Source organism: Hermetia illucens, chromosome 2, assembly GCF_905115235.1.
Source record: "Hermetia illucens chromosome 2, iHerIll2.2.curated.20191125, whole genome shotgun sequence".
Classification (NCBI taxonomy): Eukaryota; Metazoa; Arthropoda; class Insecta; order Diptera; family Stratiomyidae; genus Hermetia; species Hermetia illucens.
Window position 1 is genome coordinate 52,434,005 of NC_051850.1, and position 288,358 is coordinate 52,722,362.

At 42.6% G+C, this 288,358-nt stretch overlaps 7 protein-coding genes across 9 annotated transcripts; 4 read left to right on the forward strand and 3 right to left on the reverse strand.

The window, feature by feature from the left end:
• The first annotated feature begins 1,426 nt into the window (after window positions 1-1,426).
• LOC119649996 lies at window positions 1,427-10,745 on the forward strand. Its single transcript, XM_038052457.1, has 5 exons — window positions 1,427-1,599; window positions 1,659-2,030; window positions 2,121-2,329; window positions 2,391-2,507; window positions 10,415-10,745. The coding sequence occupies exons 1-5, from the start codon at window positions 1,540-1,542 to the stop codon at window positions 10,605-10,607; spliced, it is 951 nt and encodes a 316-aa protein (XP_037908385.1). The 5' UTR covers window positions 1,427-1,539; the 3' UTR covers window positions 10,608-10,745.
• Window positions 10,700-104,914, reverse strand: LOC119649995 (UPF0489 protein C5orf22 homolog). 2 transcript variants are annotated; one of them, XM_038052456.1, is made up of 4 exons: window positions 104,810-104,914; window positions 35,782-35,839; window positions 10,847-12,151; window positions 10,700-10,781 (listed from the first exon to the last, which is right to left on the reverse strand). In XM_038052456.1, exon 3 carries the CDS (start codon window positions 12,142-12,144, stop codon window positions 10,879-10,881), a length of 1,266 nt encoding a protein of 421 aa, XP_037908384.1. In that variant the 5' UTR covers window positions 12,145-12,151; window positions 35,782-35,839; window positions 104,810-104,914; the 3' UTR covers window positions 10,700-10,781; window positions 10,847-10,878. The 2 variants fall into 2 exon arrangements, with proteins under 2 accessions (XP_037908384.1, XP_037908383.1); XM_038052455.1 differs by having other exon boundaries at window positions 10,725-12,151.
• An 8,348-nt stretch (window positions 104,915-113,262) lies between these two features.
• Window positions 113,263-200,079, forward strand: LOC119649596 (dual specificity protein phosphatase Mpk3). 2 transcript variants are annotated; one of them, XM_038051809.1, is made up of 6 exons: window positions 113,263-114,900; window positions 184,781-184,895; window positions 185,389-185,572; window positions 185,811-185,946; window positions 197,623-197,919; window positions 199,481-200,079. In XM_038051809.1, exons 1-6 carry the CDS (start codon window positions 114,420-114,422, stop codon window positions 199,534-199,536), a joined length of 1,269 nt encoding a protein of 422 aa, XP_037907737.1. In that variant the 5' UTR covers window positions 113,263-114,419; the 3' UTR covers window positions 199,537-200,079. The 2 variants fall into 2 exon arrangements, with proteins under 2 accessions (XP_037907737.1, XP_037907738.1); XM_038051810.1 differs by lacking the exon at window positions 199,481-200,079 and adding an exon at window positions 198,008-199,474 and having other exon boundaries at window positions 197,623-197,845.
• A 22,590-nt stretch (window positions 200,080-222,669) lies between these two features.
• Window positions 222,670-242,891, forward strand: LOC119649560 (sideroflexin-2). The gene is made up of 6 exons (XM_038051756.1): window positions 222,670-223,063; window positions 223,170-223,438; window positions 227,536-227,781; window positions 234,913-235,205; window positions 235,267-235,314; window positions 242,674-242,891. The coding sequence occupies exons 1-6, from the start codon at window positions 223,051-223,053 to the stop codon at window positions 242,783-242,785; spliced, it is 981 nt and encodes a 326-aa protein (XP_037907684.1). The 5' UTR covers window positions 222,670-223,050; the 3' UTR covers window positions 242,786-242,891.
• A 536-nt stretch (window positions 242,892-243,427) lies between these two features.
• Window positions 243,428-254,141, reverse strand: LOC119648810 (glutactin-like). Its single transcript, XM_038050660.1, has 6 exons — window positions 253,878-254,141; window positions 253,433-253,585; window positions 253,055-253,372; window positions 252,618-252,990; window positions 244,087-244,283; window positions 243,428-244,021 (listed from the first exon to the last, which is right to left on the reverse strand). Exons 1-6 carry the CDS (start codon window positions 254,097-254,099, stop codon window positions 243,500-243,502), a joined length of 1,785 nt encoding a protein of 594 aa, XP_037906588.1. The 5' UTR covers window positions 254,100-254,141; the 3' UTR covers window positions 243,428-243,499.
• Window positions 254,142-266,227: 12,086 nt separating this feature from the next.
• On the reverse strand, window positions 266,228-268,344 carry LOC119650065 (glutactin-like). The gene is made up of 6 exons (XM_038052563.1): window positions 268,091-268,344; window positions 267,787-267,939; window positions 267,200-267,724; window positions 266,998-267,148; window positions 266,755-266,918; window positions 266,228-266,692 (listed from the first exon to the last, which is right to left on the reverse strand). Exons 1-6 carry the CDS (start codon window positions 268,304-268,306, stop codon window positions 266,264-266,266), a joined length of 1,638 nt encoding a protein of 545 aa, XP_037908491.1. The 5' UTR covers window positions 268,307-268,344; the 3' UTR covers window positions 266,228-266,263.
• A 5,100-nt stretch (window positions 268,345-273,444) lies between these two features.
• On the forward strand, window positions 273,445-281,157 carry LOC119649651 (glutactin-like). Its single transcript, XM_038051906.1, has 7 exons — window positions 273,445-273,687; window positions 279,258-279,470; window positions 279,529-279,855; window positions 279,924-280,127; window positions 280,242-280,395; window positions 280,461-280,636; window positions 280,698-281,157. Exons 1-7 carry the CDS (start codon window positions 273,484-273,486, stop codon window positions 281,133-281,135), a joined length of 1,716 nt encoding a protein of 571 aa, XP_037907834.1. The 5' UTR covers window positions 273,445-273,483; the 3' UTR covers window positions 281,136-281,157.
• Window positions 281,158-288,358: the final 7,201 nt, after the last annotated feature.

Here is a 288,358-nt window from a genome sequence, read left to right on the forward strand (position 1 = left end):
TTATTGAGTTTTGAAAGAAGGAAGTTATGCTGCCGCACCCTGTATAAGATCACTTTATATGCTGAGATGTCATCCACGTTTTAGAGTGCAATAAATTTACGTAAAATACAAAACTTCGGCCTTCTAAAGCTTTAACAATACTTGCTGAATTACGTTCAAACTTCAGAACTATGTTTTATGTTATCTTAAGGGGATTTTTCGGGTAGATTTATCAAATATGGGGATAAACTATTATTATAATAGCTTGCAGATATCGGAACAGGATTTATTTTGAGGCCCAGATTTCATATAAATGCATCATTGCGATTCCTGAGAACAAGATGTGTTTCACTTTTTGGACCCACATTTTAACCCTACCTCCCCTATCTTTCAACCAATATCATAAATAAAATTTCGGAAAGTACTAATCGAGCCCTTTCATTTGATACCTCACATGACCATATTCTGCGAAAAAATTTACACACGCCTTTCGCATCCATTTCCAAACACAATTCAAAATGGTGCCACTGGCTATATGTAAAGGGGATTCACAGACCACTCTTCGCTGCCAAATTTCATGACGATCAGTTCGGCTGTTTCCGAGTAAATTTGAAAAACTCCCCGCTGCTATTATTTTTACTCGCTTCTTTTTAACAGAAATTAATTTAGCAACATTTAATAACAGACAAGTTCATAAAAAAATATATATTGAAATGAATGTAATGTGTGATGTGACACTGCTATTTGCCACTGTATAGATAGTGCAATCGGCGACAAAACGCAGCATTAAGCATATTCATTACGCAGCTCCACAAATTCATTTTGACTTTAAATTTTATCTTCAATAATTGCAAGTATTCGATGGTAGGCAGACGCGCCACCAACCATGTACAATTGCTCTATTAACATTAATCTGCGTCCGATAATTCCACACACCACTGTAATACTTGACCGCAGTGGTTGGAGGCTCAGCTTAGTAGCCTCTGGAGACACAAACCAGTATCTTTTGAAACAAAGATTTCACTGGAATAGGGGCATGGTTGATGTTTAAAGTAAGAAATGGTACATGTATCTGCTCAACGTAAAGGTTAATATAGAAAATTGAGCATAGAAAGATTAATAGGTCAAAAAACGTTTAACGATATTATTTAGCAATCGTTTACTTCCATAAAACGGTTTTTGTTATGATTAAATAAATCAGTGAGAACGCATTTAATTTTTATGTTTTTTTAAAGTATCTTCTAATCTATGTTCGAAATCATAATTCCTTATAAAGCCGACTAATTTCCATAAAACAAGAAATTCTTTTCCACCAATTTGGTGAAATTGAATAATATAAGCTATGTTGGTTCCTTTTGAAAACATTTAATGTTCAATGAAGGCATGTACTATCACCAAAATCGGTCTTTATTTCTGTTCCTAAGCAACAATCCGCCATAACATCTAGTTACTGCAGACATTGCATTCATTCAGTCTGACATTCTCGTTAGTCAGCTTCCGATTGTATATTTTCAACGGTGATATTTACAACTATTTCTAATAAATGTTTGCGTTTTGCAAATGACAAGGGGGACAATGAGGAACCGACTTCATATCAAGGTCGACCTTGAATTACACTCCGTAATATTTTTGACAATATCGGTAATAAACGTACCACCTTACATTCTTTATCTTTTCAGATATCCTGCCCAGGAGTTTGGCTTTGTCCAAGCGGATATGTAGAAATTACTCTAAAGACCTTGGGGTACTTCTTCAAAACTGGTCCAATGGAACCAAAATTCCCACTTCTAGCTCATGAGTCCTTTGCAATGGAAGGATTTTTCAAATCAGTTAGAACATTGGAAGATCTAGAGAAGGCGATAGCATCAGAACTGATTGAAATTGCAATTTGGCAAACAGGTCGAAGACTAGCTTATTATAAAGGGTCATTGGGGAGGATACTGCAATCCGTAGCGTCACATACCGATTGTGTTCACATACTCAGATTCGGTAGCTGCATTCAAAAGCAGATAGTTGTTCAGTTGTTGATGAACCCGTCGAGAAATTTCCCGGTAAGTTGAAAAGTTCATCATTATATCATAATAATCAAATGTTCAGAACCTTTTCTAAACATAAGCAGTAACTTCCTAACCTATTTCCAGGGTGTCCTTGCCCCAAAAATTGAAATATCTGGCCGAACCACTGTTAGAAATCCCGGTCAAGTATATTCCGGTTACCATCGTGACCCTTCTGAAATACCACTCAACCTGCCACCAGTTGAAAAGGAAGAAATACCGCATGAGGAACGGCATAATCAGATCAAAAGTCTTAAAAGGCAACGGCCAGTTTGTCATGCTAAGAAAATGTCAAAGTATCAAGAATACCTTCGCTTTGTACCTTAACGCGTATCACTTGACTTCTACATCTTTCAGGCTGGCTACAGCTCCTGGATGCCTGCAGGCAGATGGTCAACGAATTGAAGCTAATGACGATCAAATACCTGTTTGCATATTGGCTAATAAAATACGATATGGAGATGTAACGCAAAGGTCAGTGGCATATTAGATTAAGTGCATATGTACGAATATTCGCAAATCTAAGCGGAAAAAGATAGCTCTATGCTTGATTCATATACACAGATGCGTCTATACATATATAATAGCTGTAATTTGACATGTATTCCGTAGTAAACGCAGTAAGAGTCGTTCGCTTTTGATATTTTATATGATAGCCACATTTTCCTCGATGTGCCACAGATATCCGTGCTTCGCCACCCCATGTCGGCTGCATTAAGGAAGTAGAAGAAAATTCCACTTTTTACGGAAATTAGCAGGATCTCGATTTGCGTATCAGACATGCTAACCCAACTGAACTCCACTCAGTCATTTCCGACTATCATCATCATCAACGGCGCAACAACCGGTATCTGGTCTAGGCCTGCCTTAATAAGGAACTTCAGACATCCCGGTTTTGCGCCGAGGTCCACCAATTCAATATCCCTAAAAGCTGTCTGGCATCCTAACCTACGCCATCGCTCCATCTTAGACAGGGTCTGCCTCGTCTTCTTTTTCTACCATAGATATTGCAATTATAGACTTTCCGGGTGGGAGCATCCTCATCCATTTCCGACTATACGTACTTATATTCCGGTATTGGGTTACATGCTGTTTCAGCAGCCAGAACGCTTTCCAGATTGCCAATAGCTCTAGTTGACAAACGCTGTGACTTCGAGTAAACCCCGCACCGAGTCCGCCATCCATTTTAGAATAATCCAAAAACTACAGTGTCAAAATTTGCTATGGTTCACTATTCTTCTACATCGCGATAGATTTTTGTGCCCCCGCGATACTTTGGAGGAGTAAACAAGAGACATATAAACTTTTGGTAAGGTTTATTTTTCATATAATGTTATCATCATAAACGGCGCAACAACCGGTATCCGATCTGGGCTTGCCTTAATAAGGAACTCCAAACATCCCGGTTTTGCGCCGAGTTCCACCAATGTGACATCCCTAAAAGTTGATTGGCGTTCTGGCGTACGCCAACGTTCCTTCCTTATAGGCTTTCCGGGCTGGATCACCTTCATCCATACGGATTAAGTGACTTCCCCACCGCAACTTGTTTGACCAATGCGATTTGATGTTGATTAATTGTACTTCGTCTTGCCTTCATTGATGTGCAGCCCAAGATCTCGCGCCGCCTGCTCGAATTGGATGAAGGCAGTTTGTACATCTCAGGTCGTTCTTCCCATGATGCCGATATCGTCAGCATAGGCCAGTAGTATTTTTTTTTCAGGAGATGGAAATCTTCAAAAGACACTGGTCTGGATACGCCAGCGTGTGGGATTTTTACCCACTAAAACCACCCCCGACTCCCTTCCTGTCAGCGGAACTACCATAAGGTATTACATCACGTGGCGGAGTCAGCTCATTCTAGCTTAGTCACCTTTCGTCTATATGCAGCGCACGTGACAGCGTCTCCTCTGCGTCTCCTCTGCGTTTCGTAGTTTATTTTGGATAGATCGATTATGCAGTTGGCCGCATCCCAATTTTCTTGATGTGCTACCATTTTCGGCACTAGATTTGCTGGTACCTGCACCTCTCCTAGAGTCTCCTCTAAGTTCCTCCTTTCTTCCACAAATCTCGGACAGTGGAAGAATACAGGCTCTGGGTCATCTGGGACTCCATCGCAATTTGGACAGTCGGGTGAGGTGTCCAATTTAAACCTGTGCAGGTATTGGCGATATCCTCCATGCCCAGGGTGAGATTATAATTGTGTCTATACGGTTCACTTATGATGGCAATTTCCATCTCAGATTCGAACGTGTTCCGCTCAAGTGAATCCTGAGCGACCCTGTAATAATTCAGGTTTATTTGAATAAACTTCATTTTCTCATTACAGTGAGCGCCTTCCTATATTCCGGACATTTACCACGTCCGGCAATATGCCGGTTATCCTGTCCCTCTTTTACTTCGCACAATAGGCATTTGGGCTCACAACAGACTCCTCGGTAAGTTCTTTCAACTTGAATTGCTCTTCCAGAGCAGTACAAATTTCTCCTTTCGATGTCACTTCATCGAGATCCTTACGGCATTCTCCCCAAGTGAGTTTTTCACTTGAGTGCGAAAGTCATCAGTTTCGCCTACACTGAATCTTTTCAGCTCGAACATGAGATCCCCTTTCTGGGTTCTTCGGATTCTGTTTACATTTCCGATCTTTTAGGTCGGGATCAGCTTTGACCTTTTTGAGTATCTCCGCGTAGGACAGATTGCCCTTACTGGAGATAACAATCGCATCTGGACGAGTTCGCACTTTTGCTTTTCGTTTCGCTTTTTTGTTGGTAACTTTAGTCCATCCATCGTTTTCGTTCGTCTTGGGTTTCGCTACGCTGATCGAGTTTTTTACATTCGCTGCACGCTTTCCTCCTTCGAAGCTGTTGGTGCTGGTTTTCTTGTCTGCCTTTTTTTTCTCTTAGGTGCCTGCTGATTATTTTATTATTTATTATTATTTTATAATATTATTCGTTTCCTCCACCTGCTATCTATTATAGAGGACTCTAGTAGCCCTCACCATATTCTTTATGGCTTGGTGCACGTTGTGCCGCCACTTTTGCGTTGCTATATTCTTACCTACTACCGAGGTCTCGGCAACCCCTCTTGACAATACCCTTTTGTCACCGCAACCAGGCTAAGAGACTCAGTCCGGACGGATTCAACGACAACGGCTTCAGCTACGGAATATGGTTTACTCTTTTGGAACTTGAAACGTCCGCACTCTAAATAGAATCGGAGCTTTAGGAAAACTTCTCAAAAAAGTTTCAGGATACAACATCAACATCCTGGCGATCCAAAAAACGAAATAGTTCGCATGCAAGGTTGACAACATACGTTCACACACAATATTCACAAGGGAAAAAAATCGAGAAGCGGAGAATTTGGGGTGACATTATCATGGATAACAAATTTAAAGAAATAGACAATAAATGAACAGCTGTGTGCGATCCGTATCAAAACAAAAATTAACGTATGGGTAGTGAACAGCCACGCACCAACAGAAGAAAAAGACGACGCGGTCAAGGACGAGTTCTACAATACCCTGGGACAAGTCCATGACACACTGCCTTCTAACCCCATAAAAATAGAGTTAGAGGATTTCAACGCGTTGATTAAATGAGAGAATTCTAATCGAGGATCAATTGGAAGGCATAGCCTCCATGAAGACATGAATGACAATGGGCAGTCTTAGTGATTTCGCTAATAGTAAAAACATGACGGCAAGCTCTACTTCCTTCCCACATCGCGACATTCACAAAAGGACATGACGAAAAACTGGCTGCAACCAGCATTACGGATGTAAGGTCACTATTTGGGGCCAATTATGATTCTGACCACATTTTAGTAAGGACGAAGTTCGATGTCGACTAACCAAAACATATCACGCGAGGCAGAGCGGGTCTCACGTTGATAATTTTAGAGACAGGCAAATAACGGCTGCATATACTACACAGCTATCTAACTACCTCAATAGTACATCGCTAGCGGAATTCGACGTCGAAGAAACGTGGTTAAAGTTAAAAGATGGAATAAAAACAGAAAAGGCAGTCGACTTCCAAACCAAACGCAAACGTAACGATTGGTTCGACGAGCAATGTCATGATGCAATCAACAAAAAGAACGAAGCTTACCGTAAATACATAGAAAGACTCACAAAGGGAAACCAAGAAACTTATGACGAGCTTCGGCGAATAACAAACCGGACGTGCAGGAAAAAACCGCGAAAATACAATAATGACAGAATATTAGAACTTGACAACGACATGAAAAATAAAAATGAACGAGCCGCATACGGTGCAGTCAAAGATTTCGTACGAAGCTATAGGCCACAGACAAATCTCAGTAAGAATAACCAAGGAAACATCCGATGATATCAAGAAAAGATGGATGGAATACTTTAAGAAACTGCTCAACCCAGTGGAAGCGCCAGCGAGAAGTACAGCTTTGACGAACCCGGAAATCACAAACAACATACCAGTCGAACTTCCTTCTTCAATAGAAGAATTGAAAACCGCCCTGGGTAACCAAAAACTGAAGACCTCGGGATTTGACGGTATTCCAGCTGAACTATTACAGAGCAGAAGAAATTGCCGGGATGAATCTTCTACATAAACTTATTTTAAAAATTTGTACAAATGAAAAATTACCTGACGACTGGTGCAGGAGCGTAATTTGTCCTATTAACAAAATAGAAGACAAACGTACCTGTGACAACTACATAGGCATTTCATTGTTATGCACGTCCTACAAGTTAGGTTAGAGCCATATACAGAAAAATTAATTGGTGAATACTAATATGGCTTTCAAAAAGGACGATCCACGATGGACCAAATTTTCGCGGTCAAACAAGGACTGGAAAAATGCTATCAGTTCAACATCGATGTGCATCAAACGAGAAGCACCATATCTTACAATGAGCGGGTTGCACCTACCAGAAAAACTGGTACGAATGACCGACCTTACAATAGGTAAGACTGAATCCCATGTAAAGGTGCATGGCGAGCTAACGCAATGCTTCGAACCGAACTGCGAATTAAAGCAAGAAAGTGGACTCACCCCCATGCTTTTTAATCTAGCCCTCGAATATGTTATCCGCAAACTGGAGCTAGGAACCATGGGAACATTGCTCTACAAATCGTCGCAAATAATGGGCTTCGTTGGCGACAATAACATCATGAAACGTTGAATTCCAGACGCCAATAAAGTGAAACAGCGCAAGAAGTCGGCCTAAAAATTAATTAAAAGAAAACAAAATTCATGACCCAATCACGAAGACAGGCGCCAATACGACAAAACCTGACAATGGGCGACTTTAATTTTGAAAACGCGGACAACTTTATGTACGTAGGAGTAAACATAGCGAAGGATGAAAAGGACGACGTTCAGCGACAAATAATGATGACCAACAAATCATACTACTCAGTCCTACAGTTAATGAAAAGTAAAAAGGTGGACAGGAAAAATAAGCACCGAATTTACAAGACCACAATACGGCCTGTGCTACTGTATGACTGTGAACCGTGGACTCTAACGCAGGCGTTAGAAAGAGAGGTGGCAAAACTACGAAAATTACAACGGGGCAATCGCGTAAAATGGATTGTCGACAAGCGAATACCTAACAAGGTATTCAAAGGCACAACTGAAGGACACTGCCCTGTGGGAAAGCCACGCGAACGGTGGGGGGGTTCAGTGGACGAGGCTAGCAAAAAACTGCTGAAATTTTCCAACTGAGGACGCAATCTAAAGATCAAGATGATTGGAGGAAGTTTATCCTGTAGGCGAAGAGCCGATTTAGCCTGTCGCACCATTGAAGAACAAAAAGGAAACCTACTCAGAACACGTGGTTTACTCGATGGCCGCTATAATATATGGTGTAGTGGCTCTTCTCCAAGAAACCGGTCCTTGTCTAGCGCATCTCTTGTAACGCTGTAACATCAGCCTTATAATAGGACAGGACATCGGCTATCTGCTGGACAGCATTAAATCTGTACAGGAAGCGCACGACCCAGAAGAAAATACGCAAATCGTTAGTCCGTTTTCGTTGCCGAGTGTGTCGTTGTAAATTCCATCCAGTCCGAGACTCCTTTCGTGGCGCTGCAACTTCGGTTTTCCATGTAGGGTTGTCAGCCATACCCAACCCCCAACCTGGAGGACCAGTCCAACGGCTTTACTCCGTTTGAGTGCATTGATAGCCACAATCATTTCCCTTCTGTTTGTAGGAACAGTCCGTATTCGAATATTATCGTGACTAGATGCCCACTGTGCTGAAATTCCCGGAATTTCGCTCGGTATCGGAGTTCGAGCGTGTCACGCCGCCATCACTCGCACCAGTCAGCAAAGCTTTTAACTTCTTCCATTCATCGATCTCCTTCCACGATTCCGTAGCCAGCTAAATCTTATGACGCCACTTCAGGATATGGCTGACAACCCGACAAAAGAGCATTTTGATAGCAGCATACTTTCGATATTCTCAAACGGATTACTCATCTGTATCTGCCGTCCGATCAGCAAGATAGTTCTCAGAAACCGGCCCTCAGGTCAAGAGAGTGCGCCTTGCGGTAGCCACCAGCAACAATCCGACTCCAAATTCGCGTCTGCTACCACTCGGCTTTCCAGATACAAAGGTTCATTGCCGTAAGAGGAAGAGGAGTACTCTCCAGAGTCCCACCTTCTCATTTCGCTTAGGCCCAGAATGTCCAGCGTATATCGTTCGTTCGCACGAATTGGAGACAGCGACCATCCTGAGTGCCCTGGTTACCGTTGTCGAGGAGCGTGCGCACATTCCAGGAACCATTCATAGTCCGTTTTCGATAGCCAAAAGTCGTAGCCGTAAGATCAGTCCCTACCCGAAGCGTTGTTGGCGTTTCGGTAGCAATAAACTTTCAAAATTTGCAGGTTGCTAGCCCATAAATTTCCATCCCTTCTGGAGGGCAATTGCCTGTGAGACTACAAATCCCCAAAGCAAACACCAAAATATCAAACTTTTGCGGTATTTTAACGAAGAAAGGGATAGGAAAACTTATGGCATGATGGAAATAACCAATACTAACACTTGTTTCATAAGGAAAAACACGAAACTAAGAAGACGAAAGCAAATGTCCGTGGATCCTAGTCCAGAAAAAAGTTGAGAGACTGATATCATCTCTATCCGACCATTTATTATGGCTATGGAGCTTAGAAATCAAATATTTTCAAAAAGGTAACTTTAGGAGGTTACTGTAGAATATGTTGTCACAATGTTCACGCAGTCCTTTACGTCCGAATCGTCTTTGATAATTGAGACTGAGCTCTGGAACTCTACATCTTGGATATTGGGACGCCTACATTGCTTCACAAGATTTGGATGAAGCGCTCTGACTCTCCCAACCTGCACACGTACGAGGTGAATCATACAAATAATGAACATCGCGGCAGATAAGACTTGGACTATAATGACGAGCATTATCACAGTTGCCATCGCCTCAATGATGGGGTTTGATGACGTACCAACATCATTGCCAATTAACAAGATCGGATGGAAGACTTGACTAGATCATCCCTACAAGGGATCCCGTACTATTCTCATGCATATACGCTTTTGAGGCTGGGAGTATCAGGCTGGTACTTAATGTTCCATCAAATTGTCAGACACCCACTAGATGACCGAGATATCCTTGAGCTAATGTAAAACTTCATGCAAGGTTCATCCAAAAATTTCGATAGCTATTACGAAGTTTCCCTTCATCTAGCCGACTGGCTAAAGCATTCCACGGAAGACTGATTGGTCGAATTGCTACCTTATGTATTAAAAATCTACTTACAAAGATATATTCCCTATTGGGGTCAAGGTGTTGAGTCTCAGAGCCTAATCCCAATTATCAGAACGTTTCTAATTCGAGGGTGATTGAATGAATATTGAGGCATCTTCAACAGTAACGCCCAAAGTTTTTTTTGAATGGATCCGGTTACCAGCTTTCATAGTCATTAGAATGGGTTGATTAGAACTCGAAGCGAAATATAACATGATGGAGATGGGGCGAGGCTGCGAATCTAAGAGGAGAATGGCGAGGAGTTACTATATAGGGGCACAATTTATTATAGACCAGCACTAAGCCAGACAAAGCTCTTCGAGTCTCACTAACTGGTTAAGACTAAACTTGCCATTAGCAAAAAATCTTTTTCAATTTCAATTTTCCACAACAATCCTCTTACTAAATAAATCAATTCCTGGTATAGCTAAATAAATCAATTCCTGGTATAGCTAAAGAATTAGGTTTAAGAATTGATAACCCTTTAAAGTTTCTAACCTAGAAATTAACAAATAATTTAATTTTGAAATTAATAAAAATAATAAAATCAAACTTCACTGCTTTTCAATGAAGGCAAAAGGAGTTGAATAGTTTTTTTTTCTTATAATTCTACAGTGTGAGTAGGAGCAGCAGTCACGGGACTTCTGGAATATGTCCTTCATTGCACTCCCATTTAAGAACTGGAAGTGCATCTTCACACTACAATAGCTCCCAGGGTTTTGACGTTTCGGATACGGAAGACCATTCAAAATCGTGCCATATATGCCAATCTTATATAAGCACGTTCAGTTCTGCAAGTCGACCCTAAGGACCAATTCGTCGGTGTCTCCTTTTATTTTTATAAAATATTTATATGTATGTACATTTCGCATATTGAAAGATTGAAAGATAAAAATTTGATTCCGTTTTATTTTGGCTTTTCATCTAGTGTTTCATTCTATAAAACAAAAACCGACACTTGTTAGAAAATAAAACATCCTGAACTTTCAAACTGATTTGGGAAGATAAAAGTTTTTCGGATTTCTATTTTTTGAAATGTTTCTAATCAGGGATGTTATATTAATCTTTGGAAGTAGACCTTAAAGCTTCATGACGTCCCACTTGTCTTGCTTATATTCTTTAATTGGGTTGTCCGTAACTTTGTCGCCGTATACCTTGTGAAGTATCTGCACGACCCTTGTTTGTATTGATTCAACCTGATCTTTGGGGCAGTAATCATCTTCTGTTGATCTTGCCATCGTAATAATAGTAGGCGCTAAATTTAATCCTTTCAAAAACTTCTGAAAGTTTTCATAATATTTCTCCAATTCCTCGTCGGTGCTCTTGTGATGTGGAAGCCCATTGTTATCAGAAGTATTTCCAGCATTGTTTACCAGTATCCAATCGATCTCCTCGTCGTTATAATTACCACGGATGCTGGTCACAAGATCGACGATTAACTTATACCGATCCGGGGGTATCGATGTGTTTTCGTAGCTGTCTAGTGTTCTCTTGGAATCTAGGTAAGTGAATAGTTTTTCTAGTTCTGCAAGCTGTTCCCGACGACGATTGGCCACTTCATCTCGATTCCCTGACTCATCGTAGGAATAGATTGCTTGCAATTTCTTATACATATCTGCTTTACTATATAGTGCTAAGAATGGATTATTTACACTGAAGAAGTCCAAGTCGATGTCCAAAATGACAGCACCAGACTCACTAGTCTGGATTTCCAAATCACCGTCTTTCAAGTCATCCGAATTTATCACCTTGAGATTAAGCGCCTTTGAATTGCTCAACTGATCAGTCTTCGAATAATTCCCCTCCGAAACAAAGTAGTCCAACGGCAAATCTACTCGAATTTCACCATCATGATCTCCAATATTGAAATCGTAGTTTCCCGTAGGCATCTGATCACAAAATGAATTCTTGACCCAAACGAGCTTATCAAAGTGTCCGGCATAGCAGGGTGGCATGATCCAGCTTTCGATACTCAACTCATCCAGGAGATCGTACTTGTTGAACACACATTGGGGATCCAGTGAACGGGGTATCACCATGTCAGGGTGGGAATCGAAGTGAATAAGAGTATTTCCTTTCAGAGGCAGATGACGGGTTGCAAAGCTACGGTATATGAAGTCCAGTACATCATTGTGAAAATCTACTATGAAAATTGGTATTTTTTTAAATTTCCGGTCACTTGGAGTTGATAATGAGCTGGTTGATTCTACGGGTGACAACGATTGTAAGGTTGATTGTGGTGAATTTGTTGGTGTTGAGGAAGATGAGACAGATGGGGTTGAATCTGAAAGCCGTGGCTTTTTTATAGCTGCCTCCATAGGAGGATCCATTTTTCTCTGAGACATTTTGAATCTAAAAAGAAAGAGTGAGATATTATTTTCTTGGAGGTCATTGAGAGGGTTAAAAATTGAAGTTGAGGCAATTCACATAAATTTTAACTACAAACTAACAGTCCAAAGGAGTTTTAATATGAGTTTTAATATGAACATATGTCTAAATTCCAAATGCATAGTCGATCGAATTTCAAGATTTTCAAGAACTATCCTTCATATGAATCTGCATAATGTTTGCATTTCATACAATTATTCGTTCAAAAATCAATATCTAAATACATAATCTAGCGTAAACTCTTCAACTACAAGTCTCACGATTTATATATGGTTGCCATTCATCCCTTAAAGGAGGCATACTTCGTCAGCCACACCTACACACCATCGTCCTCAATGCGGTTTTCCGCAATCCTCCTCCACTGTTCTGCGCCATGTCCTCTTACGACGACCAGTTCGTCATCCATCTTGGGATAGTGGATTCCACTGCATGGCAGAGTCAGCAATAGATTTATCGCACCTCCTTATTAGGATCCGATCCACTGCCACTTCTGCATTCTGATCAACACTTCCAAGGATAACTGGTGGTAAAATTGTATCAAGCGTCCTTTGCTGGCACGTCAGAGACAAATGTTAACACAGATTTGGAGCTTATAAGTAACAAAGGAGGTCACTTTCCATATGCTACTCCCATATAGAAACACAGAAAGAACATTAGCATAGAATAGTCTGAACTTGGTGTTGAGATAACACCATTTTCAAATTTTAGACAAGGCAGCGAGCGCGATTACTCATTACACTCAGAACTTTGGCTTTATTAGTGTTTGTCTTCAGTCCGACTTTACTTGGCTCTTTATTTAAATCTAGTCCATTCTTAGTCGATGCCCATAACTTGGTGAGAGAGCAAACAGATATCATCAGTGTAGTCGAAGTGTTAGAGGAAAGATGTCATAGTCGATTGAATTCTTTCATTCTGGCCAAGCCAGCATAAAGAGTGCCACTTTGAACCGTCAAACTGATAACTCCCAAAGGAACGCAACTGGGGGACGCGTTAGTCTAAGGTAATAGCGTAGACACCGTCTCCTCTGGACAGCTAGCCGTGCTATGAGCTATGTTCGTCGTTATGATACTTGCGAGTGTCCCTATAAAAGGCAATAAGAGTAGGGAAATAATAACCAAATCAACGAACAAGTTTAATTTCCGAAAGTATATTAGCGTTGACCTACAAATCAACGCCCCTTGAAAATCGGAGATGAAGTAGACAAATCCCTAATGAAATTCAACGATGATAATGACCGCAACTTCATAGCTCTCTTCTCTAAGCGCATATACTTCCAATCTTCCAAAAACTAATACACCACAAAAACTGCACCGGCGGTAATTGCAAGGGCAAGTTCCAAGGATAACATTGGAATAACATTAATTCAAGAACGCTGGGTGTCCCGGGGGCAAATTCGCGCGGCCGAAGCATGCAGGTAATTTGGGACTCCCCTTGCAAAAAATCAAGAGCTTGGATCGTTTTTAAATATATCTGGTAGCCGGGAGAGGACTCTATAGGTAGTCGCATCATCGGGCTACTTTCCAGGAAACGACATCTGGATCCTACAGGAACCAGTCGCTAGACTGATCAAGTTCTATGAGCGGAGAGAGCTACGACTTCTCCTCGGTTGCGGTGCCAACGCCTATCACGAAGTCTGGGGAACCAGCGACACGAATCGAAGAGGTAAATACGTTCTTGAATTTATTCTTAGCAATAAGTTAGAAGTACATAACATAGGGACCACTCCAACATTCGTGACCAGCGTTAGACAAGAGGTACCAAGCATATCGATAGGAAATACTCAAATGAACGGGCTGATTGATATTGCCCTTATAGGCTGGATCATTCTCATCCATACGGATTAAATGACTCGCCCACCGTAACCTATTGAGCCGGATTTTATCCACAACCGGACGGTCCTGGTATCGTTCATAGATTTCGTCGTTATGTAGACTACAGAATCATCCATCCTCATGTAGGGGGCCGAAAATTCTTTGGAGAATTCTTCTCTCGAACGCGGCCAAGAGCTCACAATTCTTCTTGCTTAGAACCCAAGTCTCCGAGGAATACATGAGGACTGGCAAGATCATTGTATTGTACAGTAAGAGCTTTGATCCTATGGTGAGACGATTCGAGCGGAACAGTTTTCGTAAGCTGAAATAGGCTCTGCTGGCTGGCAACAACCGTGCACGGATTTCATCATCGTTATTGGTTGTGATTTTCGACCCTAGATAGGAGAAATTATCAACGTTCTCAAAGTTGTAGTCTCCTATCTTTATTTTTCCCGTTTGACCAGTGCAATTTGATGTTGTTGGTTGGTTGGTTTTCGGTGCTGACGTTACCACCATATATTTTGTTTTGCCTTCATTGATGCGCAGCCCAAGATCTCGCGCCGCCTGTTCGATCTGGATGAAGGCAGTTTGTACGTCTCGGGTCGTTCTTCCCATGATGTCGATATCGGCAGCATAGCCCAGTAGTTGGGTGGACTTAAAAAGGTTCGTACTTCTTGCACTTACTTCGGCATCACGGATCATTTTCTCAAGGGCGAGGTTAAAGAGAACGCATGATAGGGCATCCCATTGTCGTAGACCGTTGTTGATGTCGAATGGGCTTGAGAGGGATCCTGCTGCTTTTATCTGGCATCACACATTGGTCAGGGTCAGCCTGGTCGGTCTTATTAATTTCGTCGGGATACCAAATTCTCATATGGCCGTGTACAGTTTTACCCTGGCTATGCTATCATAGGCGACTTTAACTGTTGTCCATATTCCAACAGTTTTTCCATCGCTTGCCGCAGAGACAAAATCTGATCTGTTACTGATTTGTTGGGAGTGTTGAGTATGGGCCAATGATGTTCTGGGCATATGGGGCTATCAGGTCTAGCGGAGAATATCTTATAGATGGTACTCAGCAACGTGATATCTTTATAATTGCTGCACAGTGTGATATCTCCCCTTTTATGTATGAGACAGACAATGCCTCGTTGCCAATCGTTAGGCATTGATTCGCTGTCCCATACCTTGACCACAAGTTGATGAACTACTTGGTGTAACTGGTTGCCTCCATATTTAATCAATTCGCCTGTAATTCCATCGGCTCCTGGCGACTTATGATTTTTAAGCCGATGGATTGCACGGACTGTTTCTCCTATACTTGGTGGTGGCAGCATTTGTCCGTTGTCAATTGGCGGGACCTCCAACTCGCCGATGTTGTGGTTATTCAGTAGCTCATCAAAGTACTCAGCCCATCGCTCTAATATGCCCATTCTGTCGGAAATCAGAGTTCCCTCTTTGTCTCGGCAGGATGAACATCGAGGTGTATAAGGCTTCATCCTGCTGACTTATTGGAAAAACTTCCGCGCCTCGTGCGGTTGCTCCCTGTACTTTTCTAGTACACAGATTTGTTGGCTCTCCCAGGCTTCCTTTTTCCGTCTATAAAGTCGGTTCTCCGCTCCACAGAGTTCGTGATAGGTCTCTGCGCGTGCCCGCATTCTTGGAGAATGCAACATTACTCGGTATGCAGCATTCTTCCGTTCCGTTGCTAGCTTACATTCATCAGCAAACCAGCCGTTCCGACTTTTTTTGCGGCTGGGGCCAAGTATCTTTGTGGCCGTATCAATGATAACGTTCTTCAAGTGGTTGCGAAGATCATTTGTTGATGCTTCATCTCCAAGACCTCTGTTGACTGCGGTTATTGCGCGGAGGGCTGTGTTGCGGATGGCTTCAGTATTCAATCTCACCTGATTGTCAGAGGGGATTGTAGATGGTGTCGTAATTCGAGCTCAGAGCACCATGCCAACGAGATAGTGGTCCGAGTTTATATTGGCCCTCCTATATGTTATATGTTTGTGGACCGCTTTCTGCGCAAACCAGGTACTTCCAACAACCATTTCATGTGACCCTGCTAATTGAATAATCCGCAGTCCGCTATCATTTGTTTTTTCGTGTAAGCTATGGGAGCCAACGTATCGCCTGAATATGGGCTCCTTCCCTACTTGGCTGTTAAAATCCCCAAGTATGGTTTTAATATCATATCTGGGACAGGCTTCGAGGGTTCGTTCTACTGCCTCGTAGAAGGTCTCCGTGTCCGACTCTGCAGTCTCCTCTGTAGGGGCGTGGACGTTAATGAGGCTTATATTTCTGCCTCGCAAGTGCAAAGTACATTGCCGTTCGCTAATGTTTTCAAAGCCGATAACAGCAGGTTTCATTTTTTGGCTGACTAAGAAACCTACTCCAAGCACATGGTTTACTGGATGACCGCTATAATATATGGTGTAGCGGCTCTTCTCCAGGAAACCGGTCCCTGTCCATCGCATCTCTTGTAACGCTGTTATATCAGCCCTATATCGGGACAGGGTATCGGCTAGCTGCACATCAGCTTTATCTCTGTACAGGGAGCGCACGTTCCATAAGAAAATGCGCAAATCGTTAATCCGTTGTCGTTGCCGGGTTCGTCGTTGTAAAGTCCATCCTGTCCGAGGCTCCTTTTGTGGCTCCGTAACATGGGTTTTCCATGTAGGATTGTCAGCCCTACCCAAACCCCAACCTGGAGGACCAGTTGGTACAGTTTGTCCCGTTTTTAGGCGCGGAAGACTCGCCTTCATCCTTCTCCGTCTGTAGTTCTTCATATAGTAAGAACTCCCAGCGATCACCACGTGGAGTTGGAGATAGGTTTTGGTAGTAGAGCCGTCGGTGTTGATTCAGCAGGCGTTTCCCAGGTTTTATGCTCAATCGTGGGTACCAATCCACGTTTCGCCCTGGGACCTATACTACTCTTTGACCGACATAATAATATGCCGTCCTAATAATAGTCTCTCCGCGCACACAAAGCGAAAACCCGCCTGCACTCTGTCGATCAAGTTTTCGAGACATCCTTTGCGGCGTTTCAGGATTATTTTAGCTATAACCTTCGCGATAGAAAGGAGCACGAAGATACCCTTTTTCGGAATACGGGTTTAATCATTAACATCGCTTTCGCCAGTTGTTCCCCTCTACCTAAGGCAAGGCAATGGTCAAAATCGAAGAACACAGAAAGATGCAGAATCCCAAACAACTAGGTCCAAAACGGAAGCAAGTTCTTCGATAAAGATGCGTTTGACTTGCTGATGAATTCCACCGATATAAACCAAGATTCAGTAGAAAAGTTGTACAAACAGCTAATGTAGTGTGTTGTCAATGCGTGTGATATAATTTTGCGATTGGTAGAATAAGAAAATAAGGTGCCCAGAGGAAAATGCTTGCAAAGTCGAACAATCCCACAAAGCCTTAAAAACCGCTGATGTAAATCCCTGGGGCACAACCTACAAAGTGGTGACATCTAAAATAAAGAAGAAATCATCACAAGTAACTTTTCCATTTCCGTTTGCAGGGAAACAGTGCGTCGCTCTCCGAAGTTCAATACGGGCCGTCTCCAGCGACACAAAAAAAAAACACTAAGAATATTGATAAGCACTGGGGCGCCATTAAAAGTGCGGCTGATGTTATCGGACACGTCCCAAAAGGACGTTACAAAACCTGGAGGAGTGCGGAAACTTGAAGTATTAGCTAAAATCATGCTGGAACATATTAGAAGAGACTTCAGAAGCTTGAACGACAGAAAGCAGGTCGTTCTCCATTTTAGAACTTCCTTTACCAACCACGTTAACACCCTTCGGATCATTGTCGAGCAAGGTGCGAAATTTAGATCCCCGTGTGTATCTAGAGTGCTTTGCGTAGGAGGGGCATTCCGCAGAATCTAGTAAATATTATATGATGACGCAAAATGTAACGTGCTCCCTCAAGGTAAAGTTTCAGAGGAAAGTTCAAAGCGGAGTCAAACAAAATTGCGTGTTGTCAGCGAACTTTTTCTTTTCATAATCGGTGATGTTATTCATGCTAGCTTGGCAGAAGAACGTTATGTTTCCTTTCCTCTGGACTGTATCAACCGCACGCCGTCGAACTATTAACTAAACAATAGTAAGATACCAAAGAACTAGCATGAAACCATTTCGCACATTATTTTTGGCTTGCCGCTTTTCCGCCGCTTATTCAAGTCAGGAAATTCGTTTCACCAACGGGAGGGAAGAGAAGCAAGGGAACTGTTAGTTCAAGCCACTGCTTTCCCAATCTTGTGCAGGTAAGACTGAAAACCTCCGTGACCACTTAGAAGCGGAGTCAAAAAATAGTCAGTCTCATTATCCTTTCGATTCAGCCAAGCACCTAAGTTGCCGAGGAGCCCTGCATTCCATCTGCATCTTGTTTCGTTTTGCCGTTCTTCTTTCCCTTGAGTCTTCTATCTTGTGCTCGTACATGGCTTTACGCTCCTTAACTACAAAGGCAACGGTAGTAATTCCCGTGATTGTCATTACGGCTTTCAGATAGAAAGCGTAAAACCCTCAATGTTTGGCATTAACTGACTTAAGCCACAACCCCGGCTGCAACCTTGTCCGCTATTGCTTTCATATCCCCGAAAAAGCTTCACCAGCGTCGCACCAAGTATTTAATCGTTGCCTTTGACACGATTATCAATTCACTGATCGATATGAGATGCAGGGTCTGGATTCAATCTCAATATGTTCGCTTCCCCACCTGTTGGACAGTGAGTCTAACAACAAGTGTGTTTGTGAATATCATCTGCATAACCAACCAGGCACGACTCTTCTGGCATGATTAGTCTTAACAGGCTATCGTGGGATGCGTGTTAGAGGTCCGGCCCTAGGATGAATCCCTGTACTCTTCCCGATATGATCTCTATCCTCCTCTGGCCCTCTAAAATCTCCCTAGTCTAAAACCAAACTGTTTAGGTGCAAGTCCCCGGCAGCACGTATTGCTTCAGCGAATATATCATTGATTGATAACATTCCCGGCCGTGTCAAGCATACAGAGTGGTCGGTATGCAGAGAACAGCCCAGGGTTTCCTGTCCTTTTGATAACCAGCGCAAGATTTGGCACCTACCAGCGAAAAGGAAAAATGCCTTCTTTCAGGCAAGTGCTAAATGAGCCGAGCAGTGGAGTTTAGCCAATTGTGTAACAAAAATTCGTACACCTATGCCGGAATACTATCGGGTTCTGGCGCCTCCTTGTTTTTCATAGAAAGTATTTCTTCTATTCTTGTTCCGCTTGAAACGTCCCACCATAGAGTCAAAGCCTTTACTGTACAAAACAATGATCTTGCCAGTCCTCATGAATTCCTCGGAGACTTAGTTTCTTAGCAAGAAAAATTGCGAAGAGTTGGCCACGTTCGAGAGGGGAATCCTCTGAAGAATTTTTGGCCCCCTAAATACATAATGACGAAATCTGTGATCGATACCATGACCGTCAGGTTGTCGATAAAATCCGGCTCAATAGGTGCGGTGGGCAGGTCACTTAATCCGTATGGATGAGGATATCCAGCCTGAAAAATCTATGAGAGCAATATCTATGGTAGACGACGAGGCAGACCACACCTGAGATGGAACGATGGCGTAGGCCAGGACGCCAGACAGCTTTTAGGGATGTCGAATTGGTGGACCTCGGTGCAAAAACGACATGTCTGGAGTTCCTTATTAAGACAGGCCTAAAGCGAATACCGGTTGTTACGCCGTTGATGATGATGATTTCCTCTTCCAACTCTATTACGAAGAAAAGTGGGCCACCCTAGGCGACATCCACGTTGAACAGGGTTTCTGCAGAGCTGCAATTTTCCGGGTTATAAGTTTATAGTCGAGTCCCCATGGATCTCCATTCACCTCGTCGAGTCCTTTCAGCATAGAACTTCGCTTATGTTCATCGAGATGCGGAATCTCCCTTTGGCTGATCTGTACTCTGTCAGTGTGCTTCCGGAAATCGGCAGTTTCCTCCATTCCTCAACAAATATGTTTTGCTGCCCTCTTAGGTAAGGATGCTGTCGTTAGGTTTATAATTAAATTTACAACAGTGTCAGCTGCTGTTCCGAGAGCTTTGACGAATCTCCCGGCTACACGGGGCTGATGCATACCGAGAGGTAGCGTCAACTACATCGAACACAATGTATTGGTGGTCACTTGCTGAGAAGTCTTCCAGAATTCGCAATTCGTTCAGCAGCGACACCAGGGATCCAACGCGTAGGTTACGTCGGGAATTCTTTCTTCGCAGCCTGGGCGTTTAAAATTATGAGTCCTCTGTTCTCGCCGCCGGACCGTTCTCTCCTTTCCAGACAAAGCCATGACAAGAACCCTAAGGCGGCCGTCATTCCAAACCCAAATGACAGCGATACCTGATAAGTCGCAGTGCCGTGAAGCTGGGATCTTGTTTCGGTACTGTTCACTGATGAGCATCATATCAGCTTTTATCTCCACAGCGAACTGCACTAGCAACTCATGAGCGGTTGCACTCCGGTACATATTGATCTGTAGGATGCCGATCGTGTTAACCGCATCCTAGTTCTTTCGAGTTCCCTTTGAAAACTTGGCATAGATCCCCGGCAGTTTGCTGACATGTGTCTATAATCTAAGCATGTGTAATCCTTGGTGAGCTGCTCGTATCCTACATACTACCTGATTCTAATTCTGATTTCCGCACTGTTAAGAAGTTTTCTCGCGTATTACTCGGCAACTTCCACTGCAGAAGGAATCATGGACCTGGGCCAAACAGGATTGGACTAAAGATAAACACCAACACAACTAAGGTTTTCAGTATGAGCGGTAATCGCACTCCCTCTATTTGCGTTAATGGGCATAAGGCAAGGCGAGGAGGCAACATCAAGGGCCAAATGGCAGTCCCGGTCAACTCAACAAAAGGCCAATGGACACTTAAGCGAATTCCAATCATTAACGTGGGTTAACCATCAGCATCCTACGGCATATGAGTCAAGCACTTTAGCAACTTAAGCTAACAGTACTTCGAAAATTCCATATTCACAAGTTAACGAAAAAAGTACGTAATTTGATGCTCCTAAAATAACCGAGAACCTTAAAATTTTTGTTAACGGTTTGAAGTTTGACAATGTCTGGAAATTGATTCCAAGGCGAATTTGCACCTTCTCCCGCCCAAGTGAAAGTCCTTCAAATCCTTCAGCCTTCAAAAACTAAATAGTTTCTCTTCATTCTTGAAAAGAGACATCATTCCAACGAAAAGTGGCAAACAACTTCATTCTCCCAAAAATTTCGACACTCCTAAGCCCTTACTGCGCATCCTCGCACCCATTCCCTGAATCATAGATCTGTTTGCTGAATGAATGAATGGATGATGTAGGAAGACTTAATCAGCTCCTTGTGTATATACATCCATGCGTATGAACGTCCACATGCCAGAATTTCATGTGCCCTGACCGTAGTAGGAGAGTGTGCCAATTCATGGTTACTAGGAAGCTTTATATAACGCCTCCACACAGCCTGGAATGTTTTCCACATAATGGCTGTATTTGAAACAGACTGTGTGTGGGCTGAAGGACATTATTGCGCGAAAATCAAAGAAATCAAGGAATAAAAGGCGAATGCTAGGTGTGCGTGGGAGAAAAATTGCGAATATATGGGTGGATGTATATAGTCGGGATACAGGAAAAGAGAAATCCGGGAGTGAAAAGCGAAAACGATTCAGAGTTCGTGGTAAGGTCTCCCACACTGCAACGGGTCCTTGCTTCAGAGCAGGTTAAGAATAGACTGAATCATCGTCATCCTCCCTTCTTCTTCTATCATCTCCCGAATTTTCTCCACACGACCTTGTTTGCTTTCACGCCACTTTCTCATCCTCTGCAAAGCGGGTCAAGGTTAATAGTATGGTACATGGTGTTCCTCCATCCTTCCCTTGTTCCAAGTTCGTTTTGACCGAATATCGCAGATGATGATGGTGATGCTCGGGTATCCCCAAATAAAGAAAACCTTGACAGTGGCTTTGATGAGAACGCAAGGCGTATCAGTTTTGTGTACACAGAAATATGAAAACCACGTTCTTATTTTTCATTATGATAATGGTGCGTCCACATATTTTGTTTGTGGGTTAGTCGAATTCGCCATTTTATTCTACTACGCCTACGTGAAATGTTAACTTGTTAAGTCCAATACCTGAATAATTTATTCTGTTTAGGAAAACCGTTCATACCTATGATATGAAGGGTGAGTAGGCTGAGGCATAATAAGGGCGAAAAACGAACAAAACAGCTAAATATAAATTTGAAAATTTCTTTTTTTGGAGAGACGCAAAAGGGACGAAAAAATCGAAATTTCAGTCGCAAAGAATATACGAAATTTCAAGCTTACTTATAGAGCAATTTTGGAATGAACCCCAAAATAAATTAATTAAAATACCACCACACGACTGGCGCTTACCTCCTTGAATAAATTTATGGATGATGATATAGATTATTTGGACGAAATCACGAAACGAAGATAATTTATCTTAAATAGAAAAATTGAGTTCCTGAGTTTAAGAATTGTTATAAATACGGGCTGCAGAGAATGACTGGACCAAAATTGTTGTTCTGTGTTTTTCAGTGCATAATTCACTGCACTTTCTGACAACTTGATAAAAATCATTAGTTTAGTTCTGTCTAAGTAACCAGTTTTAAATAGTCTCGGCCGTGTTTTGTTCCGCCTACGCCAGACATAATCTCTTTGGCAATACTTTGGCTTCTGATAGAAATACCTCCAAACTAAATTTCAGATCATATGGATCATACATGCGTTATGCTTGTGGAAGCACGAAATCCAGGTTGAATTTTATTCATTCAACACGTGACCTTTCTACTGCCATTTTCATCTTATAATCAACACGTCTGCAGGTAATTCATTATTTGAAATTGAGTCTGACGAAAGCTTTCTAGTAACATTAGCTGTCGCTTCTACTCTCAGCCAGCTTTTAGACGAAACAGCGAAAGCGAGTCTAGCGTTGTTAATGTTTCGGGTAATATCTAGTCCCGGTGGTACCACTCATCATCATAATCAACGGCGCAACAACCGGTATCCGGTCTAGGCCTGCCTTAGTAAGAAATTCCAGACGTCCCGGTTTTGCGCCAAGGTCCACCATTTCGATATCCCTAAAAGCTGTCTGGCGTCCTGACCTACCCCATCGCTCCATCTCAGGCAAGGTCTACCTCGTCTTTTTCTTCTACCATAGATATTTTCCTTACAGATTATGCGGGCTGGATCATCATCATCCATATGGATTAAGTGACCCACCGCAACCTGTTGTGCCGGATTTTATTCACAACTAGACGGTCATGGTATCGTTCATAGATTTCGTCGTTATGTATGCTACAGAATCATCCGTCCTCATATAGGGGCCCAACAATTCTTCGGAGGATTCTTCTCTCGAACACGGTTAAGGGTTTGCAATTTTTTTTGCTTCGAATCCAGGTCTCCGAGGAATACATAAAGACTGGCAAGATCATTGTCTTGTACAGTAAGAGCTTTGACCCTATGGTGAGACGTTTCGAGTGAAACAGTTTTTGTAAGCTGAAGTAGGCTTGGTTGGCTGCCAAGAACCGTGCGTGAATTTCATCGACATAGTTGTTATCAGTTGTGATTTTTAACTCTAGATAGGAGAAATTTTCAACGGTGTCAAAGTTTTAGTCTCCTATCTTTATTCTTCTCGTTTGACCAGGGCGGTTTGATGTTGGTTGGTTAGTTTTCGATGCTGACGTTGCCACCATATACTTCGTCTTGCCATCATTAATGTGCAGCCCGAGATCTCGCGCCGCCACTCGATCTGGATGAAGGTAGACTGTACATCTCGAGTTGTTCTTTCCATAAAGTCTATATCGTCAGCGTAGACCGGTAGGTGGCACCATTAGCAGAAACAAAGAAACAATGCTAACAAGATAGAAAAATTGCTTGACACCTTCAATGCAGATGGGAACATCCGCGATGACGCGTTAGGCTGAGAATCTTAGTTAATGGTTATTAGTATTCGCCTTCAATATAACTCAGTTTGCCGCATCTCCAAGCCCATAGCCAATTGATCAAGGTCCATGACTCAGTGAGAGAGCAAGCAGATGTCGTCAACGTAGTCAAGGTTTCTGATGAAAGATATCATGGTCCGATAAAGCCCTCCATGCATGTCCTCCGAACAAGGCTGCACAAAGTACTATCCCAGAACTATCCCAAAACCTAAAATAAATTGGCTAAGTGACCATGAAGCTCTGCTCGCAAATGCTGAAGCTCCATCAAAGCGCTTAGTTTACACGCTCTTGCACGCCTCTGTGCTAGCTAGGCTCTGGAATGTGGGAGTCTCAGCGATTGCCAAGTTACGCTTCGCTAACTGCACCGTTGACCGACATGCTTCAAAAGAAGCGTCAGTTTTGCTGGACTGAGGAAGCCATCTCGGCATTCGACGCTCTGAAAACGAGTCTCTCTTCGGGTCCGATCTTGCACAGCCGCGACTTCTCCAAACCTTTCGACATCCATTGTGACGTCAAGTCAACATAGCATAGGAGCGGTGCTAATGCAGAAGACAGAGGAGGGAGATGAAGTTCCTATAGCGTATATGTCGAAGAAGCTTTCTCAACCTCAGCGAAACTATACTGTCACTGAGCAGGAATGTCTGGCAGCAGTGGAGGCAGTGCGCAAATTTAGAACGGACAATGCAGGCACAATATTCGAAGTAATAACTGACCACGCTTCGCTCAAATGGCTGATGAACCAGTGAGATCTTCACGCCCACTGAAGCCTCAAGGAGTCTCATTCATCATCAGGAACAGGTAGGGATCACAACATCTGGTCCCAGATTCTCTATCTCGAATGTATTCAAATCCGTGGATATCAACGATCTTTTGCACCAGTATGGTATTCAACACATTTACACCGCTTTATACTTCCCGTACGCAAACGCCTCAGAGACTAAATCGCTCACTGTTGGCTGATATACCCGCTTATATCGGTCCTGATCAAAGAGATTGGGATAACATCCATCAACTGTGCACTTCGTTCAGCAACTTCCCTCTATCACATCGTTTTTGGGCAAAGCATGGTCACTCATGGGAGCACCTACGCCTTTCGACGATTACTGAACGCCTTGGATGATACTGCCCTGAAAGTCTATTATCAGGATAAACTTACTATTCTGAGAGCAAAGGCTCAGAGGCGCATCCTCCAACCAAGGGAGACACAGGAGAGGGATTACAACTTACGATCCCGAGCTCGTGAATTTCAGGATGGTTTCTTCAATTTAAACAGTAAAGCAAAGCGGTACAATGCCAAACTGGATCAGAAGTTCGTGAAAGCGAAAGTCATTGGCAGAGTCGGAACGGTTCAATACGAGTTGGAGAACATGGATGGTCGTCATCTGAGCGTCGGTCAGCCGAAGGACTTCAAATACTCAGCCACTGATTGCCCCACTGGTCTTCAGCTGGCTTTCCTTGAGCAGGTCTCGGAAACCCAGCTGCTCTGTAGTGACCGCGGTTTTGCGATGGGAGCGGCATTTCATTTGCCTTTCTCAGGATTAAATTCATCAAATATTGCATTCTATAGTCTGCAATTACCTTAAGTTTCGCCGCATGGTGCACATTGCTAAATGCATTCGGGCAACTGATTGTAACATAAGGGAATGATCTACCGCATCCGTCAACGCTGCTGGCAACATGAACTTGAGAAGTTCAAGGTCAAGTTTAGCGGGACCGGCCGATAGGCACAGGAGATCATTTTTGACTCAGATTTCGGACTTACTGGAAGCAAGTTGACAGTTGTACTGTTCTTTCTGCCGGCAAAGTTAGGAGAAGGATTTAGACCGCGGAAAATCAACTTGGAAGTGAAAGAAGTGAATCGAAACCACGAGATTTTATTGAGAGGTTGCCATTTCGAACACATTTTTTTTTATTTTTATTTTGTAAACATCTCACATTTCTTTTAGATAACTTCGCGAAGAAGAGCTGAAAGAATTTAATGCCCCGCAGATCAAGCGTTACACGTTTGATTACACAAAATGGTGGCCACTCCATTCCCACAAGGTAGATTTAACATTTCAATAGTAAAAGAGCATACTCAGAGGATATTTCAACTGTGATAGAAGACGAACAAAGCACCCAGACTAAACGGAATAGCCAATGTGACTCTGAAAACAGCGAAAACTGGAGTAGTTCATTGCCGCTTTTAATACCCGCTTGGAAGGCATCTTCTGGTGTCAGTGGAAAAAGCAAATACTCATACACTACCAAAGGATGCCAAGCTACCTGGCCAACCAGCCTAGCCCCTCATTTGTTTACTGGACCATATAGGAAAACTGTTGAAACGCATTATATGCAAAGGCTGCTACCAGTCGGCCACAACGGTGACTTGATACGCTGGGTGGGGATTTAAAACCCTCGCGATTGCATCCAGATCAGGCATTTGATAAAATAAAGTGGCGAAACCGATCCCGACGAGCCGATCCCACCTGTGAACGGAACAAAGGCTGAAGAAAAAGAAGATTAACCAGCGATAGTGGTAACACTGGAATAAAATGTAAAGTCATGTACTACGAATCGAACTGCATAACAAACCATTCCATGCTGACAACATCGCGATTGTAGCAGTAGACAAACGTCTTGAAGATGTTGTCTGAGCATATAAGACATCTGTCAGCCTAATCAAAGGATAGCTGGTAGCTCAGGGGCTAGAGCAGGCGGAACACAAGACTAAGGCTCCATTAGTCAGTGCCCGTAAGTTGATGGAAGTTTTCAGGTTTCGTGCGGCACAGGATGTGGTAAATCCAAGCCACACATCAAATACCTCGGTCCAATGGCAGATAATCGGTTAACTTTCAAAGAATACCTGACTTACGCGAGTGAGAAAGCACGGCAAGGTGAACTGTGATGACTGGCATGATAGCCAACATTACAAGACTCAAGCCACCGAAAGGGCTGCTGTGCACGTGCACGTCAATTGTGTTATATGCAACATCGATTTGGACGAAGGCCCTTAATTTTAAAGCACACAAGAAGAGTCTGTTGGCAATATATCGTCTGAGGCCATTAAAATTCGTTACCACATTTCAGACAAGGTCAAACAAAGTAATAGGCATGATTGTCTGTCTGAAACTCAATGCCATTTTGGATGAGGAGATGCGAAGATAGTACTTGGTGACAGTAATATCGGAGAGTGGTGACGAGAAGAGAAAATACGGACAGTTAGTGTGTGGCAGAAACATTAGGATAATATTCACAGGAGGAAGTGAAAACAAAAGATGATTTCAAATATCTAGCTTCGGATCGTTCTGACGGGCCATGGTGTATATCACCGATATTTCCGTCGCTTTGGACATGAAAACTTTTGTGTTGAAAGTCAATATGAAGACCCGAGAGGCAATACTTGAACTATTCTTAAAGAGACCTTTACGAGAAGTATGGAAGGCAGTGAATGGCATCATAACCTGTATTCAAGAAGAGAATTAAACACGTACGATTGAACGGGAAGGAAGGGACAGTGCTCACCGTAGGAGTAAGCCCACGATGTAATTTTTTCAGACAATTCCGTGGGAAACAATGGTGATTCTAGCTCTATAAAGAGAGGCAGCCAAACGGGCAGAGAAACAGCAACAGTTTAGTTTTCCACAAGGATGGGATGAATAATAGGGTTGAGATGATTGGTTAGGAATGGTTGGATTATCATCATTGAAAAGATTGTGGCAATTCATTTAATCTGAGCAAATCATCCACATCAATCTTAAATCCTAAAAACTTGACAATTATGGGTATCATCTACTGTTCCACAATGTACTGTACAAGACAATGATCTTGCCAGTCCTCATGTATTCCTCGGAGGCTTGGGTTCTTAGCAAGAAGAATTGAGAACTCTAGGCCGCGTTCGAGAGAAGAATCCCCCGGAGAACTTTTGGCCATCTACATGAGGATGGACAATTCCATAGCCTACATAACGACGAAATCTATGAGCGATACCATGACCGTCAGGTTGTGGATAAAATCCGGCTCAATAGGTTAAGGTGGGTGGGTCACCGTATCTGTATGGATGAGGATGATCCCACCCGGAAAGTCTATAAGGGCAATATCTATGGTAGAAAAAGAAGACGAAGCAGACCCTGCCTGAGATGGAGCGACGGCGTAGGTCAGGGCGCCAGACAGCTTTTTGGGATATCGAAGTGGTGGACCTCGGCGCAAAACCGGGATGTCTAGAGTTTCTTATTAAAGCAGGCCTAGACCGGATACCGGTTGTTGCGCCGGTGATGATGATGATGATGACCTCCTGTTCCACTACATCAGAGAAAAAGTTAGACAGAATCGATACTGCACTTTGTCCTCCCTGGAAAACATGAAAACAATGGACAATGATAGTGCTGTTCTCACCGGATTAAGAGTCTCGACCAAATGTTCCCCGTACGCTTGCTACCGCATTCATTAATGAAATATCGCTACATCCACACTTAATTTCGAAAGCACACCTACCTCAACACTAATCTAATTAAAGCTGCTCCACAAAAATGATATGGAAAATGGCCAAAAATGGTCTCCACTCAAATACTCCTATCTGTATCTTGACGCAACATCACGGTGTTATGTTGCGAAGTATGTTTTGGTGGACTCAAAAATCTGGAGTTAATTCACCTACTTTCAAATAACTGTATCTTCCACTTCCCTTTTAAATATATTTCGGGTAAATTAATTATTTTTGCTTCATAGAATTGGTTTCCAGGATTTATTTTTAACCCCTTTCTAACAGTCATATTTTTTTAAACCGAAACTTTTATATCGAATCTTTCTTGAAATTGTATCTCTGATATTTCAATCTTATTCAATTATCTCGCATTTAAATAACTCACCAGTCCTTAGCCGAAATTGTTCACTTTTGCAGAAAAAGACTTGACTCCCATTAGTCTTTCTAAGATATTTGTGTATTAGTTAACCAATATTCGAGAGGAAAGAGCATTACACTTGAACACCTACGAAAAAATACCAGGGACAAGGACGCAAGAAAGATGCTTACAAAGATAGCGCATTTCTCAGAAAGACAAAGGAAAATACCTTTCTTGATTTTCGTGAAAATTTTGCTTTATTTACGTCACATGTATTTCTGTTCTCCAACTAAGCAACGAAAGCCATTTCCAAGAACGAAACATACACTTTTTCAAATTTACAGTTCCAGGGTTTTGTAGCGAAATTCTTTACTTAAATTCATTTTCAAACTTGACGATGGATGAACGAAAGTACACAATCTGTTATTTATTTTTAATATAGAATTAATGTTCTTAAGTTTTTCATTGGGTTTTTCTGAACATTGTTCAGCGAAATCTCAAAAAAAGGTTGAACACGGGAAGAGTTTTCAATTTTCCCGAACCTTGATGCCCTTACACAGAGTATGAAATAAAAGCTCTAGAGTGTTTTAAAGCATCAATATCATCACTCATCCCTGCCATCCTTGTTAGCTTTTGGTATTTCGTTGGCACCTCTCCAGCCACCTACCGTACGGTTGCCATAAGGCAGAATGGCTCGGTCGGTACCATTTGCAAAGGAGACATTGGAAAGGAAAAAAAATCCTAATTCAAACCCGAGTCAATAAACCATGCAAGCAAAAGCTGGTTATAGGGGAATATAACATAGAAAAAAGGAAAACCACAGTAGAAATGGAAACACACATAGTTGCCGTTATTTTCTAAATATTTCTGTATATGTTCACCCAAATATCTTTCAACTCCCTTCAAGACTTCCTGATGTGTCTGGATCCCTCCACCACTGCTCTGGGTTATATAACACTAGGACAAATCACTCGGCGATCATCTTGAGGTAGTAGATTCCGCTAGATGGATTTATCACCCTTTGTCAGTATATGACTTTTCCATTGCCACTTCTAATTGACGCTGCCAATGAGCTATTAAAGATGATAGTCGGTGATTTGACGGGGCCCGATGGTCTCCCTACACAAGTAGACCATGCTGAAGGTATCACATGAAAGTTCTGGGGATTTAATGTGAGCACCTGCCATCTAGACATAATTCTACGGTCCTCTTCGAACACGGATTGATTTGGAGACCACAGTCAGAGGGAAGAAGGGGGCCAATCGAAAATAACCGGGCAGAAAACACATCTCCAGGAATTCACCTGGCGCATATGCTCTCAGAGAGCCACACCGATTGCCAACGGACTGACTGGAATCAGCCCGATGTCGAGAGCCGCAACAAAACCCTTCCACCATTCAACTATCGCTACCCTACCATACACTGAGGGTAGCACAGTTAAGTCCTGGTAGTTTTACGTGAATACCTATCGTCTCGGCATAACTCTACGGTCCTACGGAGACCACAATCAAAGTTTCGCCGTGACTGACAGAGCGGTACCGGTTTATACGGAGTGCGTGCTCAAAATTTATACCAGTGGATGCGAGGCTTCAGTCTCTACCGCAGCTAAGGGCTTGAGCACTCGATTTGTTCAACGCAACTCTACGCTTGAGGAGCTCTCCCCGCGGCATATGAATTCTGAGAGAAGTCCCGGTTCCCATGTACCAGATAACCTCTGGTGAAGCTTCCTGGCAAGAACCACTTCAGATGAATCCCTTGCAGACTCGAGGGCAATCCGGCCCTAACTAGGCCTTGGAGTACAGTGTTTGTCCAGATCCGCCACAGCAGGTCGACGTGAATACAGTGTTTGTCCAGATCAGCCACTTGGAGGTTCCTCTTGGCTACTTGGTGTTTACTCCGCCGATAAGGTTGCTTTAGGGCGAATATTACAATCTCCTTTACAGCAATCGCAACACGCATCGCGACAAGACTAGAGCATATATTATATTACATCCTCGCCGAGAAGAGCGCACGTGCTTTTCTATGTCCAAACCTGAATTCCACCGGCGTAGTCTTGACTTGAACTTGACCAGGCGAAAGAACGTATATATCTATCTCCTGGACTAACCTGGCTCACCACCAATCTAAACGGCCGGAAGAATTACACCGTCTACCATCATATCGCGGAAAGCCAACCTGTTGATAGGCTGCGTTGTTAATGTGAACCACACCCTTTTGAGCAGTTTGGAAATCAACGAAAGGGATAACTCTCCTAAGAAATTTTTTATTAACACAAACTTATCGGTATATAAAAGAGGCAGTATATCAACTTTTAACAGTGCATTATATGACCTTGCCAACTGACAATGGAACGATCAGAATAGAAACGCTTGAAAGTCATGCAGATGTAGTCGCTTTAGAATATCGAATCGATAATCACCGAGGAGCACAGACGGTATAATGCCAGTCATGCTAAAGAAACAGCAAGAATGGAATACCTGTAAAGATTTATCGGAACTCTATACCATTCATATGTACCGCAGCTCCATCTAGTTATGAACACCACTTCGAATTTCAGCATGACTATCTCAAATAAAAATCGACAAAGACCACTCTTTATGAGGTAAAAAGCACGGTAGTTAACATGGTTGAGAAGCATGATTCGAGCCTGAAGCGTAACACAGTCAATTTAATAGATGGCCACTAAGGCCTTGTGCAAAGACGCGCTGACCAATCTGGACAACGCCTTCAAATTCAGCCTCCTCTAGGTTCTCAGTAATTGAGACATAGAGATTGACTAGTAGGGAGGCTCCGCGCTCGACATTTTCGAAATACGCCGCATGTGTTTCGCCAGCGACTGTGAAGGGTGGAATCTGTTTGCTCTACTTAACAGTCACTGACTCCACATGATGAAGCCTTATCACCTAGGCTAAGTAAACTTAGAAGGCCTGGCCCTCCTAGAAGACTCGATCAGGAGAGCTTTTGAATCAGATTCATATAAACGCAGACGGGATTAGGCCGGTTTCCACGGGTCACTACCCTGAAGGAAACATGTCGCCAAACTCGGTATACAAAACCCATTGTCAAAGTTGGAAAAAGCAGAGAGAGATCTTCAGGCATTTCCGTTTTTGCTAAGCTCTAGCAAGAGTAAACAATTCTTTGCCCACCTTAAAGGAATATCTGATTATAGAGCTATCATCCCTACCTCTCCAGATCTAAGCCGACTAGATTTTGCTCCCCTTGTCTTTCTTACAGCAGTCACGGTTTCAGGAGTTTGTGGTATCAAAAGAACACACCACAGCGCTAATTGGACTCATCTGAGCAGTCGCTTATATTTAATATATAAGTAGCTTTGTACTGATCAAGGGGGTAATTTGCTCCCAAAATATATATCTGCACTGAAAAATAAAAATTGTAGTTTGAAGGAAGCTACTGATCTATCAATTTTAGGCTAGACTACAAATAGCAGACAATATCTAATCGCTTATATCTACCTACCCGGCCAATTGGCATTGTCGAAATTTTCTCGAAGTCAACGAGGAGGACATGAAACGGAAATTTGAATCCACGTTCCTTAATGATCCGACCGGTGTAAATATGTCAATGCAGAAAGATTCGGAGCGGGAGACCAGTCTAATCTTATCGATGTTTCGAGACATTCTCTGATATTATTCAAGGTTACCTCGGATTAGATCTCAGATTCCATCTACATTTGATCTTTATGGTACAGTGACTAATCATTTCATCCAAGAGAGGTGACATTGCTCGCCATCGTGGATGCGGAGCGACCTAAGTCTAAGTTTTTTTTATCATAACACTTCACGAAATTTTTCATGCCGGGCAGTGGGTATATTCTTCATTCCCTTATGTTCGTCAATTCGGTTCGACGCTTTCGCAGTGAGGCAGATCCCATGACACCCTTTCGGGCGTAGCCTTAACTTGTGCAAGAGAAAATATGCCCAATGACGACCCAATACTGATTAATATTCTCAAGTAGACTATTCAGTAAGATGTATATTCCGACCAGCAAAGTAATTATCCAATCGTCGAATGACAACTGAATCATGTAAGCTGTCAAAAACTCTCTCTAAAAAACCCTACAAGTGGCCGTAGAAGTAACACGCAACCGAAAATAGATAACTATCAAATGATGATCTTTTACAAGGCCGGTATCGACGCCTCTCTGGTTAAGCACATCCAGACAACTAACTAACTAACTTTTGCTTCGGAATCCTTAGTAACTGTGATCCAACGATGGAAAGTTCTAGAAGATTTCACGGCCAGTGATCATCAATACATTTCGTTCGAAGTGACAAACGGCTCTTCCCAATGCCGTCCACCAAATACCTACCGGATGAAACATCGGGACAATTTGTCGAAGCTCTCTCATGGAGGGTACATCAGCGATAAAACCTAGGCGCAAACGAAAGAACTGTAACTAAATCACTAGCCCACTCAATATTAAGCCGTTTCACCGGAGGTTGTAATGCATCAGCTTGCAAAAGGAAATTGCGTTACCGGTGAGTTGGTGAACAGCTGAAAGACTTCGGCGGAGCGCTCAGCGTGCAAGAAGCCGCGCCGAAGTGACGTTTAGATCCGCAGAGTATAAGAGTGGAAAAAGGAACTCCCCCACGAAATCAACAGGCAGGAGGCACACTGCTAAGAGGAGGTTATCTACGACGTACACAGAGCCCTGGGGCCTCGAATATAAGCTGGTTACCAAAAAAATCGGTTCTCCCCGTTAGAAGGTTACGAAACTTCTGTTGATAAGCAACGACAAAAGCGACCCCGAGGCGCCGTCAGCTTATTGTCCGCTCAGTGTGTTGGATACAGCGCTGAAGCTGCTTGAGAAGCTCAGCAAGCCACGACTACTGACTACACAATATAGTTTTAGAGGGGGCGATCCACAAATGATACCATTGAGGAGGGGATCTAAGCGTCACCATTTTCAGCGAGTCGTGCTCCTTGTCAAAATATACATAAGAAACGCCTTCAAATTTGTAAAGTGGTGCCATATGCTTGAGCCATTGGGAAATCGGTTCCATATTCCAGGCTACTACTGTGGACATTAAAGGACTATTTAAAGGACCGTACCCTATTCTACAAGACCCGGGAAGGACAGCACAGAATGAAGGTAACATCGGCGACGGGACAGGGATTTATCCTTGGTCAGGACCTTTGAAATGCCTTATACGATAATCTTCTACGACTCGAGATGCCTGATAAATCGCATCTGGTCGTATATGTGAATGATGTTGAAGCACTGGTAACCGCACGCACGGTTGAGTAAGCTCAGCGCACAATGATTTCCATTGATATTGATGATGTGACGAATAAGCAGATGGAAATGAGCTTCTTCGAGAAGATTCACAATACCGCAGACAAGGATGTGGCTAGAATGTTTGCGGTTTCCCGGCTGGTGCCCTTCGCCCAGCAAGCGTCGCTTGCTGATGAGTCCAGTCCGTCCTCCTTTACGGTGCCAAAGTATGAGCTCAGTAAAGAAATATACCACAAGCGCCCAGCGCAAGTACAAAAACCAGGGGCTCTGCGAGTTGTGCCCCCCTATCGTAGCGTCTCGGAACCAGTAGCACCTTTTTGTTTTACAGAAGGTGGGAATGCCATCGCCATTATTTTTCGATGAAGGAGTGTCTTGCATCCCCGAACACAATAATTGAGGCCGTGGATCCGAGCGGCACGTTACACTCAAGGGATTCTTAAGGCGAAAAAGAGGCAGATGAATAGGAAAAATGCCAAAGTAGTTGAGGCTCACTGAATCTACAGGGTTTACTCCTATACTGAACAGGCTTATCCTGGGGGTGTTTTAGCCGGTAGTCTGTCTGAAACAATAGTCCAGCGCTTTGTGCGTAAATGCATTTCACCTTCCTCCCTAAAACAAATGCAAACAGCTCTTAAATTTACTGTTGATCGCGATGTCATCAATTTGATTGGAGGCTTATTACCGATTAGTTCCAACTGGCCTGTTGGCCGACTTTGTATTTAACCAATGACAAGGCTTTCCGAAGCACAATAATACAGCTAATCAAGAGGGGCAAAAGTACTCTTCGGAGTCCCACCATTTTAATTTCGGAATGCTCAGTTCGTATCACTATCACTAGCTTCGAAGAAGGCAAACATACTTTGAAGTATCGATACCGCCGTCGAGCAGCGCATGCAAAATCTAGAATTATGCTTACAACAGCAAAAGCTCGTAGCCAACTCTCAATTACCAGCTCACAGAGAAGTCACTACCTCAATTAAATAAATATTTCTCAGCTTAATAGTGTATACTATTAGCTTGGACGAGGATGACCCCACCTGCTCCTTAAGGCGTTTCGATGACCATGTAATCACTGAGGCTACGTTGAGACTTCCCTCTTCCTGTCTTGACCGAGTTTTAGATTGACTATTGTAGAGTAACAGTAGAAGTCAATGGGATGAAATTCGACGAAGTTTCGTACAAGCAATAAAGTGTAACTCATTTTTCCCACGATAGGATGTTGCGTAGTAAAGACAAGGCCAACAAGAGAAGGACGCACACAATCAGGATATTGCAGGAGAATTGAAATGATTTTCGCGAGGGAAGGTTAATTCTAAATTCCCCGCTTTAGATGATGCAAAGCTACGAAGGAATTCAAAACCTATGTATGCATCGTTTTAGAAGTGGTAATTCCTTTTCCCCCTGAATGTCCGATTGGTGTAAAACATGAGATACATCGCTGAGTAGGCCCATTGACAGGATAACGTCAAAATGAAGATGGTTCATACTTTGTTCCCTCACTAAGCCAAGTAGGAGATCGAAGATTTTTATGCTTTCACTCAAGTACTCAAGCAAGTCGAAACTTCCTTAAAAATATAGAGGAATATTCGACAAGGCTATTTTTAGGTCTAAGCTATGGGATGTACCCCTGGATGCCCGTTAACAATGTTAGAAATAATTATTTTAGAATCCTCTTTAGAGACGAATTTATAATTTAGAACGCTTACCGTATTTTCGAATCAACCGGGAAGAAACTTGCTGCTGCAAAGATTATAGCCCCGTCACCTGAAAGAAATGAACGGTACAATAAAAGCCAAGTTAAATTTTTTTTAAGATATTAATTAACTCATTTGCAAATTAATTGCAAATTACTGAAGTGCAACTCAAAATCTGACTAATCATTTATTATTTTCTGTCAAAGAAAGATTCTATGATCAAGATGGCATATACCCTCCCTGAGTGTCTGCAACGGTTGTGAAGATCAACACCTATGTATATAGTCATTGTCAATTCATTTTCACGACCTGTGGACACTTGCCAGGAAATAGGCCTTCGTTTATAGACAAAAGCTTGATTGCAAAGAAAATTGCTGACCACAGTTTCAGCATGGAGTTTGACACCAGGCCTTCTGTCCCATAATGAACACCAAGATTTTGCATTTGATTCAACCTTGACATTAGCTACTAACATTCGTCATACAGTTCACCAGCTGCACACAACTCCTAACTATATCTGCGATTGTTACTTACCATTATCCTTTAGATATGGAGGTTAATTCCCCATATGAGACAAAGGAATCAGGCAGATTATCATTTGGTATGAGATCATTCTGCCTCGCAGGACTGAACTGGAAAACCGTAGTGCCATTCAGGCCGTTTTTGAAATTACAGACATCTCGTTCCAAGATTCTCAAAAGTCATGTTGATCCTAAGTCCATGGTTGGCCGATACACCGACTCAAAGTGCTCTCCTTACTTCTTACTCCCTCTCGGACACCACCTTGTCGTGGTGGGGGAGCGTGCAGTAGTTTACTACTGCACTAAGGGTGTCCAAAATATGAATATGGAAACGAAGGATATGAACTCTCCAAGTGGTAAGAAGTCACAGACTTCGAATCCACCGAGGCGCGGATTTTGGAGGCCTCACCACATTCATACTCGCCTATAGATCAATTTGTAGAAGGCATGCTTTCCGATTCATTGGAAAGCTTGCATTTAGTGCCTACAGCGAAGTTAACCAGAAAGGAAAGTACGGAAACTCTCAAATTGGGAGAAACTGGAAATCCGACTACGGCCGGCCCGTCCGCGGTACTACAGCCCAAATCTACCCGCAAACGGAAGAGGAAGGCCCGGCAGAAGGGAACTTCGGCCACTAAGGAAGGGGGACTACAGGCTGAATCCTGCCTGTCAGAACGTTCTCCTTCATCCTTACCAGGAAGAGCGGAAAAACGGGAAGCTGGTGACGTGGACGCTACTGGTTTAACGCCAGTATGTGGAAATGGATCCAAGCAGTCCGGACACCATGAACCTGGACAGGCCCTAAGCCGACGGCAGAAGAGAGCACTGCGAAGGAAGATGAAGCTCCTTGAGAATGAGGACATGGACGTGGCTGTACCAATAGGCGCGGTAACGCCCAGAGAAATCGAACGCAAGGAAGCGGAATCTCCGGCGGAAGGTGGACATAAACTGGAATCCCCCGTAAAATCCACACTGGACGCACCAGACTCTTCCCTTCAGCGGTAATGCGCGCAAGAAGCGTAAGACCAACACACCTGATGTGGCCAATGCTTTATTGTGCTCCGCACCAGGGCTTATATCCACGCGTATCGCGGGGATTAGGACGGGTGTGCCCGGAGGTGATTAAATCAGCGAGAGAGATCTCAATGAAGCTGGTCCCTCCCACAGGAATACGAACACAAAGGCGGGAAGGAAGAGGACGTATGCGCAAGCTGCAGCCTCTGTTCTGACTGCTGCCGTGGGAGTTTCCTCCAAGGATGGCAAAATGTCAGAGGGACAATTTACCATCCTCCGAGAATGCCTGTGGAAAAAAATGCTGGGGCCTGGAACGAAGCCACGATTTAACAATCAAGGTTTTCGTGATGGGCTTCTCCATTTGGAGTGCACTGACGAGGCTGCCTTAAAGTGGCTCCAGCAGATAATCCCGACTTTGAGTTCCGGCGTTCGGCCCAAGTTCACTATTGTGAACACTGAGCTACGCAGGACAGAACATGTCGGATGTTGACTACCGGGCCCTCGAAGGAAGGCAGAGGACATCATCTGCATGCTGGGTGAACAGAACCCGGACATGGACTTTGGAAACTGGAGGGTAAAGTTCATGAATGCCAGGAAGGACCAATCTACAAACGTGGAGGGCTTCAACTTGGTATTCGAACTGGACCAACAGAGTCTGAATGTACTCAGGGGAAGTCACCATATGGTGCTCCACTTTTTCCTATATAGACTGAAATTCAGTCATATCAGGAAACTGTAGGGCATCATCTCCATTTTGAGAGCGAAGAACAATGATGGTCTTCGACTCACACAACATAGAGCAAATTGCAGCATCTTCGGTGCGCTCTCCCACAATGGAGCCGTGCGCGGAGGATAGTGCAGACAGGGGCGAAACCCCCGGCTCGCACTGGGAAAGGGACTACAGAGTGAATCCTACCTGCTAGTAACTTCTCCTACACCTTCCAAGGAACAGGCGGAAGGAAGGGAAGCCAGAGACGTGGACGCAACTGACTTGATGCCAGTTCGAGTGATCGAATCTATGCAACCCGGACACCGTAAACCAATTAAGGAGCTAAGTGGAAAACAGACGAATGCTCTGCGGGATGAGATGATATCTTTCGTGGATGAGAACATGGGAATTGCAGTACTTCCAAGTACGGCTTTTCTCAGAGAAATCAATCACGAGGGGATCGAGTCTCTGGCGGTACGGTGTGGGGGAAACCCCGTCATACGCGGATTGCCGCATACGCTTCTAACTGTTTTCCATAAGACAATAGACTAAGTTTATGTCGAAAAACATAAAGATTGGTCAAATCAACCTGCAGCATGCCAAACTCCCTCCTACCTGTTGGCAGCGAGAATGACAAAGCTACAGGATTTCCCCTATATCTTTCTGGGTTCGATTTAACATTGGCATTGGATCAGTAAAGGGGGCTAGGATCTTCTACGACGAAAGATCCATAAGACCGAGAACTTGCGTCCTGATGTCAAGACGGTTAGAGGCAACTATGCTGAGACAATATTGTTCCCAGGACTTAGATACGGTCATCATACAATACCAGATAAATGTCGAGAGGAAAAACATCATAGTTGCCTCCGCTTATTTACCCTATGATTCTTTGTATCCTCCACCGACGCAAGAGCTTAGTGATCTGGTGGCGTATGCATAATCAAGTGGTCTCGAACTCTTAATAGGTTGCGATGCGAATACTCAACATATTTGTTGGGGCAGTAGCAAATGCAATCCAAGAGGGGAGAAGCTATTTGATTTCATCACTTCAGCTGGTCTTATGACTGCAAGCGTAGAGAGCGCCCCTACGTTCGTGGGACCGAGAAGAAGCGAAGTAATTGACCTAACAATCTGTACCCCACAATTGTTAGAGAAGATTACACACTGGCGAGTGCTAGACGAGGTCTCACTGTCAGATCACCGATATCTAGAATTCAATCTGACTATTGCGGGCGAACAGTCTGCAGTACAAAGACGGAACCCTAGGAAAACGGATTGGGCAAAGTTCAATGAACTTCCTGGCAATAAAGTACAGTTCCCTAGGCGACTAAGGACTCCTTTGGTGCTGGAAAATGAATTGAAAACTCTGAACTGCACAATTTTAGAGTGCTATGAAGAGGCTTGCCCTATTTCCCGAGGCCAAAGCGGTAAAACAGTTCCTTGGTGGAACCGAGAACTGCAAAAACTCAGGAAATCAACCAGGCGACTTCTAAATCGTGCTTGCAAAAGTAACAAGGACGAAGACTGGTTAAATTTCAGGAACTCACAACGTGAATATAATAGGCTCATTAGGTGTTCGAAATGAGAGTTCTTTATAGCGTACTGTGAGGAACTGGAAGGCGAAAGAGAGACTCCAAAGCTGTGCAGAGTCCTCAAAAGGGATGAGTCAGCCAAGTTGGATTCTCTTAGAAAACCCGACGGTACTTTCACGAGCTCCAGACTGGATTCAGTACAGACCCTCCTGGAAGTACACCACCCGGGAGAACGGGTGAAAGAAGTGGTAGGGGGAGGGTTGACGGTTCTTGCAACCCCTTCAACACGCAACTGTTGCAAGGGGAACTGGAACACTGCGAAAGCGGTTGTTACCCATGAAATGGTGAGAGCTGCCATACTGTCCTTTGAACATTTCAAAGCACCTGGCATGGATGGCATCTATCCGGCAATGCTAAAAAAGGGTATGGAGCATTTAGGGCGACCTCTAAGAAATATTTTTCGAGGATGTCTTGCTCTGGGCTACGTGCCTTTTTCTTAGCAACAGGTTAAGCTAGTGTTCATACCGAAACCTGGGAAAAATGACTATTCTAATCCAAAGAACTTCAGACAGATCAGCTTGACTTCATTCTTGCTGAAAGGTTTGGAGAGACTGGTGGAGCGTCACATTCGTGGAAACGCACTTAGGTCACACCCACTTAGTGGAAACCAACATGCTTACCAACGTGGAAAGTCCTGTGAGTCTGCACTTCATTCTTTGGTCACAAAGATAGAGGATGCAACTTTGGATGGTGAGTACGCGATGGGGATGTTCGAAGGGGCTTTTGACTGTGCGCCTTTTCAAAAACTTTGTGATGCGGCCAGAGCGCATGGTGTTGATGATGCTTTAATTAAGTGGATCTATGCTATGCTAACGCAAAGATTGCTGTGCGCTGAAGTAGGGGTCGATCGCTACCTGACTACAGAAGCAACGAAGGGCTGCCCCCAAGGAGGTGTACTTTCGCCACTTCTGTGGAGTATGCTGATCGACTCACTGCTATACGAACTGCGAAATTTGCCAATACACGCTCAAGCTTATGCTGATGACGTGGCTGTGCTTGCTGTTGATCGGGATCTTGGAACGGTGTGTAGGAATATACAACGTGCCGTTGATTTGATAGGCAGCTGGTTCCTTAGACATGGTCTGTCAGTTAATCCAAATAAAATCACAATGGTTTTATTCACAAAAAGGAGAAAACTGGATGGACTTTGCCTCCCTGAAATGAGGGGTACTACCTTTCAACTCTCCGAAGAAGTGAAATATCTGGGAGTCACTCTAGATAAAAAACTTTTTTGGAACAAACATGTAGAGATAAAGATGAAACGAGCTCTCACAACTTATGGGCTGTGCAGACGGACCTTTGCCTCGACATGGGGACTCAGGCCTCATGTGGTAATGTGGATATACGTTGCCATCATTAGGCCGATATTCGTATATGCATCCGTAGTGTGGTGGGTTAAGGTGAGACAAAAAGGTTTTCAGCGTAAACTAGCCGCACTGCAAAGAACTGTGTGTCTGGGTATCACTGGTGCCATGAACACAACATCCGGCGCAGCTCTGAATACACTACTCAATTTGCAGCCCCTGGATATATTTATTCAAAGCACTGCAATGAGAGCAGCTCATAGACTAATTCGATTAGATCTATGGGAAAACAACGGATATGGGGGGCACAGAGCATTGGAAGAGTTACTGGAAGGACTGAATCCACTTCTTACAATGCCTTCTAATTCTCGTGTCTCCATACATCTGTTTGGTAGAAGATATGAAGTTACCCTGAAGCGTAGAGAGGACTGGGAAGACCCAGAGGAATGCGTGGAGGGATATACGGAAGTCTTCTACACCGATGGCTCAAAAACAGAAGAGGGTTCTGGAGCCGGAGTCTACCTCTCGAATAAAAACGTGGGTGGGGCTTTTCCTTTGGGACAATATGCAACGGTTTTTCAAGCCGAAGTTTATGCGATCCTAAGAGTGGCAAACTGGGTGATTGACGAGCGGTTGAAGGGCAGGCGCATCGCAATCTGCAGTGACAGTCAAGCTGCATTGAGGGCATTGAGCAGTCCTTTGATCACTTCGAAAATCGTTCAGGAATGCAGAAGCCGTTTGAACTCTATATCTAGATTCGATACGGTGGAACTACTCTGGGTACCTGGTCACTGTGGCATAGAGGGAAATGAAATCTCGGACGCTTTAGCGAAAAAGGGGTCAATCTCCCCTATGCCGGGACCGGAGCCAGCAATTGGGGTATCAGTAGCATTGGCTAAATCTGTTTTCAAAAACTGGGAACAAATTTCCCATAATGACAGGTAACAGAGCCTAAATGCCGCCCGACACACCAAACTTTTCCTGCCAGAACCGAACATACGTACCGCAAATTTTATCCTGTCGAAAAGCAGGAGGACTTGCAGGTGTATTGTGGGCATTCTGACAGACCATAATTCACTAGCTGGGCATATGTTCAGAATAGGAATTACCGGAGGTGAATCCACGGAGCATTTCCTATGTAAATGTCCCGCCTATGGACGCATCAGGCATCAGATCTTTGGTGCCGATGTTCTCCAATTGCGACGGGTAGCATCACATCCACTAACGGAAATCCTGCGATACGTTTACGAATCCGGAATATTCCGTTAGACGGGGGAGGCGAGTATAATGGGCCAACACGGTCTGAGTGCTCAGAAGCAGTAGCTCTCCCACCACACACACACACGCTCTCCTTATAGCTCGAGTTTTAGAGCATCATCCATCACGATGTAATTGCCTTATGCATCAGCAGTTACACTATAATTGTCTACAACTTAGTCAATGAACTCTTGTATTTCGCTATTACCAACTTTGATTCTCGGCACAGTTACTCGTTACTTCTTCCGGAATAACATGTTATCGCTGTAAACATGACATCCAAATCACTTAGTGAAATACCCATTAAATTCACCTTCTTCATTTATGCAATATTGGCGGATAAGATTCCAACAATCTTAGGGAATGATGTCAATTCAACCAAATGGGATGATAACAGCCTTCACATCTCCGATAGGCTTTTTAGACACGAGTAAGCAAAACGCTTTTCCCTTTTTCTGGCTTTTTGTAGCTGCAGTTTCATATCCTTACATATTACTCGGAAATTTAATTTTAGGGACGACTTGTTCAATTGTGATCAGTTCTCCAGTTTGTATTTTAATGAAATATTTCCTCGTTGCGCAACTTCTCGTCGGATCGTTTCTCCCATTCCCATCCATCTTTTGGAATTTCTTCCAATCTGTTTGTTTAAAGTTTAGCCTGTAGACGCCGCTGTCCATCGGCAGAAGGTGAACTCTTCGCCCATCACACAGAACCTCCGTATGAATAGCTTTCTGGTCGCTATTGTAAGGAAAAGTATGTAACAGAAGTTGACGATTCCTCAAACTGAAGTTCAGGCGCGCGTCAGCAATGTTCAAATACAGATAGGAATTTGACCCTGGCTAGATAAGACCATCTAACCCGTATAATTCGCATTTATACTCTATCTGGATATTTACTCTATCCAAGACTCGAGGAATACCCCTCTGGGATTGTTTGTAGCATTTAGTCATGTGCTATGCCTAACATTCAAATCGTCGGCTATAATATAATAATTATGCAGTCAGTTTGAGAATCACAAACAGGGAATGGAAATCCTCCTTGATTGTTTCCCACTCCATAGACTGACAAAATGTATGAATTCCCTCCGCTAGGTAGTGAAAACAGAATACAAGAGACTTCCATATATTCAAAAGTTTCAAATTCGGAGTTATTAAGTGCCCGAACCGATAATGGCGAACCCGAACCAAGTATTTCAGTACCATCTCCTCCATTACAATTTCGTCTATAGTTTCTCGTAAATTCGAAATCCCTGAAGGTTATGCAATGCCTCGGACTGAGGACTCTTCGGTGGATTCCTACAATATAATTCACATTATTCGCGATGATCAAGAGACTATCTAGCGGTACTACTGTGACTATAGAACTAGCGGCATCAACTGCATGTTTCCACATATGGTTAGTATTTTATTGAGGGGGCGGTATCATTCAACTCCGCTGACACCATCCCCGTGGGCCGACTTCAGTGCCTGCTGCCTTGTCGCCTTAGCACCGCGGTATGCAGGACATCCACAGTGCAAACCACTTACGCAGTTGACCCAGAAGGTTTTCACCTTGCCCTCTGCTTCAGTCAGTGAACATGGCATTTCCCGCACTTTACACAATGCAAGGCAGCAGGCACTCAAAACAAATTGCCTGGTAGTTAACTGACCCAATGCCGATCATATCGTTTCCGGAGCTTATCTGCACGAGAAAGTGGGGAGGAACTCTTTCTTGCAAACCGGATCTCCTCATAGTAAAACACGACATTGAGAGGAACTCAACCTCAGTTCCCGTCCCCCGAAGCATTTTGAGCATCCTCCTCCGCATCCAAACCTTTCAGAAGGAAAGTTTGAACCTTCTATTTCTTTGAACTGTAGGTGAAGAGCATTCACTCGCTCGAGGACCTCCCTTGCTTTCTTGTGATGTGCTATTTGTTCACATTTTGTTTGGACTCTCTTAGCCCCGTCTTTTTTATAATAAAATTTGAGAGTCTGGCGCTCCCGTTAAGTAGAGCGGCTAAATCTCTACCAATAAATTCATATACATTAATGGAGAGCACCCTTCACCCTCTCCTTTACTTTGGGTACTACTTGCAGCCCCAGGCGGACCTAGTTATACAATATTATTTTTGTTATCAATTCTAGTTTTTTCTTGATTTTTGTTTTTGTTTTTTTGTTATAATTTTGTTGATATATAAAACAAAAACTGCCTTACTTGTCACTGTCGCAATCAACCTGGTCAGCATCCTCATCTGCGATTCTCCACCGCCACCGTTATCACGGGCTCTCGTAGTGTCAACTTGGTTATTTACTATCTCCTCCATAGGGACAGATTCGCCGCCTAAACCTGCATCTTCCAGCCTGACTCCCCAGCATTTACTCGTAAATTTACCATTTTGTTCTATTAATATTTGACTTTTAAGATCTTCCAGTGTCTTCAATCGGTCGTCATTTCTTCTTTCAACATTGACTATCCTTACTTTCGCACTTTTTAGATCTGGATACTCCTCCTTATGGACTCCATGGCCATTTCGAATATCCCACGGACTTGTGGTGGAGAGTCCCTCTCGCCCGCCATCTGCCGGCGGCCGTGCAATTCACAAGACGGAAACGATTTTTTAAACTTAAATAACAGCTTTTATGCAAGGTTTTGGTGAATCCCTTTACATACAGCAGTGTGCCTATTTGTGTGCATATTGCAGCGGTGCCATTACAGTGCATACAGAAATGAGCTTCTTCAATAACTCTAATGCCGAACCACACATTCGTTCCCCACCCGTTCTTTCATTAACGGGTGGCGACCATGCCTTCCTGAATGGCACACAGCCATCTGATCGATAAATGCAAATCGACAACGACGTGCATTGCCTTTGACTTCCATTCATCGATCCGTTCCTAATCTGACTTCAGCCCACTTAGAAGATTGAAGGATCGATTCTTCAAAATAAGTGGAGTCAGCCCACAGTTTGTATTACAAACAAACTCCCCCGTGTCAACTTGGCAGTGGTGTTGTGCCGCCACATCAAGCACGCCCCTGCCTCCAATGCTTGGACATAGTATATCCGTATCCACCGTTGGACGCCAGTGAAGGGTTAGCGGACACATTCAGTACGCTTATTTTATTTCTCCCCGAGAAATTAGATTTCAGCTCGCACTTAGCACGTAGGCCATACTTTATTGCGAAACCATAACCTCCAGCATCATTCTGTAGCCATGAAAGGGTGTTCAATGCCATGCAAACCCAAAGGGGAGTTAACGAATCCCTCTGAAAGATGTTTCTCCGTATACGGATGGACTCTGAGGTACCCTCAGATAAGCGCACAGACAAGGTGGTATACCACCGTTCCATAATTGTCGCCAAAAACTTTGTGCAGATGTAGGACATCGATTGACCAGACTTGTAGGACGCTGTCAAAAGCCTTGGCATAATTGATATAGCAACCAAAGAGATTTCTTTGTCCTCTAGTCGCCTGTCCTACAACTACCAAGTCGATAATGAGTTGCTTTTTACAACCCCTTAACCTAACTCGGCAGTCTTAATGCTCTTCGGACAGAATGATGTACCTCCTCGAAGTATGCATTGACCTTCCATTAATAATGGACGTTATGAATTTGTCGAGGCCTTGTGTCAGGGGTGGGAAGGATGGAAATCAATTGGGCCGATTAATCAGCGGATTTATACTATGTGCACCCGATCCAGACCTGGGCCCCTCCAGTTCTTGGAGCTGTTTATGGCTCTTCGAACTTCCTCTTCAGTAACGTACGCAAAATTCATGCCAGATGTAGTAGCATGGCGGGTATTTTCGGTGGTGATCCATACTCAGCATGCTAGGCGGGTAACCCCAAAGTTCACCCCAATATTCATTCACTTACGTCACCGAAAACTGTACTGTCTGGACGATCTGATGGGATTCGTTGAGAAATCTGAAAAAAATTTCGCATAGTCTCTGTAAACCCTCTGCACTTTATTTTTCACTCGTCTGCTAGCATTACCAATACTGATTTGAATCAGCCAGAAGCCAGCTAGAATCTATCCTGCCTTAGTAAATTCTGCCGACCTTCTAGATGAATTTTCTATGGTGGATCGCTTCGGGCACTATAACTCGAAAGCGAATCTTCTGACCGTGCAATTTGACAGCCGTAACTGCACCACAGTAGTTGCAATCTCATCATTGATTTGAGATAGAATTCTCGGAGTTACTGGAGACGCATAGAGCATGGAAATACTTGATCTACGCAAAGGGTCCATTTCTGAGAATTGTACACACGCTCTTTGGAATTCATCCGGAACCTCAGCGGAGTACTTCGAGGAGTACTAAAACAGTTACCTGCAGTGCAGTCTGGTGTTATTGATGCCGCCGCCTCTGCCCCCATCGACTCTCGGTCATCATTTTCCATTATTTTCGATGACCTCAAGTCGAACACGCACCCTAATGATGACCGAGATTGTATCGCTGCGAGTAATAAAGCGGTACTGGTCTGCGTTTCGCTGGACAGTCACGTGCGGGAATTGCGGGAAACACTCGACGAATCTCTGGTGCAACAGGGGGTGGTAGGATGTTGTACTCGACGCCGTTATTTCGTGAAGGAGCGGATGATGAAGAGATTCATTTCCTCAGTCCACTTCATCCGCAAGACTGCAAAGTTCCTGCACTTTCCCTGACCCTTGCGGTGGCGTACAGCCATTCGCACTGAAGACATCTATCCTTCCTCCTTTTCCAACCGGACTTGGGACCGGTTACGATGGAGTTTTTTTTTAATATTAATGTTTTTATATGTTTAATAAAATTTAATTTAACTTAAATTTTAGAATTCTTTATATTATTAATATTAATTTGTAGAAACGACCGTGCTCTACAGATGTCTTAATCCAACATCAGATCCACGCTTGCTCCCACAAGCTATTCGGAATACAACAGCGCAGTGCCGCAAGAAAGAAAGGAGTGCTCTCGAGAGCCTCGCCATCTAATCTCACTTAACAGCACCATTCCCTGCTTGCAACGCTAGAACTCTCAATTAAGCTGGAGAAAGCAAGCACTATAGGGGCTAGCTAGGAGATAACTGAAGGTCATAACTGATAAGTTTATCCTTATCCGCGACATAGATTCCGACACACAATTCCGAAATTATTTATCGTACCGTATTTTATCATATTTTCCGACAAGCAGGAAAAACTTTCAGTAAATTGTTAAACCCCAATTCAAATGGGAGTTACTATTTCAACCTACTCCTGCAGACGCCAAAGTGTTACATAAACATTCAAACCATAGTGAAGCGTAGTTCCTCCTTTCTTAAACAAGCTTTGGGGAAATGTTTGGAGAAACTGTTTATACCTATGTATATGGAATACATGTAGGCGAACGAATTACTTAACAAGGGCATCACTAGATAGGTCATATGTCATTGCGGCATTTGCATTACTAAAATCGGAAAGGACTGATAACGGTTGCATGTGAACTTGAATGCAATGCATTACTTCTTCAGCGCATACTTAATACAAAGTGCTTCACCACCCACGCAAAGCTGACCACTTTATTCGTTTCGTGTCACATCCTACAAAACCCTTTCATAACAAACACTTCTCCTGATTTCCCGACAAATCTTCCTCCTCTCCTCTTCAATCATACTCCAGTGAATTTTCCGAACTTCTCAGATAGCAATATTGGGCTCCGTATCTGATTTCTATTAATGCAACCACCAGGAGCAATTATCCTTCTTGGAGATGAAGCAAATAGAAAATGGGAAAATTGTTTTATACAAGGTACCTGAAAGTAAACCAAGTCTTTTTTCGAGGAATGCCTAAATTTAGATCCAGCCCGAATTGCGGTGAATTCTCTGTTTCTATTTTCATTGGATGAAATATGTTCATTATTTTACAAAGAAAATGACAAAATGAAAAGATACCAAGGATATGTATAGACTCAGGCATATAACATGGAAATTTGTCAGATAATACTTTTTTTATGTTCACAGAATTTCCCTTGGTTTGGGATTTATTTCAAGATTTTCTTCGACAATAGAAAACAACTTGAATCTTGGAAATTTTCTTTGAAATAAATTAAAGTGTATCATCTTCAAAATGGTATGTTGCTATGTATCATTTGGTTAGTAATATTTCCACCAATTTGCTAATAATAGGACGATTTTCGGAAGTAGGATTTCTGTGTTTTGATGCATCATGTACCAATTTTATTCAATACTCCCTGGCTTGGTGAACAATGTTGGAGAGTTGAAACACCTACAACTGTATTTATTAGACAAATACCAAAATTAAGTAGCGCTTTTGAAATAGATTGAGAGACATCTTCCTATCGATTATTACGCAAATTGAGACAATTTAGGCCACCAGGAATTTATTAAAGGGCATTGATAGGAATCAAATCCCCAACTACCGCAACTTTCGTATAGCCCAATTTAGTTCTTATCCATCTCCTCATCCCACAGCTCTTATTCAGAAATACAAGGGAGTTGTGTAAATACAGTTAAAGGAATGTTATAGAAGACATGCAATATCGAGCGACTCCAAGAAAAACGTGGTCGTCTCCCACGCAATTACAGCATTTTCACTTTAGCAAACAACTTTGTTACCTTCTCAAGGAAGATACATGTTCGCCCTCGAATAGCAACACAGCCAACCTGCAAAAATTATTGATTTTACTACTCACTTCCCCCTAGTCTTCTGCCCATACTTTCCAACTCCGCTGACTTTCCCTGCTCTCCTATCGTCACCACCTCATAGTATGTCGTTCATTCATGAAAATTTTTGGGTGCGTTGGCGTCAGGGTTCTTTGATTTTTCTTTCTTTTTATATACAACGTCCTCCTACGTAGAATCATGTCTAACGCGATTCATCCATACACTTATCAGATCAACTTCTACCATTTCACCACGCACAGTGTCCTCACCCTTATGATTTTTTCAGCACATATATATATATCCTTCTTCGGCTTTAAGTCATGGGCGAAATACCTTTCTTTAGTTGGAAATAGCTTAATTTTAAGGTTATTGGGAAATTTAAGACAATCTTTTGCTTCGACCATAGAGGGACAAGGGGCAAATTCTCACTGTAGTGGGCTTTGAGGGATGGACGTTACTTTTGGGCATATTTTTACACACTGGCCGAACTCAGTTCAATACAAACACTTCAAACTAGTTTTTTCATCTTATGCAAGCACTGAACCTCTTTCTTTCGACTATTTTATCTGAGATTATTTATAAAACGCTTTAACTCAATAAGCACTTGACCCTGGGCGGGAAATTTCGCAAACCCGAAGGATTTTCGATAGGTTCCAAACGCGCCAAGCTTAAGATACTTCGATTTTGCTAATCAACTGAATATGGGATAGATACTAGGACTGCTCGGGTATGGAAAAATGCAAAAAAGCCGCCAGTTTACCGGCACAAACAGTGCTCAAACAACTAACATCAAGTGAAGGTTCAGGAAGCAAGTGGCCTTTAAACGGTGTTTCAGATGCCTTTGAACACATAGCGAAGGCACTCACATATTTAACAAGTACAAAGCTGACGCTAAATGTATGCTTGGGAAATCGTCGTGGCATCGGGCTACTTCCCAGGAAACAAAATCTGAACCCCATCGGAGTTAGTCGCTAGACTGGTTCTATGAGAAGGAGGCGCTATGAAACTAACGAAATATATAATATGGGGAACACTCCAACATAGTGACCAGCACTAAACACGAGGTACTGGACATAACCCGAGGGAATACTCTGATGAACAGACTGGTCAGGAATTAAAGGGTGTCGGATGAGCCCTCTATGTCGGATCACAGAATAACCAGATTCGACATTGAGGGCAACTCCGAAATAAAAAGAATAATAAGGAATGAAAGCGGAACAGATTGGGATTCCTATACCACGCAAGTGAGCAACAATATGGCTCGCCTACAAAGGGACGGTGATATCAGCAGCGAACTGGAATTGGAAACAGTGGTGGAAGACCTCAACAAAGTCATCATTGACGCCTATGAGGCCAGCTGTCCGATTAAGAGAGTTAAGTCATCATGGGGATCAAGCAGTGCACTGCAGGATAGACTGACGCTGTCTCTGGGAGTGAGCTGTGTCTCTTCTAGGGTTATGTGTGGCTTTTCAGGGGCCAAGCCTCTCGTCTACCAAGACCATTAGTGAATGGTGACAGCTACACCCTGTACGAGAGGACCCTACAATTAAAAAATCTAGGGTGTTATGCGAATCGTGTTCGTTGGATAATTTACAGTCAAGGGTAACTGACTGCGTTCGAACGAATCCTCACTGACACCTGACCGCCTCAATAACTAAGTTTGAGCTTACCGTACCGGGACCTTTGACACGGTGAGCAGTAGAGTACACGTATTAAAACAAAGAAAACTACAGTCAAACAAATGGGATCCCGTACTGCACACAAACTGCCCAAGCAGATGGAGACACATCTCCGAAATATTGAGAGCCAGGTAATTACACCCAAAAAGGAAGAAGCTGGAACGTCAAGCAGTAGATCCAAGGTCAACATTGGTATACTAGGAGGACAACAACTAACAAAGGCCACTGCTAAAAAAGCAGGGGCAAGCATAAACACGTCTGAGATCAATATATCAATATATCAGGAAGGAGACAGGCCTCTGTGGCATAGGTGCTAAATGGTACCTGCGTTATCTGAAGGAAGGGCTGGAATCAGAAGAGGCCCTTAAGAAGGCTCAGGACAGACCTCAGCCATCTTTATCGGAGCCAAGAAAACGATGAGCAGCGGAGATTATCCCGCATAAGGGGAATGCTTCCAAAAATACAAGCCTGAACCCAAGAAGGGAGAAAACCCGGGTAGGTCGGAGGTGAAGGCAGGAATCAGGAAGCCCACCATTAGCTATGCTAGTGCAGTCAAGGGCAGTCGACCGGCCGTATTGCCAAAAACGTTTCCCCAGCAAATACTCACTGGTGGGAAGCAGGAAACTATCGAAGACCTTGTCGTCGGGCAGAGGTGCAAGGGATGTGAAGCTTGTGCTCACTGGGATATGCTTTCGACGAGGTCATATACTGGTACTGGTGCGCGACGGAGGAGATCTCATGCGCCTCCTAATCGCTCAGAATGAGGACCTCCACACGCGATTATGGAGAGTCTACAGAAGCAAGACTTCTCATGATCGGAGTAGATGACCAATCCCTGGGGGCAATCAAACGAAGGGGTTACCATATCAACTATAAATTTGGCAACAGACCTGTGCACGTGCACAGGGAAAAGCTGAGGAGAGCACTTCGGAGGAGACATTCCGTCCCGAAAGGAATCTCCGAGACCATGCAGACGGAAAGGACTGGATCAATCACTGAGTTAGACATGCTGCCCAGTGAAGAGCAGTAGGTGGACGACCTAAACCTAGATCTTCTAGGGTTTAGGGTGAACAACGACGTGCAAGAAAGCGCTATACTGCAGGAGGAGGGTGATACTCCGACACTGGAGAGCTCCAAACAATAACGGAGCCAATGGCCAGCACTAAGATATCACAGATAAACCTCCATCATGCGCAAGCTATATCTGCGCTAATTGCAAAGGCAAATTCCAAGGAGAACATTGGAATAGTGCTGGCTTAGGAGCCCTGGGTGTACCGGGGACAGATTCGCGGCGTGCAAGGGGGAAGAATGCAGGTAATTTGGGACTCATCTTCCGAAAAACTAAGAGCTTACATCATTCTTAAACGTAATTTAATATATATATATGGCTTTCAGAGTTCCTGACCGGGGACCTTTGCTTCTCAGAACTCACAGCAGAGGGAGCGAGCGCCGGGGTCATTGTTCCAAGGAAAACGTATTTTGAACCAATGAATAAACACACTAGTATATTCCAAGCCGAAAAATACCTCATAAACAGATGTGCCTTGTTGGAAAGGAATTATAGGGGGTAATCAAGGCACTTAGGTCCTACCAGGTAAAGTCTAAGCTGGCATTGGAATGACTTGAGAGACTAAACACGCTCCGCTCGCACAGGGTGTAGTTACCCTAGGTTCCAGGCCATGTCGGCTTAGAAAACAATCAGGCAGTGGACGAACTGGCCAGGAAGGGAGCGCCTGCTCTGAAATCGGAAACGAGTTCATGGCCATGACATTGGAGTATCACCTACAATACAAAAACGTGAGGAAAAAAATGCAACTAGCTATCATGAAGAGCAAAAGAAGAATTCCCCGCGAAATTGAAACTACAAAAGCTGATATTCATTCCTCAGGTAAACCATTGGGTGATCCCTCTTTATGTAGAACGACATGTATGATCAATAACATTAGCAAACTATTTGGATGAGTGATATAAAATAGGCTGCTCAAAATTGCGGAAATATAAGGAGGCCTTTTTACAAGCAATTTGAAATTCGTAAAGGCAAATGCTATACAGTGATACCCCTAGATGTGAACCATGCAAAGTGGGAAAAATCAACGAGGCATTAGTCAAGCCACAGCACCCGATGAAAATTGCACGCATTGTTGTCGAGTTTCCCCGGGAAAGGAAGTTGTATTGCAACTTGGACGATAAACTTCCAACAACTAGCAGCGTGCACATGGTTTTGTAATAGGTCCCTTATTATGGCTGACTATATATGGGGGAGTGTTGACACTGGATCTTTTTAACAGCGTGACCACCATTGACTTTGCCGATGTTGTCAAAATTACAATAGTAGCAAAACAAAAGGTGGTGGTGGTGGCGGCGAGGAAGATGGGGCGGCAACCCTATCGGCCAAACCAAAACCAAGTGGCCGAGGAGAACCTCCATAGTGATGGCACCGGGAGACGCTGTAATCACTTTGGTTTGCCGGCCGTGATTCAGTAGGCGAATGCTCCAAAGGCCTAATCAGGGCGATCAGACCCGAGTCTGCACGGGGACTCATCTGAAGTGACAAATTGGTCACGAAACCTTACCAGGGGTATACTGGTACCATGGGAACCGGGAAAGCCCCTGGACTCACATACTTCGGGCGAACTCCTATTGTATGTGAGGACAGCTCGGTTATTTGCGTTTGGCCCCCCTAGTGGGAGTTTAATGGTGGTTGTGGTTATGCTCAAGCGAGAAGAGACCTTCGGGCCTCGACGTGGTGTTGCGTTTCAACACGGGTGCCGTACTCCATAGTTCGGTAGAGATTTAGGTAATTCTTGCATCTACCAGTATGAATGCTAAGCCATGCACTTGGTATAGACTGGTACCGTTGTTGCTTGTCTCAGCGGGGCTCTGATTGTGGTCACAAAATCAATCCGTGTCTTAAGAGGACCGTAGGATTTAAGTCTCACGACAGGTGCCTACGTAAAACACCATGGGCTTCACAGTAGCAAAACGCGATCAATTCCTGGTTAAAAAATGCCGGTCTATTACCCGTTTAAAATAAAACAGAGGTAGTTCTAATCAGGAAAAGAAGAAAGAAGACAACCGTGAAAATTAAAGTTGGGGAAAAAATAATTTACTCTCAACCAGCACTTAACGTAAATACTTGAGGGTACTGATCGATAGAAGGCTTAAGTTCAAAAAACACATTGAGTGTGCAGCGTCTTCCATCCAGCGATGTCGAGAATAATACCGAATAATGATGGGCCTGGATAATGCACTGAACAACATCAGGAGAATCAGCATGTGTATTAGCAAGGATGCTCCCAATGGACATCCTGCCGAACGAAGGCCGGCATCCCTACAATAAAACGTATGCAAACGGGGAGTTTAGCGCATTTCAACGGCAGCTGGCACGGTGGGCATCTCTTGCAGAATAGCAAAAAAGATAGGAAGAATCACAGCTGGTCCTTGGACACACCGCATCATTCCGGACATTCGAAGATGGATTGGAAGAAACCATGGAGATTTAAATTACAAGCTGATACAATTACGCGTTAATGTGGAGCAGGAGGTTGTGTTTGTTTGCCCCAGGTGGAGACCATTGCAATTAGGCGCTTATCACTTGGAAATATTGTGGAGCTCATGTTAGAGTTAGCGGCTTGGAAACAAGTCGAAACAGTGTTAGGAACTATTCGTAAACCACTTGAGCAGGAGAAATTTCGAAGAAAAGAAGAAAAGGAGAAAACCACAACAAGCCGAAATTAAGGACTAATTCAGCCCCACGAAACATACTTTAGAGCAGTCCCGCGGGGAGAGTGGAAGGAAAAAGAGGTGGTTTTAGTGAGTCAGAGTTTACATAACTGCATGGCAGGAGCCTTTCCACCTTCTAACTGTGAGGCAAATCACTTTGGAAAATTATGCGTGACGTCAATGTAAATCGTAGTAATGACAATTAGCCAACCAAATTGTATAACAGTAGGACGAATATATAGTTAGGATAATTGTTAACAAATGACTCTAATGCCGCTAAGAAGGTCTTGTCAAAGGCGCAAAGTAGTTTCCCAGTAAAGTGTTTGCATGCATTTCTGGAATGTTCCGCGGGGTATAAAAGGATCGGAAGTCCACCCACGAAGTCAGTCAAGTTTCAGGAGTAGACTTAAACGCATCGGTTATAAATACGCCTCGAATTGTACTAGTTGATGAAAGTGTCCTATAATTAATTGTGCAATACGGATGTATGATTTAATGTTTAATAAACGCTTATATTAAAGTTATAGAACCGGTTTTTATTTAGTGCTACGCAATCCAGTGATACGAGCCTACGTAAAGCAAGTAACGTAACTAGTGACGAGTCTATGTGACCAAGAACGTAACACAACGATGAAAAAAGACAGATAAACATTGAGCCGTTTTTTTGGTTGATACAAAACCTTAAAAATGATTGGGATCAAATATCAAACCATCTACGAAATTATGGAGTGCTTCGTCATGGTTAAAGCTACTGGAGTTTGCATCTACAGTTGATATGCTCAAGTTAAGTACAGCACATGAGGACGGTAGGTATCTTAATTTCGGTTGGGAGAGGTAAAAACTTCAGGATCATGGTCGACGACTTCTATGCTTTCCTCATGTTATGAGACAGCTAAACTACATCGGCAAAGGCAGTGTCTTGATCATGTTTAAAAATATAAATTTCCTGAGGAGGAACAGGTTCAATAACTAATCTGATGTATGGTGGTCATGGAACCTTTATGCGTAGTCATAGCGTATTACCCACAACTAAGCGCCAACGGTATCGATTCTTAGCAATGTGCTTCAACCCTCCATGATTTTGTCTGAATTCAATATACCCCGATGACACGACACAGACAAAAGCTTCGAGTAACAGTGGCGGCCATTTTCCATGTATTACCCCCATATAGATTCACAAAGACAGCTTGATGTCTAACCAGCTTGATGTTGGGATTGAGATAGCTGCATTTCCAGTTTTTGGAAAAACAGCGAGAGCGAATTTACCATTGTCAATGTGTCGAGCAACCGCCAACGACAAAAACAATGCTACGGGGATATGCAAACTGTGGGGCACTCTCATTATTCTTGCCATTAATAATAATAATAATAAACTCCGCCGAAGCCGGTCCCAAGCCCGGTTGTGAAAGGAGGAGGGATGGATAGCTTCAGTCTGAATGGCTGTACGCCCTCGCAGCGTCTCAGGGGGTAGGTGAGGAAAGTGCAGGAACTTTGCAGTCTTGCAGATTACTCACTAAGGAAGCTATCTACACACCTGGCAGCTAGGGATAAAATGCACCACCAAAAAATGAGAAGATGGAGAAATTTAAGGTCCGGTATGGATAACCGGCGGGAGTCGTCTGACTTGGTGACTGGGTCGGGCTCTCGTAATGGACAGCACGGCGTCGAAACCGCTAGTCGTGGGGCGGTTCGACATCTAGGCGCCACGACGACCAGGAGCACAGCTCCGCCTGCTGCAGCTGTTTCGCCACAATCTGTGGCGACCACTTCAGCAGGTTCGCGTAGGAAGCGGATGAAATGGACTGAAGAAATGAACCTCTTCATCATCCGCTCCTACTACGAAATAACGGCGGGGGCGGGTACAACATCTTACCGCCCCTTGTTGCACCAGAGATTCGTCGAGCGTTTCCCGCAATTCGCGCACGTGACGTGCAGCGAGTCGCAGACCAGTACCGCTTCATCACTCGCAGTGACACAATCCCGGCCACCATCAGGGAACGTGTTCGACTTGAAGTCATAGTGGAAACTGGTGACCGAGAGTCGATGGGGGCAGAGGCGGCGGCATCAACAACACCACGCCGCACTGCAGGCAACAGGTTCAGTACTCGCCGAAGCACTCTTCTCCACCGTATAGCTGAGGTTTCCGCTGAGGTTCGGGACGAATTCCAAAAAGCGTGTATAGAATTCTCGGATATGGATCCTTTGCATAGACCAGGTATTCCCAGGCTCTATGCATCTCCAGCAACTCCGGGAATTCTATCTCAAATCAATGATGAGATTGCGTCTCGACTGTGTGCTGATATGTCGCTGCTGCAACTACAATCACTTGTGTATTGTGGTGCAGTTGCGGCTATCAGATTGCACGGTCAGAAGATTCGCTTTCGCGTTATTGGTTTGAGTGACAAAAGAGATCCACCATGGAAAATTCGTCTGGAACGTCGGCGGGACTCACTAAGGCAGGACATTGCTAGACTGATTCAGATCAGCACTGGCAATGCCAGCCGACGGGGGAGAAATAAAGTGCAGAGGGTTTACCGGAACTATGTCATCCCCTGTGAGACACCCGTAGTTGAAATTCTGGACACACTAAAACAGAAACTTTCTGTCATATGCAGTCGGTTACGACGGTATGGCGAAAGTTATTCCAGACGTGTCCAGAATGCAACATACGCGAGGAACCAGCGGAGCTTTTTCAGATCTCTCAACGAATCCCAACAGAGCGCCCAGACAATACAGTTCTCGGTGACGGAAGCGAAAGAGTATTGGGGTGGACTTTGGGGGTTACCTGCCCAGCATGCTGAGCATGCTGAGTGGATCACCGCCGAAGGCACCCGCCATGCCAATACACCTGGCATGAATTTCGCGGATGTTACCGAAGAGGAAGTTCGACGAGCCATAAACATCTCGAAGAACTGGAGGGGCCCAGGTCTGGATCGGGTGCAGAATTTCTGGTATAAGAAATTTACCAGCGTACACAGTCGGTTGGCACGCAGTATAAATGAGGTCATGAGTCGGCCGGAGGAATTTCCACCTTTCCTCACTGCGGGAATTACCTACCTTATCCCTAAGAAGGACACGGTGCAGGACCCCGCAGATACAAGACCGATCACTTCCTTACCAACCCTCTACAAATTCATCACGTCCATTATTAGTGGAAGGATCAATGCGCACCTCGAGACCAACAACATTCTGTCCGAGGAGCAGAAGGGCTGCCGAGTTGGGTCAAGGGGTTGCAAAGAGCAACTCATTATCGACTCGGTAGTTGTAGGACAAGCAACTAGAGGCCAAAGAAACCTCTTCAGTTGCTATATCGACTATGCCAAGGCTTTTGATAGCGTTCCGCATACCTGGCTAATCGACATCCTACATCTGTATCGCATTGATCCGAAACTAATAAAGTTTTTGGCGACAGTCATGGAAGGGTGGCATACCACCTTGTCAGTCCGTACATCTGAGGGTGCTAATACCTCAGAGCCCATCCGTATTCGGAGGGGCATCTTCCAGGGGGATTCATTGAGTCCTCTTTGGTTTTGTATGGCACTGAACCCCCTTTCATGGCTACTGAATAATGCTAGAGGGCATGGTTTTGCAATAAAATATGGCCTACGTGCTAAGTGCGAACTGACACACTTGATGTACTTAGATGACATCAAGCTGTATGCTGGTACTGACAACCATCTTAGAAGTCTGTTGCGAATAATAGACATGTTCAGCCGTGATATTCGGATGGAGTTTGGATTAGACAAATGTCGAATCCAAGCCATTCGCAAAGGTCATCACGAGCCGCATGCCGGACATAGCATTGATGACCTCCACATCGAAGCTATGACCGAGACAGACTTCTACAAGTACCTAGGAATTCTGCAAGGAACCCATGCTCGAGTTGGTGATCTGAAGGAAGCTCTGCTGTCCGAATTCCTGCGACGTGTAAAGCTGGTGCTGAAATCGCATCTCTCGGGGAAGAATAAAATAAGTGCGTTGAATGTATTCGCTATCCCTTCACTGGCTTATGCATTCGGAATATTGCCGTGGACGAAGACCGACCTGGAAAACGTCCAGCGGCGGATACGGACAACTATGTCCAAATTCCGAATGCATCACCCAAAGTCTGCCGTGGAGCGGATGAACTTGCCTCGTGACATCGGAGGTAGGGGCGTGGTTCACGTGGCGGCACAACATCATCGTCAAGTCGACTCGCTGCGCGCTTATTTTTACAGTAAAGAGCAGGCGAGCCCCTTGCATGCGGCTGTCTGTAAGGCAGACTGTGGACTGACTCCACTTAACTTGAAGGATCGATCTTTCAATCCTCTGAGTGGGGTGAAGTCGGACCAGGAGCGGATCGAGGAATGGAAGTCGAAGGCAATGCACGGTAAACACGTGAATTGTCTTTGGCAGCCATTTGTCGATTTGCATCTGTCAAACAGGTGGCTGTGTGCTGGGGAGCTCTTTGCTGAGACGGAGGGGTTCATGTGTGCCATTCAGGATGGCGTGGTCGCCACCCGAGCTTATAAAAAGCTCATCATGAAAGAACGGGTGGAGAACGACCAGTGCAGAATGTGTGGTTCGGCGTTAGAGACGTTGGACCATCTCATTTCTGACTGTACTGTTATGGCACCGGTGCAATACATCACCAGGCATAATGCTGTATGTAAGGTTATCCATCAAAACCTTGCATATAAGCATGGGCTGATCACGGGAACATGTCCGGTTTACCGATATGAGCCGCAAGCAGTACTTGATAGTTCTGCTTACAGCATGTATTGGGACCGGCAAGTTCTGACTGATCGCCATACCGCACACAACAAGCCTGACGTACTGCTAGTTGACAAGACGGGTCGCTCCGCGCATATTATTGATGTTGCTATCCCCCATAATAGCAACATTGAACGGAAATACGTGGAGAAGAAGGTGAACTATGAGCCATTGGCTCGGGAAATCAAAGAAATTTGGCGTCTCGAGCGGGTGGTTGTAGTTCCCATAATATTGTCAGCTACAGGTATTGTACCTAAATCCCTGACGGCTTCCCTTGATGTCCTGGGACTTTCGCACAGTCTGGTTCAAACCATGCAGAAGTACACCATTCTGCATACGTGCTCGATGTTGCGGGGGGTACTCGACGGATTCTCCCACTGACCTACCACCGGCCACCACCACCAGTGCCCCTTTTAGTTTTTAAGTAGGTAGGATCGTCCGAGCCTAAATGCTTGGCACTTAGTGCTAGTATTAGGTAAAATCCGGCATCTGCCGAGATTGTGATAACTCGGAAATAATCGTTGGCGCAACAATTCATATTGGATCAGGGCCTTGAAGTGTGCACTTCATTCAAGACCGAAACGGTACACCACAGTACACTGTGGGAGGCAATGTGGTCAGCATTGCGCTCGCCCGAGATTATTACCCTGATTTGACTCAGGTACTCATTCACAGCTGAGTCGACTGGTGTCCGACATCCAGTCACGATAACAAATTCCTCTGCCCCCAGCGAGATTTGAACCGCGACCTTCCACTACGACAGCCCAGCGCTCTAACCACTTGAGCCATCCGGACATTAATGCTACTAGGAAAAGTGTTGCTATCAGTACGATTCAGGTTCTTTTTCATTTACCCAAGGAACATGACATAGTGAGAGAGCAAACAATGTTATCATTCCAATCGAAGTGTTTGAGGAAAAATGACAACGTCCATTGAGGTGTCCACATGCCCCAGCCAAGGTAGTAAAATGCGAAAATGCGACTAAAATGAATAGAAATTTTTGGGTTAGCAGCCTGCAAAATTCGAAATTGCATTGCTTCCAAAACGTCAAAAACGGTTTGAATAGCTACTCGAAAACGAACTATGATTGGTTTCTGAAATGCGCGCACGCTGCTTGACAACGGTAGCGCAAGCACTCAGAATGCTTGCTTTCTCCAACTTGAACGAGATTTCCATTGATACAAGCTGGACATTCTGGCCTAAACGAAGTAAGGTGGTCTAACTCTGGAGGCTATTAGTATCCCTCTTGTGACAATGTCACACCGGTGTCGTATTGTTTCGTCGAGAGGCGTCGACATCGACCTGGAGTAAGACCATTATTCGATAGTTGCTGCCTTCACTTACGTCGCAGGCGTCGAAGCTCAAGTTGGTTCGCTTACGGGATTCGATTGTTTTTGGAGAGTGAGAAAACTATCTTACTGATTGCATAGCAAGCATTTTGAACATCTCGCCATAATCTATTGATAAGCGGTGAACCACCATCAAAAATGCTCTTCACCATGGTGCAAATGCAGTGTTTGGTCACATCCCGAAGGAGCGCTATAAGATCAAAGTGAAGTATAGCGTGCGTTATGAAAAAAGGAAATTTGTTATTGCGATAATAACAAAAGCAGAACTGCGCCAAATAATTTCCACTGCGCATCACGAATTTTGCAAATCACTCGACGATCCTGTGAGGGATGTTAGCGGTGGACTCCTCATTTACGATGACGACGGCTTCGAAAAGTACTAACTGAGGCTTTCCATTTGATACCCCACATGACTATATTTGATGAAAAAAAGTTTACACCCCCCTCTTGCATATATGAGGACCCCCCCCCCCTTTCATTTGACGCAAAAGGATGTAACTCACTATATGCGTGAGCGTTCACAGTTCCCATCTTTCTACCAAATTTGGTGTCAATCGCTATAACCGTCTCCGAGAAAAATGCATGTGACAGGCAGAAAGTAAACCGATTTTATCATAATAAGGTTTTGTATTTACACAAAACCTTAAAAAACGGGAAAAGCCAGGGAAGCACGGTTACGAAGGGCACGTATTAAAAAAACCTTAAAAAGTATTTCATATCCCTCGAAAATCCTTCTATACGTTGTGATTAACAGCGCCATTAACACAATTTGCGATACACTTTCACCTTCAATGTTTCAAGTTTATGAAAGGTGATTATTATGGATTGGGTTGGATACCCACTTGATGGGAGAAAATTTCAAGATACAATCCTGTAGCCGTTTTAAACATAGCTGAATTGATTCTATAAAAAATTCTACTAAATAAATCGGTCTTTGTAGGCTTATAACTTTCTATTTTTTGCCAGCTCAACAAATTTATTTCCATTACATCAATATATTGGGTTGGAGAAAAAGTAATGTCGTATTTGTGATCGAATTTTAACGCTTTATTTAACATACTTATAATTATCCGTCAAATATGCGCCGTTTTATTCGCAAACTTGTTATGATTTAGAAGGCATCTTCATTATCCCCCTCTTATAAAACCCCCCCTCCTTATTTGCAAAAAACTCATACAGCCAGTTTTCGCAAGCCTCTATTGAGGCCAACTTAGTAGGAATTCCACCAAAGAACGATAAACGTCACTATTTAAACTGAAGATAGGCTTTATATAAAAATTTAGATCGCAGCCTTTTTGCGCAAATTTTACCTACCCTATTTTTAATTTTTTTTTTATTTTAGGAAAATACTTCACTGATCTGCATTTATCTACCTAAATCTAGCCAAATACCCTCTAAGTCAACCTTAAAAGTCATCCAATTTCTGAAATATGTATACTTTTGCTGTTCTTCCTTGTCGTTAGCGGTAGCCTCATTCCTGTCAGCATAAGCACCCTAGAGTAAACATAATGCTAGAAAAAATACCGCCCCTCTCCCCTACCCGAACAAATCAATTCCAGCATTGGAAAGCAATGACCGAAAGCAGAAGAAAGACATTCGGTTCTCAGTGATAATGACGTCGTTAAAAGCCACGAAAAGAATTACTTATGGCATCATCGATGATTCTATCGCAAAAAAAAATCTGAGTGGTTTTCAATGAGCAAGTTTACACAACTGGATAAATGAAATCGAAAAGATAGCCGAGACGAGGGCGAAAGCAATGACGTCATGACGTCAACGAAGTTTTAATCGCACATCAAGGCAAAAACAGTAAAGAACTTCTCACGAAAGTTAGACGGGTGCGTCATCGTTGATGGCTGATTACGTGGAATTAGTACCAATCAATTTTGTCCAAGGTGAATCTGAGAAAATTGATATGAATTTGATAAGAAATGGCAAGGGCGAAGTCCTTGGTGCCATATTTGATATTGTTCAGTTCAAGGATTACAAAGGAATCAAATGAAAATTGGGAAAGCGTTCTTTGGAAAACAACTAATTTCGTACACAATTTGTGGTTAAAATTGTTGAATTACATATTAAAATGGCAAAAGCATCCAATCACTGTTCTTAATTTATGTGAATAGGGAAGAGGAGTTGAGAGGATGGAAGAGGATTGGGATTAGGAATTACAAGGGCCGTTTTGCTTGAATGACGAAGCGTACACAATATAGGTGTAGGGACCTGTGTAGAAGACTGCCTACCTTTTGTGCCAAAAAAAACGTTTGCCTATCACTTCTATAATAAATTAGGATTTGCGGGAAGTGGATATCGAAGAAGAAATGAGGGTTGATCCGTTGTGCTTTAGAGGTGTCATTGAGGATTTGGTTGGTTTTCGAAAATACCAGTACAGCAGCGAGGAATATGCCTTTTGCTAAGCCTTGTTTTAATGACAGACAGAAGAAGCCCTAACCTGGCAGTTAGTGATAAAAGGTACTAGCAAAAATGAGGAGAAGGACAATTTTAAGATCCGGCGGGAGTCGTCAGACTTGGTAATTAGGTCGGGCTCCCATAATGGACAGCACGACTTCGAAACCGCTAATCGAGGGCCCGCCTGGTGTTTCGCCACAATCTGTGGCGAACTCTTCAACAGGCTCACATAGGCAACGGATGAAGTGGACTGAAGAAATTAACCTCTCCATCATCCGCTCCCACTACAAAATAACATTTTACTGCCGCTTGTTGCACCAGAGATTCGTCGAGCGTTTCCCGCGTACGTGACTGTGCAGCGAGTCGCAAACTAGTACCGCTTTATTACTCACAGCGTCACAATGCTGGCCATCATCAGGGAGCGTGTTCAACTTGAGGCCATCGCGGAAACTGGCGACCGAGAGTCGATATGCGCAGAGGCGTCAGCATCAACAACATCACGCCGCGCTGCAGGCGTCCAGTTGAAGTCTCCGCTGCGGTTCGGGACGAGTTCCCAAGAGCGTGTATATAATTCTCGGAAATGGATCCTTTGCATAGACCAGGTATTTCCAGGCTCTATACATCTCCAGCATCTCCAAGAATGATGAGATTGTATCTCGGCTGTGTGTTGATATGTCGCTATTGCAACTAAAATCATTTCTGTATTGTAGTGCAGTTACGGTTGTCAGATTGCATGGTCAGAAGATTCGCTTTCGCGTTATTGGTTTGAGTAACCGAAGAGATCCGCCAGGGAAAATTCGTCTAGCATATCAGCGAGACTCACTAAGGCAGGACATTGCTAGGCTGATCCAAATCAGCACTGGCATTGCCAGCAGACGGTTGAGAATTAAAAACAGAGGATTTACAGAAACTACGCCATCCCCAGTAAGGTCCTCTAAGTTGAAATTCTGAACACACTAAAGCAGAAACTTTCAATCGTATGCAGTCGGTTACGACGGTATATCAAAAGTCACTCCAGACCTATTCCGAACGCAACGTATGCGAGGAACCAGCGGAGTCCAGACAGCATATTGGGTTGGGCTTTGGGGTTACCCGCCCAGCATGCTGAGTGGATCACCGACGAAGGCCCCGGCGTGCCAATACGTCTGGCAGGAATTTTGCGGATGTTACCGAAGAGGAGGTTCGACGAGCCATAAACAGCTCGAAGAACTGGAAGGGCCCAGATCTGGATCGGATGCATTATTAGTGGAAGGATCGATGCGCATCTCGAGACCAACAACATTCTGTCCGAGAAACAGAAGGGCTGCCGAGTCAAGGGGTTGCAAAGAACAACTCATTATCGACTCGGTAGTTGTAGGACAGGCAACTAGAGGCCAACGAAACCTCTTTAGTTGCTATATCGATTATGCTAAGGCTTTCGACCGAATATCGCCTACCTGGTTGATCGATGTCCTCTGTACCGCATTGATTCCAAACTAATAAAGTTCTTGGCGACAATCATGGAAGAGTGGCATACCACGCTATCAGTGCGTTCATATGATACCTCAGAGCCCATTGTATACACAAGGGCATCTTCCAGGGGAATTCGTTAAGCCTCCTTTGGATTTGCATGGCACTGAACCCCCTTGCATGACTACTGAATGATGCCACAGGGCATGGGTTTGCAATCAAATATGACCTACGTGCTAAGTACGAGCTGACACACTTGACGTAGTTAGATGACATCAAGCTATATGCTGGTACTGATGACAACCTTAGAATATTTGGATGGAATTTGGATTAGAGAAGTGTCGAATCCCAGCCATCCGCGGTGGAGTGGATGAACCTGCTGTGCGGCTGTGTGCTTTGGAACTCTTTGCTCAGACGGAAAAATTTATGTGTACCATTCAAGATGGCGTGATCTGCACCCGAGCTTATAAAAAGCTCATAATAAAAGAACGAGTGGAGAACGGCCAGTGCAGAATGTGTGGTTCGGCGTTAGAGACGTTGGGCCATCTTATTTCTGGCTGTACTGTTATAGCACCAGTGCAATACACAAAGAGGCATAATGCTGCATGTCAGGTGATCCATCAAAACCTAGCATACAAGCATGGGCTGATCATAGGAACATGTCCGATATAAGCCGCAGGCAGTACTTGATAGTTTTGCTTATAGCATGTATTGGGACTGCACCACACAACAAACCTGACGTGCTGTTAGTTGACAAGACGAGTTGCTCCACGTATATTATTGATGTTGCCCCCAGCCCAGTGGCTCTGGAAATGAAAGGAATTTGGCATCTCGAGAAAGTGGTTATAGTTCCCATAATATTATCAGCTATAGATATTGTACCGAAATCCCTCACGGCTTCCCTTCATGTCTTGGGACTCTCACACAGTCTGGTTTAAACCAAACAGAAATATACCATTTTGTATACGTGCTCGACGGATTCTCTCATTAACCTACCACCGGCCACCACCACAAGCCCCCCTGTATATTTTAAGTAGGTAGGATCATTGTAGTCTAAATGCTTGGCACTTAGTGCTAGTATTAGGTAAAATCCGGCATCTGGCGAGATTTTGACAACTCCGAAAGATAGCAATATACTATTCTTAACTTTACAGATATCCCTGTGGAGGGCATTTTGAAGCCTACGCCATATAGTGGCAGCTCCTATTTTTTTTTAGATTTTCCGGTTGAGTTGCTTCTGAGAACGGATCCGGGAAAGCAATTATCACTTTCCAGTCCCAGCCTCTCCCTTCTTGCATCAAATGTCAAAAATGAGACCAGCTTTTGGAAGTACCAATTGCGAATTTTTACGATTTTTGCACTAGCGAGATCTCCAGCATTCAGTGAATAAAAAAGGAACATATAGACGAACGCCAGCACCTATAGTTGAGTTTTGTAATCGTGAGAACAAGAAAGTGCTCGGCATGTACTGGTCGAAGACAATTCGTAAAAAAATCATCCGGATCAAGAATTCCAGCAGCAAGTTGGGAGAAATTCAGTATGCCAGCAAACACAACATTTTTTAGTTGTTTAGTAAAATCTAGCTTCAAAATTAAAAACGAAACCACCAGAAAATACAACACGGGACCGCTCCTTCCGCCTTTATTCTTCTTGTGCGCCATTTGTCCTTGCTGATTGTGACCCTTCATCATGAAATGTCCAGAGATGAAGCCAAGGTAGCGCAGCTTTTGGCACCAGACCATCGGGTTTCTTGCAGAACGCAGATATCACTGCGCCTTTTCCGAAGGGCTCTTGCGAGTTCCTCGGTCTTTCCAGTTAGGGAACCAACATTTAGCGTACAGACACGTATTTGTTTTTCTCACATTAACTTACTTACGTCCTAACGCCGCCTATGAGTCAATATCACTTGCCCATTTCTCCTGCTGCGTTGACTGAGGCGGACGCCCTGGCATTTTTCCGAGGCATGTTACTCGATCCGATCATCCTGTTTCTAATGACATCGTACGCATTTTCTTGGTCAACCTGTCGCGGGACCTGTCACAAAGAGAGATCAGGTAGGATTTAGCATAGTGGAATACCTTCAACTATACTTTATTTATCTCTTTCCCTGATCTCAGCATTTTATTTTTGTTTTACTGGGGATAGTACAAAGTACGTTGCTTCAAACCCTCCTCCTTTACCTTGTGGCGCTTCAGGATTTGCAGCATTCGAAATTTATTTCGAATGTTGCGAATGCGTACAAATAGATGGCGTGGAACTTTCCACTTTGCAGAGCTCGCCACGGGAATGGAGGACTAGCGAGGAAAGTGTGCCATGAGTTAGGGGCAGAAAGAAAGTCATGAAGGGAGATGATTCTCTTCTGCCTCTAACGTTTAAATAGTCATTCATTAAAATTAATAAAGTCTAATTATTACATCTATCGAGTATTGATTGTAAAAACTGTTAGTCTATGCTCCGGCGTACCTAAAAATTGTAGTTCGCAAAAAATGAACTATTTTAGTTAAATTGGTGGCCCCGTAACAAAAAGTTTGAGTAACGGATCTAAAAATTAAAAAAACCATTGCCGAGAATTCGATGTTGTTTGACTGGTTTGTGACTCCTAGTTGGATCATGTTGACATTCTCTGGATTGATCCAGGAGAAGAAATTCACATTAGTTCCTATGCAAGAATTTGACCATGAAGGAAAACAATATTCTCATATCCCATGACTTGTGTAACTGAGAGCAATTCGTTTGCAGCGACTGAGGCCGCTCAACAAGTGGCGATTGTGAACATTGAAAGTGTCGGCTATTCATACTGTCAGAAGACTCCGCCACCGTTGTTGCAATTCTGACTCGCGGCTGCGAACCCATCATTTGCCACGTATCCAGAACCACTCGGAAAGCCGACGCATCAGAAGTTCAACGAGTGCGACCACCTTTCAACATTGGCAGCAGCCACCATCGTTGCCGCAGCCACTATCGCGGCCGCCGCAGCCACCAGAGATGCCGTCGCAGCCACCAGAGACGCCGCCGCAGCCACCAGAGAAGCCGCCGCAGCCACCAGAGACGCCGCCGCAGCTACCAAAGACGCCGCAGCAGTCACCGGAGAAGCAGCCGCAGCCACGCTCGCCGTCTCCAGCATCCACGCCGCCGCCGCCTTCACCATCAACACCGCAGCCGTTGCCGCCAGGGCCGCCGCAGCCGTCGTCACCATCACCGCCGCAGCAGCGAATCATTGTTTGAGTTGAATTTATTTATTTAAAAAAAAAATCAATAAATAGTATGCCCGCTGCAAGAGACGGCGTTCAGGCGTTTTAGGTGCGGATCATCGTTGGTTGTCCGCTCTCTGGGCGAAGTTCTGGGAAGTGGTTTCGGTCTGCGCCTAAAAGCGTCCGCTTCGGTGGTGATTTCTTTGTACGTGCGTGAATTTGTGGGTTCGGCCTGCCGTGTAGTTAGAACAGTTTCACTGCGTTTTCGTTTTAACACTCGCGTCGAAAAGAAGTTTCCTTTTTATTAGTCAAGATGTCGAGGACGCGGCAGGCCCGTCGGACCCACAAGTGACCGCCCTCGCCGTGCGTGTTCCTCCATTTTGGCGGCGGAACCCGGAGCTGTGGTTCATACATTTGGAAGTGCAGTTCCAAATGTCCGGAATCACATCGGACGCGACCCGCTTCAACTATGGGGTGGTCGGCCTGGATGAAGAGTCGATTCTTCTGGTGTCCGATGTAGTCAAGTCGACATCATAGTCGCAGCTCAAGAGCGAGTTGATCAGGCGGCTGTCGGCAAGCGAGTCGGCAAAATTATACCACTTGCTGGCGGGTTTAACGTTGGGTGATCGAACTCCCAGCCAATTGCTTCGCGAAATGAGGCAATTGGGTGGGAGCAAGATCGGCGATGACCTGATCAAGTCGCTCTGGCTGCGACGGCTCCCGGAGGACACCCAGGCGATCCTCACTTGCGTCTCCGGTTCCTTGGAGGAACTGGCAGCGACGGCCGACCAGGTGCAGGAGGTGTACGTACGCCCAACCATGGCGGCCGTTCAACCACCGTCGGATGAGGTGAGCGACTTGAGGCGCGAGATAGCCGCTTTAACAGCCAGTGTGGCCGAGATGCGGGCGACGTTGGACGCTCAGCGTTCGGGCGCCAGATCGCGAGCTCGCTCACGGTCTGCCACTCGAAAAGCGCGTTCGGGTAGCAGGTCGTCAGGACGGTCCACGGACCGAGGGATTTGCTGGTACCACCGCAGATTCGGCGATAAAGCCACCAAGTGTACAATCCCTTGTAAATTCACGCCTGCCGCAAAAAACTAGGTCCGCGGGGGGTGCCGGCGACGGCCACCCAGAACGCAGCGCCACGTCGCCTAACAATTTACGACCCTCTCAGCAGGCGCAACTACCTCATCGATACTTGTGCGGAGGTTTCGGTTCTTCCCGTACCTCGGCAACATCAACTATTTCCACAACCGCTCAAATTGGCGGCAGCAAATTCCTCCCGCATAAACACATACGGGTATAGGCAAGTGGACGTGAGTCTTGGCTTGCGTAGGACGTTTACGTGGCGTTTCATCCTGGCGAATGTCAGCTTCCCATATTAGGCGCAGACTTCTTGTGTCACTATGGGTTGGTGGTGGACTTGCAAAATAAGTCCCTTATAGACCCCACGACCAACCTTAATTCGTCGGGACAAATGGTATCTCACCCAGGCAATAATCTTTCCGTTCTTTTAGAAGACATTACCGACTCTCGTGTTCGGGCACTTCTCCAAAAGTTCAGCCAGATTACTACCGACTGTAGTCTCTCCAAACCAGTGAAGCACAATGTGCAGCACCACATTATCACTACTGGTTCCCCGATCTTCTCGAAGGTGCGTCCTCTACCTTCCCAGAAACTGGCTATTGCACGGAAAGAGTTTGAACAACTCGTTCGACAGGGTATCTGCAGGCCCTCAAACGGCTGTTGGTCTTCCCCACTGCATATGGCAAAGATGGCAATATGTACACCCTTTGGACTCTTCGAGTTCACCCGAATGACTTTCGGATTGTGCAATGCGGCGCAGACCTTTCAAAGGTTCATTCACTCAGTCCTGCGAAACCTTGATTTCTGTTTCGTATATTTGGATGAGTGCATTTTTCAACGTCTCCTTGAGGCCGGTTTAGTCCTAAACGTTGAGATATGCAAATTTCTCCAAAAATAGGTGAGATTCCTCGGCCATTTCATTTCCCCTGAAGGAATACAGCCCGACCCAGACAAGGTGCAAGCGATAACAAGCTTCCCGCGTCCAAAGACAGGGAAGAAGCTGAGGAGGTTCTTGGGCATGCTAAACTTCTACCGTCGTTTCCTGCCCAAGGCCCATCACCAGTCCATTTTGAACGCGTACTTGTCTGGTCCCAAAACTAAGGACACACGAGAGATCGTGTGGTCTGAAGAGGCTATCCGCGCATTTGACAAATCCCGTCAACAACTGGCCGACGCTACACTCTTGGCATTCCCTCTGCAAGATGCACCCCTAGCCCTTTTTGTTGATGCCTCTGACATCGCAGTAGGTGCTGCCCTTCACCAAAAGGTGGATCAAGTTTGGCATCCGTTGAACTTCTTCTCGAAGCAGTTGAATTCCGCTCAACGGAACTACAGTACCTACGATCGCGAACTGCTCGCCGCGTACTTGAGCATCAAATACTTCCGTTTCTCCCTAGAAGGCAGGCCGTTCACAGTGTTCACGGACCATAAGCCTCTCACGTATGCTTTGAAACAGAAACCCGACAAAGCGTCCCCTCGTCAGCTTCGACACCTGAGCTTTATAAGCCAGTTTACGTCAGACATCCAGCACGTGTCCGGCAAGGACAACATAGTTGCTGACGTTTTGTCTCGTGTCTCCGAGGTTAACATCCCCGCCTCACTCGATTTTTCGGCTATTGCCAAGGCTGGCCAAGGATGACGCAGCACTTCAGAGCCTCAAATCCAACCCCAAATACAAATTTCGGGAGTTGCCCATCTTCGGCTGAAACCTCTCTCTCTGCTGCGAAGACTCGGAAAAGGGACCTCGGCCATACATTCCGGCCACCTTTCGCAAGGAAGTGTTCCACGCAGTTCACGACTTAGCGCATCCAGGCATCAGGACAACAAATCGGTTAGTCACCGAGAAACACTTCTGGCCCTCTATGAATAAGGATGTCAATTCCTGGGCCAGAGAGTGCATCGCATGCCAGAAGTGTAAAGTCTCCAGGCATGTAAGGAAAGAAGTGGGCTCATTCCCCCGCACTCCCAAGCGGTTCCACACAATACACCTCGACATAGTAGGGCCTTTGCGAGACTCGCACAGTTGTAGGTATTGTCTGACAATCATCGACAGGTTTACGCGGTGGCCTGAGGCAATACCTCTGAAAGACATTACGGCGCAATCATGTGCCGAAGCCCTCTGTCGAGAGTGGATACTTCGCTTTGGCGTCCCTGCAGTGGTCATCACTGACCAGGGAATGCAATTTGAGTCCACCATTTTCTCCGAGTTAGGCAAACTCCTTGGTTTTAAACGCCAGCGGACTACTGCATACCACCCGCAATCCAATGGGATGCTAGAACGTTGGCACCGGACGCTGAAAGCCGCCATTATGGCACGCGACGATCCGTCCTGGTCCCAAGTCTTGCCTCTCGTCCTACTCAGCCTACGTACAACCCGACGAGAGGAATTTGCTGCCAGCCCCGCGGAGCTGGTATACGGGGAGAACCCGAGACTCCCAAGCGATCCGGTCTTCGACAAGAGATCGGGTCTCACAGAGTCGGGGTTGGTGCGTCTGCTGAGGGACAACCTCTGACGCATAAAAGCCACACCACCTACCCGGCACTCGTCCACACGCCCAAGGAACTGGACACGTGCACGCACGTTCTGGTCAGGACGGATGCCGTCCGGAAGCCGCTGCAGCCTCCATATGAGAGCCCGTACCGCGTTCTCGAGTGGGGAGAACATTTCTTCCAGCTCGAGATCGGTGGACACAAAAAGGCGGTCTCTCTGTCCAGGCTGAAACCCGTGTCCGCCCCGAAGCAGTGTCGTGTCCGCTTTGTGGATTGACGGTGAACGAAGTTCCGGGATCAGTCGCCGAAACCCCTAGGTTTCATCTGGGGGCAGAGTTATGTGACGCGGCAGGATTCGCAGCATTCGAAATAAATTTCGAATGTTGCGGATGCGAACAAATAGATGGCGCGGAACTTTCCACTTTGCAGAGCTCGCCACGGGAATGGAGGACTAGCGAGGAAAGTGTGCCATGAGTTAGGGGCAGAAAGAAACACATGAAGGGAGAAGATTCTCTTCTGCCTCTAACGTTTAAATAGTCAGTTATCACGCGGTGCAGTTTTTAATTAATTTAAACTCATTCATTAAAATTAATAAAGTCTAATTATTACATCTATCGAGTATTGATTGTAAAAACTGTTAGTGTATGCTTCGGCGTACCTAGAAATTGTAGTTCGCAAGAAATGGACTATTTTAGTTAAAACCTGGGCTTGGGACCAGCATACTATGTTAATAGCGTTGGAAGAGTTATTGGGAGTACTGAACCCAGTTCTTACAATACCTTCTCATTCTCAGGTCCCCATTCATCTGTTTAGTAGAAGATATGAAGTTACCCTGAAACGTAGAAAGAACTGCGAAGTCCTAGACGAATGCGTGGCGAGATATACGGAAGTCTTCTACACCGCTGGCTCAAAAACAGAACATGGTTCTGAAGTCGGAGTCTACTTCTCGAATAAAAGCGAGAAGTAGACGTTTCCTTTGGGACAATATGCAAGGGTGTTTAAAGCTGAAGTACATACTATCCTAAAGGAATGAAACTGGGTGATTGACGAGCAGTTGAAAGGCAGGCGCATCGCAATCTGCAGCGATAGCCAGGCTGCACTGAGCATGTTAAGTAATCCTTTGATCACCTCGAAAATCATTCAGGAATATAAAAAACCTTTGAACTCTGTCTCTAGATTCAATACGGTGGAGCTACTCTAGGTACCTAGTCATTGTAGTGTAGAGTGAAATGAAATTTCGGATGCTTTAGCGAAAGAGGGTTCAATCTCCCCATGCCTGGACCGGAATCAGCAATTGAAAAGTTAATAGCATTGACTAAGGCTCTCTTAATAAACTAAGAACAAGCTTCCCGTAATGGCAGGTGACAGAGCCTAAATGCTGATAGTCACACCAAACTTTTCCTGTCAAAACGAAGCATGCATGCCGCAAAATTAATCCTGTAGAAAAGCAGAAAAACTTGGAGCAATACTGTAAGCATTCTGACTGGCTGTAATTCACTAACTCTACAAATGTCCTCCTGCCTGCAATGAGGAAGCGGAATGCCCGGAGCATTTTCTATGTGAATGCCCCGACTCTACTAACGGAAATCCTGCGATACATAAAGGATCCGGGATATTCCGTTAGATGGGGGAGTCGAGTACAATGGACCAACACGATCTAAATGCTCAAAAGTTATAGCTTCTCCCCCACAACAAACGCACACACATACAATCCTCATCCAAAGGCTCCATTTCCTTGCATTTCATCTTGCAGACCGATCTTTATTCATTTAACCGCGGAAGATGGTATGGTAATGTATTTTTCGTTCCAGATTCTGTCAGGCACGAGTAGCCCCACTTCGCTCATTTGCAAAGTTTCTAAGGACTCTCAACGTAGCAGACCTTCCAATACCCTTATTTTTTTAAGAACATTCTCAAGTCGTTGTCACGTTATATCTCTTCGCGAATCAGGAATTCGTGATGCTATTATGTGCTTCAATGCAAGAAAACTATATCAAATCTTAATGACTGCATAATTGGCGATGAGTGAATAAAGTATGCAATTCATCTGCGCCTTCGCTATGAAAAACTGCTTGATCAATGATGAAAAACTCATTCAATTAACGGTTTCATTCCGACCAATTCTTGGGGCACCTTCGGGTCAATTGCACACTTTCTTGTGTTCCCTTCCACGAATTGAAAGAAAACCAAGCGATACAATCACACCATTACATCAGCGCAATTGTAGTAAATTACAAATGCGGGGCCGTAATGTAGTCTTAGCATTCCATTCATAAAAATCCATGAATAAAAATGCCTCTACGAGCGTATTGATTGTAGAGAGGCGTCGTAGTATGAGCGCGCCTACTACTACTAATCGCATATATCATTGCTACGAATCAAACCCAATTTATATTCAATCAGACTTTGGTAATTTCGCCATGTCACCACCATGGAATTGTTTAGGCGAGTCATAGTGGCCAAGTCATTCATTAATCTCCGATTCTACGTTACTCCGCGAGGCGGAAATATTTCAAAGATAATTCAGAAGGCTGAACGCGGCGACGTTTGGAGGCTAGTCGATGACCTTCTGAATATTGTTTTAGAGTTTTCGTTTTTGATGACATCATTTTGCAGGTGATGTGATCGATACAGGTGGAATAGAATGGGTACAGATACTCCGATATGTGCGCTATGCATTTGCGTCACAGTCGTTTGAGCGAAAATGTGAATAGAACGTTGCGACATCGATGAGTAAGGTTGCAATCGATGACTCGCGTGATCTGATTCCCAGGTGTAAAAATAAACATGTAATGAATTGAATTGTGCAAATGAAGAGGTGACAAGAGACGAGCCTCATATTATGGGTCATTGTGTACCTCATTGTCAGGGGAAAATAGAATCATGAATCGATTTGTATCTATGGTTATTGCTGGCGTCATCTTGATATCCACATCGCATTGATATGTTTAAACTCTTCCATATAAACTTAGATGTTTGTTGACGCGGCTTCGCAGTTTATAGAAGTCAATCGAATTGTAGTGGAAGCCAAGATGCATTCGGATGACCTTCCTAAATAAAACTTGTAATCCGTCTAAAATTTGTTTAATTTCGTATATCCTCAGTAAATAACTCCACGTGGCATTGTATAGATATATGGTTCCCTCGGCAATTACCTACCTTGTCATGGTGTGGGAGCTCAGGCACATCTTCAAGGGAACCGGAAGTGACTCCTAAAGCTAAACGGTAACCAAAACTCCAAGAAAAAGTGTGACTACACAATGGTGACTACAATTGTCAAAGGGGTTAAGATGTGACCGTGAATAGCGAACTCTGGGTACTAGGTTCCCACTTTCAACTAGCCTCGTCTCGACAAAACGGTGTTCTGCCGAAATCGATTTTTTTCACCGGTAAAACAAAGGCCATAGCAATTAAGTATGAAACGAGCCGAAGTAGTCACCTTCCGTGGGCGCCACCCGCTAAGGCTAAAGTCTTACCCACGGGTAAGCACCTGCCTTCGGGCGTAAACAGCCTCCGAGCAAACAACCTTCTCGCAACCCACCTGCGAGCAAATCACAACCCTCGGGTTGTGCCAATGCTCAAAGGAAAAGATAGTCCGGGCATTTGCGGCTAAGAGGAAACCAAAGCGGCAGCGATTTTCTGAAGATCTTCAGGCCAAATGACTGCAAAGTGAGCTCGGCCAACAACGAGCAAATATTCATTTATAGACATTCATCGCCCAAAAGAGGGCAGACGCGGCCATGAGTCCGCAAAGAACTTGCAACCAATCAGCTTCACCTACTTCGTGTTGAAGAACCTATAGTGCGACCTAGACATCAATTTAAAGGCGATTATGGAGAGAATGTCCCAGCGCGCCTACCTCAAAGGCAAATTCACAGAAACCGCTCTCCACGAGGTAATTGAGCGGTCACTGCAGTATGCCCTAGGTGTCTTCTTGGATATAAAGGAAGCATTCAACAATGTTAGTACCAACGCCATCAAGAAAACCTTGACCAGTATTGAATTGAAGGGGTATCTTACGCATTGAATAATATCCACGCTAAGAACCAGGATCATCCACTCTGATTTGGGAAGCAAGCACTTGACCAGAGCTATGAATAGAGGCACGCCCCAGAGTTGCGCCGGTGCTCTGGTTAATAGTGATGGAGGAAATTTTTGCGAATATAGGACAGCATCGGGGTGAAGGTGGTGGCATATGCCGACGCCTTGGTGATATTAGTATCAGGGATGTTTCCCTCCATTATGAGTAACATCATGGAAAGGGTGTTGCGAAAGGTGTGCCTGTGGGCTGCAAGAAAGTGGACTCAGCCTTTTATGCCTGCAAGAGAACTCTGCAAAGAAATGGGATCTCGTGATGTGCACAGCTGTGGTGCGTCCAATCCTAACGTACGGCTCTATTGTATGATGGCAGGCTTTGAGCAAAAAGTAGAATAGAACGAAGCTTGATAAGATTCAAAGAGCTGCATGGGCAGGTGCTACCGCGGCTTTGCAATTCTGCCCGGCAGATGTTCTCAATGTACTTCTGCTTCTCTTCCCCCTAGACCTCCACATTACATACCTTGTAACGTGCAGTGTCGTCAGACTACGTGAGTCCGAATGATGGACAGCGAAGCCCTACGACTATAATAACATCCTAGACGAGGTATCTCGGGAAATCTGGGCATTCCCCACGGATGCCACATGCCAGCTGAACTTCACGGGGCTTTCAAACCAGACAGAATGAAAGGCCGGCGCGGGTTGCAAGGCGATGATATAATATTCTTCACCAACGGATCAAAGATGGTCTGTGCACTCGGTGCGGTGGTTTTCTCGAACACACAGCCAGGTTTCGCCAGTGTATTGGCGATACTCAAAGCCTATCTGGCTGGGACATGAATCGAGCCCCAAGCGTAACATATCCATTCTGACCGACAGCCAAGCGGCTAAGGCCTTGTACTCAGCGACGATATCCTCCAGGTTGATGGGGTAATGCAAAAATGCGCTGGACAGTCTGGACGGCACGCTCAAGGTCACCTTCTCTGAGTTCACGGTCATAGGAACGTAGAGGGGCATTCCCTTTGCAATTGCCCAGCTTTAGCTAGAATCAGGCTAGAGACACTGGGTAAACCATTCTTTGGGGACCTCAGAGAGATTTCTAGTTGCGGAGTGGGTGAACAGCTTTCCTTCGGGAATACTACGGGCTGGCTCTTAGCTGGATGGAATCTGCCTCCTCGCTCTCATAACAGCAATCACAGTCTTAGGAATTTGTGGCCTCAAAACGGGGCACCACAACGCTAACTAGGCTACTCGGAACGGCCACTGATACCCACCCGATACCTACCTGCAGACATCGAAACCGATGTATAGGTCTTGTATAACGACGCCCTGAGGGGTCGGTAGAGATTTTAAATGGGTCACTCAAGATCCGTAGAGCGACGCCCCCAAGGTGTCTAGGAAAGTAATTCTGAACCTCTAGTTGGCAGTATACCTGCGTCCAAGGTAGTAGCCTTGAGAAAGCGTCTCAGCGAAGAGCGAACCGCCAATGAGCGATACACGTCGAGACACACTGGGAGTGCCAGGAGTCGTCGACAGCTCTCTGCCCACGCAGGTGGGGGAGCCTAATTCTGCCAAGGTAGTAATTGTGATGTGTATCAGGAGCCAGCCCCTTCGGGGCCGTGGTCGGGTAATGTACATTGAACCGATCTTAGTAGACCGCGTTGCCCCGAGCGAAAGCTGCTCCATCCGTGAGTTTCGGGATGAGATAAGCGTAGGTCAAGCCTCATGGAACTAAGGGGAGGAGCTTTGTCTCCGAGGGTGCACCCGTTCCTGATAATACACCAACAAAAATCGACAAAATATCAGGGAAGGAGGAAGAACTGACTGCGCTTGGGAACAGTATAAAAATGCAACGCTCACCAAAGCGACAAGCAGAAGAGATAACAAGAGTTGAAACTGATGTGACACCGGCACGCCCAAATAAACTGATCTAGTGCTAATCAGCAAGGAATACCGAAACCGACTTCGAGGCATCTCGCCTTACCGGATATCACCTCCATCTGGGATCGGGACGACGTTCGACTTGCTATTCTTGCCCAAGGCCGAAGGAATAACTTTGCCTGGATTCGGTATTTAGGATACCATTTTTTAGCATTCATCTGAAGCCGAATGACACGATGCCGGACTTTCGGCGCCGGGTTGATGCTCTGGAGCAGGTGGTTTCGGGCACGAAGGGGCAGGCAAAGATTTTAATTCTAGGGCCCTTGAATGGGGCTTATCTCAGCCAGATTCTAGAGGGAAATGGATCTTGGAAATGGGAGCGAGAACCGAACTCGTAGTTTTGAACACCGAATCGACGTTCCGGCGCCCAGGCTGCGAAGAAAACATTCCTGACATAACTTTTGCGTTGGAATAGGTGGACAGGTGGCGAGTCCAAGAGGACTTCCTGGTAAGTGATCACAAGCACATCGCGTTCGAAGTAGCTGACGCTACTTAACGGCGGGCGCCAACCTCAGGCTTTCCCTGGGAGGATATTGCCGACCTATGGAGGGAGTGTCATAAGCTCCACTGTTTGACACAACGTTTACACGTGCGCAAGGAGGCATGCGTCTTGAAGGAAGGGTATATAGATCAGCAGAAAGGACCCCCGCCCGGCGATAAATGAAAAGAATACTCGCGGCTGGCAGAACCTAGTCAACGAAATAAATGAGGAAACAGCGTGCCGACGGAGACACAGCAAGAAGAATTCCGTGAAGTAGCAACCAAATGGACCAAGCAGCGTCGAAAAAAAGGCGAAAATTCAACAAAACAACGTAAGTTGAATAGTGAAGGGTAGTGACTCCACTGTCGCAAAATTGAGGTCAACTACGATGATAACATCAGCGTCAAAGAAAAAGGAAAGGGTAAACCATGGTCAGAAGCTATTCTCAGCAAGCCGACCGAAAAAGATCCTTTGCGGAAGTTTTTCGAGAAGTCCACAACAGAATCTATCCGGCGGATCCGAACCGGGGATATACTTGTCGAACTTGGAACGAAGGCCGATAAAAAGAATACGTTCTGCGAAACAGTCCAGAGCATTCTAGACACAAAAACAATCTTTTCCAGCCTAGAATCCATCCACCCTGTGGGATAAGGGATCTAAATTGTCTCACTAACACGAAAGAGGTAGACAAAGCAATAAAAAGGGATTACCCAGATGTGACCAGCCTTAAAGGTGAGAGTTACGTCTGTCAACTGCAGAACACAAAAATTGGCATTTGTTACTGTCTCTGAGAAGACTGCGAAACAACTTCCCTTCCTAACCAAGGAGAGGGTTCGCAGAGCCAATCCTATCCAGTTTGGCGAAATCATGGTCTGTGTAAAGTTGGCAGTGGTATATCTCAGCATCTTGATAAACATCATGAGAAAAATGACCCGAGACATATAAACTGCCTTCATCCAGATCGAGCAGGCGGTGCGAGATCCTGGGCTGCACATAAACGAAGGCAAAACAAAATATATGGTGGCAACGTCAGCACCGAAAACCATCCAACTAACAGCAACAAATCGCACCGGTCAAACACGAAGAAGAATAAGGATAGAAGAATACAACTTTGAGACCGTTGACAATTTCTCCTATCTAGGATCGAAAATCACAACCGATAACAGCTACAATCAGGAAATCCGCGCAGGGTTGTTGTCAACCAACAGAGCCTATTTCAGCTCACAAAAACTATTCCGCTCGAAATGTCTCACCATAGGGATAAAGCTCTTACTGTACAAGACAATGATCTTGCCAGTCCTCATGTAATCCTCGGAGACTTGAGTCCTTAGCAAGAAGAATTGCGAAATCTTGGCCGCGTTCGAGAGAAGAATCCTCCAAAAAATGTTTGGTCCCCTACATGAGGATGGATGATTCCGTAGCCTATATAACGACGAAATCAATGAGCGATACCATGACCGTCCGGTTGTGGATAAAATCCGGCTCAATACGTTACGGTGGGCGGGTCACTTAATTCGTATGGATGAGGATGATCCAGCCCGGAAAGTCTATAAAGGCAATATTTATGGTAGAAAAAGAAAACGAGGCAGACCCTGCCTAAGATGGAGCGATGGCGTAGGTGAAGACACCAGACAGCTTTTAGGGATATCGAGTTGGTGGACCTCGACGCAAAACCGGGATGTCTGGAGTTCCTTATTAAGGCAGGCCTAGACCGGATACCGGTTTTTGCGCCGTTGATGATGATAATTTCGATAGATACGAAATAAGCTTCTTCGAACAAGTTTAGAGAACCCTGCTGGTTTAATGTTTGCGATTTGCTAGCTACTGATCAATGTCCGTTCTTCTTTAAGGTTCCGAAGTATGGGCTGGTAGCCTGAGTAAAGACATTTACTCCAAGCGCCCAGTGCAAGCACAATGGCGAGGAGCTTTGCAATTTCTGCGCTCCTACCGTACCGAGCCAGGAAGAGTTATTCCGATCACTCTCCATGCAGCGGTGGAATATCTATTTTACTTCAGAAAAGGAAAGTGCATTGTTTGAGAGAAAGAGAGCCCACACTATCAGCATATGGCAGCAATCCTGGGAAAGAGAATCAAGAGATAGATGAATCACGTCTACCACTAAAGACGAGCGGCTGCGGTTCAATGGAAAACAAGTGAATTTAGATTACTATTATCTAAGCCAGCTACTCAGGGGAAACGAGTATTTTCAGTCTTCCTTGCAAACAATCGGGAAATCACGGTCGCTCGACTGCACCAGCCGTAAGGATTTGGTGGATGATGTCTACTACAAAAAGGATGCCAAGCGTCTCAGGGCACCATAATTTAGGGCATGTTGCAGAGCGAAGAAACATGTAGCAGAGTGAGGCGTTACACTCAAAGCATTCATAAAGCGAAGAAGAGGAGATGGATAGGAAAGACGGCGGAGTAGCTGAGGCTCCGTGAAGCACGGGGTGTGTACTTCTACACGGAATATGCCTGACAGCTGCTAACATATAGAACCGTTCCGGGTTAGTGTCCTAGAAGCAACAAGCGGTATTTTAAAATGTTAACTGTCTGACACAGGCGTCCGGCACTCTGTGGGCATCATCTCCCTGAATCCAAAAAAACATTCTATTCGAAAGCGTGGATAAGCGACTACCTCATCACTAACAGCGAAGTTGAAACCAAATGTTTTCTCTGTTCTGCACTTTCTGGGAGTTGTACGTACATGAAAAGTGATTGCCGCTGTTACTTGGATATACCAAAGTATCATCAACTCGTCACCAGCGTCAGAATACGGGCCAGATGCTCGTAGTCATGTTGATAAGAAAGGCGAAGTGCTAGTGAAAAAGTCACACATTAAAAAAGGGTGACAACTCCATTGTGAGTTATGCCATGGCATACAAAGGACCACACTACCACTATGTTAGCAGGAAGATCACTTGGGAGAAAAGACACCTAGAGATGACCTTGATCGACATGGATGTGCCCCAATAATAGCTGAGGCATAGGAAGTATCAAAGAAGGGTGCAATTCGCGTTGGATTTTTCCTCTTCTCTTCCGAGTCATCCGGTTTATGAATTGTACCCGCAGTGAGGTTGACTAATTCCGTCTAAAAAGTTAAAGGGAAAACAACTCAAAGGCCGAAATAAAGATCTCAAAACCAACTCCATCTGAGCAAAACTTATCACGAAAAAAAAGAAGGGGGACCTTATTCAGATAGGCTGACTCCACTACCAAATGGGGAAAAAACTAAAGAAGATGCTCTCTTCTTGGAAAATCAAATTGAACAAGATTCTGAAAAAAAATCTTTGTTCTGCTCTGACTTCTTTGACGTCAAATTTAATTTCTGATGAAATTATTTTGAGATAGAAAGGAGCAAGTCCCAGCTGATTCGGAAAAAATGAAGACGTGCACACTCTGCGTTATATGTCTCAGTCATATCCCTTGAAGCCGATCGATATGAGCCAATTACGACGCTATATGATGTACTCCCTCTGCGACATTTCAGTAATAATTAAACTCTGCAATGTTTACCCTTGCGTCATCGAAAGACTCGTCCTGGCTACATCATAGAGATAACACCGCTGGATATTGATCCAAAGTGATGACATTCGCTTGGCCTTTTCATCCACTTTTTTTTGTATTAAGCTAATCTACCCTGACGTCATTGCTAATCCGTATATCTTTGCAAATATTTGCCCCATCATCGGACAGGCATTATCCTTTTTCTGTTTTTCTTCCATTTATTCCTCTTTCGCGCTAAACCGTCCATCCGGGAAATAATCAACCGCCGTCAATAATTAAGGGTGGCAATCAGGACTAGCTTTCCTGAATTATTATAAATTTATGGAAATATTCCGCTGACAGACTATAACCACTTCGGATATCACTCCTCCCTATAAACGCGTATACATAGGGTTTGTGCATAATTGAGATGGCTCCAAATTCTCTTTTGATATCCAACGCAAGGACAGACCTTTCTCTATGACATCATGTTATCAACAACAATATTTTGAACAAACACACGCAATACGATTTCCATGGTTCCTAGCGAACCTTGATTTATTCAATTCTTCCATTCATGTTTGCAGGCGAAACTTTCCACTTGAGGGTGTTTTGCTTTATCCAACAAAACAAAATTTCCAATCGAAACCGTAAAGCCTCTTTAAAATTGCACAACATGCGACGATTGCGGCGCATTTACAATACAAGGAAAGCAGCCGTGGGCGTTAGATTTATGTCCTTCGTTTGCCAAACTCTTAAAACTTGAGGTAAAGGATCGCATGGAACTCAGGAGGCTTTGTAGAGGCGCTTTCGTTGAACAAGTGTATTTTAATCCCCTTTCAGTACTGCCAGCGATGACATCAAGGCCCGACAGGCGTTTAACTGTCTGCATCGCCCATGTACGGTATCTACCTTCATACATATGTAAGTACATATTGTTGTATACTCGAATACATAGCCCAGCTCTACTTAGGCCATGTACCCACTTATACAACAAATAAATTTGGGCAGAAAATTTATAACAGACCCAGTGCAGCCTACGCACAGCAATTTCCCGACCATCCATTCATTCATTCATTTATCCATCCATCCATCTATCCACCCCCGTTCGAAAATTCCTAATCTTATTTGTCGGATGGAAACAGTTTTGCCTTTGTGAAGGGTGAAGGACGCTTGGAAAACATGCTTCAGATGCGTGTATAGTAAGAGCTGGAAGGATGAATGGAAGCGTCCTGCCCCATTCATGAAAAAAGGGTCCGCACCATCATCAAAATTTTCCTCGCAACCCAATCGACGCAATGATTATGATGCCTACTCTCCGAAAAGGGCTTGCGGGAACCGGGACGGAGACGGGTGCTCAGAGCATCTTTGGTAAATCTGGGAAACGTTTATTGGTTTTTCGACCTTGGAAGTCATTAAGAAACCTTGGGGAATTCAAGCGGGGGTGGTTGTTGTTCGTTTTCTGTAGGCATAATATTATCATCTTTATGATGTATACACATATTTTGGTGGGATAAAGTTCTGAATTTCTACTTGAATGCTAGATAGATGAACGAACTTTAAAATGGCGCCTTCCAATTTTCTGTATATTTGTTGCGTAGTTAAAATATGTCACGTAGAGAAAGGGGCGCCCAAGTTTACAAATCCATCAGTTGTGATTTTAGAACGTAGATTCAGTGATTATCAATTCGGAACGGTATTTTAGAGGATCAATACTTTTAAATGTAGTCGACCATGGTTTTTATTACTCTGATCTCGTCCTTTCATTCTTGGGCCGGAATCTGAAATGCATTGATGTACATAGTGCCAGGCTTTTGTCCTGAGATAGGCTATCGGCTAAACAATCGTATGATGCTTCTAGGACACTGAAATGAAACTAGGTTTATTCAGTTTATCAGCACACAGCTCCCGCCTTAAAGAGGCTTGAATACAACGTACCATCGGGTTCCAAATGTGTTCCCTCTAAAATATGGCCGAAAGCAATTGGTGCCCTCCGGCAGAGAGGCGATAGTTATGTCACTCCCACCTTCTACAGAAGAAGAAATTATGACAGGCATCATCAACCACTTCCTTTACAGTAAATAGAGTCAAATGACCCGGTTTTATGCAGGTAAGGCCAGAAATAAGTAGTTGAGTTAGGTAATAGTCAATCCTACTGTGTTTTCAAAGGCGTGCGCCTCTGATAAATTGTACGATCCATCTACCCCTCGATTCACTCTCCCAGGATTGCTGCTTTGTACTGAGAGTCTAGTCCTCTCTTTCCAAAGAACCGCTACCATATCTTCTCCAGTTTTTTAAAATTCTCCGCAGCATGCACAATAGTCAGAATAATTGGCAGACGTTATTCGTATTGCAATCGCTTACGGTATATTGCTACTAACGTCACCAGCGCACCCTTCAATACCGTAAATAAGAATGAACTAAACTGGCGCTCATTAGCGAATACCATCTTCTTGATGCAGGACCTCCGTTGGAAGCTAATCATAAGCATAGTTCTGAATCTATTCAATGAAGCTCATCTTTGAGTCTACCATAATGCCAAGGTATCATTTCATCAACGTTGGACTAGACCGTGATATCAACTTGCAGATCTGCGGAAGTTCTTTTTTTGACCATAATGACCACTTCGGCTTTCTCCAGAGATAGGGAAGCAAGTATCAGTGGATGATCCGAGAAGCCCAATTACCGCTGTGGTGTTCAATTTTGATATCACAGACTCTCAACACCATGACCGATGTGGTAAGAGCAAGGAGGCAAAGTCCGGCCGGCTCAGATCTTCAGAGCCAACTCATAGCATTCATGAAGGAAACCAGCTCCCCAACCCTGCAGCTAGGAATCTCTCTCAGATCCTCAAAAAATGGTTTACCTAGTGTCCATAACCTGGCTCTAACTAGATCTGGGCAATCGTAAAGGAAGTATCTGAGGGTTTCTTGCTTTACTCCGCAACTTCGGGAATGCAAATTATAGGGTATGGTATGGTAAGTTTGTCGACATGATCCCCTATATGTCAATGCCCCGTGCAGGCCGCCGTAATCTTGTATGAAACAAAAACTCCCGCGATTGAGTTTTATTATAAACAGACCGAATCCCCCTTGACTTGGCGCCGATGGTGAGTTTTCGCCATCCAAGGCCGCTAAGTAGTGCGAGTAGATTCCACCCTTAACAGTCCAGCCACCGAAGGGCTGCAAAGAGCCCCGCCTCGCCAATTCGTCAACCTGCTCAATCCCCTCTATGTCCCTATGACTAGGAACTCAGAGGAGGGTGACCTTGAGCGTGCCGCTCAAACTGTTCAACACGTTTCTGCACTACCCGTCCAACCTGAAGGATGTCGCCACTGAGTTCAAAGCCTTAATAGCCGCTTGGCTGTTGGCCAGAGCGGCTATATTATGCGTGAAGCTCAAATTAAACCTCAGCTACCAACAGGCTTTCAGTATCGCCAGCACTTCCGCTTTGAATACACTAGCGATTCCTGGGAGAGGAGAAAACTCCCGCACCAACTTCACAGACTATCTTTGATCCGTCGGTGAAAAATACTGTCACAGCCTTGCTCTGGAAAGTTCACAGCAAAGTTTCTCCTAAAACTCGGTCTACGTATGGCATCACTTCACGATACAACGTATTTAATGTGAAGGTCTAGGAGATGAGGTGGGATCATCTGCCGGGCAGGACTACAGAGCCCCGGTAACCCCTGCACACGCGGTGCTTTGAATTTTATTAAGCTTCGTTCTATTGTACTTTTTGCTTAGCGCCTGCCACCACACAATGAAACCGTACCTTGGAATGGGAGGAACCACGTTACATCCAGAGAACCATACTCAAACGGGAGGGCCGGAGTGTAGAAGATTATACAGGCGTTCTTAGTCCTCACGTTTATGTTCAATCTCCAATTTAACTTTGGATCAAGTATTACCCAAATACTTTACATTGAAGGAAATAACCAAACTTCGTTCATTTAGCCGGGCGAAGTAGAATTACAGTAATCTTGCCTTGTAATAGCACCAGCTGCACCTTGGTTGGATTTATAACCGCATCTTACCGCTCACAGGCACACTTTCCCCAACGTTCCTTCCATGATTTCACTGATAATCGAAGAAAACATTCCTGACACAAATATCACCAAGTCGTGGTCGAACGCCCGCCCTTCACCCCGCTCCTATCAAGTATGCGTAGAATTTCGTCCATCACTATCAACCACCGGTGCTGTGAGATGGCACCACCGTGAGGCGCAGGTCACGCTAGTTTTTAGCACGGATATTATTACGTAAGATAAACCTCGAATCCCATACTCGTTAAGGTTTCCTTGATGGCGGTGTTACTAAGGTTATCCAATGTTCCCTCAATATCCAGGGAGGCAACTAAGGTGTACTGTTTGTACTGTTTCTGCGAATTTAAGATAGATGTGCTGCTAGCTCACCATAATCGTCCTTAAGTAGATGTCCAGGGCGCGCTCTAGGGTTTTGGAATAAAAAGAAGCCTTATTTGTGATCACCACCTTAATGGGTGGTGGGAGCCGGAGGTAAGTGTATAAGCTGTGGCCCACCTCCTGATGTGAATTCAATCAAAAGAAACCTTATTTGTGATCGCCGCCTTAATGGGCGCTGGGAGCTGTAGGTAAGTGTAGAGCCTGTGCGACGCAATTGGCGAAAAGTAAGGAAAATTTTAAAAATACTCTTTAACACTTTTAAACGGCTTTGACCCACCTCCTGGTGCGAACTCCATGAAAAAAGCTTATTTGTGATCACCGCCTTAATGTGAAAAGTGTGAGGCTGATTAGTCGAAAGGCCTTCGCGAACTCATGCCCGCGCCTGTCCCTTTTCGGAATTTGGTACATATCTCCGGTAAATCTCGACAAGGACAACTATTTCTTGCTAGTTTTGTGGCATTACTGGCATTATGCCACCTGGACCTCCAGCAACCCCAGCGATCCCGTCCAGGTGCCTTTCGACTTTCTAAGAAAGGATCGCCTCCTATGTTACTTGGTCAGAATCTTACTGACTCTCGTAGTTTCACTGGTACTTTCAATGTTGTGACAAAAGCCGAACCAGGACAGCCATTTAACAGTCTTAATAGACGGCTGTCTTTGTATGGTTACTAAGATTTTTACCTGTAGACCTGTTGAAGGCAGCTTCCTGAGGTTGCACGGATTATTCCAATACGGTTACAGTGTCTTTTTGCTGTATTTAGCCATGCACGAGACTTTAAAGATGGTTTAGGATGCCTTTTCCAGAGCTCCGATCTTTGACTCCAGTTCATCTGTCGTATCAGTGTTATCAATTCGCGCACTCGAGAGTTTGCTCTTGATAATTCCACTAAACTTTCTCCAGTCGATTCTACTGGGGACTCTGAAAGGTTTGAAGATCTCTGCAGAAAGATCTAGATTGAAAAGCATCCGTGATCTCTGGTCAGATATTCTCCAATTCTCCACCCTAAGAATCGCATTGTCGGTTAGCAGGGTAATATCAAGGACCTCGTCCCAACTGTCACAGTTCTCCAAGCTGGGAGGATTAGTATACTGCCCCTGCTAAACATCTCTTTCGTTGATTTTTGAGCTGCTCCAAAACGTATTCTTTGCATTGGCGTCGCAGCCTACCAATATGTTGGGCTTCTTTGCTGCGATGACAGACGTCAAATATTGCAGTCCTTCTGGCGGAGCTGATCGGTCATGACCCATATAAGCCAATGAAATATACACATTCTCTCTATTAGTGCGACATTGATTTATCTGCGTTACCTCTCCTCCTGCTCGCATGTTATAACATGGAGCCCACGAAGCACCAACACTAGGCCACACTTCCAGACCAGTTTGCTGCTGGCAGAACCACCATCAGCATAGCGATTCCTGGCCACGTCGCTGAAGGAATTCGAAGTTCGTGCCCCGTCGGCCGACTGTTGCTGACTAACTGTTTGCAGAGGCTGCGTTGCATTAGACTTTGGCGAGCGAGCGAGGTCCTTTTCATCTTATTCGTCAGGGCTCTGTTGGACATCCGCTTGTTTGCTGGTTTCCGGTGATCGACATTATTGTTAGCACTTACTTTTGAGACATCAACGGTTTCGGATTAGGAGTACTATAGCTGGTACTCGCCACACCCAGCCCGATAAGAGCGAGAAACCATTCTGCCGCCTCGACCCCCGATTGGTTCCAGCACAGTAGCGCTACGGGTGACATCGACTGTACGTACTAGCCTCGATGGCCGGATGCCAGCAGCTCAATTTCCGACGATGCACATGGCATCATTATCTGAACTTCTTCTATCATCGTTTTTTTTCTTTTCGTTAAATTGGAATCCATGTCCTGGTCCCACGAGCAGTCCATGAAATATGTCCAACCTAGCTAACTCGGCCTCCAGGATAAAGGTCTTATTTGAAACTGAAAGTGCGCAAGGTATTCAGAGTCCGCATACTAAGCACCCCATTCGCCACACAACTCTTGGCGTACGATATTCCTTCTTAGCTTGGAGTCCTGTTAGTACCTTTTCCAGTGCAAGGAAAATCATCCCGGGGCTGTTATTTTTGCTCACCCGTAAGCTGCTTGTATTTCGAGCCTAGATGTAAGCGATGCAAGGTTAATTGGAGTCGCACGTATATAAGCTCCTATCACGATGCTCCCTTGAAAGCAAAAACCCGGGTTTTTTTTCTGGTATCGTTTGCCCTTAGGTCGTTACACTCGTGTGCATATTCACTTGCAAAAAGTGGACCATGCTTCTTGACTTTTTACTTCCAGCATCTCTTCTTTATAGACTCGACATTGCCCTGAACCAGAAACGTAGATCACTTCCTCTTTCTACATATCGCAGAAAGCATAACGTTTTTCCATACACAAATCTAGACCTTATGTTCAGACCCACCACACGCCAAGTACTTCTCCTTTGTATATATTGATTATGTTCCCATAGGGGTCAAGCAGTGTACTGCAGGATAGACTGATGCGGAACATAGCTCCCTGAGGCCAACCTATCTTTCTCTAAGGATGAGTTGTCTCTCCTCTGGGACGGTGTGTGCCTTTTCAGGGGCCAAGCCTCTCGTCTACCAAGACCGTTAGTGAGTGGTGATAGCCACACCCTGTACGAGGTGACCCTACTATTAACAAAACGCTACGGATCTAGACTGGGGAGTCGAAAAACACCTCCCCCAATCCAGGGTGTCATGCGAACCGTGCCAATTGGATAGTTTGCAGTCGGGGGTAACTGACTGTATTCGAACGGAGCCTCACTGATACCTGGTCGCCTCAGTGAGTAAGTTAGATCTTACCGTACTACGGGGGGCTATGGCACGGCGGACCTCTTAACCCCCATACTCGTGGGAATCAAATGAGTACAAAACTGGAAAAAAAAAACAAAAACCAAAAAAGCGGGGCCCCGTACCGCACCAAAACTGGTTAATCAGGCGGAGGCACGTCTCCGAATTACTGAAAGCCAGGTGACTACACCCAAGAAGGGAGAAGTTGGGACGTCAAGTAGTGGATCCAAGGTGAGCATTGGTATACTGCGAGGACTACAGCTAACGAACACCACTGCTCAAAGAGCAGGGACTAGCAAAAGCACGTCTGAGATAAATATAACAGACGTCAGGAAGGAGACAGGTCTCAGTGGCGCCGGGGTTAAATGGTACCTGCGCTATCTGAAGGAAGGCCTGAAACCAGAAGAGGCCCTTAAAAAGGCTCAGGACAGACCTAAGCCATCTCTACCGGAGCCGAGAAAGCGGGGAGCAGCAGAGATCAGCCCGCATGAAGGGAATGCTCCCAAAAAACCCAGACCTGAACCCACGGGAGGAGAAAACCCGGGCAGGTCAGGAGTGAAGGCAGGACCCAGGAAGCCCGGCATTAGCTATGCTAGTACGGTCAAGGGCATTCGACTGGCCATACTACCAAAAAGGTTTCCCGAGCAAATACTCACTCGGGAGGAACAGGAAATCATTGAAGAACTTGTCGTCAAGCAGATGATCAAGGGTTGGACGTCGAAACTGGTGTTCACCGGGATACGCTTTCGACCAGGCCTTATACTGGTGGACTGCGCGACGGAAGGTACCGCAGAATGGGTCAGAACCATAATTCCTAGATTGCCAGGCTGGGAAGGGGTGGAACTGTCAACATGTGCTGGAGATGATATACCAGGAGCCCACATGGTGACAGTTTTTCTCCCAAAGGCCGCGGCAATAGTAACAGAAGACCTTATGAGACTCCTAATTGCTCAGAACGAAGATCTCCATACTCGACTATGGAGAGTCTTCAGAAGCAAGGTGGAGGGAAAGGGTAAACTCCTCACGATCGGGGTAGATGACCGATCCCTAGAGGCAATTAAACGTCGGAGTTGTCATATCAACTACCGATTTGGCAACATACCCGTGCATGTGCACAAGGAAAAGCCAAGGAAAGAGACCTCGGAGGAGGCATCGGGTGGAAAACTTACCGAGGTCCCTGAAGAAGTCGCGGAAGCCATAGAGGCGGAAAGAACGGGATCAACCAGGGAAATAGACCTGCTGCCCAGTGAAGAGCAGAAGCTGGACGACATAGACCTAGGACTGCTAGGGCTCGGGGTGGACAGCGACGCGCAGGAAAGCGCCATGTCGGAGGAGGAGGGTGACACTCCGACAGTGGAGAAGAGCTCCAAACAATAACGGAGCCAATGGCCAGCACTAGGATAGCCCAGATAAACCTCCACCATGCGAGAGCTGCATCTGCAGTGATTGCAAGGGCAAATTCCAGGGAGAACATTGGAATAGTGCTGGCTCAGGAGCCCTGGGTGTACCGGGGGCAGATTCGTGGTCTGCAAGGAGGAGACATGCAGGTAATTTGGGACTCCTCTTGTAAAAAACCAAGAGCTTGCATAATTCTCAAACGTAATTTAAAATACATATGTCTTTCAGAGTTCTTAACCGGGGACCTTGTGGCTATCCAAGTCTCATTGGAAGCCGGGAGGAGCACTCGAGAGGTAGTTGTAGCATCGGGATACTTCCCAGGAGACGAGAGCCGGGCTCCACCGGAACAAGTCGCAAAGCTGACGGAGTATTGCGAGGAGAGGGCGTTATCACTTCTTCTCGGCTGCGATGCCAACGCCCACCACGAAGTGTGGGGAAGCAGTGACACTAATCGTAGAGGAGAGTACCTTCTCGAATTTATTCTTAGTAATAAGTTAGAAATATACAACGTAGGGAACACTCCAACATATGTGACCAGCACCAGACAAGAGGTACTAGATATAACTCTAGGAAATACCCTAATGAACGGGATGGTCAGGAATTGGAGGGTGTCGGATGAACCCTCAATGTCTGATCACAGGATAATCAGATTCGACATTGAGGGTAACTCCGAAATAAAAAGAATAATAAGGAATCCCAAGAGAACGGATTGGGAATCCTACACAATGCACCTGAGCAACAAAATTGCCCACCTTCAAGGGAGCGGTGACATCAGGAGCGAATTAGAATTAGAAACGGTGGTGGAAGACCTCAACACAATCGTCATTGACGCATATGAGGCCAGCTGTCCGGCCAAGACAGTCAAGTCATCAAGGGATGTACCATGGTGGAACAGGAACTTAGCCAGAATGAGAACGGAGGTACGAAAACTCTTTAACCGGGCAAAACGAACCGGGGACTGGCGGAGGTATAAAAATGCACTGACTGCGTATAGCAACGCCATCAGGGAAGCGAAACGATACAGCTTTAGGGAATTCTGTGAAGGGATTGAACAGATCACAGAAGCAACCAGGCTGTACAAGGCTGTAGCCAAAGACGGGGGAATATCCTCTGTCTGCTTGAAAAAGGAAGATGGGACATTCACCGAGAATGAGGAGGACAGGGTACACCTGCTTCTCAGAACTCATTTCCCGGGGTCCTACCCCTCGGCGGCAAGCGACAATAATCTGCCTGGCACCCCAACAACGAATAAAAGGGGAAGGAAAGAGAGCTGGAAACTAGCAAAAGAGGTATGCTCAGAAGCTAGGCTAAGATGGGCAGTGGGAACCTTTCAACCAATGAAATCTCCCGGAGCAGATGGCATTTTCCCAGCACTTATCCAGAGAGGCCTAGGAATTATCTTAGAGTCTCTTCTGAGGGTGGTAAGGGGGAGCATAGCACTGGGTTACATACCAAGGGCATGGAGACGGGCAAAAGTGGTCTTTATTCCGAAGGCGGGTAAAAAGGATCCTTTTCACCCTAAATCTTTCAGACCAATCTGCCTAACATCGTTCGTACTCAAAACGGTGGAGAAGGTCATAGACAACTATATTAGAACTAACGTTCTAAAGCGTAATCCCCTACATAACTGTCAACACGCTTACCGGGCAGGACGGTCAACTGAAACTGCTCTGTATCAGCTGACAGGGGTACTACGGGACGCCATAGAAACAAAAGAAATTGCACTGTGCGCGTTTTTGGATATCGAAGGAGCATTCGACAACACATCGCACACAGAGATACAGGATGCCCTGAGCCGCAAAGGAGTGGGAAACACCCTGGCACTCTGGATGGGCAAAATGCTAGAAAGCAGACAAATAGAGATACAAACAGGTACAAATTCTATTATCATGAACACCACTCAAGGCTGTCCACAGGGCGGAGTACTATCGCCGCTGATGTGGAGTATGGTAGTGGATGAACTCCTGGACGTGTTAACTAATACTGGAATACAAGTCCAGGGCTACGCGGACGACATTGTTCTAATCTGTAGGGGCAAATATGAAGATACCCTATGTGATAGAATCCAAACTGGATTAAGGGTTACTAGTGCCTGGTGCAGGAAGGTGGGACTGCGGATCAACCCAACCAAAACCACCATAGTACCATTCACTAGGAGGCGTCAGCTGGATCACCTGGAAGCCATAACATTACATGATATGGAGGTGAAACGAGAAACAGAGGTCAAATACTTGGGAATCACGCTAGACCAAAAATTACTCTGGAAGACACATGTCGGAAACACTTGTCGGAAAGCCACGAGGGCTCTGATGACTTGCAGATCCATAGCAGGAAAAAAATGGGGTTGTAGCCCGAAGATACTACTTTGGATATATGCTGCAATAGTAAGACCAATGATTACCTAAGGAGCGGTAATCTGGGCAGAAAGAACCCAACTCAGCACACAAGCCAGGGAATTACATAAGCTCCAAAGGCTGGCTTGCGTGTGTATCAGTGGGGCAATGAGGACATGCCCAACGGCATCCCTGGAGGTCCTTCTGGGATTAACTCCTCTCCATCTGCACATACAGATGCAGGCAAGGAGATCAATATTCAGGATGGCCGGTAGCATGAGTGAGGCGGGGAGCTGCCTAAATCGAAGGAAGATTGATATCCTTTCGAGGCGGTATCCCGAATTACTGATACCGAGGGACAACATGACAACGAGGTTTCACTTCGATAAGAAGTTTGAAACACGTTGGAGTAACAAGGCAAACTGGGAGAGCGTGGCTGCGACATACGGCTTAAACCAGCAACTGATTACTTGGTACACTGACGGATCCCTCACAGCAGAGGGAGCGGGTGCCGGTGTCATTGGTTCAAGGAAAATTTACTTTGAGCCAATGGGCAGGTACACTAGCATATTCCAGGCGGAAATTTACGCCATAGACAAATGTGCCTCCTTTAATCTGCAAAGGAACTACAGGGGGCAGAACATAGCTATTCTCACCGATAGCCAAGAAGCGATCAGGGCACTTAGGTCCAACCAGGTGAACTCTAAACTGGGATGGGAATGCCTTGAGAGACTGAATAAACTCGGCTCGACCAACAAAGTCTGGATACTTTGGGTTCCAGGCCATGCTGGGTTGGAAGGCAATGAGGCAGCGGATGAACTAGCCAAGAAGGGAGCAGGGATGCCTTTACACGGGCCAGAACCCTTCTGTGGAATCTTAAACGGTTTCATGGCTATGAATCTAAGAAACGAAGAGAAACGGTTGAGGGAACTATATTGGGCGGGCCTACCAGGGATGGAGCAGTCCAGGGTGCTTATTGGGGGATACGAACCCATGCGCACAAAGGATTGCTTAAACCTCACCAAAAAGAACCTCCGAATCATAGTGGGAATTCTCACTGGTCATTGTCGGCTGAACTACCACCTAGGAAAGCTAGGGATATCTACGGACACTGCCTGCAGGTTCTGTAAGGAAGAGGACGAAACCTCTATGCACGTCCTGGGACAGTGTCCGGCACTTGTCCAAAGTAGGTCGATACACCTGGGAGAACACTTTATACCAGATGCAAAGCTGAAACTTCTGGAAGTGGGGAACATACTAAAGTTCCTAACGGTACTGGCCTGCTTGAGATACTATGATCAACAGGCACACTATAACAAGTAAAAAGGGCACAATAGTTCTTCAAGGACGCGGTGCGACTTTCCCTTAACAGAATAATAATAATGTTCCCATGAAATGATGATCAGTGTTTTCTCTCTGGATTTGGCAGACGCAATTCCTGTCATCGGAGGAACACGTGCATGTGATACCGTTTGATCCCCTTTTCGACTTCTTTCTTGCCTGTGAAAAACGTAATTCCGGGGGTTTAACCTGAGTAACTTCCATGAAGCATAATCCCACGGAATATACTAGAGTACACCAGAAATATTTTAAGAATCACAATCAGATAATTAAGAGGTGCAGCTTCGCAATGCCACGTATTGTGCCCACAAGGAACTCATAAGCGATATGGGCCTAATCAAAACCACAATGAAACTCCCACAAAGGAGCCAACCCAAGGATATATGCGGTAAAGGGGCTATCCTGGTTTCTCATGGTACCAAATAACCTCCGGTATAACTTCATGGCAAGAGCCACTTCCAGTGAGTCCCTTTCAGACTCAGCTCACCTCGAGCACGTAGACACACTCCCCCCAAGTCGAGAAGGAAGTCTACAAGGAGTAATTTTGAGGTGGTTCTTGTCCCTTATCGCATAGCGTATATAGGTTCGAAACAGGAAACAACTGATTTCTTATTGTCTTCTTATTATGTCAGTCCTTTTCCCAAGTTCGATAAGGATATTGCCAGCTTAAATCGGTTGGATCGATTTCACATCTAAGCCAGTAAATTTTTTCCAGCCGTTATGAACTTCTCGAAGAAATTCCGCAGACGACCTTCCATCATGCGACTTGTCTGAGACCGTAATTTTTCCCTTCTCTTTTAGTTTACTATAGCTGCTGGCAATACAGTTGACCTGAGCTTTGTTATGTCAGAATTACTATAATTATTTTACTATACTTACTATAATTATTGTTGTTACGGCACCAATACGCATAACCTACACAGAACTAAGCCATTTAAATATCTTGGGTCAATGCTATCAACCAGAACTGCGTTATGAAATTACTTTACGCATTAGCGCAACCTGGATAAAGTGGCGTTCCACAACTGATATTCATTGTGATCGCAGTGTGATCAGCCCAGTCCCCTTTATGGTTCTGAGTGTTGGCCGACTAGAAAAGACAATGAACGGCGTCTCGCGGTAATATAAACGGAGACGCTACGTCAGACTGGTGGTGTAACACGCCTTGATCACATCCAAAATGAGGATATCCGCAATCGAGATAGGGCTACACCGACCTTGAAAATAATGCGAAAGGAAAATTGGTCTGAACATTGAAGTTGATGGTAAGTGACTAAAAAAGTCGCTCAAAACAACGGTGGCTTGCTATCCTGACTGAAGACTAGCTCCAGGTCAAGCTTTTGATAAAATCAAATGGCGCAACCAATCACGACGAGCCGATCCCGATTGTGAACGGGACAAAGGCAAAATAAAAAGAAGAAAATGACCAAAGGGCGCACCCAAAAAGTGAACGAGTGGTCATGAAACTTGACAACCTTACCATCTCGTGGACGTCAATCGTGCCCTGTCCTCAACAAAGGTAAAGAGTATAGTGCCATGGTACGCTACAAAAGAGATAACCTGAATCAAAGGACTAAAAATGTAGGACACAAAGCACATAATTAGAGCGGAACAAAAGAACTCATCGTATTGGATAAGTAGCTAGTGGACTAGCTGATTTGAGCATCTTATACTAGAATTCCTACAAAATCTTTTGTTCGCTCTTGCTGAAATTTTCACTTTTCCGCTATTCCCCGTCTCCGTTTCGTTCCCGTTTCGCGCAAGCACTTCTTCTAGTCAATTTTGGAAATACCAGTGAAAAGGACGCCCATCCCAGCTGAAGCGTAGATATTTTTCAAGTAAAGTTGCGGAATTACAAGGCAATAACTGCACTAATCGTCGGATCAATAGCTGCAATACATTTATATACTTCATACAAGATATGCTGACCGGCTGCATGTCAAAGGAAGTGACAGACTCGCCCTAGCATGGTGGTTTAAAGAGACCTCCAGGCTATCTTGGTTAACCACCTATGTGATGGTGGCACTACAGCGCCCAGCTAAACCATTAACTGCATATTCTCAACCTCGGTAATGAACCTACTTGCTTCAATACAGTGAGGCGAAAGGTCACCGACATTACCAGGTTGGAACTCAGACAAGGGCACTCCTCAACTGAGCTCTAAAATCTGATCCAGCTGTTGAGTGGAATCGGTCGAAAGTGCCATTTGAGCAAGTAAAATTATATTTAACTCTTTCTGGATACAAATCTGCAAACCCATATTGGATCATTCCGACTCAAGGAATAGAAGAAATGGATGTCCTAAGTCTACCTATTGGGACATGACACCCTAACATTTCAATTACCCGGAGCCGGCCTTGACAAATCGGTCTACATGGGAGCAAAGAGCTTCCACCCGATCAGCTTAACTTTCCTCCAGCTTAAAGAACTGGAAAGACTAGCTGATGGGTTCATCAGAGATACATACATCCACCGCCCCTTCCGATCACATCACGTAAAAACATAATACTCGTGTTACAATGACAGTAGAAAAATGTCCATTCTTCAAACAACGGGAAAACGTTCCGTTCTCTTCTTGTTTGAAATTTACACATCAACTCGAATATCACTCCGGCACAACACTCCGCCCCCAGCTGAAATCAAGGGATTTCCATGAGAAAACTCGTGACGTGATTACTCGACCCCAAAGACTGACCGGTGTACGTCAAAAGACGATGCGACCCTTACTCCTCCAGTGACAGGAAGGAGACCATTTTGGACTTGATCCAACGTTATAGGAGCCTACGTATGGTGTCTTCTTGGTTGCATCAGTCCTCAGCAGGACGGAGGTGCAAACTTCAAGGTCTCCAGGGAAAGAATTTACATCTTTCAAGGTTGAGAACTGACCATGGTCAAGGAAGCTTTGAAAAATGCTCTCGACTAGAACATCATCCAAGTAGACGAAACAAAAATCCTATTACCGTAGTACAAGTGTGGAAACTACTTCCTTTGCAATATCTTCAGGAACTTCAGCGATCTGGTGGTATGCTTTAGCGATATCCCAGGTCGAAAAAACACAACAGTTTGCTAAGTAATGCAAGAAAGTCTTGTATAAGAGAAATGAGGTATCGGTTCGGAGTCGTCTGTACATTCAGGTGTCTATAATTTCCATAAGGTCGCCATTCCCCATCAGTCTTGGGGACTAGGCGGAGTAGAGATGACCAAAAGCTCTTGACACGTCTACATAAACCCTAATCAAGTAGATTTTCAAACTCTATCCACGCAGCAGTGAGCTTTCGGGGTGACAAAAGTCGCACTTTCGAGAAGATTGGGGAGCCAGTTGTGTCGATGTGGTGGAGGGCTAAACATCATGCTTAATAGCTGGGAAATACCGATTGAATGCAACCCTGCAGGTAATCCACAGTTGGCGTCTCCGTAACGGACTCACGGTTAACGTTGTGAAAGCTAGACTATTACAGACAGTCAAGTATTTAGGAGTATATCTCGACTCTAAGCTAAAGCGGAAGCGTCATATCCAAGAACAATATCAGAAATCCTGCCGATTGCTCTGGAGCTGTAGGACAGTGACTGGTAAGACCTGGGACTTTCCCTAAAAAACATCAATAATGAAACCCACATTGTTGTATGCATGCATCGTCTAATAGTCGAGAATGAACTTTGCAAACAGCGGAAACTGCCGCAGATTTAAAGTCTGCTTGCTGGAGCAATGTGTACCACACCGAGCGCGGCATTCGAACCTATCCCGAATCTAATCCCACTCATTTGGAGGTGAAACGGAAAGCAGCTAATAGCATATATACGCTTGATACCATCGGAACGTGGAAACGCGACTAATCGTACGGTCAGGCATCTATCTGGAAGTGCCTTAGCAAATACCACTTGACTCTAATATCTGCCGATCATATGGTTTCCAGATTTGTTTTTGAGGAAAGATACTCTGTCGTAATCAAGGCACTCGAACATCACTGGTAACGAGGAAACTGACTCGCCAAGGGTCGGGATACACAATGGTGGGGCCAGAGCCAATATTTGGTATCTGACCATCCACTGTCAAGCCTATCTGAAGGGTGAAATTACAAGGATCCACGCAGCGGAATGGAGAAATTTGAATCTCCTCAAGCAGGCGAAAATTAAAAGAACCGATGGCTGTCAGAAAGAAGGTTTTTACAAGGAAACTGCTCCTTAAACTCCCACATGGTGAAAAATTAGGCGGTGGTCTCGGCTATATGTAACCAATGTGAGGAAGAGGAAAAGACCGCTCTGTACTTCATATGCAGCTGCCCGGCCTCTTCAAATTTCAAACGCAAATAAGCTAAGGTTTTCTTCAACGAAGAATCAGCGGCCGATTCAAGAAAAAGTCAACTTCAAGGTTCCTCTAATGATGAACGTGGAGACGCTGGTACTGGACAGCTTCGTGGACAAGTTGCCGACCTTGCACACTATTGAAAACAACTGGACACATCTTAGCGGCCGGAACCTGGAAGATCTAGAATAATCACTCACCCACCCGAATCGACATGTTCTTGGGAGCCTCACAACTATGGCAAATAATATTGCCTGGGGTCGTGATAGGACCAGCAGGCACAACAACCGCCACCTGAAATCATGCTTCGCTAGTCAAGCGCCAAGCGCTCCACAAGTAGCCACAACAGAGGATAACTTGCACAAATGTTAAAATGTTTCTGCAAAATGGAGAAGATTTGGACAGTCCCAAGACGTCTGCTCGTCATCGCCAAAATGAAGTCTCTTCAGCAGTAATACCAAAAGAGCATACAGGATTATATGGATCAAAACCACATGAAGTTAGTTCCAAAAGTCAAAGGTTCTCCCAGTACACCAGATCAGCAAACCTGCGACCAGGACGCATGCTGGACCGAACCAAATGGAGAGCAACTTACTCCCACGTTTTTTGGTCCACGGATCCCTCATTTGGGGCATAACCCGGAAGCATTTAAAACGAAAAAAGATTGACGGTTCCGTCCAGGACAGAGGCAACTCATCATCTCACCTCTGCTCTAGGAGCAGCGTGACCCAATGTGGTATCAGGAAAAAAAGGCTCCTTTAATAAGTGCAAAAACACGACAAAGGTACGGATTATATTCAAGTTTAAATCGTGTTTTTGCGATTATATGAAGGAGCGTTTTCCACCTGCTGCCACTATCGGTCACGTTGCTCCCCGGGGCAGAGATAAGGCAGCGCATGATGAGTTGCCCTTGCCTTGGGCGAAACCTTAAGTCTTTTTTCGTATAGTAATAAGTTAGCACGTCTACTAATTGCGTGTTACCACGCTCGTCCTACACTGTTAGCTAAACCTCTTCCACATAGCTTGCAATTATATAATTTTCTTCCGATTGCGCTTTGTATCATCAATGGGTGGATGGCACTTTAATTCTCATTGCATATTTCGAATACGAAATAAGTGAGAAATAGAGAGTTCATATTTTGTCACAGTTGTAGCTTAAATATTACATTTCATCACCTAACACCCCCGAGGGGACCGTCAAACGAATTCGCGACCGCTCTCTCGAACGGAAAGCATTGGCCGTAAGCACGGCCAATTGCCTCTGCAGTTTCGTCACGTCGATGGACTCGCGAGACAGCTCCGTCACCAAGCGTTAAATCTTTTAGTGAGTGATTCAGCTTGGCTGTCCCATTTACCGACAAGCACCTGATGGGCTGATTCTTCAGCCTGGCGGAGGAGCACTCGCTCAGCACCACAGACCAACGCGTCTTTGAATTTATTAGTGTTCGTCGTGACGCCCGTTAGCGCGAATTGCGCCTCCAACTGAAGAAACCACCCCTGTGATTTCCGCGGCTAAAACGGTGGAACATTAACCAGAACGGCGGTTAGGGCCTCTAAAGGCCCAGGGCCATTCTTACATTGAATTCCCGAAATAAATAGAAGCAGACACAAGAAGAAGTGGTACCCTAACTGAAAAGATCGAGGAACTCGCAAGGGCCCTTCGGAAAAAGCGCATTGATATCTGCGCTCTGCAAAAAAGTCGATGGTCTGGTGCCAAAGGCTGCGGCATTGAACGCGAACGCGGTAAAAATGGCTATATACTTCTCTATTTTGGCAACCCACACACTCAATATGGTGTTGGCATTGCATTCAGAGAGGGTTCCCGTGATGCCATTAAAGAAGTCGAACGATTTGGCGATCGGCTGATGAAGCTCACCATTATATCCGCTGATCGCACTATTCACTTCTTCACCGCGTACGCACCACAGACAGGTCGACCTGATGTCGAGAAAGATGCCTTCTGGCAATTTCTCGATGAAAAGACTTGTCACGTGCCTGCTGACGACTATATTATCATTGCCGGCAACTTTAATAGTCATGTGGGTGAAAAGGCAGACGGTAACAAGTGCCATGGGGAAAGGGGTTCGGAGTGCGCAATGAGGATGGTGAATACATGGTTCATCAAACGATTGTCTCATCTTCCTACAATTTACAGTGGGAACAATAAACCGCAAATCGACTATATTCTCATAAGAGGCCGTCATTTTACCACTGTCACTGATTGCAAAGCCGTTCGCTATGAGGCCATCGCACTTCAACATCGGCCGTTGATTGCCGTCCTGCGAATTAAGCCACCGATAAAACAGCGTGAGGAAAGCACTGGCCCGCGATGCATTGAATGGTGGCGATTTGGTGAAAAGGAAGAAACGACCTCACACTCACGATCACCGACCAATACGAATGTGGAAAAATCATGGAATCAAATGAAAGACACGATCCACAAAGCGGCCTCTGCAACCCTCGGGGTCACCAAGCTGGGTAAGCGGTACATCAACCGAGATACTTGGCTCTGGAATGATGATGTTGAAATTAAGGTCCGTAAGAAGGAACGCCTCTACTACAAATTCCTCGACGATAAAATGCTTGTTAATTGGCGAATTTATAAGAATGCCAACTGGGAAGCAAAGAAAGCAGTCGCTGTCACCCGAGCGACCCATTACAAAAATCTTTACGATAAACACTCGGGATGGTGAGAGATATCTGTATCAACTTGCTAAAAGTCGTAACGAACGTCCACAGGATATCGAACACTTCTGTTGCGTTAATGACAAGAACGGTACTTTGCTTACCAACCGTCGAGCCGCAACGGAGCGGCGAGAACACTTCGAATAGATTTCAACTGAAGAATTTGCTCATCCTCCACTTCCACAATCATTGCCGACATTTGGATGAGTTCCACCTGTCAGCGCAACTGGTGCTCAGAGGTGGCGGTGAGGAAGACGGGGCGGCAACCCTGTCGGCCAAACCAAAACCAAGTGACCGAGGAGAACCTCCATAGTGGTGGCACCGGGAGACGCTGTACTCACTTTGGTTTGCCGGCCGTGATGCAGTAGGCGAATGCTCCAAAGGCCTAATTAGGGCGATCAGACCTGAGTTTGCACGGGGACTCATCTGAAGTGGCAAATTGGTCACGAAACCTTACCAGGGGTATACTGGTACCATGGGAACCGGGAAAGCCCCTGGACTCTCATACCTCGGGTGAACTCCCGTTGTATGTGAGTACAGCTCGGTTATTTGCGGTTGGCCCGCCTAGTGGGAGCTCCATGGTGGTTGTGGTTGTGCTCAAGCGAGAAGAGACCTTCGGGCCTCGGCGTGGTGTTGCGTTTCAACACGGGTGCCGTACTCCTTAGTTCGGTAGAGATTTAGGTAATTCTTGCATCCACCAGTATGAATGCTAAGCCATGCACTTGGTATAGATTGGTACCGTTGTTGCTTGTCACAGCGAGGCTCTAATTGTGGTCACAAATTCAATCCGTGTCTGAAGAGGGGTTATCTGGTACCATGGGAACCGAGATGGCCCTCTGAGAGCATATGCTCCAGGAGAATTCCTGTAGGATGTGTTCTCGGCCCGGTTATTTGCGGTTGGCTCCCTAGTGGGAGTTTCATGGTGGTTATGGGTATGCCTACATCGCGGGTAGAGCTCCTCGGAGCTCAAGCGTGGAGTTGCGCTGTACAACTCGGGTGCCGTACTCCTTAGTTGCGGCAGAGGTGTTAGATAGGCCTCGCATCCACTGGTATGAATGCTGAGCCTGCACTCAGTATAAACCAGGACCGCTGTGCTTACATGGCGGGGCTCTGATTGTGGTCCCAAAATCAATCCGTGTCCTAAGAGGACCGTAGGATTATGCCTTCACGGTAGGTACTCACGTTAAACCCCCCAGGACTTTCATGTCAGCGCAACTGAAGTCGACAGGACCTGACGACATTGCATCTGTGCTCTGGAAAGCGAAGAGCTGGGGCCCAACACTGTGACTCAGTGAATTCTTTAATCGGGTTATTCAGGAAGGAAGAACACCGTCTGACTGGCAAGAAAGTACCACTGTTCCAATATGCAAAAAGAAAGGTTATCCCGCAGAATGTTCAAATTACCGTCCGATCCGGTTACTTTCCCATACCATGAAGATTTTTGAACGCAATCTTGACAACCGTATTCGCGAAATCGTTGACATAACCGTGAATCAAGCCGGATTTGTCGAAAACTGCGGAACTACTGACGCAATACACGCTGCGCGATTACTCATTGGAAAACACTCTAAGAAGCACGCCCTCTTTATATTGCATTTCTGGATCTAGAGAAAGCGTCTGACCGTCTGCCACACAAACTAATCTGGTATGTTTTACGACAACACTTACCACATACCAGACGAACTCGTGCGCTGGGTTCAATTGCTCTACCACGATCCGAAAAGTAAAGTTCAAAGTATGACGGGTATATCAAAACCGCTTCGTATCTCTGCGGGTGTTCATCAAAAATCTAAAATTTACCGCAATGTCGTCCGTCCTGTCGCCCTCTATGGTTCTGAGTGTTGGTCAACTATAAAAGACAATGAAAGGCGTCTTGCGGTAATGGAGACGAAGATGTTGCGTTGGACTAGTGGCGTGACACCTTTTGATCATGGGGTTGCACCGATCATGGAAAAATTGCGATAGAGGCGTCTTCGATAGTATGGTCACACAATTCGTGCTAACGAGAATTAACTCGTCAAGATTGGTCTGAATATCGAAGTCGATGGCAAACGACCAAAAGGCAGGCCTAAACAACGGCTTAATATGCTGGATGGGGATTTAAAAGCCTCGAGATTGCACCCAGATCAGGCATTCGATAGAGCCAATCGCGAAACCGATCACGACGAGCTGACTCTTGTGAACAGGAGAAAGTCTGAAGAAAAAGAAGAAGAAGAGAAGACACAAGAATAGCCAATGGGTCACCATTAGGGCTGATTGTCTTCCACCTGGCAAGTGAAACAAAGGTGTTATCGTGAAAAAATTTCCAGGACGTAAAAACTCTAGACGGTATCGTCAGAAGTCCCTTCAAAAAACTTTGTCTGCGCGAGGGCCAAGGAAAATCTATCAGCGATGAGAAGCCGAAAGAGAGAGCTACCAACCAAGCAATGTCTACTACAAAAACCAAGCCGTTCACATGGTGGTGGCTAACAATCAGCAGCAGGTTGAGATTTCGGGAGCTGCCTTATAATATCACCAACTTCGAGAAAAACGCTAGAAAACGTAAACGTCAACAACGGAGAATGGAAAATTGCTACTTACTACAATCCAATCCCGTCTAACCTCACGAGAACTGAAGGTTACCATACAGAACATGCTAACATGGGTTATCAAGGAGCAAAGATTATTTCCATTCGATGGCCATCCATAGGTCGCAATCATTGCAAGGAATCTTGGATACACAAAGGATGCTAGCAGACGACATCTGGATTCATCTTGTAATCCAATATAGTTCAGATCCAGTTGTCCTTCCCTTCTAGCGAGACAACATTCTTCCCCGGGAACATCTCCCATCCATAATCCCGTACAATAAAGGCTGGTCGGATGCATATGCATCCATGGAACGAACGCAGACAAAAGCAGTGGATTTCATATTGTAGGTCACGTCTCGCCCCATGCAAATCACGCTCGACTGATGCATAAGGAAAGTAGGTTACAGCCTCCCAAGGAAACTAGAACTCAATTGTGTGTATGCGTAGTTGCAGCGATAATTCCGCCATCATTGAAGTTCCTCCGTCTGGATCAGATCAAGAGTGTACGTGGGAAAAAAGCTATGATTCCTTTGCCTTCTTTCTTCGAATCCAAGATGGCAATTGATAAGCGTTATCAAAGCGTAGCCGTTCTCTGAACGCATAGGCAACATTTCATTCCAGCACCGTCGACTGTATAGAAGCAAACCCAAAACTGGTCAGCAACCAGCGTTTAAATCTCACCCGGACAACTATTTCTCGTTTCCAATGGAGTCGTTTGTTGTTTTGAACTACTTCGACCGTCTGCAGCCAATTCCGCCTTTCCACAACTGCACCATTGTCCACGCCAGGCCCAGACTCTGTCCCATAGTTACATTCCATCACTGTCGCCCCGTTTCGCACAGGCAAATCGCTCGATTCATTCATGACCGCCTATCGCGGCAAGTTTATGAATGGAGCCACTATCGTAGCGCGTACAACCTTTTTGCATGCAGCTCTCAAGACGGGCATCGTCGCTCGCAAAAGAATTCGCGCCCGGGCCTGAACCACTTTGGCGGCCATTGTAGCTGCTTAGCCCGTGCGTAGGCGTGCGATTTATGAGGCCCTCGGCGGTTATGTAGATTTGCCTTTGATGTCCCCCTTTCGCCAGGTGAACCTGTCGACCGCCCCGACTGGTTCCACGCCGTTCTTATCAGCATCCTGAACACGGCGCGGCCGAGACGTGTAAGGTCGCCCACACGACCCTGGGACAGGTTCGCCGCGCCCTGCCGCCCGCCGCTGGAGCCCCCATTGTCGCCCAGGTCAATAATTCGGCAACCGCGGGCAGGCAGGTGGGTGCGGACGGAATGCGAAAATAGAAACGCGGCCTGGACGCGCCCCGCCACGCCACGCAAGGCTCGCAGGAACCCACAAAGCATCCCATCAAGCGAACCCAACGAGCTGCCACTTGACAGCTCAGTTACTATGGCGATGCACGGCCCACGGGGGGAATAAATTTCATTCATAGAAAAATTGCGGGGGCGACACCACCACACGCCAGGCCTGCCTATATACACACGGCCATCCGAGCGGCGTGCACGTGTACAGAAAACATGAAGGCATGAATTCGTGCGCCCGCTCCCGCCCGCAGTGGAGGTTCCAACACGCTGCAGCCCCTTCCATTGTGAAATCCCAACGGAATTCAGAAGCAAGAACTCGCGGCCATTCAAGTTAAGAGAGCGAGCGCGGACGCCGTTGTGTACGGCGAGAACCTTTTCTGAATAGGCAGCGCGAGACGGTTGAATGAAAAGCCACCCGAGAAGGTCAAATCGCGGATGAATGGGAGCGACAGAGACGGGAGAGTACCTCGCCCTACGCGTGCTACACTGTTGCCGTTTTTCCGCGAGGGACTCGTTGTTATGAAGAGACAAGCGGAAAACTCTTCAAGCCGAGATCTCGTAAATAAACTAAAATTCGCCGTGACGTACTGGACAGTTTACAAACTCCGCGGCGAATTGAACGGTGGAAACAAACCGACGAAAGTGAGCGAGTCAGAAGCTAAGAGAAACAATGAGACTGAGAGCGGGTGGGATTGTTTGTGGCGGATTTAATCCCCAAAATAAGACAAAACCATCTAGAAAACAAATCCACTGAGTTTTCAAGGGAAATTCCCACTCACCTTAAGGCAGATACTTATTCAGGAAAACACAGAACTCACACAAGCCACTTGGAAGGATCACTTTAGGCCACAAACCAAATTACACCTGACATCACTGAAACTGTCAAACCAGTCGAATTCAGGCATTGCCATGTAAGGGAATTTCCCAGTGACCGTTAGTATGTCAATAGTATAATTAAAGGCTTGAGTTGACTACCACAAGGCAGCCGGGAAACAAGATCTTATTAAAATTAATTCGTCGATCTTATGCGTTGGACAGGGACCGGTTTCCTGGAGAAGAGTCGCTACACCATCTATTATAGCGGTCATCCAATAAACCATGTGTTCGGAGTAGGTTTCTTAGTCAGCCAAAAAATGAAACCTGCTGTTATCGGCTTTGAAAACATAAGCGAACGGCTATGCACTCTGCGCTTGCGAGGCAAGTTTAGAAATATAAGCCTCATTAACGTCAGGCCCCTACAGAGGAGACTGCAGAGTCGGAGAAGGATACCTTCTACGAGGCAGTAGAACGAACCTTCGAAGCCGGCCCCAGATATGATATCAAAATCATGCTTGGCGATTCTAACAGCCAAGTGGGGACCGAAGGCCACCAAGCATAGAAGAAACAGTCCGTGCAATCCGCCGGCTTAAAAACCATCAGTCACCAGAAGCCGACAAAATTACAGCCGAATTGGTTAAATACGGAGACGACCAACTGCACCAAGTGGTTCATCAACTGATACTCGAGGTGCGGGACAGCGAATCAATGCCTGATGACTGGCAACGAGACATTATCTGTCTCATACATAAAAAGGAAGATATCACGCAGTGCAGCAATTATATAGGTATCACATTGCTGAATACCATCTATAAGATATTCTCCACTATCTTGCTAGGCCGGATAGCCCCATACGCCCAGAACATCATTGGCCCATACCAAAGAGGGTTCACTCCAGGCAAATCAGCAACAGATCAGAACTGTTGAAATATGGACATCAGTTGGTCTAAGACAAGGGGATGCCCTGTAATTTGTCCTCTTCAACCTGCCCCGGAGAAAGTGATTCGCGATGCAGACGTAAAAGCGAGAGCCACAATCCTCTTCAAGTCCACCCAACTACTGGCATACGCTGCCGATATTGACATTATGGGAAGAACAACCCGAGATGTACAGTCAACCTTCTTCCAGATCGAGCAGGCGACGCTAGATCTCGGGCTGCACATTAATGAAGGTAAGACGAAGTACATGGTGGCAACGTCAGCGCCAAAAAGCAACCAATCAACAACATCAAACCGCACTGCTCAAACAGGAAGAATAAAGATAGGAGACTATAACTTTGAGACCATTGAAAATTTCTCCTATCTAGGGTCGAAAATCGCAACCGATAACAGCTATGACGATGAAATCCGCGCACGGTTGTTGTCAGCCAACAGAGCCTATTTCAGCTTACAAAAACTGTTTCGCTCGTAACGTCCCATCGTAGAATCAAAGCTCTTACTGTACAAGACTACGACCTTGCCAGTCCTTATGTATTCCTCGAAGACTTGGCTTGTTAACAAAAGAACTGCGAAATCTGCGGTGAGCGGGTCACTTAATTCGTGTGAATGAAGATAATTTAGCCCAATAGTATCAAACCTACAGGCGTCGTTAACTGATTTCCATTTCACCTCCAAATGGATTGGCGTTAAATTTAGAATAGCTTCGAGTGCTACGGTCGGCGTGTAACGCATTGCCCCAGTAATACTTAGGCAACCGAGCCTCTGAATTTACGTCAGCAGTTTCCTACTTTTAGGAGATTTCAGTATCTTTCGCCACTCTAGCATGTGAAGGATCGAATTGATTAAGGGCGGATGGATTTCATGCTATCTTGCCGCGTTACAAATCGCCGCGAATAAGGCCTAAGGTATATATTCTTTCAATGTCCATGAATGCGCCTAAGGCGTATTCTTTATCGGACATCGCCTCCACAATTTTCACCGTCAGCTCATGGAGTGCTGTCTCCGTGGATTTGCCTTTCTGGTAGGCATGTTGCTACAGTGAAGTGGCCGCCTAGGGATATATGGATCCCTTATTAACTGATCTACTAGTCTTTCCAGCCCTTTTAAAAGAAAGGAAGTTAGACTTCGTACGTAGACGTACAGGGAGCAACCGCAGCAGGCGCGGAAGTTTTACCAACAAGTCAGCAGGGTGAAACCTTATACACCTCGATGCTCATCCTGCCGAGACAAAGAGGGAAATCTGATTTTCGACAGAATGGGCATATTAGAGCGATGGGTTGAGTACTTTGATGAGCTACTGAACAACCAGAACATCGGCGATTTGGAGGTCCCGCCAACTGAAGACGACGAACAAATACTGCCACCACCAAGTTTAGGAGAAACAATCCGTGCAATTCATCGGCTAAAAAATCATAAGTCGCTAGGAGCCGATGGAATTACAGCCGAATTAGTTAAATATGGAGGCGACCAGTTACACCAAGTGGTTCATCAACTTGTGCTCAAGGTATGGGACAGCGAATCAATGCCTGACGATTGGCAACGAGGCATTATCTGTCTCATACATAAAAAGGGAGATATCACACAGTGCAGCAATTATAGAGGTATCACGTTGCTGAATACCATCTATAAGATATTCTCCACTATCTTGCTAGGCCGGATAGCCCCATACGCCCAGAACATCATTGGCCCATACCAAAGAGGCTTCACTCCAAGCAAATCAGCAACAGATCAGATTTTCTCTCTGCGGCAGGCGATGGAAAAACTGTTGGAATATGGACAACAGTTGCACCATCTGTTCATCGACTCTAAAGCCGCCTATGATAGCATAGCCAGGGTACAACTCTACACGGCCATGAGAGAATTCGGTATCCCGACGAAATTAATAAGACTGACTAGGCTGACCCTGACCAATGTGCGAGGCCAGATAAAAGCAGCAGGATCACTCTCAAGACCATTCGACATTAATAACGGTCTACGACAAGGGGATGCACTATCATGCGCCCTCTTTAACCTGGCCCTCGAGAAAGTGATCCGTGATGCTGAGGTGAATGCAAGAGGTACGATCCTCTTCAAGTCCACCCAACTACTGGCCTATGCTGACGATATCGACATCATGGGAAGAACCACCCGAGACGTACAAACTGCCTTCATCCAGATCGAGCAGGCGGCGCGAGATCTTGGGCTGCACATCAATGAAGGCAAGACAAAATATATGGTGGCAACGTCAGCACCGAAGACGAATCAACCAACAACATCAAACCGCACTGGTCAAACACAAACACGAAGAAGAATAAGGATAGGAGAATACAACTTTGAGACCGTTGACAATTTCTCCTATCTAGAGTCGAAAATCACAACCGATAACAACTACGATGATGAAATCCGCGCACGGTTGTTGTCAGCCAACAGAGCCTATTTCAGCTTACAAAGACTGTTCCGCTCGAAACGTCTCACCATAGGGTCAAAGCTCTTACTGTACAAGACTATGATCTTGCCAGTCCTCATGTATTCCTCGGAAACTTGGGTTCTTAGCAAGAAAAATTGCGAATCTTGGCTGCGTTCGAGAGAAGAATCCTCCGAAGAATTTTTGGCCCCCTACATGAGGATGGACGATTCCGTAGCCTACACAATGATGAAATCTATGAGCGATACCATGACCGTCCGGTTATGGATAAAATCCGGCTCAATAGGTTACGGTGGGCGGGTCACTTAATCCGTATGGATGAGGATGATCCCACCCGGAAAGTCTATAAGGGCAACATCTATGGTAGAAAAAAGAAGACGTGGCAGACCCTGCCTAAGATGGAGCGATGGCGTGGGTCAGGACGCCAGACAGCTTTTAGGGATATCGAATTGGTGGACCTCGGCGCAAAACCGGGATGTCTGGAGTTCCTTATTAAGGCAGGCCTAGACCGGATACCGGTTGTTGCGCCGTTGATGATGATGAAGTTAGACTGATCGGTCGGAAGCTTTTTGCGGCTGTGTAAGTGGGTTTTCTTTGTTTGGATATAAATATTTCCTTCACATCACGCCGGCTGGTTGGAATATAAGCATGGGCTAGGCTAGCGCGGTATATATTCCGAATGTGTAAACCCAGGGCATCCATTCCCTCTATTACTAGAGCAGGAATAATGTCATCCGGACCTGCTCATTTCACCCGTTCCAGTGCAACTATTTTATATGCTAGAGTCTAATATTCCGGTTGAGAGCTGTATGTGTCTGTCATCTCCGAGATGGGAATTTGGATGCTGTCTGGGAAGTGCACTTGAAGCAAATGGTTTGCCATTTCCTCATCGTTTTTTGTAAACCTCCTGCTCTGTAAACGTAGATAACACAACTTTTGACTACATTCTTTGACAAGGATCTGGTTTAGCGTTGAGGTTGACTCAAAAGAGTTGATCCCTTCATAAAAGCGTCTTTATGATGATCATTTGGCCGACTTTAAGCTATTGTTTAGAGTTTTTTCGTACCGAATCCGGCAAGCGGGTGAATTAGACCTTAGAGCTCGGTTGAGGAGTACCCTTATCGTTCTCCGTTTCGCCAAATTTGAGTTTCATTATGGTGTTTTACTCTCCTTTGGCATCGAGTGGACAGCTCTCCTCGATAGCTTCTCTCATGGTGATTGTGATCATCTGTGTTGTTTTCTCAATTGATTCTCCTCCCAAGGATCGTAACTCGAGCACTCAGTTCTGTTTTGTACGTCGCCCAGTCTGTTTTTCGTGGATTCCGAAATGGAGCGGGTAAAGGTGGATCGATGCCCATTATGAAATGAATGCGCCTGTGATCCGACAGCGTGATATCGTTTGATACTTTCCACTCTTCGACAGCCGCAATGTCAGGGAATACCACCGTGATGTCCATGACCTCTTGCCTGACCACGTTGAAAAAAGTGCATTCATTACCCAAATTGAGGATCTGTAGTTCGGTTCTTTCCAGATACTCTAGTAGTCTCAATGGGCATGCCTCAGTCAGTCTCCAGAGGGAAGCGGATTCTGGAAATGGCGGCGAGAACCGGGCTCGCAATTTTAAACACCGAATCCACGCCAAAGTTTCGGCGCCCAGCCTGTGAAGGAAGCATTCTTGACGTCAATTTTGCTTCGGAATCTCTGGCATCATCGGTGGACGGGTGGTGAGCCCTAGAAGATCATCAGATCGGCAAGTAATCATCAGTACATCGCGTTCGAAGTGGTTGATGCTACTTGCCAGTGAGCACCAACGCGACGCTCCCCGTGCGCGTGGAATGTCGCGAGGGTGAACATCGGGGAGTTTGTCGAAGCTCTTGGAGCAGGTAGAGCCGCGCGGGGGGGCACTCCGGGGGGTAGTAGTGTCGCAGCTGACACCATCGTAAATTCAGTGATGAACGTAATAACGACGGCTTGTGAGACTTCCATGCCCCGGAGGGGCCCCAGGAGCGACAAGCCTTCTATGTACTGGTGGACGGCAGAAATTGCCAACCAACGGAAGAAGTGTTATAAGCTTCGCCGTTTGGGACAACGTTTGCACGCCAACGAGGAGGCATGCGCCATAAAAACACAATATCGGTCAGCAAAAAGGAAAATCCGCAGCGCTGTAAATAAAAGCAAAGCTCGCGGCTGGCAGAACCTTGTTAACGAGGTGAATGAGAACCCGTGGGGACTTGGCTATAAGCTTGTCACCCGGAAAATCGGGGCTCTGCGGAAGCCCTGCATACTGAGCACCGACCAGATGGACCGCATTGTGCGGGCATTGTTCCCCAGACACCCTGTACGGGTTGATGTAAATAGTGCGGAAACGTCGAGGATTGTCCCCTTTTCACAATGAGAGAGCTCGAAGAAGCGGTTCTCACGATGAAAAACAGGAAGACGCTAAGCCCTGATGGCATCCCGGCGGAAGTTTACAAACTGCTGTTCCAGAATTGCTGCTTGAAGTAGCACAGGAATCCATCCTAGGGCCGGACCCCTGCAACGCTTCCTACGATAGTCTGCTGAGACTCGATATGCCCGAAGAGTCGAGCTTGGTCGGTTATGCAGACGTCGTTGCGGCACTTGTTGCCGGACGCACTGTTGAACAGGCGCAAAGCAGACTTGGCATATTGATGCGACGAGTAGGCGACTGCTCACGGTTTCAACATTGCGCTGGAAGAAACCGAAGTAGTCATCCTGACCAGAAAGAGAATCCCGACCCTGCGTTCCATATCGATCGGCGAGTTGACTATAGAATCAAAACCAGCGGTTAAATACCTTGGTTTAATGATCGACTCGAAGATGAGCTTCTTCGAGGAAATCAAATTAGCAGCGGATAGGGCTGCGGCTGGAGTCGCAGCCTTGAGTCGACTAATGGCGAATGTCGGGGCCCTATATCAAGTAGGAGACATCTCCTTATGGGAGAAACGCAGAAGATCTATGGTGCCGAGGTATGGGCTGATGCCCTTAACAAGGAGGTGCATCGTAAACGCCCCGCTCAAGTGCAGAGGCGAAGAGCTTTGCGAGTGGCGACTGCTTATCGCACCTCCTCCGAACCGGTTGTGATGGTGATCGCGGGAGTGATAGTCGTTGCCCTCCTTGGCAAGGAGCGCAAAGCTATTTACTGCCGTAAGGGCGAAAACTTAAGAGAAGTGGTTGCCTGTGAAGAACGTCAACGCACCTTTACCGAGTTGCAACTTTCTTGGCAAAATGAGCCAAGGGGCAGATGGACTGCGCGGCTCATCGACAAATTAGACCCGTGGTTGAACAGAACGCACGGCGAGATTGATTACTTCCTTACCGAACTTCTAAGTGGGCATGGAGGTTTTCAGTCTTACCTGCACAGGATTGGGAAGACGCGATCTCCTGATTGTGTGTTCTGCAATGGAGTGGCGGACGATGCTGAACACATTTTTTTCTCTTGCGAGAGGCTTTCGTCAGCAGCTTTATGCAGTGACAGGAGAGCTCTCTCCAGACAACATTATCAGAGAGATGCTGAAGTGCGCTGGCAGCTGGAATCGTATTGCGCATTATGTTCAGGCTCTTCTTATTGCGAAGAAGAGTGAACTCGACTGGCGGAGAGATCGGATGGTAAGGGGTTCCCTGAACTAACAACAACTCCCTTCTTCACCTCTCCTCCCGTTGGTTAAAGGAATTCCCTGACTTGAAAGCTCCCAAAGGCGGAAGAGCGGGGGGGCTAGCCTGAAGTAATGTGTCAAACGGTTCCAGGCTAGCTCTCTGATGACAGGGAGGTGTTTAGTTGGTAGTCCGGCAGCGTACTGCTGCGGGAGTCCAACACTCTGTGCGTAAACGCATTCATCTGCCCTACACCCCCAAAAAAAAATAGTCTCGATCCTCTTGTGTTGATGTTGGGACTTCCTTAACATATACGATGCTAATATTTCCATGCCTTTACTGTTGGCATATTGGTTAGCTTTGATGAATGTTACACTGGGAACTTTGATTACGTCATAAGTGAAATAAGCAGAGCACGATAGAATCTGCTTACCTCCCTGTTGGCATTTTATGGTCAATTTGATCGTTGTGGTGCATAGGTCGCTAACCAAGATAGCTTGAAGGTCTTTTGAAACCACCATGCAGAAGCGGGATCTATCACATACACTATACAATAGATCAGCATGTCGGAAGTTTAAGCCGTCCCCCTTCGATGGTTTTATGAGCCGACACTTGTAATGTATAGCCCGTTTGTTCCTGAAACTCCTTAATATCTGGTTCAGGAACGTCGATGGGGAGGAAAAATTCCCAGCCTATCGGCTCTTTCCTCTGCTTTGCTGCCTAATAGCATCCAAGTGGAGGAGTTGAGGTTATTCTGGACTCCAAGTTGTTCCAGGACCTCAGCACCATTACACTCCTCTTCTGGAAGCCAGAGACAGTCCCTTCTAAACGATGGTTGCTCGGAAACCCCCTTCAGTGCCAGTCACGCACCTTCCAACACATCATTGAAGGAGGTGCAGTACTGACTGAGCAACTCGTTGATGCTTTCTTCCTCAAAGTTTATCCGTAACATTTTATGGTGTAGTACACCTGCCGAGTCAAAGGGTAGTAGTAAAGTGAACTTTTTTTTTGTTAATTTATTAGAAATGTACATCTTCAAAATCCCCATGCATTTCTATAACTACATTAATGCGGTTCAAGAAACAAGTTTTCATTTTGGTCCTGACTAATTTTTGCTGCACTTCTCCTGCATGCCGAGGAGCCCCTCAAAAAAAGACCGTTCCGCAGAAAGGACTGTTGGCTCATTTTGTAATATTATTTTATAAGCAAAACTTTTTTAAAAACTTCTAAACATGTTTTACAGCATCCTTCAAAAGAATAACCCGTTTACTGTTCCTTCCATTTACAAAATATCCCAAAAGACCTTAAACTTTCGCTCTCCACTGTGGTGTGACCCCTTAAACATTTTCAAATTCAAATCAATGGTAAGGGCAATTTTTGGTAATTTTGATTACATCTGACAACGCTACTTGAATGGGAATGTCAGTTTGGGTGTGAGAGGCGCTCTCCGCTTGTCTCTCGTAGGTGTTTACTATAAACAAACGTTTTGTTGGAAACTCATATTTAGTTGCTGAACTGATTTGAATATAATTTTACATGGGGACGGTTCTATTGCTCGCGTGGATGTAGAACTGAGGCAGCGTTATTCAAAATTTAAGTAAGAAACGGAATATTCGCCGCGGAAATCTCGAGTGGGATTCTCTTAGTTCCCACTCTCTTCACAATTCTCTCTGCGTTTTGCTCTCTTGCGGCGAATCCGCATTCATTTTTCAACTTTCTTCTGTTGCGGCCGAGGAAAAATTTATCGCAATTAAACCTTGAGTGCGATTGTGTTCGGTCATACGACAGCGGCGACGTCGAGACGATGGAGTGCGTGCGATTGTTCCTCCTTGTTGTGTCAAAAAAGTAGAGAAGTGAAACCTCCGGAAAGTGATCGCGCTCGCAACAGTTTCCAGTCGCTCAGGGTGCCAGCCGTGATTTCCCAACTTTGCCATAATCCCTAGTTGCGTTTTCCATGTTTTCCGCGAGCCGCGCGAGCAAGCGACGCGCCGAGATTTTCTAGAGATTTTTTTGCTTTTTCGTCGCCGAGAAGATTTTTCTGTCGCACGCCCGCGGAGTACAAATGTCCAGTGGAAGCGGCGGAGAAAAGCGGAATATTCCCTTACGCGCGACGAGTTTTCTGTGAAATTCGGGAGCTGGGTCTCGACCGAGCGAGTGCTGTGCCCCGTGCGAAAGTTCCAGCGTCTGTCGGGCGACCGGACCTGTAGCAGGACGCAGAGGAGGGTCTGTCGTGCGGTCCAATTGGAGCCGGAACGCGTGCCGTGGATGCACTCCTGTTCGAAGATGTGCGACTCCTCGGCGAGCAACAGGAACGACAATTGCAATTTCGAACGGCAGGCGAGCGACCACAAAGACGTCAACCGTGTGCAACCGTCGCAACGGCAGCCGGAACAAGTGTGCGGCCTTGGCGTGTGAAAACTCTGAACCCGCGCCCCCAAACTCGCCAAAATCTCTTCCATTGTTGTCCCGTAGTGTAGAATATTCCGAGTGCCGACCAGTCGCTTGCGAGCTTGGTGGATAGGAAAGTCCTGGATTTTGAAGGAAAGTGTTTTGTGTGAACAAGTGCCAGAGCAACCTGACCTGAACTCAGTGCCGGAAGGATCAGAGCTAGTGGAACAATGTTTGAAACGGACGTGGAAACCGTCTCCAAAGACTGGCTGCAGGCCGAGTTGCGCTCGTCGGGCGGCAAGGACCTCTTGATCCTCGACTGCCGCAGCTCCAACGAGTACGGCGAGAGCCACATCCGGTCCGCCGTGAACTTCTCGATCCCCAGCATCCTGCTCAGGCGCCTGGCGGCCGGGAAGAACGACCTCAAGTCCACGATCAAGTGCCCGGACCTGCGGCGGCGGATCGAGTCCAACAGCGTCCAACTGTTCATCCTCTACAGCGACTGCAGCTTCTCAGGTAGCAGCGACGAGCCCTTGGGCGCAGCGGTCGCGAATGGCGAAAGCGGGAGCGGACTGCTGGCCAGTGTCCACCAGCGGTCGCAGGAGCTAGCGACGAGCGGCCTAGGCGCGGACCCAACAACAAACACGACCACGATTAACGTGTTGCATCGCCGCCTGAAACAAGATGGCAGACGAGTGGTTTGCCTGGAAGGTGAGTTCCTCCACACATTCATATTGCTCGCGTGGTGGCCAGCAGTGCTGAGATTTTCCGCGTTTCCATGAATTGAATCGCGTCCGTTGCAGTTGGGTCGTGAATGAGTTGTGGCCGTACAGGCAATTTCCGATAAGTTGGCGAATGGAATCTGCACGGAAGTTGGTTCGATGAGTGGCTGTTGTGGCGCAGGCCCGGCCCTGCGTACGGGGGCGCGCGGGTGGGACCAGGCTTGTGGGTTGCAGATGGTTTCAATGTCGTGCCGCTTGTGGGTTTTTGCTGCTCTTCCACCTACGACAATTAGGCAAGCGTTAAAGCTCTGTTGAGTGCCGACGAGAGGAATTTTGAATGGGAGTTGTCTTGCATCTCGACATCCTTGCGCCCTTCGTACAGAGCATGCCCCTCGCCGTCCGAGGTGCAGGAAACTTGGAGCATATTCGCTTCCGCTACCGAACCCTTCTTCCCAACCGCAGCCGTAAAATTTGCAACCTTGCCTCGCCGTCCAACCCTACCGTCGACCTCCGCCGCCCATCGGGCGCACGGGATTACCGCACAGGAAAGCTGGCATGCGAGAGGTTCTGCTTTTCGCTTCCATGCTCCCTCGCCAACCATCTCGACGTCGTCATCGTTGTGCTTTGCGGTACGTTTTGTGCGCGCCCATTTCACCTACACTCACTGCTTCTAGCCCATCCGTCCGCTCCCCAGCACTCCCACAAGCTGTTTTGTTATGCCTGCTCCACACACACAAGCCATCCGCCGTACCATTCCGCTTTGGCGTCTCTTGTTTTGGAGGCCGCCGAGGTGTGCTCCACTTAAAATGCTTGCCTGCGAGTTCGGTGCTGTTGTGGGGTTTGTTGTGTATCGCATGTGCCCGTTGAATGCATGGAACTCGGGCTCGGACAGGTAGAGCGGCGACATGCTGGGTGGCTGACTGACTGGTCCATTTTTGAAGGTCGTCTTCCCTTCCTCTTTGGCTCGCCATACTCTCGATTCGACTGGACCGCTCGGTCCAAGCCATTCCAACTACGTTGCGGGGCCAGTTTCTGGCTTCCACTCATGACTTCACAGTTTTCAGTTACAGAAGGCAAACGCTTTCTGTTTGCACGTTTCGTTAGAAAGCGCAGAGCCACAGGTAGATTTGCTCGGGCTGCAGTCAATGCGCGTCTCTTAATGGAAGATGCAAGTCGTTCCCCGGAACTGTTCTGCACGGCCCCATTCAACTCGCTGTCGGGGCAGCCTTGTGAGCTCTGCGCCCACTTTCAACCTGTTTTTCGCCATTGATTTAGTGACGACCGTAATTAAACGAAATTTCGTGCGGGTGGCATGGCTTTGTGTGTCCTTGAGATCTGGGGCTACACGTTTGGTAACAATTTAATGTAAATATCAAAGCCTTTGTGCAACAAGACCTCAGTCATTGGCCTTCTTCGGTATTTACTAGCGAACCGGAATTTGGAAAGAATGGAGAAATCGTAAATTTGGTTTAAACGTTTGCATCCTGGGGTGAGTGGTTGGGCGGGCATATTTCCTTGGTAAACGTGCCTGTGATTCCCAATTGAATTCCAACATTTCAGGCCACGTCTTTATCTGAAGGAGAAGTAAACTGTTTCCCTATTGTGTTAAGGGATCACAATCAGATTGAGTTCTGAATTCTCAATTTATTGGCGACATCCTGCATTACATTCCTGTGTATATTGTCACGCGTTTCCTTTCCTCTCAGAATCAAGTATGACATAAACACTGAACTTAAGCCTTTTTGCTGAGAAGCCCTCAATGTTTTGACTGGTTTGTGCCATGTAGTTCTGGGGCAACCCATTCGCCACTAAAGTGGCAGCGAGACAAACACAAGACTAAGACAGACACCCATGACGACTAGGATTCGAACCCAGAGCAACGAGATTGAGAGGCTAACGATCCTACCCCCTCAGCCGCAGCTTCAAACATTCAGACCTTTGCTAGGCCTATCCTACTATCCTACTATCCTCGGAGATCGCCTTTTCATCCGTCTCTCGCGAACATTCTCCAAAGACAGGCAGTGCGCAGAATTTTCGTTGAAGAAAACCTTACCAAGGCATCTTCGTCTGAGGAGGCCGGGCAGCTGCGTACGAAGTCCAGGGCCGTCTCTTCTTTCTTCTCGCATTGGTTGCATATGGCCGAGACCACCACTCCGATTTTTTCCATGTGGTAGTTCAAGGGCGGTGTTCCATTAAAAGCCCTACTATGGTTTTCACGTCCCACTTCTTAAGGTACGACAAAAATGCCGCTCTATCGCACTGAAGCCTCTTTGTATCGAATCCAGTGAGCGGCTGAATCAGACTTTTGAGCTCGGTTGAGGAACACCCTTGTCCGAGTCTCACCATGGCTTTTTACCCTCCTTTGACATTGAGTGGACAACTCTCTTCGAAAGCTTCTCTCATGCTGTTTGTGATCATCTGGGTTATTTTCTCAATTCCAGCTATGGATTCGGGTTCTACCAGGTATTCCAGTAGCCTCGATCCTCTTGCATTGATGTTGGAACTTCCCCAGGATTTATGGTGGTCGTTAAAATCAAATTCTACTGTTACCCCCATGCCTTAACTTTTGGCATATTGGGTAGCTCTGATGAATGTTCGACTAGGAACTTTGTCTATATCATAAGGGAAATAAGCATTTTCCTGTTGGCTTTTTATGGTCGTTGTGGTGTCGTCATCAGATAGGTCGTTAACCAAGATAGCTTGGAGGTCTTTTGAAACTACCATGCAGGAACGGGACATGTCGGAAGTTTAAGCTGCTAATTTCCCCACTAACAACCCATGGTTCTTGTATGAGGTATATACATGTCTTGTAACTATTGATCTGACGACTGATAAGTGCAGTTGCTGCTTTACAATCTTGCAAATTTATCTGAGAGATAAGGCACCTCATCTATAGTTCAAATGAAGAAGCCGTGGGCTGCACGTCCCCCTCCATGGTTTTATGAGCCGACACTTGTAATGTGATGGTCCCAAGTCCCTAATAGAGCCGATAGCCCATTTGTTCCTGGCTTATCGGCTCATCCCCTGCTATGCTACCTAGTAGCATCCAGGTGGCAGTGTTGAGGTTATTTTGGATTCCAAGTTGTTCCAGGGCCTCAGGACTATTACGCTCCTCTTCTGGAAGGTAGAGAAAGCGCTTTTCAAACGATGGTAGTTCCAAGACCCTCCCTCACATCGTTGAAGGAAGAGCAGTGCTGTTTAAGCCACTCGTTCGTGGCTTCGCTGGCAAAGTTTATCCGTAACATTTTACGGTATACACCTACCGACTCAAGCATAATGTAATTCCTTATAAAGATGCAGCCCTTATAGCTAGGAAGAGTTTCCTCCTAAGTTGCTCACACTGATCTGATCGTAATCGGAAGGATTGGCGCCTCATACAAGACCCATACATCAGCTTCGATAGCGTTGGTTGCAAATGAAGATTTAGCCGTTGCCGGCCGAACCTTTTTTGTAGCCATTTTGGCCGAAGAGTTGGGTTCGTCAGAAGACCGGTGCCGCTTTGGTTTGCCATTAGCCGCGGATGCCCCAGACGACCCTTTCTCTTCAACATTGACACCACCCGGGGTTGTGTTTGCCCGGAGGCATTGTTGTGCCCAAAGGTTGTTTGCCGGGAAACTGTTTGCTGCCTGAAGATAGATGCTTACCTGTAGGTAAGACTTTAGCCTTAGCAGGTGGCACTGGTTGGAGTCCCGGGTCAGGAATGCTGACAGGATCCCGTCCTCCTGCTTCGGCTCGTCCTTTAAGGATTAAGTCCCAATAGGGTTGGCTTCCACTTGAATGAGTGTCGAATCTGAGTCTAGACACAGGTTCCCCATCGAAGAGCTCAGGGTTCGATCGTCATGATCAAAGTGCTGTTGAAATCTTGTTTTTTTAAGTCTTTAATTTCTTCATAGTTGGCTGCCATGGCCTTTGTTTTACCGGAGAAAATATGTCGATCTCGAAACAAGGATAGTTGAGACTGAGGGTCGCCTGGTACCCAGAGTTCACCGTTTATGGCGACAACCTAACCTCTGTGACCATTCAGCCTTCGGCACCGTAGGCAAACCTCGGCTTGGGGTTTGGATTACCGCTTAGCTTCAGGTGTCACCTCTGGTTTTCCGGAGGATCCTCCTTATAGAGCTCTCTCACCACGACATGGTAAGTAATCGTCGAGGGAGAGGGGAATGATGTACACTGAGAAAACATACAAATCTAGGCCTAAACTTCAATGAGATTGACGTATTTGCGGATATCCAAAAACGATGGATAAACAGAGAAGAGATTAGACTTCTGAGTCTGCATCACACAAAACACGACCCTGTCTGGAACCGGGAGAAACTACCGTGCCCAGTAGGAAGCCCATCTCAAGTCTAAATTCCAAGATCAAGCAACCCCTCCTACGGAAACACATTTGACCCAACCAACCTTAACTACCTCATTCCACCTAGTCTACCATTTCTTTATTTATTCAACGGGCAATAAACATAGTAAACTCCAATTATTTCTTGCCCTCAGAAGGAGGAGAAAGCAACAATCTTATCCTATGCTTAAAACTACTTAAAGAAGAGAAGTTAAAAGGACCAAGCTGTTGTGCATTGTAGCTTCGGCAAAGCCTAGATATTGGGGAATGAAAGTAGACTTCGAGCTCTGCGAAGGGCACGTTGAAAATGCGGGAGGGGTAGTCCGCACGAGAGAAGTTTTTCTTGAATAAGAGGCAACGGGTGAGTTTACGTTATACATTTTCAAGGTCAAACCTTCACAGTTATGGGAAGGTGATCAGATCATGGAGCAGTACTCGAGACTATTCCTCGCGAGGGAATTGAAGAGAGCTAAGGAGGTTTGGATGGAGTGATTGCAAATCAGAAGAGGAGCGGAGTATAAAGCCTGACAATTTTGCTGCTCGATTGGTAACTTCGAGGTAATAGATGTCAAAGCGGAGCTTATTGTCGAAAATGACTCCAAAGTCTTGAAGGGAGGTAGACTGACCAGTTTTAAGCAAAACGAGGTTTGGAAGACCATCGTATTCAGGTCCAAAGGGGTGAGAAGAGGAGAAAGGAGAGGGGACATAGACTGAGGAAGAGTAGCGGAGTTTGCTGTGGAGCGAGCGAGTTTATTGGACGGAGGGTGCAGCTGTACAGGACAGCGGGATTAGGGCCGAATGTGCGACCAGAAAGGTTTGAGTTTTGCGCGCTTTAGTGAGTCTTCAACTCTGATCAGATAATCGTTTCTGCACTCAAGTATGAAGGATTTGACCGAGGAACCCAGAGTTTTTCTCATAGTTTCTAGAAGACAGAAACTTGTTCCTCGCAATGTGTTTTTGACGAAGTTTTTTTGTGGACTTCAGTGGTAAATCAGAGAGTAAGCATTTAGAAGATGATAGGAATGAAAATCAGATAAAATGGTATAGAAGGTGTTGAGTGCTTGGACACACGTTAACGGAGAGAGGAGGGGAACCCAGTTGATTGCCGCCAGGGCTGAGTTCAGACTTCCAAGTTCGCCTTATGAAAGTTAAACTTGGTAGGCTTGCGCGTGGCAGGGGAGTGGAGTCGGGATATCTGAGCATCGACCTCGTGAGCAGGATACAGGAAGACAAGTTTCCAAGACAAAATTTTGACCAGCATAAAACGGATTTCTATTCCGTGCGTCATCGCACGTTCACTCAGTAGGGGCGCCTATATAAATTTAACAGAAATGACGGAAGATCTAAAGAAATGATTTAAGTGGAATCCACTCCCGAGGGGAATTTTTGCCCTTCCCTAATGTGTGATGCTTCCGAGGTAAACAAATTGATCTGATCAACATCTTCGATTTTCTGTCTAAGAGTGGCATGATTCGACAAACAGAAAGTCTTGGTTTTATTAGGGTTTAACTTCCGTTTGATTGTACTTACCTTCTTCTCCAAATTCAGCGACATTTGACCAAAGTCCATGACTTGGGTGGGAGGCAGCAAATGCCACCAACGTAGTCGTGATGCTTGTGCACAAATCACATGATCTATTGAAGCCGCCCACGCAATGACAGGATGTAACATTGCCAAACTTCGTTCAAATTCTTTCGAAATTTTACCTCGATGGAGCACCAGCCATTTTGCGACATAATATGTCGCTCTCTCTAAAGTAGAGCATTCCAGATATGCTAGCTGTTATCGCTGTTGAAAGCCTTCTTGATATCGATGTGAAGCAAGTGAAGCGAAGATCTAAACGCTTGATGTGGTCAATGTAGAAGGCTCTAGAGCGGAAACGCCTACTCTGTGTCGATCAAGCTTTCAAGATTTTCTTTGATCGTAGATGAGAAGTCAATCGTTAATGTCCTTCACAGGGCCATCGGAAGGTTTGGGATCACATGCCAGCTCTTTCATGATGCGGTATACACTTCTGTCGCATTTTTCGCTTCCCTGACCAGCGCAATAACAAATTTCCTTTGGTCACGGTGCACCCTACGTTGAACTGCCCGGGGTTTCTCATGGGATTAGAGTTCGTTCATCCCCTTCCACGAATCGGCAGTCAGCCAGATCTTATACCTCTTTTTAGCGTCGTCGGCGGCCTGCGTAGTACCCGAGAAAAGAGCATTTTTGGTGACGGCCCAATGTTCATCGATATTCTCAGGCGGGTTACTCTGAATATCTAGAGCTAGCTTCCCCACTTTCAAGCGACAGCTGCGAGTTGTGGCGGACGCAACACGCGAAAATAACTGGCCATCAGATGGTAATCCCTTTCGAAGCCGATGTCAAGGCCTCTCCTGTTACGATGTCTTAATTGGAGCACTGCAAAACTGTAATGCTCCTTAACCTGAACCGGAATCTTGCAATCAAAATCCTATCAGAAAACGGTTCCAAGGTCAAGGAGTGTGTTTTGTAGTCGCCGTCAGAAACAATCCGACACAGGATTCACATATACCACTTGGCTTTCCAGAGTATATAAGCACATTGCCGTTAGAGGGAGGGGAGTACTTCCCAGAGTCTCTCCATCTTACTTCACTTAGGTCTAGAATGTCCAGGTTACATCATTGGAATTCTTGCTCGAGTTGTAGAAAGCAAACATTTAGGGGTCCACCATACCGTTGACGAAGAGCGTGCGCACATTCCTGAAATCAATCATCTTCGACTTCTGCCTATCGAAAACGGAACGGAACGCGTCTTATTTCAAAGAACTCCTTCAACCATCACATACAATTCATTCACCCATAACCTACAAGAATTGTGTTTGAGTACAATTGGAACATTGGACCGTCGACATTTGAAGAAATAAACTCAATCATCAAAATTAACATTTATTACTCGTATGATATCATCGCTGAACTCATCAAATCCGGCGGTCCAAGGACCATGAAAACTCTCCTTTATTTAGTTCTCACCATCTGAAATCAAAAACAGATTCGGCAAGTGTGGTCTAAAAGTGATAAGGTTTCGGATTGGAAGATCGACAATTCCCAAGCTTGCCGTGAGATAGGTGCTGGGAATTCAACATCGACATCCATTCAATATTCATGGACTTCAAACAGGCATATTACAGTGTTGACCGAAATGTACTGCACAAAGTAATGCTTGACTTCGGAATTCATGTAAAACTGGTAAGCCTTACTAGAATAACAATGTCCCAGTCAATAGCGCTGGTTAGAGACAATAATAGCCTGTCAGATGGATCTTAGACAAACGTGGGATTATCACAAGGAGATGGGCAGGCACCTTTGCTGTCGAATCTGGCACTGGAGCAACTTCTACCAAAGATGCCTGTGGACACAAAACGTACACCGCTCTATAAGTCATGCCAAACAAGTGTGTTTGTGCCGTGTCGAAAATGTCAAGTTTTGTGTCTGTAAAACCTCATTTCCGAGAAGTGTTACTGCATTATTTTTTCTTGAGGAAAAGTGCTTCGGAATTGCATTGACTACTTCTAAAAGCATACGGCGAACATGTTCTAAAAATCTGCATGTGCCAAATGTGGTTCCAGCAGTTTAAAGATGGCGATTTCAGTGCAGAAGACAAAGACCATGGACGACGAAAGAAGAAGTTCGAAGACGCAAAATTGCAAGCAGTATTGGATGTAGACTCCTGTCAAACGTAACAGCAGCTTACTTACGTTATTGGGGTCGATCTATCATCTATTACATATCGCCAAAAAAGAAAATAAAGGAAAGATTCAAAGGGAAGAGAAATGGGTGCAGATAAATGGTCTGATAGAGCCATTGGAAGACGACTGCAAGTCTGCAAATTGCTTCTTGAAAGGCAGGAAAGAAAGCAATTTCTGTATCGAATTGTAATGGGTGACGAAAAGCGGATTTACCAAGGCAATCCGAAGCGCAAAAAATCATGGGTTTCACGAGGCCATTCGTCAACACCCCAGCCAAAGAGGAACGTGCACGGTAAGAATACATTGCTGTGTATCTAGTGAGACCAGGAAGGAATGATCCACCACGAAGTTTAGAAACCTGATCAAACGGTGACGGTAGATGTTTACCGGCAGGAACTATTACGTCTGAACCAGGTGCTGCAAGAAAAATGGCCAGAATGGAGAGACAGACACGATAAGGCAATTTTCCAGTAAGACAATGCAAGACTGTATGTCGCTAAAGTGATTCAGTAAGCATCGTATTCACCAGACATTGCGCCATCAGACTAACCATGCCTAACCAACGTTTCGTGGATGGGAAATATTTTGTTAAATAAAGAAACAAATGCGTTTACTTCGAACAAAAAAAAACGAACAGTCATTTTGACACACCTAATACTCAGGCAATGATTGACGAGTACAATGTAGACAACTCCCTATCCTTAGGTGTAGAACTGACGAAAGATGCAAATGAAGTTGACGAAATGAAGTGCTGTATTCAGCCCGTAAACAGAGCCTTCTATTCGTTCACGGGAAAGTAAAGCTCCGAGCATAAAAAACGACAATAAGCCCTGTGCTATCCTATGGACCCTAACACAAACTTCCGAAAAATTGGTCAATACTTTCGAGAGCGATGTCCTGAGGAGAATAATTCGCGCCAAACGAGAGAAAGACCCCATTGGTCATCAGTTACAACCATGAGCTATATCAAACATTTGACTATCCTGAAGTTTCGAAAATAAACTTCGGAAGTTGGAATAGGATTTCCACATTCAACGTATGGACTACACTTGGGTGCCAAAAAGGGTATTCGAAGGGAAAACAGAAGTTCGAACACTGGTGAGAAAATACCGAAGGCGCGGGGCCAACAGAATTTGACGGATCGATGGATGGAGATGATTGGAGGAAGGACGTCCTGAATGCCTATAACAGGAGGTTTAATTTTTTGCCTGCTTTGGAAATCTACTCTGAGGACATCGTTCACTGAATGGCAGTGATTATATGAACTATAGTCACCCTTCTTCAGGAACGATTTCCTCTAGATACACGCCCTTTCAGGCGACTTTCTTGCAGCGCCTATATTGGTGCAGGATATCGGTTAGCAGCTTCTGCTCTGTCAAAGGATCACGTTCCAAAAAAATGCGCAAATCGTTTGTACTTTTTCTTTGCCGGATTCGTCGTTGTGTGTTCAATTCCAGTTTGTTTCTTCGTGGCTTCGTAACAGGTAGTTTTGTCAGCTATATACCAATCTCCAACCTTGAGGACCAAATGACATAGTTTGCCAGATGTTTCGCCGCGGAAAATTCGCTTTTGTGCTTCTCCTTCTGCAGTTTTTTGCCAAGTACGAGTAAGAACTTTCAAGGAGACCATATGGAGGTGGACATAGAATGTGTGTTTCTTCTCTATTGATCCGTGCTTTCTCTTAGGGATCTGTCCAAACTTTTGAATGACACCTTAAATTTTGGAAAGCCCACAAAACCGTTTATTCAGCTATCATCTGCTTGAGCTCCTAGAAAAACCCACTTTTAATAAACAATAATCTTTCGTACTTCTGATAACTGAGAGCCGATAAATTTAATAAATACCAAAGAAAAAAAAATTGATTGTGGTCATTATCACGAGAATCCGCGACTCTTAAAATTATTGCAGAAGTCACGAAAATAGACGCACCGATAACTGGAATATTCAATAAAATGACGTGATGTGAACAGGAAGTGCTTAAAACAATTATCAAACATGATTGTTAGCAGTTTCGTGACGTCAACTGCATTCGTACACTCCAATCAGATGAATGAACGGCTACTTCGGTCGTAGTAAAGTAAACCTAATGGGAAGATCTTGAACTTGTTAACCTTCCTAATGACTCGAATTTAGCTGGTTACTATTTGTAGTAATTCTGGTTCATTCGGGTGTAGAATGAATCAGCGAGGTAGTGATGAGTGTTGTTGGAATTGGCGCCAAAGCCGATAGTATCTTAGTTCCCATTTTACAGAGAATTAGTCAGAGGAACTAGTGTGCATTTCGTTGGAAAATAAAGCAGTCAAACCAACGAATGGGATCGGCTTAATATGGAAGACCGAGATAAGATTCCTGAACACAAAGTTTCCCAGGGCGCCTATTTTCCCGAGGAAGGGTTACAGCGTAGTCGGTGGGAAAGCACGAAAAGTAACCCTTTCATGGTTGGAATACGCCTGTTGGATGTTTCCCAGCAAATTCACAATTTGAAAACACAAACATCAAATATTGAATATCACGGAGACCGTCAGCTTAAGATAATAAACATCAAATTTTATCGGTGGATTTCACGAGGTTTATCTCGTTCCTTGTATTTTTCCAGCCCCAGACGAATGAAAGTGACTTTGGTATAAACACTGCGAAAAATTTCAATCCATCTGATCTCTGAAGAAGGAAGCGGAGTCGCAGAAGGGTTTCCTTCCCGGTTTTGAATATAATCACCATGTCAACTAACCTTCATCCGCTGCGCCTCTACCTTACTGTCTGTCTGTCTGCACCACCATCCGCCCGTCTATTCGTCCGGTCAAGTCAACTCATGTAAATTTCTCTGGAAATTATGTTTATTTATTGTAGTTTCTGAATAATTCCGGCTCGGATTCAGTATGGCTGTGACACTGCGTAAGCATTTGCCGTTCATTGACACCTCGACAGCGAGGTTGGGCCGGTCTGCCTGGCCTGACGCTATGCGGCCGGCGATCGTGTTGAGATAGATACCGTGTATACCATTGCACACTACCGCCATGACAATGATCTTAATCATATGTGGCGGGACTTAAGACGATTGACTGTTTCCATTCCTTCACTTCGTTTATATTTACATAAATCGATCGGCTCCATGCCAGACTACAAGACATTCATATGTAGAATATGTGATCCACAGGAAATGGAGTAGGAATGTGTAAAAGATATTTTCTGTGGCTTCACACTCTTCCAGTTTCTGGTATTTCCAATTCAATGATGGTTGGATTCCATGCCTCTGTTACATTTCTAATGTTTCACTGAGCTTGGCGTGGTTGTTGTCGACAGTGACGAAAAATATGAAAGATAGCAGCGAAGTGTATAAATAAACATAAAAGAGAACTTCTTGACGATAAATCACATTGTTTCCCAGATGTTGGAGCAATCATAAATAATTTCCAAAGCCTCTGTAAAGTGAAAATCGTTAGAAGCCGATGAAAAATATCTTAGTTTTTAGTGGGAATGAAAGATTAAAATACAAATTATCATTCATAAATTTTACAGCGAACTACGTAAACTCAAATCCCAAGTGCGTACGTTCGAACTCGAACGGTTCGTTGACATTCGGAAAGGAGTTGACAAATATTGAATTAGATAAATTGGCCTTGGAAAAAGTCCTAATATGTTTGCGGCATCTTTTATCATAGTTGATATATCGAGAAGTAGGTAGGCGCAATGATTGAGTTTGTTGAGCTTCAGCCTCTCGATCTCGTTGCCCCGGGCCATAGATGGTTGTGTTCGTGTTTATCTCCCTGCTCTAGGCTTATTACTTGCACAGTGAAACTAAAGCGCAGTTCTATTTTGCTTATGCAGACTGCACACTGCTTCCTTTTTCTAGCTGTAAGGTTTTCCAGTTTCCTCCTTCAATTGAGCCGATTGGGTCATCGTACTCAGTACTTGATGCTGGTTCAGTACTTAATGCTAACCCTTCCCTGCACATTGAAATTTCCAGACATTAATCCTTATGTCCTCGAAATTTGGTCTAAAATCAACGGCGTCTTCATCATAAAAGGGCATAGGTGACATGATTCGTACCATCGCTTACGCCAACAACTTATTGATTGTTGTATACCAGTCACGAGGACAAAACAAAACAACTCCTATAGGACACTTTTATGGATGTTGAAAAACCTTCTAAGTTCGATGGTACCGCGATGCCAAAGCTGCCGTGCGGCGTTCATGGATGAGACTCCTATCATACAACAATACAACATACAATAATAGACCTAGAAAGATCGGCTCGAATAACAACACCACCTAGAATCTTCTCTCGGCAGCGATGGGCGCGATATCTTGGGCTGCACATCAATGAAGGCAAGACGAAATATATGGTAGTCCGTTCGAAATGTTTCACCATAGGATCAAAGCTTTCACTGTACAAATCAATAATCTTGCCAGTCCTCATGTATTCCTCGGAGAATTGTGTTCTTAGCAAGAAAAATTGCGAACTCTTGGCCGCGTTCGAGAGAAGAATCCTCCAAAGGATTTTTGGCCTCCGACGAACTTTATGAGCGATACCACCACCGTGGATAAAATCCGGCTCGATAGGTTGCGGTGGGCGAGTCACTTAATCGGTATGGATGAGGATGATCCACCCCGGAAAGTCTATAAGGGACGTGGCTAAGCCTGAAGCTATGTCGTAGGCCAGGATGGCAGACAACTTCTAGGGACAACGAATTGGTCGACTTCCGTGCAAAACCGGTTTGCCTGGAGTTCCTTATTAAGGCAGGCCTAGACCGGATATTAGTTGTTGCGCGGTTGATGATGATGATGATGAAGATCGTTTAACCAGATCCCGTTAACCGACCTTGCAGCCAATGTAAGCATTCTATCGATCCATCAACGAGACTTTGGGAGATTTGGACTATGTCCCCATCGGTGACGTTTCGCTTCATCGCCACTTGAAGAGCGGCCAACCACTTAAGAACCTCGTTCCGAAGATCCAACCAATATGGAGTGGTTCGTCGTTTCGAAGATCCAATCAATATGGAGTGGTGATGAATCCAACAAAGAGTTTTTGCTCAACCAGAGGTCAGTTTTTTAGGAGATCTGTTCTCAAAGGAAGGAACACGTCTCGTGTCAGCCAAAGTCAAAGCGATCTAGTCATATCCACAACCAACATGAAGTAGCTCAGATGATTTTTGTTTATACAGTGGAATCTCGATAATTCGTACATCGATTATTCGTATTTCCGGCTGCCGATCCCCAGAATGAATTTTCTCTATTTGACAGTCCCAATGATGGGTAATCTCGATACTTCGTACCAAATCATCAACCCCTTGACCATACGAATTATCAGGATCCTATTGTATCAAATTTTTTTCAAAAGGTTCATACATAATGCATCAGCAGTACGAGCATTACTCAAAGCGATTCCTCAGGACAAAATCGAAGGGAATTCAACAACCAACTGCATTTGCGAATCCATCATAAATTTTGAAGCTTCTAAAAAATGTTCTGTGAAGCATCTGGTTTCGCGTTTGGAGCAGCCCTCCAATAATGAATCAATTGTAGCTGGGACTCATTGTGTTTTTTTTTGTCCAGGATGCTCGGTCCCACAGAAGATAAATACGAAGCAAACGCCACGATTAAAATGTAATCCAAAGGTATATGTGGTCAAATATCAAAACCAACTGCACGTGGTTGCAATAATTGTCAGCGATCTAAAGTGGCTCATCATGCAGCTATATCGGTCGGAACTTTTTGCGTCGCCATCATTCAAATTCACGTGCATTTGGATCTTTTCGTTCTACTTTCTTGCGAAACCATGATAAAGCTTTTTTCGTGTTGGACGGAGGTGACACCGTTCCTCGATGAAAAAGCTAACACAGTGGCCAAGTAGTTTCTTGATGTATGGATCTACAAATTTGGCATGCCACCTCGGATTACCTAAGATTAGCAAACGCAGTTCGATTTCAGGTTGTTTCAAGAACTCATCAACTTAACCGGCGCAACCCCGATCAGAACTACAACGTACCATCATACAGCTAATGACATTGCTGAGTGTTTTCGTTGTCACCTCAAAGCAGTAATACGCTGCCAAAATAGCCGCTGGACAGAAGGTATATTTGCCGTGTACTAGGCACTCGCACAGTTTGGAAGGAAAAACTCGACATAAACGCTGCGGAGATGGTCTATGGTAAGCTTTTATATCTCCCAGATTCCCGACCAACGAGCAAGTATATATGTACAGCATTTTCAAATGTTACCTGCAGTTAATGGAAGTCGACATTATAAGGAACAAGTTTTCGTTTTCAAGGGCCTGAGGAGGACAAACCGAAGAAACCAGCACCACACTAACAACCGTTCCGGGGCCCATATCGGTTTTGGAACGCTTACTTGTCGCACGCTCACATTGTAGCTTGCCAAATCCTGTCGTTTGAATCCATGCATTGTTATCAGGAAATTTTGTATGGTCCGCCGATTAGAATGACGTTCACTCCCTTTTCTACTGTAGTTCGTGTCATAAAGTTGTCTTGAGCCGCTTCCCAGTGGTTAGAATTTCTGTTTTATCTTCATGATGATGTTATGGTATTTAGGGCCCTCCAGAACGGTGGATATATATTACTGTGACTAGCGTCTTTTGTCTGACCTCTTCTACAGAACATACCTGATAACTTTTTATTGTAATTTTTCGCTAAATGGACTTCAATTTGGCATCGCTTGCAGAACTTGAAGCGATCCTTCCCGATTTTTTCAATTTTTGGTCAAGTTTCAAAATTGTTTTTGGGTTGTAACGTTTGTTTGCTTAGCTGTTTCTTACTGAAGAGTCGCGATTGGTGTGGCTCCTATGGGGTCTTATGCTCACAGCCAGATCAATGGTGATCAGGTATGATCCATCTGAACCTATAGAATTAACTGAATGAAATTCATTTCGGTAAGATTTTACATTTGTTACTAAGTAACAAAGCGCTCTAAACGCCAGCTTATATTTAACGATCCAAATCATGCTCCAGTACCATCATCATGATTTTCAGGGTTATCTTGTTTATCTGCACAGGAAACCCGCAGCTCATCCTTCCTCGTTGGCTACAGGTGGATAACCTAGCGATTGTCACTTGGAGTTCAGATAGGATTCGTTAGTAGAACTGCAGGTGGTAAATTAGAGTGCCTTTTCCGTATTTTATTGTTGGGTGGCGTGCTATGCGGCATTTCACGTTAGGGCACATACTACCCTTGAATCGCACCTGGCTTAGATGGCTCTCCACAACCAGAAAATTATCGCGACGTTTTTTGTCTTGTCGCCCTCTATGCTTCCGAGCGCTGTTCTGTTACCATAGACAATGAATGCTGCCTCGCGGTAATTGAAAACCCACATGTTGCGTTGGGTTAGTAGTACAAGACGCTATGATCATGTCCTAAGTAAGGATATTCCCATATCAATGGGATTGAATCGGTTGTGGAGGAAATTGCGAGAGAAGTGTCTTCGTTGGTAGAGCCATGTAATGTTCGTTGAAGAAAACTTACCACCTAGGATTTTTCTGAATCGATGGGAAACCCAAAAAATAGTTGAAACAGTGATGGCTTGATACCGCTACCGGTCGACTCCGGGCCAATTGCTAAAAACAGATCTCACTTCATATGCGCCCGCGTCCTTTTCAAATCTGAATCTGGCAGCCGATGTGAGACGAAAATAACAACACTGTTGAAACTAGAACAATGTTTTATAAACTTTTGAAGATATTTAAGATATTTTTGCCTAAAAAATAATTTGTATCTAATCTATTTCAATATTTCTTTTTCAGGTGAGTTCTGATTTGCTGCAATCACACACAAGATTTTCACTGGTAAGATTGCACTGTTTGATGGGTTGATGAACAACTGATTGGATATTATTATAAATGGTCAGATTTTTAGTTTGGGCTTAAATATGACGTTGGTTGGGTTCAATGTCATGAATTCTGTGACGTAGAATTTAAAGATGATCAACCTGTCATAATTCACATTGACGTGACGACTAAATACCAAGTACGAGAGAAAATAGATTGACGTCAATTTCCTATTGCAACGGAACACTTTATCTCTTGCGAAGGATGTTGCAAATTGAATCAAGCTCACAAGCGCCAGATCATATCAGTTTCGTGTCACCATTTCCCTGGGAATCGCAGAATTATGCTGTGTGTCCGCAACATACTGGACACTGTGATTCATTGCATAGTCATTTCCTTCATTTCAATACCTTCCACGATTGCTTGATTCATTCCTTTTTTATCATTTTCTATATTGCTTGTGCTAACTATTGCGAAACTTGTGATAAATACACATTACAACATTATTCTTGCAAATATTTGGACCGTATTGGCTTCCTTATCGCAACACTCTGCCGAGTTTAATATCAATATTTGATGATGGTGAATTTTCATGGCCTGTGAGGTGTTGGGCTTCAGTTTGTCATACGTAAGTTCACTATTCATCGGTTGTATTTCAAATTTACAGCGAAATTCATAGTTTTCCAAACATTTCTTATTTTGTATCGTTCAGTTAGCTGCGCTTTAATTTAATCAGTGCATTTGCTTGCTTTGGTTTGAGATAATATTTAGCATATTTTTCAGACGATTTTTTTCGGATCATCCTCTTATCTGCTACAAATTGGTTTTCACCCACATTTTTACAATAAGCCGCGTCCAACTAAGTTCAGTTTTGTTGCTTTGTGTTTCCTATGTAATATTTATGAATCAGTATGAGTTTTGGAGTGTGCTCTTTGGTTCCGCAACGGAATGTCCATGATATACAGTAGGACCTGAATCCAGGACAATTTCCGACCGACTCGATTTTTTCGAAAAACAGTCCCCAACCCAAGTAGAAAATGGAAGAAATAATCCACACTACGTAAATGGAGATTGAATACCAAAGTACAGTCATCAGTGCTGATGATATAAGATTACTATATATTGTTTTCGATGAAGGCTTCTGGAATTACCTTCCTACATATTGACCCCCTTTAGTTTGAGATGGTACTTTTTGGTAGTAACCTCAATTGCCTATAAACTCCACTAAGCGACCACCTTACAAGTTAAAAATTGAGAAAATTTCGCAAGGTTACGGTTAGGACGCTAACTCGGAACCGTTTGACATTACCTCGGACCAGGCCTATTCAATATAGAAGTATCAACACGTGATTCAGGGTCTTGATTGTAGTGTCAGAAGACACTTGACAACCTTCCGCTGAGTAGCTGAGTTAGGTATTATTCAACCTCGATTGAACCACGGCCGCACGTCTTCGATAAAGTGCGTAATTCAGCTACCCTTCGATTCTCTTTCCCACGATTGCTGCCAAGCGTTGAAAGCGCGGGCTCGCTCTGTACAAGTGAAAGATTCCTTATACCCCTCGCCTTTTGTGAGATATATACCGTTCAGCAGCTTGAAGAAAGATCGGAGGAACAGCTTCAAAATACCTTCCACTTTCTCATACATTGCTTCCATAAACTGCTATGTGCGTTAACTATGCCACCATGTCGTTATTAACAGTTCCTAGTTCTTCCAGAACTTCTCGAAAAACTTATACAATATCTCCTGAATTTTTCAGTTGACTCTCTTTTTTAATTTTGTTGTAAATTTCGGGTAAATTTTTCGCCTCAACTCAGACTATTATAAAACACTGAATTATCTACAGAAGGCGGATTAACGTCGAAAAACCGTTGGACATGAAGACCGAATTGGGATCTCGGATACTGTTTGTGAACTTCAAAACCAGTCTCCCTTTTTCTCTGAACTCACCATTTTCCAACGAGACGATAAAAAGACATTTAGGTCGCACTAAAAAGTCTCCTTGATTTTGCTCATTTAAAAAAATATAACTCCGTAAAATATTTTGTGATTTGCTTTATAGTTGCTTCCCCTCGGTTGATAATTCTTCATGATCTTCTTGTTCCGCACTCATTTGGATGCAGACTATGGCTGTTGTCAATTCGCACCTTATTCCTTCTTTGGTTGAGTTTAACAATTTTAACACCAATATGAGATCTGGATCTGTTACCTGCCAATGCTAAATAGTACATTTCAATCACTTTTAGTAGGAAGCGTGTCAAGTGGTTAAAGAAATTCATGTGGATTATTCAAGTAGTATTGCAAGTCAAAATTATCCCCCTCAAAATAATTTCCTTTGAATTTCTTCAATCCTCATGGTAGTACTGAGGCTCATATATCGAAATAGCCTTCGACTCGTCAGGACCCATTTGTATTTTCCAAAAAAAAAAACACCGTTTAGGGTGATTTTACAATTTCAAGGAGAGGAAAAGTCACAAGGACTTCTGCCACGGTAATAGAGGCTAAGAAATGGCAGAAACGTTGTTACCGGCCGAAAACTCCTTTGTTGGAAGTACTGACTGACAAGGTGCAGTGCCATGATGCAGTACCCAGTTGTTCTTTATATTTAGAAGTTTCTCGGTAAAATTGTTGATTGGTCATTAGATTTAGAGGCACACATTTCTCGTGAACTAATTACCGGAAACCTTAACAGCATGAATTTGATTTTGGACTTCCTCTTCTCTGCTTTTTTGAACGTTGAAAACGTTGAAGTGCATGATCACCAGAAATAATTCATTATAAAACTTAGGATATTTTTCTATCAATTCCAAAAAATCAAGGCATTCCTCTCTCCGAATAAAGTTAGGGGCTGAACACAATAAGTGGGGTCCATGGAGAAAGTTTATCTCCAATCGGTTCATCATTTAGTGGATGCGGACTCTTAAATCCGCCATCCACTTGATGATCTAATTTTGCAACTTTGCCCAAGACTAAGGGTTCCGTGGACCACAACGGTGGTAATAAGTTGCTTTCCAACCGGTCGGATCCGCCGCCGGACTTAGGATGCCCGCAATTCTTGAACAAAATTTAGTGTAACTTCGGCGGGCTTTAGGCCTGAATTTTTATTCGGTGGTTTGTCCTGAATATAATTCATACACATGTCGTGCATGTTATGCAATCAATGTACGTTACTATTTGGAAGAAGTTAAACAATAGCGTGAGGTTGAAAAGGATGGCAGCGAGATCATCTCCCTGTTTCAGGCCTGAGTCATAGTAGAGCTTGTCTCCTTTCTTATTTATCGGGGATATCCTTCGTTTTCATCCACTGGAGGCAAATGTTTCTGCATTTAATGTTTAATTTTTCCTGTTCACTCTTTAGTGGAGTGTAGGCCATCCACACAGTCTGACTGTGCTCCAATTTCACTATCATCACACGTAACGCTGTGCAAGTTATAAGCTCACAACAGCGAGACAAACACAGACACCCATGATGACTGAGATTCGAACCCATCATCATCTTCATTAACGGCGCAACAACCGGTATCCGGTCTAGGTCTGCCTTAATAAGGAACTCCAGACACTCCGGTTTTGCGCCGAGGTCCACTAATTCGATATCCCTAAAAGCTGTCTGGCATCCTGGCCTACGCCATCGCTCCATCTTAGGCAGGGTCTCTCTCGTCTTCTTTTTCTACCATAGATATTGCCCTTATAGACTTTCCGGGCTGGATCATCCCCATCCATACGGATTAAGTGACCCGCCCACCGTAACCTATTGAGCCGGATTTTATCCACAACCGGACGGTCATGGTATCCCTGATAGATTTCGTCGTTATGTGGGCTACGGAATCGTCCATCCTCATGTAGGGGGCCAAAAATTCTTCGGAGGATTCTTCTCTCGAACGCGGCCAATTGTTCGTAATTCTTCTTGCTAAGAACCCAAGTCTTCGAGGAATACATTAGGACTGGCAAGATCATAGTCTTGGTTTGGTTGGTTTTTCTTTCTCAACTCTGGCTACATTCGCTATCATACCAATTGTTACCTTTTATCATTCCCACTTGGAACTGCAATCATATTTGTCCTAGCAATGAGTTGGAGCTTTTCAAGGAGCATTGGGATCTATTTGTATAACTGCCACTGACTTATAATTGCACAGCGAGACGACATCTCAAACAGTGTTTAAAATAGAATTCCCAATGGCCTTTGATCTATTCAGTAGATCCATTTCCGAAGACGCCATGAATGTTCTTTCAGATTGATTTTGAGCAATCGTTGTGGTACAATTCGACTAACCGAATCCCGAAAAGATAGTTTGGAAATACCAACACGTCATCCAGGAAAGGTGATCTACAATGGATCATATATTTGTAATCAGCTAGTAAAATGTTATCAATTCAATGTCCAGCTAGAGGATGCCTGGACGAACTGGATCCGGAACGCTGAAGTTTGAATTTAACTGTGATCCTCTTGGTTATCATTTCGGTCTCTTAAACGATTTCCGCTGATAATCCGGACCTTAAATTTCTTCTCACCCTTTGATAACCCTCAAGTGATGTGATCCCTTCAATCTGTATTTTTCAATACCCATCCAATTCTTTAATTAACCTCATCTACCTCAAAAGACCCTCCGTCGGTCTCTACCGATTCAGAATAACGCTAGTAAATCCTTCCTTCCCCAGCTGTGTCTAGGACCCACCACGCAGGATTTGTTCAACTGCAAATGTTCTGAACACCCCGGCGACCAGTCTTACCTACTGACAGAGGATTAGATTTATTTTGTGATAGGTGATGACTAGGTAAAATTTGCTGATGCAGTGCCATATGGATCAATCGAGTTCTCAAGGAGAAGGCCTTGTATACAAGGCTTTCAATTATAATATAGTTAGCAAAATACGCGACGATTGTGCATTCAAAAAGGCACAAATTATACGAATAACATTAAAATAATATAAATTTACGAAAATGAAAAGACACAGCTTCCTCGTTTCCAGAAACTTAGAGAACCGAAATCTTACTCGCTTCATCTATTTGCCGTTCTAACAAGAAAGTAATTCTTCACTTTAAGGGCGTTAGAGTAAAATATATCCTGTGAACAGCAATATTTAGATGCACTTTGAAGATATTTTCAGGTAAATGAGATTATTGACTTTAATAAATGACAGGTCGATTAGCTCTAAAGGACTCGCCCTGCACCATGAAAGTTTTGTCAACTGATTCCATCTCTTCTATTAAATCTTTGAAACTGCCATGTACAGCTTTAAATGGCAATTACTCGAAATGAAGATTCGAGTGGTTCCAAGTTAGAGTCCACCTCAAGGCTGTATTTTTCATCGTAGTTTCACCGTATTCTAAACTGTTAAGAATCAATTGTTCTAGGAAACTATCATTATTTTTAATTATAAGCTCGAAACGGCTCAATGAATTCGAACAGAAGATCTGATTTGCTTGCTAGATTCTTGCCATAGACAATGCTTCATTTCAATGCGACCCACTAGGTAAAAACCATTAAATTGCACGCTAGCGTGGAAATGTGCATAGCATTGCAATGCAAAATGGAACGAAATGAAAAACAATGATTATTTCGTTTCCAAATGTACATAATTATATAATTATTAAATAGGATTTAGGATTGCCAAAAATTACAAGTTTAATGGGTTGAAGCAAAGTTGATTTGATTGTTTGAAGGGTGTTAAGGAACTTAGAAATGGGATGAAATCTTAAAAATGTTAGGCGGTTGGAAAGAGGGGAATGCTGCTTATAGTCAAATGAAACACTCTACCAACTTGGCATAAGAAAACAAAACAAAACGGGAAACCGGAAGCTAGACGCTTCAGGTACGAAAGGTTTTGTGTATTTCTTAGTACGTAGTACGTAATATATCCATATATTATGTGAGAGTATCCACTTTCGGGTGACATTGACATTCATAGCCTTCAATTTTCAAAGAAGCAACAAATTTGAGGTATTATAACTTTGTTAGTAATAGTGCGATTTTCACCAAACTTGGTAAGACCATGCTCTATATTATAGCCTATATCACTGCAAAATTTCATGGTACTAGGGTGAACTTAAAGGGGGTTTCTAAACAATTACAGAAAATTGTAGTAATATACTATTATTAACTTTATTTAAACAGATATCGGCATGGAAGGTATTTCGGAGCCCAGGCACCATATAGTCACAGCCTCCTGATTTTTTTTCAGATTTTTCGGTTTGGTAGTTTCTGAGAATGGCCCCCTTAAAGAAGTGATCACTTTCAACCCCCCGCGCTCCCCACCCTTCCAACGAATGTCAAAACTAAGATCGGCTTTGAAAAGCACTAATCGAGGCCTTTAATTTGATACCCCACATGACTATATTTGATGAAAAAAAATTTTACACCCCCCTTTTGCATGTATGGGGACCCCCCCCCCTTGTGTTTACACAAAACCTTGAAAATAGCTTTGATTTGCTTCTCGTAACCTTTGACAATAAATTTCACTTTAATAACTACAACTTCAATCAACGCCTTCATTAGAAACCAGTACCGACATAATTTTTCGCAACGCGTCATATAATACGGGAAGCGCGAAGATCTTTGAGGTTCCTTTAGCGAGGCTCGGAATCTACTCCCACCCCCGCTAATGTTTCATAGATTCAATTCACTTTTAGCTTCAAACGGTAATATTGGATTGCAATTTATTTTGTTTATGGTTCTCACTAATAAATAAGTAGGTGCGTGATGAACACCGGTCTTTTAAGATCTAAACTTGCGTGTTGACCTGCAAAGTGACCTAATTTCTTACGTTTTGAGATACACCAGTCCTTTCAGGGACTGTAATTTACTGCGAAGTTTATTTTCAAGGCTCCGTTTGGTCGCAGATGATTACAGATTAGATTAATGAATCTGTCAGCATCTGCAATAAAAGTTGCTATTTAGGGGTGGGACTCTAACACAGCAGCATAGCAGGAATCATACTCTAGGGGACGCGCTCGTTGATATTTGAAGCTCGATTAAGCACTCTTAATTTTGAGACGATAAGGGGCAGTTATGAAGGCAGTTCGTATTGCTTTTTAGTGTTCGCAATTCACGAGATATTCCAGACCCCTATGATCTTATCCTGAATTCCCAACTTATTTCAATGCTTCATTCGTTTGCCTCCTTCCAATCATTGCATCACTTCATCAACGCCGGCGAAATATTAATCGTTTCACATTAAACATTTGATTCCGGTTACGAGACAAAATGTTCCTCTTCCATATCTTCCAATCTTTTTGTGTGTTGATTTTGAAAATCGATTCAGCTCTTTCCGTTTCTCTTTCACTCAGCTTCCGGCCAGAAATTACCACCTCAGAATAGATTTTATTTACCGAAAAGAAAAATCCATTGGCTAGCCAGCTAGCTCTGCTTGCTGTTCGACTGCTGGTGCCGCTATCTCTCATCTTGCTTCTCTCATTCAACTTTTTTTTCTTAAAAATAGTTTGTAATTGATTGTAAAACATGACCGTCATCATGTTTAACGTGGGTGTGTGCTGATTGCTTTTTCCAAGTTTTGATCTCGATTTCTCACAGAAAAAGAAGTAGCGCCTGAAGCTGAAGATACAGGCCGACATCGTCTATTGATTCTGTGCAAACAGTATCGAGTTCATGCATTATAAATTTGTATATATTACGAAATATATTAAAAAAAAAACGTTTGGTAGGATCATATCCAAAAAAAGTTGCGTACACGCGTCTACGAAAATAACTCAATAGATCTCAATCGGGAGGAATTTGAAGGGGAGGTACCAATCCGATGTAAAATTGAATTATATGAAACGCATGTTGGTGGTTTTCTCATCATTTCCCTTGGGGGTATGTTAGAGGATTGAAAACTTTTGCAGAAATCCCATTGTTTGAAATTTCAGATATAATAATTGCGCTGTATTTATTTACGTTCCGTTTGGGAATCTATTTTTGGCATCTACGCCTGCCGCTACATCCTTTTTTCAGGTGAATTTTCAACTGTTTCAAATTTCACCTGTCGTCATTGCGTCTACATTTAGACGCTAGAATATAAACAGAATGAGTGACGCTTTTGGAGACCTTTACGCCTTCTGAACACGTACCTGGACCGAAAACAACGGTGGGTGTTCATCTGCCCAGCATCCCCAAACATTCAGTTGTAGACGCACTTTCTAATCGACTTTAAAATAAGCTCGGTTGTGCTCGATTTGTTTCGCTCAAAACATTTTGTCAAAAGGACGAACCGACACCTCAGGGACAGATACGGACCATCTCATTACTTATTGATTACACTCTTCCCTGGTAAGCACAGACCTCCGAACTGAGCATCCATCCTGGGCTTGATTTACTCATTTGTCTGCAAACTCTTGGAATTATTTTTTAATCGCGCGGCAGTGGAAAGGTGTAGCTAAATAGAGCCACGGTCACAATTTTGTTTTGCTTCATAAATCATTTTGAAAACAAGAGGAGTCATTTGGCAAATCCGGCTGACGTCATCTACGCCTCCTGCTATCTATTGTGTAGTAGCTAAAACATCCGGGCAATGTGCAAACTTGTGTGGGATTTTCTTGATTCCTCCGTTTTGTTTTTCTTGGCGTGTGATGCTAACGCTCCCGACATTTGGCCCTGATGGTGTTACAGCTGAATGGAGTGAGGCTGGCCGATGTGAATACATGTGCAGAATGTGGACAATGGAGTTCTGAATCGATTCATTCATTGATTTTTGGGATTATTGAAGCTTCCTATTTTTAGAATTATAACCACCGGACTTTGATTAACTCTAGTGAGCTCTGAACTCATTCATTATTTCTTATAGTTATTTTGGTATTCAGTGGCTTCTACCGAACTTAGTTCTCTTCAAGGGTGAGTCAGAATATCTTTAAAGTTCGAAAAGTCCTTTGCCCGGAATCAGTCAGATGGTAGCCTATCTTATAATCTATAAATACACCGATTGGCTTCTTTTGTGAGAGGGCACTTGATAAGTATTTTCCGACCCGCTGAACGATAACAGTCTTATTTACATCTGAAAACCGGATAAAAATAGATTTCTACGTTTAACTACTCCGAAAAGTATTCCTAATCAAATATCCCAGGTCCCTTTATACATCCCTAAAGGAGAATCTCCTTTTATATAATCCTTAAAAAGCCGGCGGAGGTTCTCCTTTTATATAATCCTCAAAAGCCGCTCTGCACATTGGCTGACATGCCATCTCTGTGACTATCATCCCATAATCAAGCCAACCTTCAACATTTTAAAGGCTCATCGTTGGATGAAAATATCTGACTCTGATTTTGAAACCCAACTAAATGGACTCCCACGTGACAAATCAATGTGTGTTCAATGATTATGGCGTGTGTATTATTGAAATTGCTTTTTCTTCTTCATTCCAAATCCATAAAATCGAAATGATGCTATTTTCGTCTCCAACAATATCCGCAGCACATGGATGGAAATAATTGGCAATATGTAAACGTTCCACTATATACGCTGGCATCATTAAGAGTAGGGTAAGACGTTCACAAGCAGCTCCACATGAATAATCATATTTGAAGTTCAAGATTCCATGACGAATCAATATGAGACCGACAGCTCCAAAAAGAGCATGTACAATTGTACACAGTTCGGGATGTTTGTTTCAGGCCAATAAATAATCGGAAATGACTCTTCTGATTTCGACGAGATTTGTGTACATGTTCCTAGTTAGATTCTTTCAGTGTTGTCTTGTTTTATTGTCCGTTGGCGGCTAGTGATGCTAACCAGGAACGGAAGTGATGGCTTAACATGCGCAACCGTCTGACCGGGACCAAACTAAAAGTGCTTGCGACGCCAACATCTCAAATTTCTGAATATCACGGATTTGTTTTCTTCCAGGCAAATTGAATGAGACGGAACGAAAAATTTTTAGACCAATTCATTCATCATTCAGCACGTTTCCTGTTCATAACTTGTTCTTGAGTGTTCGAGTTGCTTATAGGGTGATGTTGGAGGCTGGGATTTTTTTGCTACTTAGCGCGGTGCCAAAATTGTATTTCTAACGAAATTTTGAATACTTTGCCGCAGATTTTGTATAAAATCTTTCTTTAACAATTCCCTTAAATTCATGACTGATAGAAACAATTCTCTTCTGGGGTTATTTTTTAGGTCTTGTGGAAAATCAAGCCAGCTTCCGCAAGAGAAAAAGGTGTGATCCGCGACGTCCGGCACTCCATGTGCAGAGCACACAATTAGGAGATGGTGCCTTCCCAATTTTGTGTAGATAAGACTGAAAACCTCGGTATCCACTTAGGAGTTGCAAGCTGGGTAAGGAAAGAGTCAATTGCTGGTGCACGCCGACAAATAGCGTCAAAGACTTCCAACGCGATGTCCTGGTAGTCACTTGCCGAGAAATCTTTTAGAACTCGCCGCACGTCCACCGGCGATGCCAGTGATTCCGACGCAAAATGGAATGCTTCCTTTGCAGCCTGGGTACAGGAACTTTGGCGTGGATCCTGTGTTTAAAACTACGAGCCGGTTATCGCCGTCATTTCCAAGATACGTTACCCTCTGGAGTTTGTGGGAGTCTTCCCTTCGGCGTTAGATAAATGCTAAAAAATCTTATCCCTAATCACCAAATTCAGCCAAAAGCATTCCCTTCACTTTAGGCAGGAACCAGAAGTTGTGCCATGAAGGCGGGACATTGTTCGGGTGTTGATCGCTGATTAATACTAGATTAGCTTTTACCTGCGCAGAGGATTGCATTAGCAACTCGTGAGCAGTTGCACTCCAGTGCATATTAATTTGTAGCTACTCCGTATCTACGGCCTGTTGTCCTCCTGTGGGATACCTGGCAAGTTCTAGACGCGTGCCCATAGTCCAGGCATCTTTAACACTTGGTGAAAGTTATCCACATTTATACCCAGCGTAAGTACTTCCCATCCAATTTCGATATTCTCATTGTTGCTCGGCGATTTCCACTACAGCGAGTTTTTGGCATCGAATCATTCCCAGAAGTGATATCTATCTCGGCATTGGTTACCTCTGGACATTCAAGCTTTATCGCTTCCTTCACTTCGACCTTTTCTATGTAAACATTTCAGTTAATTGTCACGAAACCTTGAAGCCTGGAATTTCACTTTTCAATAAGTTTATGTAGCCATTACATATATCCCATTGTAACACTACCAAGTTCTTTTTTCGAAAAACTTTTGGTTGAAACAGGATTTTGGGCTAATCGGAAAATGAATATCCAAAACGGTACGGTAACCTACTGAAGTTAGCTATTGCCAACCACAATTTCGAAGTTTTATCCAGATTTCCATAACTTCCACAACCTGTGTTTGAAATGCTCCTTCCAAGAGACATCCATGAACCAAGGAGAGGGCAAACCACATAATCAAGTAAGCCTTGTTCTAAGCAAGAATTAATGAACGCTGATTGCTTCATCTCTTCAAATCATAGAGAGTTTTACGATATTTGGATGATAAAAGGGATGCATATAAAAACTGCTATGACTAATCGAGTTAGAAAGTGGGATGTGAACATTCAAGTGGATTGTTATTACGAGGGCAAAGCTGTAAAACAAGTTGAGAAATTGGAAAGTTTCAGGGGATCAGGTTTGCCAGCATCTAAGTGCAGCTCCGACTCATTGACATGTACTTCAGTGCCTCTTGGCTAGTCAAGGAGGCCCCAGATGAAATGCAAAAGAAAGGGAAGAACATTTAAGGGTATGATCCTGTTAAACTCAACGTTTTGCAAACCCGAAATCCCGCTCAAGGTAAATTAAATTCACGACGAACTACATCCTCTCCCGATATTTCCTTTGATTTCAGATGAAATGGGGACTTCTAGCCCTTCTTTGAGATTTTATCCTACGGTTAAACTATGTTGTATGAAGATACATTTTCTGAATTCAAGTGAAGTGGGAGCTAGAAGGAGGGGGAAGGTAAAATTGAAGAAAGTTTATAATTTTATTATTCCAAAAATCCACGGGTCGCCAGTGGTTGGGGTTAGGTAGGTGCGGCAGAACGCTCTCAATCTCGTCGGCTTGGGTTCGAATTCCAGTCGTCATGGGTGCTTATGGTCGTCTTTGTGCTTGTCTTACTTCTGTGAGCTTATCACTAGCACAGCATTAGGTGTGATGACTAACAAAAAACAATAAGAACAAAGGGATTGTTTGAATACACTTGCCCCATGCACCATTTTTCATTACGGGTTACAAATTGATTTCGAAATTGTGTAATTTGTAATGCAATGAAGAAGAAATATGTAGGTGTTGAGTCGTCGTTGTTTTTGAGCGACGGTCATTTCGAGAAGCACCCAGTTTTCCAGCCCTCTCACCTTACCGGTTTGTGTCAAATGACACAAATTTATTTGGGCTAATCATAATCATGAATGGAAATTCACATTCACATTCCGCCAAAGTTGCAGACGTGCTAAGGATCTACGCCAAACCTCAATCTTTTGAACTTAAAGTGACGTTCACCCAGGGCAGAGTAAGCTTTCAGTCGTTGTCGAATTTTTGTTCTGGAAGCTTCGGTTGCAAGTTATTAGTACCTTTTTTTTTCACTCGTAAACATAAGATCAGCATTAATTAACCTGAGCCTATACAATCATTTTTGCTTGAGAATTTGAATGGTTCTAGGTTTCCTTCTACTCTTTGGTAGGCTGCAACAGTTGGGGAACAGCTATCTTACACATTTTAATGTTAGGCTGATTTAAATCAATCTCAACAATTGTGAGGCGGCGCAAGACCTCCTCTCACAGACCATCTGAGAGAAGGGAATTGATGTTGCCATTATTTGTGAACCCTATCGAAACTACGGTTGTGGTGTCTTGACCAGATCGGTAAAGCAGCGATGTGGGCGTGCAGCGGGCAAATCATAGCGGGTGATTTCAAGGCCTGGCCTGTGGGTGGGCTAGCCAAAGGACAATCGAGAGAGGATGTAGTATCCTGCTCGAGGCATTTGTTGTTGAGTTGAATGTTGTATTTGCCAATGTTAGGAAGTCATTTACGTTCAGAGGGAGAGACCTGGGCTCTATTTTCACGTACGTGAGCATCGCATTGGCAAGGGGAACTACGTGGAATGTCAGTGAGCATTACATTACATACACACAGCGACCACCAGGCGATGATTTATTAAAGTCGCTGGTGGGCAAAGCGGCGGGTTGAATGTTTGCAGAAAGCAAGTAGGAATGCCGGGCTGTCCAACGAGGGCGTTCGAGCACTGAGATACTTTCACTGAAGCTCTGGCAACTCATGACGACCTGAATGGCACGGCGACCGAAATAGCATCGAGGATCACGCGATGAGTGACCGAAGCATATGACGCTGCTATGCCCCGGAGGCGGGAGTTTGCAAGTAAGCAGCCAAACTATTGGTGGAATAGCGAAATCGCGGAGTTAAAATCGACATGCCACCGAGCAAGAAGTTCCAGCGATCCAGGGGAAGACCTGATCACGAGGAGCTCGAACGGGATTATAGGACGTTTCGTGGCAGAATAAACGAGGCCATTCGTAGGAGCAAAAGATATTGCTTTAGGCAACTGTGTGTGAATGTCTATATAAATCCCTGGAGCATGGCCTACAGGCTGGTTATGTAGAAGTTGCAGGAGCAGAGGTGACCTCTCCACGGCTTCTACAAAAAATAGTAACCACGCTCTTTCCTCACCATACGGGGAGCAGGTATCAAATAGAGGCCCATTTCGAGGTGGTTGTAATACCTCGCGCTACTGAGGACGAACTCGGGGAGGTCTGCGGAAAGAGCGGCGATGGCAAGGCTGCGGGTTTGGATAACATCCCTAATAAAGCTAAAGCTGGTGTTGGGGACCAGATCTGATTGGTTTATAAATACCTTTGAAGCGTGCATGGCGGAAGGCGTATTTCCTCCACAATGGAAAAGGCAAAAACTGGCGTTGTTGCCCAAAGCAGGTAAGCCACCGGGGGACCCAGTATCCTATAAGCCTGTCTGTTTGTTGGACACTATGTGGACGATGTTCGAGCGCATCATCTACAATAGATTGCTCCCAATCGTGGAAGACGGGAATGGTCTTGCGGATGAAAAATATGACTTCCGAAATGCTCGCTCTACTGTTGGCGTGGTTGGAGGAGTGGTGGACTTGGCTCGAGAGGCAATGTTTTTTCGCAAGTGCTGTGCCGTGGTCACGGTGGATGTAAAAAATGCATTCAACTCCGTCAACTGGGGCTGCGTTAAGGAGTCATTGGCCAGAATGAATGCACCTGGTTACTTGGATAAGCTAATCGAGAGTTACCTGCCGGACAGAACTCTTTGATACGGGAGGGACGACGGGCCCAATGAATACATCATTACAGCGGGAGTACCACAAGGGTCGCTGTTGGGCCCTCTGCTCTGGAACGTGATGTACAACGGGGTGCTCTTGCTTCCCGTAGCAGAGGAGACCACGTTGGTTGGTTTTGCAGATGACCTGGACATAGTGATCGTTGCAAAACGTCACCTAGTCGGTCATGGCTGTGAGTTCCTGGCTTGAGGGGGCCAGACTGCGTCTGGCGGAGAAAAAAAGGGAGGCAATCCTCATTACAAACCGCGGAAAAGAAATTCGATCAGTGTGCGGGTTGGAAGCCATATGATCGCCTCAAAGCCGACCATCAAATACCTTGGGGTGACTCTCGATGCCAGGCTGAGTTTCGAAGGGCATATATCGTACGCCTGTGAAAAGCCGCAAAGGTCACCACGGCCCTTGCCAGGATGATGCCGAACGTAGGAGGGTGGGAGTCGTACGGTCCATATTGTTGTACGCCGTCGCCTGTGTGGGCGGAGGCTTTGGACAACTGGAGGAAGATAAATTCTACCTATCGTCTGATTGCGCTGAAGGTATGCAGCGCATTTCGAACTAGTTCAGATGATGCGGTGTTCGTAATCGCAGGGATGGTCCCTATTGACCTATTAGCGAAACATACAAGCTTATTCCAAAAATTAGGGAATGGCTTGACCGACGACACGGGGAGGTGAACCACACTGGACACGGTGGTTGCTACCGAACCTACCTGCATCGTATCGGTGTGGATGATTCCCCGAACTGTTACAGATGTCGTAGGATCCCAGAGGTCCCGGGGCATGTGCTGCCTGAGGTAGGCCTTAGGGAAAAGCTCAGGTCGGAGGCAAACTAGACTTCGGTCATGCACACAATTTTGAGGACCCAAATCCAACTCCTGAGTGAAGCACTCGCAAGAAGAGCGCAAAGAAATGGAGAGACCGTACTCTAAAGACAGAATGGAGCTGTTGGAGTAAGCAAAAAAACGGAGGACTGCAGAATTGGAAACATGAAGACCTACGGAAGGCAGGCCCGCTCCGTGAAGTAAGATTTTTTAACACCTCCATGTATTCAAAAAAAAAATTGCAGTTTAGTGAATCCTAACTATAGAACGGTAGATATATTCCAGATCGATACTTTTTCAAGACGGAAATATGATGGGTTCTTAAAACTGTTTGAATTGAACATTTTTCTTTAACGCTGTACACTAAATTGACGTATAATCACAGTATTTTCCGTATTCTTACGTATCTACACCACCCTATCCCGAAAATCGATATCTTCCCATCTTTTATATTTTGCCGAGTCAACTAACATACAGAGAGATTGTAGCTTGCTGTACTACATATATACATACATCCACGTACATTTAGTATTATCTGTTTTCCGGTCAACAAGAACGTGGTCCCTCTGTCCCTCAAATGATTTCAGCTTGTCTGCAGCGTGTTGTCATCTTATCTTCGTGTCTGTCTGTCTAGATCTGAATTCCTCTTTTCATTTTACTTTCAATAGTTAATAGCGTTAAGTTTTAACGAATTGGGTACGTGATGTTGAACATATGTATGTGAATACATATGACTATGCCAGAATACTGATTTAAATTCCTTCCTAAATTTTTGCCAGCAGCTTACAAACGAGATTACGCAGATTTGAATAGTGAATTGATTTGAATTTTGAGGGAATAGATGGATTTCCTGTCTTGTTCAGAATTAGGCATGTACATAGCTAAGTTACGCATAAAAGTTGTTTTGTGTTTTGTTTTCGGTGAATGTAGGGGTTCTGAGTTTTGATGGACCAGTTGCTCTCAGAAGCCCTTTCCCAAACTTCGTATGTATTATACTCCAAAAGAGGCTGTCATGCCATGTTTCCAGACAAAATTGGTTTTATCGGCAGTTTCGGATTAATAATTTAATTCACACTCATTCCCTTCTCATTTCAGAGTCATCAAACCCAATTACACACTAGGCCCCTCATCGATTGTTCTTCCAATTCAACTGTCCATTCTCCACTTGTCAATTTCCTTGAATTCAGCATTCGTGACTACTTACTCTCTCCTTTAGAATACTAGTCACTCGTACTAGCGTGCATTATTGTCGGCCCAGCTAACAACATTCATTGAGAAAAATGACCGATTATTTCAATGAGTCCGATCAATAGTAATTGCAGTGCATATCTACAATTTTCTATAGTTTATAGCACCTCTATCATGCCCCGGAGCCAAGGCAAGTCAACAATGAGCAAGAAGTCGGCGAAGCAAGTAAGCAAACGGGCCACAACTGAAACAACACTTTCCGTACGCTTGCATATTTAATCAATGAAATCAATTTCGTGCTGTCTCAATGTTAAACAGAAATATCTACGTAAAGATATGTAAATGCTATTGTATCTATATGAAAATATTGTACAGCGCAACAGCAACAGTTCTCGCCCCGTTGACGGTGTATCGGACGAATGAACGGACAAACTTCGAAATTTCATTCAACTTAACATGAATGAAGTGTATCTGAAACTTTTGTTGACACGAACACATTCGCAGAATAGATGAATATTCGTTGATTTTGTTTGAAAGTCATTTGGCTTTGTTGAGTTTTTCCATTTGTCAGTCGGCGGAATCACATATGAAAGCCACTTCAGCGTAATTCCGCTGTTGATAGATGCGAAGAGAATTTTGTGTAGGTTCCTAAACAGTAAGCTTAGGGGAAAGATCAGATCTGTGACCGCCTCACGGTCACATTTTGCTGATTTCATCTGGTTTTTAATTAAATATCTTATCATTGGTGGTGATTAGAAACACACAATACCTCGCTTGATTACCTCACTGAGGTTTGGCAACCATTAATTAGCAATATAACAAACCATAGCAGATCTCACCAGAAAAGCAGGCTTCATTGTTCAATAGTGATCATGTGTTTGGTCCTGCCGGGGTAGGTCGCGACAAAGGGATTGGAAACGATTCGAAAATAGAAGCAAAATATCGAAGGTCAATTATCAAAGCGTGAAGTTTCTTTGGAGTGTAATTTTTAGTTCTCGACAAAACATACCTGAATGGGGGAAAAAAATTGTTCAAATTTTTATCAAATCGGACAACCAATCTTCAAAAGTGAGGGCTGATAAAACTAAGTAAATACCTAATAGGAATTTTCTTGTCAGATGTTATCATCAGTGTTATAATCATTATATTTATCGATTGGACAGCTTTCGGGAATGAAACTTGGTATCCTTGAACTCGACCCAAAGAAATTGAGAAATAACTTCATTTATTATAGTTATTTGTTCCCACTCTCCTTTCGAATGTTACAATAGATTTATAGGTCTATCATCCCTCTCTCTGGTTATTAGGAGACGAATCAACTCTATCAAAACTTTGGCTTCCATAAAAATCCACACACGATATTTTTCCTAAGCTTGCAAAAGAGAGGGAGAGAAATACTGGAACGATGTTCCTCGAAAGTTGACAAAAGTCCCTGTAGTAGGAAGGTAATGTGTCATCGTAATTCTGGTATCTTTCAGACAAATTGTCGATGGTCACGTGATCGTCCTAAGTGGCCTAAAACGACCTAGAGGAATAAGTTATCCCAAAAATCTTAAAGTTAGTCGGAATTGACCGTGAAGGACCACCTGCAAATATTGAAATTCAGTCAACACGCGCTTGATAGCCTCTTTATTAGCCAGGCTTGGGAATGTGGGGGTCTTTTGAACACTACAACTTTTGACGTGTCTTAAGCCGATCGCGCGTATCTCTCGAAATATAACACCCGAGAAAAAGTGGGAAATGGAACATACAAAAAAATAACTGATCCTATTGTCGCGATCAAGAGAGAGGATTCACGGTAGATGGCACCCTCAATCGAAGCATCTGCCTCGGATGCTCAACAAGCACGGCCTTTCGGATTCCTACTCTGCCTTGGTATCCTCAGGCCATAATATTGGAGAATTCCCCATTTGTTATTGTGAGTTTTGCGGTATAGAAAGAGAGGAATTCCTCAAATTAAAAATTTTAAGACGACCCTTTGCTATAATTGGGTAAACATGCAAGTAAAGCATTGGCAAACATTTGCGGTCAGGGACGGGAGCCAACGGGGCTAAATTAAAGCGATTCCGAAATGCACGCTGTGTTGCAATAACCGAACATCCGCTTGAAAAGTAAACCTCAACGACAAAGGCACGCTCCTCACTATTCCAACGCATGATGGCGACTGAACCGTGTCGGGACAAAACTTTACAGTATCCCCTCTTGAACGAGACCACTAGCGCTCCGCTATGACATCAACTAACTGAGTGGCGCGCATTTTAAAAAAGGAAGTTATGTTGTCGCACCCTGCACATTGAATACTTAATTCGCACGCTTCAATTGAGATTTCAACAAAATCGCCGATATGATCACCTAATATTGCTAAGCGGATTTTAACCCTGAACGGAATATAACGCAATATAATTTCTTCACATTCCCGAAAGATAGCATATTTTAGTAATTTCAGAATCACAGAGTCGAGCTGGGACCTCAATGTCACTATTCGCGAGGTTCAGTCAGACTCTCACTATGTCAAAACGTACCAGCCTTCAGCTGTTAACCTCCAGCGAGTTTACGTCCAAACCGCAGTCCAACTAGATCCCAGCATCCGCCTACGCAACATTTCACTTTAGTCAGAAACAAGCGTTAGGAATGCAGTTCGCAATATACAAAATGATTCGAAGAAAATTTCTATCTTACCCTTGAAATATTTAAGTGAAGCGCCGGCTTATGTGGGAAGTTAAAAGGTGTGAGAGTTCTGGTTATAAAGTTGTAAAAATTTAAATGATCATTTTTGAATTACTATTTTAAAATGAGGTAGTGTTGGTGTGGCAAACATGGAATTTAAAGGAGGGTAAACGGAGAGGTTTTGAAGGGAGAGGGGGAGGAGAAAAGGAGATATTCTGCACGCAAACTAATGAATCTTTCATCCGCTCGTCACAGGACAGAGAGAACTAAATGGTGCGAATGCTGAGAAGTCACGGGCACTTCAGAAGTGAAAGTCTTGCAATTCAAATATTTACGCAGGAGCATTGGCCGGATTCTTTATGGTGTTCATTTGCCCGTCGAACGTATAAATTTCAAATAAGTTATGAACGACTTCATATAGTCGCTATTGCAAAAACCATTAATACTAAGAGCCTCAGATTAAGCTTCATGAAGAACGCGGATTTCAGAAAGCAGTGATCGCGGTATGAAGATCAATATCTTTTTTAATACTGGAAAGTTTGGTGCAAATTCTACCATCAATAAGTGATTTGTATTTTCTATGAGGAATTTGCAAGAGAATTAATTCACTGAGCAAAAAAAAAGATCGAGACTCATTCTTTTCCAATGAATAATTATTTAATTTGAATTTCCCATATTATCATCATCGCTTTCAAAATCAGCTCCTAATATTGAGTAAGTAAAAATCCACGGGGGCAAAGTTATGATATAAGCAAGAATTGATTTCGACGAGCTGATCTCGTGTTCTTATCGAATGAAATGGTCTGTGGCTAGCCAACATCCACAATGTGAAAATTGTGGTGGGATAATTGCTGGAAAGTACGTTTTTTCAGTAAAATATCGCGGTTTCGCCCGTGCGTCAATATTTCTATGAATAAAGAGTTAGCTTTCCTTCCTGGCCAGCACGTTCCCCACATTAGAACGTCATCGAAAATTATGCAGCAAATTAGTCACTGTAGTCTATACAGTACGACGCCACCTTACAGCAATAGATGAATCATCATTTCTCTTTGCCAAAACGGATATGCCATGTATTACCGAAGAAAGGTGGATCTTCACATTTCTTAGGCTAAATAACACGCCCCTTCTCCGTAAATATCTTGAAAATCACCTGACGCAGTGATTAGTTTTGCCATAGTGATCAGTTTTGATTTTTTAAAAAAATTAGATACCCGATCAAAAAGGCGGCTATTTTCTGCCGTAAGCATAGTCTTCTAGTTTCTTTTGGATAATTTATAATAATTAGGAAGTCTCATTAAAAAGTTATAGAAATTTCTCAATAACTCTTTATTGCAAATACTTACAATTGCTCTAATTTATCCCCTTGAAAATACTGCTCTTGGGAGCGAATACACTTCTTTCACCGGTGTTTCCACTGTTCCATGCATCGGACAAAAACTGTTTCATGGATGCAATTCAGCTGTTCCCACATTTTTCTCTTTATCTCCTCTCTCGTCTGAAACAATTTTTTAGTGAAAATCTCCTGTCATGATCCAAATGAGATGTGCCCTCCTCTGGCATCTCTTGAATTGAATTGAAACTCATTAATTGAGGTTGAATACCTTTCTGGACGAGGGTTATACTCCCTTGATGTTCTGCCTTCCTTGAACCATTTAAACCACACGTGACACCCTGAACGGCTCATCACTTCATCACCAAGAACTTGCTGCAGCATTTGACAAGATTTCGTGAACGATTTCTCGAATTTAACGCAAAGACGTTGCGTCTCCTTCATGTCCATGACAATAAACGCGGAATACGAAAAACAGACTTCACTAAAACAGCTGAAAAATCGGTTTCGAGAAACGTAAAGCATCAAAACAATGGGGATTACTCAGGAAGTTCAGCGTTAAAAACTGAGCGGTGAACTAGCCGTTAACATGAAGACGCACAATTTGAAAAGTCCTGGAACTTTTTGATCAGACTTCGTATAATATAAATAGGCCCACAAAAAGAAGTCCGAAGGCGTTAAATAACAATATTGAGCTCCAAACCATAAATTACTCATGTCATTATCTTATACAATCGGCATCAAAAGTCGATTATCATATCGCGATAATGCGTCTGATTGCCGGTAGCCTTCTAGCCAGTTTCATTTTTGAAAAAGAACGGCCTAATGACCTTGTTAACACGACCCCAGCACAAAACAGTAACTTTTTGGTCATTAAAAGATACCTCGAGAAAGTTTTGAGGAGTGTACGGCTGCTTGGTTAAGCCCGGCCTGTTAGTTATGCTGGGAGGACCCGCAATACATCCCGCCGCCAGTTGAATTCAAACCAGGTATCGGTAAGTCGAAACATCATTAGTTCAACTCTGAACGTGGAGACGAGAATTTGAAATATTTTTGTGTATGAGCATTTATCAAAAATGTTCGCCAGTGATAAAAATGCCCATAAAATTCTCGTCCATCCTAACAAACATGAATACTCGCACACAGCCTAAATATGTCAACATATCTGTCCAGCCAAATCATTTTTCATTCGATCACCGGCTGCTTGAAGAGTTCAACTGACAGGTCAGAGCATTTCATCTACGTTCCGGCCGCCGGTCAAATGCGGACTATTCAGACGTAACTGACAGGCCAAACTGAACGTGGATAGTGGACATTAGGAATTGCATCACCAGTTAACATTTTTTTTATACAAACGTTTCAATGTGTTTGGAGAAGGCGCATTTTTCTCCATGAAAGTTGAATTGTCACAATTGAGGGTTTGAAGGTATTCTTCACTTTCTGTCCAATACTTTTTTGAATTTACTATTATACTTAATGTGGACTGTGTGGAGCATTTTCTTCCGCCTCGGACTTTGTTGCACAGAACTCTAATGACTTCGACTATGTTTTGAATGCCTGGTGTACACTATGTTTAGCCTTCATGAATTTAAAAAACTCAATTAGACAGAGCGAAAGATGATCCTTTCATATTCGAAAACGGCTCTCCTGCTTCGTTTTCTATTTACACACCTCCATGTTTCATAATTTTCTGAGAGGTCTCTTGATTGAATGGTGGACAGCAGGTTTGGTATCGGAGGCTATCACCTGCTTAGATATATTCTTGCCAAGTGTACTCTTCTTATGGTAATCTGATGAATGCTTAGCTTATACGGCTTCTTTCCTCGTTCTTGTCATGAGCACTCTCGGGAGTGAAATATCTCTTGTCTCCAAGGTGGAAGCATAAGATTCATCGGTGGCTAAATAATCCATCACCGGGACACTCCAGTCGAGAGATATCGACGTCCGGGAGCCTGCTTGAACATTTCCAAAAGCCGCTGGTAGTAAAGTTCCGAACTCTTGCAGAGGGGTTTAAGCTCCCAATAATCATCATCATCATCATCATCATCAACGGCGCAACAACCGGTATCCGGTCTAGGCCTGCCTTAATAAGGAACTCCAGACATCCCGGTTTTGCGCCGAGGTCCACCAATTCGATATCCCTAAAAGCTGTCTGGCGTCCTGGCCCACGCCATCGCTCCATCTTAGGCAGGGTCTGCCTCGTCTTCTTTTCCTACCATAGATATTGCCCTTATAGACTTTCCGGGTGGGATCATCTTCATCCATACGGATTAAGTGACCCGCCCACCGTAACCTATTGAGCCGGATTTTATCCACAACCGGACGGTCATGGTATCGCTCATAGATTTCGTCATTGTGTAGGCTACGGAATCTCTCAATAATGGGCGATAAAATGAGACGACCCTCATTTGTGGAGTTGTTGTATTTCACACTTTCGTCTACTTATTTTAGCCAGGAATGTCGGCTGAATGAACCGAACTTTCTCCAATATCACCTAAACAATGTTTTCAGGAACTTGTCTCTCAATGTCTTATCAGAAATATTCCCAGCTTTTAAGTTATCCTTAGTCATCCATCTTTCTTAAGTTGAAGAGTTTCTATCATAACCAGGATGTTCACTGAGATTGCCAGGCTTCTCACTGAGATTGCCAGGCTCAATGAGTGTCTTCAATTGTATTTTCCTAAATGATAGGAACTGAGAAATTAGTAGAGTTCAAATTGCATCGTTGATGTTCCTTTGTGAGGCTCGGGACCCTATGAGTAGGTTACCTATGCGCACGCCATTGGTTCCCGATGATTGCAGGGTTGAAGCCTAATTTGCCTTGAATTATCGAAGGAGAGGGTTATGAAATCAAAGTAGTTAAGAAATGCACACTTAAATTCAAACGTCCTCCTCACAAACAACCCAGCCAAGAAAAAATTGATGAGGATATCTCCGTATCACGCCTGTAGGAATATCGTTCACAGCATAGTAAACGATACTGGAACGTTCGGTAGAAATCCCTTTGTTAACAAAGTCATAGTAGGCCAAATTGCCTGTTTTGTTTAAATTTATTGCAGGCAAAAATATTGTATATAAAGTCAGCATCACATTAAAATAAGTCGTTTGACATATATTACCAACTATGTATGTACAAATGGAACCGTCGTACACCCAAATGCTCTTAGAAACGCAATCCACTCAAAACGTCCAGCTTCTGGAGCTAGAGCTTCTCTCTAGAGAGGTAACCTAAATGCCATAGTCCCTAATTACGTTTTAACATTTCTCTTTCAGTATATCAACATGTCAAAGGCAATTTTGACGGCAAATAAAGAAAATCTAATAATTAATGTTGGCGCCGTGGCGTACAAAGTCGTCAATACAAAACATAATTGTTCTCAAATATTTGGAACGCTTTGAGTAATTGTCTCACATTCATTAAATTGCATTCCGCACACTTTTACATTATTCATTGAAGACCCTGCCTCCCCCTCTAACAAACACATCTAAACATACCATTCAACCCCCTAGTCCCACAGCGTCAAACAAAACGATAACTACGCCAGTAATCAAGAAATGTGAATATCTCAATGAAACAGCAACTTGTTATCTGGGGAACATGTGTTCGGAGTTCAAATAGCTCGACATGAAAGCCGTTTCTGTTCACATACTCACCTGTTAAGTTCGATGCAAGGTTAAAGTATTTTTCCTATTTTCCCACCTGGAATAGGTGTAAACGCTAAGGGGAAAGCAGAGAACACGCTTTGTGCAACCGAAGAGCTCATTGTTCTATAGTTTTGCGCTCACATTCGGGCCTTGGTTCTCCCGTACGACCTTGTCATCGAGGAGGCTTATGGCCTTTCTATTGGTTTTGAAGCAGTTTGTTTGCATCCTCACACTATTTTCTTCTTCCCCATTGTTATGTGGTGAATACAACAGAATCATTAACATGCAAACGCTAGATACAATAGTATCTTTATTCCGGAACATTTAATTCTGAAACAGATCTTCCGACTGCCATCCCATAATCACTTCCATCTTTTCCATTAGCTCCATTGTGATGTGCGAATTATATCGTTTCAGAAGATGAATTCCTAAGGAAGGTCAACGTCAAGAACACACTTTCCAAGTTTTCATTGAAGATATTCGCTGCCATTCTCGCATGTTCTTTTATGGTTTAGTATTTTATCGGAAAGAAATGCTTGAATGAAATTCACATTTCATATTCTCACATACTCGAGAGTTTTCTACTGATTAATCAAGAATGGAAAAGAGAATTCGTGATATGCGCACAAGTGGGCCAAAAAACTCGTTCACTCTGTGGCCATTAATGTTTTGTTTATGTATAAAATTCAATACGAAATCTGATTGATAGTGTGCCGTACACAAGGGCAGTAATGCTGGGGAAATTATATAGGCAGATGGGGTGCGCATGACGATGGTGGAGTTATTCAGTTTTTAGTTAAATGGCTGGAATGATGCTTTGGAAACCTCATCAAACATTTCCAATAAAATTTGAAACTGGTGACGCCTGAGTTTTTTGTAAACATACTCCGATGAACCTCATCTTCTTCCAACGGATTTCTATTTGGTTCATCCAGAGACCACTCTAAAACCTGAAACTTCGCAGCAATCCTTTTTGCTTCGTTGAGGTGAACTCAATGGTTCTTATTCGTACGTACATTTGATGTGGATCCTCCATTTTCCTTCTGTGCACAAGGCTAGGATTACAAAGCCTAAATAGCGGTGGATTCTTTCACTTTTTCTATATCTCTATTCTGTGTGGTTTTATCTTTTCCGCACTTCGAATTTGATACATGCAAATTCAATACTATTTCCACCGAACATGATGAAAAATGATCCTTAATTGAGTTTTACACGTCGAATGTAATCCATGTATGTTGAAGATATAAGTAAAAGGAAGTTTTATTAACTCCTCCTTCAAAAGCCTCTTTGAAAAATAAGGAGATCACACAATTCAGAGACTTGTACCAATGCTATCGACAAGCTGTTGAATTCAATGTCTTAATAACGTCAACATATAATAATTCGATTCAGTCCTAATTTTATTACCCAACATTTCCATTAACAAGAATGACAAATGTTTAGGATATTCAAATTATTCGAAAATGGGTGACGTTGTTTTTTTTAATTACAGGGCACGTCTAGAACGTGTATTCAATTTGTGGAGGTTTAAAAACATATTTAAAAAAATTAATTAATTAAAAATTGAAGTTGAAAAAGTTAATTCAGGCGGTGATCCATGTGGGCGTTTTTTAGTCGTTATCGTAGTTGATGACAATGACCAGAGTGCATTATAAGTTTCAGTATAAAAAAAATTGAGACCCGGAAAAAACAGGATGCATTGTAAAATCTTGGGTGGTTGAGGCCCGGAAAACCAAGCTTCAGAATTCCTTCGAGTAAACTAAAAAGTTGTTTGTATCCTTCATCCAAACGTCCCTAGCCCAGATCAGAAAGCCGGTAGCAACTTGACGTACGAACAGGTTTCCCGGTAGCTTAAAGGTATCTGACACCGTGTAGATCAGGTACTTCTCCGCGACTCTACTAACCATTGCAAACCATTGGAACGCCGAGGGGTAATTATAGATCAATGCAAGAAACCAGAACGGGGATGGGAGGAGATGCCGTGCCACGAAGAAACTGAAACTATATATATTGTAATCTGACGCTAGTCTCCTTAAAGAAATATAAAATATGTCTACTCAAAAACATATCTTCAAGGTTAAAAAATTTAGTATACACTTAACCTGAAGCCTTGTTGGGTCATTCCTCTAACCATGCAAGTGTTACATTTGTCCGAATCAATGTTTGCAAACTTTTTGAAAAAAAATTTGTTATATTAGTTTGAAGACTCTCAATAGGAGTGTTCTTGAATTGCTTTCAGAACATCTACAGAGGAGAGTTCTACCAAACTTGTGGGACTAGAACCCAGAGCCCGCCTTTTATCATACATTGGCGAGTCCATTTAATGGATACTCCGCATGCGACGGGCAACATTGAAATTTTAAAGACTTAAAAAGGGGGTCAGAAGCACGGGCATGTATTTTGCTCACTAGGTGATGTAATGGCGTAGTTTGAGTAATTTACAAGTATGAAAAGAGCCTGTAATGATAGCAGCTTTCTCCTCACTTATCCTGAAAGCCACCTTAATGGCCTGAAGTAAGGCAAAAAGTTCAGCCGCCAAAAACGAACTAACATCCAAGGAAAAACGAGAGACTTGCGTCCCATGCGGACCAATTATCGCATAGACTGATCCACCACGCATGAACACAACATCAGCCGCCAGGACCAGAAAATTTCTTGATTTGAGGCCCTTCACCGCCCTGCCACACGCAGCCGCCACCTGGGCTCTGGCGCAGGCGCCCCCAAATCGTACGACAGGATAACCTGAATCTTATTAGAGGTTGCGGAAATAACATTGGGAATTACATTGTATAGATAGATCGAGGAGAGACCATTTTCAGCATCCGGGTTCTGAACCGCCAAATGATTTAGGGATTTCTTTCCTTTAATTTAAGAAGTTCTTTGCTTGCTATGAGGGGCCAAAAATCAGTATTTTCAACATCTTCTGTTTTTCGCCTGTTATCGAAGCCAAAAAGCTGATACAACACCGAAATAATTACCAAAATTAAAAAATGGCGACTTTGATCTTCAAAATTCGATAAAGATGGCCTCAACGATTTTTGAAGAGAGCCGCTCGCCAAAGATGTATTGAATTTGTCGAAAAAATGACTTATGTAGCAGTGCGCAATCATTTTCATTCGACCAAAATAGGAACCTGTCACAGGCAAGGAAAACAAAGGAAGGTGCCTTCAAATTACCTCTCAACCGTTGCCCGGCACTGAGTAACACGTGGACATCAGCAATATTTCTTGTACCGTATTGTGGTGCTGAGAGGTGGCGGTGAGAGAGATGGGGCACCAACCCTGTCGTCCAAAGCAAATCCAAATGGATGGCACCGGGACACGTACCATTTTGATTTCATGGCCGTGATGCAGTAGGCGAATGTCTAATTAAGCGATCAGACTCGAGTCTACATGGGGGCTCATCTGAAGTAGCCGAGATATTCCCTGAATTCATATTTTTCAGGAGAATTCCTGTTTCATGTGCGTTCAGTTCGGTTGTTGCGGTTGGTCTCCTAATTTGAGCTTCATGGGGGTTGTGTGTGTTCAAGCGAATAGAAACCTTCGGGCCTCAAACTTTGTGCTGCGTTTCAGCTCAAGTGCGGTACTCCATAGTTCGGTAGAGACTTAGGTACGTCTTGCATCCACCAGCATGAATGCTGAGCCATGCACTCAGTAGAGACTGGTACCGTAATGCTTGTCTGGGCGGGGCTCTGATTGTGATGACAAAATCAATCCGTGTCTTAAGAAGACCGTGGGAGTCCCCGAGACGGGTACCTGTACTTGTACTCCATTACCATAAATAGTTTTACCTCATTAAAATTCAACTGGAGTTTTTCCTTTCACAAACAGATAGCAGATAATGGCGCGGATTTCTTACTTGCGAGAGATTGGATCGACATTTTTCGCAATAGATATCGCTGGGTCAAAAATTTTCAACATGCTAACCTACCGAAACGCCAACAATGTCTCGGACAGGGACTGACCTCACGGTTATGACCTTTGGTTGTCGAAAGCGGACTATAATCGGTTTCTAGAATGTGCGCATGCTCCTCGGCAGCGGTATCAGTGGTCGTCAGAATACTCGTTGTGACCAAGCCGAGCGAGAAGTCCAACGATATAAACTGGACATTCTAAGCGATGGTAAAATGATGGGGCTTTGGAGAGTATTCCTCTCTCTCTTGCTACATTAACGGAAAAGTGTTGTTGACACTGCTTCGAAAGAAGTTGGACTACTCATCAATGAGGACAAAACGAAAATAATGATGCCATCAAGAAGTAGGACGCCAGCTCATTTGAGCATCAAGATAGGGGACTTCAAAATGGAATTCGTAGGCAGCTTTTTATACCTGAGTTGCAGTCTGTCAAAGGACGCTAATGAGACTGACGGGCTCAAGCGACGGATACGCTCCTTCCCATAATCAAATCGAAGCATATGCACAGAACCCGAAGCTCCGCGCATACAAAACCATCATACGACCAGTGCTATACTATGGGTGCGAAACCTGGACCTTAATTGAAGCCTCCTTGCTAAACAAATTTGAAAGGAAAGTCCTTCGGTGAATTTTTGGTGTTGTTCGCGACCGTAGTGCATCCGGTGCAACCATGAGTTGTATGAATTGTACGATGGGCTAAAAGTCTCGAAATTCGTTGAAACTACAATGCCTTCAGTCGGCAGGGCATGTCCAACGAATGAGCGACGATTGCGCTTAAAAAGGTTATGAATGGACGACTTGTCGACAGAGCGAGAATACAAGAAAGACCGAGAACACGGTAGGAGAGTACAATATATACGGACGTCGAGCAACTGGGCTTCCAACTTTGGAGAACGCGTGACTGAGATAATTGGAGGACAACGATCCAGGCGGCCAGGGTCTGACGTCGGGCTGCATTGCCATGATGATGATGATGCTGCTGTACTCTAGACAAACGAATGGTAGTAGACACGAATTAGGTGTCGGATTGTTTCTGATGGCTACCGTAAGCTACGCTCTCTTGATCTATGAGCCGGTTTCTAACAAGATTCTGACTGCAAGATTCCGGTCCAGGCTAGGGAGCATCACAATTGGACAGTGGAGAAGGATGCTTTCTACGGGCAATTACAGTTCAGGAGAGGCTTCCTAAAGGTGGCACTGTAATCGTGATATATATTCTGAATGCCAAGATGGGCTCTGATAACACCTTGTTTCGACATCTGTTGGGGAAGCACGGTTTTGGCGACGGTAACGATAACAATGGGAAGTTCGTGTATTTTTCCAGTTTCCGCCGCCTCGTCATTAGTGGCTCATTGTTCGATCACAGTGCATATTATAAATTTAGTTGGGTTTCAACTGATAGACACCGTACGGGCAATCAGATTGACCACTGAGCAATGAACTGTCATGAAAAAATGATTTTTCCTTGGGTTCTACGCAAGTCATTCAAAACTTCTCGAAGGGACGTCATAGAAACTGGTTGCTTGTAGTGGAAGATGATGCAATGATTTCAGAAGTGTATATCGCATCACCAAAGAATTTACATGTGGTCACACATTTTTCGACGGTCTTGCGAAGAATGTTAAGGGTCGACTTCTCATCCAACTGAACAAGTGTAGAGAACACTTCACCACGGTTTTTAATCGTGTCATATCCGAAGAAGTTTCTCCTCGGACAGACTGTTCCTCTAAGCAGAAGAGAAATAATTTTGGCCATCAAAGCACTTAAACGGAATAAAGCCGCTGGCATAGTGATTTTTCGTTGCACCCACAATTACTGCGGATCTAGTACTTCCACTAGTACGGAAATCTTGGGAATTCGAGACCTTTTTCAGAGAGTGGAAGAAAGGAATGTTCGTTAAAATTGCAACGTAGGGTAGCCGTTTTAAGTGTGACAATTGGAGGGATATCTGCGTGCTCCCTTCCGTTCCAAAGATATACCTGGAACGCATTAAAGAACAGCTTGAAAGTTTGATCCGCTCCGGATCCCCCCGTATTGACCATGAAAACCTGACGGATCATCTTAGAACAGTGCGCGAAGTTTAGGTTTTCGCTTCACATGCTCTTCAACTATTTCGAGAAAGCCTTCGATAGTGTGAACAGGCAGTGTATCTGGCGTGCTCTTAGCAACGAGGAGCATTCCGGACAAACCAATAGCTATTATCAGAGTGATACACGATGGCGAAAAATGTCACGCGCTTCATTGAGGTAAAATCTCAGGGGAATTTGAAGTTGAAAGTAGAGTCCGCTAGTGTTGCATCTTGTCATCCATATTATTTCATTTTGTTATCGGTGAGGTTCTTCATGTTGCTTTGTCCGGAGGAGTTCGATGGAGTATTGTATCTTTCTTCAAACATTTCTTACTACGCTGGTAACATCTGTTTGCTCTCGCACGGGTCATGGGTTTTTGGCCAAATTGCCTTGAATTTAGAAACAGATACAACTCTAGTTGCCAGTGTTGTTGTTCTGTGCTAGTGTTCTTTCGGTGTTGCTATATTGTAGTAGTACAAAAAAAGTAACCCCTATTGTCACTAGAATGCTCGAAGTCTTTAGCGACATTTCTCTGCGTCGTACCATTGGAGTACGCTGGCCTGATGCTGTTACAAACAAACAATTTGGTCGCTGCACAGGCCAGTTACCCGTTCGCATTGTGTTCGGAGAGCGGAAGTGGCAATGGATATGTCACCCATTATGGAGAGGCAACAATTGCATTGCTGGCTACGCTGCAGTAGAATCCACTATTCCAAGATGGCCGCCGAGAAGTTCGCATTTGGCGTAGAACAGTAAAGAAGGAGTGCAGGGATCTCAGGAAATCGTGGGAGGAACTGAAGCGCATTTTAGGTAACCGTGAACGATAGAGCGTAGACTACGTCTCCACCAAGGAGTAAATGTCAACCACATATACAAACATAAAAGTAACACCAGAGGCGCAATTCAGATTTGGGAAGTAATATAGTACAATAGAGAGGGGGGATGGGATGATTTCGGAAATGATCTCAAAGAAAGGAAATGTCAGTTCTCCTATATGAAAGACCACCATTCCACAAGATTGTCTCGTGAGTCTTGTTCATAAAATTCGCAATTATATCCACAAATTTGTAATATATTTTTTTAAGAAACGAGAATTCCCGGCGAAATGTAAGGACACTGTCATTGACTATCATAAAATCAGATCTGGAGGCATAGGAGAGTATGCTAGCTCTCTGTTGGGAGGCCGACGATCGCAGTATCTTTTGTCGACGATGTGCATAGATGGGACAACGGGGATGATCGATGGCATGAAAGGGGGTGTAAAGTTTCCTTTCTCCAAATGTAGTCATGTCATGTATCGAATAAAAGGTCGTGATCTATACTTGTCCGATCCTGGAAGCTTTATTTGGAGAAAGTAGATTTTCCCTTTATAGAACCTTAGAGATATTGTGATTTTTCCCATAGAAAAAGAATTTACCCCCACTCTTGGCGTCGAACTGTCCTATCTTCCTGGATAAGCTTGAAAAAAAAAAATTCCATCATTACTCCCAGAATATCGTCCCACATTATCACCACTTTTTGTCCCATATCTAAAAAGAAATTCCCACACTTTGAGTTGGTATGCCCACGTACCAGCACGCCATTATCTCTATTTCACTAATGGCAGGTGATTCTTCCTCTAATTCCATCATATAACTTCCGTTGTAATTACGAACAATACCAAGGAAAACAAGCCTCACAACGGCAGCCTGCCATTATTATGTGGTTCATCCATAATACCTGTGCCTAGTGCATGAACAGTGGATGCCTCTTTTTCTCTGAGCTATTACCCGCGCCAAGACACACTGACGACGACCACGACTCAGTTTTACTCTAGTACAAAAGAATGAATGAATGAATTTAAGTTGAATAATGCGACAACTAAGAAAAGGCGGGGAGGGTCGCGCCGGGAAAATGACATTGTGCGGGTGTTGTATGTAGTTGAAGACAAAAAAGACGAAAAATATCGTAGAAGTCGGTTAACTTCCCATTCAATTATTTTTGGTGTGTGAGATTCTTTTCTCCTTCTTTTTGGCTTTCGTATGGTGACTGGGGTTTTCTCAATGAAAAAGTAAATTATAGAGAGCTGAATGGCGATGGCGAAACAATTAGCAATTACGTATGTTACCACATACGCTGTTATCCATTTCACCTTGCATTTTTCTACAGACCAGATAACAGGTAGAGTGTACACTTGAGAAGCGGAAAAATGCGGAAGTTGTTAAGCGTTTGTTGTACCGCGTTCGGAGGAGTAAGAGGCAAGTGGTCAAATGAGAATGTTTTTATTGGAATTCATGCGCTACGTTTTGCTGTTAACATTAAAGGCGTGCCCACTGTATTCTATCTTAACCAGCCTCTGTCCAGTCTGAGTGGCGATACGTGGTCGCAATTGCATCATGCTCGGAAGTACACGCGTTGTGGGATTCGCGTATCAGATAGAAAGCGAACGTCTGATGGTTGGTCATATCCATGGTATTTTTCTCGAAATCCGGCATTTTCCAATGAAGCATTTGTGATAACTACTTTTGGCTCGATTTCCCGCGGACCCGCGGATACTTCCTGCATGCTGTAGACAGCGCCTATTAGCACAGAGCCAGCTCCGTGAATTATTTGCACTGCATTCCTCTGTGCCTTCTTCCCGAGCAGATAACAATATCAATACTTCCCACTCTTCTATTTACAATGGTTATCTGACTGCTAGAACGTTGCGTTCACACAATTAGTTCCACCGATCGTTATCGTTCCAATTCATGTGATTTCATATTGTTTGTGCACACATTCACATTCATGCACGAATAACTATCTTTTCATGAATGGGAAACAACCAGCAACCTCAAACCTACGACAAATACACTTGGTATCTACAACGTACTGTAGTTAAATAGAATAGTTTGTCGCTTCTTCCTATCTATTTATATTTGTATTTATATTATCACTTCCGTTCCAGGAAATTCAATTTTTCTGGTGTATCATCGGAAATGAGTTTATGGACTGGTGTGTGGCGAGTTTTAAGTCGGCTGCGTACTCGGTTAAATTGTTTCCTGCTATTTGAAATGCAAATCTATACCAGATAACCGTTTGCTATGCTATTTTTTCGCGTATACTTATGCTCACCTTCCAAACAAACCAATTTCAGCAGCAACGACGACGGGAAAAACGGTCGGAATTATAGGTGGTAAATGTTCCAGAACGAATGGCGGATGGGGCGAAGCAAGGGGTTTCCAGACGTTGTCGACGGTAGCAACTTAATGTTTATTTGATTTGTATGGTTTATTCTTGTCGTTTGATTCAGCCAGTGATTGAAATTGAAAGATTTGATAAATGTTTCATCCCCTTAACGTGAGGGGAGAAGACTAAAGAATTGTTTAACAAGGAGTAAGCGAACTGTGCAAGAATTTGAATCGCAATCGTTGTATATGAAAAGAAAAATCGAAATAACACCTTAAGCAGTGAAGGCATAAGGTCCTTACTGTAAAATCTCTATATGTTTCTTGCTTGCCCAGCAGAGCATCCATAAAATATTGCTCTTCCTTCACACTGCAAGTTTTCAGATATGGATGGCCAAGTAGCATCTACGTATAGCTCAAAGAGTATGGTAGGTGGCGTGGAAATCTGCTGGAAAAAGCGCACATAGATAATTTGATATTATTGCATCGACTAATCAGCTCCCATAGATGGTGACCTGGTAAAACTAACCATTGTTCAGTGCTAGTAGCCTCTACTGCGAATTTGATATAAAGTGTTGACCCTAGAACCTACTAAAGCATTGCTATAGTTAGGAATCGACGATTCTTACCAGTATAGACTAGAAAAGGGATTGGTGTACAGTTCAAGAAAGGCGTCTTGGAAGTGACGTTTTGACGGTAAAAATTAATATTAATGCTAATGTGGATTGGAAAGTAGAATCCATTTTATCTTTGCTCAGTTCAAGCTTAGCAGAAATCCATCGGATTCAATGACCGCAGATGGTTCATTTATCATCATCAACGCTGCAACAACCGATATCCGGTCTAGGCCTGCCTTAATAAGGAACTCCAGACATTTTGGTTTTGCGCCGGGGTTTACCAATTAGATATCCCTAAAAGCTGCCTATCGTCCTGGAATACGCCATCGCTTCATCTCAGGCAGTTTCTGCCTCGTCTTCTTTGGTTCAATGCTAGACTGAATAACATATTGGATACCTGAGGTTTTCTTCTGGTCGGAGAAGCAAGAAACAAAGAAAGCGCTCGGAACGTCCATTTACCACAATTAAGGGGTATCCCTTCAAGGTTTTAAATCCGAATTTTGCTTAAACAAACTGGAAACTGATCCCTGAACTTCATATGCCACAATTAACGAACAAAATAGGCAACAACCGTACTGTATTGATTGAAATTTTTCCAAAAAGAAAAAATGCCAGGAATTTTAATATACCCAAGTATTTCAACTTGGCATTTGGTATTAAGTATTCTCCCAGGTGCTTCGACCTACTTTGCACATGTGCCGGACACTGTACTAGAACGTGTATGGAGGTTTCGAGACACTCCGTACAGAACCTGCAGACAAGTGTCCGTAGACATCCCTAAGTTTCAAAGGTGTTAGCTTACTCGGCAGTGACCAGTGAATATTCCCACTATAATCCGTAGGCTCTTCTTGGTGAGGACCCTGGATTGCTCCAGCTGTTCCTCTTCATTTTTTAATGTCATAGCCTCGAACCGTTTCCAATTTCACAGAATGGTTTTGGCCCGTGTAGAGGCGTCCCTGCTCCCTTCCTGGCCAGCTCGTCTGGTGCCTCATTGCCTTCTAACCCAAAATGGCCTGTAACCTAGAGTACTCAGACCTTATTTTGTGAGGCGAGCATATTCAGCCTCTCAAGCCATTCCCATATTAGTTTCGAATTCTCCTGCTTGGACCTAAGTGCCTTGAACGCCCTTGGCTGTTGGCCAGAATGGCAATGCTCTGCCCCTATAGTTCCTTTGGAGTTGAAGGAGGCACATCTATATATATTTCCGCCTGGAATATGCCAGTGTGATTACCCTTTGGTACCAAGTACATTTTCCTTGGACCAATGATACCGGCGCCCGCTCCCTCTGCTGTGAGGGATCCGACACTTTAACAAGTAATCCGTTGTTAATTTAAGCTGTATGTCACAGCCACGCTCTCCCAGTTTGCCTTGTTACCTACCCCTACGTGTTCAAACTTTTTATCGAAATGTTAAGTGTTTTAGACGGTAACCATGGAAACCTGCAGCTGACTTTAGTGATGGACTGGCCATTCGGTTCCGTTTGGTGTTATACTATGAGCCGATGTCTGGCAATAAGTCATTTTATGGGCTTTGCTTCCAGAGTTGATTGTGAAGAAGTTTTCTTCTCCGATTCTTGCACTTCTGTAATTGCGTTCTTAATCTAACGATTGATTGTACATACATGATAAGGCATTCGCACTTGTCGAAAGATATGAGGATGCGATGGCTGAGTAACACTCGCTGCTGATACAATGAAGATTGGTCGCACAGTTCGCTTTTCGGAGTGTAATTTTATGAAGATGACAACTTAAAAACCGCACATTTGTAATCAACTTTATACCTATTATTTTAAAAAAAATTTTGACAATGACATCTGTGTTATTTATCGTGGAGGGGACGTGAGTTCGGCACCAAAGTAGTGTGCTTTGACACTGCTAGATATTTTTAATTCGGCTGGATGATGCTCTATGCTGTAGTCTATATTACTGCAAAATTTTCTGATTCTAGGGTGAACTTAAGGAGGGTTTTCCTGCCAATTACTAAAAATTATAGTAATGTACTATTATTAACTTAATTTGAACAGGTATCGGTATGGAGGGTATTTCGGAGCCTAGGCCCATATAGTGGCAGATTTTTTTCAGATTTTTCGGTTGGGTAGTTTCTGAGAATGGGTCCGTTAACGAACTTTCAACCCCCCGCACTCCCCAACTTTTCAACAAATATCAAAACTAAGAACGGCTTCGAAAAGTACTAATCGAGACCTTTAATTTGATACCCCACATGACTATATTTGATGAAAAAAAAATGTTCACCCCCCCTTAAATTCGACGTAAAAGGATGTAACTCACTATATGCGTGAGCGTTCACAGTTCCCACCTTTCTACCAAATTTGGTGCCCATCGCGATAACCGTCTCCGAGAAAAATGCGTGTGACGGACAGACAGTAAACCGATTTTAATAAGGTTTTGTGTTTACACATACTACAGCATAGAACATTATCCTGCCGAATTTGATGAAAATCACACTATTACTAACAAAGTTATTCTAGGTCAAAACTGTCGCTTCTCTGCAAATTCAAGACTATGAATGTAAATATTACTTGAAAGTGGAAATTTTCACATAATATCATATATGCATATTTCACGTGCTACATGCTAATAAGACAAATGCACACTCAAATCTCTTTATAAAGGAAATACACAAAACCTTTCATATCTGAAGCGCTGAGCTGCCGGTTTTCCGACTTGTTCTTTAATTTGCGTGCTAAGTTGTAATATATGCTTATCTGGCTTGTTGAACTTTTCGCGTAGTTCCTCCTTTTCCTGATGTGTTTTCGCTACATTACTAGTTGGTTTACTAGTTTTACTTTTTCCTTCCTTTGATGTTAGTTGTATTTTTTTGTGTATTTTGTGTTACGCTTTTGATCGATGGTAGTGGTCTTGTTACCCCCGAACTCTTACTAAAAGGGTCGATCAAATACAGTAGAGTGCTCCCCAGAATTCCTAGGATCGATCTCCTGAGAGGGTGGATTTTCCAGTACAACTGGTCTGCCTCCTGAGGTATACATACTATAGCCATAAGTTCTGTCAGTCGATGCGTATAGTGAGAAATGTTAGGCCGCCGAAACTGGAGAGTACCTAACGATACCCCATTTCCGTCAGACTTTCAGGTTTCAAACGTCAGTAGCGCGACAACACGATGAACTTCGGTAACTATCAAAAAAGAATCGTGATTATTGCGTTGTACCAATGTGGGAATACGCCGAAAAAGATTCATAGTTTGTTTAAAAAAAAAGCTGCCGGTAAACGAACGATTCGTTTTTAGGACATTAGTTCGATATCGCGGAACAGCTTATGTGATTAACAGGCCGACAGGCCGCCCGTGCTCCGTACGTCGTCCGAATATCATGCATGCTATACGTGAGCGTTTTCATCGCAACCCTCTCCGCAAGCAGAAAGGAATGTCGACGGAAATGGGCACTTCAACTCGAAGTATGAGTTGTATTTTACAAGAGGATCTTGGTATCGGTGCGTACCGGCGGTGCGTTAGCCATATGTTAACGCCAAAACTGAAGGAAATACGGCTCCGCGAGTCCAATGTCGTCACTATCCGACTTCTGTCATGGTATGGATAGGGCCTCTCATATCACGAAGTAACTGACATTAATTTCCGCGAGGCCGGCGTCAAAACCAATGCGAGCGTGTACAAAAAGAGGTTAGAGGATGTAGACGTGCCATTGAGTGACTCGGCTTCCGCTCACAAAGCCAAAATAATTCAGCTGGGGTTAGCGGCGCATGTTCCTGACTTCATAACCGCGAATGAATGGTCCTCAGGCAGCCCAGACTTGAATCCTCTGGACTACAGCCTTTGGTCTAAGTTAGAGGAGACTGCCCTACACCGATTTAGAGAGCTTGAAGGCCAGCATCGTGCGTGCAGCTCGAGAAATGTCGCTTCATATCGTACGTGAAGCGATCAATACATGGCCTCACAGACTTCGGACCTGTATAGCTGCTGGCGGCGGCCATTTTGAATACTTTTTGTTTGTTTGAAAGCTCTATGTTTACCTTTTCTAGTGGTATACTTTTTCATTGATTGTTTGGTTAACTGTCAGAACTTATGGCTATATTATGTATACTATATTGTTTTGTTCCATTGTATTTGGATGAAAGCAATTTATACTTCTTCCCAGATTCAGCGGTGTTTGTATTAGAATTTGCGCTGGGATACCACTATTCAAGGCTACCACTGGAAGGTGTAAGACGACTTGATCCACATATGGACAAAGATAATTAGAAATAAATACGATCAGGAACATCACCTTGCGTATCGGAACTCATCCCTGAGGGGAGGCGAAAGGAGAGAAGGAGAGAAAGGAGAAGCAGGCCCGAAAGTAGAGAACGTAGATTTCGAAGCGCTTACAAATTAATTAAAAGACTTCTCATTGATATCTGACCAATCCAGTTTAAATTATATCGGTTCGGTAGAGTCTTCCATGCTTGTTAAATGTTGAGTATACGAATCTGATTAAAACTTTCACAGAGGAGTCATAAAGTTAGTACGATCTTTGGAGCTATCGAAACGTCACAATTTTAGTTAAAACTTATCTTGTGTTTAAGGAAAGGGTAACACAAGGGAGGGATCATCCGAAGTATCAGCCTGATTACATGGTAGACTCTGCATCATACTGTTCCACTCAATGGCTGAAAGAATCCTATTTTAAATCGCTATCCGCACCGTGGGAGTTGAAATTAAATTTCTCTATTTTTTACGGTTGGAATAAGTTTTAAATAACAATAATCCATCCATAAAGTCATTTCCTTATGAGATTTTTCTCCGGAAATCCGTCTTCAAAACGACCTTATCTCTTGAATAAATTCCCGTCTTCCTACAACACCTTATCAATTAATTAAATTCGCATATAACATTCTCCCAACTGTGTATTTCCAACAGCGCGTAGCATACGGCAGCTGTCAGTGCGCCCCGATATCAATCTTTGATAAAGTAGTTAGTACTCCAATTTAAGCCGGAAATGCATTCTTTGATAGATTCAAATCTTTTTTTAAAAATAATCCACTGATGCAAACGAGCAGTGCCACTGAGGATTTTCAGCGGAAGGCTGGATACTGGAAAAGCTTGTTAATGAGTTGTTTTTTTTTATGTTTTATAGGCTACCGTTCTAATCTTATGTTATGAGAAAACGTCGCTTAATGAGCAGTCTCGATCACTAGAACCTTATCTTGATTAATCATTCGAGTCAATAAACTTGAGAAAGATCTTAATAGGTAACATGGATTTCCGGAGAAATCAACATTCTCTAGAAAAATGCTAGTGTTTACGTGCGAATAGATGCCGAAACCTTGTCTGATATTGCTAATTAGCCGATCCCGAAATTGTTGGGCAGGTATTCAATTTGAGAAACGTTTGAGATATCAACTTGGAATTTGACTTTTATGGGTACCTATTGAGAACTTGCGTGTGATTAGCTAAAAAAATCTAATCAGCATTTCATAATTTTCTTGAGAAAACTCTTACTCAGCAAAGTAATGGCTGATGGAGTAGTTGAATAACAAAGTTCATTTGAATTTACAAATCTTCAAAATCAATAAACTTTGATAATAATCATCATTTTCGTGATTCAAGTTTTTAGCATTGGAATATTATGATAAGTTCAGTCTCCTTTTTTTATAATTCTAAACAGAATGGTGTGTTTTTAGATGAAATAAACCATTATAAAAGTGAAAGAATCTTGTTACTGAAAATTTATGCAAATATTGTGTTAGATCACCCACACTGTTTGCAAATTTACGATAGAAAAGGCATTGGCTTCCCTCGAGTTGGTTGAGTGTTTTGTTCATGACATGAAGCCGCTGGGAATGATTGTTAGCTCTCGAAACTGAGTTAATTTGCGGACAAACTAAGGGGATATGTAACGAAAATTTAGATTATGGTTTCAGAATATCAAATATGGTTGGGAAATTATTCTATTTCTACCTTGTTTTTTGTCAGCATTTTCCTGAAGTTGATCTGTGGCTCTGTGGTTTTACAATTTCTTCGGTAGTTTTTTTGCGACTTTTTGGTTTGTCATTTGTCATTATATGATTCAATCTTTCGCACTATACACTAGATTTAATTGATGTCAAACACTGGCTCTCAGTGTTATACAAATTCTACGGGTCGTACGTTTTTTATTTCAAGAATGGATGGCTAAGATAGTTCTAATCTAGTAGGGTCTGTCCCTTTTGATCTTCTATCAAGAGGTATCTAGAAATGCCCTTTTTATCTACAGCTTCAATAACAATCGAAATAGTACAATATAAACATATAGTCGCAGATAGACAAACTCAAAGTTGTAATTCGTGATAGTAGCCTGACAATTGGATAGCATTTCATCTCATCTTAATCATAAGATTAGAAACAGTCCCAATCTCACCACTATCAAACATTGACTATTCTATCCATTCATTGAATTAATTCCGTTTCCAGTAAAAAAAAGAAACAAAATATTGGGAACAGGAAATATTAAGCATGCACTTAAACAAACAAAATTGTGTAAACGGTCATTTCTCATGTGCTGTCTACTGCGGGGAATCCTCAAAGAGGTGAATCGACAAAATTCCCAAACGGAAGTACAGGAAAAATGTTCGATATGATCTAAAAATTTTAAAGATTGCATCTAAATCAGCAATAAGTTCCCAATGGATTAAATGATATCAAAATTGATTTGCAAAAAAATGTCGGGGAGGAAAAGTAAAAATAATTTTAATTTGCCAAATTTCCATGCAAACATAAACAAAAAATTAATTATTAAGGGTAGCCTTTACTTCTAAAATAATTGGTGATAGATTATCGAACTTAGTCGGCATTTAACTCTAATGCGGCCTAGGCAATGCAATAGAACCCGCCCACTCCAGGATAGCAGAACAGTATAAAAAGAGTTCAAGGGGCTCGGAAAGTCGTCAGAGGAGCTGATGCAAGTTGGCTGGAACCGGCAGTGGGGGCGACTTACATCTTGTCGAAAATACCACGTTATCTCCAATATTTAGGAGGTTTGCTGATAATAAAGCTTCAAAAAATGCTACTAATGCTTCAGGCCATTTTGGTTCCCGATCGATTGATCATTGAAGCTAACACTGAAACTTCGGAAGTTGAGACAAATGCATACGATACCTTCAAATGTTGTAATAACCAATGATGATGAAGCTCGAAAGCAATAGAAAGCCGAAACTATATTCACCTGCCAATTCAAAATGGCACCTCGTCTCCTCGAGGTGTAAATTTAAATTTTTTGCTGAACGGTTAACATACCAAGTCCTGATTCTGGTAAAAATTCTACCAATTGCTACCAGTCCTCCGAATCTATGTATTATGTGAGTCGAGTGAATAAGCTAGCTTAAAATTTGTAGCTTTAAAAGTGCCATGATCGCTTTGATGAAAGGAAGGTTTGCGCTCGCTGTTAAATTTTAGTTTCGTCGCCTTTATATAAGATATAGCCTTCAACAGGAGTTTGTTTCGGACGCTCGAACTGGCAACACTTCTGGACGCTACAGAGTATACGCCTCCTTTATCATTCCATTCAAACTTTTACTAAATGCTTAGCAAGTTTAACCTAATTCGTTTTGGAGTCAGTGAAAGAGAATGACAGAACAGCACAGAATACAGTGAAGACAGATGCTTATATCGAGCATTTCCGTGTATTAGTACCTTTCGGTCGTAGATCAAAAGTACGAGTGTTAGCAGCGAAGCTCAAAATTAATGAAGAGAATGTTTATTGAATGTTCCACCGAGATTTACTAATAAGTCGTTTGTGTGCGAAACCGGTTTCTTGCGTTGAAATTTGAAGCTAGCTCTGTACCCAACAGATTTAAATTTCTTTGGACTTTTCTGTTTTTTCCCAAAAAAGAAAGAGTGTCATCAAAAGAAAGACTCCTTAAATACCAGCAGATTCCGGAGGAGACTATGATAGTTTCACACGATTTAACATCAACCGGTCCGTCTCATATCGCAACGTCGCCAAAGATATCTGGATACATTGAAATAGGATCTTTTACCGACCTCTCCATGCTCTTCTGACACTGCTCGTTTTCAATACTTGTCGCTTCGAAGGATAGAAAACTATTTACCAGGTCATCGATTCATACTTTCGTAGAAAAATCAGGCTGATCTTATAATAATCAAAATTTAGACAAAGAAAAGCAGACTGCAACTGCAGCCATCCTCGCTAAACAAAGGTCATCCCTTGAAGTCTCCGCCAGTGCATAATCCAAATGCCTCCCGAAATCCACCATTTACACCCTATTATCGATTTCCATGATTGGATAGTATAAATGGAAGATGGCTTCACGTTTTGGCTTTGTTTCACGACTACAATCAGGCCGTCTGTAAAACCGATAATTGTCGTTTCCTCCAGAACTTGAAATCTATCGACTCCTCATGATGCGAAGGCTAATCTACCGTAACAATCTCTGTGAGGTTTATAACTTCATACCAAGCTAAAATTGAAAAAAAAAAAAAACATTTACATGCATGGGAATAAGCTTTCCCCGTCCTTAATTGTATTTTTCTTCTTTCTTTTCTGTCTCTCATTCTTTTCTACGTCGCTGCTCTTCTCTTTTTTGCTCCTCTTCCCATCTCTCCCTTTTGTGTCGCTCTTCATCTCCCTCTCTTTTGCATTACTATCTTCTTTTTCTCTTTTTCTTTCTTTCATATCACCAAGCCCCCATTCTTTCTAACTCTTTCGTCATTCTGCCTCTCTTGCGTCACTTCACCTTCCGCTTATTTCTTTCCATCTTCCTCTTGCTTCTCTCCGTCTTCCTCTTGCTTTTCTCCTACTTCCTCTTGCTTCTCTTCTTCGCACTCCTGCTTTGTTCTTTCTCTCTCCTGTTTTACTCCCTCTCTCCTCTGCTTCTTTCTTGTTTTTCTCTCTCTCTCCCCCCCCTTATTTCTCTCGCTACCTCCTCTTTGCCTTTCCATTCATTCTCACCCTTCTTATTTTATTTTTCTGCCTCCGTCTTTTCCCTCGCTCTTTCACTCTTTTTCTCACTTCCTTCTCTCGCTCATTCATTCTCTTCTTCACTTCCTTCTTTCACTTTTTCATTTCTCTCTCTTCCTCCCCTTCCCCCTCGCCCTCCCGTGCTTCCTCTCCCTCCCGTGCCTTCTCTCCCTCCCCTTCCTTCTCTCCCTCCCCTTCCTCCTCTCCTTCCCCTTCCTCCTCTCCCTCCCCTTCCTCCTCTCCATACCCTCCCCCTCTCTCTCTCCTTGCTTCTTTCCATACCATTCTTCCTTCGCTCTTTTCTTCTTTCTTTCCCGTCTTTCTTCTTCTTCCTTTTTCCTCGCTTCCTTCTCTCACTCCCTCTCTTCTTTCTTTCTTTTATCCCTCCCTCTCTTTCTTCTCTGCCTCTCTCCTTTTCTGCCTCTCTCTTCTTCTCTACCTCCCTCTCCTCCTCTCCCTCTCTCTCCTCCTCTCCCTCTCTCTCCTCATCTCCCTCCCTCTACTCCTCTCCTACCTCGCTCCCTTTCCTCCTCTCACTCCCTTTCTCTCCCTCCCTCTCCTCCTCTTCCTTCCCTCCCCTTCTCTTCCTCCTCTCTTTCTCCTTCCTTCTTTTCTCTTTCTCTTCCTTTTCTATCTCCTTTCCTTTACTCCCTCCCTTTCTTTTCTCCCTCTCTTCGCATCTTCCTTTTCTTTCGCCCTCCCTTTCTTTTCTTCCTCTCTTTCTTTTCTCCCTTCCTTTCTTTTCTACCTTCTTTTCTTTTCTCCCTTCCTTTCTTTTCTCTCTTCCTTTCTTTTCTCCCTCTCTTTCTTTTCTCCTTCCCTTTCTTTTCTCCTTCCCTTTCTTTTCTCCTTCCCTTTTTTTCTCCTTCCCTTCCTTTTCTCCTTTCCCTCCTTTTCTCCTTTTCTTCCTCCCTTCCTTTTTTCCCTCTTTTCTTTGTGTCCTTTCCTTCTCCCCCTTTCCTCCTCCCCCTTTCCTCCTCCCCCCTTTCCACCCCCCCTTTCCTCCTCCCCTTTCCACCCCCCCTTTCCTCCTTTCTCCCCCTCCTTTCCTTCATTCTCTCCCTCCTTTCCTTCTTTCTCTCCCTCCTTTCCTTTTTCTCTCCCTCCTTTCCTTCTTTCTCTCCCTCCTTTCCTTCTTTCTCTCCCTCCTTTCCTTCTTTCTCTCACTCCTTTCCTTCTTTCTTTCCCTCCCTCCTTTCCCTCCTTTCCTTCCTTCTCTCGCTACCTCATTTCCTTCTCTCACTACTTCCTTTCCGTCCCTTCCTTCCTCTTTTCCTTCTCGCCCTGCCTTTTCCTTCTGTCCCTGCCCTTTCCTTCTCTACCTTCCTCCTTTCCTTCTCTACCTTCCTCCTTTCTTTCTCTACCTTTTCCTTTTTTTTCTTCTTTTCGCCTCTTTTCCTTTGGATACTCCCCCTCTTCCCTTCTCCGCTTACTTCCATCCCTCCTCTTCTTGCCTCTTCTCTTCTTACCCTCTTCCCATACATTGTAGTAATTTTTCTCAATCGGGACACTATTCCTTACATTCTTAAACGAAATATGCCAGAATCTACCTCCGTTGCAAGAGCGTTTCCAACCCCTTTTCAAAGTTATCCCGGAAAATGTGCATTTTAAAGGGATGTCTTCCGATGTTTCTAGCGTTCAACACAATTTAGCTGATTGGGCATTTATTTTTCGCACAAAACGATGTTTCGGGAACAGTTTATTCCCTTCATGAATTCTGGTGCCCAGCGGAGACGAAGGGAGTAACTTGTTCCCGAGAAATCGGTGTTTGTGAAAAGCAAATCACCTACTAGCGGAGAAAATGAGTATTTTTTCAGATTTTATCTTCCAAAAGGAAGTTAGAAAATAATTATAATTTTACAATAATCCATCTATCACTCAGCGTAGATCCCCTTAAAATCGGCTAATCTCTCTTCCACTTGATTCGATTTCCATGGAAATAAAACATAAACAATTTGTCGGACTTCTATAAAAGCTTACAACGATATTAGGCGTCAAAAAAAGTTGCGCAAGCAAAAATACTATGAAAAATTTTCGGGTGGGTGTTCTCTAATGTGATCGGGTATTTTTTCCATTTTCAAATTTTATGTTCACTCCATTTAAGCCTGCTCGTGAATTGCTGTATGGCAGCATCAGGTATATGGCTGCCAGTGGTGCTCGTAAAGCAGCGAATCTTTTACGTCTTGATGAATGAAATCTTGGAGAAAAACACCCGCTCAGGTGTATAACAGGGACCGTTCCAAGCGTATCTGATACTTTTATTTGGATACCTATCCGGCCAGATTCTCATGGAATGGCTCCAAGTTAGATCGCCTCTGCCCACGATTCTTTAGCGCGAAATTTAAGATGATTTTTTGAATAATTTGGTTTAATCAACGATTTCAGTTAAAGGCGAATCAGTGGGTTTTCCCTCGGATGTGATTCTTACAATTAAATTTTACATTATTCAATTCGGAAAGATGTGTAGGAGACGGTGGGCGGCAAGTGATCGAAAACGGACCAAACACGCTAACGTTCTCTTAAAGGGGATTTGTCGAATGAATTACATTTAAGTGAGGAGGTGGTTTGAGGTTTTTTCTGTCCTCCCTCATACGGTGCGGACTTGAGATAGTATCATAATTTGTGGAATGCAATATTGCGTGAAGGTTACGCGAGAACGTAAAGAGATAGTTTTTTTGGAACTGAGATATGAAGTGATACCTTCAGTTGTGATTTTGATGTAGTTTTTCTGTTTGCTGTATGATGATTTTGAAGTTGAGGAAATGTGTTTCTTCAAATAGTTTATAAATCGACCGGTTGTTCTCGTGGGAGGGAGGTAGCACGGGATTATCCCGTCAAACAGGCTGGATCTCCCGCTGGATTGATCATCGAGCCATGACTTGAATATTTGGAACTGTTTATAATTTTCCCCACACATTCCACAGTTACTCGGAATTTTCCACTGTTCGTTTTTATATATACAATGTTGAGATTATTCACGTGCAATTGTAAATTATGGAATGGACTTTGCTCTGAAGGATAATTTTAGAACAAAGCCACTTTTTTGTAGCACCTTGTTAAGTAATGGAGAATAAGAATCCGGGTCAGCTCTGAATTCACTTTGATCTTGGAGGAAAGCTAGAGTGGTCAAAGTCTAAGTAAAAGTCCATGAATTATGAGATCATCTAAACTTGGTACTTTCAGAAAGTTGAGAAACTAACCTATTACGAAGGAGGCGGACTGCCGGAATTCATCAAGTCAATTTATAGCCCCCGAAAGTTAGCATGTTTTGCTGGCAACTGTCCGTACTTCACAGCCTATAAACTATTCAAATTATTCCACCATTGCCGGGCAGTCATCAGAAAACATATTGTCCAGAATCAAAACACTTTTCCACACTACACAGCTCAATTTGTCATTGTGTCGCATTCAACTGGAAATGTAGTACTTCCTCTGTAGTATGCATCAAACGAGAGACGGATGCCTTCTGTGCGCTATGTATGCCCATGCTATGCCACTCCAACGACATGGCCGTCTATATATTTGGGTTCAAATGAATATAATGTGTCAACAAAGTTAATTTCATTCACAAATTCTCCATACGACCGGATATGACATTATTTTGTGTTGTAAGTACTGCCTGCTGCCATTGCCATTGCTGTTTCTGTCCGTATAAATCGTGCCCAGGGAAAATGAGAATGGACCCGAAATGTTTTCAAGTGTGTTTGGGATGGATAATAATTTATATTCCGAATGGAATGTTATTGCTTTCGCGTACGCATTCTGAAAAGAGGTCTTGCATGCGGATCGGGTTTTCCTACACATTCGACAGTTTGTCATAGAGTAAGTGGCCTAATGCAAAACACCATTCATTCCTGAGGCAATCTTAGACGAATGTAATTACTCGAGGTATGTCAATTTGAATGCAGTCGTATAATTTGAAATTGCCTACTTACTGAGTATTAAACCATTGCCGTAGGTGGATCAAAAGAAGTGTTGGCTGCGGTGTCTTAATAAACATTTTAGTGGTTCTGTCGTTGAGCTTTGGTGGTTCTGTGGGCATTTTATGAACGTTGACAATGTAAATAATGGCCACAAGACAAAATATGTTGACCAGGCTAACAAATTTGAATATTTAGCTGACATAATAACATTAATTCACTATCGTGGATACCAAAGTGTTTGCTTTTATGACTTAGCAGCAGAAAAGTTGGTCGAATAAACATGAGCGTTCGGAGTGGACATCCCATCTAGAAAATTATATTTTTGAGAGCTTCTGTCTTGATGTGTGTTGCATTTCTTCAATAAAAGAGAGGATGCAAACAGAAAACTGAGAATATGAATTTGCCTTCGAATAATCGACATCGGCATCACAATCAAGTGAGAGCTCGGTCGAACCTACAGCTATGCCGAATTAAGGGCTTTGACATACTGGAACTATTTCAATCTTAACTCTCACATCATCAGTGACATTCCAGCTCCAGAAAGAATGAATATTAGTCAGGACAAATTAGCAAGGGTTTTATTTACTCTGTCTGTTCTGAAAGCAGGTTCGCCCGGTCGTCTCCGCAACAGCAATACATCTTAGGAGCAAGAAGCCGAGTTTTTGGATTTGCTTCATCATCGATTGTAAATCAAGCCAGATTGAGCCTTACTGTCTGGCACAAACCTTCATCAACCTCAGTCTTGCGATTTGGTTTTCCACCTGTCAAATTCCAATATTCACCAACTATTTACACCACTCCCTTCGTGCCACCATTTCCTCGATTTGTATGGTGAGTGTTGTTCATGTGCTCTACTCTCCAATGTTGCATCTGGCAGTCTTTTTGCCTTCATCCATTCACTACGGCCGATCACTGACATGCATGGGCATAGATCCAACGTTTTCCCAGGAAATTGCCTAAAAGTCCATGTTCTGCTTTCATATAGTAGGACTGATTGTATAAAAAATACTTAATTGTTCCTATTATTACAAAAATCAATTGCTTCGACACATGGGGCACAACGTTTTTGTCAGTTATCAATCACCTTCTGGAAGTCATTTGTTGGAATGCTTCTGAGAGTCCTTACTGCTGTGGGTTGGATCTCTTCTTCTTTTATGCGAGCGATGAGAAAAAGATACTGTTGATCCATGTGTGGGGTGTTGCCAGGGAGGTTTAAAGTAGCGTGACAGCAGCATACCAAACTAACCACTTCCGCATGTACACAGCGGTTTGGCACGGCTTATTGCCGTGGTTGGTCTTCCATGCACTGGTGATTTCTGGTCCCGTTCAGTTGGCTCATTTTCGCAACCAACCGAACATTTCCGCGTAAAACTGTGCATTTACGGTTTGCTCAGAAGGTAAAACCTGTCTTTGAATAACTCCCACGATTATCAAGAAAGACCAATAGCATAATTTTCACCTTGGGCTTGCTAATTCGGGCCTTTCTCGGAGGAAGACAATTGTTTGTACGCTTAATTGATTGCTAACTTTGACGTTTCGTTTTCGCGTCGTACTGGAAATTGCAGATCTTCAGTAATCACAAAATAAATTTGGATATTCTCTAAAGTAATTCAAGATGTCTGTTAAAATTTGCAATATATCCACTTTTTGCTCAAGACTCAAAATTATTGTAACTTTTCCCCCACTTTCATTATATCAAATTTTCTGCGATGATAATTTGAACGGTATCGTAGTCGGCCATCAGAGTCCAGAAATTGTTTCACTTCCGTGACATTTCGACAATCGGGGACCTAAGCATTCGTCATCCTCGACGAGCTCCCTCTTCTCCCGGAACTTGACTTGACAAATGAATGAGAAAAACGAAACTAGACACTCTGTAACTTCGGCTGAGGAAATGACAGCCCCTTTGCGGAGATTTCAGAGAAAAAAACTAAAGGAAGACATTTGCTGACATTAGCTTATTTTGTACATGTCATCGAAACAGTGTGTCGAGGTTTTATTGGAGGCGATCTTTTATTCGGGGATTTATCGGAAAGTGGATAAATTCCAACAAGTTAGTTACAGTTGAACGCTTTCTTTGGAACTCAGGCTATTTTTCGACATAATGCTGTAAGCCAAGCATGGCAGAATATATAAACAATTTATTCAACAAACTTTTTATACATATATGCAATGCGCAATAATATTAGTAAGGATTCCAACCTACACCAGCGTTCATAATCGCTTGGTATATCTGGGAAGCAATTTTCAAATGTGTCGAATTTTTCCAGAAAGCCGCCTCGAGGTCGATAAAAATTTTCTTCGAAACTTCCACTTAACGTAGGCCCAGACATTTATAACAGAATTGTGTGGGCCAATCCAGGGTTCCTCTTGAAAGATTCAGTCTCGCTTTTTGCGACAAATTGACGTCTGTCAAACGGTAACAGGGCTTTCTTCGAAATTTCGACCATCTTGGAAGTATTGAGATTGATGGCAAAGGACGAAAATCTTTTTATGATTAGCAGCCTCAAAGATACAGCTTGATTGTATGTTTGACTGTGCCCTGGGCAAATTGTTTCGGTGGGGAACATCAAGCTTGTGATTCAGCTGCAACACCTCAAAAGGGAACTTGGTCGAAAAAAACTACATTACTCCAGTCGCAATCAATATTTTCCTATTTTTAAACGATTCATTTGATAACATGCTTGTCCGACAATGGTGGTTTCTCATTTCCATTATTTTCATGTGAGACTTTCAGTCCTTTCTGTTTCAATTTTGCTTGTTTTTGACGCAAGAACAAGCCAACATTTCGCGAAAACAAGGTCACGATGAATTCTTCATCCCCCATCCTTCAGAAAGCCATGTTTTGACACTATTTATACCGCGAAAGATTTGAACTTTTTAATATGTGTACTTGGCGGCCGCGAAATATACCTGAGCGACTTTCGAGTGTGCAAAGGGGTTCCTGTGCTTTTCTGACAAGCAACCGATACCGACTGAAATTTTCTCATTAAAACGCCAAAGGTGACAGAGTGAATATAGCCATTCACTATCTTACTTGACTGATTTTATGCCCAAAACGAAGGAGCCAAGAAATTAAGAAGACGATTCAGATCACAAAGGTCATTAATATCAAAGCTTTGGACGATAAATTCGGCAATGACGAGATTCAGAAGAGGAATGAAAGATACAGCCCATGTTATATTGTCTGAAGCAAGTTGACTGTTTCTAAGATTCATTTTTTGACCTTAAGTTTGGGCCAACGCCGGTTTTCGGTTTTTAAAGGATAAGTTGGTTACCTATGTTAAAAGTTGAGGTAGAATTTCTACCGCTTCCTCCTCGAAGAAGAGTTCAGTCTGCCGGACTATTCGGGAGGTGGTCGCTACTACAAGGTCCCATAACTTCTCCTTTCCAGGAGTTTCGATAATTCCAAAGCATTTAAATTTCTCCCGATGGACTAATGGAGTTTTATATTCACTCATCTTCTAAGTCTATTGTCAGTTCCTTGATAACACCGCTGGATTGCATCTTAACTGGGGATTTCCAATTAGTACAATAGTTTCGGATTTCCTCCTTTATTTCTTTATCTTCAGAACCTCTCCGCCTATCTTGACGTTGGTTGCCCCATTTACTGGATCATCCATATGTTTGATAGTCCATTGGATCTCTCATCGCTTGTATTATCTTCTATCGTTTCGTTAAGAGTTGTATGGCATGCGATATGACGCCACAACCCCCTAGATGACGATTTTCAAGAAGTACTTCATTATCATATCTGTCTATACAGCTTAGTGTTGTCACTAGAAAACACAATCTGACGTTTATTTCAATTGAACATTCTTCACCCATCTCCTTTCATGGCCCAGGAATTGCCCTAACTTGGTGTTATCCCGTCGTCAGGGAGTTGTATCTACATTTCAATATTCCTTTCCAATGTTCGGTAGTGATTTTCTGTGAAAAACTCCTCGCCTTCTTGATCGTCAATGACTATTGATCGGAACTTTTCAAGCAAAAAACTCTCCAAGCTTTCTACTTCATCCACTATCAACGGTGGAAAAATACGCTTACGATTTTTTTAAGATTTCGAAGGGGTATTATACCTGGAAAGAATTGGTGTGCAGGTAGCCGGTATCTTTATTGAAAAGAGGGGGGAGGTGCTGACCGTAATTTTCTCAAAACTTCTAGTATCCAAAGAAACAATGGGCGACAAAGAAGTGCACGTGTTCTGAAACTATTACTATTAAGTTTTTGGCTTGAGAGGGAATGAATTCGACCGAAATTTTAGAGCGATTGCGCGCATAGTTCGGAGGAAAACACCCTTTTAAGGACCCGAGTATTTACGTGGCATAAGGAATTCTATGGAAGGCGTGAGGTAGTCGATAATTTGAGCCACGATTGCCAAGTAAGGTCGAGTGTTATAATTTTAAACATTGGGGTAATCCGCAGGGTCTTAAAATAAAATCGACGAATATCCTTATTCAAAATCGTTGAGGAAGTCAATATAAACCGTGATGTGGAATTTCGAAAAAACTTCGCTAGATGGGGGCCACGTTTCATACCGGAAGACCACAAGCGGCATCAATTGAAACTTTCTCAGCGGCTGTTTGGTCGATTTCAGAAAGAGGGAGCTTGCGTTTTTGGCAAGAATCGTCTCCTGTGTCGAAACTTGGGCGCACCATTACAGACCCGAGTCGAAACCGGTCAGTATGGAGGGGAGGAAGAGCGACGATATGGTGCCAATGAAGGTCAAGGCGAGATTGTCAACCGTAAGGTAGTGGCAACTGTTTTTTCTTATCGAAAAAGTGTTATTTATCCCGATGATTGACGCATTATTAATACACAGTATATTAAATGCAGGATGTCGCGAAATTCGCATTGCAGTGGAAACGTAAGACAAAATCGCGTCATGAAGAATAAATGACAGCCCAAGGAGTCACGTAGCCAACGCAACGAAACAAAAATTGTACTCCTTTGGCTGGAAAATCTAAGTACATCTTCCAAGTCCGGACTGTAGGACTTGACAAAGGTTATCTCGTTTAAGTTAAGTAGTGATTGAGACCTAATTGACAACTTCACATATAGACGCATAGAGAATACTGAAGGCACTATTTCGAGGGTCCTTCAATAAGTCCTTAGAAAAAGGAAAACAAGATGTTTTACTGTTCCTTTGCTTCTGGACTGTAATGACATATCCACGCTTCGTCTATAGTAATGTATCGAAGCCGAGATAGATCAAGGTTGAGGTAGGAAAGGATCGAAACAGCTTGAGAGTCGACATACGATTGAATTTATTTTCTACCGCAAACGCGATACCCATTAGGCCGACATTTTTCTCAATTCGCAATTTTTTTTGCAAAATCAGAAGTCATATATTCTGCGATTTGTTGGCCATTTCAAACAGTATCATTGATTTCGTTAATTATTTCGAGAGTAGTTCCTTCCATTTGGCGTGCCATGTTGAAAGTCATTTGCCCAATTGTAAACAGTTGCAAACACAGAGACAGATGTTCCGTAAAATTCACCCAACTCAGCTTTAATCTCTTTCGGTGCCAAGCCTTTAAAATACATATATATAAAAGTTTAATCATTGCTGGAAGTTAACCTTTTTTTTCCATTTTAAGTAATAGTTTCTTCCTTCAATCGATGATCAAAATGAAACCGTGTGACAAATATAACTGAGGCTTTGCTGGTTAGGTAATTAGAGCATTAGGTTCTCGTAGCAGAAGGTTGCAGTTCAAATGTCACTGGTGGCAGAGGTATTTATCTTATATTGTGACTGAATGTCGGATACCAGCCGACCAGCCAAGTTGTGAATGAGTGCTTAAGTCAAATCAGGGTAATATTCACAGGCGAGCGCAATGCTGACTATATTGTCTTCAAGTGTGGGATTATTATTATTTGACAGCTATCTGGTGAAAAATGACTCCAAAACAAGCTCTTTCTGATGCCATGAACACCATCTTCTGGATTTTCCAAGGACTAATTGAACCCTTTCATATTTTTATTGAAGGTCTCTTTTCTGATGAGTAGGCACTATGAAGTAGGCTAGGTTCGATATTGCAAAGCCAACAAGCTTCTATCCACTGAGATTTCATTTTTAATCTGGTAGTGCCTTACCTCACAACATGTACGTGATGTCTCGCTTCATCAATTTTCACCTGATCGTGATCCTTCACGTTACTCTCGACCCTGGAATTCTAGCTAATTTGTTTTGATACATCAGTTGTTCATCCAATGAATATTGATCAGCCACTTCTCAATCCTTTTGGCATTTCAAACCGGAAAAAGATAAAATAGAGAAAGTATCCTCCAGATGGGGTACATTTTTTTTACGTTAATCATAACAAAACTTTCACCAAACTTTGAGGGGATTCACCGAAAACTTGACTGAAAATTTCTTGATATTGATAAATAATTAATAGAAATAACCGATTAATCATTAATTGCATTGTGTAATCAAGTTTGGGGTCATATCCTCTATGATCGTATCTCGCAATAATTGAATAGTGTTGTTCGAAACAATCTAATTAATTCCAATAGGGGTTATTTTTCTTTGAACATAAATGATGAGCAATTTCCGGAAATTGTGTTATTTAGTGAAGACTAAAGGCTTCGAAGTAAGGGAAACAATAATTCACCAGGAAGGAGAACCTCAAAAACGAGCACTCATCATGACTGTTTTCCCATCGCACTCAACGTTGAACACTTACTATTTAAACAAACGTAGCGGCAGCCATAATCACGCAATAAAAGCAATTAAAACTATTTTAATTCCAACCTTAACTATATACGATAGCTCTCATTCCCTATATTCTGCTCCTCTCCTCTATGTTTTGTTGCTCTATCTTCCTGTCTTTTAAATGGAGAACTTCCTTCCGCTGTTTTCGTTAGTTCCTTTCGGAACTGTACAACCCCCAAGCGATTCAAGTACCATAAACATGATCAAATCCAGTGTTGCATTGAAACATATAGAAACGGATGAAACAAATACAGCGGAATACGGCCTTACAAAAAAGATTTGAAAAGACTTGAAAGAATTTTTAAAATGCAGATACGTACGCACTTGGGCCCTCTATCCGGAGCTCGGGCACTGTGTGCATATAGCATAACATAATATGATTCACACAGCATACTCATTACATATTCCGCTCATGGTGCGGTGGAAATATGAAGTTTCTATTGAAGTGATCGGGATGGGACACTAATGCTTACAAGTGTTCGGTAGGAAGAGATTGATTTACTTCGGATGGTTGAATCGATTCGACTCCGTTGGGGTTGAATCTAATCACCAGTTTGGAAGGCTCCTCTTCACCGATTCTTGTATAACATCCGAGGTGAAGGTTACGAGCTCTCGTTCAATTGTTCCAACGATCTACTCCCGGGCATTCCATCAAACTTAAATCCATTCAGTTGTTCATCACATTCAAGTCCAATATAGGTTGGACAGTATTTTTCGTCTATGAATGTACCCTCAAACACATGTTTTCTTTTTATATCAAGTGTACATATATGTATATTGTTTACTTACTAAAGTTTTTCCGTTTTGAAAATTTATTTCCAGATGGCTTTCATAGTTTCCGGGATGCATTTCCGGAGTGGTGTGAAGAGAATAGTTCAAATCAAGATATGGAATCTAGTCCCGGTACCACGCAGGCCGATCAATTAATGGGGTTAAGGTAATGATGGTTAATTACTGCTTGTATGTCGGTTTGGAATCGATAATGCCCAGAATGGGGAGTGTATCCTGTTGCGTGAAGATATTCTAAGCATTCATGTTGAGAAAGGATGAGGCCGAGAGTTAACCAAGAGAATAATGAATAGAATTTACCAATTACCACGTAATAATAACAAATCATGCTTTCATTCTAGTCATTATCGAATTTGAATGAACTCCTACACAGTTGGTGCTAAAATTAACAAAAAATTGAATTATATACATAAAATATGATCATTACTTTCCATTCCCATCACACAGGATACACTTATGACTATTCCCAATTATTTATTGCTCAATTTGACGATTACAATTTCTAATGTTTATTTTCATTCTATTTTCAATTTTTTAACTTCTTCCATGTACACATTGAAATGAAAAATTCCTTTCGTCATTACATCCGTTGGTGATGTCTATGCCTCCGCTGGCCATGCTCGTGTTGCATACGAAAATAGATCGTTACGAATATCAACACCACATTCTGATTCAGCGTGCAGTAGTTCAGCAGAATCATCAGATTGCGAAAGTACAACACATCATCAATCAAATGAAGATCCAGTGGAAATAGTTCCGGGTGTATATCTAGGAAATAGGCAGCATAGCATCGACTCACAGGCGTTAGCAAAGTATAATATAAAAGTATGTTCGCTTTATCTTATTCTAAACAAAGTAGAGTATCGGATTATGCTTTGTCTGGTATGGTCATTGTTTTCTTTTTTCCACCAGCCTTGATTGTCTGGCTATGTTTTTCCAGCATTAGCTTTGTGAGAAATTCTCCTTAGTCTTTTGATTTACTTTTAATTACATTCTTGATCGACTGATCATAAGCCAATCGACATTCTCCAGTTAATGTATTTTTATTTCTTTCTCTTTTTAGTATGTTCTGAACGTGACATCAGATCTTCCCAATGTTTTTGAGGCTTCCGGCAGAATACAGTATTTAAAAATTCCAATCACAGATCATTATTCACAAGATGTTGCCATACATTTTCCCACTGCTATTAAATTTATTGGTAAGAACATGGGAGGAAAAGTATAGGGTTATTTATATTTTAAGAAAAACAAATAGTTGAAGATGTGGAGGTTGATGTGACAGAAGAAAGTTTTTGAATTGAATATGTTTCAAAGAGTAGAAGGAGAAAATTTGCCTGCAAAACAAAAACATACGAGTAAGTGCGTAAATTGAGTTTAGATTAATTATGGAAAGTTAATAGCTGGTGCCTTTTTTGGAGAACAAAGAGACAATAATAAATTTAAAAAAAAATGTTTAGTCGTAGATACCTTCAGAATGAATTTTCTTCAAGAGCTAGTTCTCGAGATACGAAATTTTCAGAAAAAATAAATAAGTTGGGAAACCGGAAGCTGGACGCTTCAGGTACGAAAGATTTTGTGTATTTCTTTGTTCGTAGCACGTAATATATCCATATATTATGTGAGAGTATCCACTTTCGGGTGATATTGACATTCATAGTCTTCAGTTTTCAAAGAAGCAACAACTTGACGTATTGTAACTTTGTTAGTAATAGTGCGATTTCCACCAAATTTGGTAAGATCATGCTCTATATTATACATCACTGCAAAATTTCGTGGTGCTAGGATGAATGAAGGGTTTCCAGCCAATCATAAAAAAATATAGTAATATGCTGTAATATACTATTATTAACTTTATTTGAACAGATATCGTTATGGAATGTATTTCGGAGCCCAGACACCATATAGTGGCAGGCTCCCGCTTTTTTTTCAGATTTTTCAATTTGGTAGTTTCTGAGAATGGCCCCTTTAAAGAAATTATCACTTTCAACCTCCCGCAATCCCCACCTTTCCAACAAATGTCAAAACTAAGACCGGCTTCGAAAAGTACTAACCAAGACCTTCAATTTGATACCCCACATGATTATATTTGATTAAAAAAAATTTACACACCCCTTTTGCATGTATGGGCCCCCCCTTAAATTCAACGTAAAAGGATGTAACTCACTATATGTGTGAGCGTTTACACTTCCCACCTTTCTGCTAAATTTGGTGTCAATCGCTATAAACGTCTCCGAGAAAAATGCGTGTGATGGACAGACAGACTGTAAACCGATTTTAATAAAGCTTTGTGTTTACACAAAGCCTTAAAAATGTTTACCCTTAGACGGGAATTTCTTCCGTATTCCCTTTTTAGTCTTGACACAACACCTAAAAATAACTATGAAAAGTTTGTCTAAATGTATAGAATTACGTTTTCACGACTAACTGACAAAAAGTTGTTCATATTTTTCAAATCAATATAATAAAACATATGCAAATAGTATTAGCTTCGTCATACCTTACAAATCGTATATGACTTCAATAGTAGGCCAATTCTATACACTATATGTACATATTTTCTGCCCTGACGAATATTTGCTGAGTGACTATCGAGGTTTTTTCTCTAATCGGTTATAAATTTCAGACGGCTTCCAGATCTATTTAGCAGTACGGTTTCTTAGAGGTGTCCTTGAGTTAGCCAAAACTTCTAACTGGCTCTCTGAAGCTCCCGAAATTTTATTTACGAGGTGTTTCGGCGATATCCTAAACGGCCTCTTCCAATGGGCTACTCTGCTTGGGCGTTGGCCAAGCTCGCGCACTAGCTCCTAAATTTTTAATTAGAGGACCGTGGTTGCTCTCGTTCTGGGCTGCCGAAACTTAACTTTGGAACGATGGGGTAATCAAAACTACTGGAACAGAAAAGGCTTAAAGGTTAGGAATTATACTTACGTAGGTTGACTTGGATTTAGTTAAAAAAACACTCGCGTTTCCACTTCTACAAACCTTTTATTACTACAACACAATATTCTACTTTTTTCCTTTTTTTACAATTTCACTAATTAATTCTATAAGTGAGTTCAAGATATTATCGCGCGAAATAAAGTGTTCCCGGTTAGAACACTTTATTTCTGTTCAGAGGCTTTTTGACTACTAAAAATTAAAAGTAATGCTATTCTTTAAGTCACCTATGTTTGACCCTTCCGTGTTTACACATTGGTTTGAAAGTGTTCTTGTACACAACACAATAACACTTGTTTATTATTATAAATTTTCTTGCTGGCGGCAAATCGACACCTGCTGTTGCGCTGCGAATTGATGACACGGAAGAAAGTCATGTCGAGGCCAAATAAACCATTTGGTAAGTAACATGCTGATGCAATGGCGGAAAAGAATCTCGCGATGTCCAAACAGGCCATTTGCATAGCATGTGGTGTAACGACGGAAGAGGTTAAATGCGCAGGCAGACTGGGTTTAATGGGGCTAGCTCCAAAGATGCGGCTGCTGGAGAAAATCCGGCGAAATCGCTTAAACACGAGGTCTGATAAAAAATTTTCAGGACTTTCTCAATAACTCTTTATTAAAAATATTTACAATTGTTTTAATTTATCCCCTTCAAAATACTCCACTTGGGAGGTGTTTCCACAGTTCCATGGGTCTGGAAAGCTCTGTTTCTTGGATGCTGTTCACCGTTTTTGTCTTGATCTCCTCTATCGTCTGAAATCGCTGTCCTTTCATTGGGTACTTGAATTTGCTAAACAGCCAGAGGTCACATGGAGCCAGGTCAGGAGAATAGGGGGGAATGGAAAAGGGTTGTCATCGAGTTGTTGGCAAAAAATCGCGAATGATGAGCGCGAGGTAAGGCGCGTTGTTGTGGTGGAAAAACCACTCGCCTGTTGCCCAAAATTTTGGCCTCTTGCGACGAATCTTTTGGGGTAAAGTTCTCAGGGTTTGGAGGTATCGGTAACGATTGATTGTCACACCTTGTGTGGGGAATTCATGGTCGATGACACCCTTCAAATCGAAGAAAATAAAAAGAGCATCACTTTAAGGGGAGTTGATAGCAAAAATTGAAAAAAAATCAAAAATTGTTTTATTAGCTAAAAAAATTCTTCAAACTGTTCTGAATCTAGTGATAAGTCTAAAATTCAAATTCAAAACTAGAAGTACTTGAAAAAAATATTGAATTTAATTGTTATGACCTGTGAGCTAGCGAAACATGAAATCAGTCAAAACCAAGACTATTTCATATTAAAGAGATGACATGTGATGAAACAATATTATATATATGATGATATATTACATTATATGAAGAGAGGTATAAAAAGAAACCAAAATTCATAGATATATTTTTTTTTAATTAATTCACAACTTTCGATACATCAGAATTTTCCCTTGCTATAGGAAGTGCCACCTTCCTCTTCCAAATATAATTCTTCCAATTTTCTTTTGTCATTTCTCGTTCTCTGCCTGGCTTTTTGTGGGATCTCCACATTTTTTCTGTCCACCTTCTGAATTCTCTCGATGTCAGATTTCTTGAGAGCGGCACAACAGAACTTCCCTGGTTCAATACTTAAGTGATGAAGGGCTCTACATCGGGCTATATTTTCGTCATTGAAGGTAAGATACCTTTCCTTGTTACAAAGGTGGTCTTTGGAACGCGAGCCCAAATGACATTATTGAAACTTTCGTTCAGGTTTTGGGTTCGGCCCTGAACACACGTAACAAGTCAGGGCGGGCCAGTTTTCGAAATACTGGCTCTATTTCATCCATCACTGCCCTGCTCAGGTGAAATAAAATAAACAGTATTTTCATTTTGACATTTCAGAAATTTGCACCAAGATGGTTTGCATAGACCATGAACGGGGTGTTCATTAGACGATACAATGTGGAAAAATATTGCCCAAAATGCTTCTTTTATACTCTCAACTGTATTGTTTTAGGTTGACGGATAGTATTAATATAAAAATTTTGAATTTTGGCAATGGCTGCATCCGACAACCTGTTTTTTCCTTCGATTGATGTTCCATTTTGGAGTTTTTTTTTCCCCAACTTTGATTTTAAATTGCGAAGACGGGTCCCCATTCTTTTTTGCACATGGCCTATGGATTCCAACTTGCGTATTTCGAAATCTGTTCCATACGGTTTACTCTCAACAACAGAAAGAAAGCCTTTCGAGTCTCCATCACCAAGGTACTCCTTATACCGCACATCGTAGCTCTGTTGTGACCTCTCAAATATCTGTTTGGCCCCAGCAACTTCTATCGCCCCACTGGAGCTAATGAAATTTCCCTAGCAGTCGGCATCATGCTCAGTTCGTAGAGCAGTGGCAAAATTTTGACATTTCTGCAATGTCAATGACCTAAAATAAAATACAGTTTAAAATTTTGACTCAAATAACTGGTTTTGTGATTCCCTTGCCTTACGAGTATCAATAGAGGTCACACTGACAACACCATTCAGGGAAGTGTGGCCTCTCTTTTGCCACACTTATGATTGACGTTCGTTTCCACGGCTTCATTTATTGCATTCGTCATTGATCTCTTGGCCACCTCTTTGGCAGCAGAAGCCAAGATGCTGTCGTATGCAACATGTTTGGTGATAGGAGGAGGCAGGTTCATAAGGCAGCATAAAATTGTGCCTGCAGTAGGGCCTTTACCGATTGTTCTGAGGGCGTAGGCGAACCTAACATTCAAAGTGTCAAAGTCGATTTGACCGCCAAAAAATATATATAAATACCATAAAAAACAAAATTAAAGAAAAAGCGACACTTGACAATAACATTATATTTACCGTCGTCCGTGTCATAAGTAATTTTAGACCAATTCCAAAAATTGTCAAATTTTGCACAATTTTTGCACAGCAATTGAAGTTTCGCAGCAAGACCACGTCTACAAATTACTGACACCTCGAATTTACCATGACAAGTTATACAACAATCCATGTTCCCCAGAGATTAATTGAGAATTTCTATTCGAAACATAATGAACGCATTGGTAAGTAAATAAAAGTAATCAGAAAAATTGCAAGAAATATTACTTTACATACCAAAATTTATGAAATTATAATTTTCATTTTCCTCGAAGCTGTAGTACTCCTCTAAATGGTGACTCACTTTCGAAAAGGAAGACGAAAACGATTTTTCTGAAAGGGAGGATTTCGGGGTGTTCACCCTTTGATGTACAGACCCTGTAATGGAAGGTCGAGGTATCTCTTCCTGGCGGTCTTGGGGTCTTCTTCCCCCAAACACTCTTTCCTTTTTTTAAAAAGCACGTGTGCTTTGGGGCATCGCGAAAAACTAATATAAACTAATATTAAATGACGCGAAATTGTTGAAACACGAGTTGAGGTTCACTTATACACGCTTCACATATATCGATTGATCTCGATTTTTTCTTGTAGAATCGATAATAATCGTTCTCCCTGCACTCTGCAGGGATAGTAGAGAGAAGCAACAACTCTAGGGCGAAAAATCGATAAGGAAGCCGGGAAATATGAATCGCCACGTTTTTTGCTTTTCCTGAAAAATCACGCTTTTTCCGATTAATGTTCCTTTTTCTCGGAACCAAGTGAACCAGTCGTTCTAGAATTTTGCAAGAGTATAGATTAATGTTTCTTCTTTCACTATGATAGAACAATTTTAAATACATTCCGACAAAAAAAATATCAGCGGGAATTTTTTCACAATTTTCATATTGTTCCAAAAAAAAGAGTATCATTTAGAATCATTTCTTCTACCTTAAATCTTAAATACAAATTCATGAATAAACTGGCAAAATTTCAATAAATTGGAACTAGTACTTTTTGAGAAAAAGGATCAAATATACGAGGTGTTTTCCCATATGGATAAACTTGCTACCCACTCCCCTTAACGATTGATCTAACCTGGCAAGCTTTTTTTGGTCTTGGTCATTTTTTTGATTTCCACAGGGACGACTGCACCTTGGTTTCCACGTCGTAGCCATAAACCTAACACTCATCATATGTAATCATGGTTTTCAAGAAGTTTCCATTAGCATTGGCCATTTCCAAGAGCTCCTGATAAACCTCAAGGCGTTTTTTCTTCCTCTGTCATCAGTCGTGGCTGCAATCCTTCTCATTTCCAATTTTTGGGTCAAAACCTTCTGACCTGATCCAAGTGAGATGTCGCAACTTTCTACCATCTCTCGAATCGCCAAACGACGATTGCATTCACTTTGGCCATATGAAAGTCGTCAATTGAAGATGAAGGCCTTCCTGAGCGAGTGTCATCTTCCGGTGATGTTCTGCTTTCCTTTAACCATATAAACCACTCGTGACACCGTGAACGACTCATCAATTCATCGCCAAGACTTGCTGCAGCATTTGAAAAGTTTCCGTGAACGACTTGGCCAATTTAGCGCAAAATTTGACGCAAACACGTTGCTCTTCCTTCACGTCCATGACAAAAAACGCGGAACACGAAAAATGGACATCACTAAAACAGCTGAACAACCGGTTTGGAGAAGGTTAGAGAACCAAAACAAAGTGGAGGTTACTCAGGGTGGTTCCCACTAAAAAACGAGCGCCGAACCAGCAGTCAACGGTAACGTGAAGGCGCGCAATTTGAAAACTCCTGGAATTTTTTTGATTATCGCAAGATTAACTGGAATTTTGCGGTTAACTACCAAAAGAGCTGAACTATACCTCACACAGAAAAGATATCAATAATGGCTGTAGACAACTGCCAACTTCTAATAATATTCGATGACGCAATAATCCAATTTGGACCCAAACCTAGTATTTAATTTCCAGATTATAACTGTAACACCAGGAAGCAATTTGGTCGGCATTGCACCCGCTCAGTATTATTACCCTGATTTGACTTAGGTACTCATTATTCACAGCTGACTGGTATCCGACATCCAGTTACGAAACAAATCTCCCTGCCACCAGTGTGATTTGAAACGCGGCAGCGGGTATAAATATGGTATTTAAACTAGTAAGAAGATGTTATTGTGATGTTGTAGCTACACCTGGAGGAAAGATCATAAAACCTTCAATGATTGTAGTTCGTTTATTTGGACGGAAGGTTGAGGAGGAGGAAAGAGACGGATGGGACCGGGTTTGGGAATGGGAATGGGAAGGGAAGTGGATTGGGAAGCCTGAGTCGTTTTGTTTGGGTGAAGGTAAATATTGAGAATGGGAATAGCCACCGATTACTTCTCTGTTGAGTAGACGGTTATCACTATTATAGGGAATAAGGAGTTTCGGGGGTACTTATGGAGGAAATATTTCTCGTCGATCCCAATCCGTATACACTCGGCAACTAAAGGATTGGGGTGCGACTGACGTCTTTCTAAGAACTACAAAGCGTATCTAGCCACCACGCCATCGATGCGTGGCGTCTGGGAGGAATCGTAAAGGGCCTGGTTGGATATGTACTTCTATTTAACTCCCCGTGCTTTAGTAGAAGAATCATGAAATGCAATAATAAAAGGGTTATAATATTATATAAAGCATGATCCTAACATATAAAGCATGATCCTGGTGGAAGTTGCGCTATTATTAACAAAGTAGTAAGCCGAACTTGTCGCCTCAGTGCTGTTTGAATATTCTGACATAATATCTGCATATACATTACGAGCTAGGCAAATAGGACAAGTGCCCACTTAAATATGCTTGTACCTACAAGAAAAACACAAAACCTTTCATACTTGAAGCGTGCAGCTTCCGGTTGCTCGACTTGTTCAAATATGCCGGTACAAGGCTGAGAATTTGCTTTTCCTTCATGTGTAGCATCTGCATATGTCTAAGGAAGATAACCGTCCAGAAGATGAATCCGAAAGTGATCAAAAATCTTAATTAACTGCTTATTGCAGAAAATTTTGACTGTTTGTTGAGTGAGTTTAATCGAAGAATAGGATGTAATGATGGCGCCATTAACACAGTTTACAATTTTCTTAACGTGAAGATTATTAGATAAATTGGAAGTGATGGTGATGCTGTTTAAGGGTAGGAATGGGACCAGAGAGCTTTTGAATATGGAAATCGAAAAAAAACGAGCGATTCTGGCGAAGAAACTGACAATTTTAAAATACACAAAGCCAGCTGGTAAAGTATCGGTAAAGCTCGTTCAACTATGAATTCAGGCCGACTTGACTGCATACTTTGTCCTTCGTGGAGGTGTAAATTGTGAGGTCATCGGCATATTGTAGGATTTTGATAGGATTGTGGTTAGGAGTGGGGTTGAGAATGTCTGCTGTGAAGAACGAGAAGAGAGTTGAGAAAAGAACGGATCCGTGTGAAATTTCAGCGGGACTGGTATAGGGTGAGGAAAACTTTTGCTGGACTTTAACTTTGGATTGTCTATCATCTTAAAGGCTAACAATTATTTTGTAGAGGTGACTGAAATGAGGCACCAACCGTGCTTGCTGTACACAAGCTAGTGAGATTGGCATGCTAGCGAACAACACTCACGGTTCCCGCTGTCATATGATGTGCACTGTCGAAACTGTGGCTGCACTAGCCGAGAGTGTGACTCAATCCTGGAACCTTGACTCGCGATCGATCTCCATACACAACATTTCACGCAGCAACTTGTGCCGAATTCTGCACAAAGATGTCGTATTATTCGTTTACAATTCAAGGCACAAGACCATCTGCTTTGTTAATGCTCCTCACTTTAGCCCTTAGAGTAGATCGAAATGGTCAACGATTTTGCATCTCGGCGGCTATGTTAACAAGCATAACTGCCGCATCTGGGGATTGGAAAGCCCACACGTCATTATCGAGACGCCAATAAATAATCATTTTGGTTTGAAAATGCTGCTCGAAATACCATTTCGGTTAACGGTAAGCATTACAGTAACATGTCAAATGATTTTTTTGCCGGAGATTGAAGGCTTGGGCGAACTCGGATTTCAGCCATACAGCCACAAACGATCTTTTGTGCGCTAAGTTTCATAATCCCTCTCGGTGACATTTTTTTATTACCTATTTTTGGACCCTTCTTTCCGTTATTTCTGAGTTTCTCTTCTTCTCTTTTTCTGTCGTGTTTCAGATTGTTTTCTTCTCTCTTGTGATGACTCCCTTGGCGCCGAACCCTCCAATGACCTTCCAATTTTAAGTGAGTTTTATTGATTGATTTATTTATGTCTTTCCAAAGAGCAATTTCCCTATCCTCTGACTCTGGCTTGACAGTATAGGACTACTGGTGTTGTAAGCAAGAACATGCATATACACTCATCAGAATAGTTAAAGAGTTTCCCAGTTTACGAAAGCATGAATTCTTCCATCTAATACAAACATACGTTTGAATAATCATATACACATGCCGTAAGTGTAGCTTCCATCGTTCTGTGTGTACAGTTAAGGATCAGTCATCTTAATCTTGCTCATACATTCTGCAGTTTCGTTGTGCTAGGGTGGATATCTAATGCTAAATTCAAATTGAACAATATTTCGTTTTCGTTATGAAACTTCTGAGTCTGTTTATCCTCCGTGTGCAGTTTTATCCATTCCAGCTTCATTTCTTGTTCCTTATGTTTCTACACGGATCCATAATTCAAGTGTCTCGGCTGCATGCGTCATCGCCGTTAGATTCCCCTCAAAACTCAAGAAGAACGATTCTGGATCGCTTTGAGATGGTAAAGTCCCAGTTTGGGCATATTTGCTTCTGCTTTTTCACCGTTGAAAGTAACCTTCAATCCTCTTATTTTAATCTCTTTACTGACAGAAGTGTCCTGCTATAGAGAGAGCATGTTCTGAATTCGTGCCATAATCGCTTCCCTATTGGCTTCACTCAGGGCTTCCAAACTATCCATCTTGGTTGCTTATAAATACGTTGATTGTTATCGGCTCCTTCAGCTCTACCGCGTAGAGAAGTCCGTACTGTTGTTCCGTCAGCTCATAATCTAGGAACTACTGATAGCATCTCCTTGATATTATTGTATTGTAGTTGCAAAACAAAAGCATCGAAAACATTTATCAAATTCGAGTTGTAACAGTTTCATGGTAAACAATGAGATGCGAGTCAGGAAATTACTTACAATATCCTTGCGATTGAAGGTTACTGGAAGCAATTTTTACAATTCGTGTGCCTTTGGCTTGCCATTGCGAATCCCACGTAAACGTCTGCAATCTTTTACCTTATATGGGGCTTCATTAACGATCTTTTCTCGTGTTCGACTACTTGCAGTTCATTTGGTATAGTGGATTATTCATGTCCGTTGTGTCGTTGGTGTTTGTATTTCCCAATCTCGAAAATCAAATGCGAAAAAATAGCAATACAAAATAGGTTGTGTGGACGATCTATACTCCACAAAGGAGCAAACGAGGAATATGTGGGGCATAGGACATCAACTGTAGCTACGCGCCATCGCTAGCGGTCCTTGGCAATGTTCTCCAGACGCCCCATGACTTTTCGAGATGTTTGATCTCTACTATTTGACGTCATGTAGCTCTAGGGCGATGGGGACGGGGATTTTCGTGTGAAGAAATGCATTTGTAATATCAATTTTTTTTAAACCAATCATGAAAGCTGATTATTTCGTGTATGTTCATTTAATATGTCAGATTATATTTTAATGAGAAACTGATGAATATTGTAGATTTACGAGAATCAGATAAATTTCGTCTATTAAAACTTTATCAGCAAGAGTGAAACTTCTATCAAATTTTCCAGTATTTTGCTCTGTCTTACGGGATCGATATTACTGTTTATAGTCTTAGGATCAACCCAAAATATAACTAACTTTATCTGAGCAGAGCGGGGGTATCATCTTTATTTTCCAGATTTTTCAGCTGGGTACTTTCGACGACTGAAGTCAAATCAAATTTGGACGTACAACTATATCATTTGGAGTTTGATATTTAGTAGAAATCAATCTGAATCATTTAAGGTTTTCTGCAAAACCGAACCATATTAAAATCGGTTTCCTGCCTGTCTGTCTGTCCAACCCAAATTGTTATAACTCTTCTTCTTCTTTTTCTTCAGTCTTTTTCCCGTTCATAAACGGGGTCGGCTCGTCGTGATCGGTTTCGCCATTTGGCTCTATCGAATGCCTGATCTGGGTGCAATCTTGAAGCTTCCAAATCCCCATCAAGCGAATCAAGCTACCGTTGTTTCGGCCTGCCTGTTGGTCGTTTTCTATCGACTTCGATGTTCAGATCAATCTTGGCATGTGAATTCTCGTTAGCACGAATTACATGACCATGCCATAGAAGACGCCTCTCTCGCAACTTTTCCACGATCGGTGCAACCCCATGACGATCGCGGATATCCTCATTTCGGTTGTGATCAAAACGTGTCACGCCACTAGTCCAACATCTTCGTCTCTTCATTGTCTTTTATAGTCGGCCACCACTCAGAACCATAGAGAGCGACAGAACGGATGATATTGCGGTAAATTTTAGATTTAAGACGTTCGTTGATACGTCGATCACAAAGAAGAGAATCATGAAAATATTCCCAACCTAGCCCAAATAAAGCTAATAATAGTGTATTACTATATTTTATAAATTTACTGTCACCCTGTGTCCCTTCATTTTTATCCTAGAACCACAAAATAATGACAATAATATAGAGCACGATATTGGCGATTTCGGTAGAAAATTTGATATTATTAACAAATTTTTTAATAGATCAAAATTATCTCTTTCATATGAAATGACTACACCGTAATAAGCTAAATGCATATACGTTGCAAACAAATAAAATAAAATGAAGCCGTTTTGTCCCGAAATATTTCTACATAAAAATCCAAAAAATCTCTCTTATCTGAATCTGCAATTTATTTTTATTAAAGGCCACATCTGTTGGTTAAGCCCCAGAACTTTTCGAACGGAACCGGGCTAATGTTATAAGGGTTGTGTATTTTACTTTTTTGCAAGCGGAACTTCCAATCAATTTCTAATTGTTCTTTTTTACTTAATTTCAGAGGATGCACGCGCAACCGGTTCAGCGGTTCTCGTTCACTGCCTGGCTGGCGTATCACGGTCGGTAACCGTTACACTAGCATATCTGATGCAAACAAAAGCTCTATGCCTAAATGACGCTTTCACATTGGTGCGCGATCGTAAACCCGACGTAGCACCAAATTTCCATTTTATGCAACAACTACATTCGTACGAGCAACAATTACTTAGTAGTCAAAATCGAACATTAATGCCAAATACTATGCATACCGCAACGGACGAAGACAACGGTGGACTTGGTGGAAACAGCAGCATAAGCGGTACTAACAATAGTAGTAATATTAATAACATGTCAATATCTCGCACAATACATCACCATCATCATAACCACAATCATAAATTCTCCACCCCGTGCGTGTGTAGTGCCGGTAGCGAGTGCAAATGTATGCAAACATACATAAATACGGTAGGTGTATCACCTGATTCCGGTATTGAATTCGACCGGTGGACACCGTCCGAGAGTGGATCAAAATGAGATGAGCTTGTAGGGAAGAGTTTTGTAATACCGTCGCCAATTCCTCACTATTCCGCTGATGCAGCTAAAAGTGAAGCTATGCAACAGCAAGAGTCGGATAGTGATGAGAAATCGGCATTCCAGTAAATTTCTTTGATTTCAAATTGAAATCGAATTGATGACGGAATTAACAAAACTTTTCTCTACGTGAAAAGGATAACAGCGCAGGGCGTGTGAATATCTGATGAAGTAGTCTAGTTCAGTTTTCAGAACTTTAAGGCGTACATGTAATATTGGATTGGATGCGTTTTGTCTTTTTGATCGGATGAGAATCACGGCTGGATGATTTCTGGGGTTGCAAGAACCAGGGCGATTGCATGATTGTCGTTCCAATAGTTCAGATGAAAATATCCAGCTGTTAGCAAGTTTTTGCCATCGATATATTCGGTGGACGACTTTGCAGTCCACCTTCTATGTGATAACTTATGGCTAGGAAATCTTTTGGATTAGATTTGAATGATGGATTTTAAGTCCATTCAACTGTAAATAACTTTAAAACTTCGGCCGAAAAAATAATTTGAAGTCAACATTTTTAAACCAAAGGAACAACAGTATATTCTGAAAGTCATAGTTCCGCATAAAAGAGAGTTGTTTGTGTCTTGTCTAATTTGATGACAACCTCAACACACTTCTCCGTTTTTCCTTAAAGTACCTAAAAGATTTACATTCCGTAGAATTTCAAGATGCTCACTCACAGAAATTTCGCATCTGTTGACTATAGCCATGACTGCCTCTTTTGAATGAATGAATATTCAAATGCGCAAATCGAATCGTTGCTTTGATCCGAAATCACTATAGTCACAAGTACACTTTAACTCGTGATTGCGATCCTGATCAGACTGAAACACAAAAAGAACGCATCTAATTTGTTTTGCAATTCGGTTCTAGAGAGGAGAAAAAAGCCAATAATAGATGACAATTTTTGTAGTTTATTTTTTTCAATGTGAAATGAATCCACTGAAAGTTATGCTAAGTACGTTCACAAATTATATATCTATATAAATCTAAATATATATAATGATAAAATTTTATATGAAAGCCAAAACTAACATATATCTAATATATACATCAACTCCGACTTGCGATCGAGGCAAACAAAACAAAAAACGCAAAGCAAATTAGCCACAAAACATTTTCAAATAAGCAAAGAAAAGTGAATACACACAAATTTATTATATTGAATATATTATTCTATATATATATATACATGTATTGAAAAACATAAATTTGTTATATAAGCTAAGAGCAGAAATGAAAACAAAGATAACAATTGAAATTAAATCAAATATTTTTATATTACAATGCAGGCAAAAGAACTCAAACACTTGCAGTTCGAAAACAGCAACTACAACCGACATTTTAAAACTCATGTTACAACTATAGAATTTATAGAAAACGCGAAAATCGGAGCGTGAAAGTCACGAAAACGTTTACTTTGGAACCTAAAGCCATGCGAAAATTCATAAAAGCATTAATGAAAGCTTAAGCAAAATAGCGAACACAAGAAGCAACAAATTTTTTTATTAATTATTATAATATTAAATAGAATTGAATGGACTGACTTATTTTTAACTAGTTTTCACATGATAAAGTACTAAAAGAAATTATTGAGAATTAAAAATTATATCGAGAATATTATTTTTCCAGCTATAGTCAAGTTATTGTAATTGTAGTAAAGATAAATCACAGATAAAGATCCGAAAATTAAGCGAGAAAATCCAAAAGTTTTATAGAATACAAGGCAATAATATAATTAGAGTACGATGAACCAAAAACAGAAACATGGAATGAAATACAGAGTTTATTTACTGAATAGCAAGTTTTGAGTATTTATTCGTTGAAAATAAACGAAAAACAAAAACGTTCAATAATATTGAAGATATCCTAATCAAGTTCCTTGGTAACATTAAAATTCTATCCTTTTTGAATTGCAACCTTGAAAGTTCAATGATAATATCCACCGCTTCTAAAATTTTTCAGATTTCATTTGTTCTCAAGAAATCAAGAAATCGAAATTGATTGAATCTAATATTAACCGATCTTTATTGCGAGCTCATTTTGAATCTATCGAACGAGTTTCTAAGCGATTAGATAGCAATATTATCAAAGGATAGCATTTTCATGCAAAAACATACTTTCAACGGATCAATATTTGAAATTTTTTATCATAAATAACTCACTTTTGCGCTGTGTTGTATAATAAAGAATTCCCTGTTAGATTAATTTCTAATCTAATTCATAAATTACATTTTATAGAAATGGTGAGGTTTTTAGGATAAGAAATAGGATGTAGTGAAGGAAAGTTGCACACAGCAGCCGAACCAGTGTTCACCAGGCGAGATTCTGATGCGATGAGCAGATTTGAGGATACGAATTCAAGAGCATATTTTTTGTGGTGATGTAATTTTCACTGAATCGTAAGTTTGTAGACTTGTAAGATGCATTCGTTCGCAAAGCAAAAGAATTGTGAGTTGTTAGGCGGAGTAAACTTCGGGTGTTTACGCATCCTTTCATTTGTGGCTCGAACAATTTTATCGTTCCAGGTTTCTCAAAGTTCTTTGATGACCAGGTATGGCAATTAAGTTCCGGGAATTTGTAAAAAAAATGCAAATGCAATGTTATTATCAACCTCCACAATAGTCTCTAAATCCATAGAATGATTTCATCCTTGCAATTACAATTGGGAAAACCCCTGGCAATTCTCCGAAGCATTCATCGTTCCGATTACAGCTTGACTATAATGTCATTAAGATAAGTTTCTTCGAGGTGCGACTTGATCTTGGGAAATAGAAGAAAAACGGTGGCTGGGAAACGTTGGAATTCCTTTTTTTCGTCACAAATTATCCATCTGTCCTCGGCTAGTTCCGACTGGAGAGATGTGCTACCGCAGCTGCTTCAGGACGTCAATATGAAACAGTCTAGTCACAGTCCGGCCGACAGAAACACGAAAGTCCTAGGGGTTTAACGTGAGTACCTGCCGTGAAGGCTTAATCCCACGGTCCCTTTCGGACACGGATTGATTTTGGGACTACAATCAGAGCCCCGCCATGCAAGCACAGCGGTCCTGGTTTATACTGAGTGCAGGCTCAGCATTCATACCAATGGATGCGAGGCCTATCTAACACCTCTGCCGCAACTAAGGGGTACGGCCCCGAGTTGTACAGCGCAACTCCACGCTTGAGCTCCGACGAGCTCTGCCCGCGATGTAGGCATAACCACAACCACCATGAAACTCCCACTAGGGGGCCAACCGCAAATAACCGGGCCGAGACCACATCCTGCAGGATTTCTCCTGGAGTATATGCTCTCAGAGGGCCATCCCGGTTCCCATGGTACCAGATAACCTCCGGTGAGGCTTCGTGGCAGAGCCACTTCAGATGAGTTCCTTGCAGACTCGGGTCTGATCGCCCTCCTCGAGTACGTGGAGACGGAACTCCCCAACGGGTTAACTGGAATCAGCCCGAGGCAGCCGACAGGAACATATCCAAGATGGATGATGCCACCAGTATTGAAAAAAAACCGATCAATATTGCCTAGTCGCGACTTTCACTTCCTCGTTTTCGTTGGCCGTCCCCCACTTTTTTCCATTAATTGCTGATTTCGTTTACGGGCCTCAGACCCGTACTCGAATATGCAGGTTTCATTCCCAGTGATTACCCAAATCATCCAATATTTGCCATCGCTCCGGCCATTGGAACACGCGTTCTCGATATACTCTCGTCCACATACACCACCGTCAGTTTTCGGAAGATTTCCAAGGGTTGACCGCTAGATTTCACGAAAAATTAGATTAAAACACTTTGCTTATAATGTGAATCGTTGTCACTAAAAAAGTTACTTTCGAAAAATATCTATAAAGGATAATCTAAACGAACTATAAACTTCGGACTTTGACTGGAAAGGTCTCTTGTTTCCAGACACAGCCTTACAAACGATACAGTGTTATGAGTTATAGCTAGATATCCGGTATTTAATTGTCACATCTTTTGAAAAATATATCTTGTATTGATACAACGAATAGAACAGGACTAGGCGAAACCGTGAGTGTTAAAATATATTCCCAATTGTAAGGTTTTGTGTAAAAGAAAAGTTGATTAAAATCGGTTCAATGCTGTCTCGTACTGTCTGTTACATGAAATTTTCTCGGAAACAGTTGTACCGATTGGCACAAAGTTTGGTGAAAGGGTAGAAACTGCGAATGTCCAAGCATACAGTGAGTTACATCCTTCTACGTTGAGTTTAAGGGGTCAACCACTGAGGGCAAATGCAAAAAGGGGATTAAATGTTTTTTTCCACCGAATATTGTTATGTTGAGTATCAAATGAAAGGTTTCGTTTAGAACTTTCCGAAGCGAGTCTTCGTTTTTATATTTGTTGGAAAGGTCGAGAGTAAGGGGGTTGAGAGGGATGATTTCTTTCACGGACCCGTTCTCAGAAATTATCCAACTAAAAAAATTTAAAAAAAAAACTCACGAAACCGCCTCGAAATGATGTCCAGATGCCAAAATACCTCCAATATCGATATCTTCTCAAACTAAGTTTATAATAGTTTATTACTATATTTTCGGGAACTTGACTAGAAATCCACCTTAAGTTAATCTTAGGGTCATAAAAATCTGTAGTAATATAGAATATAGCATGAGGCATAATATTCCCAAGTTTCGTTAAAATCGTACAATTACTTACAAAGTTACAGTAGCTCAAATTTGTCCCTTCCATGTATATGCATTGCAACCCAAAACACTAATATTAACATCACACTAAAGTGAGTAGTCTGACATGCTAAATGCATATACATTACGGGCTGGTTCGGCACTCAAATATACTTATACGAGAAACCACACAAAACCTTTCATACCGGAGGCGCCGAGCTTTCGGCTCCCGACTGTCTTTTATCCAATGATGTGTGTTGCTCAAACCTGCATTAATTTATGACATGGTTTACATATGCTGAAAATGGACATTGAAAGAAAACTGTTCATTGTTTAAAATATCAACAGCTTACCGTTCGCGCGTTGACCATCCTTAGAACTTGTCATATAAGTTTTTTCCGAGGACTGACTATTTTCATTTGAATCGTAATGTACAGGTGCATTATTAGCAAGAGTTTTAACTTATTTTAAATCACTTTATCACTCAAAAATCTAAGTAGTTCATATAGCCAAAATACTATCTCGAATTACTAGGGACGTGGGGAGAAATTTCTCAGTCTGAAGACTAAAATTCACTGAGGAAAAGGACAACTGATTCTCGAAATATCGATATATAATAAATAAATTACAATTAAAATTACAGTGGTCATCTGTAATCATTGTAAATATTACAATGTTCGTCTTTATGAAGGTGACTTTCATTAAAAGAGCGCAGTTTGTGGTAACCTTTTCAACAGTGAACCATATCAGAACGGCAATTGGTTGGTAATGCACAGAAGCCACTGCTGACCGTTCGCAAGAGTTGAGCGTTATCTGCCAAAGGGATGACACAATAAGGGCATCTATCAACCGTACCTTATTCGTTATATTTTTTTGAAAATTTTCTTATTTTCAATGATCTTTAAAGGATTTCAATGGGGTTATGTTCTGGCGAATTATCAAGTCTATCAAAAGCTCTTCTTCGGTTTTTTCAAAAAATTTCTTCTCTTTTTTGGTCTTGTGTCATATGCCAGAGTCGTACACATATATAAAGCTGCCAAATATTCGTGTACTTTGAGTAACATTCTGGTTTCCAAGACCTTTATATATTGAGTCAGCCCCCATTGTTTTAGTTCGTGAGAGTACTAAAGTTGGAAAATATTGTTGAGTTCGGATTCTGCAAAGCTGACGACTATATGGAAGCTAAATGACTAGCGATATTTATTAAAAAGATATCTTAGTTATGTTTTCCCAATCAGCAACAATCCAATTCATATGTTAGTTGCATCCACTGAACCACTTCTTCATCATCGCAGAGATAAGAAGTGGTTTCTTTGATGGACGTCGACATGAAAAAGCCAATTGTTTTATGTGACGTCCAGCTGACCTTATTGGAATTTCTATTTTGAACACAAATATCCCTTATTTTTCGCTCATCTTTAGACGGGGTTAACCTTGTACGACCACATTTGCCATTCTATTTGGTGTTAATTGTAATTTTGAAAAACTTTTTGTTTGATTCTGTCTATACTGCGGCCGCGAAACATTTCATAGCAATACAATTTGACCATTTGAGTTGTTATTATTCGCTGTCATCGTTTTTACCCCAAAAATCTAATTTTCTATTTCAAAAATTTTTTGCGAAGGAGATCTTAATTTTTTTTCATAATGAAAACCTATAAAATGAGAAATACATATAATTGTGTCATACATAAGTTATTTAAAAAAAAAAGACTAATGAATAAATAGTGATCACGTGGCCACCTACAAATCACAAAACTTTAATTAATCAACCTGAATAATTTCAAAATCAATGCAGAACATGTACGTCCAAAAAACTATTATATCGCAAAATGGCAATGTTGCATTGTCGCCAGAACATTAAAAAAAATATTATATATATCAAAGTATATAAAAAAATATAACAAAGTATAGAGAAATACAGTATTGCATTCCATGCGTCTCGCACATTTGACCACGATTAGGTTAGTATCTTCATTCGACCGACCATTTTAAAACAGTCCAGAGGTATTCAGTTGGGTCAGGTGTAGATATTGGAGAGGTCAGTCTAACGCTTTTCTTTCGAATGTCTGGAGCCATTGGGTAGTCGATTTTCCAATCTCGCAGCTCCTTTTGACATACAGTCCCACACCATAATTGAGCCTCATGCAAACTTAATTTTGGGCTCTAGGTGACATGGTTGTATTTTTCCTCCACAATTCCTCTACACTCATTCACGGCCGTTCAATTCAAAATGCTTTATTTTGTTCCCATCTGACTATATAACCTTCGCCCAGGTTTTATATTTTTCTGCGAACGCCAATCGCAATTAGTCAGCACTTCGCAGTTTTCGTCAAACAGTTCCTGAGAATATTCCCAGTTTGTCATTGTGTTGAAAACTGTGGCGTATTTCTACTGAATTTTGGAACTTATCGCCTCTTATACCCTTTACAAGTTCCTACTCTAGTAATTGGTTAAGAATCCGCTTAGTTTGCTTTATTTTTTATAAATAAATCCGATTTTTTTTTGCGTTTCATCACTATGCAAGAGATCCTCAGTTTCCTTGCGAATATTGTGAGTTAAGGCCATGTTCTCTTATTTAGTGCCTACCGATGATCACAAGCACAGTAATGATTAATTTTGAATTTATTTGTACGGCTTACCTTTATATTGATTTAATACTTTTAATTTGACACCTTTTACAAAGCGAACACAGCTGTCAACCATCCGTCTTTCTCGTCATCGTCCCTGCCAATTTTGAAATACAAATTTAGACCGTTTTCCGAAAGCTCTTTACATCGTGCCTCTACAGCTCTTGATTTCAGGCAATAGCCAAAAATCACACGGGGCTGGCTTCGGAATGAGGGTTGGGTAAGGTAATATTTTGATGCCGTTGCTCTTGAATTGCTCGACTAGAGTATGATCGACATAGGATCTCGCATTGCCATGATGCGGTAAAATTTCGTTGAGTTTGCTTTCCAGTGTTTTTTTCTTGAAATGAAGCAACATGTTTTGTAATAGTCTGCCGTGATCGTTTGGGGAACGTCTTTTCTCCAATTTTCAAAAGATACGTTTATCGTTTACTTTCTTCTTTATTGCACTAAATTCGTTATTTTAATTATCACAATCTCTTTTATTACAATTACGTACAATTCTTCGCAAGTAGGACATATTCCAAAGTAGGCCTTTCTTTGGACGGCGGATGAGACTTGAGTGAGTGATTGAGACTATTGACAAATGTCTTCTCGTCAGCTGTTTCTACGGTCATTGAATGCAGCGACGGAGGGGAATTCATAATGGCACTAGGTTCGTGCCTCCATTGTGCCGCCACCATCGTCTGACCTTACCGGTGCTGCGACCCCTCTTGGCTCTTTTGGAGGTGGGGAAGATACTGATCACGGTGGTTCATTCAAGATTCATCCATAGCTATAATTCGATTTATTAATTCGTTTGATTTCGAATCGAAATAAGAAATAGGCGGGGTTCGGCATCCATCTGCAATACACTCGCCGTATGGCCAAGTCGTTATATATAATTGAAAACATACTTCCATTTGAAATGTTTAGGTACTCAGCAAGCCTCCTAATAGTAACTGGTGCGCCCTGCGCACTGCTTGTTTCTGACGCTTTCTCTACCCTCCTCGAATGTTTTGTACCTCTTGTAGAAGGTTACCTACTTCATAACGTGTTCACCATACTCTGCAGTTAACATATCATTCACCTTGTTCTGCACTAAAAATTTTACGTTGCAACCTTGCTCTCACTTATCATCCTCTAATTCCCGAGGGCGAGTATTAAACATGTATTACGAAAACTGTCATGCACATCCAATCTGTGAAATGACCATTTTGGAACTGTAGGTTTAGATGACTAAATGCTGCTAAATGAATGCTGGATACGATGGTAAGCAGTGTTACCACCTTACTCGATCCAATTTCGATTCCTGCGATCATTATCGTTAGCTTTTGAACAGCCTTCGTAGGTTGATTTTGTGCGTAAAAAGAATGGGAAATGAAGTGTGAGAGATCATAACATAACGTGAATATCGTTTATATTCAGAACAAAAGATGCCTAGTAAAATTCCAGCTTAAGCCGACCAAAGCAGATTTAAATTTTGTTTTGGGAATTGAGGGAGCCCTGAAGAAACTTTCTTCCATTGTTTTTGGTCCACTCCTTGGGCCAAAAACAGTAGAAGTAAGTTTCTTCCTGATTGGTCCCGCCTAGCAAGACTTTTTTAAGCCTTCTAGAGACTAAGAAGGTGGGTTGGTTCATTGTGGAATTGATTTTTCAAAGATGTAGATGTGTGCTTCTCTGGACTCTGGAAAAATGAGCCATAACTTTGTTTCAAAACACTTGTAGATTTTTCGACGACGCTTCTGTCGATTTTTCAATTTATAGTTCTTAAACGACATTCTTTGTTTCTTACCGTATTGCTTGAAATTTCAAATCATGAAAATAATTCAAACTCTGTTGACTGTTCAAGAGAGAAAGCAACATGAAAGATTGCATCGGTCTTCTAAAGACGCTATTGCGTATGACTAACGTGACCAGATATTTTTCACTCCAAAGCGGGACACATTCCAAAATAAGACGTTTGTGAGAATAAAATAAATACACATCAAGTAAATACTTTGTAAATGTTTTATTTTACAATGTCAAATGTCCTAGCTTAAATTGAACATAGATACTGAAATCCATTTAAATCTCAATGTTTAATATTTGTCACTGGAACTTATTTAGCGATGATCGCAACTTTGCATGAAAGTTTTGACAGCTTTAAGCGAAATTGAATTTTGTCAAGAAGTTTGACTTCAAAACTCCCCTGTGTTTTTCACTTCTCCATACTTTGTTGATTGCCGAAAAAACTCTTTCAATTGACGCGTTGCTTCCTGGCAGGGTGGATACTTACTCTGCAATCTTACTTGTGTATTCACAATTTACTGAGTTTTCTTTGAAGTGTGTAAACATTTCTACCCATCTAGAATCAGTTCCAAATTTTTTTCGTTCCACTTAGGAACTTTACTCTGCGCATGTTTTGATACATAACCAATTTCATCCAAGCTTTGCATATCAGAAGATGGTGGAAAATAATTTTTCGCAATCAAGCAATCCACAGAAGGTTGAATGTTCTCTCACTTCGGGGTTTTCTTCAGTCTTGCATATTCAAAAATCTCTTAAAGTTTGAATATGGTTAACAGTCCATTGCTCCAAATACTGAAGTAAGATTTCGTAAAAAGAAACAAAGGTGTCCGCAATAGTTTCCTTTTCGTGTTCTAAGCAGTACATCCTATGCCTATAATATCTCTGCATGAAAACAACCTTGCAGTTTATAAAATACATTTTCTTGACCCTTTTTAGTTGAACTCCCAAAATTAGTATTAGTATTATATCCACTGTGTTGACTGCTGCTTTTGTAATACATCCATTAAATAATTAACGAAAATATCAGACGTTTCTCCAGGGAGGGTTTACAAATCTAATATTTAGACTTTAACGCCATCAAACCTGTCAAAATATCTCACTAATACAGGATAATTTTTTTGACACGTGTCATTACTGAAATATATGTAGTTGCAATCATCCAGTCTTTTTTCAAGCTCAGATTCAGCCAATGGCGTTATTACTTGTGTTTTCGTTCTCGCGCAATTAAGTTTTGACTCAAAACATGTATTAATTACCTTTGAGGCACAATCTTTGGAGCGGAAACTGCGGTTTTTCGGACAGTTTGGTAGACCCAGATACCCTTGGCAGCAGAAAAATGAAGACCTTTTTTCTGAGGAAGTTGCTTTTGAAAAATGAAGAAAGGTTTTTGCTGGAGCAAGCAGCTTGGTCGAAAGCTATATGTTTCTTAGATTCTAAATGTTTATCAATGTCACTAGATCCTCCATGAGTAACGCTAAACTCTGTGTAACATTTTCCATACACAACGTCACTACTGTTTGTATCATTTTTCTGTTTTATAAAAGGATGTTTAGCCTTTAAGTCAGTCAGTGATTGAACAGTTCCGTTTAAGCATTTTAAAAGACGTAAATAAACAGCAAATGTTAACGAAACTAGAAGTGTCAACAAAAAACTTTGAAACACTGCGCGGAAAAAATGTGTACCAGCCATGGTAACGTTGCGTATGACCCACCAGTCACTTTTTTACGCTCCATCAGGTTTCATGTAAATGGGAAAGCAGTTTAATGCAATCAAGTCTAGGAAGTAGCGAAATATTTTCATGTATTACATCTTCACTCAGCTTCTAGCGGTTGACTAGAAATGTTAGTGGTCATTGGCTAGATCTACTCCTCTTATATTTTTATTGTAGCCCCATAGAACTTTTAGCTTTTCAAAGTCGTTTGCTTCTCGCTCTTTTGCCACTTGTGTGGTGATGCCATGAATTGAATTGATCATTGTAGCCACTTTAATATCACGTGACTTCAAAACCAACAACTTTTTTCTGAACATATCGACTAGTTCTCCCTTTTCCAGCTTTTTCTTGTTTATTCTCTGTACCGTATGTATGTATTCAAAAGGTTGATGCTATTGCAATAATTATCTAAGAAGATACAGTAGCTCTGATCTAAAAGGGAACGCATCAGCTCAAGAACAAACAGAGATGATAAGGGTTCATCTCGACAGTCGCAGTCACCATAAATAAAAGCGCAGACTATCCAGGTTCGCTTTCACATAAAGGAAATATGTTCAAGTCAGTCTAGGTTACCTTTCCATTCAATGAGAACCAGAGAACCAAGACCAGACAATGGATAAACCATTGTATGTTCTTTTGTGCCATACAGTGTGCCCTGAATCGTACTCTCGAATGCTTCCAAATAAGATTAATTTTGAAAGGTTTGCTTGACCCTCTTCAGAGTTGTAACATATTTTAATTTTTTTTTTTCGGAAAATGAGGGATTCTAAGTCTACATCTACTTGATGTTGGAATAAACCATATGGAGAACAATTTACTCTCACTTTTTACTTCACGTTTTAAGTTTGCCTCTGACGAAAATATATCCAAAAATGAGTGTAACACGCATAATCATAAACTTAAAATTTAGTTTACACTATTTTACATAAAAACGGTCGTATTTTTGGCGAAAAAAGCGATGCAATCGGTGCATGATGAGGAAAATTAATAGATGCCACCCCCAGGAAGCGATACACCATCCAATTGAACACGAGTTAATGTTCATATACAAGGCCGCAGTTGATGAAATACGGCGTAGCCGTTGTTTTCGCTTACGTATCGCGCCGAAAAATAAAAAATATTTGGGAACATATAGATTTTCGGTAATAAAGCGCTTATTACAGAAGTAGTGTAGTAGCGCTCCTCGTAAATTCCATCAGAACTGGAAAACAAAATGGCGTCTTACCAATGTTTTTGTGGAGATATCTTTTTTTGTCATAGTTGCGTTGGCGGACTCATAACTGGTACAATTTCAAAGATATGTTACTGGAACGCCCTTCTGGGTTATCATCTGCCCCCCTGCCAATTCCTTAGCAGTTTTGCGTCAGTTTTCATCTGCTTTCTCCGTCTTGCTTATGCGTTTTGAGTTAATCTTCTAGCACATACACTAGGCAAAAAATATCTGGAAATACTTCTTATCTTTTACACTACAGCCTAACTGAAATTAGTCTTATTTTACTCAACAAACAATAAACTTTTATTTAGACAAAATCCAACTATGTAGAGTGGCAACAATAATCAAAATAACAAAAAAAAGCAAAAACATAAGCAAAAAAACTCTGGAAACGGTGGCAACCTATGTACATACATAAAGTTACATAAATTAACTAAAGCTGTTAGAACCTTGTGGGACATCCTTTATTCCTAGTTACTTCCAATAATCGCTTTTTCATTGATTTAACCAAATTGTCTGTAACTTCTATTGGAATCCTCTCCCACTCTTCCAGTAAAGCTGTTTTCAATCTATCTTTATTTGTTACTCTTATTGCCTTTACTCATCGGTTAATTTCATCCCATAAATGCTCGATGGGATTAAAGTCTGGGAACTGAGGAGGTGTCTTAAGCTGCCGGGGTGCATTATACAACAGCGAATCCTTTTTTTTCTTGGCAGTATGCTTCGGGCCGTTATCTTGCTGGAAGGCAAAATAACTACCGAATTTATTGGCACTGTCGCAAATTATTTTTGAGAATGTCGGTGTAGATATGTTGGTCCATAATTCCATTTATAACATGCAAGGAACCAAATTCCTTTCCACTTATACAGTCCCAGACCATAGTACTACCTCCTCCATGTTTGAATGTGGGTTTAAGTTTTTTTGGTTTCGTCCCATTTTCCGCTTTTCGCCACACTTTTTGCTGATCATCTGATTCAAATAGGTTAAGCCAACTTTCTTCTGACAAAATCACAGCTTCCCAGAACGATTGTGGCTTTTGCAAAATCCAAATGGCGCTTACGATTTAATTTGCTATTACATGGCTTCTTTCTAGGAACTCGGGAAAAAACACTTTCCCGTAACCTTTTCCGCACAGTTTGGGAACTAACGGTTACTCCATAGTCACTTGACAAGTTTGTAGCGATGGTCTAAGCGCTTGTGCACGGCTTGTCATGGACAGTTTTTAGAATTTCTCGTTTGAGAACGTGGTCGGCTGGATGCGTAGCCCAATTCGTAGTACCTTTTTAAGGTTTTGGGAACTGTAGCTGATTTCCTTGACAGATTTATCTTGATTTCGCAAGAAAGCAATTCACGACTTTGGCACTTCCAGCGTGTATGCAAGCTAATCACAGACTCATAAAACTTAGTTTCTTCTAGTGTCCTTAAAGAGTCCTTGGTGAGTATAATTAGTTGCGATAATTGAAAGGTTTTGTTACCTTGTTCATACCAGTGTTTCCAGACTTTTTTTTTGGGTCCAATTTCATGTCCATAGTGTTCAATTTTCGCAAATTCGATATCCTTGAAAGCTGTCTGGCGTCCTGACCTACCCCATCGCTCCACCTCAAGGAGGGTCTGCCTCGTCTTCTTTTTCTACTATAGATATTGCCCTTATGGGCTTTCCGGGCTGGATCATCCTCATCCATACGGATTAAATGACCCCCGGCTACCGTAACCTCTTGAGCCGGATTTTATTCATAACCGGATGGTCGTGGAATCGCTCATAGATTTCGCCGTTATGTAGGCTACGGAATCGCCCATCCTCATGTAGGGGGCCAAAAATTCTTAAGAGGATTCTTTTCTCGAGCGCGACCAAAGGTTCGAAATTTTTCTTGCTAAGAACCCAAGTCTCCGAGAAATATACAAGAAAGTAAGAGCTTTGACTCTTGGTGAAATGTTTCGAGCGAAACAGTTTTTGAAAACTGAAATAGGCTGCCAATAACCGTGCGCGAATTTCATCATCATAGTTGTTATCGGTTGGTACTCTCAAAGTTGTGGTCTCCTATCTTTATTGTTTCCGCTTGATCAGTGCGATTCGATGTTTTTCGTTCTTTGCTTTTTTATTATGCATATATTAGAAGACAAAAAAGGCTAACATCCCCTCTTTGCTTCTACGACCACCACTCATCCGACCCTTCACTCCACAAAAAATTATATCAAACTTAAAATGCGTTTTTCTGAAAACTAAATGTCATCTTAATAGGATGAGGCTAGGAAAAGTGGGTGTGGCAGACAGAGAGATAGTAAACCGACGCTTTGTTTTTACACAAAATTTTAAAAATGTTGGCAATAGTGGGGTCTTTCGGGGCAACAAATATAGTTGGATAGATGCATTTTGCTGATATCCACCAAACTACTACCCAGTTTTTCAGCCCGCAAAATTCGAGCCTTAGGTCGGAGGGGCACCCCTTACTTGTAGTCTACTTGGAGAAAGGTTTAATTATAAAGGAAAACTATGTGGGTGTTCTATACTAGTAAACAGGAGACATAAGAGGTATACATTGGATCTGTGCCATATTGATCAATACCTTAACAAAATATAGCGAATATATCAACTAAAAACCGAGGGTTAGTATGTGTATGTACTACCCAACGAAAAGGTTGTCTACAATTGTCTTGACCTATCCAAAAACTAGAAGAAAAAATTGGTTCATATTTTGCAATCGACTTAAACACAAGTAGCAAGGCCACAATTAACCATTGAATGGAGGGATGTCGTGAATTGCTATTTTGTTACAATTCTCTCCTGGTGTAGTTATATTTCATTGTCTGTAACAAATTGACATTAGAAAAAAAAGTTCGGGAGATTTTTCAAGTTCGTTCTCGGCAATACGTCAACTCTTAGTATGAACGATAACGTGAAGGACATCCCGTTCCCCTCTTTGCCGTCCCAAGAGCCCCCGCCTTTAACAAATTACAATTCAACCAATTTTTTTAAAGAAAATCTATGATCGATACCGTTGCTAATTGTATAACAAACGACGAACAATTTGTCCATTAGATCGCTGGGTTTGGCGCAGACTTGTTCCTAATCGTTTGCTTGGTTTGCTGTAAAGTTAGAATCTTTTAGAGGTTTAAACTACTTTCCCGTTTGTTAGCCTAAAACCAAACTCATTTCTATTTCCTACCTGCCATATGAATAATGTCAAATACTATGAAGTCATTCTTTAGTAGTTAATTTAAGACAAACGGAAACAAAAAGCTAAGATTACTTGTTATTTGTTCTTATTTTATTATTATGTATTTTCGACAATTATTTTTATTTTATTTTTAATATTTTATGAATAAATCTAATGAAATTATTGTTTTAAGTTCTTTTTATACATAAACACAACATTTTTGATACTTGTTTTACATTATAGAGCAAACTACGGAATAACATTTTATTCTTATTTATATAATATGAAAACGTTTAAGATTTTTATAGCGATTAATAGAACTGGTGAATCGAATAGTACGAGAGGAGGAAGTAATATTGTCTAAAACCCATAATTATATTGAATATTGTAAAACACTAAAAATAGGTAGAAAAGAAGAAAACAAAAATAGGCATTTGCTGCTGTATATTGGTACAAACAAGAAGAAAAATGAAAAATTAGTTGACACGGAAATAAAACATGTTTGAATATCCTGAAAACAGAAACCTCTTTGTATTAAGAAGAATTTTTTTATAAAGTTAGATTGGCATTATCCAAACTTTGTAATGGTTCACGCGACCAGGAGAAAATGGAAACCAAGAAACTACTGTGCATTGTTTACTATTTGTACACTAAAGCAAGAAAAAATGAGTTAAATGAAACCAAATTACTACAACGAAATAAAAAATGGTAATATTGTAAAATAAATAAAAAAAGAAGCAACTAAACTAAAAAAAGAATGTTATTAAATTTAAAACAAAATAATTGAAAAGAAAAATCTGTTATATACATTTTAAAGAAAAAAAATTCACGTTTAAAGGTGTATTTTGTATAGTCTGGACTGATATAAACTAAATAAGGAAGAATACGAAAACATTTGAGAGAGTTATATATATACATAAACGTATAGATAGTATATGAATTGTTTGTTGAGGGAGAGAGGTAGCGAACGAGAAAAAGGAAAATAGAGCGAGAGGAAAAAATTACAAATTGGAATAGAAGTGATGAAATTATTGAATAATTGTGTATGTTGTCTTCATTACTATTATGTATATTATAATAATTTGTATGAAAGTGAAATTTGGAAATCAAGAAAAATTCAATAAAAATGAAATGTTCAAATTATTAAAATGCCATTATCAAATTTGTTTTATTTGTTCATAGAAATCTACAATGTAAGCATCCTTTTCTTCAAACTTTCCCGTGATCAGCCCATGCTTGTTTCGTAAGAATACATTTTCCATCTTCAAAACAATAAAAAGTGATAATATTCGCTTTGAATTTCCTACATCTACGAAAGAATTCTCAGACAGCTAACTGCGTCTAAATCTGCTTGAATTAATCACTCGTTTAAACCGCACTAAATTCAATGACATTAAGCTTGTTACACGTTGAAAACTATTTAGAAATGAGAAAAGTATAAAATGAAAGTTTAGGTTCATGAAGCAGAGGAGACTGCATTCGCAAATTCACTTGACATATATAATATGTTTAAAATTTTACTACGCGAGAGTGCGTGTGATCACGCCGGCGGTTGGAACAGAAGAGACCCATTGTTCTCCATGTGGTCCCTCCGTCTACTAACAGGCGAATTCTAGAAAGCCACGGAGAGCGTCGGCGGCGTCATCTATCCGCTCGCATTAACAACATTAATAAATTTCGAATGTTGTTAATCCTGCTGTACCACATCACTCCGCCCTCAGGTTTCAGCAACCGAACCTGGAACTGCGTTTCCCATCATTCCGCGAAGCAAACGCGACGTTGTTTTAGGGCGCACCGGGCTTCAGCCCGGATAGGGAGACCGCCTTTTCGTGTCCTTCGATCTCGAGCTGGAAGAAATGCTCCCCGCTCTCGAGAACACGATACGGGCCTTCATATGGAGGTTGAAGCGGCTTCCGGACAGCATCCGTCCTGACCAGGGTGTGCGTGCATGTGTCCAGTTCCTTGGGTGCACAGACAGGTGCGAACGAGTGTCGGGTGGGAGGTGTGGTTTTCATGCGTCGAAGATTGTCCCTCAGCAGATTCAGCAATCCCGACTCTGTGAGACCCGATCTCTTTTCGAAGACCGGATCACTTGGGAGCCTTGGGTTCTCCCCGTATACCAGCTCCGTGGGGCTGGCAGCAAAGTCCTCTCGGCAGGTTGTTCGTAGGCCGTGTAAGACGAGAGGCAAGACTTGAGTCCAGGACGGATCATCGCGTGCCGTCCGGTGCCAACGTTCTAGCACCCCATTGGATTCCGGGTGGTATACAATAGTCCGCTGGCGTTTGAAACCCGGGAGTTTGCCTAACTCCGAGAAAAGGGTGGACTCAAATTGCATTCCCTGATCAGTGATGACCACTGCAGGGACGCCAAAGCGAGGGATCCACTCTCGACAGAGGGCTCCGGCACAAGATTGCGCCTCAAGCCACCGCGTAAACCTGTCGATGATTGTAAGGCAATACTTGTAACCATGTGAGTCTCGTAAAGGACCTACTATGTCGAACTGTATGGTGTGGAACCGCTTTGTAGTGCGGGGGAATGAGCCCACTTCTTTCCTTACATGCCTGGTGACTTTACACTTCTGGCATGCGATGCACTCTCTGGCCCAGGAGTTGACATCCTTGTCCATGGAGGGTCAGAAGTATTTTTTGGTGACTAGCCGATTTGTTGTCCTTGCCGGACACGTGCTGGATGTCTGAAGTAAACTGGCTTATAAAGCTCAGGTGTCGAAGCTGACGAGAGGGCGCTTTTTCGGACTTTTGTTTCAAAGCATACGTGAGAGGCTTATGGCCCGTGAATACTGTGAACGGCCTGCTTTCTAGGGAGAAGCGGAAGTATTTGATGCTCAAGTACGCGGCGAGCAGTTCTCGATCGTAGGTACTGTAGAGCGGGGTTTAACTGCTTAGAGAAGAAGCTCAACGGCTACCAGACCTGATTCACCTTTTGGTGAAGAGCAGCACCTACTGCGATATCAGAGGCATCAGCAAAAACGGCTAGGGGTGCATTTTCCACAGAAAATGCCAAGAGTGTAGCGTCGGCCAGTTGCTGACGGGATTTGTCAAACGCGCGGACAGCCTCTTCAGACCACACAATCTCTCGTGTGTCCTTGTTTTGGGGCCAGACAAGTACGCGTTCAAAATGGAATGGTGTTAGACGGCCTTGGGCGGAAAACGACGATAGAAGTTTAGCATGCCTAAGAACCTCCGCAAATCCTTCACTGTCTTCGGACGCGGGAAGCTTGTAATCGCTTGCACGTTGTCTGGGTCGGACTGTATTCCTTCAGGGGAAATGCAGTGGCCGAGGAATCTCACCTGTGTCTGGAGGAACTTGCATTTCTCGACGTTTAGGACTAACCCGGCCTCAAGGAGACGTTGAAAAATGCACTCGAGGTGAGCTAATTGTTCAGACTCAGTGGAAGAAGCGACCAAAACACCATCCAAGTACACGAAACAGAAATCGAGGTTTCGCAGGACCAAGTGAATGAATCTTTGAAAGGTTTGCGCCGTATTGCACAATCCGAATGTCATCTGAGTGAACTCGAAGAATCATATTGCATATTGCCGTCTTTGGTATGTCTTCTGGACCTACAAGGATTTGGTGATATGCCTTGGCTAAATCCAAGGTCGAAAAGATGCGACAATTTGCGAGATGATGCGTAAAGTCGATGAAGTGGATGAGCGGAATTGGATATCGGTCTGGAACAGTCTGTGCATTTAGCCTTCTGTAATCCCCACAGGGGTGCCATTCGCCGTTTGGCTTAGGGACCATATGCAGTGGGGAAGACCAACAGCTGTTTGAAGGTCTACAGATACCCTGTTGAACAAATTGCTCAAATTCCAGCCAGCTTCTGGAGTGGTAGAAGACGCACCTTCGAGAAGATCGGGGAACCAGTGGTGTTAATGTGGTGCTGCACAATGTGCTTCACTGGTTTAGAGAGACTACACTCGGTAGTAATCTGGATGAACTTTTGGAGAAGTGCCCGAACACGAGAGTCGGTAATGTCTTCTAAAAGTACGGAAAGATTGTTATCTGGATGAGATGCCATTTGGCCCGACGAATTAAGGTTGGTCGTGGGATCTATAAGAGACTTGTTTTCCAAGTCCACCAGCAACCCATAGTGACACAAGAAGTCCACGCCTAGTATGGGGAAGCTGACAATACTCATGCTCACTTGTCTATGCCCGTAGGTATTGATTCGGGAGGAATTTGCTGCCGCCAGTTTCAATGGTTGCGGAAATAGCCGATGGTACCGGGGTACGGGAAGAATCGAAACCTCCTCACCAGTATCTACGAGGTAGTCGCGCCTACTGAGGAGATCAAAAATCGTCACGTGACGTGGCGCTGCGTTCTGGGTGGCCGTCGCTAGGACCCCCCGCAGACCTAGTTTTTTGTGGTAGACGCGAATTCACACGAGAGTGTACATCTGGTAGTTTTATCACCGAATTTACGATGGTACCAGCAAATGGTTCGGTCCGTAGGCTGTTCTGACGACCTGCTACCCGATTGCCCTTTTCGAACAGCAGACGGCGAACGAGCTCGTGACCTGCCGCCCAAACACTGAGCGTCCAACGTCGCCCGCATTTCAGCCATACTGGCTGCTAAGGCGGCTATCCCACACTTCAGCTCGCCTACTTCGTTGATGGCTGCTGAACGGCGGCTATGGTCGCAGCTGCCAGTGGCTCCAAAGAACCGGAGACGCACGCGAGGACCGCCTGGGTGCCCTCCGGGAGTCGACGCAGCCACAGCGACTTTATCGCCTCATTTCGCGAAGCAATTGGCTGGGAGTTCGATCGCTCAGTGTTAAATCTGCCAGCAAGTGATCCAGTTTAGCTGACTCACTTAACGACAGGCGCTTGATCAACTCGGTGCGTGTAAGAGGCCGATTTTATTACGTCAGTAGAATGGACTCTTCGTCCAGATCGACTATCGCGTAGCTGAACCTGGTCGCGTCCGCCGTTATTCCGGACATCTGGAACTGTGCTTCCAGATGGACGAACCACAGCTCCGGGTTCCGCCGTCAAAATGGAGAATATAACGTGATTCTCCCATGTTCGGCATCATCCTTGTCACAAACATACTGCACATATTGCCTATAACTGAGTTTCTGCCTATCACCATTCCCAAGTATTTGATGGTCGGCTTGACGATTCCGACGACGATTTCCGATTCTAATACAGGCGTAATTTCTTTTTCTGCGCTTAGTGATGAGGACCGCTTCCGTTACTTTCTCCGCAAGTGTCCGACCAACTTTTAACAACACTGATTACCGCGCCTGAGTATAACTCATCAGCGTAACCCACCGTGGCTTCCTTCGGAAGAGGAAGATTAAGTACATCGTTGTATATGATGTTGCACAGTAACGGGCCCAATACGGAACCCTGCGGGACACCCGCAGAAACAACGTACTCCTGGGGTCTGTCATTGGTTTCATACCAGAGCCTTCTTTCAACTAAATAACTATCAACGATAGCAGTGAGATAGGCGGGAATACCAATTTTTACTAGGGATTTGCGTATTAGATTGCAATTGGCTGAATTGAATGCATTTTTCACGCCCAAGGTTACTACCACGCAATATTTGCGGAGAGGGTAGTCTCTCCATGAATTGCATTTCCTGCCAAGCCAGTAACCAATTTGATGGCATCAATGACTGATCTGGCTTTGCGGAACCCATACTGCCCATCTGAAAAGCCACCGGGGGCAAACTATTATAGATAAGCAGTTCTAACATTTTCCCTACAGTGTCTAAAAGACATATGGGTGTGTATAAGGATGATTCACCTGAAGATTTACGACGCTTAGGCAGAACTACCAACTTCTGTCACTTCCATGCCGTTGGTCGTCTCTGGTGACTGACGGAATTGCCCTCACATTCGGAAGTGGTTGAAATGTGTCGGTGCCCTCTTCTTGCTGGGGGAATAACCCCTGGATGATTTTCAACAACAGGGTAGGACACGTCATTTGTGGAGATGAAAGGCTTCTGAACCGTCCCATCACGATTATGTACGCTTCTGAGTAGTGCTCCTTACAGTATTTCCTCTTGCTTCGTTGCATTGCGAGCTTGAGGGGTTTGCAGGCTGCTTCATAGACGCATTTTTTCTGTTTCTGATCGACTCTACTTACCGCCCTCTGAGCTGCTCTGCTGGCTCGGTGGCAGGCTGATTGAACACTAGCTAGTTCACGAATCCACCAGTAGTTTGATCTTCTACTGGCAATGCATTGTGCCACATAGACGGCTCTTTCCGTGAAGGCGCCTGCTTTATCAGGTTGATTTAATCATACCTCTATGAAGATCTGCTCATCCTAAGCTTCTGCAGACCAGCCTGAAATCTTTCTCGGTTTTGAGCATGATGAGCCTTTGCCTTATAGTTCGACACATATCTCAAAGAAGATTATCTGGTGATTCCTGTGGGTATAGCATTGGCTGACGCACCATGACATACCACCCATCAGCGCAGGCCTGACAAAGGTCAGGTCTACAATCGAGTCTGACCCCCCTTTCTGAAAAGTCTTTGCAGCGCCTTCGTTAGCCAAAACTATGCCCACTTGCGCAAAAGCTTCTAATAAACTGCGCTCGTTTGAATTTGATTCTCTGCTACTCCACTCAAGGTTCCAAGTGTTGAAATCACCAGCTCCTTTGGAATTCGTCCCTTTGCGTCGAGAACAAGATTATCAAGCATTTGCTCGAAATAAACTTACCAATTTTCTTGCCACACCTATGTACCATTTTGAAGCTCAGACCCTCCCCCGACACCCAGACCCCCTAACCTATATACCATTTTGAAGCTCAGACCCTCTACCAATAGTAGTAATCACAAATTAAGCTCCTTTTTGCGAAATTCTCAATAATAACGGAGATATAAGCGTTTAAAGTTTTTCCCAAGATTCATCGAAATTTCAGAAATTTTTCCGGCAACCAGACCCCCCAACCTATATACCATTGTGAAGCTCAGATCCCCTACCAGAAGTAGTGATCACAAATTAAGGGGGTCATCCCGTGTGAAGGCCGTGTTTTTGCCTTTGTTTGAAAAATTATTTTGGAGGACTGGATGAAGATAGAAACGTGATTTTTTCACCATATATTTATTGATATTTCTAGTATATGTGATAAATTTTTCAGCTTGATGTCGTAGCTAGTTTTCGGAATACGTGTCAATGTATACACCCATCTCCAAAAAAAGGTGTTTTTCTGCTGCCACGCTGGAGGGCACTGTGTTCATCTGAGGAAAAAGAACTAATCGGCCACGGTCCGCAAACTAGGATAATTAGAAAATATTAAAAGGTAAATTTTTGGTGGGCTTACTAACTACTAACTTAATTTTTTGGATTTTGGTGTTTTTTTTACGGCTATGTTTATAAATGAAAAAAACCACCCATCGGATTGCAATTATCCTAGTTTGCGGACCGTAGAAATATGTATTAAAGAAATCGTGCAAATTTCAAAGAATTTGGTTGAATAGATTTTGAGCTACGGTGGCAGCCGATTTTCAAGATGCAGTTTCGAGGAAAACGCATTTGAAAATTTAAATGTGATTATCAACAGTGAAATTTTAATTCACCATTAATCTGCTGTACCTAGTCTATAGAGAGCACCCTCCGTTTCTTCAAAAAAGTTTTGTAAGGCCGATTGTTGCTCTCTGGTTTCAATTCTGGGTCTTTTAGCGAGGTCAGTCGATCGTCGTTCGGACCGCCAAATTGGCGCTTCATTGAATCCTTCGTTGAAAATAATGGTAGCCAGACAAGTGACTATTTCTACGACCTTGGCCCCAGAATGAAGGTGTTTAGGAGCGAAAGTCCAGATCAATGCATTGTTATTTTGGGCCTCTGCCCCTAAACATCTGTTCAAGAGATCATCTCGTGACAAATCTTCGTAGATTGGTTTGATGACTGTTTGAACTTCTTCAGTCAAAGGTGCCTTCTCGTGGTGGAAACTATCCAGTTCTCCTTTAGCTTCCGCTTTTCGCCGTTTGCACCAACTGTCCTCGCCTGCTGGACAATTTTAATGCTGAAGATTTTCGTCTGTAGAACATTTATGGAAGAAAATTGCCCAAATTTCTTGCTTCATTCCTTCTATCGAATTTGCGTGTCGACGAATAGCTAGCCCAAAAAATGTAGTGAGGTCGTTAATAACCTTATCAGTAAGTTTTCGAGCCCCCTTTCCACCAATGCCTTTGTGATTCTTCTTTGCATTTCTAAGCCGCGTTCCCATTCTTTTCTCGACATGTCCTACGCATTCCTTTTTTACTACTACGTATATTTCATTATTTGCAGAAATTTGTAGAAATACCGGAGAAAGCTCCAGTAAAATCCAATATGCAACATACAAAACTTGTCGCGATTGGAACATCCATGTTCATGCTTGCTAAAAGTTTCTTTGCTGATGTTGATGCGAAGTCCTGTTTTTTCTCTGATAAGTATCGATTCCCATGAAATACTTGTTTTTTAGTGCGAGCATGACGTTGAACGTTAAAGCGATCTCCCTTCGTACGATCCATTTAAAAAAATTACTGAACACACAAACAGCACAATACTTACAACCAAATATAACTGAGTATAGCTTGAAAGCCTTTCAGTGCTCACTCTAGACTGGATTATCCTTTTTATTCCAAACAGCAAATAAGTTTAGACAATTGATTGGTTTTCCGTCTTTTTATATTTATACCTGTGCTCGAATTTATAAGGTTCAGGTAAAAAAAGATTGGATGCTCTTTCTCATCGGGTACTCTAGCCGCGGCTGCAAACTCCTTACCTGTTTAACACTATAATTTCTGAACGACCCGGAATATCGGAAAATCCCTTTGCCCACATATTCTTCACTATATATAGATACAATTCATGGGAAAATAAAATCGATTTCTCGAACCCGACACACGGGATGACCCCCTTAGCTCCTTTTTGCGTAATTCTCAATATTAAGGGAGATATAAGCGTTTAAAGTTTTTGCCAAAATTCCTGCAAATTTGAGCTATTATATTTTGCAGAGCTCCCAACCGCTGAAGGGTTTCACATCTCTTTCGTACTGTGACGTTAATGTTCAGCACTTGCGTTGCTTTTTCATATCGTAATGGTAGTTTTTATCAGTAGTTATTTAACTTTGTAGTTTCTTGGTTATCAAAGAAAGTTTCTTACTTTGTCAGCTTATCCACCGGCAAATGATAGATTACTTGGTTAACTTCAGAGAAAGAAGATTTCATTGCAGTCACTATCTACCGAGCTCTAGTATTAAAACTATAAAAAATAGAATTCGGATGAAAAAAATTGTTAAAATGTTAAATTGCCCGTCGAAGACAACAACAGAACCCTTGCCAGGTTCCTGGAGGCTGGAGGCGACGTGCTTTTGTAGTCCACTATTGTCAGATGTGATTCCATAATCGCCGCATCTGTCAGACACCTTTGTTTACTCCGCGCTGGCTGTGGGTCTGTGTCAATTCTCCGCTTCCCAGTTTTTGCTAATCTTTTTGGCAATTTGCCCTGAAACGTGTACCCGCGTACGGAATTGCAAGCGAGCGACATTGCAAATATTTTTGGAATGGTTTAAAGTAATGAGTGGATTCAGTATTTCGGAGAAAATCGTGCGTTAGTGCAGTGGGTTCAGTCGTTTCGGCTTTTTTTCTGTTACACAATCTGCGGGGGAGGTTCGCGTATCCCTGCCAAGGTGAATCAAGCCTCTCCGTGAATTGTTTCGTCCTTCGTATTAATTAGGGTCAAATTCAACTTCAATTGGGTTGCCGAGTGTCGAGCGATAAAAAATGGGAGACGCAAGTGAGTACCGAGGTCCATTCAATAGTTTCGGGTCAATTGGGTTCGACCGATCGATATGGCTTAAGGACCTTGCGTAATCAATAACTGACTGCTCCTCAATTTGCAGAGAATTTGGACGTTGACAAGCCGCTATGGGATATGAACACCTTTCTGGGCCGCTTCAAGTACTACTTTTGGATGACCGACCCTCGGACTGTTTTCACTTCGGAGAAGGACCTGCTAAAGGCCAAGCAGCTGGTGCTGGGGGTTCGGGCAAATACTATCACGGGACCCGTTTCTCAGCAAGAACTGCTTCACGCTAGGAAACTGTATGAGTCCGCATTCCACCCCGACTCCGGTGAACTGCAAAATGTTTTTGGCAGAATGAGCTTCCAGGTATGTACGAAAATCGTTATGCAACTCAGAGTGGCGACAGACTCGATTGAAAAGTACTCGACATTGAGGGAAATTGCATTGCTCCACTTTCTCCACTTCGAGGGCTGCAGCTACTTGCGAGATAATAAATAAACGTGGGAAATGTGAAGGGAGCTGATAAATGTTCATTACAAATTTCATTTGAGCTTGTTACATTTTGGGTACGGGAAAATTGGACCGGATTCCGATTGACGTGGCTTTTGCCTAAAGTAGTCGCTGGAATCAGATCCTTGCTGCATAAAAAAATCACTTCAGAAGCCACTTTTAGGTCGGAAGCGACGATTGTATGTGGTTGTCGATTGCTGGGCCAACCCAATCTTTATAGATGCGAGAAGCCATTTGGGGGTCAATGGTACCCTTGGTGGTGATTTTGAACAATCAATTCGTCAAACCGTAGACGTGTGAGTTGGTCTCCACACTGGACGTTCAACGACCTTTTTATGTTGCAACCTGAAGAATTACATAATACAAATCGGGAAGATAACGATGGCACTGTGACTGCTGAGTAGCTTGGGCTTTTCCGCGATAATCAGTGTAAGCGACTTACAAGGCAAGTAAACAAGCGAGATTGGCTGTTTAAATAGCAGATAAGGAGAACACTGCCTCTTTGGGACGCTTATTTTATACAAGCATATGACGTGTGCTCTTCGATTGTGTCGCAAGAATTATCTGGTTAACTTTATAAAATAAATAAGTTGGAAATAATTGTAAGAAAACGGCTGAGAAATTGTTCCAAATGTTTAGGGCCTCTGGCTGTTGGTTTCACGACTTTTTGCCTTCCTATTAATGCGCTTTTGTGAGAGTAATTCTATTTCCGTGTGATTGTATGTTTGGCGTACTGATCTCCATGGAAAACTTTCATTTATTGGAATAGATAAATTTGAGTTTTCCGGGCAAAGTTTTTTCAAGAACAGCAGATGAAGTGTCCTGTCGACACGAGTCACGGTTGCATGAATGTCCATCGTTATCACTATCGTGGTTCCAACCGCGGAACCGGTTTGAAACTAAGTTTCTAATTTCCAAAAACGTTTTATTATCTTGAATCGACACGAGTTGATTTCCAAAACTAAAACTAAACTAACTCTAGCCTCTCTTACTTATATCGTTTTCAAAGATGCACACTAAGCATCTTGTTAGCTTCTAGGTATTGTGGCACGATCGAATCTGAAGAATAAGTTATTTCTAATTAGATGGGAATTCAGAATGTACATTAACGCCGAGCGCAAACTAAGAGCGTAGCGCAGCATATCGTAAACGGGTGTTCTTTTCAAAATGCTTGGTTTGAATTTTTACACTCGGAGAAAGCGGCAATTGTGGTTGATTTGATTAGAAGTGAAGATGGATTGCGAACTGTTAAGTCTTAAATAAATAGATAATATCTGAAGAATGTTGTGTGTAAGTTTCAAGCCGATCGGGGCAAAATTGACCAATTTATTACCATTTTTATTCCTATCGGATTTTTCCACCTACCTGATTCGAGCGCGTTATTGTTAATGCTAGTTACCAGGCAGGCATGGTAAAAAGCAACAACGAGAGTTTGAACCAATTTATATGGAAAATATCGCCAAAACACTTGGGTGAAACCTGTGCCATTGTTGGGATTGCAGCTTATGTGACAGCCTGTGTCATCAATGAATGTAATAATTTTTTAGGGCATGGAGTGTCCACAGACGAGTGTGGCAGATATTTGGAAAACCACACATTCGATGCACTGTTACACAATCTAATTGATTGCATGATTGAAAATATTTCAGTAAATAGAAGTTCGGTAGCCTCTATGTACCTGTTTACTGACATTTTGAATACGAGAATGATGAAGGACATTAATCAGAAGTGTTTCCTGTGTGTGTGGATGCCTGATGTGACAGTGTCCACGATAATAAAAAAAACAATAGTGCTTAATGAACACCAACAGAAGCAGGGAGTGGCATTGATATACCGGCCACACTTTTGAACTTTATTCGGCGGAGAACTTCAGAGCAATTTATCCCCTCATACGACACTTGAAACATGCCAGATAACTTTATATTGCACATGGCCAAACGCCCTCTCTCGGAATGCAATGTAAAGATGGCGATACTTCTTACCGCGTTTGTTCATGATTAACCATGAATTTGGAAATACGGTTAGAACGATGCGTTAAAAAATCTCGGAAAGAATGAAAACCGGACCTTAGTTTAAACTTTCTGCTGGACTCCCTTCCTTTTTCTATATTGAAACTTTCAAATAACGGAATTTAAGGACTTATTGAGCCATTGTGTAGTAGACTGAGAACTTTGGTTTTGTTGTTGTTGTCAAAGGCAGCAGATCTGCAGAAACTACAACTACAATAAATCTGCGGGGAGACCGTTTCAATGCATAGATGGCAGGGATGATTTTTATTCATTCCTTGCAAGTTCCTTCATAATGCGGTATACACTTCTGAAATCATGCATGCGAAGGTTAGCGACCAGCAGATAGTAATCGATTTTCTAGGCAATTGTCAGCGCCTCTCTTATTGAACATTCAGAAGGCAACTCCTAAATCCACTGCCGATCGTGGTCAATTCTGATTTCTCGTATGGCGCCGGTCAGTTTAAATCCAACTGACTTTGTCTTTGACTCTGTGCTCGAACAATGTATGTTATCACCAATGAAAAGGCGATGGAAACTGCAGAAATCCACAAACTTCCCATCATTGCCATTACGGTTGCTAAGACCGTGCTTCCCCATGTCCGAGCAAAGTTTTATCCACCACCAAAATGTCACCTTAAGGAAGCCTCTCTTGAACTGCATATAATTGCCTAAAGAAACCATTCTTCTCCACTATACAGGAATCTTGCATTCAGGGAGTGCACCCTCCAGGAGCCGTCATCACATCAGATTCCCGTTTGCTACTACTCAGCTTTCCAAAGTACAAAAGAGAGAGGGAAGTACTCTCCAAAACCCCACTATTTTACTTCGCTTAAGTCCAGAATGTCCAAATTATGTCGCCAGAATCCTCCCTCGAGATGAAAAAAGCACGGATTCTCCGTACCCTCGATATCAGAAACCAATCATAGTCCGTTTTCGATGGCCAAAGGCGTTGACATTTCGGTAGCAATAAAGTTTCAAAATTTGCAGGTTGCTAGCACACAAATTTCTCTCGCATTTAGTCGCTATTACAAGCAGGGGAGACTTAAACCTCAACTCCCAAGGCACGAAACGAAAATGATCGAGTTTAAAAACGATCAACCACCGAAGCCGAGACCGAGGAAATCGTCCAAATTTTTTAGCAGAATCCTACTGTAATATTATACCGCGCTCAACATTTATTAAAACGATAAGAAATCTCAGTTACTCCACAAAGACTGATTACCTCTGACGAAAACTTGTTTTCGCGGCAAATGTTTACAATGGGCCATCAAGAATATCAATCGGGATTTTTCGAACGTAGTTTTTACTGTCTAATCGCCTTGAGTACTCGATACGTCAAAACCATACATGCAGCGTGCCGTGAAGTATCCAGTTAAGGTCCATGTTTGGCGTGGAATAGTTGACGGAGTTTAGAATCCCGATCCACATATTTTTCATTGATTTTAAAAAAGCTTTGGATAAAGTCAACAGATAGTGTATTAAGAATGCTCGACCCAGAAGGTTGATTCTGGCGAAGCTAAATGTAATTACCAAAATGGCTTATCACGGCATAAAGTGTTATGTGCTTCAGCAATATAAAATGCTGGCATCAAAACTATTTCTCCCTTTGATTAGTACTGTATTTATACCGTCTTCTGCGCCTAATCAATGAATCATAGACCTCGAAAGGCATCGATTAATTTCAATATAAGACTAGCGTTGTTCCTGCCAACCCAATCAAATTCGATGTTCTTCGATAAGATTGACGGGATCGTTAAGGCTAGAGCGCTACGAAAAGAGATATCTGACACTGACTTTTCAATTATTCACTCAATTTACTGCGCTTTCGATTTCTTTTGTCCTTTACTATGTAAGATGAATATTAGATATACTGTCACAAAATTGAGATCACAAAAACGGTTAATATATCTCCATGTTATCTTTAACAATTTTTTTCTGTTTCAGGTACCTGGTGGAATGATAATCACTGGAGCTATGCTCCAGTTCTATCGAACCATACCAGCCGTTGTGTTTTGGCAATGGGTCAATCAATCTTTCAATGCATTGGTCAATTATACGAATCGTAATGCAAACTCGCCAACAAGTGTTAAGCAAATGGGAATTGCATATGTCTCAGCAACTTCATCTGCTCTCATTACTGCCATTGGCTGCAAGAATTTCTGGCAAAAAAGGGCGTCGCAAATAATGCAGGTAATTGCTAATATTCAAGACGACATTATACATGATAGCTTGATTGAAAAATCAAAAATAAGATATCTGGTGGCAAATTTATGGTTTTATTGCGAAGTAGTAAGGAAATAGAGTTTTTTTTTTCTGAGGGAACAAAGTTTGTATTTACCTAAATGCGGACTTAAGAAAGTAAAATTCTCGCTACTAGGCTTCTCCAAAATGTAGTTCATGATTGAAGCAACTTTTGTTAAAAAAATAATTGGTAAGCACGTCTTATCGGAAAATAGAATTATAGAACCGACTTTTTTTAATGCACCAGACAACAGGCAGTAAATAGGAAAAGTGAAAATTATGGACGTATAACTGCAAATTATTTCTCATCAAATTCGACGACAAAATGGAACTGCTCCGCAAGAAATGACAACAGAATAAAAAAAAAAAATACAAGTGGTTTTAAGGCTGTCGTGACCTCTACTTTCACTATCCACTTCCTGTAAATCATCAAAACTCTTTCTTTGCTTTTCTTAATTAACTTTATTACACTATGTCACTTAAAACTCCTTTAATTAATTTTTCTTATTTACTTTACTCGCACTTTACCGACCTCGCGGATTCGCTTTTTAACATCGACTAACTCTAACATTTCTTTATGCTTATTTTAGACCTACCTTAACCTACTTTCTTATTCTTATTTGCCGACTCACGATTACCTCAAAACATGTTTAAGAGGTCAGTGCTATTATGCAAACATTCAGCATTCCACAACACAATACTGACCGACAAGTATGTTCCGCATATTGTAATACAAAGTTTGCACTTTTCACCACGAGAGTGCCACGATCGAAAAGGAGGATCCATGGTGGATCACATCCTCAAGCAGTGTTACTCCAGTCCTAGATGTATTGTGCCTTCGAAGTTCCCACCCTGTCTTGGCATTCTTTCACCCCCGTTTTGCAAATTCCTTTTTCAAAATTCAAGCCCATTGTTTTATTCGATTCAAATTAATAATCGTTCCTTTAGCACAGACTCGCAACACAATTTGTTAAGGTCTTGAGAGGGTTTACAAGTTTCCCACTAACAACAACTGACCCCTATCAAGACATAAAATGAAGAATCCGTACGCAAGGCAGAAACTCCCCTTACGTAGCCCTTCGCGGATACTTTACTGCACTTTTCCGAATCTTCACTAAAACCAGCACCCTCAAACCACCAGTCTTTGTTCCAAAAGTTCGCCTTTGACTGCAAACTAGACACGAAATTCTTCCACAAATTCGCAAGATCTGAATTAAGTGGCGAAGTCCTGCGATATGAAAAAGGGATGTTTTTTGCCGGGTCACGCTGTTTTAAGATTGTGTCTGGAAAAGGTGAATGAAGTGTTGCGAAGCCGCAGATACTACAATATGTTCCAAAATTCTTTCTCGGATAGGGTATATATTTTTATATAATGCCTAGATCTTAGCCAGCAGATTATAATAATATAGGATCAAGTATATTATATAGACGGGACGATTGGAGCAGCTGCTGCAGGCGAATTTCCACTTCTGCACCGTGGCGCGCCACGTTCTTTCTGGTAACTTTAGAAATATTTGAAATTTCATTTCGGGATTTAGACAGCCCATTTTCAATATGTTATACTTTCGGAAGAAAAACCTGATTTTTTCAAATCGCCACATTAAACTATTACATAACTAGCATATTGGTCTGCTTACAGGAGATTAATTTTATTTGTAATAATAATAATAATCGTTGGCGCAACAATCCATATTGGACCAGAGCCTTGAAGTGTGTTAGAGCACTTCATTCAAGACCGTAAGGGTACCCTACAGTACACTGTAGGAGACAATGTGTCAGCATTGCGCTCGCCCGAGATTATTACCCTGATTTGATTCAGGTACTTATTCACAGCTGAGTCGACTGGTATCCGATGTCAAATCACGATACAAATCCCACTGCTACCAGTGATATTTGAACCGCGACCTTCCGTACGAGGGCCGTGTGTTCTCTTTTTATTGGTAACACAACTGTTATCAAAACTATACCTGTTGCTGCGTTGAACAGGTCGTTATCCCCTGGATGGGGAACCAACTAAGTACATTGAATTGTGCCGCCTCAATTACTTCCTGTTTCACTTATTCGGTGTCATCGGACCAGCAGGCTTTATGAGAAATAGAGTCGACAAATTACACACTTTTTGTTTCTGGCCGATTCGAGTGTTACACGTTATTATAATATATGTATATAGATACATAGGGTTAAGTGGGGCAACTTCAACCTGGTAAGGTTTTTTGCCTATATCTCAAGAACCAAAAATGCTGGAAAGTGTTGAGCCGCTCTATCATAGGTTTCCCGCACATTTTGGTGTCAGGATTATGCTGATAGGATTTCTAGTTCCAGTGATATGCTAGTATGAGAAATACGTCGGCTTTTAAGGGTACGACTCCATATACACTACGCGACGCGACCACAAACTACACTGCCTGTCAAAATATTTGCGCAACACGGCATTCAGGCAGATTTTAATGGAGATTAATCGTTTTTCGAGAGAAAATGAAAGAATTGAAAAAAAAAAATTAGAAAATTTATGACAAAATTGTCGAAATTTAAAAAAAAAAAAATCAGTCAGAATGACCATCGTCAAAATGAGTGCCACTCTTCGAGTGGCTTGAACGCGGGCTTTTTGACGGAAGATCAGATGTTCATGGTCAGCGTGAATTCCGGCAAGTCTTCCTTTTCTCATTGGAAGACAAAATAGATCTTTGTCCTGGTTTACGACCTCGTCGTGGACCAGAGCTGGTGCATGCGGTTCCTCTCAAAAGTTGAATTCAAACTGGAAGCTCACGTCGCAGAAACCGAACAGGTGAGGGGACGAGTAAGGTCGGTGCGATTGTCATTGACAACGACAACATCATCTCTGCGAAGTTTAGATTCTGTTGACTCTTCAACATTAATTTCTTCAATTTGAACTGATCGGTCGATGGGTGCACGTGACATGAAGTCGATATCTTGACAGATATCTGGGTCCAAAGACGCCCGGAATCTAGTATTGATATTAACTTTCGTTGCAGCTGGTTCCAAAAAATCGATTTACCATAGTTGGAAAGTCAAACATTTGAAATACGCGGCCAGGGTACATTTGGGGTGGGGGGATTTCTCCTTTCTCGCCAGAACTGATGAAATTCCAGTTTCGTCAATATTCCAAATATCTTGTGGGTCAAACGTGTTTTGTAATTTGTAAAAAAAGCAGCAACTAGTAATTTGCAGGCTTGCTTGGCTGTCAACCCGCAGTACATACCGCCACATTGGACCAAAAACTCTTCCAGTGCAAATCTGGAAAAAAATGCATAGAAGTTCAGATAACTGAAATGGCCCGAAAAAATGCAAAAAATTACCGTCAGGCAGCGGTCTTGAGTGATGATCAATTCATCAAATTCAATTTCATTGGTCTTGGTTCATTTGCTAGTATTTCGTTATGCCCTCAATGCATTAATAAAGTTAAACGAGGAATGCTGGAATCAGGTGATACGGTATGCAAAGACACGCCCATTTGCATTGATGCTACGGCTCGAAGAAGATTTTGTTCGGTGGGTTAGTTGACGCTTTGTTTATAATTTCGCACCATTTTTATAAAAAAAAAATTCATAAAATTCACTAAAAGTTCGAGAAACACACAAAAACAACGCAAAAATAGGCGGCCAGATTTACCCCATGTTTTTGCGGCCGCCGCGTTCTCCACCATCACTTTTTCACAAAACTCACCGCCTCAAAAATAATGAATTAAATTAAAGAAAATAGCGTGGCAGCAAGTAGAATGTTGGTAGATTATAGAAGAGTAAATATTTTATAATAATAAATACGTTTTCTTGCTCAAGTCAAGCAAAATATAACTTTAAAAAATCAAATTTGGCATTGACAAAAAGAACATACTGAGCACATGATGCTTTAAAATAAACTCATAGAGTAGCTGTTGTATAACCAAAACCTTCTCCCAAAAATATACTCACGCACACACACAACTATGAACTCGATTTGAGTCGCCAGAGCTGAAATAATTAGGGGAGTCGGAGTTGAACACCCAGTCTAAGTTACCTCAATTTATCCTCTATATGGTGGCTATTCACCTATTGCTGGTCCACAAAAATAGCTTCAACTCCTTCTAGGACTTCCCGAGATGCTCGCAGTCCGCAGATAGATGCAAACATTTGTCTGATGCTGAAAAAGATTTTGCCTGATACAGAGATTTGTCTGACGCAAACATTTGTCTTTCTGATGTCCGAGGCAGACATTTTCCTGACACCAATGTAGATGCTTGTCTGACACAGAAGTTTTTTAGAAACAGTAATTTTTACGAGGCAGACATCAGTATGACATGGACAGTGTTTTATGTTTGAAACATGCACAGACATTTGTCTGTCTATTGTCTGGCTGGCAGAGACGTTTTCCTACGCCAAACATAAGTTAATAATAGTGTCGTGTCGTCCCCAGTGGGTGTTAGCAAAACTGTCGTTCTCAGTGGGCGGGTTCCTTAAGAGTGCGATGACCCGTTCGACTGAGAACCAGGTTTTATTGATGTTTACCTTCAGTCTAAATCTACATGCCTCTCTTTCCAAATCCAGAGCCATTTGGCCAAAGTCATGACCTAGTGAGAGGACAAACATATCAGCTTTATCAGAGTGTTTGAGGAAAGATGTCATCGTTCATTGAACATGTTCTTCGGACAAGACAGCGTGAAGAACTTTACCGATAATAAAGCGAAATAATATCGGTGACAATATGCAACCTTGAAGGACTTCGTTTTGAACTTCAGATTCCTCTGAGGTTTTACCTCGATGTTGCAGATGGCATTTTGCGTCATTATATGTCGCTGTGATAATAGCTATTAGTTTCTCTGGAATGTCCGTCCCGCGTAGAACACTCCAGATACACTTCCTGTTGGCGCTGTTGAAAACTTTCATGAAATCGATGAAGAGCAAATGAAGTGAAGGTCTAAACACTGCAGAAGATCCATAGGGTGTTGATGTAGTGAATGCAGGAGGATCCGGAGTGGAAATTGGATTATTGGATTATTTTAGTTTCTACTGTTGCCAAGGAGAGGAGCATGGAGAAGCCTCTCCAATTGTCACACTCAAAACGGGTGGCCTCCTTTCAAATATTAACTTCTTCCAATCGCTGGGAAAGGTTTCGAATTTCGAGGGCTAAGGTATAATTGCAAGTAGCAGATCTTCAGAAACTATAAGTACAACAATAAATTACTCTGCCGTAGGATCGTCGAACCCAGTGGCTTTGCTTTGTTTGAGTGTATTGATGATCGAGATGATTTCTCTTCTCTTTGGAAAATATGTAACCATGCTTGTCTCTTATCGGCCCATCAAACTTCTTCCTACCATCTCAACACTCTTTGAAAATTTTTTTTCAATAAATTTCATGATATACTGAACTATCTATCTGAGCGTGTCCGGCTGTTGTTTTGGAAGGTGTCACTGATGGCAGAGGGATTTGTTATCGTGATTTTATGTCGAATACCAGCCGACTCAGCTGTGATCAGTACCTGGGTCAAATCTGGGTAACAATCTCTGGCGAGCGCAAACATTGCCTCCTACAGGATACTGTAATCCTGTAGTGTCCCGTTACAGTCTTGAATGAAGTGCTCTAACACACTTCAAGTGCCTGATCCAATAAGTATTGTTGCGCCAACGGTTATTATTATTATCCATCTAAACGAATATACATAAAATATAAATATAATATAAAATATAAAATTAACTTCAAAGATAATATCTGCACTTGCCCCAACCTAGGTCCAGTACTGTACCCAGAGCCCGTTCATGCTACGATTCACTAAGCTTTGGAAGTGACACTACCGTATGGAATGCGCAACGAAATTCTTTCACAGTGGCTAGAGTGCTACAGGAGCAAACAAAACGAGGCCAAAACAATGAAAATTAAAATCCATGTGGCCAAAATTCAGCAAATTACGTTTACACTAAAAAAGCACTCTCTACACCGAAAACCATCATTGGTTCAATCTTCAACCTAGCAAGCTTAATTACATACCATAGCTAGACAGAAAGCTCATTTATACCGCAAATCTAAATAAATTGTGAACCATTTTTAATATAATTCTAATAACAGCATAAGTGCCTGCTAGAAATGAAGCTAAACCGCAAACCTCTAATGCAATGTTTACAGTGGCAAATGGAATTTTGGATAAAAGAGTTAATCCACACATTATAATAGATTACTTGCAAGTAAAAACACAACAAACGACAAAACAGAAAACACCGCGGAAGGAAAAAAAGGCGCAGACTGTGATGTCCCGATAGCATATCACCGAAATAACGTCCACAGACTTCTAAAACAAATTCTGCTGAAGGGAGAAAACGAGGCAACAGTGGGCTGAATGTTCGCAAACGAAGAAAAAAGTGATAAACAAATTACAAGTTACTTCCAAGAAAAGCAGGATACACAAAAGTTGCCGACGAAAAGGAAAGTAATCCATGAAAGCAAATGGAATTCATTTTTGCAACTTTGCGAAGAGGCCGACACCAACTTATAGGAAGTAACTCAGAGAGAGGTGACGGCTAAGCTAAAGCATATTATATGGAACAGGCTGCTCCTTATTGTGGAACAACCAGGACGCGCAGTGTGAATTTCGCGCTGCCCGATCAACAATCGAGGCTATCGTTGCGATTGTCATCTGAGTTTCTGATATTCTCGTATTGTATCGTTAACCAACGATCTGAACATATTTCTGTTGATTTACCTGTTGAACAAAACAGTGTGCAATCTCACTTCGGCAGACTTTCAACGCTCATCGTGCTGGTTTGGACATAAACTGCGAAAGTCTACAAATACCATATCGAGGCAGATTACAAACTGACAACCGGTGGGCAAAACGTGAACCTATTACATGGAAAAACACAGTGAAAAAGGAGCTGAGGACAAGTAACGAAGGTCCTGAGGAGGGACTTTCCCAAGTTCGTATACTGTGATCAGAAATCAAATGGGAGTTTTTGTTTGTTACTTTTAAAAACATAAATTTGCTACCCGATATCTTCTACATTATTCAATTTGTGAAAATATTTACTTAAAATAGTTATGTAAGGCTACAGATGTACTTCAGGTAATAATGAACAAAAAAATTCAAATTTACAGCGATATGTACCTTTTGCTGCCGTGGCAGCTGCCAATTGTGTCAATATACCGTTGATGCGACAAAATGAAATTATTAATGGCATTGAAGTTCAGGACGAAAACGGGAGAGTAGTGGGAAGAAGTCGACTGGCTGCCATAAAGGGTATTTCTCAGGTTATAACATCCAGAATTGCAATGTGTGCGCCGGGAATGCTTACTATGCCAATTATAATGGAAAAGCTAGAAAAAATTCCAGCATTCAAGCGTGCAACAGCAACCCATGCACCATTCCAAACAGTAATGGTCGGTGGTTTGTAAGTATTGTGAATAGAGAACGCGGAGAGAATCTATTTTCACTTTTTATTTAATTTGCAGCCTATTTTTCATGGTTCCGGTAGCATGTGCGCTGTTTCCCCAAAACTGGTAAGATATATAGTACATAAGTTTTTATCATGTTTATCATTTGATATAGTTAAGGGGTTCCCTCGTGTGTTGTGTCCGTGGAAGTGATTTTTTCGCTTCAATTCTAGATATAATTTAGAATATTTGGGCAAAGTGATTTTGGATATTCCGACTCGCTCGGAAATGACAATGTTAAACAGGGAAAAAACCACATTAGGAGCTTTTCAGAATCGACTTTTCTTCCTGGGTAAATCATTAGCCTATCTATCCCAGAATACACTGCAGAAATTCCAAAGCGAAATTCGTGGTCCTTTAGATTTTATAGTAGTAGAAGTGAGCGGCCTGCCTTAATAAGGAACTCGACATCCCGGTTTTGCGCCGAGATCAACCAACTATTTAATTATTTACAATCATATCAAATTTTGTACTTCTAAAATGAACTTAACGCGAGAAACCACATTAGAAGGCCTTTTTTACGTACTTTTTGAGTTTTTTATAGTGGGAAGAATTATTCTGAAAAGTTTAAGGAAAAAATAAGAGTTACGCCACAATATTCTGTTGGACTGGAGTTTCCCAACTGCAGGACGTGTATCGACTCCAATTTTGATCTGCAGTTTTTAACTTTACATTGTGGCGGCACATCGGAGGCAAGAACCACCAACTGCATTGTCGGCGGTGAGATCACCTCCGCCGACGCACTGAACTGCTGCACGAGGCCGCGCGCTTTCTCCTTCTTCTTTTCCTGACCACCGGAGCGTACGGATGCCGGTAAATTTTGTCAAATATTCTACGGAGGATTCTTCTCTCGAACACGGCCAAGGGTTCGCAATTTTTCTTGCTAGGAACCCTAGTCTCCGAGGAATACATGAGGACTGGCAAGATCATTGTCTTGTACAGTAAGAGCTTTGACCCTATAGTGAGACGTTTCGAGCGGAACAGTCTTTGTAAGCTGAAATAGGCTCTGTTGGCTGACAACAACCGTGTGCGGATTTCATCATCGTAGTTGTTATCGGTTGTGATTTTCGACTCTAGATAGGAGAAATTGTCAACGGTCTCAAAGTTGTATTCTCCTATCCTTATTCTTCTTCGTGTTTGTGTTTGACCAGTGCGGTTTGATGTTGTTGGTTGATTCGTCTTCGGTGCTGACGTTGCCACCATATATTTTGTCTTGCCTTCATTGATGTGCAGCCCAAGATCTCGCGCCGCCTGCTCGACCCTATGTTGAAACTTTTCGAGCGGAACCGTTTTTGTAAGCTGAAATAGGCTCTATTGGCTGCCAACAACCTCGCGCAGATTTCATCCTCGTATCGATTACAATTTTCGACCCTAGATAGGAAAAATTATCAACGGTCTTAAAGTTCTAGTCTCCAGTCTTTATTCTTCCCGTTTGACCAGTGCGATTTGATGTTGTTAGTTGGTTGGTTTTTGGTGCTGACGTTGTCACCATATATTTTGTCTTGTCTTCATTGATGTGTAACCCAAGATCTTGCACCGCCTGCTCAATCTGGATGAAGGCATATAAACGGCCTTCAACCAGATCGAGCAGGGGGTGGGGTCATTCTTCCCATGATGTTGATATCGTCAGCATAGGCCAGTAGCTGCGTGGACTTAAAGAGGATTGTGCCCCTCGCATTTACCTCAGCATCAGACGCATGATAGGGCATCCTCTTGTCTTAGAACGTTGTTGATGTCGAATGGTCTCGAGAGTGATCCCGCTGCTTTTATCTGGACTGTTGGTGATTACGAGTAATAAATGTCTCCATATCCGAAAGCGAATTTTTCAAACAATTTCATCTCAAACGTGTTTTTCTCAAAACGACGTTTTTCACATGTGCGGGAATTCTAGCTCAAAAAGTAACGAATCGATCATTATGAAATTTGGAAGCATGATTCCTTACAAAATTACGAAGAATATGAACCAACATTTGTCTCTATAATTTGCGAAAAAAACAGTGAAATTTTTTTTACACTTGCAAAATGTTTAGTTTTGACTATTTTCAACTGGATTAAGGTTCATATTATTATAAAATAAGCTAGTGATATTTTAGCAGTAGTCCTTTTTATTGACAAATCATTGTCAAATATATTTTTTAATGATCTAGTAAGATAAGAAAAACAAGTATAGACAGCTTCCTAAGAATATTTAAATTAATTCAGCTGTAAAGGTAGTAGTGCAGAATTATATATAGCCACTGAACGGACTAAATATTGCAACTGTATTTGACAAAAGTGGCTGGCGTCTCTACGCTCCGATGGTCAAGAAAAGTAAAAGCAGGTGATTTCACCGCCGGTAATGCAGTCGGTGGTTTTTGCCTCCGATATGCCGCGACAATGTAAAGCTAGAAACTATAGATGAAAATTGGAGTCGCTACACGTGCTGCAGTTGGAAAATTCCAGTTGCGACCTCCAACAGAATATTGTGGCGTAACTCTTCTATTTTTAGCTTAAAATTTTAAGAATAATTCTTCCCACTATGAAAGATCTTAAAAAACTACGTAAAAAAAGACCTTCTAATGCGGTTTCCCCCGTTAAGTTCATTCTAGAAATACAAAATTTGTTGCGGTTGTAAATAATTACATAATGCATAATTTTGACAAAAATCCAATTATTATTAATAAAGTTATAGAAGGTCAAAATTGTGTCCTTCACGTGGCGGAGTTAGAGTTTATAAATACATATGCATATCAAGAAATATTTAGGGAAAACGTGAGTGGGGAATTTCTCACACAAGATGAGCACAAAACCTTTATACTCGAAGAGCGAATTCCCGGTATTCCGATTTGTTTATGCATTAAAGAAGGCGGGAAAAACCCAAAAATTTACAAAAAAATAACAAGCTTGAAAATTGCATATTGAAGGGTACAATATTTTTTAATAATCCTAATTTGCGAACCGTGGTATACTCCACAAATTGAAATGCCGTTTTTTAAGGTTTTGTGTAAACACAAAACCTTATTACAATCGGTTTACTGTCTGTCTGTCTTTTTTTTTTTTTTTTTTTTTGTTGAGGAGGTGGAAATCTTCAAAAGACACTGGTCTGGACACACCAGCGTGTGGGATTTTTACCCACTAAAACCACCCCCGGCTCCCTCCCTGCCCCGCGGAACCACCATAAGGTATTACATCACGGGGCGGAGTCAGCTCACTCTAGCTTAATCCCATTTCTTCTATACGCGGCGCACGTGACCGCGTTTTTCTCCTTTCCTCTGCCTTTCGCAATTTATCTTGAATTGATGCGATCATGGAGTTCTCTTGATGTGCTAGCATTTTCGGCACCAGATTTTCTGGTACCAGCACCTCTCCTAGAGTCTCCTCTAGGTTCCTCCTTTCTTCCACAAATCTCGGACAGTGGAAGAATACATGCCCTGGGTCCTCTGGGATTCCATCGCAATTTGGACAGTCGGGTGAGGTCTCCAATTTAAACCTGTGAAGGTATTGGAGATATCCTCCATGTCCGTCTGTCTGTCTTTTTTTTTTTTTTTGTTGAGGAGGTGGAAATCTTCTTCAAAAAGACACTGGTCTGGACACACCAGCGTGTGGGATTTTTACCCACTAAAACCACTCCCGACTCCCTCCCTGCCCCGCGGAACCACCATAAGGTATTACATCACGGGGCGGAGTCAGCTCACTCTAGCTTTGTCACCTTTCTTCTATACGCGGCGCACGTGACCGCGCTTTTCTCCTTTCCTCTGCCTTTCGCAATTTATCTTGAATAGATGCGATCATGGAGTTGACCGCATCCCAATTCTCTTGATGTGCTAGCATTTTCGGTACCAGATTTTTTGGTACCAGCACCTCTCCTAGAGTCTCCTCTAGATTCCTCCTTTCTTCCACAAATCTCGGACAGTGGAAGAATACATGCTCTGGGTCCTCTGGGACTCCATTGCGATTTGGACAATCGGGTGAGGTCTCCAATTTAAACCTGTGAAGGTATTGGAGATATCCTCCATGTCCCGTGAGAAACTGGGTGAGATTATAATTAATCTCACCGTGTCGTCTCTCCAACCACTCCTTGATGGCAGGAATGAGCCTGTGCGTCCACCGGCCCTTTCCCGAGCGTTCCCACCGCTCTTGCCATCTATTTATGGATCTCTCCCTCTCAGCGTTCTTCGTCCGCGATGAGGAAGAGGTTGGCTTTGCATTGTATATATTCGCCATCTCATCTGCATCGGCATCATTCCAGAGATGACGAATGCTGCATCATCTGAGACAGTCCTGAAGGCAGAGCATACCCTCAGGGCTGTCCTCCTGTAGACTGAACTCAGTTTGGTAGCATTCCCTGACATCAACAACGCCTCCCTCCAAACTGGGGTCGCATAGAGCATGATCGAGGTCACCACCCTGGCTATAAGCAACCTAGAGGTATGCCGTGGCCCTCCCACGTTCGGCATCATCCTCGCCAGGGCCATACTAGCAGTGGATGATTTATCACAAACATACTGTAAGTGTTGCTTATAGCTGAGCTTCCTCTCTATCACCACCCCCAAGTATTTGATGGTCTGTCTGTGTGTCTGTTTGTCTGTCCGTCACACGCATTTTTCTCGGAGACGGTTATAGCGATTGACACCAAATTTGGAAGAAAGGTGGGAACTGTGAACGCTCATGCATACAGTGAATTACATCCTTTTACGTCGAATTTAAGGGGGGGGGTCCCCATACATGCAAAAGGGGGGTGTAAAATTTTTTTCATCAAATATAGTCATGTGGGGTATCACATTAAAGGTCTCGATTAGTACTTTTCAAAGCCGATCTTAGTTTTGACATTCGTTGGAAGGGTGGGGAGCCCGGGGGGTTGAAAGTGATCACTTCTTTAAGGGGGCCATTCTCAGAAACTGCCAAACCGAAAAATCTGAAAAAAATCAGGAGGCTGCCACTATATGGTGCCTGGGCTCCGAAATACCTTCCATGCCGATATCTGTTTAAATAAAGTTAATAATAGTATATTACTACATTTTTTTGTAATTGGTTAGAAACCCCCCTTAAGTTCATCCTAGTACCATGAAATTTTGCAGTGATATAGGCTATAATATAGAGCATGATCTTACCAAGTTTGGTGGAAATCGCACTATTACTAACAAAGTTATAATACCTCAAATTTGTTGCTTCTTTGAAAATTGAAGACTATGAATGTCAATATCACCCGAAAGTGGATACTATCACATAATATATGGATATATTACGTGCTACGTACTAAGAAATACACAAAACCTTTCGTACCTGAAGCGTTTAGCTTCCGGTTTCCCGACTTGTTTTCCTTCTTTAAGATGAACAGAGTGCACTACAGCGTGGCACCCGAAAAAAATTTTTTTTTTCCTTTTTTGAGATGATACCGGTCTGCAAAAATTGTTATGTATGCTCAAGATATTATTGAATATATGCTGAAAAATTCGCATGTGTATCTTTATTCGGTTCTTCAAAAAAAAAATTCCCAAAAAAATGAAAAAATAGCCTTCACACGGGATGACCCCCTTCCGGCAGTAGTACAGTTGGGGCTCATTTTTTAACAAGTAAATAATACACGATTTTTTGAAATTTTAACATGATTTTAATGGAATTTTAAACTATGTATTTTATGTAGTGTAGCCTTAAATTTTGTCAGTCAAACCAATCTTTTTTCCCACGAACCAACAGACCAGATTTTTCGAAATTAACACAGAAAAGAGAAGATATATTGACATTTTATCAAAAAATAACATCCAAAATCTCCGCCTCCCGCGTCTATGTAAACTTGAAGACTAGAGCCAAGCGTTAATAGCTTCACAGACAGTATGGAGCGGCATTTCTCGCGCAGCCTTCACTGCACGCTCCTTCAAATCATTCAAAGCTGCATTTCACCCTGCGCAGGAAACCTCTCCACGCTTGCTTCACCAACACACAAGAACACCACAAACAAGAACACCTTTTATATAGAACATATATCATTACTTGAACATTTATTAACCAACTAATTAATTAATGCATTAGCTTTCTCTGCGGCAAAATAATTATTCCATTGTGAAAACGATTTACAAAATGAAGGAACTGTAAAATAAGAACACCTGCCGCTAATATACAGGACGCCTACATTTGTTTTGATCCACTTGTTGTATCCTGTTAGACTTTTAGGATATTTCTCTTGATATTTTTATAAATTAATGAATGCACGAAATTATTAGGTTGTTGAAATGGCGGTTTCGGTACTAAAATTTGAAAAGACTGTAAAGCTTACAAAAATTATTTAATTAATCAAAATAGGTGCCAGTCGATTCAAAATACTTCTCCCAACGAGATTCAAGAGCATGTATGCCAGTTTCGTAGAAGTCCAACTGTCGGCTGTTGATAAATTCGTCGAAGGCAGTTTTGGCAGCCTCTTCTTTTTTAAATTGTTTTCTCCGCTAAAAAATAATCCAAATGCTTAAAAAAGTGGTAGTCGGTTGGCGAAAGGTTCCGTCAATATGGTGGATAAGGCAGAATCTCAAACTGGAATTCACTCAACTTTTGAACCGTTGCTCTGGGTACATGAGGCCGTGCATTGCCGTGAATGGGTATCACACCATCTCTGTTGACCAATCTCGGCCGTTGAATACTCAATTTTAGGTGCATTTCCTCGAGTTGAGCACAGTATTTCTGTGCATTTATCGTTTCTGCAGATGCCAAAAAAAAATAGTGGATAACTCCAGCTGTAGACCACCAAACAGTCACCATTGCTTTCTTCGGATGGAGGCTCGGTTTCGGCATATGCTTCGGTGGCTCATCAGCATCTAGCCATTGCGTTGATCGACGACGATTGTCGTATAATATCCACTTTTCATCACGTGTCACTATTCTGTGCAAAAAGGGGTTGCTTTTGTTGCGGGAGAGTAAAAAACTGCAAATGTCCATTCGAAGCGCCGTGTTTTGCTCCGTAAGGGCTTGCGGTACCCATTTGTCGAGTTTTTTCACCTTTCCAAGTTGTTACAAGTGCCGGGAAAATGTCGAATAGTGTATGCCCAGTTTGTCTGCAATGTCTCTCACAGACTGACGTGTGTCGTCTGACCGGAATTTTTCGAACCACCGCCGTGTGGTTCGTTCGCTTACCGTATGAGGTTCAAAGGCGCTGTTAATGTTCCTGGTCACCTCCGCGGTTCCGGGCGAGGGCAATGCAATGTACCGTTACGGTCTTGAATGAAGTGTTCTAATGCCCTTCAAGGCCCTGATCCAATTAAATTATTGCGCCAACGATTATCATTATTTCATTTGATACTCCAAACGACTCTATACGGTGAAAAAAATGTACATCGCCCTTTTACATGTTTGGGGACCCTCCTTAAACTCATCACACTTACCAAATAAGTTTAGGAAAATGTATGACTTTGATATACTAGCATCTTACAAATCGTATTTTTTTTCTAATTTTTCTAGTTCAATGGATACAAGCACCATTAAAGCCTGGGAACCGGAACTATACGAAGAAATGTTACGAAAAACAGAAGGGAAGGTTCCTGAGAAAGTCTACTTCAATAAAGGACTATAAACTTGATTATAATTTTCCAAAGATGCATTTGCTGTTTTTTCCGAAAAAACAATATGCAGTGATTTCGAATAGTTTGGGTTATAGTGATACAGATGTCTGCATTCTAAAAAAAAAAATTGTTTTTATCCGGGCCAACTTCCTCTAAGTGAAAGTATACAATAAATGGTAGGCGTAAATAGAAAACAAACAGTATTGAAAGAGGAATTTTGCTGCTATTTAATATCGCATTTACGCGAAAAGACTATTAAGTAATATTAAGACCTTTCCCCACCATTTCTGATCTCTGCGCTCATTTTGAAAGCAGACATCTAAACATCTTATTTGGTAGTAGCTATCTTGATTTTTTAACTAACGAACAAGACATTGTGATTTTTTAAAAATTTGTTTCCAATTAGTTTATGAACACTAAGGCAAAAATGTATGTAACACACTAATTACTTTTCCATTTACACATCTAATGTGCTAAATCAATTCCTGTGTTGCTGACAATAAAAAAATCTTTTTAATTATATAGAAATTCGCATTTTTTACTTACTTTTGGGACGATTCAATCATTTATTTCAGGAGGAAAACTTGTTCCTGTTTGCACACAAATATGCTTCGTGTGCCTTTGTTTATAAAAATACCGGGGACATAGTTTATAAATACTTTTTTATTATTAGATCGATATTAGATTTTCAAATCATGGCTTTACTCTCAACAAGCCACCTTAACCTACTGTTTATCATCATCATCTTCCAACTCATCATCCTCCTCTTCATTCTGCGTCAAACTTTGGAAATATTCTTCATCAACAAGTGAATCTCCGTTATGCGAATCCTGTCCGGTTATTGAGTATTCCTTTACGAAATTAGCCTCGATTGTTGATGAGTTGTCGATACGTAGGTATGGTCCAGTTTCACCAGTCATTGGTGGCCAATTTTTGATTTTCGTTGCTCGCGGGACGCCTTTCGTAGCAAATGAAGTCCACAATGAAATCATTCGTTTGGCAATTTTTGTATCGTAGTTATTCAGGTACGCGACATGTTGTGGCCATGGGAAAAGATATATGTTTTCATCGGTCAGTGAAACTCCCAAGTGGAATGGTAGATCAGTATCGAAATCTTCCTCGCTGGTGTAACGATTGTATTCGCCTTCATAGTTGAATGAATAGAGGTATGTACTGTTTGGCAGTTTTTCAGCGTTGGCTTTTAGGGCTAGGAGCACTGGATTTTTGAAAGCAATCGTACCACACATCTGAAATTGAGTGAATTGAGGAAATTTAATCCTAAATAATACCATGAAATTATCAAAGTTCTTACATCAATTAATCCAGGGATCATGGATTTGAATGTTCCGTCCTTGAGTTCTTTCTCGGTGAAGAAATCAGCCTCTGCGAAATTCTTCCATGCTCCCGTGGGGTCGTCACCATTCGTTTGTTTAATAATATGGCTTATATATTTGTCAGCATTGAATTTGTCATCTGGAATAGTACCATTGAAGTTGTCCTCGAAGATTTCTGCAGATAGAGTAAGAAAATGAAAAAGACGCAACATCTGGATTTGGATAACAATGCTTTCAGCTATCTACCTATATAATAATTCACGCTGGGATACCGAATGCATATTTAAAGTTTAGGAGATTAATTGTTAGCCTAGAGTGAAACAAAATAAATATACAAGTTGAAAAGAGAGCACATTGATGAACAGGTTCCTGAAATAAAGTATACACGATTTTCAAAGATACTATTTTAGTCAATAAAAGGAAATATGTCGCACGCCCAGAAAGTAAGTATCTTAGGGTTCTCACATAGAGAATGATTTTTCGTTATGTCGGCAATGCTGCCACATAGTCTGTCTAGTCTCCTCCAAAATGAGACCAATTCAATGTTACTATGTTGAAAACTCTGGACTCAGGATCATCTCTTGCAGAAAATGTCTTGAGGGAACAATCGAAATATTTACAACGTGAACTTCGCTGTACTTGATGGCTCTTCACGCCGGATATTATTAGCACCAATAATAAGAGCCCTTTTCTTTCGTAGATTCGCTTCTAGGCCCCTGAATTCAGCACATATATGGGCGACAATGTGTCGAATGTATTATACATACGGACCTTCATTGTCGGTGCATGACAATGTATTCCAGGCCTTCTCACATCTTTCTGAGAAGTTCAGGTAACAAATCAATATTCCATATTCTCTATCAATAGCCTCTATTAACCATATATAGCTTTCTAAGAGTATACTACTTCACAAATGTAAAGCATACAGCAAACAACTGGTCAAAGGTTATCTAAATTATTTTTTTATTGAGAATCGACAGATTCTCGCCAACGTCTATAACTATCTTGAGTTGACCATGGATACCTGCAAGGCCACTGTCATTATTTCAACCTGTTGCTTAACGCTCAGGAAATGTTGGACTTCGCTGAATGGAGAGTCCTTTTTTAATTTTTATTACGCGAAATGAAGGCAGTAATCCGCGAATCTTTATTTTCGCAAATTTATATTAACTAGAATAGTCAAAGGAACGAACTCTACAAAGATTACAGGGAAAATGTCAATGGTATACGTACCAATTCGAAGTGCTTAATAGTAAAACAAAAAAAGTTACCACCGTCACCGTACTTCAGATACGTTAACTTTGCTAAAAGTGCGAATATGTCGGATATTTGGTGAAGCAATGCAAGTTGTCTCCAATAGCACTTCGCCAACGCAGTTGCAATCGATGACAGGACAATCAAAAAAACTTCCTCGGTAAAGAAGGACTCTTCATCGGATCGTTATCATTTGTCGAGATGGAAGTAGGCACCTTCCAATGAAGAGTTGCTCTTACATCTTCATGGTAGGCTGGTGGCATTCCGATGAAAGTCTTCTATACCCTCAACTCCCATGGTCCATTTAATAAGGAACGTAGGAACGGCACTCTCTGTTTATAGGCTAGGGATTTGAATCTGACACTGTTTGCTCCCACCTGCAACTAGAGATATGAGTTCAATACGCTCGTTGATCTACTCCCACATTTCTGTACTCAGGCAGATATTATTGTGCCCTTTCACGGAGTGGCCGACAACTTGGCGAGCGCACAAAAAGAAACCTCAAAAACCTGGAAATGGATATCGAAATTAGTGAACTAAATTTCCAGGTAGCTGGGCACCACTTGTACGCATCTTTATTTATATGAAGCAACTTTTCTATATTTCAACAACACCAAACATAAACAAGTTCATCGGCCTCTTATAAGAGAACAAACAAAGTTTGTATCTTTTAGGCAAACACATCTTCACCCGGTAAAAGTAAGAACAATTTACCCCTGTAGATACCGTTTCGCAACACAGCCACTTAATACATTGCGTTGCCCCGATTCAGAAGGACATTCGGCATTCTCATTGGTGAAAAGGCTGACTTTCAATACATAAAGTTCTTGTAAGTGCCCGAGGAAAGATGTAAACCTTTAATCTTTAATCGTTTCGAATCAGCTTCTGAAAGACCATCTACAACTAAAATGGTAAACATTTGGTAAGACGTTTTTATCTCCATCCACGGTCGGAATTGGAAGGAGTATTTCAGCTAGCTCACCACGGCAGTATTCTTTAAATTTACGATCATTTCGTGGTTCTAGAAATTGAGTGAGTTTTTCAGTTACAATACTGTCCCAATTATCCTCGCTGCTGTTAAAGCATCACAATAAAAGCGAGTCGTGGGAGTACCTCAGAGAGCTCAACTTAGTAGATACGTCGTTTGTCACTCCATATCCTCTCTTTCTCCCCCAAGGCTCAGAAAAAAATTGTAGGCGACCAATCGCAAGACTGCAATGCATGTAACCCGAATAGTTACTCAATTACATAACACTTTTCTATGTTGAATAGATTTCGCTTCTTGCAGCTAAACGTAAAACCGAGGAAAAATTGTCTATCTCCCTCGGTGGGAACTGTGTGAAGCCCTGCTTGTTTGATGAAATCGGTTCTCGCATTCTTATGAGTTCCCAATTTTCTCAATCAACACGCGAGCTATCCGTCGAGCAGGGAAGCGACTTCAAAGACAACTAGAATATCTTCGAGTTAGAGGTCCCGGCAACTAACGGAAAATGCTACCACCGTCAAGCGAGGAAGAAACAGTTTGTGCACATCATCGGCTTAGAAATTATAACTCATCAGTACCAAGTCCAGGAAAATCAGTAGCAGATCACATTTTCTCTCTACTGCACTATTGTAACATGGCTAGCAATTGCATAGCTAGGGTAAAACTGTACACGACCATGAGGAAATTCGTATCCCGACAAAATTGATAAGATTGACTAGGTTGACCTTGACCGATGTGTGAGACCAGGCAAAAGTAGCAAGATTGATTACTGTCACAGGTGGGTACCCTATAATGCATCTGTTTTAACATGGCCCTGGAAAAAGGGATCCGTGATGCTGCTCTTTAATTCCACCCAACAACCAGCTCATGGTGACGATATCGACGAGATGAACGAACTGTCTTCATCCTGGTGGAATAGTTGGCGCGAGATCTTGGGCTGCACATTAATGAAGGCAAGATGAAATACAATATATGGTTGCAACGTTAGTAACAAAAAGGAACGAAACAACAACAAATATAACTGGTCAACTGAAAACGATAGAAATAGAAGAAAGTTGTGTTCCCCAATCTAGGGTCGAAAACCACAACCGATGACAGCTATGACGATCTTGCCAATCCTTATGTAGTCCTCGGGATTTGGGTCTTTTATCGGTTTCAAGAGAAGAATGCTTCGAAGAATTTCTGGTCCTTAACAAAAGGATGGATGATTCCGCAACCTACATTGACGAAATTCATGAGTGATACGATGATCGCTGCGGTAGACGGGTCACTTTTTCCGTATGGGAAAGTCTAATATCTACGGCAAAAAAAGAGACGTGGCGGACCCTGCCTGAGATGGATATCGAATTCTCTCGATCTACAGTTTCTTCTAAAGGCTTTCATAATTGGGCAGTCTACAACTGATCCACTGTTTGCAATAAAGCAGTGCTTGAAAAGTATTGGAAATTTAATGTGCAACATATCTTTGTAGATTTCAAATGGGTCTATGCCAGTATAAATCGTTACATACTATAACAAACCACACTCGACTTTCAATTATACTGGAAATGACGATGGGCGACACAAAATCTCAAGTTAAAATCCTTGGAGAGTTGACCCAGAACGTCACAAACTTGAGTTTGAAACAAGCAGACGGCCGCCCTTCAATATAGTCCTTCAGTATGTCATGCGAGGTATTCCTATCGACGAAAGAGGGATGCAATCAGTAACATGTCGGTATGATGTTAACACCATGACAATCTCAATAGCAGAAGCCAAAACAACTTTTCTAGGTCTGGAGTAGCAAAGGAAATTGGATTAAAGTCAACAAGACCAAAACAAAATGTATAACTCATACAAGAAAATCGGCGCCAACACGACAAAACATACTTTGAAAATACCGCATTGAAAATACTGATAGTGTCATATAGCTTAGAGCGTTCCTTATATATGAAACCATCAGTAAGTCTAGCCAAAAAGGATTCTTACTCATAACTCCCATACACATGAACAAATTCCAGATATACAGGATTTCATTACCATCAACATATGTTGCTGTTTGGTTGTGAAACTTGGACCATTACAGTAGCATTTGAAAATGTCATTAACATTTTTGAGCGCCGAGCCTTGTGATGCATGCGCAATCCAATATGGTAGGGCTCAGACTGGAGAATCAGGTACAACGCGAAGTTATACAAAACTTTTAATAATCCGGCTGTATCGATTTTTGTTTAACTTAACGAACACGCCTCTATCCCCGGAATGATAACTTGTGGAATTAAGGATGGAAGCTGAAGTTATACTTTAGTCAAAGTCGAGATGTGACTACCATTTCGAAAGCTGAGTAATCACAGGGAATAAAGTTACACGGGGAAGTATGAGTTTTAGATATCTAACACCTCCCATCTCCAACTAGGTTTCTCAATGCAAAAAGGCCCCAATAAAACTAAGGTCGCCAAAGCAAATTGGAAAGTTTTAAAAAACAAAAACGAAATTGGAATCCTGGCGATCAAAATCTGAGTAAATTAGGAATCACACAGAATTCCGTCCGTAACCACTTTCAGCCACGGCTATTAAAGCCCATGGATTGATGTTTTATGAGAATCAGAAGGAGACTTAGGGGGACTTCCTCTTAGTTGTGCAAACCGTTTCATAGTATGGCATTAAGTTTTGCTACAGTACAACATGAAATTCTGCGGCTAAAGTGTACAAACAAGTAGTTTAGGCAGTATAGCGTCTTCTTCGACGATAGGTGAGAAGGCGCAAAACTCCAATAAGTGCCTCCTTGGGTTTGCAGATGAGAGGTGCTCTGGTTTTGAGATTTTGGATCAGGTACGTGTTCAGAATATCACCATCTGGATGCTGCTAGGCAGTAGGCCGAAAAAAAGAACTGATAGGCCGAGATTCTTCCTGAGTATCAACGGTCAGATAAAAACTTAGATTAAGGAAAAATGGCCTGCCAAATTCTGATGGTCTTTGGATGACTTTCTCTGGCTTTCGAAGATGTTACTGCATTGTTATTGCGTAGTTTCTAAGATGTCGTATGCAGACTTACTGTATGTCATCGGATATGCTAAACACTGATACTTAATGATAGTTTTCAGACACGTTCAAGTGACTCTAATTGATAACCTACCTATGTATATGTAATAGGACATGAAGACGGTTAGGATAATCATAAAGGGTATGCAGGGGCATAAGAAAAAGATTTTATGTTCCTCTTATGTTCATTATACGAGAGCGAATATACATAAGAGCTATACAAAATGTCAAGAGCCCATTTTGATGCACCAATCTAAATTCTGGTAACAATAAGGAGCTATTAGCGTAAATCAAAAGCTTTAGTTATCTAAGCATTTCTAAAGTAATAAAAGCTACACATTCACTTGGAGGTACTGGATATTAGCTCTGATATTTGTGGATCATATGATTTCCACACTTGTTTCCGAGAAAAGATATGTCGTAGTCGCGTGAAGAAAAGAATGGTCATCATATAGTGGCAGCCCTTTAGAATTACGAGTATAACAACCTTTTCAATGAGTCTGTTATTGAAATTGAATCGGCCTTCAGGACGGAAAATCTGATTATGGAACCGACAAAACCCTTCGATTTTTTCTACAAGATCCTCTAGTAGTAAAATTACGTCAGCAACAAAACTAGGAGTTCAAAAAATTCAAATGAGTTCCGACAGTCAATCTATGGCTTCATCACTAAAACACTAAACAATAACGCCAAATCGAGCCAGTTAGTGTGGAGCTTCTAACAGTTGCTCCTCAAATTCAATCGCCTGGAGCAAACGTTCCACGGTTCTAGGATGCTCAGATGTTATTGGTAACAAGAAGGCTGACAGTTTGAATTAATTAAAGTATAGCTCCATAATGGTAAGACGAGAGACTTTCGACAGTCACGTAACTAAATAGCCGTGGAAGCCTTATTAGAAAAAAAATCAGGCCTTAGGACTTTCATCAGGGCACTACAGGCTAGACCTAGTGCGCTCGGTAGTTAGCATTAACTGTAAAACAAGGGAAATTGTCCTGCAAATCATAGCCAGATGCCAGCTTTTTCAAATCTAATAACAACATGAAATGTTCACCTCCTTTGAATCTAGAGGATGCCCTTACATTCTCTCAACTTTTCTTGTATCGCCGGCATGATACCGTCTGAATAGACGTTTTTGGCGTCATTGGCTTATCTTCAGTATATCTCTATCCGCCATCTTTTTCGAATCCAGAGTGATTTGGCCAAAGTCCATAACCCGGTGAGAGAGCAGCGTAGTTGAGGTGCTTGTGGCCTAGTCCACCAAAACCTTCCATATGCTTTAGATAAGACATCAGAGAAGAGATAACATTGCCAAATAAATCGGATCGACTGCACTTTCTGCTTCAAATTTCTCCAAGAGGTAAAACCTCGATGCGGCACGTGGCAGCTTGTGCCATTATATGTCCCGCTGAAAATAACTATTAGATTCTCCAGAAACCCCCCCCCCCCCCCCCCCTTTCCATCCATGTTCATGCTCTCGAAAGCTTTCGTAAAATCTATGAAAAGAAGGTGCAGCGATGATTTAGCTCCGTAAACCGATTTACAATTATCCGACTGGTGTTAATTTTGTGGGTACGGGAGGATCCTGAACAGAAATTGGTCTGCTCTCTGTCAAGCAAGCTTTCGAAGTGTTGCTCGACACTTTCCAAGATCGTTTTAATTATTATTTTTGCGACAGATGCAAGCACGCATGTACCTCTTCGGTTATCGCTCAGAAGACGAGTGACCCCTTCGAAATTTTAACGATTGTCGCTTAGATTTGCGAATGAGTGTACAGGAAATGCAATGAAGAATTCCGCATGGAGAACGTCAAAGCTGTCGGCTTTACTCTAACTGAGCGCATTGATAGCGAAGGTAATTTCACTTTTGTTTGTCAGCTACTACGCTTGCTACCGAACGATTTGCGACCACCTACGAAGTATGTATTGGGGGCCGGCGCTCTACTCCTCTACGAGCTAATGCGGTAGCAACACACAAGTGAAAGGAAAAAAGTTTCTTTCGAGACCGATATCAACAACTATTTTATTGCACACATTCAGAAGGTAATTCCTAAATCTACTACCGATCGGGATATAGTCGAGTTGATTTGATATTCATTATCGGTTGATCAAAACCCAGCTGACCTAATGGCATATTCCGTGCTCGAACAGTGTGCGCCGATTACATAGCGGTGACTGTTGCAAAAATCTACATCCCATCACGAGTCCCGGCAAGGTTATCACAATGTTAACTTTGGAAATCCTTTTCTGAACTACATCTGATTTTTCATAGAAAATATCCCTCCATATATCGGAAAACTCGGTTGGTGTAAATTACTGCACAATTGTGATGCTCCTTGACCTAAGCCGGAAGTTTGCAGTTAGTATCCTATCAGAAAACGGTCCCTTCTACGACAAGAGAACACGGCTTATTGTAGCCGTTAGCAATAGTCCGACACCAAATGTGCGTCTGCTACCACTAAGCTTTCAGAGTACAAAAACACGGTGCACAGAGCCGTAAGAAGGAGAGTCCTCTCATAAAGAGTCCTACCACCTCAGTTCACTAAGATCCAGAATATTCAGCTTACACCATTGGCAGAAAGCAAGTAAGTTGGAGAAAGCGACTTTTCTGGGTACCTCGAAACCATTATCAAAAAATGCACGCATATTCCAAAAGTCGACCATAAACTTTTTTCGATAACCAAAGGCCGTGGGCGTGAGGTAAGTACATCTCGGTGGGAATAAAGTTTGCAGCTTGCTAACTCACAAAGTTCTTCCTCTTTTAGTCGCCCTTTACAACATGTAGAGGATACTTTGAGTGTAAAATTTTGTTTACGAATCCAGGATTGCCATTACGTGGATGGCGGACTTAAAAATCCCTCGATTCTTAAACAAAAATTTTACAAGGCGGATTGGTGTTCGTTATAATTCATACACAGGACGTGTTTTTGAATGAATGAAAGGGGTGGGGTGGGCTAGAGGTGAGGCAGCGCCTGATGAATTGCGTCTGCCCTGGACGAAACCGCAAGTCATAAACTTTGAGTGTATTTTTAAACCTCAGCAAGTATTGATGACCGAACCCAGAATTCGAACTCATTGCACTTGATCGGAAGTATTCGCTTAATCAACACAATCACTGTCCAGCTTGCAAAATGATATGGATAACAATTAAAGCGGTTGTCCCTTCCAAAGCAGAATAATACACAAATAAAAACCAGAAGCATTTAGAATTCCACGACAAAAAAAAATATAGGGCCATATAGAATTCACTTACCTTTAAGCAAGAAGGTGCCAGCATTCTTCACAACACCACCCATGGTAGGCAAATATCTTATTTTCTTCTGTTGTACAAGTTTCCCAGGATGTTCAGGCAGAATGCCACTGGGTCCTCCAACTGTAAATTGCAATCCACCATAACTTCCGATGCCTTTAGCTGAATTCAAATTTCCGTGAATGGCAAATGCTTCCAGAAGTGTCGTTGAGTTCATTCTCATGAAGCATCGATTCAGCTTGTCGATATCATCTGAATTACAACCAGCGATCCTACCAATATCCTTACTGTACTTCAGAGGGTGTTCGGTTGTAAATGCTGGTGTCAATGCTGATCCAGATTGGTAAATTACACGATGGAAAAGATTTGGTGATACCTGTCGAGGATGATCAAAAGCGACTTTAGCATCGTCTGGGATTTGATGTAAGGTTCTTCTTTACCTTTGGACTCATCGTTAGCACATTAGCCATCGCTGCTCCGCCAACTTGACCGAAGAGAGTTACACTGTTTGGATCACCACCAAAATATTTAATATATTTCTGGACCCATTCCAAAGCAAGGATCACATCCATAAGTGCTGCATTTCCTGGTAGAGCTTCAGTTTTAGTTGAGAGGAAACCAAATGGAGCCAATCGATACCGAACCGCCACAAGCACTACATTTTTTTCGAGTAAATATTCTGGTGAAGCTTCGAGGGTTGTCCCTTCGTAGAGGAATTCACCGTGCAAGTAAACCATGACTGGTTTACTTTGCGTCAACTAGTTCAGGTGAAATACTTGTTAAATTGACTATAATGATGGAAATATGTTATTTCTCACGTTTTTGGTGCTGATAGTCAGAAACAGACAATCTTCGACATCCCGTTTTGCTTCGTTCTTTCGCACAAATTCTAAAGCCTGTAAAGATGGACAACCTTTCCTTGGAGTGAATGCACTTCGAACGTCGTTCCATGGTTTGGCTGGCACTGGAGCCTAGATTTTCATAGTAAACAAAAAAAAAAATTTCCTAATGAACAACAACTTATTAAACAAATTTTTCTAATATCGTTTTGGTGATAGTATCTAAAGTTAGATATTGTGACAGGGCAAAGGCTTTTCAAATATGGATCAATCGTTTGACTAGTACTCTCGAGGATCAGAAGCCTCCAAATAATACCAGTTGTGAAGAAGCTCTAATTTCGTTAAAATCATGCACTTTTCTCGAAAAATAAACATAAAAATTCAGTGAAAACACGACAATAAATTATCCCAATTAAAAATTCACCTTGAACCTCCTTTCACCACTCGGCGATTCCGCATATTTTATATCGAAAAATTGAAATATATTCTTTCCACTCCATGCCGTCTCGATACGTCGTCCTTTCACTTTTCCTACGCCCGGAATATCTGCAACGATCATCCGTTTCCGATCCAACTGCACCGAAGATTTAATGCAGCAGAGAACCGCTAGAATCGCGAAAACTACTCCTATTTTGGTCGCGATCATCTTTCTAATTCGCAAACTCTTTCGAAACTGAAAATTTAAAATGCCCAGACTAACCAAGAAATATTTAAGTACCCCAATGCGAATCTGCATATCTAATGTAGAAAGCCTACCACTTCCCGAATAATATTATGGAAGGGGCATCACTGAGTGGTCTTAAAGTTCAAGTCATGTCCGATCTCCAAATGCCTTCAGGACTATTTGTAAGTGCATTAGTGTCAACCACGCTCTAGAAGATAAAGCCCGCAATCAAGCATCTTTTCAAGCAAGTTTAGGTAACTGTAGAAGATAATGAGAAATCCACAGGTAAGGAACCCGTTAAGACGTTCTGTTCTACTTTCTAACAGCATTCGGCAAGAAGTGCTCTCCATTCATCGTAGAAGCGCACAAAGTACTGGTGCCCATTCCAGTGAACAGAACTGGTCCAGCGAGTCGGCATCTGGGGACGGGGCATAATTTTGGGAATAACACACATCTCAGATATCATCGATATTTAATCTCTGATGCAAATTTTCTATGGTCTCAATGATTTTTCATTATTGACACATATAGTAAGTACCAAAAAGATATTTTGATTGCCATTGCTCCACACCCTCATTAAGTTCTATTTCAAAGCTAATGAGCAGAAATGTCTGTTCACCTAGAATAATGTTAGGTCAATAACGGAATAATAACATTCGCAACTATTGCCAAGACTCATATTCAGATGGTCTGGTTTATCTTTGTATCTAAATGACTTAATTTTTTTCCGGTAAAGTTTGAGTAATTCTACATTGCGTTCTATTTTGTTAGAGATGGGGTCATTTGTCTGATTGCGGACTTTTTTCATGGCAGTTTCGTAGAACCGAAAAATTCGAAAGTGATTGGAGTTGTTTTTAATTTTCTTTCAAGTATAGTAGGGAGGTTATCATAGGTATGTAGAGGTACGCAAAACATTACCTTAGTAGGTAATATGATATCATATCACGTTTTGAAAGAGGTGATATTACGAAGTAATATCAAAAACATCACTTTTTATCACCTTAACCGTACATATGATATTATATCATCATCATTAAATATTAACGTTCAGCAACCCATAGTACCGAATATTACTTATTTCTAGAATAATTTGGCATGCAGTTATTACATTCAAAACGTAAAGTATACCACAGCGCCAAATAAGTGTTATTGAAGAAGGAATGAACCTTTCATGCAAGAGAAGAGAAAAAAACAATAGATCCCATAAGGATATAAGATAATAGATAGTGCACTATTTTTCTTTGCATGAAAAGGGAACCGTGATTTTTGCGGACAAGCATTACTTAACTTAGATATGATGTCAAAATCACCTTTTCACATCAAAGCTGGCCGAGGGCACAGATTCGCAATTGATAGTCGATATCAATACTCGATAGTCGCCTCGCCTCTTGTACTAGGAAATATTTCGCAGACCATCGCCATACAGCAGCCAACATTTATTCTAATCCGTAACGTTACAATCTGTAACTAAAAGCCAAGAATCGGCATTCCCATATGCCCATGCACCCGAAATCATTTTCTAGGCCAAAGCCAGCTGAAACTAGCCCAAAAGCCAGCCCGAAGCCGCTTTAAAGAAAGCCCACAGCCAATCCGAAAACAGTAAAAGGCCAATCCGAAGCTAATCTAAAGCAAACTCAAAGCCAATCAGAAAACAGGTTAAAAGTGACCCCGAAGCCAACCTAAAGCAAATCCATAACCAGTCCGAAACCAGTCTAAAAGTCAGCCCTATGTCAACCCAAAGCCAGTCCGTGGTCAACCTAAAGTAAATAATGGGATGATGCTAGGTAATGCTATGATGTTTAATAATGCGGCGATGCTTCGTGAGACGGCAATGGTAGGTGATGTTGTAACCGTTGGATCGCGCTCGGTGATGGTAATGTAATATCATACTTTAAGGTGATATCACTTTTGAAAGATTACAGACATCACCTACACATCTGTAGTATACACCGCTTTACTTCAATTAGCTTCAGTTTACATACGCAAAATGCATTTTCTTCATTGCTATTATTCACGAAATTGAGCTTACCATCATCAATATGTGGTAATAACGATCGGTATCCTTCCCACGATTAGCTACGCTGCATCTACTGGTGAAAGTTACCTCGCATCACTGATGTTAGATTATAAGCAACTTATAGGTGTACTGGAGGGCCGGGCTGGAATAGATTTAACCAACTGCCGAGGATCTATTTACCTGCTTGCAATGTTTTTGGGGACAGGCGAGTCTGGCGGGTAATAAACCAAAGCAACAGCTCGGAAACCGTTCTCTCTGCATTGGAAAATGCACTAATGGAATCCCAAGCCAAAGTGAGTGGAGCAGCATACGCCCAGGGCTGCATAGTCTCTAGTATGCGAACTCTGAATACCATGGGTACCTTCAGTTTCAAGTATGACCTTTCCCCTGGTGCCAGGTCTAGACAATGTGGACATTTTTTCCAGATTACTCGTGGGGCCAAGATATGGACTCAAACAAATAAATCGAAAACCGGAAGCTCAGCTCTTCCAAATATTGTTGATTTTTTCTGTAAGAAGACTTGTCTATACGATGGCTCCACCATCCTGTCGACGAGGAGCAGAGTGTTTAAGGGCGCGGACGCTAGGCGACCTCTGCAAATAATGAAACAACAGCCAGCCGAACTGCGCACGAATTGCGAAACCATTCAGTGACGAAACCAGGGGTCATTTATGAGTGTCATTGGCGTATGGCCAAAGATGTAGACCAGTGTTGAGGTTTGGTTCTCAGAGATGGTCATCAGAATGGGGGGATGTGTCCTCTACGTTGAATTCCTCCCGTGGTCCGTGGGTTCCGCATCATAGTATGCGAGTGACGCTTAGAAGAATCGGTCTTCTTCCATTCAAGATTGGCCTATACGACGAGACTACGGGGAACGATCGCTCGCATTTTGTTGCTAAAGATCCCCATGGATAACGACAAGCTTGTACAATCCTTGCGTCTTCCAAACCCAAGGATCCCCATGGACCCTAGATGGTGATCAAGGGGGAGGAGCTCTCAAGGCACTAGAAAAGGCGGATAATAAAGTACGATTCGGAGTCAAGAATGCAAAAATGTTCCGTTACTGAAAACTGGACGACAAACTAGATTCAGTCGACACCACCAACGAGCGTGGGCGGAGATGCTGAGGGTAGCGCGAATAAGTTTGCAGCGCTCGAAGTGCGCTTGAGCTAATCTGCCAGTCTTCTTCTGAGAGAACGATGTCAATGTCGCATTAACACATGAGCTCTGGATGGGAGCAGACCGAGTCATAAAAAGGGCTTAACATTAAATATTACAATTTATTCCACAACACAAGAAACACTTATCAGAGAGCATGTATCCTGGCCAGTAGAAGTCTGCTCGCTTCTCTTTATCCGGACTTGAATTCTAGTTACTTAACCGTGGTCAAACTGGAACAAGCGGGAGATGAGAACGTGTATACGTCCTCGGCTTACATGACTCACGGCCGATCAGCTCCACCAAAAAACTGTTACTACGAAGTGTAACAGGAACAGTACACCAACCTTCCATTACCCCATCCCGGAGGATTATGACGGTTGGACCACCGACTTTCAAAATGGAGAACGGGAGGGCATCTAACCATAGGACCTTCTGAAATAACAGCTGGATACTCTACAGTCTATATTTTCTGAGACCCCAGGAGAAGCAACTGCAAGAAGTTTAATCAAATTATCAGAACAAACTTCCCAGTGCGGAAATTGGTAACATGGGCACTACAGATGATCCGAAGTCCAAGTTAGGGGCTCTAGGAAAGGCATTCGAAACGGTTTGCAAAGTTTCGTGAACAAGCACCAAGAAGATATTTTTACCATGGTGGAATGCTTATCTGTCCAATCTTATGAAGCTGAACAGAAAGGTTTTGCAATATACGCTACAGTCACAGATACTGACAGTCACAGTTAGACTGCCTGAGGAGGTACAAATCGTCTATTAAGATTGTGATACTGACTGGACTCTTGATAGAACACTGAAAGTACCAGCAAGCCTATGAACTGCTATGATCAATCAGGTTCACCTTTTTCGCCTTGAAAGTCAGAGAGCGCGTCCTGGACAATCACTAATGAACGATTGCTGAGGAGATGCCCTTCTCCAATTTTCACACATCTATCTCAAAGGCAAATCCACAGAAACCGCTTTTCACGAAGTAATTAGTATTGTTGAACGGTCGCTACAGTACAATCAATATACTCTAATTGCCTTCCTGTAGAGGAAGCATTCAATGATATTAGTGCCAAGACGATCAAGGAAGCTCTAACCAGAATAGGTTGGAGCGGTGTTTTACGTAATGAACAGTATCCATGCCAAAAACCGGGATAATCCAATCGGACCTAGGAAGTAACCACCCGACCAGATCTTTGAACAGAAGGTAACCTCAGGGGGCATCACTATCACTATCTGTCCAGTATTTTGGTTGATAGTGATGTACGAAATTCTACACAAGGAGGGTAAATCTCTGGATGTACACAGCCTTGGTTCGTCTCACCCTAAAGTACGGTTGTTGGAAGCCTGTCAATGCCTGAGGCATGATCCAAGCCCAAGCGTAACATAGTCATTCTGGCCGACAACAAAGCTGCCATTAATTCTTTGTCGTGGCGACATCCGGTGTTTCACTGCCTCACGGCCTGGACGGCGCGCCTAAAATCAGCTTCCTGTGGGATCCCGATCATAGGAATGTGGGTAAACTGATGGTTTAGCCAGGCAGAGTTCTGTCCTTGGGAGTCCGTCCGTCTCGCTAGCGACTTTCAGGGGGGGAGGGGGGATTCAATCGCACTACTTAACAGCCGTTGATCTTGGAATGTGTACAGGATTACGGCATAGAGTGATAAAAGGCCATGCCACCAGATTCAACATATCCTACAGTTTGTATTGCCGAAGCTGTGGAGAGGTGGGAGAAATCCTTAGGCGCTTGCTTTGCGATTATCCAGCTCGACCTAGAGCCAGGCTACGCAGACTACGTAAATAATTCTTTGACGACCTCAAGGAGATCTCTAGTTGCAGAGTGGGGCAACTGATATTAATATTATCGGCTGGCTCTTAAGATCTAAGCCGAATGGACCCTGATCCCTATGTTCTTCTCACTGCAGCCATGGTATCGGGAGTTTGTGGCATCAAAAGTGCCCACCAAAGCACTAATTGAGCTTCTCGGAATGGCTACTGATACCTACCGACCTACCATGGCTGTTATTGTAGTTTTTACTGCAATTCTCCTTCTGCTCTGATCTCAGCATATTCTTGATTAGATTGTGGGGGTCGTATACTGGACTCACGGCTTTCAACAACCTATTTCTTTCCTCCATGACTTCGACGTTCAGACCAATTTTGGCAAGTGATTTTCCGTTAGCGTGAATTACGTCACCATACAATGGAAGACGGATACCAGTCGGCTCAGCTGTGAATGAGCACCTGAGTAAAATCAGGGTAGTAATCTCGGACGGGCGCAATGTTGACCACATTGCCTCCTATAGGGTCCTGTAATTCTGTAGTGAATCGTTATGGTCTTGAATGAAGTGCTCTAACACACGTCAAGGCCCTGATGCAATTGGATTGTTGCGCGACGATTATTATTATTTTTGATAATTACTCAGGACGTGAAGTATTGTGGGTTTAGCCAAATTAGGCGCTGCAAAATTCCTGGTGTGCACAGTCATAGAATTTTTCCGGGAGAGACGATTCGGACGATGGACCAAAGAGATATAAAACAACATGCGGGGTTCCACAAGAGGATCAGTCCACGGTCCCCTTTTGTGGGTAATAATGTATGATGGGATTTCAAAATTGCAACTTTCCAAAGGAGTGACAATCATTGGTTTCGCAGCGAAGGAAACAAACGTCATACATTCGCAACCAAAGCTTAAATGCCTAAGAGTCATAATTGATCAAAGACTAAAATTCAAGCACCACCTTAAGAATTTTAGTCTTCCGGGGCTACTACGTTGTTGGCAAGAATGTTACCAAATGTAAGTGGCCCTAGGCAAAGCCGTCGGCTCCTTATCTTGAGTGTTATCAGCCATCTTGCTTTATGCATCCCCAGTCTGGGCATCGTCATGAAAACTAGGAGCAAATAGAAGGAAAACCACAGCCCCATACCGATTGAGTGCATTGTGAACATCGTGCACTTACCGTACAACATCTGATGAAACAACATGTGTGATAGCAGGCATGGTCCCCTTCGACATCTTGGCGAACGAGGTCGACGCCTCTATGACTCTTCATATGCAATCGGCGAGTCCTGTACCTATCATCAGCAGTTAGTACGAAATGGAGCTATTTTGGAATAGCAAAAAAGATGCAATGATTCAGCTAAAGGACGCTGGACTCACAAGATTATCCCAGATGTCTGGTGAAGTTAGCCACAACCTAACTGAATTCCTAAGCGGACACGGAGGGTACTGTGCTTACCTTTATCGCTTGGGGCGGTACGACTCCCCGTATTGCCCGGCGTGTGTGATGATTCAGGCAGAAAATAATGATACCAGCCGCAGTTCATAACTGTTCTTGCCTCACGATGCAATACCGAAATGGCAGCACCGCGGGATAAGTGAAGAAGATGGAGGTGGTTTTAGTGAGTAAAAGTGCCACATAACCGTATGGTTGCAGCCAGCGGTAGGTTTTGAACTTCCGGTTAGAAAGGCAGTTTTTCACTTCCGAACGAGAGTCGGATCACGAAAGCAGTCCGTGTTGAGTTTTTCGTAAGGGATGACCTTTTTTGAGGTCAATGTCAATGCATCTCTTATTAGGCTCAATGTGCCACGATGTGATGAAAGCTCAAGATTGTGCATTTTAATTTTTCCATTTAGAAACAAATTAATCGACAGAAATAAGAATGATGATGATCTGAAAAAACAAATTGTTTAATAATTCAATATTCATCAAAAGTGCATCTATGCTACTGAATTCCGTGTAAATTCATCTGCATCTCTAAAAACTTCATTTGCATAAATTAGAATATTAAAGACTCGCCTCGATAGATTTTTTCATGAGTTTAAATTCAAAAGCAAATCGATGTTGTTAAAATACCTCAAATCCATTTGCTGGAGTTTCCCCAATCTATTTTGCTAACTCTTGATAAGGGTCGTTAACCGTACGGAAAGAATATGATGTATTTTATTTGCAATAAATAGAATAGATAATGTTGCTATCTGTTTGTTTTAGTGCCTGATGTATTGGGTCCAAGTTTAAACTCAGATTTCGTCAGTCGTGATTTTGAAGACGAACATACATCGGTCTATATGTATGTACCATCAATCAAATGCATTCTAAATGATAATAACCCAAAATGTCGTCAATACAAATGGAAACGAACCATATAACGACTATACGATAACTGCTTGTTATTGAGATATGTACATAATTAATCTTTTGGGGTCCTGTTTTAATTTGTAGGTAAACTTGTAAAATGCAATACAATAATGAGTTTTTTACCTTGAGATTCCGGAAAGGCAGCGGGAACAGCTACATCACCCACAGTTTTTCTGATATTAGCTCTAGCAAGTTGCTGAGATCATTCGGCTTTAACAAGCCACTTAGTACGTAGATCATTGCTAGTCTTCGCAGATGATCGGGGTACATAGTAGATGAAGATACTATACATAGATAAGCGTTTGCATTTCAACGATCATATTGAAATGGCGCCAGAGAAAACATGCAAAGCGTTCGTGTCCTAACAAAACGTGTAGTCTTAGCTAAACTCACCTGAAATCATCATCAGCAACGGCGCAAAACCCGGTATCCGGTGTAGGCCTCTCTTAGTAAGAAACGCAAGATATCCCGGTTGTGCGCCAATTTTATATCACTAAAAGCTGGACGACAGGTCCTGGCCGACGCATCGCTCCATGTCAAGCAGGATCTGCCATATCTTCTTTTCTGTCCCCCTGTGAATTGGGGCTTAAGAATATACTCAAACTCTTCCCTGCTTGTCGTCAGAGGTGAGTAAAAGAGGTAGACATTTGTGGGCCGGCAACCTGCAATTCTCGAAACTTTATTGCAACCGAAACGTCAATAATGCCTCCGATAGGGACTGACTTAATCATTAGACCTTTGACTATCGAAAACGGACTATGACTAGTTTCTGGAATGTGCGCACTCTCCTCGCCAACCGTAGCTAGGGTCCTCGGAAGGCTCGCTTTCTCTAACTTGAGCGGGAATTATAACTATTTAAACTGCGCCTTCTGGACCTAAATAAAGTAAGACGGTGGGAATCTGGAGAGTACTCCTCTCCCTTTTTGTCACACGAAGGACAACGTGCTTCTATACTCTGGAAAGCTAAGTGGTAGCAGACGCGACCTAGAATTCGAATTCAATTTCTGACAGACTTCTGACTGCAAAATTCCGGTCCAGGTTATGGGATAGTACAATTGCACAATGATATACACCCGGGGACTTCCGATATACCGTGACAAGAGAGAATTTACTATTGCGATGATCAGGGAAGCTGAAGATTCCGCTAAATGCACTGATTTCAGAAGTGTATACCGCATCACGAAAAAGCTTGTATGTGGTCGCAATTAAGAGAAGGATGTCAATGGTCCACTTCCATATGATGGGTAACTGAAGAGGTGGATTTAGATCTTCGCATCTGCACTTCATCGTTTTCGGGAAAGCTTTCAATAGTGTGAACAGTGAATGTATCTGGAGTGCTCTTCGTAGGAAGGGTATTCCAGAGAAACTAATAGCTATTATCAGAGCGGCATATGATGGCACAAAATGTCACGTGTTGCGCCAAGTTAAAATCTCGAACGATTTTGAGGTCGAAAGCGGAGTCCGCCAGGGTTCTATGTTGTCCCCAATATTATTTCTTCTTATTATCGGTGACGTTCTTCATGCTGTCTTGTTCGGAGGATGACGAGGAACTCAATGGACTATAATATCTTTCCTCAAACACTCGACTATACTGATGACATCTGTTTCTTTTCCCATCGGGTCATGGACTTTGTTCAAATTTCTCAGGATTTGGAAAGAGAGACAAGTTGAGTTGGACACAACAAAACCAAGATTCTCAGTCAGACGGGTCATCGTATTTTCCCTATCTGCATTAATGGACAGAACATCGAAGGCGTCTATTTAGGAAGCGTTCTGGTAGTGTTCCTGCTGTGTTGTTATATGGGAATAACGATAATAATAGTGCAAAAATCCAATTGGATCAGGACCTTGAAGTGCGTTAGAGCACTTTATTCAAGACCGTAATGGTACGTTACTGGATTACACCACCCTATAGGAGGCAATGTGGTCAGCACTACGATCATTATATGGGAGTAGCACATAAGCCTGGCAACCGCACGTTATGTGATCGGAAGACGGAAGTGGCAGTAGAGAAGTCATACAGCAAGAGGAGAGGGGAGCTGAAGCGCATTTCAAATAACTGCGAACGATGGCGCGTTGGTGTGGCTGACGCGCTATACCTCACCAAGGAGTAAATGGCAACCATATATATATATGCTACACGTCATCGCTATGAGGTGGTTGGAAACTTGCTTTGCAGGAGTTTATAAAGTAGTCCATCCAATCAGACTTCATCGAAGCCTTTTTCCATGTCGATGTAACATGCTCCTACACATTTCCAATTATCGGCTTGCCAACCTATATATATATATATAGGACATTACTTTCGATAAGGGGTTGTACTGATCGTGGAAAAATTGCAAGAGATACTTCTTCGATGGTATGCTTATGTAATTCACGCGTAAGGAGAATTCACTTGCCAAGATTAAGTAAGTAGTAAGCTACCAAAAGGCCGACCGAAACAACGATGGCTTGATACGCAGGATGGTGATTTCAAGACCCCGCGACGAAAGAAATAAATAAATCTTACTTTTCATTGGCCTCGGAAGGGACTTCTGCTCGTACGGACCCCCAAAATTCAATATTGGCCGCATCTCGAAAATTTGCTTCTAGATAGTCTTGCGGGGAACATTAATAACAAGCTTTTCATCCACAATGATGAGCAGCGGAAGAAGTGAAAGGAACCGTCACGTTTCTGAATCGTATAACATCCAGTGAAGTTCCAAGTCTTGTGTATAATATGGCAAGCCAACGTAGTATATGGATACGGACATGCTGGAGAGGAGCAGAAAAGAGGAGAGGAGGAGAGCTAAAGCACAAGAGAGAAACTAAAACACCGGGAGCTTGAGAAAGTATACTGTCATCTTCGAAGTAGCCTTAAAACACACGGGAAGGTAAACGGAACTGCTAGAGGCAACTGTGCCTTGAGGCAAATACGAACCCGTGGGGCACTGGTTATAAGGTTGTAATGAACAAGGTTCTTGAGCAAAATTACCTCAAGAGACCTGCCCGCGACTCTTGTTCAAATTAATTGCAATTCTCTTTTCACTACATGAAGAAAGTCGACCCCAGCAATAGTTCAAGGACGTCTTCTCAATTCTTAGGGTGACCGAGATGGAACTATAAGAGATCTGTGGACGAATTCGGGATAATAAAGCGCTGGGATTAGAGGGTATTCCGAACGAATCCAGGAAGTTAGCTGCTTAAATCAGGTCCTCATTGTTTATGGGCATATTTGAATTGTGCATGGTGATAGGAGTGTTTCAGGTCCCGTAGAAAAGGCAGAGGTTGGTTCTGCTATCGAAGCGCCAAAAGACACCTGGCGCACCCTCCACATATCGCCATTTTTACATTTTTATATAACAGTGGGGGGCTTTGATGATCTCCTTTCACGGTCGATGTGATAGGGATGGTCGTGGATCAGGCTTGGGAAGCTGTTCCTAAGTGTTGCGCGCTGGTGATGCGAGATATCAGGAATGATTAGAGGCACCTTGCCCAACCCGTGCAACCCTATTCATTTACCTAAGATAATCGACAGTTATCTCTTGGGGATGCTTCTTTGGTATGAGACGGACGAAGGGCCCCTGCTATGGAACATAATCAATGATATAATGTTTTGCCTTCACGTCCAATGTTGATTAGTTCTGCAGACAACCTGGCGGCGGTGATAATTTTGAAGCGCTTCAGCTGTGAACTTGGAGCATCTTATGTTCCAATATTCGAGATTCCCAAACGAATGAGGTAGCTTAAACGACACTTTCAACGTAGTTATCGAACTTCATAATCTTGTGGCGGAAATGGTGAAGTCGAAATCAGATTGGAGCGTGAATCGCAACAATAACCGCGATACAACAAAAAAGCTGCAGGAACTGGGTTAAGCCCGGAAGGCACGCCGGACATGTGATTTAATCGTGCTGGTGTAGACTGAATCGCTTCCCACGAAGGAATACGTCACGAGGTATTTACTTTTTCGCATTTTGGACAAAATAGATGCAGATTTTGGACAAAGGTAAATCTAGCGTTGTTAAAGCAAGGGGTTGTAGACAACATCCTCGGCGGTAACAGTGCTATCAAAATGTGCAAATTGATCCATCTGTTTACTGATACTGAGAGGAACATTAAGATGACCCGTCAGACTAAGATTTTTCTTCAGTCCGATTCACCTTAACTCCTTCCCCAGATCCGGAGAAGAGAGCAAGTAAATGTCAGGAACGTAGTGGAGGTTTTTGTGGAAAGATGTCATGGTTGGTTGAAATCTTCATGTTATTCTGCTGAGCCATTGTAGAGACTGTCACCGATAGCAGAATATTATCGGTGGTGAAATACAACTTTTTTGAATTCCGCTTTGGTTTTTAAACTCTTCTAAAAGTGTATCGCAATGCAGCACGTGATATTGTGCGCTGTCGTATATAGCCCTGATGACAGATTAATTTCTCAATAATGCTCCATTCTGTTCGAAGCACTCCAGATACGTTCCCTCACTGTCAAATGCTCTCTCTCTACACTAACCATTCGACAATGATCTGTAAAGTGTTGATGGTGTCAGTCGTCTAAAGCCGACACTAACCTGCTCTCTGTCATTTAATCCTTCTAGGTCTAAGATTATTTTAGCTTAAAAGTAAAAATTGCTCCTGAATAATCAATAAACTATGAGAGAAATCTAGTAGCCGAAAATTGAAATGTTGAATAAAATGAAGAAACCACCATAGAATCTTTTACTACCTCAAAATTTAGATCGCTGATTCGAGGCTAATAATCGAGTGCTCGGTGTGACCTCTCTTTAGATAGTCTAAACTTAGTAAAAATATTTATATTTTATAAACGATTTTAAACAATCAGTCAATCTTTATTAATCCAAAGTAAATCCTTGCCGTGTATCTAAAACAGATGTAAAGAATTCGTCAGGGTAGTAAAAACCAACTTCAGGCACGGTATCCAATTTCATATAAGGTCCAACTTTTCCCTTAATCATTGGACTCCACTTTCCAATTATCAGAGGTGAATCAGGAACGCCGTCGCAAGCGAATGATGTCCACAAGTCAACCATTATCTTCGCCATATGACTGTCGTCTTTACTCAATGAACCAGCTCCCGGACGGAATGGGAACAAGTAAAGATTATCATCGGTTAGGGAGACATCAGCTACGTCTTCATCTATGCTCTTTTGTAAACGGTTGAATTGGCCGAGATAGTTAAAGGCGTACAAGTACGAATTCTCCTTGTTAGAGTTGTAGACTAGTGCCGTGCTCGTTGACTCTTTTACGTCGAGGCTGTGCAACTGCAAAGTAAATTTTGCTAGTTATTTGTAAGCTGGTCTGACGAACTTTGTAGAAGACTCACATCGACCACTCCCGGCCAAATTGCAGTCAACATTGTTCTTGAGAAGACTTTACTGGGGAATTCCTTTGACATTATGGCACGCTGTTGGTCATTCTTGGCGCACTTTTGAAGCGATTTCTCGAATTCTTCAATGAAGTTGTGGTAGATTTTTTCCGTGTTGTCAACTATAATCCAATAAAAATAAGTCAAGGATTTTCCTTTGTTGAAAGACACACTTTTTTGAATAGAGTGGAATTTACTTACGTTGTCCTGTTCCCATAGCTGCGTGTTTCACTACTCCGCCCATTGCTGGATATGGATAAAAGGTTCCTTTTTCCAAGAGTACTCTAGGTTCGTCAGGTAAAACTTTAACTGGCCCACCAATACTGAACCAAGGTATGTTGCCATGTTCTCGCTACGATTAATCCATATTTATAAGCCAAACAGGTGTGACTAACAGACTTACCTTCATATCTCGATAGGCGTACAATATAGATGCTACTTCACATGTTTTCAGACATTTAGTTACCGCAGCTATATCCTCGTAATCTTTACAGCCTATGTGTTTCCCCATTTCTTTGACATACTTAGCTGGGTCTCGTGTAGTCAAACCAGACATAAGGGCTGAGCCTGATTGGTAGATGACTCGCTGAAATAGAGCATCCTTTTCTACGAACGGAGTCATAGTAAGTATATGGACCAAAGCTGCATTTTTATATTGTCCAAACAAAGTGACTCTCTTCTCGTCTCCACCAAAATATTTGATCATTTTATTTATAAATTGTAGAGCTAGGATAACATCCATGACACCAACATTCCCAGGCATCTCATCGCCTAACGTCGATAAGAAACCAAACGGACCTCCTCGGTACTGAACACTGACTAAGACGATGTCTTTTTCAAGTAAATAATCTGGTTCAGCGTCTTCATTTTCGGTATCGTCAAGATCATACCCAGCTAAATAGACCATAACGGGAAGCGAAGCTGAGCGCTATAATGTGGAGGGCATAAGGTAAATCAATGCGTAATGTCGGGGATCAATGTTGTACTTACATTTGGGGTTGAAATGGTTAAATGAAGACAATCTTCGTAGTCAACTAGGTCTCCATAAGATAGGATGTCGTCCAGGTTCTTCAATGAGGGGCAAGGCACATCGCTTGTGTACGCATTGTAGGTTTCGTCGAATGGCTCTGGTGGTTTTGGAGGCTGAATAATATTTTCCATTAAAATATTTCATATAAATTTATAAATATGCAAAATTGTTTTATGCTTGTTAAATCTTTTCACTCCAATATCTATCCGCTGGAAGATACGGATATCTAGTGTACAAACAATAGAAACGTAAAGCACAACAAACCAGAAATCGTCCTTCATACGATGTGGATCCGTATGGAATATCTATGAATTTCTGATATTTTCGGTTGGTCCACGCTGTGTGTCCGTAAGTTCCTTCAGCTGTTCCCATTTCGCCAATTTTAACAACAGGATGCAAGTTTTTCTTCTCACCCGCAGCTCCATTGAGACTTAGCACAGCAAGGGCTGCAAGGAGATCAAATCCGGCTGATGTCTTCATCTTGCCTTTCTGTTGGTTACTAATTACTTCAAGCTAACACAAGCGACGTGGAAAGCTCGGATTTCTAAGAGATTAGAAAATTTGAAAATGTGGTCAAGACCCTCCCTATTAATTTGTATTCCAATCGGGAAGTTTGTTGTGGTTGAGAGTTATCACACGCTATCAAGAAATGGCTGACCTTTTGTACAGAAGGCTTCATGATGCATTTAAAAATAAATTTTCAACAATAATTTTGCGTTATGTAATGGATAAAGGTGAGATGAAGTCATTTTACAGGGTGACGTTGGATTTTGTGCAGTTTCAATTTTAGTAGGTTTAATTATTTTCGGCTCAAGGATAGAAATTTGAGGGCTAGCAACCAGCAAATTTTGAAACTTTCTTGGTAACGAAACGTCAACCTCGCGTTGGATAGGGGCTGACCTCAAACCGAAGATTTTCATCTATCGAAAACGAACTATGATTGGTTTCTGGATTGTGTCAGGCTCCTTGACAACGGTAGCGAGTGTTCTCTGAACCGCTTTCTCCAACTCAAGTGGGAACTCCAAAGATATAAGCTCAACATTCTGGGCCTAAGCGTAAGTGAGGTGGTAGGGCTCTGAAGAGTACTTCTCTCTCTCTTACGCACTAATGTCAACATGTTTTTGTACTCTGGAAGCCAAGTGATATCAAACGCGAATCCGATGTCGGGTGGATTCTGATGGCTACCAGAAGGCGCGCTCCCTTCACCTGGGGGGCTGTTTCTGACAGACTTCTAACTGCAAGATTCAGGCTAAGGAGCATCACAATTGTACAATGCTATGCTCCAATGGAGACTGCCAATGTTAGTGGAGGATGCTTTCGACGATGTTGGAGGAAGCTTCCTGAAAGTGACATTACAGTCGTCATGGGTGATCTGAATGGCAAGATGGGCTCTGACAACACCTTGCTTGCACATGTAATGGGGAAGCACGGTTTTAGCGACCGTAACAATAATGGTGGGAAGTTTGTGGATTTCTGCAATTTCCGCAGCACCATAAGTTTTTAGTATGACAATTGGAGGGCATGCTCTCTGCCGTTGCAATGACAATAGCTAAAATAATCCTGGAACCCATCGAAGGAAATCTGGAAAGCTTGATCGACAGAGGCCAGGTCGGTTTCCGCTCCGCATCCTTCTGCATTGGATCATTTTGGAACCGTGGCTAGTGGTGTAGATATTCTCTTCACCTACTCTTCATCAATTTCGAGAAAGCTTTCGATAACGTGAACACGGAGTATATCTGGAGTGCTCTGTGCAGGAGAGGCATACCGGAGAAACTAATAGCTATTATCAGAACGATATATAATGGCGCAAAATGTCACGTGTTGCGCTAAGGTGAAATCGTGGGGGAATTTGAGGTCCAAGGCGGAATCCGCTAAGGTTACATCTTGTCACCAATATTATTTTTTCTTGTGATCGGTAAAATTCTTGTTGCTGCTCTGTCCAAAGGAAATGAAATAATTCAGTGAACTACGACATCTCTCGTCAAACACCTCGACTACACTGATACCATCTGTTTGCTTTCCCACCGGGTCATGGACCTTGACCGAATGGTTCTGGATTTGAAAAGAGCGGCAAGTAGATTCGGACCAAAATAAACACCAACAAAACCAAAGTTATCAGTCTGACGGCTCATCACACTCTCCCCATCTGCATTAGTGGACAGAGCATCGAAGGCGTTGATTAATTTTTATACCTAGGAAATATGATTTCTACTGACCGTAGCACGAAACTTAATGTTTCCCGACGCATTAACAGCACTAGATCTTTCCTCGCTGTCTTGCGAAAAATCTGAATATGCAGTTATCTCAACACCAGGATCAAGTTGAGATGCTAGTATTCTTTGTGTGATGCTATATGGGAGTAACACAAGTGAAGTGACCCCCATTGTTCTTCATATAATTCCTAGGGTGAAACGTGGATTGGTACACGCGGTGGAACGTTAGACAGAAGGATGAAGGTGAGTCTCATATGCCTAAAAACGGGAGAAATTGTACGAATTGGTACTCCAGGTTAGGGGTTGGATAGAGCTGATAACTCCACAAAAACCAAAGTTACGGAGCCACGAAAGGAGGTTTGGACTGGCAGACGAGGGCGGCAACGAAAACGGACTAAGGATTTGGCATTTTCTCACGGAGTGTACGCTCCTGTAAAGATCGAATGCTGCCTGGCAGCTAGCCTATACCCTGTTTCAATATAAGGCTGATGTAAGAGTGTTAAAATAGATGCGTTGGACAAGGACCGGTTTCTTTACACTATTTTATTATGTTGTAGTGACTATCCTGTAAACCATGTTATCGGTGTAGGTCAGTCAGCCAACAAATGAATAGAAATAGAAAGAAAAATCACTAACGGTTTCATTCAGGGCAAAAGCAACTCAGCAACTCGCGCCAGATCCATCTATTGCCAGTCATGCTGCTCCCGGAGCAAAAGTGAAGCAGTGCCTGATGGCTTGCCTCTGCAGTGCACGAAATCGTTAGTCATATTTCTTTCTATTTTTTGAATATTTGGGGGCTATGCAAAAAAAGGGGTGTCCATGGACCAAAATAATGAGAGTAGTGCTCTCTGTCTGGTCTGATCCTACATCAAGTAGGACTAAGGACCTCCTCATATCCCAAGCAGCTTTCACTGGTCAAATTTCCTTATTTACGTTCATGACTAAGAGACTGCAGAGTTGAGGAATGATATTGAAGCCACCTACAGCTCTTCGAAGGACGGATAAGGGAAAAATGGATGCCACAATAACCGCAGCCAACAGAGTTTCTGGAAATGGAGTATCAACAAATGATCTTCACAACCAGCTGAAGTACGTTATCATTGATCAAAAATCTACTTGGCACTAGTCGCAAAAAGGGTCAGAATGACTGATTCAATGACCAATGTAAGCTAGCAATAGAATGGAAGAAAGCTGCATACCGGGAAATGCTGCACTTTCAAAGAACGTGGGAATGTACAGAGACCTTTCATAAACTCCTCCGAGTGAGAAAGCAGCTTCACAAACAGAAAGCTTGGGAGAATCAACAGATCTATGAACTCGAGAAGTACTAGAAGCAATCGCACCAGGCGCAGCAGTTTTAAAGACAAGTTAGCAGGATGAAGCCATATACGCATATTGGAGCCTTGACGAACTGTTCAACAACCAAAATATCGGCGAGTTGAAAGTCCCGCTAACTAAAGACGACCAGGCATAGAAGAAAATTCTGTGACATTCATCGACTTAAATACCATACATCGTCAGGAGCCGATGGAATTACAGCCGAATTGGTTAAATATGGGGGCCACCAATTATACCAAGTGGTTCATCAACTGATAGTCAAGGTGTGGATTAGCGAATCAAAAAAAGGGGGATATCACACAGTGCAACAATTATAAAGAATCACAATCATTCTGAGTACAATCTATAAGATACTTTCCTCTATGTTACTAGGCCGGGTAGCCTTATATGCTCTCCCAAACAGTCTATACCAAAGTGGCATCACTCCACGAAATTGGCAGCAGATCAGATTTTCTCTCTACGGCTGGCGATGGAAAAGCTGTTGGAATATAACCATCAGTTGCACCATCTTTTCATCGACTTTAAGGCCGTCACAACTGTGCATTAGTAATAAGAGCCTTTTGAGTACCGACTTTTTTAAAATTTCTTCTCCAAGTTCCTCTAACTTAAGTCGTGCCTTCGGTGCAAACTTCTGCTTTAGATGCATCCTTGCACTATATATATACATATTAGATCTTATATTTTCGGAGACGCACTGCAGCATTCCCCACAAACGAGTTTTTGACGTGGATGAAAAAATGTCAGTGTTACCTCGGCCGGTTTATAACTGTATTTGCACCAATGACTCAGCGTCTACCTCAAAAATGTTTCGTTCAATTGAGTTTCAGTAGCAACTAGCAGCATCTTTCGTCACCCGTCGACGATATCAATGATCTACATGCGTCAGTAGCTGATTTCTGTTTCACTTTCAAATAAATTTGGGGAAGCTATGTCTTCGTGATGGCCACCCCCTTAAAAAGTGATGGCCTTTCAAAGTGGATTTTTGTTATGTCATCATGGCAATGTTTGATTTTCAACCAAGCATTAAGGAAAAAGGGTGGAGGGGATATGCAAGAGGAAGGAGACGAACCCCTCTCCGATCCCTTTAAAAAATTGCTGAAGCCATCCCCGCTAAAAAAGTTATGGCGTCCTAAATTGAGGCTATTTTTATATTAAAAGTATAGGGTTTAACTTTGAACCCCATCCCCCCACGGCAGGAAGGAGAGGATGAACGGAGGAGCGGAAGATCTTCCCTCTCAAAGCCCGTTGAAAAATCGCAAGGTCGCCTTCCCTCAAAAAGTAATGGTGCTTCAAAAGAAGTTCTAGTTTGATTTGTCTGGAGCACCCCCGTAGAGAGGCATAGAAAAGAGGGTACGCAGGAAAAAGGGCCCACCTTTCCAACATCGATGAAGAATTGTCCCAGCTTTGTCCCATTTCCTCTACTGAGGTGTTCATCGCAGTTCTGGGGTGATCGCCTGACGGAGCAAAATGCTATGGAACATTAGCATGTGACAGGTCCAAATATTCTGAAAACTGATTGACATTTTTATGGTAGACTCAATTTCGGCGTCTGTAAATAATTTTGTTGAGGCTTCTTAGTCGCCTTATAGAAATTTGAAAAAAAAAGTGTTTTGCTTTTGAAAGATGACTCCCGGCTTAGTTATCGCTGGGTGATAGATTTTGCGTCAGACATACATATTTAATATGATAACAATCGGGAAAAGGTTAGTAAGATAACAAACGGCAAATTGTACTTGGTTATGGTTTGTTTATTACACAAAGTGAGCTTCCAGCATCATCTGTCTCGTCTAGACTCCATGCAGTCTTACGCAGTTGTTTACAAGACAATTAATTGATTATAAAATCATTGTTGTTAGTTTATTCAGTATCAGTTTGTTCCCAAATATGCTACCAATTCATATAATTACCAAGAAAAATAAAAATTAGGTACAGATTATAACAAATTGCATATGGTGGTGATAACACCTTGACCTATCTAATGACTTCTTGACTTTGAAAGTATAAACGCTGAATTTTGATAAATGTTGCCGCATAGACACAGAGGTTTCTTCATAATATGAATCTAATGATTTCAATCAGTTTAATCCCGTCAACGGTTTCGGCAAGATGGTTAAACTAAGTTGGTTGCTTGTTGTTACAGTTGTGGTTTGCTACGGAGGGGTGTCAGAGGCCCGAAAGAAGAACCTCCCAAAGGTCGATGTTACCGGCTATGGAACGGTCCAAGGTGTAATCAAAACAACTACCTGGTCAGAGAGGAAGTATCTGAAATTCAAAAATATCAAATATGCAGCTAGCCCTGAACGATTCAAGGTAGGTTTAACTATATATTTGATTTTCTGGCATCCAAACAATGAAGTATTTCAGTGATTACGGCTGAAAAGTGGAAAACCAACCAGCATTCGTTTGGTTCGCCAACAGTTTTTAAACGAAATTAACAGTTTACAAGACTGTTTTACCGTACCTACCCACTACCCATTCTAAATAGATATTGTGAAGTAAAAACAATGCACAACTGCAATTCTACTGGGTTGTGAGCGTCCCAATCTACCCTTGCACCAGTTCTAATATCGCATAGCGCGCAATCGTTAGACCTACTATTTTGATGTTCTCATAAGTCGTTTCAGCTATGATATTCGCTCACAGGTGGATGCCACGCCCTTCTGTGAAAAGTTCTCGGGATTGGTTAATACTGGAGCAACGGTAAGCTCTTTGGCTTTGACCTCAATGAAGCAGACTGGACTAATCACTCGACTGTAGGCAGAGTTTTTGCTGACATTACGCTGGATGATCGGACCGAATCGATCAAGAAACGTATATCAGCGAACATCATTTGACGAAATATCACGCTCGATGCTATCTTTGAGAGTTTTCAACCTTCAAAGAATAAATCTATCAAGCAAAGACACTTCATAGTCTCTCCTGTGATGGCGAAGTTTGTCTGTGCGGAGACTGATCAGATGCTGGTTTTAGGAGTTACCAAAAAGTCTGGTCTTTGAGGGTCACCTGTATAGCTGAATCCGTCAAAGTGTCCCTTTGTTTTGATGTGCCCAAAGTAAATAGTGTTATTGTGAAGGACGCAAATTCGTCGCCTTCCCATAGAAGAAATTTTGAAAAGTCTCCCGAAGACTAGATTCATTACGAGTAGAAGACCTGAAAAATGCCAAACAATAGCAAACTCCACTAGATGGGGCGTCTAAAGATAAAATTACCTTCAAATAATGCAACTTGAGGCATCAGGTTTTTATCCAACTAAATGACTTACCGGTGAATACAGATACTTTCGATCAGTATTTAATAACACATATCCATAAAAAAGTTTGTCACGAGGGGACTTTACTATTTGATTATTTTATTTTGATTTTTTTAATATTTGACATGACCGATCAGCAGCACTTGCATATGCCCTAGCAAAATGCTCGTATGAGAAACAAACAAATCTCTAATGCGATAGATGACCATTTTAATATACACTTCCGTATGTTGCTAGCTTGTGCGCTATCTACAGTGTTAGTTGAAGGGTTGGCGTCATATGCCGCCATATACCTTCCTTTGGCTGACAATATAGGCCCCGTGTAAGTTGCAATTTATATTGCCCTACTAAGAAAGACCAGTAACTTAGGAATATCGTCGTCTAGGTCCATGCATTGAATGATGCTCCCGTGCTTTTGAACACGTACCGCGGTACTTACCCTAGGTAACTTTCTTACTGCGAAGGTCTTTATCCTTACTCTAACAATTTTTTCAACCTTTACGGGAGATCTTTTTATTGACTCTTTTGGATCTTCCTGGCTCTTCTCCTCAACCTCTGTCAGATCGCTTTCTTCATAAGATGAGTGAGATATAAATGTCTTGGTGTGAACCCTCATCTTTTGGTTCTTTTCCTTAACCTTTTCTGTCTCAACTCTAGATCAACCGTAATGTTCTTTTTGCTTGCCACTCCCACTTTTGGCACTACGCTTCCACCAACTGAAGTTTTATCCTCCTTCTGAGAGTTGAATACCTGGATATTGGTTTTTCTTTTCATCGCACCTTTCCTTTTTATTTGCACACACATAGGCTGAGTACTGAGAGATGTCACCTGAGTTGGCTCCATTACTCTCTCTGTTCCAGAGTAATCTTATAACCTACCTTCTTATATTTTGAGTATACTCAAGGCTCTCCAATGAAATATATTTCTCACGGCTTTTAAGATCCCGTCGTTCAAACATCTGCTCCCACCCCGTTTAAACATCTGGAGCAATAGATGTAATGGGAGCTAAACTGCTCAGGATCGTGACACTGCAGGCGGGGGGTATTGTTAACCGCAAACCTATTTGTTCACTCCCAAAACCGTCCATGCTAGAGTCCACATTTGAGCTTTCACTCTTCCTTCTCAATTTTTTTTTGAATTCTAGAGTCTTTCCTAATCCATTTTGAGAGATGGAAAATACCTTACCTTCCATCATAATCATCATCAACAGTGCAACAATCGATATCCGTTTCAGGTAGTAAGGAACTGCAGAGATCCCGGTTTTGCACCGTCTGGTGGCCGACGACTTCATCCCGTCTGAGTCAAGGTCTGCCACGCCTTCTTTTTCTATCATAGATACTATCCTTTTAAGCTTTTCTGGGTGGGTCGTCTTCATCCATACGGATTAGATGACACACTCACATCACCCTATTAAGCCGAATTTTGTCCACAACCAGACAGTTGTGGTATCGAAAAATATTTCATCGTTATATAGGCTACGGAATTGTCCATCCACTTTTGCGTCATCATCATCAATGGCGCAATAACCCGTATCCGGTTTAAGGGTACCTTTATAAGCCGTAACTTATTGGGCCGGATTTTATTCACAACCTGACGGTTATGGTATCGCTCATAGATTTAATTGTGATATCGACTACGTAATCGCCCATCCTTTTGTAGGGGGCAAAAAATTCTTCGGAGGATTCTTCTCTCGAACGCGGCCAAGAAGAACCCAGATCTCCGAGAAATACATGAGAACTGGCAAGATGATTCTCTTGTATAGTAAGAGATTTGACCCTATGATGAGACGTTCGGAGTCACACAGTGTTTGTGAATTGAAATACGCTCTGTTGGCAGCCAACAACCATGCGCGGATTTCCTCTTCATAGCTTTTTCTCCGGTAATTTTTGATCCTAGGTAGGGGAAGTAATCATCCCTCTCAAAGTTTTAGTCTCCTATCTTTTTTGTTATCATTTGACCAGTGCCATTTGATGCTGTTGCTTCTTTGGGTTTTGGTGCTGACACTGCCACCAGGTATTTCGTCTTGCTTTTATTAATGTGCTGCCTTTTGCAATCACCATTCATCTTTGCAGTGTCAGGTCAAAAAGGAAGCATGATAGGGCATCCACTTGTCTTAAACCATCGTTGTTGTTGAATGATTTCGAGAGTGATTCTACTGCTTTTATCTGGACCCGCAAATTGATCGGAATCTGACTAGTCAGTCTTATTTATATGGTCGGGATTGAAATAGTTTTTCCATCATTGAGTAAAAATTATCTGTTACTGATTTGCCTGGAGGGAAGCATCTCCAGGTCCATACCAAGGACCGATAATGTTCTGGTCCTATGGGGCTATCCGACCTACCAAGATAGCGGAGAATGTCTTACAGGTGCTACTCAGCAACGCAATACCACCATAACATTGTACTGCCGGATGCGTGTTCTTTGACAGTGCATTATTGTCAGGTATACAGCATTCATCGTCGAAACAGCCTTTCCAACTTTTTTGTCACTGGGGCAAGTATGCTTATGGTCATACCAACCAGTCCTTCAGGTGGTTGCGAAGATGATTTCATGATGTTTTATCTGCAAGACCTCTGCGGTTATTGCAGCATCCATCTCCATAGGTATTACAGAGGGCTTTGTTGTAAATGGCTGTAGTATTCACTCTCAGCTGGTTGCCAGAGGGAATTCTGGGCGGTGTTGTAATTCGTGCCCGGAGCGCCATGCCAACGGAATAATTATTCAAGTCTATGTTGGTCTCCCTAAATGTTTTGGCATTTATCAAGGATGAGAACTGACGGCGTTCGACTAACACGTAGTCAATTTAGTTGAAAGTGGTCTCACTTAGAGAGGGCCATGTGTGTTTGTTAGCCATTCATTCATTTCGTCAAATTGTAAACGAATCTTAAGTTATGTCGCTTAAAGTTATCGTTCAATCTGCGAAACTCGATGAAGAAACCACGATTCAAGAAGACACAGGAGGGCAACTCCAGCGGAAAAAGGGGACGGCATTTCATTGTGCATTTTTCGGGTAGGGACGAGGTGAGTAAGTCATTTTTGGTGTGTCGGTGTGAGGAAGACACCTAGATGGGTTCCTTGTGAGGTGTGTGTTTTTTCACTTCATCCCAGGAGGAAACGGATGCATCCAAAAGATTCACCTTGGATGCGAAGAACGGCAATAAACCCTAGATGAGTGGCAACTCTCCTGGCAAAATGAAACTGGAGGCAGATGGACTGCGCCAATCATCGGCAGGTGCGTGGCTGGATCGGAAGGATGGTGAGACTAACTATTTTCTTACCCAGTTCTTAAGTGGAGCTTTTCAGTCTTACCTGCCCAATATTGAAAAGACACTATCTCCGGATTGTGTGTTTTGCAATGGAGTTATGGACGATGCCCAGTGTACCTTTTTTCTTGTGGAAAGTGCTCTATTTAAACACGGGCGATCTCTCTCCCGACAACATTTCCGAGGAAATGTTGAGGAGCGCTGACAGCTGGAGCCGTGGTGCGCATTACGTTCGAATTCTTTTCGTTGCAAAGAAGATAGAGCTCGACCGGCAGAGGGGTCGGATGGCACAAGGTTCCTTGAACTGACAATTCACTTCATCCTCTCCCCTCCCGTTGGTGAAAGGAATTTCCTGATTTGAAGGCTCCGCAAAGTGGGAGAGTTAGAAGAAGAGAAGTAATGTGACAAACGGTTCCAGGCTAGCCCTCTGATGATGGGCAGGTGTATAATTGGTAGTCCGACGACGTACCGCTGCGAGAGTCCAATACTCTGTGCGTAAATGCATTCACCTACTCCACCCCCCAAAAAAGGAAAAAAGGAAGCTCTGCCTTTAGTTCTCGCTGGTAGGTGGGAAGCCAAGCTGTGCCATGTCTATTGTTATAGCAGATGCTGCCTCATGGTTGCAGCAACTTGCAGCGATGGGCATGCATATGCACTGCATAACATATTCGTCACTAACACCAGCCCTTGTGCGCGTAATTTTGTTCGCTCAACTCCTGTCACGATCGAAAATGTGCAAGACTGTTCCGTCTTCATAAAATTTCAAAGAATGTGCTGGGAATTGAATCTCCTGTGTATAGTATTCTTGATCCGAGTGTTAACTAAGCATTTTCTTTGTGCTATGCTGATGCATAAACAATCTACCATTTACAAGATGGACTTTTTTCGTACTTTTCGAGACCCAACAGCACTTTCAGCCTATGGTTCCTATTATATGCTAAGAGTACAATGTTTTCTTTAGCTATGATGGATCGTCAATTTTTACTTCTAGATTATGACTTAGCCGAGTTCAATATAATACTATTCAAATTGCAAACAAGCCAAAATTATTAAAAGCCAAGCAAAGCAAGGCAAACAAGTATCCCTCAGGTTTTTGCTGAGGATTGTGCCGACGACTCTCTAAACTTCTCTGAGATACGTACCGCTCTTAAATCCACCAGAAGCACGCTTACTCATGCCTTGCATATCTGAGTCTCTGGTTACCCTCTACTATTCTCCACTCCCTAGTGGTCATTATAGGGCGGTTTGATAAAGTTTCCTATCCTATCCTATGTCACCATCGATTTCAAGAAGAAACTTAAAGAAATCCTTTTTCTCACGGCAATTGAATTTCAGTTTTATTTTTCATTTTCTGAAAATATCTAGCCTTCAGTACCATTCGTTCCTGGAGCACCAAGTAATGACGCCCACATCACATCGTCAGAAGAGGAACGTGAAAAGGACGGTGTTGTGAATTGGTATAAATCTAAGAATCTATTCTGTCCATCACTCGAAACACTGCATGATTTCAATTTGGACGATATAGATGAGGATCCAGATATGGAGGATTGCCTTTTCCTATCTGTATCTACCCGAAACGTAAGTTGGACTTGCTTCTTAGTTTTGCAGTTTATTACATTTTGGTAGTATTTTACAGAGAACGGGTAATCAGCCAGTTATGGTATACTTGGCAGGATATGATGTTGTTCGGAAAGAAAGCGATCTTCGCGAAGCTGTTCCACATTATCTACTGGAAAAAGATGTTGTGTTGGTTGCAGTTCAATACCGAGTTGGGCCATTTGGCTTTCTTTCAACGATGACTGAGGATATGCCCGGGAATGTTGGTGTTCTTGACATAATTGAAGCACTTCGCTGGGTTCAGAAATATATAAAGTACTTTGGAGGCGATCCTACTAGGGTTACATTATTTGGCCAATATCATTCAGCTGCAATTATCAATGCTCTCACAATGAGTCCGTTATGTGTAAGTATGAAGTGTTTTCAAATTTAATTTGAAAAGTCGTTGCTAAATATTTTGGATGCCATTCATAGGAAAAGGAACCTCTTTTCTCCCAAGTCATCTACCAATCAGGGTCGGCGTTACTAGATGGCATTGCTACAGACAAGCCTATAGAATGCCTGAAGCAGATGGGAGTTTCCTTAAAATGTACATCAAGTGACGACCTGGCACAATTGGCGAAATGTTTAAAAGCAGCAAAGCCTCTTGACTTACTGAGGGCGTATTCAGAATATTTGGTGAGTCTCACGCAAACGAAGCAAGTAGACAATTTGAATAATTTACAGTTTTTCTAAGGATTGCATTGGAAATGTATCAACGATTAATGTGGATTTTTTCTTTAAAAAAATTAGGATGAAATGAAAGAATTCCCGTTCCTTACTGTCGGAGGTCCTAGTGGCGTTTTAACCGACTTCCCAAGCAAGTTACTCGAAAATGGAAATTTCAGAGGATATCCTACCATCGGAGGAAGCGTCAAACATCCTGGAGTATGCAATGCGATGAGAGGTAAGCATTGTACCGTATTTACCCTTAGCCCGCTGCTAATCCTTTCAATTTTCCTTGCTTTGCAGACGTGAATAGTACAACTTTCCGTACTGAGTACAAAACGAACTTGGATTCATTGAAAAAACTATTCGAATCGATCGGCACTAAAAATGAGGATCAAATCAAATACGTTGATGAGAAGTTCCCAAACAAAATTTTCTTCAACAATATTTTCAAAGCAGTTCTTCCTGCCATAATCGATGTAGGTATCATATTGATCACTATATATTTCGATCGAACATGTTTCTTTTTCCCGTCCTCAGATCAAAGGCCTCGACATTAAATATGCAACCAGCCATGCCCTCAAACACAATGCCGACAAAGGAGCACCATCGTTCTTATATGCTTTCAACTATTTCGGATTCTTCAGCCGTTTGGATTGTGCGAAGGAAGTTCTCAATGATGTATCCTTGGCGGATGATAGTATTTATCTATTCCCATATCCTGAGAAAGTTGAGAATCTTACATGGAAAGACATAAAAATGGCGAAGTTCATGGTTAATCTGTGGACGTCATTTGCTGCTACTGGAAGCCCTTCTGCTCCAGGACTACACAAGTGGCCAATTCTAGAGAAAGGAAATTTCGGACCCTATTTGGGTATTGACTTCATCTACAAAATGGGCTTCGATTATTCGCAGGAATACTTCGTAACTCTGAAAGATCAGATGAAATCTATTAATATTTATGATAACGATGTTTAAATATAGATGAAATGGAAAATGAGCGTGTTTGTTTAAAATCGTGCATCAAAAATCGCACTAAACGGTCATGATCCAAAAAATGGAACTCCAACTTCCTTTTCAAGTGTTGAATAAAGACTAGAAATCCACTAACACCATTTCAATATGGCCTCACCATGGGATATTACTTTCCAAGCTGGTCAGGAATCCCATGCACCCAATATAACTTAGGAAATCGTTACGAAATCCGTTATCATTCCTTTGGCATTTTTCGATGATGAGGAAAAGCTGCCCCGACTTTGGAATTTCTGAGATTGGTCTTTCAATATTTGATATGGAAGTTAATGCTGAGTGCAATTCTCCTTTGACCCTCGCAGACCTTATACAATAAAGTAAGGTGTACATATTTCATAAGGAGGACTATTGTCATATCTTAAATGCTGTAAATGTTGGCAAGAGTTGAGAATTGGCCACCACTATGAATTGAGATCTTCAAATTTTCATCAATCCATGACTTGGTGATATCACCGTCATACTTTGGGATGAGATAATATCCAGTAAAGAAATTTGCTGCATACAGAAGTGAGAGTGGGCAAGTCATACTATGGGAATGAAAATCCTAACTTAATCTATACCGTTCAATAGAACTCACTATTTCAGCATGGCCGAAGATTAAGTTGTCCTAGAGCTACGAATCATTCATAACCTTTAAACTCCTTCGCTAAAATTCATCCGGTTGAAAATTAAAGGGGAAGATGAGACATGAGACGACCCTATCATCTCTTTTTTCATTGAGGAAACTCCGAGCCGGGGAGAAATCCTTCCTTTCCACACCCTCCCCGTCAAGTATGCGAAAATGCGAGAAGTCTAGGAGCTAAACTGTTGCAATTTGCCTTGGTTTACCCGCGCCACATTATTTGCATTTCGAAGTTTGACTGGATGATTCGGGATTCTGAGGCTCCCGGAAGCAACTTGGACTTTCATTGTGATCATGAACGCTTTGAGAACGACCGCAGGTGAAGCCGTTCTAATCGCCAGAAAGTCTCGCTTCCACCAACCATCTTTTCCTTGTACTCTTCTCCTTATGACCATATTAGCCTGCGTATTTCTTCACCAAACGCAAGTCCATTTGTCATATCCTGTGTATATTTGCAATGCATTAGCCCCTCTCACTTGCACGAGGAATTCTTCGACAAATTACCGGATGTCCTAACAGCAGTTTTCCCATTCTTCCTTTTCATTGTATGGGGTAACTTACATCATCCTACACTCACATAGATAAACGTTCCCGGCCCTCTGCATTCCCCTAGAAACCCTTCCTTCTTAATCTTGCCTTATGCACCTTAATGAACATCTGCGTTGCACTTCAGTTCAATCTTACTACTTTAACCACACTCTTGACACAGTTGACTCCAACTTACCGATGTGTTGCTTTTCCCAATTTGGACTTGTGACGAATCCCTCGATTCCTTTGAAATTAAGATTTACGACTTATGGTTTCGTCCAGGGCAGAGGCAACTCATCAGACGCTGCCTCATATCTGCCCTGGGAGCAGCGTGATCGAAGTGGTTACAAGATGGTATTTGCTCCCTTTTATTAATTCAGAAACACGTCATGTGTATGAATTATAAAGAACACTAATCTGTTTCCTTGTTACGTCCCATCCACTTTTGTAATATGCACTTCCCTATATAGCGCCAGTCAGGCCACTGCGGAAATATATATTGTATTACAAAGAACCTAGAACTCTGAACGCGGAACTGGTAACGCCTGACCGCACTTTGTATGCGCCGGCTCTTACCTCTTCACTACTGATATTCATAAGAAGCTCCGTCTAAATTACGATGCAAAAAAAATTACAATAGTTCCGGAAACATTTTCTTTCAATTTAAAGCTTTGCAAGCTTCAGTAAAATCACTGATATTTAAGTCTAGCAAGATGGCTAGCGTCGAGGCAGCATTGCTTTCCGAAAATTTCAAGATTTTTTCGTCCCACATTAGCAACACCTGCAATTCTGAAGGATCTTCTTCCACTACATAGGGTCTAAGGCTCCTCCGCTGAATGGCCGTAATTATGGTGTGACTTATTTTGTAATTACTTTTCCTCAGTGTATAACTCCTCCTCTTCTTCTTCCTTGGATCAATGACCCCTGTTGTGAGAGATCCGTCAGTGTACCAGATAATCAGTTGGCGGTTTAGGTCGTATGTCACTACCACGCTCTCACAATTTACCCTGTTACTCCAACGCGTTTCAGACTACTTATCGAAATAAAATCTCGTTTTCATGCTATCCCTACGTATCAGTGATTCTGGATCCTGCTTAGAAAGAATATCAATTTTCCTTTGATTCAGGCAGCTACCCCTTACTGGTACTCCCGGCGATTCCGTATGTGAAGACAGAGAAGAGTTAATCCCAGAAGGACTTCCAGCCACGCCGTTGTGTATGTTCTCATCACAAGCCACCCTTTGGAGTATGTGTAATTCCCTGGCTGCTGTGGTAACTTCAATTCTTTCTGCCCAGATTACCGCCCCATAAATAAACATAGGCTTTACTATTGCAGTATATAGCCAAAGTAGTATCTTCCGGGTGCAACCCCATTTTTTCCTGCTATGGAGCAGCAAGTCATCAAAGCCCTCGTAGCGTTTCGACAAGTGTTTCCAACATGCGTCTTTCAGAGCAGTCTAATGTAATTCCCAAATATTTGACTTCTGTTTCTAGGTTCACCTCCATGGCATGTAGCCTAATGGCTCCCAGATGATCAAGCTTACACTTCCTAGTAAATGGTACTTGTTTTTGGTTGGGTTGATCCGCAGCCCCACCTTCCTACATCAGGCACTAGTAACCCTTAATTCAGTTTGGATTCTATGACATAGGTTTCCTCGTATTTGTCTCTACACATTAAAACAATTTCGTCTGCGTAACCCTGGACCTGTATTCTAGTATTGGTCAAATGTTCGTCCACTAGCATACTCCACATAAGCAGTAATAGTACCTCGCCCTGGGCAATCTTCAGTAGTATTCCTGACAATTGAATTTTTACCTTCCGGACTTCTTTTTGTCTACTCTGTAACATTCTGCTCATCCAGAAAGCTAGTGTTTGCCACTCCCTGGCGGATCGGTCGGTACGCGTCTTGACACTTATGTAGAGTATTACACATTAGAGCGTTAGTTCTAATATAGTTGCCTATGACCTTCTCCACCGTTTGGAGTACAGACGATATTAGGCAGTTTTGAAAGATTTAGGGTGGGAAAGATCCTTGTTATCCCGTTTCATAATGCAGACTACTTTTGCCCGCCTCCATGCCCTTGGTATATTCCGAAGGCTATGCTACCACTCTTAGAAGAGATGATTCCTGAAATAATACTGGAAAAATACCATCTACTCCGGGTGATTTCAGTGGTTTTAAGGTTGACATTGCCCACTTTTCTGTAGCTTCGGAGCATATCTCTCTTGCTAGTTTTCAGTTTTTTTCTTCCCTTTCTGTTTATTGTGTTGGCTTCAGCCGTGGGGTAGGATCACCCGTTCTGAAAGCAGATGTACTCATTCCTCCTCATTCTCGGTAAATGTCCTATCTTCCTTCATCAGGCAGACGGTAGAAATTGGCCTGTCTTTGGCAATAGCTTTGTGTAGCCTATTTGCATCTATGATCTGTTCTATCGCTCCACCGGTTTCGCTTCCTTTATCGCCTTGCTATACACAGTCAGCGCATTACTGTACTTCAGCCAGTCTCCGGTTTGTTTTGCCCAGTGGAAGAGTTTTCGGATCTCTGTTCACATTCTAACCACATGCCTTGACGACTTAACTGTCTTAGCGGGACAGCTGGCCTCATATGCGTCAATGACTCTGTTGAAGCTTTCCACCACTGTTTTTTGCTTTATTTCGCATCTGATGAGCCATGTTGTCACTCAGGTATCTTATGTAGGAACCTCAGGAGCACAGACTATTATTCTGTCTACGTCAAAGTTGTTCTCAATGTCGAATCTGATTGTTCTGTTATTTGACATAGACGGCTCATCCGACAATCCTCAATTCTTGATCAAGTCACTCATCAGAGTGTTCCCTAGAGCCTGGTGCTGGGCACGAATGTTGGCATGTTCCCTACGTTATGTATTTCTAAGTTATTACTAAGGATGAATTCCAGAAGGTAGTCACCTCTTACACTTTTGTCAGTGCTTCCGCAGACCATGGTAGGCGTAGGCGTCACAGCCGATAAGAAGTGGTAGCGCCTTCCTCTCGGTGAACTTTGCCAGTCTTACGACTAATTTCAATGGGATCCGGGTGTTATCTTCGACCGTTCGACTGCCTCTCGGGTTCTTCCCCGGATTTCAGTGAGACTTGGACGGCACGAGGTCTCCTGTTAGAAACTCTGAAAGCCATACGAGAGGTATAGTTTTCAAGGTCTCATGTACCAAATTTGTCGAAAATGGGTTAAGCATGGTACTGAATTTCATTTCAAACCGCGTCGAATGCTATAAATGGCTCTCCTTCAGGGCAAAATTGGCCTTCAAAGGCTGCTTTACATTCAGCAGCCACATGTGCTGGGAATCAGTTTATCCCTTTTCCTGGAAAAAAGACGCTTTTTAAAACGTGGCTTTTAGAACTAGACCTTTCATATGTAGCTTAGTTTTCTTTTGAGAATGATGCACGTTCTTCGTTTTTCACAAGGGAATCCCAAATTACCTGTATACTTCTTCCTTGAAGACCGCGAATCTACCCCGGTACACGCAGGGTTCTTGAGCTAACACTACTCCAATTTTATCCTTAGAACTTGCCCTTGCAATTACTGCAGGTGCAACTTCTGCATAAGAATAGAGCCTTAGAGGGTCTAGATTAAGGTCGTTCTGCTTCTCCTCTTCAGTGAGCAACAGGTTTACTTTCCTGCTCGGTCCAATCCTTTTAGCCTATATTGCCGGTATTATTTCCACCCGATGTGCCCTCAGAAATATCCTTCCTTGGTATGCTACCAAATCTATAATTGATAAGGCAATTACAACGTTTAATTCCCTCCTAGGAACGATCGTCTACTTCGATCCTCTTTCCTTCTAAAAACTCTCTATGACCGCGTGTGAAGATTCATGTTTGTGGAGTGATGAGCAGACGTAGAAGCTTCCCCGTTTCAATCACTGCAGCCTTGAGGGAGATAAACAGTCCCCATTTGTGCCCCTGATATATCATCGCCAGCACGTGTCGACAGTTCCATCTCCTTCCATTCTGGCAATTTAGGAATTATTATCTTAAGCCAGTACGCCGCTCTTTCATAGATTCGGGTTTAGATCTATTGGGAGCATTTCTCTCTTGTGGGCTGGTTTCCGCTACTCTCCGCTTTCTTGGCTCTGATGCTGAAGCCTTAGGTCTATCCTGAGCCTTTTTAAGCGCCTCCTCTGGTTTCAAGCCTTCTTTCAGACAGCGCAACTTTGGCCTGTCCCCTTCCTGACGTCTGACATTGTGTCCTCAGAATTACTCTTGCTTGTCCCTGCCTTTTGGGCGTTGTTGATTGCGGTCTTCACAGAAAACCAATGTTGACGTTGGCTCCACTGCTTGTTTTGCGGAAATATGGCTCCACCTGATGGGCCAGTTTGTGTACATATGAGGTCCCCCTTGTCAGTTCTTTTTGCTATTTTTCTTTATTAGAGGTAAATGCATTTGAATCACACAAGTATGGGGTTAGGAGCTCCGCTGTTCCATAGCCCGCCGCAGGATGGTAAAGTCAGGTTTACTCATTAAGGCGACCAAGTATCAGCGAGGCCCCGTTCCAATGCAAGGTGCGCACAATACCCTGGGTTGGGGGAAAGTTTCTCGGTCTTAATTCGTAGCGTTTTGTTAAAAGTAGGATCACATCGTAAAAAGAGTGTGGTTATCATCACCTACTAACGATCTTGATGAGAGGCTTGGCTTCTGGCTGGCTCGAGGCTAGGAGGAGATAGAAGGATCGTGGCTTGCCCTGCCGCGCGACAAAGGTAAATGATCTAGAATATTTCCGTGACTTTTTCCTAGTAACATGATCACTTCTTTAATGACATTCAATGCGTATTCTTGGTTGGCCGGTTCTGGACCAATACTAGGTGCTGGGGAAAAGGTATAAGGGAATGAGGAACTGGGCACATTACCTCCTCTTGCTAAAAGCCTGCACTTGAGCCCGAATTATGCTAATTGGTATACGGAAGTATCTTTCGCAATTGAGCACTTATAACATGCAAACAATTAAGTAAAAATTTAACACCACAGGCCCATTAATGTTGTCAGTTGGTTGTTCTCAAACTTAAATCGTAGGCGGCATTATTTCTTATTCTCGAGTTCACTTCTGAGTAGTTGCTATACCTTTAGGGTTCCGAAAAATCTTTCAAATATCTACTAACTCAATTGTTCCCCAAATATATATAAATAGCCAAAGATCGTAATAATACTTTTGCAACCGCTCAGCATGTAACGTTCGCGAGCGGAACCCAAACCACTCGGGACAAGGAATCCCACTATTTCGCGGAAAAGAAATTTTACAATCCTCGGACTCACAGCGAATCTTCTGCCTCTAAACCATCCGACTTGAAGCTAACTTAGGAGAGTTTGTAGCAGACATTTCTTTAGTTCCGGATAGCTGAAAGTCGCGGTTCAAATATCATTGGTGGCAGTGGGGTTTGTATCGTGATTTGACGTCGGATACCAGTCGACTCAGCTGTGAATGAGTATCTGAGTCAAATCAGAGTAATAATCTCGGGCGAGCGCAATGCTGACTACATTTCCTCCAATAGGGTACTATAATCCTATAGTGTACCGTTACGGTCTTGAATGAAATGCTTTAACACACATCAAAGCCCTCATCCAATATAAATTACTTCATGGAGCGGTTCGCTCAATTGCAATTGGGCCATAGTTGGGGGCTCTCTAACTATGACACTAATTCGAATGATTGTACTTTTAAATTTCCAAAAATCTGTCACATTTTCTTTCTTCGTTGTCAGTTTTGCGTCCTGTTGACAAGTAAATCACAAGACAAAAGTGGCAGTGGACAGGTCACACACTTAAAACAGATGAAAATTCGATATATCAACAAGGCCAATGAATGTGATTCTCTAGAGATCCAGCTGGGACTGACTTCATAGAAGATTTGACACACGTGCCAAAAATCGGTGACACTGGCGCTTAGTTAATTTTGATGCGTCCCATTTAGAGGGTCATTGCAACCATATGCATATGTTTATGCAAAAGAGTATGCAAAAATATTATTGTGAAAGGTAAATGCAAATTA

Bases quoted from the DNA above. Each gene is read 5' to 3' on its own strand.
- LOC119649996 (XM_038052457.1), top strand. From the start codon at position 1,540: ATGACAAGGGGGACAATGAGGAACCGACTTCATATCAAGGTCGACCTT. The intron at 1,600-1,658 runs GTAATATTTTTG...TTATCTTTTCAG, and splicing joins TCGACCTTGAATTACACTCC to ATATCCTGCCCAGGAGTTTG. The intron at 2,031-2,120 runs GTAAGTTGAAAA...ACCTATTTCCAG, and splicing joins ACCCGTCGAGAAATTTCCCG to GGTGTCCTTGCCCCAAAAAT.
- LOC119649995 (XM_038052456.1), bottom strand. From the start codon at position 12,144: ATGTCTCAGAGAAAAATGGATCCTCCTATGGAGGCAGCTATAAAAAAG.
- LOC119649596 (XM_038051809.1), top strand. From the start codon at position 114,420: ATGTTTGAAACGGACGTGGAAACCGTCTCCAAAGACTGGCTGCAGGCC. The intron at 185,573-185,810 runs GTATGTTCGCTT...TTCTCTTTTTAG, and splicing joins TAGCAAAGTATAATATAAAA to TATGTTCTGAACGTGACATC. The intron at 197,920-199,480 runs GTACTAACAATA...ATTACAATGCAG, and splicing joins TGGAAACAGCAGCATAAGCG to GCAAAAGAACTCAAACACTT.
- LOC119649560 (XM_038051756.1), top strand. The intron at 227,782-234,912 runs GTAATTGCTAAT...TCAAATTTACAG, and splicing joins GGGCGTCGCAAATAATGCAG to CGATATGTACCTTTTGCTGC. The intron at 235,315-242,673 runs GTAAGATATATA...TAATTTTTCTAG, and splicing joins GCGCTGTTTCCCCAAAACTG to TTCAATGGATACAAGCACCA.
- LOC119648810 (XM_038050660.1), bottom strand. From the start codon at position 254,099: ATGATCGCGACCAAAATAGGAGTAGTTTTCGCGATTCTAGCGGTTCTC. The intron at 244,284-252,617 runs GTAAGTGAATTC...CTCTATCTGCAG, and splicing joins TGGCACCTTCTTGCTTAAAG to AAATCTTCGAGGACAACTTC. The intron at 244,022-244,086 runs GTAAGAACTTTG...ACTCAATTTCAG, and splicing joins TGATCCCTGGATTAATTGAT to ATGTGTGGTACGATTGCTTT.
- LOC119650065 (XM_038052563.1), bottom strand. From the start codon at position 268,306: ATGAAGACATCAGCCGGATTTGATCTCCTTGCAGCCCTTGCTGTGCTA. The intron at 267,725-267,786 runs GTAAGTACAACA...TCCACATTATAG, and splicing joins TAACCATTTCAACCCCAAAT to CGCTCAGCTTCGCTTCCCGT. The intron at 267,149-267,199 runs GTAAGTCTGTTA...GATTAATCGTAG, and splicing joins ACGCCTATCGAGATATGAAG to CGAGAACATGGCAACATACC.
- LOC119649651 (XM_038051906.1), top strand. From the start codon at position 273,484: ATGGTTAAACTAAGTTGGTTGCTTGTTGTTACAGTTGTGGTTTGCTAC. The intron at 280,128-280,241 runs GTGAGTCTCACG...TAAAAAAATTAG, and splicing joins GGGCGTATTCAGAATATTTG to GATGAAATGAAAGAATTCCC. The intron at 280,396-280,460 runs GTAAGCATTGTA...CTTGCTTTGCAG, and splicing joins AGTATGCAATGCGATGAGAG to ACGTGAATAGTACAACTTTC.